The 288,358-nt window shown below is 39.7% G+C and overlaps 7 protein-coding genes, 1 long non-coding RNA gene and 2 pseudogenes across 13 annotated transcripts; 5 read left to right on the forward strand and 5 right to left on the reverse strand.

The window, feature by feature from the left end:
* Positions 1-275: 275 nt before the first annotated feature.
* LOC134209028 (monocarboxylate transporter 9) lies at positions 276-145,364 on the reverse strand. Of its 5 annotated transcripts, none has more exons than XM_062685009.1 (6): positions 145,080-145,364; positions 38,932-42,281; positions 38,739-38,774; positions 3,275-3,384; positions 3,021-3,202; positions 276-2,959 (listed from the first exon to the last, which is right to left on the reverse strand). In XM_062685009.1, exons 2-6 carry the CDS (start codon positions 40,738-40,740, stop codon positions 2,583-2,585), a joined length of 2,514 nt encoding a protein of 837 aa, XP_062540993.1. In that variant the 5' UTR covers positions 40,741-42,281; positions 145,080-145,364; the 3' UTR covers positions 276-2,582. The 5 variants fall into 5 exon arrangements, with proteins under 5 accessions (XP_062540993.1, XP_062540994.1, XP_062540996.1 ...); XM_062685010.1 differs by lacking the exon at positions 145,080-145,364 and adding an exon at positions 55,203-55,568; XM_062685011.1 differs by lacking the exons at positions 276-2,959; positions 3,021-3,202; positions 3,275-3,384 and adding exons at positions 13,983-15,541; positions 16,083-16,264; positions 16,329-16,438 and having other exon boundaries at positions 145,080-145,361.
* Positions 63,571-65,436, forward strand: LOC134214531 (uncharacterized). The gene is made up of 2 exons (XM_062693892.1): positions 63,571-64,668; positions 64,734-65,436. The coding sequence occupies exons 1-2, from the start codon at positions 63,890-63,892 to the stop codon at positions 65,284-65,286; spliced, it is 1,332 nt and encodes a 443-aa protein (XP_062549876.1). The 5' UTR covers positions 63,571-63,889; the 3' UTR covers positions 65,287-65,436.
* A 4,523-nt stretch (positions 145,365-149,887) lies between the features above and the next one.
* LOC134214532 (uncharacterized) lies at positions 149,888-150,902 on the forward strand. The gene is made up of 4 exons (XR_009979819.1): positions 149,888-150,142; positions 150,212-150,364; positions 150,425-150,608; positions 150,666-150,902. It is a non-coding gene; the product is annotated as an uncharacterized LOC134214532 (long non-coding RNA).
* A 5,886-nt stretch (positions 150,903-156,788) lies between these two features.
* LOC134209032 (post-GPI attachment to proteins factor 3) lies at positions 156,789-159,202 on the reverse strand. 2 transcript variants are annotated; one of them, XM_062685015.1, is made up of 5 exons: positions 159,037-159,202; positions 158,675-158,896; positions 157,755-158,327; positions 157,429-157,633; positions 156,789-157,359 (listed from the first exon to the last, which is right to left on the reverse strand). In XM_062685015.1, the coding sequence occupies exons 2-5, from the start codon at positions 158,811-158,813 to the stop codon at positions 157,281-157,283; spliced, it is 996 nt and encodes a 331-aa protein (XP_062540999.1). In that variant the 5' UTR covers positions 158,814-158,896; positions 159,037-159,202; the 3' UTR covers positions 156,789-157,280. The 2 variants fall into 2 exon arrangements, with proteins under 2 accessions (XP_062540999.1, XP_062541000.1); XM_062685016.1 differs by having other exon boundaries at positions 159,105-159,189.
* A 273-nt stretch (positions 159,203-159,475) lies between these two features.
* On the forward strand, positions 159,476-164,397 carry LOC134209026 (RNA-binding protein spenito-like; annotated as a pseudogene).
* Positions 164,398-173,642: 9,245 nt separating this feature from the next.
* Positions 173,643-176,684, reverse strand: LOC134209030 (uncharacterized; annotated as a pseudogene).
* A 1,152-nt stretch (positions 176,685-177,836) lies between these two features.
* On the forward strand, positions 177,837-199,039 carry LOC134209033 (ras-related protein Rab-2). The gene is made up of 4 exons (XM_062685017.1): positions 177,837-178,253; positions 190,857-191,172; positions 191,228-191,408; positions 197,616-199,039. Exons 1-4 carry the CDS (start codon positions 178,208-178,210, stop codon positions 197,712-197,714), a joined length of 642 nt encoding a protein of 213 aa, XP_062541001.1. The 5' UTR covers positions 177,837-178,207; the 3' UTR covers positions 197,715-199,039.
* An 8,484-nt stretch (positions 199,040-207,523) lies between these two features.
* LOC134209039 (probable ATP-dependent RNA helicase ddx20) lies at positions 207,524-229,404 on the reverse strand. The gene is made up of 3 exons (XM_062685023.1): positions 229,272-229,404; positions 210,932-211,233; positions 207,524-210,743 (listed from the first exon to the last, which is right to left on the reverse strand). Exons 2-3 carry the CDS (start codon positions 211,110-211,112, stop codon positions 207,736-207,738), a joined length of 3,189 nt encoding a protein of 1,062 aa, XP_062541007.1. The 5' UTR covers positions 211,113-211,233; positions 229,272-229,404; the 3' UTR covers positions 207,524-207,735.
* Positions 221,003-221,587, reverse strand: LOC134209027 (zinc finger protein 14-like). Its single transcript, XM_062685008.1, has one exon. It carries the CDS (start codon positions 221,585-221,587, stop codon positions 221,003-221,005), a length of 585 nt encoding a protein of 194 aa, XP_062540992.1.
* A 140-nt stretch (positions 229,405-229,544) lies between the features above and the next one.
* On the forward strand, positions 229,545-266,955 carry LOC134209040 (D-glucuronyl C5-epimerase B). Its single transcript, XM_062685024.1, has 4 exons — positions 229,545-230,152; positions 254,591-254,753; positions 254,822-256,240; positions 263,623-266,955. Exons 1-4 carry the CDS (start codon positions 230,099-230,101, stop codon positions 263,772-263,774), a joined length of 1,788 nt encoding a protein of 595 aa, XP_062541008.1. The 5' UTR covers positions 229,545-230,098; the 3' UTR covers positions 263,775-266,955.
* The last annotated feature ends 21,403 nt before the right edge of the window (positions 266,956-288,358 follow it).

Genomic DNA, 288,358 nt, shown 5'->3' on the forward strand with positions numbered 1-288,358 from the left:
TTATGCTATTGCGAAATTCTTAAACACATACGTTTATGAATAATCAATTGACTTCTCATCAAATAGTATGTTAGCAGTCAGCAACATAATTTGCGCATTGTTAAAGTTACTACAGTAAGAGGCAGATTATCGCCTCTATTCTTACTTACGAACGGTAGAAACCGTTGAACGAATCCGATTCATTCGAATCATTTGCCCATTAGATTTTGCTGGTGCAAGCGAATCAAACTTCGAACCTAAACCACGCGCTTTCGAGCGTTAAAACAAGAATATGGGTCTATATTAGACACTACATGCCTTAACTATGTGTCTCTAAATTCAATGATGGGTATTGTGCGAAACAAATTGTGTAACACAAATTTAAGCAAACTAAAGTTGAGTTTGGTTGCGTAAATACACTGGTGTAAATAAGTTTAAGGCAGACTCAATATTTACATTGTCCAATTCTATGAATAGCTGAAAAAATCGAATATTGTTTCTACTTTACTTGATAATAAAACAATTTTATGCAATTGCGACATTTCAAACAATCAGAGTAAAAAACTAACATTTTTCAAAAGTTTTAAAAGATAGAAATTTCTTTTGTTAAATTCTTGACAAATTTTAATAGAATTTTACGATCGTCGATTCAACGAATTCGAATAATATATTTAGAATCAATAGTTTACTGCAAATTAAAAATACGCTACTCACAATGTTCGATGTCAGAATATACAAATTCTGTAGTGTGCAGTATTTTCTATATTTTGCTAATTGATCGTTTATTTGGTAGGCTCAGTATATTTTCTACTTATTTAGTAATATTTTGGTACTTTATTAGGATCTAAGATAATTCCTTGATTACATATTCGCTAAGTACATGATCTACATGGCTACTTTTCTCTTATATAATTGGTGTAGAGTCTAACTTAAATCTAAATTCGTTTATTTCAATTACCGCTGTAGTTTAAGAAATTTTTCAGCAGAAAATTTTGTTAGCAAAGAAAAACTGAGAGATCCGCTTTCCGCTTAAATCTATCGAACAATGAAGTACATTTTCAGAATATAAGTTTCTTAACTAATGTCGAAGTGTGTAAGGCATATATTTTGTTTAAATTCGGTCACTCTAACCGATCAATTTTTAACTTTAATTCACAACTTGTTATTTCTTCTTTTGTTTTGGTAAAAACTCAACTGGTCACATTTCGAGGTAGAACACTGTGAGAAATATGTAAATGAATCGTGTAGCACATGGCACATGGACACTTCAAATTTCGTAGAAACGTCATTATAGTGCTTGGTTGTGATTGTTGTTCCTTGATTACTTTTGAAAAATTCTGTTGGTTGTGGTAGGTATTGTGCACTTGTTATGTAAAATAGCAGACTTTTTATATTTGAATGGTGTTTAGATGTGACTGGTGCTTTTATACAACGCCGAGAAAATGTGGGTAAAAAAATGTAAAAGGTTTGAAACATTTCCAGATTATACAGAAGTACCTACAAAAAAAATCTTCTGATCCATTCCACTCATACACTGCGTATCATTAAACTTAAACATTTCATGATAAATAAAATAAAAATCTTGATTCACGTAAGAAAATCGGTTTAGAAAATGTGTCAGATGCGAAGATGTTTTCTAGTCCCTTACTTCGGCTCTTGATGGCAATTTAACCCATGCTTGAACACATGTCACTGATGTGCTGCAATGATTGTTTATTAAAGTACTCGAGAATTTCCATTATCGTTTTGCAAACGCTATCTGTTGTTACGAAATGTATTTAATATGCTGTTTCAAAGTGTGAAATGAAAGTTTGATTTGAATTCTAGAAATGTAAATTATTGAACTTAAACCTTGCGTAAAACTTAACACCAACCTAAACGTTGGCTGAAACAATTATTTTTTATAAAAAAATAGCTTCATGGTAAGATGTAGTTTGCTATACTTTCGTGAACTTATGTGATAGATTCTTCATTTATTATATTATTTGTATTTATTTCATAAGTACTAACTTTATAAAATATTATTGTCCATTTGAATAATGGAATAAATGAATAAAAAACATCCATGAAAACACCGAAGCATCGGCTAAAAGATAAACATAAATGTTAAGTTCAGACTATGTAACGAATAACGAAACAACGTATTATAAGAATCATCATAATGAATAGTTGTAACATAATAGCACAACCATGTGTTGGCAGAACAGAACTGATAACTGATTTTCACAATCTTACCACATCTTACCCTTCACAAGTTGGTATGCTTTTGAGCTACTTTGAATTGATATTTAACGATAAATTAATTCAAAATAACATTATACTGTGGACAATAATGATAAAATAACGGGATTCAATGATTTCTATAAATTATGATAAACCGTTTTCAGTACTTTAAAATATAAACATATTGGGGGTCGTTCGTCTAGTCGAAATCAGTAATTGTTGAAACCCTTCGATCTGTAGAGTTATTCCAATTGAGATTATATTAAGACGTTCAACGATCCAGAAGTTAGCAATTGCTTGTACATTTGTGATTGTATCTGTTGTGCTACATACAACGAACGTACTCTTCAGAAACTATTTCTCCAACCCAGACACGTGTTCTACTCGGTAATTGTCGAACTGAATTCCTCGCACTCTTTTTCTTCGCTCGCAACCGCTTCAACTGATCCAACGGCCCACGCAAATATGCCGGACAGAAAGATGAAAAATCCGGCAGCGTAAAACGACATGGCCCACTGTTCGGTCATGTCGTAGAGCAGCCCGGCCAGCGGAGGCCCAACCAGACTGCCAATGCCTTGCACCAGCAGACACAACCCGTACGCGACGGTAAAGTCGTCCAGGCTGACCAACCGCACCATGATGAAGGGCGTAAAGGAGAACGTGCTGGCGAAGGTGATCCCGAACGTAACGCACAAAATGACCATGAGCACATAGTTGGATACCACCAGCGGCACCGCGGCGATCGACGCACCACATACTGTCGAAATAAAGACGGATTAAAGATTAACTTATTATCTACGAATTCACAGGATACTCACGAAACAAGCAGAACGCATAAGTTTTAGTCACATCGCACCAAGGTTGATCTCCTACCCAGCCCAGCACGACCATTCCGATTGTATTAGTAATGCCGATGATCGAGATCAGGTTTGCACCATCCTCTTCGGTGAAGTTGTACTCCAGCAAATACTCCGGGATGTAGAAGTACGGAATGATATACCTGTATGCAGGATTGAAGAACCGTTTAATTGTCAAGTAAGCTGATGAGTAAAATCTAGGACAATATTCTTACCAAATGAACAAAAGAAGGGTAGAAATTGACATCATACCGAATTTGTACTCGAAAAACAATGAAAAGTCGAACATAGTTTTCAAGGCGTCGATAAAGCTGTCGTACCATTGCTGCAAGGAAAAAAGTTGCTATTAGAAACATTTCAAAAGAGGTATGGATGAAAAACGAACATAATAATATTTGATTAAATTAGTAACAAAAAAGCGAGTAAATTCTATAAAATAGAAATTTCATGCAATAAAATCCATGTTTTCCTACGTGACACTATGAAAAATAAAGTTATTGGTAATGCTGAAATACATGTTTTATTGGCTTGGCTTAAAAACAACATATTCTTACATGAATGACTTATTGAGGATGGGTACTCAACAAAGTATGCAGAATTTGCCCTCAAATGATAATGATAGACGATAAAAAGATGCATAAATTTTGCACAATTGTTTTGTGAGCTTCTCGGTCAAAACGGTTACCGGTGTTAGTCGTCTATGCGCATTTGCGCGCCGTGTAGTCTGGGTTCGATTCTCGCCTCAGTAAAGGGAAAACTTCTCGTAACGCGGAGAATTCTCTGGGTATTGTGAAAATGACCCCGTCCGTCGTCTAATGCTAGATGTTGAGTGTTCAGACTGTGCGAATTCCCGATAATTCCATGTTTGTTTCTATTTCTGCTTAAACATTTACTTTACATGGCAAGTGTGTGGTCTTCATTGAACTTCAGTTTTGATTCAAAGTTTTTTTTTATTAATTTGTATAAGAATTTCCACCATTATCTGATTTATTATATTTGCATTATCTTTTAATTTGTTAATATGGTAGAATCTTGCTTGCAAAATGACTCTAGTGCACAATGTTATTTTTTGTGACGCAGGCGGTGATTCTGCACGGAGTTACGGCGACATTCCGCGCATGGCTTGCTGCGATCCCTCTTTTGTACAAAACATGGCAAATGGACGAATAACGAGCAAGACAGATTGGAACTTTATTAATGCGCTTGAGGAGAAGCGCGCCCAAGTAACATTTTAAGTTTTATAACGCTCTTGAAGACCATAGTTTACTCTACAAGAGTGTTATAAATCCAGTATGAAACCAAAAAGGTACTGGGGCGGGGTTTAAGGGAGCGATTACGTTTGGCATTCTGAGTTGCACCTTAAACTAAACTAAACGGTAAACTCGTGGAGGACCAACGCGCCCTTGGAGGTTTCTAAAGACGATTGCTGCTTACCGTCTATGGTGGTGTGCAACTGGACAACGGTACATGGAGAAGGCGAATGAACCACGACACGAATTGCATCAGCTGTTGGGAACACCATCCGTGGTTTACACCGCGAAAATCGGACGACTGTGTTGAACCCGGCACGTTGCCAGAATGTTGGAAATTATTTTCGATAGCGATCCGACTGGTGCAAGAAGGCCAGCCTGGCAAATCGATCAGGTGGAAGATGATTTACGGATCCTCTATGGACTAGTTGGTTGGCGATGTGCAGCTCTAAACCGGGGTGAAGCCGACTTTCATGTACTGCAGATCAGATATGCATTCTAAACACGAGAACGCGTGTTCGTATTCAAAACGTTCTGAACACAATACACTGTTCAAGAGCACTGACCTAACATAGCCTAACATAGTTTTAAATATAGGGAACCTTCGTTACCATAATCGTTTTTTCTTGAGTACCAACCCAGTATACACTGAACTGCGTTCAGAGTTCAAAGATAAGAACACAAAGGCACACTCTTGGCTCATGTTCTGTTCAGGATGCCATCTCTGAATAAAAACCCAGATTAATCCACCTACAGTGAGATTTTGACCCTTCCTTAGTTAAAAAGATTTTTTTTCCAGACTAGTATTTAAGACGAGATAAAACTACTCAGCTCCCCACGGCGATTTACCGTGAAAGTGACAAAATAATTGCCTACCCAAAGGCGGTGTCTTGGGTTGAGTGATAACTTAACGAATGATAACGTACTGTACTTCATGCTGCCTATCTATAAGGCGCTCGTCGGATTGAATAACTATTGTGACATGGTTAGCAACTATCGTAACGCTGGTTGCATATATTGTACTCGTAATTTTCAGAGACCTCGATATTAATTAATCCAGTACTAACTTAATCAGTCATTGATCTGAGCGAAACTCAATAGCGTTCAATAATAACATATATTTCACCTTATGGATGCCTAATTTGGTAAAACTAAACTTGTTCAATACCTTAAAAATGAGCGAGATTTTTATGGTAGTAAATTTCAGAATTTGCACACATACGCACACATACATGCATACAAGTGATCTATTAGTGTCTCAAAACATGCTCACATTTGCTATCTAGCTTCTACTGAAGAAATTTTTGAAATCCCTTTCAATTTTACGTTTTTGCTTTTCTGAGAAGATTTTTTGTACATGCTTCTATATGTTCCTCAATAAAAATCATTTGTTTCTTTGAAACAAATCAGAAAAATAGGCATAATTCCATATCATATCATTTGTTATAATTATATTTTCAATGTCAAAGTGAATTTGTTTCAAATACCATACATTTTATTTAATAATTAACGAGATTTATTGATAGATTAATACGTAACACACCTGCGTAACGCATACAAAGTGAAATTATAGACACTTCCGAAGGAAGGGTCAAAAATGTACAGAACTTTGAGAACAATGCACAGTAGAACATGATGCCCCACCATTTATCGCACACAGACAAATCCCATTTTTTGGAACCTTCACTGAGACATCTTGCATTCGGTAGGCCGGAAAATTCGGACGACGCTTTCAAGAAAAAGCGGCAATCTGGGTAAGACTAAGAGAGAAAGCGATTATCCTCAAGGTGAATGGTAAAATTATGTTTACGTTCCAAAGGTCAGGAAATAGGGGAAAGCTCTCTAATCTAGACATAAACTAGATCAGGTAAACTTGAGATGATTATTGTGCTTAAGAAGGATGCATAACAGAATAGCCATGCTTATAAAAAGAAAGAAGAAGTTCTAGGAGAAGGTATATGGTATGAAGGTAGTACGTACCCAAAGCCAACAGGTTATCATCCAGTTCAAAGGAAAGCAGACGATCTGTCCCAAGACCAATGTAATCTACCCAGTCAACATAAGATCGTATATGATATCAAACTTCACCGAAACAGCGATTGGATTGTTTCGGAGGGCCGAAAAACATGCTAATACTGCAAGTTGTTCCACATGTGGGGCAGATCTGACTTAATTGTGTTTGGCATTTCGGAATCTCACCTTTACCCAGAGCTCTAATTAGTCAAAGGGTTTAGCAGAGCCAACAAATTTGTATCCGCTTCTTTCCTAATTGATCAGCGGCTTCGAAACCAGCCTAAGATTGAGTCATGATTTTATGATTTACTCCATTGACTCCATCCAAAAGGTGCAAAAGGTGGGTCATCTAAAAGCAAATTATAGTGGTTCCATTTACTCTTCCGAACATCACTCATAAGTATTAACAGGAATAGTAAGAACTTGAGCGTAGTGTGGTAGATTTGTAAGATCCGTAATGCACCACGAAAAGGTGTCTACCCAGCATTACGGGTCTCTGACATAACACATACTAATGGAAATCATAGTACTGAAAAACTAACGACATTTGTTGTGCCCGTAAAGTGGACCTCCGGAAGTTATGGATCATCCACAATTTTAGCAACTTAATCAACTGGTAAATTGGTTTGTAAAATTGTAATAGGACGATTTTCAAGAACTCGACCACTGCTCGGGATGTTCCTATACTTCCAGATGACTGTTGAACAGCCCATAGTCAATGAGTAATACTTGCAATATATGATGAATTTCATGAATTGACCGCTTCTTCTAACTTATTGTCCTTATAACGACTCTGGTTACTAACTGCAATAAGTGGTTTTAAAAAAAGTCGCAGCGTTCTATGAAGGATTTTGAGAACTACTCGTTTCCTCGTATGTTCCAAAGCTCTCGAATAAGCCAATAAGTGGTTTTTGCGTTTCTTTGTCTTACAATGCTAAAACGGATGTTCCCTTACTACTCGAAGACCATAGGTTGGCTTTCCGGACTCAATGGGTGACCTTTGCATTGACTTCGCTCTAACATTGTTATAACAAACGGTTAAGAGAAACTCGCAGCTTTCTTGGACGAATTACTGAAATCATTTACTTCACTGGATGTGGATTCCTCGGAGGACCGGTAGATGGCCACCAGGGGTCGATGCTTGCGTTAATTTTACTCTACAATTGCTGCAACAAACCGTTATAGAAAAAGTCACAGCTTTCTGGGAAGAAATACTAAAATTGACCAGTTTACCGGATGTTCTGGAGCTCTCGGAGGACTAATAGGTGGCCACCAGTGGTCAATGAGTGATGCTTGCATTGATTTTGATCTGGTAGTGTTACAACAAATGATTTAGAAAAAGTTACAGCTTTCTGGGACGAATGATTGAAATTGACCAATTTACTGCATGGTCCGGAACTCCCGGAACTTCATGGGAGGGGTGGTGTGTTGCAATATTCAAAGTAGGTGTTGCAATACTTATTTTTGCGCTTCCTTTAAAGAGGCTCGGAAGCCTTCTTTCAAGTGGCTCGGAAGCTTCCTTTCAAGAGGCTCGGAAGCCTCCTTTCAAGAGGCTCGGAAGCCTCCTTTCAAGAGGCTCGGAAGCCTCCTTTCAAGAGGCCCGGAAGCCCCCTTTCAAGAGGCGCGGAAGCCTCCCTTCAAGAGGGGCCGCAGCCTCCTTTCAAAAGGCCCGGAAGCCTCCTTTCAAGAGGCCCAGAAGCCTCCTTTCAAAGGCTCGGAATCCTCCTTTCAAGAGGCTCGGAAACCTCCTTTCAAGAGGCTCGGAACCCTCCTTCAAGAGGCCAGGAAGCCTCCTTTCAAGAGGCCAGGAAGCCCCCTTTCCAGAGGCCCGAAGCCTCCTTTCAATAGGCCTCGGCCTCCTTCAAGAGGCCTCAGAAGCCTCCTTTCAAGAGGCTCAGCCTCCTTTCAAGAGGCTCAAGCCTCCTTTCAAGAGGCCTCAGAAGCCTCCTTTCAAGAGGCCTGGAAGCCTCCTTTCAAGAGGCTCAGAAGCCTCCTTTCAAGAGGCCCGCAAGCCTCCTTTCAAGAGGCTCGAAGCCTCCTTTCAAGAGGCTCAGAAGCCTCCTTCAAGAGGCCCGGAAGCCTCCTTTCAAGAGGCTCGGAGGTCTCCTTTAAAGAGGCTCAGGCCTCCTTTCAAGAGGCTCTGAGGCCCCTTTCAAGAGGCCTGGAGGCCTCCTTCAAGAGGCTCAGGCCCTTTCAAGAGGCCTGGAGGCCTCCTTTCAAGAGGCTCTGAGGCCTCCTTTCAAGAGGCCTCAGGCCTCCTTTCAAGAGGCTCAGGCCTCCTTTCAAGAGGCCTCAGGCCTCCTTTCAAGAGGCCTGGAAGCCCCCTTTCAAGAGGCTCGGAAGCCTCCTTTCAAGAGGCCTGGAGGCCTCCTTTCAAGAGGCCTCAGGCCTCCTTTCAAGAGGCCTCAGGCCTCCTTCCAAGAGACTCAGAGGCCTCCCTTTCAAGAGGCCTCAGGAGGCCTCCTTCAAGAGGCTCCGGAAGCTTCCTTTCAAGAGGCCTCAAGCCTCCTTTCAAGAGGCTCGGAAGCCTCCTTTCAAGAGGCCTCAGGCCTCCTTCAAGAGGCCTCAAGCCTCCTTCAAGAGGCCTCAGAAGCCTCCCTTCAAGAGGCTCAGAAGCCTCCTTTCAAGAGGTCTGGAAGCCTCCTTTCAAGAGGCTCAGAAGCCTCCTTTCAAGAGGCTCAGGAAGCCTCCTTCAAGAGGCTCGGAAGCCTTCTTTCAAGAGGCCCGGAAGCCTCCTTTCAAGAGGCTCAAGCCTCCTTTCAAGAGGCCCGGAAGCCTCCTTTCAAGAGGCCTGGAAGCCTCCTTTCAAGAGGCTCAGGAAGCCTCCTTTCAAGAGGCTCAGAAGCCTCCTTTCAAGAGGCTCAAGCCTCCTTTCAAGAGGCCTGGAAGCCTCCTTCAAGAGGTCTGAAGCCTCCTTTCAAGAGGCCTCAAGCCTCCTTTAAGAGGCTCAAGCCTCCTTTCAATAGGCCTCAAGCCTCCTTTCAAGAGGCTCAGAAGCCTCCTTTCAAGAGGCCTCAGAAGCCTCCTTTCAAGAGGCCTGGAAGCCTCCTTCAAGAGGCTCGGAAGCCTCCTTTCAAGAGGCCTCAAGCCTCCTTTCAAGAGGCTCGGAAGCCTCCTTTCAAGAGGCTCAGGCCTCCTTCAAGAGGCTCAGAGCCTCCTTTCAAGAGGCTCGGAAGCCTCCTTCAAGAGGCTCAGAAGCCTCCTTCCAAGAGACTCAGAAGCCTCCTTTCAAGAGGCCTCGGAAGCCTCATTTCAAGAAGTTTAGAAGCCTCCTTTCAAGAGGCCCGGACGCCTACTATCAAGAGGCCTGAAGCTTCCTTCAAGAGGCTCAGAAGCCTCCTTTCAAGTGGCCTGGAAGCCTCCTTTCAAGAGGCTCAGAGCCTCCTTCCAACAGGCTCAGAAGCCTCCTTCCAAGAGGCTCTGGAAGCCTCCTTCCAAGAGACTCAGGCCTCCTTCCAAGAGGCTCAGGCCTCCTCCAAGAGGCTCAGAAGCCTCCTTTCAAGAGGCTCAGAGCCTCCTTCCAACAGGCTCGGAAGCCTCCTTCCAAGAGGCTCAAGCCTCCTTCCAAGAGACCTGGAAGCCTCCTTCCAAGAGGCTCCAGCCTCCTTTCAAGAGGCTCAGGCCTCCTTTCAAGAGGCTCGGAAGCCTCCTTTCAAGAGGCCTCCAAGCCTCCTTCAAGAGGCTCAGCCTCCTTTCAAGAGGCCTCAGGAAGCCTCCTTCAAGAGGCCTCAGGAAGCCTCCTTTCAAGAGGCCTCGAAGCTTCCTTCAAGAGGCTCAAGCCTCCTTTCAAGTGGCCTGAAGCCTCCTTTCAAGAGGCCTCAGGAAGCCTCCTTCCAACAGGCTCAGAAGCCTCCTTCCAAGAGGCCTGGAAGCCTCCTTCCAAGAGACTCCAGCCTCCTTCCAAGAGGCCTGGAAGCCTCCTTCCAAGAGGCCCGGAAGCCTCCTTTCAAGAGGCTCAAGCCTCCTTCAAGAGGCCTCAGGCCTCCTTTCAAGGGGCTCAAGCCTCCTTTCAAGAGGCTCAGAAGCCTCCTTTCAAGAGGCTCAGAAGCCTCCCTTCAAGAGGCCTGGAAGCCTCCTTTCAAGAGGCCTGGAAGCCTCCTTTCAAGAGGCCTGGAAGCCTCCTTTCAAGAGGCCCGGAAGGCTCCGTTCAAGAGGCTCAGGCCTCCTTCAAGAGGCCTCAAGCCTCCTTTCAAGAGGCTCGGAAGCCTCCTTTCAAGAGGCTCGGAAGCCTCCTTCCAAGAGACTCGGAAGCCTCCTTTCAAGAGGCTCGGAAGCCTCCTTTCAAGAAGTTTGGAAGCCTCCTTTCAAGAGGCTCGGAAGCTTCCTTTCAAGAGGCTCGGAAGCCTCCTTTCAAGTGGCTCGGAAGCCTCCTTTCAAGAGGCTCGGAAGCCTCCTTCCAACAGGCTCGGAAGCCTCCTTCCAAGAGGCTCGGAAGCCTCCTTCCAAGAGGCTCGGAAGCCTCCTTCCAAGAGGCTCGGAAGCCTCCTTCCAAGAGGCTTCAAAGCCTCCTTCCAAGAGGCTCAGCCTCCTTCCAAGAGACTCAGGCCTCCTTCCAAGAGACTCCGGAAGCCTCCTTCCAAGAGGCCCGAAGCCTCCTCCAAGAGGCTCAGGAAGCCTCCTTCCAAGAGGCTCGGAAGCCTCCCTTTCAAGATGCTCAGAAGCCTCCCCTTTCAAGAGGCTTGGAAGCCTCCTTTCAAGAGGCCCGGAAGCCTCCTTTCAAGAGGCTCAGAAGCCTCCTTCAAGAGGCTCGGAAGCCTCCTTTCAAGAGGCTCAGAAGCCTCCTTTCAAGAGGCCCGGAAGCCTCCTTTCAAGAGGCCTCAAGCCTCCTTTCAAGAGGCCTGGAAGCCTCCTTTCAAGAGGCTCAGAAGCCTCCTTTCAAGAGGCCTGGAAGCCTCCTTTCAAGAGGCTCGGAAGCCTCCTTCAAGAGGCCTGGAAGCCTCCTTTCAAGAGGCTCAGAAGCCTCCTTTAAAGAGGCTCAGAGCCTCCTTCCAAGAGGCCTGGAAGCCTCCTTCAAGAGGCTTGGAAGCCTCCTTTCAAGAGGCTCAGGCCTCCTTTCAAGAGGTTCGAAGCCTCCTTTCAAGAGGCTCAAGCTTCCTTTCAAGAGGCTCGAAGCCTCCTTCCAAGAGGCCTCAGAAGCCTCCTTCCAACAGGCCTGGAAGCCTCCTTCCAAGAGGCCTCAAGCCTCCTTCCAAGAGACCTGGAAGCCTCCTTCCAAGAGGCTCAGAAGCCTCCTTTCAAGAGGCTCAGAAGCCTCCTTTCAAGAGGCCTCAGAGCCTCCTTTCAAGAGGCTCCTGGAAGCCTCCTTTCAAGAGGCTCAGGCCTCCTTTCAAGAGGCCCGGAAGCCTCCTTTCAAGAGGCTCTCAGGCTTCCTTTCAAGAGGCTCGGAAGCCTCCTTTCAAGTGGCCTGAAGCCTCCTTTCAAGAGGCCTGAAGCCTCCTTCCAACAGGCTCGGAAGCCTCCTTCCAAGAGGCTCTGGAAGCCTCCTTCCAAGAGACTCAGAGCCTCCTTCCAAGAGGCCTCGAAGCCTCCTTCCAGAGGCTCAGGAAGCTCCTCCAAGAGGCTCCCAGCCTCCTTCCAAGAGGCTCGGAAGCCTCCTTCAAGAGGCCTCAGGCCTCCTTTCAAGGGGCCTGGAAGCCTCCTTTCAAGAGGCTCAGAAGCCTCCTTTCAAGAGGCTCAGGCCTCCTTTCAAGAGGCTCAGAGCCTCCTTTCAAGAGGCTCAGAAGCCTCCTTTCAAGAGGCTCAGGAAGCCTCCTTCAAGAGGCCTCCAGCCTCCTTCAAGAGGCTCGGAAGCCTCCTTTCAAGAGGCTCGGAAGCCTCCTTCAAGAGGCTCAGAAGCCTCCTTTCAAGAGGCTCGAAGCCTCCTTCAAGAGGCCTCGAAGCCTCCTTCCAAGAGACTCGGAAGCCTCCTTTCAAGAAGTTTGGAAGCCTCCTTTCAAGAGGCCTGGAAGCTTCCTTCAAGAGGCCTCGGAAGCCTCCTTTCAAGTGGCCTGGAAGCCTCCTTTCAAGAGGCCTCGGAAGCCTCCTTCCAACAGGCTCATAAGCCTCCCTCCAAGAGGCGCGGAAGCCTCCTTCCAAGAGGCTCAAGCCTCCTTCCAAGAGGCCTGGAAGCCTCCTTCCAAGAGGCCTCGGAAGCCTCCTTCCAAGAGGCTCGGAAGCCTCCTTCCAAGAGGCTCGGAAGCCTCCTTCCAAGAGACTCGGAAGCCTCCTTCCAAAAGGCTCGGAAGCCTCCTTCCAAGAGGCTCGGAAGCCTCCTTTCAAGATGCTCGGAAGCCTCCTTTCAAGAGGCTCGGAAGCATCCTTTCAAGAGGCTCGGAAGCCTCCTTTCAAGAGGCTCGGAAGTATCCTTGAAAGAGGCTTGGAAGTCTCCTTTTAAGAGGCTCGGAAGCCTCCATTCGAATGGATCGGGATTCTTTTTTAAAAAGGCTCTGAAGCTTTCCTTCAAGAGGCTCTGAAACTACCCTTCAAGATGCTCGGAAGGCTCCTCCCGAGCAGCATAAGTCAGCCAAACATGGTTCCAGCAACTTGATTGTGACTAAATCTGGTCGCAATTGAGTTGCAGTAACCTATGTGGAACATATGTGCTGCTAGGGCTTTCACAAAGCTCAGAAGCCTCCTTTCAAAAGGCTCGGAAGCCTCCAAAAGTCGTCAAAGTCATACAGCTTGATGTATAAACTTAGTTTGAATTGCAAAGCTTCACAGAATAACGAAGATTTTATTTTACAGAGTCATATATTGCGTTAGCTTTCAGATCCGTTTTCCATGTATCTTATGAATTATGATTATTTTCATTTACAGCGAATAAATAGGGGAATGTGAATCCATGAATATAAAAGTTCGAAGAGGTACCACTCAAGAAAAGGTTGAGAACCGCTGACCTAGTGGTTCCCCGCTCACCGACTGAGTAAAATTGTATTGACGTCTCTTTTATCCTCAATGAAATTTAACTCACTTTTTAAAAAGTGAGACAACAACTAGTTTTGAGTTCTTCCAACAAAAAGTAAGTAAACATTATTTTGAGAAAAAAAAAAACGGTTACACATTTTTACCCAGTCGCTGGATTAGCGTGTTCAGTAGCACATCAGTCCCATGCTTGCTCGTTTTATTTTATTCCTTTACACTGAGTTTAGTTCCCACACTGGATATGCGTTCCACGTAAATCCAAAAATCCGCGTAAAAACGACTCTAATCGAATTCTGGCTTTCGATGGGGATTATTATAATCGTCCCTATTCATTGAGAAAGTGAGCGTTGAAAACATCTGAAAGAAACCCACGTAAAAAACCGCTTTAATTCCTAAATCTGCGTTCAAACAATCTCGTAAAAAAGCCCGTGTTTTTATATGAGAAACCCAGACGCAAATTATTGCCACTAGTTGCCTGAGAAAAGTATGCGATTGGGGACAGTATCATTGCTTAAACCAAGGTATCGGGTTGCAGATTTCGTTTATGCATGCTCAAAAGCGGTATTGATTTTTATTAGTTTGCAAACGTTTTAGATTCTTGCAAAGGTAATCCAAGTGCCACACTTGATTAAATTAAAATTCTGTACATTTAAAAGTTAGTTTAGTCAAATTGATCAAATATTTATAGGGAATTGATAAATGTACGATAGGTGATTCGTGTTGAGATTTCAATAACAATGAAAAAGGGACTATAAAAAGGTTTGTCATCGGTGGATATTGTTTATTAAGAATTCGCCTTAGTTTTTAAATACAATAGTCTAGAGTAAGTACTCGCATGAATAAAATGACAATTAATTGCTCTCCAGCGTGGCTGGTGTGTTATTAAGTAACCCCTATATGCGTTTATAAATTAAAGTAAGTCTATAGTTATGTTTTGACTTTTTTTTGTGATTTTCATAGTTTATTTATTCATCGACCCAAATTTGAACTAGAACACAGTTAAAATTGCAATGAGCGTACAAACTTCTATCACCTGTATTTTTTTTGTCGGTCCTATGAACTAAAGTATACTGATTTGTTCTATCTATTCAGTAACTTTTTGATAGTAATTTAAATTGTACTCAAACCATCTACAATACTCGCTAAATAACAGAGCTAAGTGTTTTTTATTCACCTGTATGATGTCCGGTATAAATTCTACTTTTGATCTAAATTCGGAAATATATCACTGCTATTTGGTGCGAATTAACGAAGAAATTTATCACCAAAAAGTTGATTCAGCAGAGGAAAACTATGAGATCCGCTTTCAACCTAAATATATAGAGTTTAAAGTACTTCTTCAGAATATATGTTTCTCAAATAATGTCGAAAAATGTAAGGCATGGACTTTATTTTACTTCGGTCCTTCGAAACCGATCGACACATTAAATTGTTCGAAAATTGGTTGGATCGTGAAAACACTACTGCTTTTATTTTAAGTAAAATTGAACGAATGGAGTTTGTCGTAGGGCAGCGCAACGTTCTGCCTAAATATCAATGAAACTGGCAACTTCGTCACACCACGCTAAACAAATATTGAATTAACGACAAAACTTCCAAACATGTGAAAGTTTCACGTCATTAGAAGGCGAATCTGAGATACATGTTAGCACTAGGAACAGAAACGTTCTTCATCCAAAGTGTTCGAGCTGACATTTCATAAACTTTTGTTGGTATTGTAGTGCAGGTTTTTTCTTAATTATTTAGATAATACTTTGGATAACATGTCAATCAATAACCCTCTAATTTTAGCTTATTATTTTTCATCAAACTCCAGACAGAGTTGCCAATTATATTGATTCGAATGACTATTCACATATAGCTTAAGAAAATACAGATAAAGTAACTTTAATGTTATTAAGTATTCACCCTATTCAAACAAAACAAAACCCTTTGCTGGCATCAAAGTTTACTCCGTAATGGTGGAACTGAGTTCTTCGTTTTCTTTATCGTCGTAAGCAACGGCGCCTCCGACCACCCAGGCGAACACGCCGGATAGAAAGATGAAAAGTCCGCCAGCGTAGAACGAGATATCCCACTGTTCGGTCATGTCGTACACAAATCCAGCAATCGGAGGTCCGATGAGGCTGCCAATGCCCTGCACCAGCAGACACAATCCGTACGCAACGGTGAAGTCGTCCAGACTGACCAACCGTACCAGGATGATGGGCGTGAAGGAGTACGTACTGGCGAAGGTGAAGCCGAACAGGCCGCTCATGATGGCCATCAGATAGTAGTTGCCTATGATCAGTGGGATCAGAGCGATGGAGCAGCCGCATGCTGTTTGTAGAAATAAGGAAAATAAGTATTAATCAGAGGAAAGGGAATCTGGTAGTAATAAAATCTTGTTGCAATTTCAAGCAATTTCCAAGGAAAATTCCAACTTCTTTTGGAAAGTCTATAAATTTTCTCGTGGAAATTCAATTCAATAAATTTTATCCCATAGAATTTTCAAACCATTACTTGTGGAATTGTTGTAAAAATTCCTGAGGAAAGGCATAGAAAAATCCCGAGGATAACAATTTCCCAGGGAATTAAAAAAAAGTAAATTCTGAAGAATTTCCAATTGAAATTACAAACAATTTTCTGTGAGAATTCTAAAGAATTTCTCATACAAATTCCAATAGATTTCCCGCGGAAATTCCACTGTATTTGATTTGTGTACATTGAAAAATTTACAATAATCCGGTTAGAATGCATCTGACTAATAAAATTTAAATCCGAGAATCTATAGCTGCCCAAATTTAGTTTCTCTTGTTATTGTATTAAATATACTAGTCGTAATTGAACCCATATGGCACTAAGAGAAATTACTACATACCGAACAGACAACCAGCATAGGATTTCGCCACATTGCACCATGGCTGATCGCCAATCCAACCAAGAACAATCATACCAACGGTATTGGTTACACCGACTAGCGATATCACGTTGGCACCTTCCTCTTCCGAGAATCCGTTCATGAGCATAAATTCCGGGATGTAGAAATAGGGTATGATGTACCTGTTGAATGAAACGAATAAATCATCATCATCAAGTGTGTACAATTTATGAATGATAATCTTACCAAGTGAACAGCAGCAGCGTCGAAATGGATATCATGGCGAAGTTGTATTCGAAAAACAGCGAAAAATCGAACATGGTCTTCAAGGCGTCAAGGAAGCTGTCGTACCATTGCTACAAAGTAGAATGAATTAATAAAACTAATCCAGGAAAAAGTACGAATATGAAATTAACATATACTCAGGGACAACAAAGATGGCGAAAAGAAATGAGCTAAACAATTTTGGAACGGAAGAAATGTTATAAAGTTGTTTTTGCGTTTATTGAACGACACTGCTATATGAGACATATAAATGATATAATGAAAAACATATAATAAAAATATATGACGTTTTTGTGCGTGTTGCACTTGAGATTAAAAATACCACCCAATTGCAATTCCTGATCATAGAACCATAGTTTTATAGTTCATGTTTGAGTGATAAAACGGCCTACTTTTCCATACCAACGAAATGGGTACCTTACTGAATATTATGCAACTCAAATGAGTTGCATAATAGTAGTTTGAGCAACAAGTTGCAAAAAGATGAATTTTTCAGCACGAGTTGTACGTGGCTTGCCGAGTCGGATAAATACTACGAGTGCTGAAAAGATCGAGTTTTGCAACTTGTTCTACTACTTTTGGATTTTACAATCCAACGCGTATTTAGTTTTTATCATTGGAACATACTGCCGTTCTACGCATAATTGTCATATGTTACCTTTGATGAAAAGAATCCAAACTCGAGTCAATTTGTCCCACCAATTCAAGAATCGATTCGATCATGAAATTTAACAAATAATTTTGGGATGTGATGAGCGTAGGCAACACTTTTCCAGGACATTAAACGAATCCCTACTTATTTGAACGGTTTTTAGCCTCTATTATCACCAGACAACAACTTCATTTTTTCAGTGGGACGAATTGACTCGAGTTTGAGATTTTTCATCAAGGGTAACATGGGACAATTATGTGTAGAAGGCCAACATAATAAAGAAATACTATGTTGAAACAATCTCACCAAGTTAGTCCATATCCGGAGACCCAAGTGTCGATGCTTAAGCACCCCCGCTTGTAAGGATCTCGTACTGCCCGTCCCCGGATGACTGAAAAGCGGTGCCTGATTGTACTGGTAGGTCCCTCGATTATCGTTGAGATGCGCTCCTTCCGATTTTCCTCGCTTATATTAGGATCCTCTTTGAGATATTCAAGAAGACGGGGTTGCAGCCTGACATACACCACCAGTTTGTAAAACTTTGAATCCTTTAACCTTTTTGACGTAGAATTACGTCTTTCGGTAAGATAGGGGGGTCATTCAAAAGTTTTAGAATTGGAACCGTCACGAAAAGAGGTCAGGAAGTTCGAGTCAATAACTCAGCCGTTTTAAAACGGATTCTGGAGATTTTGGTATGAGTCGATCAGTAAACTCTCCAAGATTCTATACAACTATTGTAAACAATTGATTCAATGCAAGGGGCAACTAACTCTAAACTTTCGACAGTATCCAGAAATACTAACAAACACTAGCGAAAAGCTACGTCGTATCTACGGAAAATTGATCGAAGAGCCCTGGTTGGAAAAGCATGGAACACAACGTCACCCAGTCGACACAGTCCACCCAGTTTTAAGCAACACACTTTTTCAGTTTTTTTTTAAATTGTTAAAAAAATCACTGAACAACTTTTTCTATTACTTTTGAGCAATTTTTAGGGTTCATGTTTTGGTTTGATGGCATTAGAATTATAAAATGCGGTTTGAAAGTTTTCTAAAATTTGTAGAAGGTGAAAATCAGGTGTTTCCAATAGGGGGAACACTGTGTTTCATCAACTAACTGACGAACGCCATAACAACCGAACTAGCAACCGTTTATTTGTTTGACGAAAATCATGGATAGGGTAAGACGGTATAATATGCCCCCCCCCTAAGGCAACTCCTAGATAACTTTTTACTTTTCAACGCTATTTTTGCAAAGTTTGTGTTATTCGGTAGTCCAGGAAGTCGCAAATGCATTGCCCGTGAGGAGTCAAATAAAAATATTACAGAGAACACGTAATAAAGCTTTTTTAAAAAGTCGTGAAAAAATGGATTTCCTGGGCAATACGCCCCACCTTAACCAAATACGTTTCATAGCCCTTTATTAGTATTTTATCAATCCCATAATAAAAATGTTACAAATCCTTATGTGCTTGACATTGAAAAACCAACATAAGTCCATTTAAGCAGGCTTGAATTACATTTCAATAGTTTCCATATAATTTGGAAGTAACTGCCGCAAGCTCGCCGCGCTTGTGTCCAGTTGGTAAGGGCATTGTGTCCAGTTGGTAAGGGACGTTACATTTTTGAAGATGGAAGCAACTTTATATCATATTAACCACTGGGGAAAATTATTTTGTTGCCCAACTGAGTGTTCCAGTGTTAGCGTCGCTCCATAATGTTGAGCAAACAAACATTGAAAGTTACATCAAAACTGTAACTTATTGTATTTCGCTATTATTTTCATTATGTAATACAAAAATACTTCCATATTCACATAGTATGATAGTTTTACAAATATTTATAGGTAGGGTTAAGGCAGGCATTTTCGTCTTATCATCATAGTCTCAAATATCAATCAAGTAGAAGCTTTTTTGCCAAATTCATCCGTACCCAATCGTAAGCTTAGGCGAAACGTTCTGCTATAGTGGAATTCTAGCAAAATGACGTTGCTTTCATTGATTTTAGCCCCTATGACGATGGACGAAAAAACCTGCCATGTCCCTACCAACTGATTTTGGCTCTTAGGTAATTATAGTTTTCTAGAAATCAAAGTGGGGCGTTTTGGCCAGGTGGGGCGCATTATACCGTCTTACCCTACAAGAAATATCACAAAATACTATTGCGAGACAATGAGTAATATTATCGCAAAGTTTAGAGTTACTTGCCCCTTGATTCAATGCATTTAATTATTGAAAAAATTAATTTCGCCAGCCAATGTTGAAATTGCACTTTAACGATAAATTGCCTACATTTCGGCTATTAGCCATCCGACATGAACATGCATAAAATAATGATGATCAAATTTTGCATCCACTATCGCACTATAGGGGAAACTGGACACACATGATCCCCACTTTTTGTTTAGGATATTTCTCGATGTAACATGCACAGATTTGCACGCTTCTTGATGGACTTGATAAAGAATTTAATTAGCTTTTCAAAAACGTCATTGGAAGCAATTATTTGTTCATGAAAGTTACCAAAAAATCGATTTTGCCGAAAGATAGAAAATTTGGCATTTTCAAAACTTGCGGGAGACTTGATCCCCATATAGGGGGAAATTGATCCCTTTATGAGCTGAACATGTTTAGGTTCTTCCAAGTCCAATGAAAGGTTGAATTGGTCTAGCCTCAAATCCTAACACTTCTTCATAGTCTGTTGTAATATCTGTCGTGCGAAAAATAAATACTGTTGGTATTAAGCAAGGCAAGTATTTTGGTTCTCGAATAGAGTAATAGTGACAGATAGAATGTCTGCTATAGCAACAAAATTGGCATGGTGATGATGATTTATCTGCAAACAGTGATGGGAAATGTCAAAAAAATGTCATGGCATTGCAATTACTAATTTTCTAATAACTTTTTTCAAAAGTAATTTACAGTTCGGATTTTTTTATTAACATGTAGTACTTAAAGGGTCCTAAAACTTTGTCAAACTGATCATTGTTCTAAATACAAAGTGTGAGCCATGAGGGCGTGATTAAAAAAATGTCACGGAATGTCATTTGACACTAATTCGGCTCTCACGCCGCCAATATCATATTTAGAGAAATTACCTGTAAGAAAAAGTTTTCGGGTCCTTTGAGGGCTACATGTTTAAAAGAAAAACATAATTGAAAATGACTTGTGAGAATAGTTATTAGCAAGTTAGTCCCATGACATCGATATGACATTTCCCGTCACTGTCTGCAAACCATTCACTCCACTAAAATACAGTGGTCATATCACGACAACCATGATGCTCCTAAGAGGATCTCTCTTTGTGATTGATACAGTTATGATACCAAAAATGATTGATCGATACATAAATATATCTTTGTAATTTTAGAATCTAATTATTCTATTAAATCTCTGAAAATTTGCCACACTGCAAATGCCATGGCCAATGGTAAATCTCCCTGAGTACCTGTTTTGGGACCAATATAAAAAAGACTGTGATACCGCCATCGGGGGTGACAATGGGTAGTAGAGCAAAATCGTTCAAAAGGTCTCTTATATTTTGGTCTTCTTGCCCTCAGATGCATTCTATCTATTCTTCAAGCATTCTAAGTAGCTGAAACAGTGACTCATTCTCACCTCTATTTGACCCATTGTCACCCCGACGACGGTACATCGAGATCGCCAGACTACTAACAATACCACAACCGTGATCATACCAGGATGGTGACTTCATACATCAATATGGTACTGTCACACATCACCATTTTGTAGTGCGTGTTATTATTACACAAATGCGATTTCTTTTAAATTACTGAGCAAAAGTTGTTGAATGAGCCTATTTAAAGCTTAATTTACATTTTTTTTTTATTGAACATAATGTTAAAGTGCATTTAATTAAAATTATCAAAACTAAGTATGTTCAACTACACTTTGTTCTGGTTAATGAAATAAAACTATTGAGAAATTCAAATTGCGCGTGTATCGTCTGATTGACAAAATTAAAGAGAAATTAAATTCATTTATACTTTTTAACTAGAAAAGAATTTTAACAGATCAATTAGTTACATACAATACAATAATATGCGACTGTATACAACAAACGCCTTAATATATGCAATATCGGGATCAAGTGTGTCCAAACTGTGGGGGATCAAGTGTGTCCATGTTGAGTATTTATCTTGTTTTGTTTATTGTCTTCAATGGAAAATAACCATAGTTAATTGAATGAATTTATTCAATTCTATAATAATAAAACTTTGTTCAGTAAAAATTTGGTACGTTTTGGTTGGACATATTCAAAGTTATTAAACTTTTCTCCTTTGAAGAAAAAAAGGATTGAGAATGCTTAAATAATAAAACCTCTCTAAAACCCATATACATAAAGTAACTAATATCAAATGTTACTCAGGTTCAATAATCTATCTAACGGATCCGTTTGCACACATCACTGGTAAAAAAATATGATTTGTTTTCGAGAAAACAGGGGGGGATCATGTGTGCCCGGGGATCATGTGTGTCCAGTTTCCCCTACGTAATTCTATGTTCAATTTGCGGTCGTATCTTCGATACAACCCTCCACTTTTTTATTGCTTTAGATATTGTGGGTTTATAGTGGATTGTCGGATCCAGGGTTTTCTGGAATTGACCTCGGGCTAGGAATCACATTTTATCCGTAAATATAATATGATGATTTCCTTGAAACATCTTGACAGAAAAAAATAAACGCAGCCGTCCAGCAACAATGATTGCTGCGATCTACAAAACGTTTTATAGGTAATCTGCCGTTATACGCATAACTGTCCCATGTATATAAGAAATCCCAGCAAACATGGGACAAATATGCGTATGACGGCAGTATTGCTGTGCTTGAAAATATTACAGTGAAAAATGCTCGGGAGAACGAGCATTTCATTTACTAGTTTTTCCTCCAAATCGCAATTGTTTTCAATAAATTTTGGTTTCGAATTTCGGTAAACAATTTCCATGCCTTTGAAAAACCAGAATATTTCTGGAGTCGGGAGATATTTTTTTCTTTTACTGGAATAATCGCAGGGGCCCTCCTTAGCCGTGCGGTAAGATACGCGGCTACAAAGCAAGACCATGCTGAGGGTGGCTAGGTTCGATTCCCGGTGCCAGTCTAGGCAATTTTCGGATTGGAAATTGTCTCGACTTCCCTGGGCATAAAAGTATCATCGTGTTAGCCTCATGATATACGAATGCAAAAATGGTAACTTGGCTTAGAAACCTCGCAGTTAATAACTGTGGAAGTCCTCAATGAACACTAAGCTGCGAGGCGGCTCTGTCCCAGTGTGGGGATGTAATGCCAATAAGAAGAAGAAGGAATAACCGCGGTACGAAGCAAAACTGTGGAAATCGGTAATTGAGTTGGGATTTAATGACATCTCCAAACATGTTCGACAAGTCTTCCGCCTAGCGTCTAAAGTTTTCAAGATGTAACCAGATATGTAGCCTGTCATAAGACGAGTTTATACAATCCCATTGAATTCCACCACTTAATTGTATCTTGACAGATACGTATTTCGACCTCAAAAGTAAGGCCGTCTTCAGTGTCTCGTACTTGACTCGACTTGGCGAGTGTCTCGTACTTGGCGACGAAGTCGAGTCAAGTATGAGACACTGAAGACGGCCTTACTTTTGAGGTCGAAATACGTATCTGTCAAGATACAATTAAGTGGTGGAATTCAATGGGATTGTATAAACTCGTCTTATGACAGGTGAAAACATTCCACTAAAAAGCTCAAAAATAATTTTCTTATCAGATATGTAGAATAATGCGTGCATTTCTGATCTGTCTAATATATCATTCGATACTTCTTGAAGCATGTCGTAATCAACGTCAATAGTTTCAAAATCCATGACTATATCATTATTATCGTCACAACGGTTTGCATCTTGTATTGATTTTCTTGTTTCTTGTCTTTGACTTATAAAGTCGGCCATTCCTATCAAATGCTCTTGGTCGTCATAATTATATGATGCATTTGGTACAGCGGCCATGTACTGCGATAAAGTAATTATTTTAAGATTTCGCTTGAATTGCAGTGGCGTTGGGCGGCGTTGTCTGGAGCGAATTACCGAAAACAAACTCTCCAAACAATCCTGCACGAACCGCGACGTGTATACTTCTTTGTGTCTTTTTACTAGGCGCAAGACTAGGTGTTGCACATTATTAAACCCGATTGCCACGGTTTCCAACGCCCTTGCTCGCTGACACGTATACTGTTAATAAGCTTTGTGGAATCTTCAAGCTGCTTGAATGCTTCATTCGTCTTCTTAGGTTCGTCATGTTTCAGAACATGGTCCTTATGGCGGTTGTTAATGGTTTCAAACCATGACGCAACCCCGATCAGGAATGCATAACAAAATTATAACTCAATTCTATCAATTGTTGTTATTTAAAACAACGTGTGTTATAATTCGATAATTCGATAAAAATGTGTCTTCGGCCAGTTTTATTTCATATCAAAATTATAACAACATTAGTTATGAATATTTTCTCAAAATAATTACCTACATTTTTTGTGGACATTGGAAAAAAACCCAGATTAATCCAGCTAGCAGTGATGATGCCTTTCTCGTGCATTATAAAATATATTGAAAGAATCACATTAGAAAGGTAAAAAAAGCTCTTTAGGAGAATAGATCACATTTTTTCGATCATTTTGCATGTTTTTGCATTAGTTAAAATGCATCGCCATCATTTAAAAAAAAAATTTTTGGTTTTGAATTTTTTTTCCAAGGGGGGACCCTTGGGAAAAAACAATGATTTTTCAATAATTCCGAAATGCAATGTCCGATCGAGCCAATTTTCAATAGCAAACAATGACACCGCATTCCCCGTCGAATGCAACTTGTTGCAACAAGTAAATCGGATAATGCTAAGTTCCAAAAAATGTGTCTACAAAATTTGTACACATACACACATACACACACACATACATACACACACATACAGACATCACCTCATCTCGTCGAGCTGAGTTGATCGGTATATAACACTATGGGTCTCCAGGCCTTCTACCAAAAGTTCTTTTTTGAAGCAATCATATAGCCTTTCGGTACAACTTTGTTGTACGAGAAAGGCAAAAATCGTAGGTAATCACCTTCAGTATAACTTGAACCCGCTCGATAACAAAGTTAATTGCCTACATTATGGATGGAAATCCGGCTACCATGTACCAGATTTCTATCCGTGATGTAGGCAATTACCTTGAAAATAGATTTTTGTACAGAAAATTATATCAACGTTTGTTATAATGTTGATATGAAGGTATCAACCTCTGTTTTAATTATGTTACGGGTAGAGGTATTTTTGATATATTTTTTGTTATTTTAACAACTAACCAGCAAAATTTATAACACATTTGGTTACAATATTTTTCTGAAATAAATAACTCCCCTTGTTATAATTTTGTTTTGCATTCTTGATCGGGACATCTTCAATGAAACATGCTGTAGCTATCATGTCAGGCTGATTTGTTTCGGCGGCTACAACACGTAAAGCAGCCGCTACTGCATGATTACAATACTTTGTCGCATTTGATACCTTCATTTTATCCACGGAAGGTGAAAAGCAACATAGCGTTCAGTTAGTCCGTGAGCCATGCGTAGTTGATTTCCGCTTTCGTAATGCACAAGAGTAGCCAGATGGTCACGATGCACAACAGCTGAAGAAAGACCCTTTTGTTTAACGTACCCGTCGGGTAACGTTAGAGATCTATTATTAATCCAACCATTCACACAATTTTTGAACACGTGGACGGGATCAGGAATTATTTCAATTTTTCTTGAGCTATCCAGTGGGTGTGATAGTTCCAAATTGCCATTAACTTTGTTATGTCCTGTTCTGTTACCAATCCTAAATCCTTCCACATGCGCTGATTTTCTGAACCAGAATCTGAAGTTATGAAATGAACATGCAGACCCACTTCTTCAGATCGTTCAATTGTCCTAATCACCAAATCCTTGAGATGTGATTGCTGAATCGATGATCCAGTAAACTCAAACGCAACTACTTGTTTCCACCTTTGAGCGACTCCCACCAACATTAGCACCAATCCTTTGGAGGCCAATGTATCTGACACCGGCAGCGTTGTTTTTCCAACGAATTGCTTAGATGTTGTACAAAATTCTTTTAGTTCGTCTAAGCCAGGACTAAGCCACAATCCTTTTCAATCTCAGACATTCCACGAATTTTGTATCTTAAGAGATCGAAAATATCTTCCAGGATCCCAGGACTGAATTCAATATCCAATTTATTCGAGTGTTTATTTTTGTCTTGTCTACAGTTTGTTTTATTTACATTTGTAGCTTCTACTTATTAAGAAGGAAATAAAAATTTGCCTCAAAGATTCCATAGTTGTATTAAGCTTGCTGAAACATAATTGCATTATTGAAATCGTAAGCCATGTTGATCCAATCAGGAGGAATCAGTTTCAAATACGCCAGTACTCAATGGCTAAAATTGTTTATGGTACTTTTATTATGCGATTTAGACTAATGGTGTCTTCTAAACATTTTATTAGTAAGAAGAAGCGCATTAATTCTTCAAATGAGTGTCATCCTAAAAGTGCGATGAAAAAATATTTTTCCTACTTTACATCATACAAAGTTTGTGTTCTCACAAAAGTTGTAGCAAAGCTTCTCCTGAAAAACATTGTCGAAGACGCCAGGTTCGTAATTGCATTACTTTTGGAGATTTACTACTTTTTATGCCAACAAGTTTTAAACATGTTCATCATGTGAGCATACAGGCATATGGAGACGCATGGTGCATTGTTTCATCAACTTGTGACTAAACTTTTTGTGCAAAAATTAAAGGTTTATAATATTCTGCACACCAGTGAGAGCATATTTGTATAAAGTTATGATAAAACATAACCTGGCCTGAGGTTAAGGCCTACTTGAAGTTTCACAGGGGTAATGGCAAAATACGGAAGATTGATTTTTGCTTTGAACAGTACAGTAGGAATGGTTTTTGATTAAACATACCTTACATTCGCCTACAACTCGGAATTAAAATAAAGTCAATTGCTTGTACTTTGCTATGCGCATGAGATTGTCTGCTACAATTTGCCTCTTGTTAAGCTGCAACCACTACTGGCGGCGCCAGATATTGTTATTTGGTGGGGCACCACTTAGCGCAAGAACAATATCTTATGAGAACAATGGTGTGATTGCAGCATATTAAAACTGTAATAACTGTTTTGTTTATCAAGTTTTTAAGTCGCGACAGTCACCAATCGGCGTATTTAATATTATCAATTCCCAATTCCAAAATTTTATCTCAGAGCTTCGCGATTTTTTCGTAATCATTCATTCTAGCAAATTGTCAGTGCAATCTATACTGAAGTCTTCAGTGGCCCCAGGAACGGACGTAGTAGTGACCAATTCCAAAAATTCAAACCAGAGCATACCGGCGAGTTGTATATGTAATAAATAGTGAAAGTGCTCTGAGACCAAATGCTCCCAAAACGGTGCTTCGGAAGATCCGGAACATCCGTAAAAATGGCCAATTCTAAAAGTTCATCCCAAAGATTCGCATTAGATCGTAATCATCCATCCTGACAAATTTTGGATGCAATCAATAGTGAAAGTCTTCCGTGACCCGCAAAAGCTCCCGAAACGGTCCTCCGAAAGATCCGGAGCATACGTAAAAGAGGCCAATTTAAAAAATACATCCCTGACCTTCGCGATTTTTTTCATAACCAATAATACCGGCGAAACGTCTGTGCAATCATAAGTGAAAGTCTTTTGTGACCCGAAATGACCACAATACGGTCCTCAGGAAATCCTAAACATCCGTAAAATAGGTTGATCCTAAAATTTCATCCAAGAGCTACGCATTTTTGTTAGCATTCATAACGGTGAATTATAAGTGGAGTCAATAGTGAAAGTCCTCTGTGACCTACCAAAAGTTTGTCACAATCGATGTTTTAGACAACATTGTAAACGGCATGTTTCGTCTGCAATTGGCAGTTATGGTCCTCTCTCATCGCCAATGATTACAAAACGGTTCTTCGTTAAAATGATTATTTCCAGAAGCTTATCCCAGGGCTCCACATTTTATATTTTGTCATTTATATCATCAAAAACCATTTCCTACTATGCAAAGCAGAAATCAATCACCTGTCACAAGGAGTTGATGAACCAATGCACCAATGCACCATGCGTCTCCATAGGCTTGTATGCTTATACATCGAACATGTTCAATACTTCAATACAAAAGTAATGAAATTACGAATTTGGTGTCTTCGACAAAGTTTTTCAGAAGAACTTTTGCTACAACTCTCGCAAAGACGTATACCTTCCATGTTGTAAATTTTTTCATCTCACTTTAAAGGGGATTGACCATAAGGCTGAATACCTCCTAAAAAGCTAGTCGATTTATTGATAAAATGTCTCGAAGACGTCATTACGCTAAATCACATAATAAAGGTACTATTAAATAAACGCGCTAAAAGTACGATTTTAGCTACTGTGCATTGGCCAGTGCTGTGATATCACGAATTGTAGTGTTCCATAATAATGTATTTACATATAACAGTTTAGATGAAACCTTAGACGTAAAAAGATACAAATAATTACTCACTCAAGACACAATCCCGTGTTGAAACGGGTGTCAGGCCATTAGGCCGAAGGCCGTCAGGCCGAAGGCCATTTGGCCGAAGGTCATTAGGCCGAATGATCATTAGGCCGAACGGTCATTAGGCCGTCAAGCCGAAGGCCATTTGGCCTAAGGTCATTAGGCGGAATGATCATTAGGCCGAACGGTCATTAGGCCGAATGGCCATTAGGCCGAATTAGCAAAAAGAAGAAAAAAGTGAAAAATGAGAAGTTCTTTCTTCACCTTACGCCTCCTTCCTTCTCCCTTCTTGCACCTTCCTTCTTCTATCTGTCTTCTTTATTTTTCCTTCTTTCTTCTTCCCTCTTCCTTCTTCCTTCTTCCTTCTTCCCCTTCCTTCTTCCTTCTTCCTTCTTCCTTCTTCCTTCTTCCTTCTTCCGTCTTTCCCTTTTCCTTTTTCCTTCTTCCTTTTTCCTTCTTCCTTCTTCCTTCTTCCTTTTTCCTTCTTTCTTCTTCCTTCTTTCTTCTTCCTTCTTTCTTCTTCATTCTCCCTTATTCCTCTTTCTTTTTCCTTTTCCCTTCTTCCTTCTTCCCTTTTCCTTCTTCCTTTTTCCTTCCTTCTTGTTTCTCCCTTCTTCCTTCTTCCTTCTTCCTTCTACCTTCTTCCTTCTTCCTTCTTCATTCTTCATTCTTAATTTTTCCTTCTTCCTCCTTCCTTCTTCCTTCTTAATTTTTCCTTCTTCGTTCTTCCTTCTTCCTTCTATCTTCTTCCTACTTCCTTCTTCCCTTTTCTTTCTTCCTTCTTTCTTCTTCCTTCTTCCTTCTTCCTTCTTCCTTATTCCTTCTTTCTTTTTCCTTTTCCCTTCTTCCTTCTTCCTTTTTCCTTCTTCCTTCTTCCTTCTTCCTTCTTCCTTTTTTCTTCTTCGTTTTTCCTTCTTCCTTCTTCCTTTTTTCTTCTTCCTTTTTTCTTCTTCCTTTTTTCTTCTTCCTTCTTTCTTCTTCCTTCTTTCTTCTTCTTTCTTCCTTCTTCCTACTTCCTTTTTCCTTCTTCCTTTCCCTTCTTCCTTCTTTATTCTTCCTTCTTCCTTCTTCCTTCTTCCTTCTTCCTTCTTCCTTCTTCCATCTTCCTTCTTCCTTCTTCCTTCTTCCTTCTCTTCCTTCTTCCTTCTTCCTTCTTCCTTCTTCCTTCTTCCTTCTTCCTTCTTCCTTCTTCCTTCTTCCTTCTTCCTTCTTCCTTCTTCCTTCTTCCTTCTTCCTTCTTTCTTCTTCCTTCTTCCTTCTTCCTTCTTCCTTCTTCCTTCTTCCTTCTTCTTTCTTCCTTTTCCTTCTTCCTTCTTCCTTCTTCCTTCTTCCTTCTTCCTTCTTCCTTCTTCCTTCTTCCTTCTTCCTTCTTCCTTCTTCTTTCTTCCTTCTTCCTTCTTCCTTCTTCCTTCTTTCTTCTTTCTTCTTCCTTCTTCCTTCTTCTTCCTTCCTTCTACCGTTCTACTTCTTCCTCACTTCGCACTACTCACTTGTCACTCCCCAGTTCGCATTCGGCCTAATGGCCATTCGGCCTAATGACCGTTCGGCCTAATGACCATTCGGCCTAATGGCCTTCGGCCTAATGGCCTTCGGCCTATCGGCCTTCGACCTAATGACCCAGCATCGTTGAAACGTTTGGAAACGAATAAACTCGTTTCCATTAGAAAGGACTGCGTAGCCGTAAAGTTGAATATAAAACGCTTGTCATAAGACGAGTTTGTACCTTCCCATTTAATTGCACCACTTGATTGTACCTCGACAGATACGTATTTCAACCTCAACAGTAAGGTCGTCTTCAGTGTCTCGTACTTGACTCGACTAAAAAGCTCAAAATAATTTTCTTAACAAAATGAAAATAAAAGTTACATTCGATCTTGCATCAATAGTTACTGACAGTGATAGTCTTTCGCTGTAAGACCACGGTGAAGCCGGCTAGGTTCAATTCCCGATGTGGGTTAGGAAGTTTTTTTTAACTTTCCTAGGCATAATGTTTCAATTCATCTAGTTAGCCACAAGATATACATATGCATGCAAACATAATAGATTGGCTTCAAAACATCGCAGTTAATAATCATAGAAGTGCCTAAGAAACACTGAGTTGCTATTCGGAAATGCCTTAACGTAAATGTAATGCCATTAAAAATAAAAATAAACGTTCAAAATTCTTGGAAATTTTCGAAATTATGATTTTTATTAGTATCAGACAATATTTTGAGAATATTGGACTTTGAGTGAAACTTTGGAATTCCGTACGAAATTCCAGGAATAAAAAAAGAATATTGGTAGGTGTCCATTTCTTACACATTTTCACATTTTTCTGACAGTTTTTTGTACTCCAAAATATGATAGAAGTGTTGATTTTTTATGGATCTTTTAAAAATTAAGTTACTTGGACTTTTAACTGAGAAACTAAGATTATAATACTGCGTCGTGCATCTTGAACCTTTCATAACTCAGTGGAAATATAAATTGCTACAAAGCAGATCATGCTGAATGTGACTGGATTCTAGAGGAACCCCGGATTGGGCTAGTCATTTTTCATGCCTAGAGAAGTCAAGTATATAGGTATATCGTTTGTTCAAATTATTTTTTTTTTCACAAACCGAGCAGAAATCTGATACTGAAGCTATGAGATAATAGTTTCAAATGCTTTGAAAATGTCTGCGTACTGGTGGTTGAGTGGTAAGTATGCCTACTTCTCATACGAATGTGCTTGAGCTCAATCTCAATCTCCGCTGTTGGTGCGGGACTTCTTTTGACTCCGGTGACTAATTTGGATTCTTGATTTTCGAAAAAAAAATTAACGATAAAAATACCAAATTTGCCATTCAACTATCAACAGCAAATAAAGCCACTAGGGTGGTTCAAAATCGATTTTGCTCCACAACGCTCATTTGATTCTGTATCATGTTCTGAGTGTCCTCCGAAAATTTGAGCTCATTTGGATTAAAACTGATTTAGCACAAGCCATTTCAAGTTTGCATGCAATTAGTATGACGAAATGGCGATTATGGCGCTTCCTCTTAAAGCGCTGATTAAAAGAAAACCTACATAGCTAAAATGAATACTCAAGAGCTTTCACTCAGCGAAAACCGCATCTTGGTTGGTTGCAAATTTTCAATCATGATTTAAACTTCTTTGAGGGCATCACTGAAACGTGCAGTGTAACATAGTTGGCTGAATTTGAGTGTGTTTTCGCGCCTAGTGCCTAACGTCGCGCACCCATAAATATGCTCAACAGAAAGTATTGATGCTTTTATTTTTGGCAGCTTAACGTCAATTTAACGGAATAAGCCAAAAAAATACAGTCGTAATTCGAAAAAAGTTCCTAGTATTAGTATTCTTTGCAATTTTAATGCAACGTCCACCATTACGCATTTTTGTCGCAGGTGCCCCTAGAGACCAGCAAAGGTACCCCCAGGGGTACATGTACGCTAGGTTGAGAACCACAGCTCTAGAAATTCTTCCGCGTATTCATCCGGAAGTTTCTCCGGGAATTCCTCTGGAAGTCTCCGCAAATTCCTCCAGAAGTTCATCAAGTAATTCATCGGTATGTTCTTAAAAGCATTTCTCCGGGTATTTTTCCGGAAGTTGCTCCGGGAGCTCCTCCAAAAATTCTTCCGGAAGTTCCCCCAGGAATTCCTCCAGAAGTTCTAAAGGAAGTTCCTCCGGGAGTTCCTCCAAAAGATCCTCCGAGAATTCCTCCGGAAGTTCTTCCGGAAGTTCGTCTGAAAGTTCCTCCGGAAGTTCCTCCGTGAATTCCTTTTGAAATTGGCCACTTTTATAATTTCAGGTGCCTCAGGGGGTCACTATCACTATTGATTGCATACATAATTCGCCATACTCTGAGAAAAACTTTTGGATTTGGCCACTTTTACGGATGTGCAGGATCTTCCGGAGGATCGTTTCTGGGACATTTGGGGTCACAGAAGACTTTCACTATTGTTTGCACTCACAATTTGCCAGAATGGATGATACGAAAAAATCGCCAAGCTCTGGGAAGCATTTTTGGAATTTGGCCATTTTACGGATGTTCCGGATCTTCCGGAGAACCATTTCTGGGACATTGGGAGTTCGCAGAAGCCAGAATGAATAGTTACGAAAAATAGCGAAGCTCTGGGATGAAGTTTTGGAATTGGCCTCTTTTTTAGATGTTCCGGATCTTCCAGATCTCAAGGATGTTCCGGATCTCAAGGGATGAAATTGCCAAGAAATGGCGTAGGCAAGAAAGCAAATACAGTTGGCATCATCAGAGCACATATTTGCAAGAAGTTTTAAGTTTCATAACGCGAAACTCCAAAATTAGGTGCCAAATTGAGAAGCTCAAACAGTACCTATCTAGTACAGGTTCCCCGGGGACTAGAGAGGTCAATGTAGGTTGATCACACCATGATCTTAATTTAGAAACATACAGCTTTCGTTTGGTGCCTAAAGATCGAAAATCAGTTAAAATTTGAGTTTATGTGATCGTGATTAAATCTTGGGTCCAAATGAAGCCTAATACACAATGTGTCATTTTTTTGTGGCGCCGCTCCTCTCCTAGATGTCGCTGGAAGCTGATTTTCTCAGGGAATCTTAGTTTCCGAAAGTTAGGAAAAGTCAGAATTTTTCAGATTTTTATCTCGTTACGTTACAAAGTTATAGCGTTGTTTTGGGTGTGCTTGGGTCGAAATGAACCCCAATGTATTAGGAAGTTTAAGGGGTTGTCGGCATAATGTGACAAATCTTCAAAAGTAATGAATTTACGTGTCAATTTTTATAGCTGGATCCGATTGTGAATCTTAACAGTTTATGATTTGTTGAAAACATTGAACTGTCTATTTTTTCCAAAATTTATAATAGCATACTCCTGGCACGTGGTTTGAATCTGCTGTTATTTATTATTCCTATTTATACCATCTCAACTATTTTTTTCTTTTTTGATACCAAGACAAACATGGTCAGTGGCGCCGGGAGTGGGTAGGACACGTAGGACATGTCCTACGCACGAATTTCCCTGGGTGGGACAGTCAAAGTATTGTCCTACCCATGATTTTTGGTAGAACATATGAAGTCATTAGCTGGCAAAAATCTGTGTGTTATTAAAAGGTAATTTCAAATTTAATTAGAGTCTTTAGAATAATCACAGAGGTTTCCAAAGGAATAGACTACTGATTGTTCTTTAGGACGTTGAGCACTTTATAAGTGTTCAAGATGTCTAAGGCAAGGATCTTTCCGATCATTTTGTAATTTGGGTTCAATCATTTAGATGTTTTTCAATATTACCTCAATCCAGAAGCTGACTTTCAAAATGTGTAGTATGGTGAACTTTTTATCTGAAGATTTTTCTACAACTCTGCCTAACAAATCGTTGTTTGAATTTTACTAAAAACGGAGGTAATGTGCTAGTTGCAGTAAATTATACTAAATGATAACAGTTACTGCAACTGGCGCTTTATGTACGTTATAAGTGGAATTCAATTAACGAACTATTAGACAGAGTTGAAGAAAAACCTTCGCACTAGAAGTTCACCATACTAAACATTTTGGAATTCAGCATTTGGAATGATTTATTGACAATCAGCTAAATGATCGAACCTAGATTACTAAATGATTAGAAATATCCTTGGTCTAAAAGTTTTCCAGTGGCAAAAAAAGTTGTTGAAATCAACAAATGAGATTAATTAAAAATTTTGAAAGCGTTGATAGATGGAGGGCGTTTAAATGAATTATTGGAAACCCATGGAAAAAGGTTTTCCACAAACCTTAAAAGATTCATTGAAATCTGAGGAACCGCAAACATCACAAAGTCCACTTGAAATCTGGTCCGTAACGAATTCGCTTTGAATCGCTAAATCCATAACCAAGAATAAGCAATAATGCAATAATTGATTGAAACCAGTGAAGATTTATGGATTTAAGTTAGGATAAGATTTAAATTATCTGAGTATTCTGTCCGCAAAGATCTTTTCAAGTCCAGATTATTTCTAGAATCGATTATGTTGCTGCTGCATGCATAACTGTCTTATATTGCTATGGATTTCATTTCAACATGGGACGGTAACATTTACGCTTTTGGCGGCAGTATAGGTAGAATGTGCATCGATTTCGGAAACAAACTTGGTGATCTAGTGGCTACCGCTTCTGCCTATAAGCAGGTAGTTGTGGGTTCGATCGCATGATCGTCCTTTTCCTATGATTTATGCCTTAGTTTTTTCTGTGCTCCACGTTCTACCGAAACTATTCCTTCTGCTACACCTTCCACACTAACAACTCCAAAATCTTCCATAGCACCTATGAGAGGTCGTAAAGTTCTCTGCACCTTTGTAGTAAGAGATGCAGCTCTCGGTAGTCACGGATGGAAGTGATACTACTCTCATGCCATAGTGCTTGTAACACCCGCGAATTTTTGCAAACCGCTAATTTTTTTAATCTTTATTAAGGTGTTTTTTTTTTCAATTTTAAATTAAGTTCAACACCGCGCGAATCGCCTAAAGCCAATGCTAATACCATAACTTTTGCTCAAACTGGCATTTCCTATTTGTCCTACCCACGACTCGCAACGTGGATGCGCCTCTGAACATGGTCATAGGGCGTAGAATTGAATCTATTACCTAAACCCATCTATGACATATTTTCATATCACATTCTGCCACCCAACAGATATATGAATATATGTATTGAAATAATGTGCTAGAACTAGATTTTTTTTTTTTTTGAAAACGGTCAGCGAAGATCCGGGTCTTTTCATTTTTTTCCTTGGTTAGTATAAAATCAATTTCAAGCAAGCTTGGATCGGTTTTGATACAAAATTTAATTTTTATTTGAATTTTTCTATCTGGTTCCGTAAAATCCTAAAAAAAGGAAGCGCATTAATTGAGTATAAATAGATCACATATAATTAAAAACCTGATGAAAAATTTTCATGGCTACTAAGATTTCGTTAAAAAATTTGTACACAGCATATGTCAAATTCGATTCACCCCTTGTTAATTTCTGGCTAGCGTGAAAAGCTAGAATATATTTTGACTACTATAGAATTGGTTTTATTACTGCAGTAGGTAGCAGAAAAACGTTTTTTAACGTGAACTGTGAAATTTAATGGTAGGATATCCTAATTGTTCATGGCATTAACTACATTGCAAAACCGGAAACCATTTTTTACACTTTATTTGTTCACTGCAAGCGCCTGATATATAGGCACCTAACAGCTCGGAATAGAGAAATTGAAATTCTTATACAAATATTCATTTTATATGCCAAAAATGCCAAAAATGAAATTTACTAGAATAGAAAGTAATCTGTATTGAGTTTAAACAGCAATAACAATAGAAATTATGCGCAAACATCGACTTTTCCATTTTTCCCTGTATCTTCTAACTTTCCACAGCTACACACTGGGAAATATACAAAAATGACCTCTCTACTCTATTTTGTAGCTCGGCAAAAAATATTTTTTTCGCACCTTTATAACCTCTGCTATTTAGGGGGAATTATATAAATTATAATCGAAACAACGTTTTTTCGAAATCCCAAAATTTTCATAGAAAAATCCATTTTTTTTTTCAATATCTCAGAAATTAATGAACGAATAAAAAATCTTTCGAACCACGAGTCCTCTTTAGAAGTCCAAAAGTTAGGATTGATAATTGAGGGAGTTAGAAGCCGAGGAGAGTAAATGACAAACTTGAGCTGGTGATAGAAAAAAATGTTTGTTTTGAACTTTGCGGCAATATATTGAAATTGCTTGTACGTTTTTCATAATAAATGTAAAAAATCACACAAAATTAGAACTTTCATGCAACTTGTATGGAACGAAAAAATATTGAAAAACTTGACAGCCTGTTTCCGCAAAACTAAATTTATGTTATTTATATCCCTGTGCGTTTGACCCCCTCAATCGAAAGCCCGAACAAAATCAATTTGAATTGGGAACTTTCTCGGAATAACGAACATTTTTTACAAATTCTGCCAAGCCATGTGAATACTTTTCCCGCATACTTTTAGGTACATTTGTTATGCCTTATTATTATTAGTTATTATTCATGAATTAGTTATTATTCATAAATGAGAAGAGTGTGGTGATAGCACGTGCTATTCGTACAGCCAATAAATTGTACACATCTATGAGAGCCTTGGAAAATGACTACGAAAGTTCTGATTTTGTTGCAAGACACACTACCTGAATTATATAGGCGGGGACATGACTTTTATTTAAATTTATTAATTTGAATTTAAAACATTGATGTCATAGTTTGATATTCGTATGCCGGCCACCCGAGCAAAGCTTGAGAGCAAACCGATAACTTGTTTTGATGTTGTGAAATCGCCGATTATGATGATTACATAATTTGATTTCTTTATGGTCGTTTTAACGGTTAAAATAAGAAAACGTATAGCAGAAAAATCTTACTGTGACATCAAATCGAAAACTATTCCTGCTGTAGATGAGAGCAAATCGAAAACTAATTTTGATATTATTTCCAAAAGCAAAATAAGTACTCAGTTTGATGTCAGATCATACAATTTAGAAATCTACAGCAAAATAAGATCAAAATATGTAATCAATCATGATGATTCATATTTGAAAACAAATAATGATTTCAATTTGAGGTCAAAATCAAAATAAGTTTTCTATATGCTCTCGTTATGTTTTCAGACTTTGCTCGGGTATCCGTCACACAAATTCTTCTTCTTGTCTTCTTGCCTTTTTTGTTGGTTTTCCGTTGGTCAAATCACAATCCTTTTCCCATTTTCGAGTCAGCTGATTGTAATATTATGTGAATTGATTAAAACATGGAAACAGAAAAACAAAAGCTTTCGGCTCCTTAATGCCACAGGACATACCAAATGAACTAAAAACAATGAAAAAATCTGAAACCTAAAATTGTCGACAATACTTGATTCATGTTTGCTTCAGCACCGGTCAACGAAATGTTCGAATAAAATTCCAAATTCCCCAGCGATCACACATGAATAACAAATATTTTCAGTCGCTTTCATTTATTAGATAACAGACCTGCAGAGGTAGTCTACCAGAAACAATTAAAAAAAATGTGGAGATTGAATGATGCTAGAGCAGATTCTGGAAGAAATCCAATCGAATATCATATTCTCTGATAAGTGATAATTGTTAAATATTTTTTCAGCAGATGTCCGAACCATATTGACAACACATAGAATCATGAGAGAAATTTGCTTTAACAATTATAATGAGAATAATAAAACATACTTGGGGAGAATGACCGTAAACCGGTTAATATATGAAACATGTTAGCACTTTCTTGCTTATTGTTATGTTTGTATGTATTTTAGTAAATCGTGATGGTGATTGAGTGGCTAAACAAAGAACAAAAATTATAATTCTAGAAGATTAAATTTGAAGCTGCAAGAGTTTGGAAAAAAGCTTCAAAATCTTATGTTTTAATGAACAAATTGTAGAATGAGTGTCCAAACAAATAGTTGTGACCAATGAGTACAACAAAGTTTTAGATACTTTAGGTGATATAAAAATGTGCCAATCAAATAAAATAAGAAATTATTTTTAATGGTAATAAACCAGTCAATTGACTAGAAATCACCATAGTGATGATTTTAAAAATCAATTTAGTGCAATCTCTATGATGTAAATTATTTCAAAAAATAAAATATACTTTTTTAAATTTTCTAATCATCTACAATGCAAATATGTGGCTGGAACAATGAAAAAATGATAATGTTCAATTTGCCAATTGAGCTCAATCTGCTTTCCGATGCGGCGAGTGAGTATTTAAAAAAGGAAAATCTCTTACCTCCGAAACATTGAACTATCTCACTGGTCCATACGTACTAGCAGCATCATCCGGTACACATTTTCACGTGACAATTGATTGTCCACTTTATTCTGCGGCAGAGCACAGCAGTCACACTTTGAATTAACTACGTTTGCGTATGTAATCATCCCATTTAATTTACCTGGCACATCGGTGGAAAATGGGTGAGCAGTTGTCCAATTTATGGAAGGGAAACTCATAAATGATATATGGGATCGTTTGAATGTAATACAATTTTTAAAATTACCGCTAATAACTAGATTAGTCTTGAATTGTCTGCCATGAAACCCACCCTAGTCGGAAAAGAAAGTACAGAAAAAAAAACCTTTCTTTCGAACATACGACTTTGAAAAAAAAAAATCATATTAAGAACGTTGAAAATTGTTCTTGAAAATGACATGCGTTATAACGCTTGCATAATGTCGGAAGTGAAAAATCAGTTAGGTAATGTTTAGCCAAAGAATCATGACAAAACAAGGAAACCTATGAAAAATAATCCCATTGTTAACAGCGATAGTATGAGCAAAGGCTGAACCAGATTACCCACACTAGTCGACACGTGACTACCACACGAAAATGGCAAAGGACGTATTAGCGATAACAAGTTGCAAAAAGAAGAATAAACGGAAAGATGATATTAAAAAAATCACGGAGAAGCAAACGGATAAATTTTTTTCAAAATTCTAAAAGCAATTTACTCAATTTAAAACGGTTAGCAGTATTAGGTTGAACTTTTCTAATAAATTAATTTTACAAGTTTTAAGAAAAGTTTCAAAAATCTATTCGTATGGTTCTACGTGCATTTTTTTTAAATATCATCTTTTCTGTTTCTTCTTCATGCAACATTAAATTACCAATTGATTATTATTCCCTTACGTATTGATCTCGCGTCGCAGCACAAGGTTTACAGCGCTAGGAAAATTATGTGCTCAATATACAAATTTTATATTTCCTTTGTACCTATACAAACTTATGATCACTTAAAATTCACCACCTAATGGTAGCTAAGTTTGAGAATAGCCAATTATTAACTTGATGGAAAGTAACTCAACGTAAAACGTCATGCAATATGCTACAAGCCATTGCAACAAGTTGCAAAAATGTGATCTTTCCAGTGTGAGTCATTGGATGATTTCTGCTGGGAAATGAGTTTTGCAACTTGTTTTCTATTCGATATTTTGAGGGGGCAAATAAGCTAAAATGACAACGCAGGAAACGAAAATGTAATTCATGTAATGAAATATTCCAGTCAGTGCGTTCTGTGCAACCAATGATGCCATGCAAAACTCGCTTGCGAAAGCATCCATCAAACTACTGACGTCCTATTGTTTTCAACACTTACGCTTAACAGATACATGTGTGAAGGCACAATATAAATCTGTTCGAAAATTATTGTTCATTATTATTGGTCTATTCTCAATTGTAGAAAATGCAACTACCAAAATGATCTTTGAGTTGATATTCATGAAATACTACCGAAGTGCAAGTGTATTGTATTCTATGTTATATTCTACTACGAAGAGCTTGAAACTCACCTCATCCTTCTCCCTCGCAATGGTCGTCATTGAGTTGCGGAAGATGTTCGGACATGATGATGCTTTTAGGCGGTATCGTGCAGTGTTCAACAGAGCACCACGATAGTGGATCGAATTGCGATGCACTCGCATATGCTGCAAGTAGTGGGAATACCGCAAAGGATGTTGGGCTACCTCATTCCGTTTCAGTCCCCCATTCTTGTGTTTGGCACTCAGTCGTTTCTGCTTGGGCACGACGAGGGTGACTGTGGTATCGACGTTGGGGTTAAAGACCTCGTTCTCATAGACTACGTCCAGCGAGGTTCCACGGATAGACCGTTCAACTTCCTCCTCGGTGTTGTTTTTGGCAGCTATAGACGTTTCATCCAAGGACCAGGTGCTGCCTCCCCCCCGAGTTTGCAGCTCTTTCTGTCGTTGACAACTGAGATAGTTCTCGTCAAGGGAGTTGACACTAAGGGTTTGAAGGGAGGCTTTTCGTTCAAGGCTGTTAATATCTCCATTCTTGGACACTTTTTCGACTGAGTTAAGCGATTCGGTGCTAGCAAGTTTTGCCTTCAGAGTTTTCGATTCATCAACGGGGGAGTGTTCTTCTTTTAAGGGCTTGAAGGAATCCTTCGTAAAGAGAGCTTTCAGGGAACGACGGCTGCCACTATGAGCATTCGATTTAGCGTTATCACGACCGTCGTTCATGAACGTGGGCAGTGTTAATTCACTTTGATACTTTTTGGTGATGGCTGGATTATCCGGCGGAATGACTTGATTCGCTTCGGTGTTAACGTTGGTCACCAAGGTATCCAGAACATGTTCTTTAGCAACGCCAGTTTCGAGAAGTTTTTTAATTTCATCCAGACATACGCTGGAGTTGGAGAAGGTTTGAATACTTTGCGATCGTTGCAATTTATTTTCTTTGTTTTCTTCGATCAACCAATCTGGATCACGCATCAGAGCACCCATGGCGACAATGTTGAAAATCGTTCCGGCGAGAATTAGAGTGGTTCCACGCCAACCAAAATTGGCTATGAGATACTGAGTAAAGGGTGCGTAGAGGAAGGTTCCAATGCCTGTACCTGAGGCGCCGATTCCGGTAGCGAATGTTCGCCTTTTGTCAAACCAGAATGCAACAGAAACAACTGCAGTAACGTATCCAACTCCAAGGCCTATTCCAGCTAGGACTCCGAAAGTCAAATATAGCTGTTCGACAGATTGGCAGTATGATGCAAGAACAAAACCGATCGTAGCGACGGTACCGCCAATCATGGTCATTAATCGGCACCCATAGCGATCGACTAGGTTGGACATGACGGGACCACACAGTAGCGGAACGGCGATAAACAGTGAACCAATCCAAGCGGTTTTTGATTTTGACTCACCGAAATAAACGAGCCACTCTGAATAGATCAATCCGAACGAGAACGATACGCCGTCCATGATTAAGGAAATTATTAATGAAGATAATACTACCATCCAGCCCCAACCGCCATCCGGAATTTTTGGCTTCGGCTTCTGGGCGGGTTCGGTGTAAGACGAAAGAATCGAGTCGGCCTCCGATAGTTCTGAGTTGAGCCGTCCCTTACGTCGATTGGGATCAGCGACCGTCAATTGCGACATAGCTCGTTGGCTATCGTCCTTATCGTCATCGGAGAGATTGCAAAACGTGACTTCGTTTGCGTTGAGAAGCGTCGTTTTGATGGCTTCTAGTTCTTCTTTGCCAAAACGGGTGCCATTATTGTTGTTGTGATTGGTGACCGAATTGTTTCGGACCGTATGGCTTTTATTATTGGGATCAGTAATTTGAATTTCGACGACCATTTTGAGGCTCTTTTTGGAGATTTTATAACAAAAACGAGAAAAAAACCAAACAAGTGTTGAACGACGGCAAGCTCGTGAATTACTGATGAATTAAAATCTTGTTATCTGCTGGATGGTATTTATGACCTTCAGGTGCGATTGGCTCACTTTACAAATAATTCAGATCTATTAATATGTTTTGTGCACTAGCTGCTGGAAGGCCATACGCTGTTTATTGGAAGAGTTTCCAAATGTCGATGGCGATTCCACGATGCTGGCAGTTTTCAAAGCACATCAAGGCCTCCGTATATTTGGGATCTCTTTTCGTTCGATATAAAGTTAAGTACTGATATTCGTTTCAGAACTCTAGATGTGCAGACTGTGGACGCACCTGCTTTGTAAAACTGTGCGAAGCGGATATAACGATCCCAACCTCGACCGCGAAAGCAAGACTGCGAAATGTTCTCAACAAGCGCGATCTTCTGCTGCGACTAATGGCCCCAGGAAAACGACGATGTCGGGGACGCTTTTCTGCTTGGTTTATTGCTTTCTTCGGTCGCTAGACAGATATTTACGGTTGTGATTGGGTTTTGTTTCGAACTGCGCAATACACAAAAACAGCTACGCCGGAGACGTCGAGGACCGCTTCTGCTGACGCTGTCCTTGTAGGTCGTGTCACGGACACACGAGAAAACTGCTTCTATCTGTTCTTCACTGAGCTGGCTTCGATGAGGCCACTTAGAGTTCCTTGTAGGATAATGGCACTGTTCACGCGTATTAACGTCGATAACTTACGCTGCCTGGATCTGAGACGTGGGTCCTTCGGGGAGTAACGCTGACAGTGGCTCACTTGATTAGGAAAGTCCTTTTCCCGGATGTAATACATAAGTCTTACGAATGGCTGTGTCAAATCGGTTTGCACTGGTTTTTTTCTCATCAAGCCTGTTACGCGCCGAATTGGCGAACTTCAACAAACAAGCCGTAGTCGTTAGATGTAGCGATCGCGCGTATTTTAGTTAATGGTTCGATGAACCCTAGGTATCGCGAGGATTTGTTAGATCCGTGATTGAACACTTTTTTCGCACTTGTCTTCAACGATTCCACTGTCAGGCTATTTTTCCTGATAAAAATACCCACATTTTTCCGGAATCACAATTTTTCTCGATTTGGATCGCGCACACAACAGAATCACCTTGGCACGAGAATACAGTCCACCGAATTTATTAAACACTTCCCGTACGGTTATCCTCTTCGTGTGACTGCCGTCGAATAACTACACTTCTTCGCTGGGCAACTGGTCTCTGTATCCCGCAAGTATATGCTAGTATCGGCCCGCGCCGCGAATGATTGAGTTTTATTTTAGCGAAATGTGCTGCCGCTGCACTTAGCTTCAACTGCTTCCCGATAGAGCCACCCGGCGTCCACTCTAGCCAAATGCCGCCACACGATTAACTGAGCTTGTGTGCTGGCACGTTGACGTCTTTCGAGGAAATACGAGCGAGTGTTTGGGTTGGTCCGGCTTGTTCAAAATGTTGGGGAGAGTCTTTCTGAAAATAGATTCGCTGAAATGAAAAACATACAAATTAGAGTGATGTAATTGGAGTATACGCGGAGTATGCAAACAGACCAGACACTGGGAGCTTTCCCCCAAACAACTAACGCACGGTGGCTGAAATCGACGCTTTTCCGCGTTTAATTAACAACACTTTATGCTCTTTTGGATAATATCGTATACTAAATTATTTAATCAGTAAAATAAATCAAAATACGCTTTTGAGATATTTGGCAAAACGATTCATTGATGTATAATTTAAATATTAGTACAAAAATTGTGAACCGTATTAACTAATGCCAAATCTTTCGTTAAGGTACTCGGTGTAATCGAATTGATAAGTTAGTTAATAAAATAAGCAAAAATGACGATTTGAGCCACCGTGCAGAGGTGCGAATTTTGGCTTGGCTATACCACAGACAGTGAATCCTTGGCACATTAATTGGCATTAGCCAGGCCAACGGCCATTTCACGGGAAAACAGCTTGAAGGCCAACAATGGCATTATTAATCCCCAAAATGTCATATGCTCCGAGATTATCAAGGTGATTATTATTAATAATCGTAATTATATTTTGGTTAATTTTTATTTAACTAGTAGAGGAACGGTTTGGCACTTTATCCCATGGCTCCTATATTCATCCTATCAAAATAGCAATGAACACGGAATTTGGTTTGTTTCCTATTTTTGTGATTTTGCATGCAGCGAGCACGCATGATAGCAAACAGAAGCGACGAGTTTGGTGCTGTATTTCTTTGTTTTGCGATGAGATGAATATATGTTCAGCGAGATGGAAAACGAAACAGTTCCCCTAGTTTAGCTTGAGCTTTATAATGATCATAATAGTAAAAGAAAATTAGATAGATCTAATGCATGTTTCATTATTACCATTTATTTACATATTTTGTACATTTTTGAAAGTGAAATGCCTTTTAGAAGACAGCTCTTAGGGAACAACGCACCACGCGTCGCCTAATCATCGTTCAGGCGCTGGTATGAACAGTGCGTGGAGACGCATAGTACATCGTAGGTTAGACCCAATATGGCGTTTTCATTCACTCAATTGTGAGTTTTCTACCTCCCTATATCCTACTCCTCTAAGTCACTCCCCCCGCGGGGCAGTTGGTGGGACAGCGCGCCCACCAGTGGTAAATCGAGGTGCAACACCCTTGAATAATCACGGTGAGCACCACTTTCCCCCTCTCCCAACTCGATGCAAAATGCCTTTTAGGCATTCCCTCATATTTACCGTGTTTGAGATGTTCGTAACAAAACTAGACCTAAAATTATGTTAATTTTTCATTTAGCTTTTTTTAATTCTTTATTAAAGAGATTTTCAGCCCGGGGCTGGCTCATCTCTTTTTCATTTAACTTACATCTAAACAGTGTTATGAATCAACAATTTGACGCCACAATAGCATCTCTCCATCCTCGAATGCGCCGCACGCTCGCCAAGTAGAGGTGTGCGCCGGTTCAATATTCGTCGGCGGCGGCGTTTGTCAGAATTTTGGTCGGCGACGGCGGCGTTTTCGGCGTCACGCCGAAAGCCATTTCACCCGGCGGCGGCGGCGGCGTGAATCGGCGTGGCGATTTTTTCATTACGTTTTTCTAAGATTTTTTTTTGCATTTTTTCGTGATATTTTCAAGACATTAAAAGAAGAGTTTTTTGATTTTCGCATGAAAAATCTTATGAACTTCTCCAGAAAAATCGGAAATTACATGAGAAACTTCAGAATTTTGACAAAAAAATGTTCTTAACTTCTACAAGAAAAACTATGAAAAGTTTATGAAAAGTTTATGAAAAATTTATGAAAAGTTCTTCTTGAGCTTCTGTTGAGTATTCTTCCAAATTTGCACAGAACTTTATTGATAATTGTAGTAGAGTGCAGCTGGTTGAATGGGTGTTTTACCGTTGGATCTCGCAGTCTAGAATAATAAAGACGGCTAGTTTGGCATGGCCAACGATAAAACAGTCAATTCTTAAGAATTTCCGCGGGAGACTCTAAGAAGTTTTCGAGAAAAATTCTCTGGAATGTTCAGGAGAAATTCTCCATAAGTTTAACGGAAACTTCTTTAGAAGCGGAGGATTGTTCAAAATGATTCAATGAAAAGTTGTTCGAAATTATTGGAATTCTACTGGAAATTCTTTGTACAGTAGACGTTCGATAGCTGAAAGTCATTTAACTGCAATGCTTTTAACTGCATTTCGAAAGTTACATCAGTTTTGCAGTTACCGAACAGCTGAGCTTCAAAACTATGTCAAAGTCGATGATAGCTGCATAGCGGTGAACAATCAGATGCACTTCTGTTTTGACGACGTCTGACAATTGTTTGACGTCTAGAATGCGTCATGATGCAGTTATCGAACGACTAGTTTATTGTCCGTAAGAAATTCTTGGGAAATTCCATTGGCTGATAGCCGTATGTCCGAACTGGTAATTTGGCCGAAAAAGTCATTTTCCCTAACAGGTCGTTTGGCCGAATAGGTCATTAGCCCAAAAATGCCGTTTGGCCGATATGGTCGTTTGACAGAATGCGTCATTTGTCCGAAAATATCGGTTAGGTCAACAGGTCATACGGCCAAATGTCAATAACAGAATGGGTAATTTAGTCCAAAATATCCATCCGTTTGGCCTAATGACATTTACGTTGAAAAGGCCTATTGTAAAACGACTGTTGAACGAAATTTCGTAACCTCTCTACCTTCAAGTCGATACTGGCATAAGGGCCAAAAGTCATCTAACCAAATCCTATTAAGCCGAATTGAACGTGTATCCGAAACTGTTATCAGGTCAAAAATGGTTTGACTAAAAATGTATTTTTACCGAAAACGACATACAGCCGGAATGGACATTCAGCCAAACTGGTAATTTGGCCGAAAAAAATCGTTTAACCGAATAGATCATTTAACCATTTTACCATTACCATTTTTTAAAATTCCGTTTGGTAGGAATGGTAATTTGGACCCGAAAATGTCCTTCCTGCAAAATAACCCTTCTGACCGAACGGCATTTTCTGCCAAATGACCTATTCGGATAAACGTCTTTTTTGGCAAAATGATCAATTTATCCGAACGACAGTTTTCAAAGAAGGTTGCAGAAAGGACATTTAAGGACCAAATGGCTCTTTCTGCCAAATGCCATTTTTTACCAAACGGCATTTTTGGCCAATTTATGATGATGTATATTCGGTCAAACGACTTTTTCATCCAGAACGGCATTTTCAGCCAAATGACCTGTTAGGGTAAACAACTTTTTACAAGTCCGTCCAAATTTTCCTTTTGGCTGTACATCGTTTTTAGCCAAACTACATTTTCGATCAAACCAGTTTTGATCTGATAACTGTTTCCGTGAATCGTTTTGCTAAATGCCCAAAACCTGGCTAGATGTCTTTTGGCCTGAAGTCCAGTATCAACTTGAAAATAGAGAGGCCACGGAATTTTGTTCAATGGTCATTTGACAAAAAGACCATTTTGCCAAACAAGTGGCCATTTCTGACCATATTACACGACCAAATGACATTTTTGGCCAAATGGCCCATTCTGTCAAAAAACTATTTCTGTCTTGATTAATTTCGATTGGGGAAGCCAACGTTAAAGCATCTCTTTCATTAGTCACAATTTCCTGTGTGAATTTAAAAAAATACTCAACAGAGACTCAATAGGAACTTTCCGTGAATATTCCGAATATTTTCCTGTAGAAATTTGGAACAACTTCCCGTAAAAACTCTAAAGAGATTCTCATGTAAATCCCAAACAATTTTCCTTGGCAATTCCAAAGAGTTCTTGAAACTTGAGAGTATTTCCCGTGGAAAATCTGAAAATAATTTTTAAATTAATATTCTGGAAAAACTTGAAGAATTTCTGGGGAAGTTCATCAATTTTTTGAGGCGAAGTTCAAAAGATTCTCCCGTTATTATCGTGAAAATATCCAAAATGACCAATTCAGCCGAACGACACTTTCGACCGAATGTCCTTTTGATCAAATTACCCTTTCGACCAAACGACTATTCCGGCCGAAGACAAGTTCACGATTTTTTCAGCATGAAAACATAATGAGAGCATATAGAATATTTTGATTTTGACATCAATTTGATTCATAATTTGTTTTCAAATATGTATAAATCATCATGATTGATTATATATTATGATCTCATGTTGCTGTAGATTACTAAATTGAATGATATGACATCAAACTGTGTAAGTGCATCGGAAACCAACATCAAATTTAGTTTTCGATTTGCTCTCATCGACAGCAGAAATAGTTTTTGATTTGATGTCACAGTAAGATAATTCTGCTATACGTTTTGCTATTTTAACCGTTAAAACGACCAAAAAGATATCAAATTAAGTAAACATAATCGATGATTTCACAACATTAAAACAAGTTATAGATTTGCTCCATAGATAGTGGAATATATGGAATATAACAACTTTCAGCCTTGTGACTTTCTGCCGAATAACTCTTTGCTGCTCAAAAATTCAATTTCAAACAGATTTTTTATATTTCAACGGGAACTCCTTCGCAATTTTCACGTTTAGTTTTTACGGAGAGCTCTTCGAAGTTTTAACAAGATATTGCATGGAATTTTTATGAAAATAATTGGTATCTTCACGAAAAATTCTCTGGAGTTTCAACGTAATGTTGTAAAGATTTATCAGGAATGTATACGGAAAATCCAATGAATCTTAGGAGTTTCCACTGAAAATTTGATTCGGCGTGGAAAATTATATATCAGCGGCGTGACAAATTTTAAACGGCGGCGCGCCGATGCAAACATGTCGGCGGCGTGCCAAAAACTGTGGGCGGCGGCGGCGTGGCGCGGCGACGCACACCTTTATCGCCAAGTCGTTCTGTACCTAGTCAGCCCACCTCGCTCGCTGCGCTCCACTCCGTCTCGTACCTGCCGCATCGGAAGCGAGCACCATCTTTGCAGGGTTGCTGTCCGGTATTCTTGCAACAAGCCCTGCCCATCGTACCCTTCCGGCGTTTATGCAGGTTAGGCGAAAAAAGTGTCAAAATAAGAAAAACCGAAATATTACACATGTTGATGGAACATTCAACATTTTGGCGAGGAAATACGCCATAATGGAACTAGCCTACAATGTACTACGCGTCTCCATGCACTTTCCGTATCACAATTCTGATTCGCCGACGCGTGGTGCGTTGTTCCCTAAGAGCTGCCAGCTAAAAGGCGTTTTGCCTCATGAGTTTTCCGGCAACAAAATATCACCACTTTTTGGAATTGTTAATATTATCAATATGATTAAGATTTTCTACAATTTCAAGATGACATCAGCTAGCTTGAGGAGGCAGCAGGGACTATGTCCAAGGACTTGAGGCGACCACTCCCCAGGCCATCTGCGAGTTGTGGTGCCTGCCTAGGATTAGACCTGTGCGCTGATTGAGAATTTACCGGCGGCGGCGTGATAGATCATTTTCAGCCAGCGGCGGCGTCACGCCGTTGATTACATGTCAACAACACAAATATAAGAATTATTATCGGCCATGTTCAATAAAAGTTCATATCTGGCTTTTAGTGTTCTATGCATGTTTGAAGGCATGCCAGGGATTTTCCATGGTGAAACCATGATAAATAATCAGTATTTTAACGATGCGCTTCGTTAATTTGTTATTATTTGGAATTTTTCAAGTTTAATTATACTTTCGGAATAATTTCAATGAATAACCACTTTGTTTGATCAAATAATCGAAACATTACTCTCAAAACTTATTAGGATGACCAATTTCACCGTTCAAAAGGTGAAACATAAATATGCATGCAATTTCGATTATGAAATTCATTATTTTTTTCATATCGGCGGCATTTTTTCGAAAAAAAAACTTTGATTGCATAAAATATGCCTCTATATAACCATTACTCCAGAACTGGCCCTATCTTGCCATTTCAAACAACTAGAGGTTTTATCTTGGCCTTTCTCAAGACCATGTTACGACTAGCAAGTTTTATCTTGGCCAAACTGAAAGCTTGGTAGTTTTATATATAATGACAACATGACAACGTAGACAGATATAAAAAACCCGGATTAATCCACCTAGCGGCGATGATGCCTTTCTCATGCATCATCAAATGTGCTGAAAAAATCACATAAGAAAGGTCAAAAAAGCACTTTAGGGGAATAGATCGAATATTTTCTATCATTTTGCATGTTTTTGCAATAATTACTATGCGTTCCCACCATTCTTTATTTTTTTTTTCGATTTCGAATTTTTTGTTTTTTCAATAATTTCGAAATGCAATGTCCGATCGGGCCAATTTTCAATAGCAAACAATGGGACCGTATTCCCCTTCGAGTAATGCTAAGTTCCAAAAAGTGTGTCTACAAAATTTGTACACATACACACACACATACAGACATCACCTCGATTCGTCGAACTGAGTCGATCGGTATACAACACTATAGGTCTCCGGGCCTTCTATCAAAAGTTGTTTTTTGGAGTAGTCCTATAGCTTTTCGGTACAACTTTGTTGTACGAGAAAGGCAAAAATCATAAACAAATTTTTTCAGCCCTCGGTGTCGCATGCAAGTACTTTTAAAAGTAAGTATTTCAATTGAATAGCATATAGTGACAATTGTTAAATGGTATACCTTGTACCATAAAAGTGTTATACTCGTGTTAAATTGGCAAAGCATTTATGGATTAAATCATTTTTTTCATACCCCTCATTAGCAAATGCTGCTGAATAGTTTTTTCGACGACTTAAATATATAAGAGAATTGCTCCTGGATTTCATCTCATGGCTTCGATGTTCATCCCATTTAAAGCAGAGCAATAGAAAGGTATTTGATTTTGATTTGTGATTTTTTTCAGCAGAAGTACGCATGTTGACAAAAAGAAGCTACGAAATTGGTGCCGCATTTATTTGCTTCCCGATAAGATGAATGTATGTTCAGTGAGAGAGATGGATATCGGAACAATTCCCCTCTACGTAATTCACGACATAAAAAAATGCTAATGTTTTTTTTCATTTTCGACTGAAATCGAAATGAAAAGACTTCCGTGGGTCAAAAAATTTGTACTGTATTTGAAATTTGGTTTCTATCCATATTAGTAGTTTAAAGCTTCGTATTCCTATGCAGGTCTTCTTCAGTATTAAAGGTTATATGTGGGTTTTATACATCAGGAATCTACGAAGCTTGGCAGCTCTTATAAGTCTTGTTCAAAACCAACATATAACTTAACTGCTGGCTTTATGTCCATTTTTTAGTTCTGAGGAGGAACACAGGAGCATTATAGAATCTAAAGAGCTGTGGTTTTATATTGGAATTCAAAACAAAGTTCTCAAGTACTCTTGCGGATCTAATTAAATGACAATTATATAAAACCAAAATAAAACTTTAAGCATTTCTACATGCCGTAATAAAACCTCTATAAAACTAGCATAAATCTTCGAAGCATTGCGATTGTTAATTGGGTTGGGTGTGGGTCGGCGTGAGCTGATTTCAAAAGTCAAAAATTGTACGGAGTTTTTTCGTAAGTTCCTCAATGAGTTCCTTGGGAAGTTCACCAAAAAATCTCCGAAAGCTCCTCCAGGAATTCCTCCGGAAGTTCCTCCAGGAATTCCTCCAGAAGTTCCTCCGGGAATTTCTCTATAAGTTTCTCCACGAATTCCTCTAGAACCCAACAAACATTGGAAGCTGATTGAACACTTATTCAACCAAAAACAATCTTCTTAAGCCAAAAAGTTAACTTATTGATCTAAAATTGTTTGTTGAGAAGTTTCTCCAAGATTTCCTTCGAAATTTTCTCCAAGAATTCCTCCGGAATTTCCTCCAAAAAATCATCCGGAAGCTCCTGCAGGACTTCATCCGGAAATTCCTTCAGGAATTCTCCTGGAAGTCCTCCAGAAATTCATCCTGAAGTTCCTGCAGAAATTCATCCGGAAGTTCCTCTGAAAATTCTTCAGGAGTACCTTAGGGAATTCTTCCAAGAGTTCCTCAAGGAATTCTTTCAAGAGGGAATTTCTCCGCAAGTTTATCCAGGAATTTATTCGCAAGTTCTTCCAGGAGTTTCTCCAGAAGTTCTTCCACGAGTGTCTCCGGAAGTTCCTTTAAGAGTGTCTCTGGAAGTTCTTTCAGGAGTGTCTCCGAAAGCTACTCCGGCAGTGCCTCAAGGAGTTCCTCCGGAAGTTCCTTCAGAAGTTCCTCCGGAAGTGCCTCCAGGAGTTTCTCTCGAAGTTCCATCAGGAATTCCTCCGGAAGTTTCTCCAGGAAGCTCTCCGGAAGTTCTTCCAGGAATTCCTCAGGAAGTTCCTCAAGGTATTCCTCCGGAAGTTCCTCCAGGAACGACTCCAGAAGTTCCTTCAGAATGTTTTTCCGGAAATTTTGAAATTTGTTGGGAAGTTGCTCTAAGAGTTCTTCGCTGAATTCCTACAAAATATCACTCAAAATTCCTCATGAAGTTTCTTCAAGAATTTCTTATGAATTTTTCTTCAGGAATTTCTTCGGAAGCTACTCAGGGAGATCGTTCGGAAGTCTCTCAGTTAGTTCCTTCGGAGATTCCTGCAAACAATTTTCCGGGAGATCCTGGATCCAAATTCCCTTTCAAAATTTCTGTGGAGTCCAGAAACGTCCAGCGTCTCTTGAAGATGGCTGTAGAGATATTCGATCCGCCATTGGAAGCACCGCAACCGCTGCACTAGGCACGGTGCCCCCGGATCAGAGAAACGACTGGTTTGACGGCGAATGTGAGCAGTTAGTTGAGAAGAAGAATGCAGCATGGGCGAGATTGCTGCAACACCGCACGTGGGCGAACGAGGCACGATAAAAACGGGCGCGGAACTGACAAAACTCGATTTTTCGGAGGAAAAAGCGCCAGCAGGAAGATCGTGACCGTGAAGAGACGGAGGAACGGAGGTATTGCAGAAATGCCGCGAATACAACATGCGCACACATCATCTATTCATCGACTTCAAAGCCGCATATGATACAATCGATCGGGACCAGCTATGGCAGCTAATGCACGAAAACGGATTTCCGGATAAACTGATGCGGTTGATCAAGACGACGATGGATCGAGTGATGTGCGTAGTTCGAGTTTCAGGGGCATTCTCGAGTCCCTTCGAAACGCGCAGAGGGTTATGGCAAGGGATGGTCTTTCGTGTCTGCTATTCAACATCGCTTTGGAGGGAGCAATACGAAGGGCAGGGATTGACACGAGTGGTACGATTTTCACAAAGTCCGTCCAGTTATTTGATTTCGCCGACGACATTGATGTTATGGTACGTAACTTTGAGAGGATGGAGGAAGCCTACATCAGACTGAAAAGCGAAGCTAAACAGATTGGACTAGTCATCAACACGTTGAAGACGAAGTACATGATAGGAAGAGGCTCAAGAGAGGACAACGTAAGGTGACGAAATCGAGGTGGTTGAAGAATTCGTGTACTTGGGCTCACTGGTGACCTCCGATAACGATACCAGCAGAGAAATTCGGAGACGCATCATGGCAGGAAATCGTACGTACTTTGGACTCCGCAAAACGCTTCGATCGAATAGAGTTCGCCGCCGTACCAAACTGACTATCTACAAAACGCTTATTAGACCGGTAGTCCTCTACGGACACGGGACCTGGACGATGCTCGTGGAGGACCAACGCGCACTGGGAGTTTTCGAAAGGAAAGTGCTGCGTACCATCTATGGTGGAGTGCAGACGGCGGACGGTACGTGAAGGAGGCGAATGAACCACGAGTTGCATCAGTTGCTAATAAAATAAATTATAAATCAGCTAGCTATATTGTTTAACTGCTGCATGAGGCAATACCTGGCAAACCTACAAAAATCGACACAACTAAGACAATAAAAACAGTCTTCGCTTTGCTAGGGCATATTGCTCCCCTTTGCCCTACTATGCACATCTATTATTCTTCCATTTACCTCCACTAATTAATTTTTATGTATATCAAACAGATACGAATTTCATTTTCTACTTGAAAACTTTTTCAGTGTTTTGGTCGATCGGGACCAAAAAGAAGAAGAACTTCAGAAGAACTTCAGTGTTTTGGTTTTGGTATCGATGAGTCGATGACCTTATAAGCAGGAGGTCGTGGGTTCAATTCCAGACTCGTCCCTTTCCTACTTTGTATTTCTATCTTAGTTCTTTCTGTGCTTTACGTTGTACCAAAACGATCCCACACAATCCCAAAACCTCCCGTGGCACCTATGACTCATAGGCTATGAGAGGTCGTAGAGTTCTCTGCTTCTTTCTTAAGTAGGTGTCAAACTAACCATCCTTCCCCTTCCTCGGCATTCGCAAGGACGTGGCCAGGACAGATCCCGACTATTGGAGAATGCATTACTTCCATCTAAGAGATAGTGATTAGTCCCAAATCAATATCTGTGGTAACGGATGAAAGTGATGCTACTCTCATACAATAGTCTTGGCTTGTATCACCTACGAATTTGTGCGAATTGCTCAATGCTAATGCTAATGTTAAATGGATAACTCATCGAACAAGCTTAACCATTTTGGACTATTCTCTCTAGTTTCTGCAATGAGCAAAGAAAAATTAAACTCGACAAAATTTAGGAAAAATTAAATCTCTCCTAAAGCCAGAATGAAACGTAAACGCCATTGTGACATCAAATATTGACGTTTCGGACGGCTTTTCTTCTTGCAAAACCATCCACAATTTTGGGAATGTATCGGATGTTGAGAACCAACGATTAAGTAAAGAATTATCACTTTTAGGATCATTAAACTGATCCTCAAAATCACAATTATAATGCTTACATGTGCATTTGCTACTCGAGTTCTCGGTAATCGACCAGAATCAGCGAAATTGCACAATGAGTCAACAGAAAACGGCGCACTAGTGTAAATCAATTATTCTAACTGTGCTAGTTTCACTGACTCAATGATTACAAAGATCAATAACGAAATCAGTTATTTAAATAACCTCTGCGTCTCTACAAAGATAACCACAAATAAACAAGTTTCATTGGATAGACATCACTGTTAAATGGGATAGTAATAACTCATTTAATTACAAGTGAAGAAACACCACTGAAAATATCCAAATAATTTTCTAATCATCACAGGAAAGTTGAATTTTTTTATGACCCGGTGGTATCGTAGTTACATAGACATCTTAAATTTCCTTTCTTTTTACTGTATTATTTTATTCCCTAACCTCGACCAAACCGCGAGTGTTTCGGTACCCCAAAACTAACCGTAAGTATAAGAATCATAAACTGAAAAAAATATGATTTTGGCTCCGTAACGCTTCACGGCAAATGCGCCTACCAAATGAACGAAAGATTTAAAAACATCTGTTTTCAGTTCAGTTCTATTAGGGTATCTGTTCCTATATCAATAACAATAAGCCAATGCGCATATGAAATGCATTTATTTCTCACCCAATAATCAAGAAACATGAGAATAATTATGCTCGGCTCACGTCATTTTTAATTGATAACAATTTGGTAATTTCAAAAATGAAATTGTTATCACATTATAGAAGTATTTAGCTAAAAAACATCATCACTGCCATGCACCAATTTCAATAACATTCAAAAAAAAGTTAAACCTATGCCTGTACCTACATCAATAATACTGTTTCCAACATAAAATACGCACACTATTACTTGTGTGTATACGTAACGATATGATTGCAGTGATGCCGAATTCTTCAATGTTTTGTATTTGAGTTGAAATATAATTACAAAATTCCAGTTTTCGTTGTAGTTTTCCAACTTATCAGTCTAACTTTATGTTTGTCATAGCTTATCTCTTCGATATACCTTGTTTTACAAACATAAGAGTTGAATTTCACAGTAAAAGTTCATTCAAGCATTTTTGAAATAAAAATCTAGGTCGGCAACCCTTGCCGATGCTGCAAGCCATGTAAATAGTTTGGAATACGGACAAGAATAATTTAGACGTTGTTCGAAATAAACCTATATCAAACTATAGGAAATCGCGTTAGTTTTTCAAATATGATTATATTTATAGTGAAATTGTGATGTGCTCTATGTGTTGTGAAGTGTATTTTGAAAGGATTCATTCGTTTTAGCTTGAAATTGAGTGGAAAACAACGGCGTGAAATGAGATGAATCTGCCAGTAGCAATCGAGCAGTGCATCAAATCAACAGTTCAGAGGTAGGAAAATGAAAATGAATGTGTTTTATAATTTTGTTTTTAATAATTTGAGTCTTGTGAACTAAAACATTACTCAAACGGAATTTTAAATAATATTCCAAACATTGGAGAAGGTGGTCTATTCATTATTGTGTACATACGATGTGAGAAATTGTAATCAAATTGATTTTTTATTTGGTTTATCGACGGTTGAGATTAATATACGGGCTGTTTTTAATATGGGAACAGATACCCTATATAGATTTGTAAAGTTATTCCACTTAAAAAAAATCACTAACATGCTGTTGGCTTTCAAAATTCCACCCTTTGATCACAGCAGATTCAAATCAATGTCAACCTACCGGCAATTTATAAATTATATTGCAATTGGAAACAAATCTACACTTTTAAAATGTGATTATCATTATACGTATTCACCACCTAATTAATCTTCAATCTGTTGTTGTGGCCATGAGTATGTTGATTATACCGTTATTTACAGTTACATTTACATATTTTAAATGGTACCGATTCGCATATTTTTTATATGTAATGCATGTTTTATGTTTTCGAACGATGAAATCTTTTAATTCATTCCTCTCAAACTAGACAAATTTGCTTTCGATTTGCTAAAAAATCTCATCATTTATGTTCATCTTTCTACAAAATTAAAAGTTATGGAATGCTTTCAACAAAACAAGAACTCATAATGAAAATTTTATTGGTGAGAACATTTGCCTTGGCAACGCGTCGCTTTATCAGCATCATGCAAATAGTACGTTTTTATTATATTTAAGATGTCGGCTGGACGAGGGAGCCATCTGTACCTACCGGACCCACACTCTGGCACAGATACCCATGGTGATTGAGTCTTCATCACCATCGCACCACGAGCAAAAAATCTCCGAATCGAGCACTTATTAGAACAACCCGTGAATATGACAAGGCAAGTCCCGCTCTGCTGCTGGTGGCACATTATTATATCACTTCACGTCACGTCAATATCACAACACATCAATCGCCGTAATTATCCAACTCGGCAAGCCTCGTTGGATAAATGTACGACCCGTTCCGAGAAACTAGCGTTCTGCAACTAATTTCACAATTAACTATACCGATAGTTTGCCGGCAAAGATCAACGAAACACTGTAATTTGTGATCCCTTCACCTGAACTGTCGCACTTCTGAGCAGTCTGGCCGAATGTGCTGAGAGGAGCTCGGATGTGATTACGGTTGAGATGAAATATATAAATTAATGGTATGCAATGTGGGATTTATTTCCATACCGATACGAGATGAAACGAAATACGGAAAATGGAGGCATGGCACTGATGAAACAAAAATAAAATTTAAGGATTTTTCTTTCTGTTACTCAAATATTCATGAGGGGATTTGTTCTGTTTCCTCATGAATTGAAAATGATCTTTTATTTCTATAGTGACAGTGCAAAATAGTGTGATCAGCACACAATTCAAAGTAGGGGACCACTCAGCTGAATAGCAGATAGCAATATTTGCATTACAGAAATTTAAATAGTCGTTATTCCATCAGTAACAAGCTTGCATATGATTAGAAGAAGCAGCACACGGTGATTACCACGAATTCAACAGTTTTCATTTCTAAGCCTGTCTTAACAAATAAATGAGAATCTTCTTCTTCATCTTCTTTTAAATATTTCTATGTCACAATCGGAACAGTTAATTATACAAAACAACGTCAGAAAAAATAATTTCAATATAGGATTCCGCGAAATGTGGTTTCGCAACTTCCGGAAAGAAATCATTTAAAATATCGTACACCTCTAATATTATTATGTATACGAAGAACCATCCGTCGTCGTGATAAGACGACCGTATCTTATGTGAGTTACGTTTCACAAAGTACACTTTCTGTGCCATGAATTGGTCTGCGTTCCTTATTGGGATCAGACACTCTTCGCGCCAAGTTAATTAAATAAAGTTGTGTGAAAAACTGTGGATGTCATTATCAACAGAGTTAATAGTTCATTTCAGCTTCGAGGATGCAAACAGTGAATCAGATGTTTGTTTCCAATTGCATTGAAAGAATACAAATGGAAGATGTGTAATACGTATAATCAAGGCTCGAAACAACGTTATCATCGCAGGATTAATGATTATTTTATCCAAATTGTGAACTGATAAAGCACCATAGTCTAAGCCTAGCTATTCGTTGATATCTCTTTTTATTAAACCTTCAACATTTGTCTTTTATTTTTAAAGGTACCTACTAACTGCTTTTTTATCTTTTAGCAGCTGCAAGAAGATAAAAATGATAAATTATAACAAGGGCCCATGCACATGATGTCATGCTCTGTAAGGTATTTGTGCATGAACCCAAAGGTTGTTTATTTTTTTATACGAAGTGAAGGAAACAGAAATAACTATGTACCTATATGCAAAATGTGAACATGTCTAAGTTCTACATCCTTCAAGCACTTTCACTTTTCAGAAAAGTACTGATACGAGTATTATAGGTAAGAACTATGTGTTGTGCACTTCCAATTAGAAAATTGCCAATAAAGAAATCAGGGCAGAAGCAATAAATAAATATTTAATTTCCAAAAAAAATGCAAAATTTCCATCAATAATTAAAAATTTTGCACAAGACAAAATATATCAACACTTTCAAAAGCTGAAATTGCAAATAAATTGTATAAAATTGTTAAAATTGTATAAAACTTTATTCAATATTAGCAATAATCAATTGAAAAAAATAGATATTGTATATATTAAAAACTTTCACAAAAACCCAACTTAATTCATCGAAAAGTGATACTGCCTTTCTCGCATTTAGCCAACCATTTTCTTAATAATTCGTCGCAAAATTCAGTAGTGATCTACAAGGCCTTGCCACCTTTCGAATGCAACTTGTTGCGAGAAAATCGGTTAAGGATTACTATATGAAAAGTAGTCTAATGTTTTACTTAGCTTTTGTGCACACACATACACACACAGATACACACATACATCGAGCTATCGCTATCGACACCTCGAGGCATGGCAGAGGAGAGTAGAGTGAGCATCCAAGTCAGCCTCACGTGGCATGTTAGAGGTGAGCACCCAAGTCAGACTCACATGGTATGTCAAGAAGTGAGAACCTAAGTAAGTCCCACATGGTATGTCAGCATGTGTCAAGAGGAGTGGCAGGGTGTGCTAGAGTGAGGACCCAAATAAGTCTCAGATTGGTATACTAGAGCGTGAATCAAGTGGTAGGGTGAGCATCCAAGTTAGTCTCACATGGTGCGTAAAGGGTGAGCACCTAAGTTAGACTCACATGGTATGTCAGTGGTGAGTATCCAAGTAAGACTCATATGGTGCGTCGAAAAGAGTGTCAGGATGTGTCAGAGGGTATGTTAGAGAGAGCCAAAGTAAGCCTCGTACAGGATGAGTGCCTGTGTGAGCGTGAATGAGCGAGAACATTAAGTACTGCCTATCTCCCAGAAGACATGAACACTTCCAGCACTGGAAGGCAGTTCCTAGGGGAACCAGGATATTAGTAGAGAGGGTAACTCAAGTAACCTTCCATGCGTTGCTTGGGTGGGTTTAGTGGGTCCGGCGTACCGTCAACCCCACTCTCTGAGCGATAATTTCAAGTGTCTATTTGCAGATTTGCCTTCATCCCTCTATAAAAAAATGAAAAATGAATCAATAAGAAAATTTCCATAAAAGAATATAAAAAAGCAAGCAAGGGTGCTTTTCATGGAAAATGTATTTAATTTTATTGCTTTTTTCTATTTTTTTAATGAGAATTTTATATTTTTTAAAAAATTTTCTTTCTTTTTGATATTTTATGAAAAGTTTTTAATTAAAAACAAAAATATTTTGAAAAAAAAATGCTTTGGAAATTTTGTATTTTTTTTTCTATTTTTTTGATTTCTTTACGGAAAAATCTTCTTCTATAATTGTAATTTTTATTTTTCATAGTGCTAATATATTTTTGTTTTGCGCGATTTTTCGACGTAGAATTACGTCCTTCGGTAAGATAGGGGGGTCATTCCAAAGTTTCAAATTTGGGACCGTCACGAAAAGAGGTCAGAAAGTTATCCGTGTAAAGTAAGCCGTTTTTCAACGGATTCAGAAGATTATGGTATGAGTCGATCAGTAAACACTCTAAGACTCTATAGAACTATTGTAAACAATTGATGCAATGCATTTAACTATTGAACAAATCAATTTCGTTACTCAATGTTGAAATTGCACTTTAACAGTAACAACTTCTTGTGAAAACCATAAATAATAGTTTTCTTTTGAAATATCAGTGGAAATTCCCAAAGATTTCACATTGGAATTTGGCCGAATATGTCATTTGTTGGGCCGAAAACCAATGTCGTTTGGATGAACTGGCCAGATTTCAGAAAAAATGAACATGTTGACATTTTCGGACGTATGATCCTTCAGGTCAAATGCCAATTTTGAAAGAATCCGACGTTTTCGGACAAAACGAGCCAAACGAAATCTTCTGCCAAATGATCTGTTGACCGTATGTCCTTTTTGGCCGTATGTAGGTCGGTTTCAGGGTAATAACATATTCGGTCCAATCATTTTCACATGGGACTCGGCTAAATGACTTTCAGCTCATCGTGATATTCAGCCAAATGGCTCTCGAACAAATGGCTTTCCGCCGAATGACTTTCTGCCAATCGACGATAAGGGCCGTTTTGCCGAAATTCTTTGGATGAAAAACATTCGGCCGAAGGCCACAAGGCCGAAAGTTGTTTTGATGAATATGCCATTAGGCCAAAAGCCATCTGGCCGAATTAGACAACTGTTTTTTGGGCAAAACAGTCGTTTGTCCGATTAGGTCATTTGTCCGAAAATGCAGTTTAGCTGAAAGCGCCATTTGGCCGAAAAATTCGTTTGGTTTTTCCTTCGGCCGAAAAAAATGTTTGGATGAATAGGTCGCTTGGCAGGAAGGGCCATTTAACCGAACGAGCATATTAGTCATCCGACCAAACATTTTCCGCCAAATTGGCCCGGCATTTTCGGCCACATAACCTATTCAGCCAAACGACCTGTTAAGGCAAACGGCTTTTTCGGCCAAATTATCAGTTCGGCCGTATGACGCTCCCGGCCATATGATGCTTTCGGCCTAACCGTTTTCGATCGTATAACCATTTCGGCCAAACGTTCAATTCTGCCAAATGGAATTCGGCTAGATCAGCGGTTCTCAACCTGAAAAGTTTTTAGTAACCTCATATTTTTTTTCTGTAAATCAAAAATCATAAGATAGGGTAAACTGAGGTAAAAAGCACCCTGGGACAAAACAACCTTTTGGTGTTCATGGCGGTGTTTCAGACCTTTTTTTTGAGAATGATTACTGTTGGTTTGGAAGTTCGCGATCCGAACTACATGCTATGTAGTAAAAACTCTAGAAAAACTACCGAAAATATCTTCAAAAATCCCAAAGGGTTTGCCGAGCCTCTTGAAGGGAGTTTTCCAATCCTCTTGGAAGGCGGGATGGAAAGTACGTCTCTGAGCCTCTTGAAAGTAGGCTTCCAAGCCTACGCTATAAGACCTCTGTGCTTCCAAATAGTTTTGGTTTTGGTTTGGTTGTTTCGGAAACATAATTTCCCAACTGTCATTGTTTTCGAAACTCCACTTAAATGACATTGCTTTGAAAGCCAAATTCGATACAAGACAGAGAGCAGTTGGATGCACACTTTTGGAAGCTCGTTGGAAAACTGGCTCCCACTGGATAGAGCATTGGTTCTGAAATTCATCTTGCGAATCGTCAAATTTTGTGCCTCTTGAAAGGAGTTTTCCGAGCATTTTGAAAGGAAAGATTCCAAGCCTCTAGAAAACAAGCTTCCTGGCATCTTGAAGAAGGCTTCCAGCCTCTTAAAGGAGGCTTCCGAACCGCCTTAAAGAAGGCTTTCGAGCCTCTTCAAAATAGACTTCCGAACCTATTAAAAGTAGGCTGACGAGACTCTTGAAAGGAGGCTTCCGGGTCTCTTGAAAGCAGATTTCCGGGTCGCTTGAAAAAAGGCTTCCAGGCCTCTTGAAGGGTTGAATTCAATCTTTTGAAAGGAGGGTTCCAAGCCTCTTCAAAGGAGATTTCCAATCCTCTTGAAAGGAGGCTTCCGAGCCTCTTAAAAGTAAGGAAGTTTCCGGGCTTGAAAGCTTAAAAGGAGTCTTCCGGCCTTCGAACTGCTTGGAAGGCTTCCGAGAGGGGTAGAAGAATGCTTCCGAGCCTCTTAAAAGGAGGCTTCCGAGCCTCTTGAAAGGAGGCCATCGAGCTGCTAGGAAGAAGGCTTCCGAAAAGCATAGCAGGATGCTTCTAATCATCTTGCAACGAAGCAACCGAGATTTTCCGATAAAAAATCCTTAATGCCTCTCAAAGAGACGCTTCCGAACCTTTATATTCTTGATGTTAGTTCAGAAGCATATTTTTAACATTTTGTTTCGAACAGGTAGATTGCATTGATTTCTTTTTTTAAATTTGCTCATTCGACGTTTTGTCCGTTTTATCTTTTGTTCCTACATTGTGCTGGATGTGGAGGGCAGGATTCAATTGACTTTACTCATCGCAATAAATATTATGTACAAGCCAAAGTTTTGAACTAAAAAATACACAATTATCAAAACTTCATCTATAAGTTTTGATTGGAATTGTAATACGTCCGCTTCGTGTACAGCAGTACAACTTCGACTCACACAATCTTTCCGACTCCGGTCAACTTTATGGCGGAAAACGACGCAGATAAACATGGTGCCAATTCCACATACCTCACCTTTGCTATCTATATTACCTTCTATCACTGCTTCTCTAATCTGGTGTATAGTCCAGGTGGCTAGTACGTCAGTTGAATAGTGCTAGGCTTGGTGGAGGTCTTAGGTTCAATTCTCGTATTCGGCCAAATCTTTTTGTAAACCTATAAGGTTGGCGAAGTGTACAAAGAAACGTTCCTCGATGTGAGTTTAAAAATAGATTCTAGACACAAACACATACCTAGTTCTTTTTTCTCGTGACCAGAGACTTAATGCAATGGCTTGCTATATTGACTTATGGTCACTCCTGACAGAATCCATGTTTCAAAGTGCTCACGTTTTCGGGGGCACACCATTCGATACGGAGGAGGCGGACAACTGTCATTTTTGTTGATTCAGCTTTGCTGCGTCGGAGCATGCGTGAAAAAATAAAAATGACAGTTGTGCGTTGCTTCCGTATCGAGTGGTGTGCCCCAAAAACGCGAGCACTTCGAAACTTGGATTCTATCAGGAGTGACCTTAATGCAATCTGTGCATGGAATTCATGAAAGATTGTCATAAAATCATGCATTCTCTGGTTGGTTGCAGGGATACATGTACCCAGGGCCAAAAACCGCTGGGATAGATGACTTTCGGCTGAAATTTAAAAAATGAAGAATTTTAGTGGAAATTTTGGAAAGTTTCCCTGAATAATTTTACATAGAAGTTGAACGAAAATCCGTGCAAGCTCCGTGCAATTTCTCGTGAAAATTTCAGATTTCAGAAGAAAACTCCTCAGAGCTTTCCGCTGGTATTCCAAATGTCGGTTTGAAATTTTGAAGAACCTCTTGAGGTAATTTACGTTTAAGTTTGGAACGATTTTAAAATTTTCCCTGAGCAATTCCAAATATTTTCAATTGGAAATTCCATAGATTTTGACTTAGAAATTCCAAACAATGTTCTTTGGGAATTCGAAATATTGTGTCTGGGAAATCTAAAGAGATTTGCTTGGAAAATTTTAAGGATTGCTAGTGGAACCGTCAATGAATTTACAGTGGAAATACTCCGTGGAAAATCCGGAAAAAAATCGGAATTAATAATTTGAGAAAACTTGTTAAAATTTCATGAGATAGTTCATTCATTTTTTCCAGTGATATTCCAAATATTTTCCCTTTAAGGCATTAGAAAAAATTCGGAAAGAAAAACCCTAAAGAAGCAAAAGCATTAAAAAAAAACCGCTACGTCGATTGTCGCTGCCGGCGACAAAAACTTACAGAAATAACCTATTCTTCTTCTTCGAGCTATTGAATCCAAATGAAGCTTGGCCTGTTTTTTAGCAACTCAATAACAACGCTTTTTAAATTAAATTCCTCTTATTTGTGAATGGAGCGTAACCCTCTCTCCTGAAAAACATGATGTAGGTATATTGAATTCCTAAAGTTTATTTTTAGACTCTCATTGTTACATCAAGCTCATTTTAATTTTCCAAATCTCCAACCAGTCCGTAATGACCCATTTCCGTTTACTCCTGCGGCGTTTCTCTCGCAAGGGGTCAACAATTAGGGCAGAAATGAGACATTGCTTGCCATCGGACTGGCGCCACCAGATCGGTGCCAAATCGGTCACAAGAAACCAGCGCCATTAGCAGACTCCACCCGCCGTGTCTGCTTTAGTTCAATCCTTTATCCAAAGTGGCGTCAGACAGGCGCCAAAAGTCGAACAAAAAGTAGTCGGTGCTGTGTCAAAAGGGACTAACAGCAAAACTATCGAAAAGAAAAAAACAGTAAAACCTTTAAAAGTATTCTTAACTAAGATTCCAAGACAAGCTCGAAACCCAATGATGAGAGTTTTCTTTTGGAAAACTACACTCTAAAGCAGAGATTCTCAATCTGAGGTACATGTACCCCTAGAAGTACCATCGCAGGCCATAGGGACTAACTGAGACAAGTATGACTGATGGTGGATGTTGTGTTATAATTCCGCATCAAATTGACATCTCTAAATTAAAAAAAATAGATCTTAAATGGGTAACATGTGACTTAACTTTGTGAAACGGAAAAAAGTGTTGGAATTATCAAAAAATGCGTATTTTATGTACCATGCGTCTCCATAAACAATAATATCGACATCGAGCGAACAATTAATTAGTTTTAGGTTGTGGAACAACAATTACTCAAATGCATTATGGCTTTAATATTCAAAAAATAGAGATTTTCTCGTGAATATACATTTAAAGCAGAATTTGAAATTCATGAATTTTATAATCTTTACAAATTTCACATATTTAAAAATAATGATTTTTTTTGTAACCGTTTGACATACCACCTATTAAATGTGAACGATAAAAGAAAAATTTCGCATGCACTTCGTACGAAAAGTACCACTCTCGAGTAAGAAAGTACCATTAGTTTGCTTCCCCGCAGCTCAACAATAGTGATTCATGATCTGTTATCCATCCTCTAAACACTCTCCATTTCCACCAGCTGATAGCCCCCCTCCACCGATGGAAAACCCACCCGATCTGCATGACATCATCGCAGTCCGTAAATAGTATTCGTGATCCTTACGATACGGACGGATGCTCCCCAATGTGTACGCTTGCGCCAAAAACTGCCACACGCCGGTCTCGTGTCTACTGGTAGCATAGATCGATACATATGTGGAGTGCATTCGCGAAAACGCATCGTGCCACGAGTTGCAACAACAAGATGCATCCATTCAGAAATGGGAAACCTTGGTGTGCCAGCTGTTGCAGCCATTGCGGAAACGGCAGCGTCCAGTTAGATTTGGGCAGCTTCCCGCTGTAGATAGATGACAATGGAGATTGAAGTGCAAGGTGGTGATATTGAAATGATTCCTACCGATGGCGACAACATTGGCGAAGTGGAAAATATTATAAATACACCAACGTCATCGGCTGTCAACAGAGAGGTTGTTCGGCTATCGATAATGGCGCTGTTTCTGGCTGGCTTCAGGCGTGACCCATACCCGTGGATGGAAAACACGGACCACGCCGAAACTGCGGAAGGTGAAGTTGGCATCGATTTCCATCCGGATTTGTATCTGGCGCAGACAATTGGACCCACGTTAATTGCACTGTTAATTACGTGCAACGTTAGAGTGAGCAATGTAAGAGAGCTGCTTAGCATCGTCCACCCACCGGTTTGCCTTTGGTATGCACTGGGATGCATCATGGGCTACCTTCGAGATGTGTTGCCTGTATGTGGTTTCGCATTGGAATTGCTGCATGATGCTAAGGTGACGCTGTACTATTATCAGATCATGATCTACAGTTCAAGCAGCGACAGAAGCGGTTCAATCGTCTTAGGGGCAATGGCACAATGCCTAGGCAATGCACTAATAGAGTGGATGAATTACGATATGCAACAGGTGTGGACCAATTCCAAATACTTCATGGATTTGATCGTTGCAATGGTGCATTACATCATGTTTTATCCCCGAGAATCTTGGAATAATTCGCTGAAGGATTGTTTTGAAGAAAGCAATCGTTACGCTTTCCGTGAGTTCATAGGAGTAGCAGTTTTTGGAGTTATAATGCTCTCTTCGATCAACAGTGTCTTGTTGCAATGGTGAATTTTCTTGTACCGCTGCGATTTCGTTATTTATATTTCAAAATTATTCTTCCTTGTTTCAGGTTGATAAGCGGCAAAGATGAGCCCCAAAAACCATTCCTGCCCAGGTTGGTCGCCTTCGACAGCAACGATTACGTCTGGTTCACACTAGTCAATGTGGTAATCCCCGTTGGTCTACAAACCATAGTGACGTGGTTCAACCCAGGCAAGCAATGGATTGTCTCGTTTACAGCCAACTTCGCTGCCCTGAGTGTGTGTCTGACCAATACTCACATGAAGTACAGTTTCTACATCATGCTGGCAACAATCACAATGACATCTTTCACATTCGGCAAAGCACTAGCACAGTTGGTGGAAGTATGTCCAAGGAATAAGATTATTCTGCTGCCGGCAGCTGTATTCGTGGGCGCACACATGACGATGTACCTCTTCGGTGCATTACTGAGGATACTCCCGAAGGCCTTGAAGGCGCAAAATATCGTACTGATTGGCGTGTGCGTTGTCAACGGGGTATACGCTGTGGCGTTGGTGGTCGCCAACGAGTTGCTGGTCACCGATTCCTCTAGAATAGGAAGGAGAAGGATCCGGCGCATTATACGGACAATTGATCTGTAGAGCTGTGTTGTTGTTTGGATGTGTGTTAGATAAAAAGAAGCGCGCAAATAGTATGTGTTCATTGTTAATAGCGTTAGCTTTTCCACAATTAATAAGTAGTCAAGTGTAATTGATAAATATATTGAATGTTTCCTATTGCAATAAACAATATTTTACCTAACCCGTAAGTGCGATTATGCAGGGATACTTCCTTTGGTGGGATAGGAGGGTCATTCCAAAGTTTCAAATTAGAGACCTTCAAGAAAAGTGATCAGGAAATACGATCCCGAGTAACATTCGGGTATTATAATAATTTTATATAAGTCTTGTAGAGCAAATAATAATTTCCATGACCCTTATAAAACCGAAAATGTTACTTATTAAGGAAACATTTCCGGGAAATTCTATAGGAAAAGGATAATATTAGCATATGTGGATGATTGATCATCTGTCATGACATAAAGTTACTTAATGAAACAACTACAACCCTGATGCACCTATACGTATTTGTTGGACTTGATATTCATCCATGTAAAACGGAGTTACTGATTAGAAGTTAGAAATCTACGGAATCAGCCGTTGAAGACTTCTTCAACATCGAAAATATAAATATTAAGGTACTCCCATTATCAGATATTTGGCTACCCATTAAACATCAATCCTAAGTCGCCAATGTAAAGAGAAGATTTCTCCAGGGAACAAAAGTCGAAAAAATTGTCCTTTTATGTCTACAAAAGAAAAACAAATCAGCATGATCGATTGCCGGGAAAATTTACGTAAAGTTGTTTTCGGACTTCATGCCACTACTCTCACTACTCGGGATAGGAAAACTCTTCGACATTTCTAACGCAAAATAATTCAAGAATGGTACCTACCTAAGGCGTGCGACGGTACTGAAATCATGTCCTAATGATTTAATATTCCCATATTCCCATGCTTGAAACTTAATATGCACAGAATGCTTAAGATCGTTTTCAAAAAATAGCCCTCTTAGCCCTCTCTATAAAACAAAATAGCCCCTCCTAGGAGAAAGTTAGTTAGCAGTGATATAAATTTTCAACATATAGCATACCGTGGGGCATCGAAATCCGTACACTTAAGCACCTTAGTATATGAAAAAGTCATTAGAAAATAGGAATCGAATGTAAATAAAACGTTTGTCATTGACACAGGAGCATGAAGGCTTCTACTTTTGAAGTGTTTTACATTTACTCATTAAAAACTAAGAAAAACATGATAAAATAATGAATAAAATCAACTACACCTGAATAGCTGTACGGATTTCGAATCAAAGGATCAAAATCCGTACAGCTATTTTCTAGCTAAATATTTAAACTGAAGCAGTTCGATTGACTAAACTACCACTGTAAATAGTTCAAAACGCACCTTGAGAAGCGATCCCTTCGATTTGTATTATTTGTATTGTATGTAATGTTTCGCAATTATCAATTGAAACACAATTACTTTTAGTGCAATTATGCTCTACCCGAAAACTAAATGGCGGCAGAAACTACGCGTTTGGTGGGTGGCGATTTGTTTTTCATTTTTTTTTTGTTTAAATTTCAAAGCCTTCTTTCCATTTTAATGCCCTAAAAGCTTACTGTCAAGTATCTGACTGAACAGGATAGGATAAATTATTCTTAAATTAATTACCTTTAACCCTCCTTAATTTATTGATATCTCATGGAGTGTACGAATTTCGGTGCTGTACGGATTTCGGTCCCCGACGGTAATGAATTACTGAAAAAGCTTGAAAACAAAAGAGTTAACTCCCTTATTTTACCCTATCATAATGAAATGAGTGTAAGACAAATGAGCCATCAGCATCCGAGAAGGATTCTCATCAGAATCTGAGAAGGATTCTAATCAAAATCCGAGAGGAATTCACATCACACGCTTAAAATCAATAACACAGAGATATGTTTGCTTCACACAAAACGGACCTAATGCAGAACATCCCCTAGATAAGCGACAGTTACACAGCCACAAAAGTAGCTCGTGTGGTTTTGTTGAAGCTTTGATTTCAATATTTTCAACAGTATTTGGTTCCTCATGAAACAAGGAATCTGTACAAACGTTTACATGTTGAAAAGGACCGTTATCACGACCGTACGAGGCATTTTTGTGCCTGTGTAACTGTCGCTCATCTAGGGGATGTGCTGCATTAGGTCCGTTTTGTGTGAAGCAAACACATCTCTGTGTTATTGATTTTAAGCGTGCAGAATTCTCCTCTCTTTCAGAGAATTCTCATTGGAATCTTTAAAGAATTCTTTTCAGAATCATCGAAGTATTCCAACCGAAATTCAGAGGTATTCACACTGGATTCTGTTCGGTATCGTTGAGGAATAACCTTGGGAATCTAAAGGGGATACCCTTCATAAACCATGGAGGATTTGCTTCAGAATCTCTCGTTGATTTGCTTCGGAATTCCTCCGGAATCGTTCGGAGATTTGTTTCGGAATCCCTTGACGATGTGTTTCAGAATCCTTCGAGGATTTGCTTCGGAATCCCTTGAAGATTTAATTCGGAGTCTCTAGACGTTTTGCCTCGGAATCCCTCAATGATTTGCTTCAGAATCCCTAGACGAATCGCTTCGGAATCATTCGACGATTCGCTTCGGAATACATCGACGGTTTGCTTCGGAATTCTACAAAGATTTAGTTCGGAGTCCCTCGACGATTCACTTCGGAATCATTTGACGATTTGCTTTGAAATCCTTCAATGATTTGCTTCGGGAATTCCTCATCGATTTGCTTCAATATCCTTGAAGGATTTCCTTCGGAGTTGTTGGAGGATTCTTTTCGAACTCTCTGGAGGATTAAGTCCCTCGACGATTTGCTTCGGGATCCCTCGACAGATAGCTTCGGAATCCTTCGACGATTTGCTTCTACATCCCCGGAACATTGCCAACGAAATCCCTGGTACTTTCACGTTGGAATTCCTGGAGGATTTGTGACGGAATCTCTGAAACATTCCCATCGGAATTCCTGGAATATTATATTCCCATCGGAATTCCTGAAGAATTCAATTCGGAATCTCAAGAAGATTCTCATTGAAATCCCTGAAACATTCTATGGAGCATTCCCGTTTGAATGCCTGGAACATTCCCGTTGTAATCCCTGGAATATTCCCTTTGAATTCCTGAAATATTCCCGTCGGAATCCCTGGAGGATTCCCGTCGACATCCCGGGAGGATTTGAAATCAATGGAACATTCCCTTCGGACTCCCTGGTGGATTGCCTTCACAATAATCCTTGTAGATTCCCGTCGGAATCCCTGGAGCATTGCCGTCGGAATCACTAAAGGATTCTTATCGAAATCCTCGGAGTATTATCATCGAAATCCTTGGGGGATTTCCGTTGGAATCCTTGGAGGAATGTTGCATTATATTTTTTAATCGTTTTGATATATACTCAAAACTCTTTTTACGGCACTTTTTTATACGTCACTTCGTTTTACGGCCCTCTTTTTACGGCCAAGAATTTCAAGCAATATTGTCATCAAAAATAAACCCAGGTCATAGAAGGCCAACCAAACCCAAAGAACTAAGTAGCCGTTTTGCATCTGAAACATTTGCCTTCAACAAGTGTTCCATTCCAGGTCATCCAAAAATTCCCTGGAGTCTACACACGTAACCAACACCTTAAGATCTACACACATAACCAACAAGATGATATCGCTTTTAAAAACTGGTTCATGTCCTATTTTATCCTTAAAACAAAATAGAATGTCTCCAAGAATTTCCTGTTTCAGGTCCTCCATAAATTCCCTGGAGTATAGGCGTTAAAGTTTACACGCGTAACCAAAGGAATGATATCTTTGTTCATATGCAGGAACCAAAATGGATACGCCTTCAATAACCATTTAATGTCATCCAAGAATTCCCTGGAGCATAGGTGTTAAGGTCTACACGCGTAACCAAAGGGCAGTTATCTTTTTTTTAATTGCTCAAATCCTATTCGATCTAGTGAACCAAATTGGATACGCCTTCAATAGCTGTTCCTTTCCAGTTCATTCAAGAGCTCCCTGGAGTTTTTGGACTTTAGGTTTACATGCGCCAACAAAGGGTTAGGGGCAAGCCAGAGTAAACGCGACGAGCGATGCGAAGCGACACACGCAAAAGAATAACAATCATTATCAACAGGCTGTCAAATTGCACTGTCGCGTCGCGTCGTATCGCACGTCGCGTTTACTCTAGCTTACCCCTTATTCTCTCTATTCTTCTATTCATTCTTCCGAATCAAATTTGATATGCCTTTAATAAATGTTTTAGCCCAGGTCATTCAAGAATTTTCTGGAGTATAGGCCTTGAGGTCTACAGGATCTATGTCACCAAATGGGATACGCCGTCAATAACTATTCTGTTTCAGGCCATCCAAGAATTCCTTGGAGTATAAGCACTAAGGTCTACGCGTTTAACCAAAGGACTGTTATCTTTTTTTGAAAATGGTTCATGCCCTATTTTATCTATTTAATCAGATTAGATATGCCTTCAATAGCTGTTCCTTTCCCCAGGTCATCCAAGAATTCCCTGGAGTATAGGCCTACGCGTTACTAGATGGCTTATATAGGGGGAGATCCCCCAATGGCGGACACATAAGCCATTTAACGAAAATCTTACGAACTATACGGATTATGTTAACTGGTATACCATATACACAAAATATGATCATTGATGAATCATACAAACTATACATGAGCATTTGAACACGTTTTGCGACAATGTATTTTAATGATGAATTTTGGTGGAAAATTTCACCTTTCAGAAAAACGTAAGGTACACCGGGGCAAGTTGAAACGGAAGCTGTAATTTAGGTAGGAAATGACCGAAAGCTCTGATAATTTTTTTCAACAAACTACTTCCCTAAACGCACCCTAGTACCGGACACTTTTGCATCATGTTCAAATATAGCGAAGTTGCTATTATATGAGTAGAGACATCATTTAGAATAGCAATATTTTTCACTTGCTTTTAGTTGTGGATATTAAAATGTGTTAATAGAGCTTATTCGACTCTCTACATCCTACATCCTACATCCTACTTCGAATTCTCACCTTTTATCAATGCCATCTTAAAATTTTTGTTCTACTTATTTCTGTGGCTTCCTGATACTTTAGCAAGAAGAAGCAATTAAATTGAAGTAAGTTTAACAAAACAGGTGCAAAAATGACTATTTGCTTACATAAGAATCTCACTGTCCGGACAGCTGGGGGACAGCTGCCGGATAGACGAAATTGATTTTGCACCACAATTACATAACATATCTAACAAATCATGATCGTTATTCAAAATATGGCTGATATTGACCATCTCTACATGATTAGAATGCTTCCGATCGAATTTGATCTTGTTGAATAAAACCTTCTAAAGTAAGGTAAAACAAGAAAATTTTGACCATTTTTTTCAATCCCACATTTTGAACAAAGCCTTCAACCTAAAGATCAATTTTTTCCTACAGGTAAAGGACTTTGAAATAGCTTTCCTTTGCACTACATTAGATGGTGGAAGGACCTCTGCAAATATCGTTTTGAGAAGTGTCCGGTGTTGGGAGGTGTCCGGCGCTGGGGGATCTCCCCCTACTTTTAAATAGCTCCTGCTCTATTTGATCCATGAAATCAAATTGGATACGCCTTCAATAACCTTGCGTTTCAGGCAATCAAACAATTCCCTGGACTGTAGGCCTTGAAAACCACTCACGTAACCAAAAATATGTTATCTCTTTTTGAAAATAGTTCATGCTCTATTGAATCTATTGATCCAAATTAAATATGCCTTTAAAAGCTAATCCCCTCCAGGTGCTCCAAAAATAACTGGAATATAGGCCTCGGATTTATAACGCGTAACTAAAGGACTGTTTTTAATGGTACATGCTCTAATAATCCTCCCGTTCCAGGTCATCCAAGAATTCCCTGAAGTATGGGTTTTAAGGTCTACACGCGTAGCGGGGTTAAGGTCTACACGTATAATTTTTTTTAAATTTTAATCAAAGAGTCATACAAGAATTCCCTGGAGCAAATGACTCAAGTTCAGCACGAAGTCTGTAATAATTTTAAAAAAATGTTTGATACCCTTGTGGTCCATAGGAAAAAAACCCAGATTAATCCACCTAGCAGTGATGGAGCCTTTCTCGTGAGTTATAAAAATAGTATTTTGACCATAACTTTTGAGCACATAGTCCGATATAATATAATAGGAAACAATGGGACAGGATTCCGCGTCGAATGCAACTTGTTGCGAACAAATCGGTTGAGGATAAGTGCCTAAAAAATGAGTGAGAAATTTTCACGCGCTTGTTTTTGATATAAAAAAAAATGTATTTTGGCCATAACTTCTGAGCCCATAGTCCGATCCGGCCAATTTTCAATAGGCAACAATGGGACAGCACTATGCGTCGAATGCAACTTGTTGCGCGAGAGGTAAAGGATAAGTGCCTGAAAAATGAAAAGAAAAATTTTTGCATAGTTTTGCGCACACACACACACACATACATACATACACACATACACACACACACACGCTATGCGCCTCCTCGATGGTCGATCGAGCAGTTCGGTCGAATGCCAGATTGTTTGACGGCTAACTTGATGGGGCGTAGGCCGGTGGTGATAGCGGGGGACTTCAACGCTTGGGCCGTGGAATGGGGAAGCCGATCCACGAATCAACGGGGGCAGATCCTGCTGGAATCACTGGCCATGTTGGATGTGGACTTGGCTAATGTCGGTACCAAAAATACCTACAGCTGGAACGGTGCCGAGTCGATTATCGACGTTACGTTCTGGAGCCCTGGCCAAACGAGTAGTTCGAACTGGAGGGTAGATGATGGCTACACTCACAGCGACCACCTGGCGGTTCGCTACAGTATCGACTATACGACCAGCATTCAGCGGACGGAAGAAGGGGCGAGGCCTAGTCCTCGTATGTGGAAGACATCATACTTCGACGACGAGGTGTTTAAGGAAGCGCTCCGCCGCGAGCACAATACTCTCGGTCTGAGTGGCGAGCAGCTGGTAACAGTACTCTCGCGTGCATGCGATGCCACCATGCCTAGGAAAGTCCACCCTAGGAATGGGAGACCACCGGCTTACTGGTGGACTCAAGCAATTGCGAACCTGCGCCGCGCCTGCCTACGGGCAAGGAGGCGGATGCAGCGAGCACGCACAGAAGAGGAGCGTGTTGAACGACGGGTGGCGTTCGTAGCTGCTAGAGCCGCTCTGAAGACTGAGATTAGATCAAGCAAAAAAGCCTGCTTCGAGGGCCTGTGTCAACGTGCCAACGCGAATCCATGGGGTGACGCCTATAGGGTCGTAATGGCCAAGACACGTGGGGCGATGGCCCCTACAGAGCGGTCTCCAGAGATGCTGGAGAGGATCATCGCGGGGCTCTTCCCACGTCACGACCCAAGCCTCTGGCCTCCCTTTGTGGAGCTGCCAGGAGCCAGGGTGGGAAGAGTAACTGTGGCGGAACTTGCGGGGATTGCACAGTCCCTTAGTGTAGGTAAGGCGCCAGGACCGGATGGTATTCCGAACCTGGCCATTAAAGCGGCCATTGCCGAGGCTCCCGAGATGTTCAGATCTGTCATGCAGAGATGCCTGGACGAGGGAGTCTTCCCTGAAGCATGGAAAAGGCAGAGCTTGGTCCTATTGCCAAAGGCGGGAAAATCACCGGGGGATCCGTCGGCATATAGACCAATATGCCTGCTTGATACGGCGGGGAAGGTGCTCGAGAAGATCATCCTCAACAGGTTGTTGATACGCACGGAGGGTGCGGATGGTCTATCGAGTAACCAGTTTGGCTTCCGAAAGGGTAAGTCGACCGTAGACGCTATCTTGTCGGTTACCAAATCCGCGGAGATAGCTATCCAGCGTAAGAGGAGGGGAGTTCGCTATTGTGCAGTAGTGACTCTCGACGTGAGGAATGCTTTCAATAGTGCCAGTTGGGCAGCTATTGCAAATGCGCTCCTGCGTCTTGGAATTCCCGAGTACCTGTACAAGATTCTCGGAAACTACTTCCAGAATCGAGTACTTGTATACGACACGGAGGCGGGTCGGAAGTGCGTTTACATAACCTCAGGGGTTCCGCAAGGTTCCATACTGGGTCCGGTGTTATGGAACGTCATGTACGACGGTGTCTTGAGGTTGAAGTTCCCGATGGGCGTGGTAATCGTCGGCTTCGCTGACGATATTACGCTGGAGGTCTACGGCGAATCGATCGAAGAGGTGGAGTTGACTGCAGCCCACTCGATCGCAATTGTGGAGGAGTGGATGAGTTCCAGGAAGTTAGAACTGGCTCACCACAAGACTGAGGTGGTTGTTGTTAACAACCGAAAGTCGGAGCAGCAAGCGGTGATAAGGGCAGGCAACTGCACGATCACCTCTGAACGCTCAATCAAACTCTTGGGGTAATAATCGACGATAAGCTCACCTTTGGTAGCCACGTCAATTACGCCTGCAAGCGTGCCTCCACAGCTATAGTGGCATTGTCCCGGATGATGTCCAATAGCTCTGCGGTTTATGCCAGCAAGCGCAAGCTTCTGGCTAGCGTTGCTCTGTCCATACTGAGGTATGGGGGGCCAGCTTGGGGCACGGCCCTGCGTATTAAATGCTACAGAACGAAGTTAGAAAGTACGTATAGGCTCATGTGCCTAAGAGTTGCGAGCGCGTACCGTACCGTGTCGCACGATGCACTCTGCGTCATCACCGGTATGATGCCTATTGACATCGTTATCAGTGAAGACATAGAGTGCTTTGAAATGCGCGGCACGAGAGACATCCGCAGGACTGTCAGGTTGGCCTCAATGGCCAAATGGCAGCGTGCGTGGGACAGTTCCACTAAGGGTAGATGGACACATAGGTTGATACCGGAGATAGGTACGTGGGTCAAGAGGCGCCATGGGGAAATCACTTTCCACCTGACCCAGGTCCTTACAGGCCATGGTTGCTTCAGACAGTACCTACACCGGTTCGGACACTCGGCCTCGCCCGAGTGTCCGGTGTGCGTTGGTTTAGAGGAAACGGCGGAACACGTGTTGTTCGTGTGCCCGCGTTTTCGCACAATGCGTGACCACATGCTTGCCACATGTGGTCTGGCACTACCCCGGACAACCTAGTTCGGAGGATGTGTAAAGATGAAGTTGGCTGGAACGCCGTTTTATCGGTTTTGGTCCAAATCGTCTCGGAGCTACACAGAAGATGGCGCGTGGACTTGAGGGATGGCTAGTTCAGGCGCAAATAAGAGGTGGTCCAAGGGTTCGGAGTCGGCTTCATGGGTCATACCGGTGCCATGTGGTCGAACTCGATCCTTTTATCGAACAAGTGGCCGCGTGAAAAACAACATAGTATCGTCGCTTTCGCGGCGTCGGTCAACCGGGCGGGTTCCGAGCCCGAGGACGGAAAGGGGTCCTCGTCAAGGCTGGGGTAGGCGTAGGCACCGTGTCGGCAAGTCCCTCTGTGTGCTGGCGAATAGGCCCTATCGCAGAAAGGTCAATTTGGGGTGCACGCGGCATCATCATTCTTGATACCAGTCGTGCAGAGGGAAGCAGGCGCGAAGTCGACCCTGCCCACCTTCCGAGGACATAGGGCGTGGTAAGGCCACCTGGAAAGCCGGCAATGCGCTGGCACGATACCATGGTGTTCTTCTAAAAAAGCGAGTCACGATGTTCGATGCTGCAAGGACACGCAGCTAACCTCGAGGGTGCGTTATGCACTGGCCCCCTTTGAAGCATTACTTTCTGGTTGTACCGAAGGGACGATGGGCTTGGCGGCAATGAAAACGATTTAGCTGGTCGGGGATGCAGTCCTGCCTCCCTCATTGGAGGTGGCCCCTAACCCAGCACTTCCTGGTCAACCCAGGATGTCTGTTGAGCAGATTCCCCCTCCATTGTTTAGGAAGAAAAAAAAAAAAAACACGCACACACAGACATCACCTCAATTCGTCGAACTGAGTCGATCGGTATATAACACTATGGGTCTCCGGGCCTCCTATAAAAATTTCGTTTTCGGAGCGAACATATAGCCTTTACGTATACTTTGTATACGAGAAAGGCAAAAATGGATACATCTTTAACCAAATATGGTATATTAACAATATAGTCCACTTTGTGAATCCCAATATATTAGGCAAGAGACAGCACATTCACACCATCTTGCGTCACAAAAGGTAACAAAAGGTAACATGTGACACCGCGGCGCTACTGTGTTGTCTACTCAAATCAGCCAGAGTGAACTATATTGGTAATAGAGTATATTTGCTTTAACTATTGTTGCATCCCAGTTCAACCAAGAATTACCTGAAGTAGAGTAGAGTGGGGCAAGAGTGCGCGTGGGGTAAGAGTACGTTTTCGATTTTTTTAAGTTATAAAAAAAGACAAACTAGCAGCACTGCATCAGTTTGGTAGGTATTCTGACCAACTATTTTCATGTGTAATTGTAAACGATTGGAATAAACAACAAGGGAGATATGAAGATAGTTAATTTTCTGTTCATTTTGCTAAAAATAATTGTATTTTTGCAACTAGTATTCCATTACCATATATTTTATCATTTCGATAACCTATTGTATAGAGTACTTTATGGTGCAGAACATTAATTCGGTTGGTTTTCCAAGAGGTCAAAATCATAAACTGAATAAATTTTGGGGCTGTGGGGTAAAAGTACACAGGAACGGGTGGGGCAAGAGTACGCATGTGAACCTTTAAGTTCTGCTGTCAAACCCGTATCTCCGGCTGAAATAAAACTACTTCCAAAGCGTAAAGATCCACTTCGAACACACTTCGATACTGTGGGCTACAACAGAAAGCACGTGCTTGAGAAAAGAGAATATGGTTGTATGTGATTTATCACAATACCACTAAGATAACTTAATGGAGTGGTAAAATGCTCGATAACATTTGAAAAGAAGCTCACAGAAAAAATAGATGAAGGTGCTGAATATACAATAATATAAAAAAATGAAAAGATTTGCATACACATTTGTATGAGTATAGCAAAAAAAAACCTTTTCGGTCAAAAAAGATTTGCAGTAATTTTTGACTTACGAATTCCTCCTGATTTACCCTTCTGATAGCGACTCAGAATTGTCCAGTTCTTCCTGCTTAATTCCCATTCATATTTTTCAAACATCTTCAACGTCTACATCGGTAACGAAAAAAAATCAGTTATAAAAACACATTGCAGAGCTCGTTGAATGCGGTTCAATCTGGCTATATCTTCTTTGCATTAATTACCGATTAACAGGTTTGAAGTTTGACCAGTAATATTCGATACTTGTTGTTTGCATTGGTTCTCAGGACGTCCTTCAACTTCATTGTGTTCTTACCGCTGCGTAATCAGTCATGCAGCGATGAAAATAGGTTCTATCTCTCACTTCCTCCACAGTGCAAGTAGAGTAATTTCTAAACAAATTCATCGCCGAAGACAACTATGATTACACGGAGTAAGCGTCAAACCATAGTGAAAATAAAATTATTCCCGAAAAAGGTTTTAGGGAAATTCTAAGTGAATTGTCACCCAAATATTAAAAAAAAATAAAGCAGTGTTATAAATCTCATATTTATTCGATAGAATTAACAGATTAACTCGAACAGGCGATTCGCCTCACATAACGACACACTTGAGCAAACATCAAAAATGCCATAATAATCATTTTCAGGCCAAATACTTTCTGGCTGTGCAGCTCCCCCGGAACAATGCGGTTAACAACGAGAGTACCTCATTTATTCAGCAAACCGCCTCTAGCCTGTCCGAAGCCATTGCCACCGGTTCCGGACAATCCTATGTGATAACAACCCCCATCTAAATTGCGCGGTACTGAAGAAAACTGAACTTGAATTACTGGTTTAATTCGTTCCATCCAGTGGCCATGGTACTGAAACTGTAACGCTCAGTCATCACCGTCATCAAAATCGAACCACCGAAGACATTATCAACTAGAACAGATTACCCTTCAATAGTATTCAAATGTTGAGAATTGTTAAATGACCTGCACTCTGATGGATACTGCATTACTGATATGGTTAATTAATTAATTAATAAGCGGGATTACTTAGATGGACGTATTGATGCTTCACCAATACGGTGCTTTTAAAATGTATTTATCGCAATTATTGTCCCAAATGTATAACTAACGCGGCTACAAAGCAAGACCATGCTGAGGGTGGCTGGGTTCGATTCCCGGTGCCGGTCTAGACAATTTTCGGATTGGAAATTGTCTCGACTTCCCTGGGCATAAAAGTATCATCGTGTTAGCCTCATGATATACGAATGCAAAAATGGTACCATGGCTTAGAAACCTCGCAGTTAATAACTGTGGAAGTGCTTAATGAACACTAAGCTGCGAGGCGGCAATGTCCCAGTAGGGGATGTAATGCCAATGAAGAAGAAGAAGTATAACTAACGCACTGCCAGACAAACGGGTACTTGGCACCCTTATCAAGTTGCAAACAAACACGAACGAACAACTCATCTACTAAGTTATTTGGCCTTCCCTATCTACCCTTTTACATTTAACCCTTTGTCTAAAATTGACCTCAGTTTATTGTATTATACGTATTGAGCTCTCTTATCCCTTAGTTGGGATTGGGACAACGACGCTATGCATTTTTACAGTTTCCACCTGCGAGGATTCGAGGCTAAATTAGCATTTACTCATTTGTGTCTTTTGTAACTATAGAAGAAAACTCTCAAATTTCCTAGACCGGACCGTTATTCGTACTGATGCGGTCGAGTCAAGTACGAGACAAAGAAGATGGCCTTTCTGTTGAGGTCGAAATACGTATCTGGAAAATTACAATCAAGTGGCGGAAATAAATGTGATAATACTAACTCGTCTTATGAAGAAAGAGCTAGAAGTAGAAGATGGAAAATTGCAGGTCGTCACTTATGGCGTCCATAACTTACTCTATCTAATTAGATGAAAAAAACCCAGATTAATCCACCTAGCGGTGATGGAGCCTTTTTCGTGTATTATAAAAATAGTATTTTGGCCATAACTTCTGAGCCCATAGTCCGATCTAGCCAATTTACAATAGGAAACAATGGGACAATGGGACAGGATTCTGCGTCGAATGCAACTCTTTGCGAGCAAATCGATTAAGGATAAATGCTTAAAAAATGAGTGAGTTTTTTTGGCGGGTTTTGCGCACACACAGACATCACCTCAATTCGTCGAGCTGAGTCGATCGGTATGTAACACTATGGGTCTCCGGGCCTCCTATAAAAAGTTCGTTTTTGGAGCGAACATATAGCCTTTACTTATACTTTGTATACGCGAAAGGCAAAAATGAAAGAGAAATATTTGTAAACAACTCAATCCTCATGTGTTTGTTCATTTATCTGAAGCTTTATCAACGCCGCCATTAGGCACGGTTCTCTAGCAACAAAAGTGAACTTAAACATCTAGAAATTCTCCACCGTCCACCCATGGGTATCGTTTATATTGAATCGAATGCATTGATTTGCGGTTCGAACTGGATTCAATGTAGACAACGTGTCGTCATAGAAACGGTGTTTATTTATGTAACAAATGTGGTGTGTACCAATCGCGATGGGTCGGTGATAGATAGCTGTTATCAGTAAGATGCCCTTTGTTCGGATTAATTACTCGTAGTACAAAAAAAAAGAACAATTTGTGACGTTAAGGCCGTTGCTCCATATTTTGCTCCGCAAAATATTGAAAACAAAATCGAACTAACGATTGCACGCAGCTTAGGGGGTTGATGCTTTTGGTACGAAACTTGTGATAGATATGATTTTAAACAAAGGCATTGTTATGTATATGCTACTGAAAGGAGTCGAATGAGAATCACATGACGAACAACACAAAGATGTGGGGTCTATGGTTTGACCGTCCAACTACTAATAAATGCACGCTTGATATAATACACCATAGCATTTATTTGTCAGATATGTGTAATCGATCCAACAATTGTGGGTGTTCCTATGAATGTGATACTGTCGACCTCCGATGATTAGACCGTTTTAAATCTAAATCTTTTTAATTTGAATCACACAAGTTTGCACTATATTCAAATTAAAATGGATCAAACGTTGTTTAGCACGTGGTATGGAGAAAAAATGGATCATCGTAGAACAGAACGTAGATGAAAAACCCTGATTAATCCACCTAGCGGTGATGGTGCCTTTCTCGTGCTTTATAAAAATAGTATTTTGGCCATTACTTTTGAACCCATAGTCCGATCTGGCCAATTTTCAATAGGAAACAATGGGAGAGTATTCTGCGTCGAGTGCAACATGTTGCGAGTAAATCGGTTAAGGATAAGTGCCTGAAAAATGAGTGACATTTTTTTTGGGTGGGGTGCGCACAGACACACACACACACACACACACACACACACACACACACACACACACACACACACACACACACACACACACACACACACACACACACACACACACACACACACACACACACACACACACACACACACACACACACACACACACACACACACACACACACACACACACACACACACACACACACACACCGATCATATAGCCTTTACCGTATACTTAGTATACGAGAAAGGCAAAACCAAACAGCATAAAGGACAACCTGTTAGTTTTAATGGAGTCCCGTTCAAATCAACGGGGATCCACGGTATGAGCGTTTTGTTGACTTTCCAGAATAACATCAGTAGAATTGTTGAATTCGAACAGCCTGTTGCTTGGAAAGCATAAAATATGGCTATTAAATCCTATCGATATTGGTCAATCAATGCTGACATTGCATATACAAAGAATGCAATTATTATTTATTCTCTTGTGGTATGGATTGTCGAATGCAAACTTTAACCTTAAGATGGTTATACAACAAAGCCACAAATCGGCCATCTTGGAAACCACGTGCTTTTTCTACTGACTATCGAAGAGCACGAATTGAGAGAACCACAACGTCCATGGGGATGAAACATCCGTAGATCGTTGGCTTACTTATGCTGAACAATCGACTTCAATTTCAGCATTGTACGAACATTTTTACGCTAGATTTGAACTTTTGAGAATAGGAGTAAAAACTGTGTGGTGAATTTGAAATTCAGTACTTTGCTTGATTGTATAATCACCTTAAGCATTTCCTTCTTGGGCATGTTTTGAGTCAAATATTCTGTTTGATATTTTTTATCTACGTAGATAAGAGCAATCGACGCTACATGAGATGAGGTAATCCTGCGTATCAAAGAGAAAGCCATCGTCATGGACTTCAATTTCAAATTTTCCGCTGTCATAATTACCATCATATTACAACAGTCACAATCTGACAGCAATCGCCGGAATAAATGTTATCAAATCGTAATCTACCGGTTAGTACAAGATTAGACCCACCAAAACATGCTTAGTCCTAGCGATGTTATCGCAAGCCGTGCCGCAGTGGATATCGCATTAGGCGCAGATCCATGACCTCCGTCAGTGATTGCATTCAGAAAGAGGCAGCTGTAGCAGGTCTTTCCCGGAAGCATCCGGATGTCGAATGCGACCGATTATCTGAAAAGGAGTGCGTCGTCGCCCAAATAACAATGTTATAAAATCTTGGACAGGAAAACCTCTTTACTTCTTTGCCTCTTTACAGTGATGATAAATATGGAACCAAAGCTGAAATGCCATAAAGTGACTGTAAAATCGGTTCAGAGAACAAACTACGGTCGGTTTTACGCGAATGGATTTTTTTATTTTCTCCATCATCCACAACTGATTCGAGTGGTCCTCGGCTCTCTGGTCCTCCTATCAAAGAGGTATTATTGGCTTACAGTACAGTGCACGAGAAAGGCCAAATGTACTAATTTAGGGCCGATGCCCACGTAGCGTTTTTTCAACGCTGCGTGCAAGTGGCGTTGAAAAAACGCAGGTGTGCATCGGTGTGGCGATGCTGCGTTACCGCTTTTTCCCGATGCACACATGCGTCCTTTTAACGTCGTGTGCACGCAGCGTTGAAAAAACGCTACGTGAGCATCGGGCCTTACAATAATTTGAATTGCTGCAACACCTTATTATGTAGATTAGAACAATTTCATCTTCATTTACATTTTTATGGTGATGTATGGTGTAAAGCATGAGCAATTTAGCACCCCTCAATCAATTGCCACTCGATATAACCACTGTTACTAATTACTATAGGCTACCTAGTAAATAGATGGTCGCGAGTGTTTCCCATTCAACTTCAGAGCTGTAACCTCAGTTGTTGAACACGACATCAATTCCTGCTTTGATTAATTTTTGACTGGATTACTTCGTTTTCCAACAACTGTATTACCTGTTTTGGATTACTTGTTTTAAATATGCTTACAACCGCACACCTGGGGTTTACCTTTTCTGAATCGGTATGGCGAAAAGCAGCTCAAGTGAGTTATTTTGAATGAAAATAAATGGTAGTATTAGTAGCAATATATTTTATGCAAATATTTTATTGCGAAAAGTACGTACTTGTTAGGAAACATATTTACATGCCTTTCCATACAAATTACTGACTCGTTTCTGGTTGCTGTTTTTGTTTGGAGAGAAACCAGCTCCTGTTAGCAAAAAAAAAACTGCTCCCGCTTTTTTAAATAATTTATCATAGTCAGAATGAATGTATTTTGCACATATGAACAATTGTTACACTGGATTCTGTTTTTACACGATTTACATTTTTTCAATTTTGCACTCATCCTAAATGTTCAATGCATATTAATTACCATGTGATTTTTCATTGAATTATTTAGGATTTTTTGAAACATGATGCAAAGACTTTGGTGGCAAATTGAAGTCACACTATCAAAATTACGAGCGAAAAAAATCGTGTAAAAACAGAATCCTGTGTATTTAACATTTTTCTTTTGATCAGATACCTTTTTCTGTGTTTATGTTAAAGATTCGGTTAAAAAGTTGGATCGTGTTAATGTTGAACTTCGACAAAGATCGATACACCTTCCACGGCCACTAAACCCGGAGGATTTTTCAGATTTTGCGAATCGCCTTTGGTATCAATGCTCAATCCCACGCTTGTTATGTTCGCGTCGTCGGGGATGTGTCGTCAAGGTGCTCAAAAATCTATGAATAACCTTGTTACAAACAAAGTTGTAATCTACATTATGCTGCCTACCGCCGGTGCTAACCACCTTAAACCGGCTCATGACACATTTCTCAGTTCATTTCGCACAACTTAGCCTGGTGCGAATTACCATCGAAGAGATTTGATGTATGTGTATTGAAGACGTCATTCCAATTCTCTGGCCATCCCATCAGAATTTTCCCATTCAGCGCCTATGGAGGTCGACAGTTAATGCGGACAGTAAAATAGGCCAGCACCGGCTGCTGTCATGTGGGAAAAACTTCTACCACATGTGCGTAGCATGGAGGTGTGAATAAACAGCTCCATAGAAATTGTTGGGAAAAAGATGCCCCAGAACGTGATGTTGACCATACATTACCGGTCGTAAAATATTATTATTTTCTTTCGTTAAAAACACTTCAAAGTTCCAGTATTTTTATACAACTACGTAATATCTTTTTTAAAAGATTAATTCTGATTTATGCTATGCTGATTTATTTATCCACCATTTGATTAACTTTCAAACTAGTGATTTTTACCACCCACAAGGTTATCGAGTTAAAAAATAAATTTAAATTAAAAGTTTAGAATAAATGTTAATTGATTTGTAGTGTTGAATTAACTTGAATGCAATGATGAATGAAAAGATGAAAAACGGGAAATTGACGTACGTCTCATGGAACAATGTATTACCCTTCCGTGTGTAAACAGTAAATGTATCCCAAATCGATCGAACGCTTTTTGGAACGGAATGATTTTTTGGTAAATTAGTGAAACGACGCGTTTTAGCATGAAAAATTTAGGCGTGATGCACTCCTTCAAATTCGCAAACAAGTTTGCTCGCGCGGGATGGATCGATGAGTAAGATTTGTGAATGATTTTACAATACTGTTGTACACCATACTTAAAAGAACATATAGCTTTTTCGTTACACCTTGCTGTACGAGAAAAGCAAAAAAAACTAGTCTACATTTCACTTATTGTCCCGTGTCGTTAAACGATAAAAAAAATGTGAATAACAACCAACATGTTGATTCAAAACGAAAAAATAATACATCATAAGCTTTCCCGCAGAACTGCTTATGAGCTGGCAATTTTTTCCCAATTGACCTTCCCGCATCCATCAAATATAACGATTGAGTGGTGACTAATTTTTGAGACGATTGAAACCGCTATTTTCATTAATAAAATTTTGTTTGTACGCATGCCACTAACACGTGAATCACGATGGTGAAATTAGTCGTCTTGTGGCATTTGAAAACGTCCACTAATTGGATCCAACTTTTATCAGTACAGAATTGGTACAAAAACTTTTGGTTCAATTATATTATGAGAAGAAAACATGTACACTAGTTCTCAAGAATGTATGAACGTACATTTGTTGAATTCAGGAAACAACTAAATTCAATTTAGCTTTCATAGTATAAAGTATTCAACTTCGTTCATGGGTGGTGTCTTGGTAACTCCTGGCCGATGAGTACCACTGTTCCATAAGTGGTTCAGGCACATAGAGTCATATAATAGTCACCGTATATGTACCAGACAGAAAGATCGGTAACGCGCACTTTTCAGGATCGTTTAATTGCTTAACAGTTCATTATCACTACTTTCCTCTAAAACACCTGCTTAACTTCATTCCTTATCACTACATATTTTCCTAAAAAACCTGCTTAACTTTATTCCTTATCACTACTTTCCTCTAAAATTCCAGAATTTTCCAAAGTGGTGTAATTTATGGTTTTTCATGAATTTTATCGATTCCAACCCTACCATTCTTCCTTGAGCTCATGGGAAAAAAAAATCAAAACTCGCTTAACTTTTCTAAGGGACCTAAGTAACATTTTTTTCATGAATTAATTTAAATACTGAAATCGATAGCATTCATGTTGTTCTATTGATTGCGCTATTCAAATTAAATCATGAAAAAAAAAATGTTACTTAGGTCCTTTTGAAAAGTTAAGCGAGAAAACAAAGTGTATAGCAGGTTTAATACAACAGTTAGAAATGCCGGTATCGCCTTTCAACTATGTGCACCGTGAAATTGCGCTCAGAGGGTTGTTGTCAACATTTTTCGTCGCTGCTGCCCGCAGGAAGTGAATTTAATTGAAACAAACAGAGGGTACCTTATTGAGCTCTCATATGAGGTTGAACGCGGTATAAACTCGAGCACAATATGGCTTTACATAGTTTCCAATCTAGGTTATCAAATTTTAATTGTAAATATTTAGTGTAAATAGTAGTTAGGTTATCAAATTTCTGAAATAATCAATTCCTCCTATAGGTTGAAATGATAAATAAGGCCTAGATAAACTTTTTGAATTTCATTGAAAATAACCTAATGACAGAAACTTAAGTTTAAGGCCCATGGAACAACCATTTGAATTGAACTGTACTATGTACTATGTACCACTTGGAACACTGTACACGCAAAAAAAGCGTTCATGAATTCGTGAACTAGCGAGTTCACGGTGTATTTTTTCGTGAACAACAGTCACGGATTCGGGAATACAATCACGTTTTCTGGAACGTTCTGGAAACCGTGACTGGTGTTCCCGAATCCATGAATTAAATCACGGTGTATTTTTGCTGGTTCACGAATTCGGGAACGCTTTTTTTGCGTGTACTATGCAAAAATTGAAAAATAAACGAGTTTAAGTAAAAAAAAAAGTTGAACTGAGGGCTTGTCTGAGTCCCATACGACGAAGACCCGTCTGGTTCTCTTCCCAACATCTGGTTGAAGTTGATGATCAATTAAAACACCCTAACAAAGTTAAAAAAGAAGTTTTTAAAGAGAGAGATCGACTGGAAGATTTGTTCTGGAATTTTGTGGCTTTCTTAGTCTTATGTGCACAGTAAAATATTCTGAAAATTAGCCACGACGGAAATCCTCACTGAATGTAAAATTTGGTAACAGAATGTGTACTAAATCGTAATTTTCAATTTCTGTGATGTAACCGATAAAATCGTCGATATTTCCATTCAACATGACTTAATTTTACATGCGTCTAACGGAAACCTTGTTGTGCGAGAACGTGGCTGTCAAAACAAATCAAAACAAATTCCATTCCATTTCATGCAAACCGCAGCTGGCGCTTATTTTATTCATATAAGCATCAATCAAATTGAAATATTCGGATGTTTGTACAAAGTGGCCCTCATAACGCAGCATTTCATCGCTGTAACTCAATGATTTTATAACATCCCTTCTAGAAATCTGTGATGTATTCAGTAGACTGAGTCTCAAACATTCGCGTCTCGAAGAAGTTTCCGTGTCATGTAAATTTAAGTTATCGTCCAGTCTGATGAAGAATAATCAAATCGACAGAACGCTTAACTTGATACTCTTTGGTCGGCTCGCTTTCAAGAAGTTGAAATGCTCGAGTGGCTAACGAGGTGGCCCCTCACTCTGTGGATTGAAGTTTGATTCCCATGTTGGTCGCATTTTTTTTATTTTCTTATAAAAATATAAACTCGTAAATTACAGCACGTGTAAATTTAAAATAACCTATAACCTTACGTTGCTTAACACGGAAGTCAATTTGTTACATCTACTTGAACGAAAATTTACAGGTTTCGTTCGAACTGTGTGTTCAAAACGATGAGGTTTGTTTTGACCGACGTATAAAAAGCCGAAACGTCGGGAAAAACAATACTCCTAGTTTTAAATACATAAGACTGAGAAAGCAAAAAAAATCCGGGAAAAAAAGCCCAATACAATTTGACTATAGACAATATGGTTGTTCTGAGGCGTTCATAGAGAAATGAGTGTCCGTCTGATTCCTATGCGAGTGAACGCAATATCAATTTGCAAATTGTTGCTCTGCAAACATTTTCTGCAAAGATTTCTGTCAAAGTGACGTTTGGTTGCTGAAACTCAGCAAATAATTTACTGAAAATCAGCTGAAAGTCGTTATTTTTGCCGGAATCAGTTCTTTTTTATGTTAAATAGACGTCTGTGCAGATTTTGCCGAGCTGCAAAAATAAAAACTGAGTGTTTAGTGATTTGAGCGCTCGACTTTTCTTTACTTCTCATCCCTCTTCTTGAAAATATGATCACGATGCCTACGTCATTAGCACTAAAATGGCAACCAAAGCCATACCCTGTCGTGGTGGTATCACATGTTGATTATTTTTGCTTAATGTCGCGTCACATATAACCTGGCATTGACGCACTGATTGAAAAAAATGGGGCTAGAAAACACACGAAGAAATTTTAAAAACTCTTCTCAAAAATTCTAGAAGCAATTTAGCTAAAACGGTATTAGTACGGGGTCGGACTGTTCTTATATTGTATTCTTCTATTAAAAATTATTCACATGAATGAGTCAGCGGGAAGATACAGGGGTTAGACAAAAATCCGTCAGGTATACACAGAGATATAGTCATTTTCGTGAAAACGGTACAGGATTGGCCATACACCCTGAACAAATGTCACTTTCCCAGAACATCCGGAACCTGTTACAAAATGGCCAGAGAGTCTTACAGCCTCAAAATGTATCTTTTATAAAGATTCTATATTCATCGTCTTGGAAAGACATGAATTTTGACACCCATATATGCATGGTACTCCTCCTGAAAGGCCCTTGGAACCTGCTATAAGGGTGGCAGTGGACACTATCATTCTGGAAATGTTTCTGTTCTCGCAAAGCCATGAAGTAAGATACTCATATTTGCATCATTCCGATCTATTATCATTTCATCATGCTCTCGGGACCGTTTTTACGAAAATAGCCATATCTTTGCATAGTTTTGATGAATTCTCGATCTACAGCCACCATTGGTCGGCATATTAGTTCTAGTTTTTGGACAAAGGATTAAACATGATGAAAGTAAACGTCACATAAAATGACAAGCAGTGGAAAAAATGCATCTTGAAAATACCCTCGTAAAACCCGGAACATCTCCGGTGGCCAAAGACCAGTCTTAGGCTTTGCATGGGGACAGCATACTAGAAAAGTTTCCGCGTCCGATGGACTCAATTTCATCAAAATCGTAGCGTTCTACGCAATGTTATGCTGACTTGAACTTTGACAAAATTTTGCCTATCTCAACCTTTTTGCCTAACCCCTGTATATGTAGTACCAAGATTTTGTCTAAATACTAACATGTAGCAGGAAATTGCTCACCTTCATTGTGTGGGGAACAATTTAATGAAAAATCGGATAGGTTATGTACAAGACACGACCGCACGACGTAAACTATGTAAAACAATTCGATGGATGCAAATTTGACGTACAATCGTACAATCGGTCCACTATCTAAGGTTGACCAGATCATTTTGAGGAAAAAACGGGAGAAACGCATCTGCAAAACGGGACAAGTAAAATTTTGAAAAACTTGAAGGTTTCGTAAAGAGAATTGCAGAAGAGGAAGAGTGTAGAATAGGGTGGTTCAAAAAATCGATTTTGCTCCACAGTGCTTATCTGATTCTTTACCATATTCTGAGTGTCCTCTGAAAATTTGAGCTCATTTGGATTAAAACTGATTTAGCACAAGCCGTTTCAAGTTTGCATGCAAATTAGTATGGGGAAATTTATTTTTTCATTATACTGTTAATGACGCTTCCCCATTAAGCGCAGGTTAAAAGAAAATCTACATAGCTAAAAGGGATACTCAACAGCTTTCACCCAACGAAAACCGTATGTTGATTAATCGCCCCAATAATTAGTAATCGATTTTAAGACATGTTGCGAATCTTTAGTCATGATCGTTAAACTTCTTTGAGAGCATCACTGAAATGTGCAGTGCAACATAGTAGCCTGAATTTGTGTGTGCTATCTTTCGCGCCACGAGCAGCAATGTTGCCTGTTGATGAGATATGAAATTAGCTCCAGGAAACCACGGTATAGATTAAATTCGATTACTAATTATTGGAACGATTAATTGAGATGCGGTTTTCACTGAGTGAAAGCTGTTGAATATAACTTTTAGCTATATAGGTTTTCTTTTAACCTGCGCTTGATGGGGAGGCATCAATAACAGTATAATGAAAAAATAAATTTCCTCATAAAAATTGCATGCAAACTTGAAACGGCTTGTGTTAAATCAGTTTTAATCCAAATGAGCTCAAATTTTCAGAGGACATTCAGAAGGAAGTAAAGAATCAGATGAGCACTGTGGAGCAAAATCGATTTTTTGAACCACCCTAAGTGTAGATAGTCAGATAATCCTAAGTCAATTTCAAATTTTTAAGATTTTTGTTATGCTTGAGAGCCATGCCATTATTATTGATGTTTAACAACAACAAAATCTTTAACTCAATTCAAATCTATTAGAAAATCCCGCAAAAAATTTCAATGTGAACTGTACTCACGTGATAATGTGTTAAATTTAGTTACTTTGAAAGAAAGTTACTTTGAAAAAAAAATCCTCAAATAATAAACGTTAAAAGCGCAATAGGCTGGGATTGATTTCCCGTGCAGATGTCTTGTGAATTTTCCCTATTTGAATATAAATAGTAGCAAATCTATTAATAAGAATAACAAGAAGATCGAAAAGAAAAGGACAACAAAAAAATATTTTTTATTTAAACTATTTGCATGCACATAGTTGGCGCATGAGAATGAAAGTCAAATTCAATCAATTTACAGTTCTATTTTATCGAAATCAATTCAAATGGGACGACCTTATTAAAAGTAGCATCGGGAATTTTTATCTTTAAAAAAATCTAATCAATTTAAATACTGATTCAAGGTTCGGAGACATTTTCCGGCAGATTTTGGTCCAAAACTCCTAATGGGGCCGAGCTTTTTTTCTATGGCGGGGGCACGGGAATGTCGACATATAGTTAGGAGTGAAATCCGCATACAAGATTTCCGAGCTATAAACAAGACTTAAAATAAACGAGATCCAAGATCCGACGTTAAATTTTCCCGAAGTTCGGGATTATCTTGAATTTGCTTTTGTTCAGTTAATTTATCAATTTTTATATTACTTTTGTTTTCATGTCGTTTTTTACAGTGAATACAAAATATATTACAAAATATTGATACTTAATAAAAATGTGCTGAATCTAGAAATTAAAATATCTATCCCTCCACTACATTTTGTTGTTCACATGCCCTGTATAAACGTAGCATAAGGCGTGACATGCTTTGATTTTCTTGAATCGCTTGCCTGTCAAGTTACCGATTCCGTTTAGTCTAATTGAGATGCAACTGTATGAAAAAATCTCCCGGAGTAATTTACAACATTTTGTTGCTATCAACTGTTGAAAAAAAAATGATCAATGGAAATTACATAACAGAATTAATAGGATATTTTAAGTTTTGTTTTCTTCATTTCTATGATTTTTTTATGCTTAGATAAGTTTATTGGTCATTACCTTAATCCTTTATAACAAGTGTACAACAACTCGAACTTTCTTATGGGTTTTGTTTTGTCCACTTGTTTTTTGGTTTCTGCATAAAATGTTTAGTTTGTTTGAATATAAATTTTGAACTATTTGGAAGAATCAATGAAAAACGGGACAAATTGTGGATATCATAGATTACAATGGGACAGGATAATAAGGCCTGAAAAACGGTACTGTCCTGTTAAAAACGGTACCTAACGGTCAGCCTAACTATAGGGCAATTACGGTCAGAATTTTAAATGTTAATATCAACGAATAACGTTGTGTATTTGAATGTTTCAATGTTTCATTGATATGGGCACAAAGGGAGACCCGACGACGAGAAAAAAGCGATATGATGGATGCCCACTGCGGGACGTCAAAATCTTCATCGGCGACATGAACGCTCAGGTAGGAAAGTAGGAAATGTATAGGCCGGTCATCGGACCGGATAGTATGCACACCGTATCAAATGGGCCACTGCGGGACGTCAAAATCTTCATCGGCGACATGAACGCTCAGGTAGGAAAGTAGGAAATGTATAGGCCGGTCATCGGACCGGATAGTATGCACACCGTATCAAATGGGCCAACGATGCATAAACTTCGCAGCCTCCCGCGGAATGGTAGTCCGAAGCATTTTCTTTCCCCGCAAGAATATCCACAAGGCCACATGGAGATCACCTAACCAAGAAACCTAATCGACGGTAAATTCTTCTCCGACACCACGAACGTCCGCACTTATCGCATATTGAATCCGAATAAGGTACACCGGGGCAAGTTGAAATGTGGGGTAAGTTGAAACGAAAGCTGTAATTTAGATAGGAAATGACCGAATGCTCTGTTTCTTTTTTTCATTCAACAAACTACTCCCCTAAATGCACCTTCTGACTGCCATTCCCGGAGATTGCAGCTTTCAAAGCCAATCCGTGCCATTGTATATTTTTTGCCCTTTGCATAATCCAAACCAACTACTTGACGTGCCAATCAAACAGGTCCTCAAAACGATGTTTGGGAGAGTTTTTTCATCAAATTTTCACGGTAGATAATCATTCAATGTCTAATAAGCATAATGATTATGAAAAATCTATGAAAGATTCGTTTTAATTTGTGTATTTTAGTTATATTTATATTCCTCCGCATATTCAACTCATTGGGGCAAATAGAAATGCGTGGTGCGGGGCAAGTTGAAACAACGATTCAAAGCGTCACCCTCGAAATCAAAAGTAATATTTTTTTTTAGAATTGTTCGGAATATGAGTTATGTTCGGGATTTGAGCCAAAACGGTACATTCGGAAAACATAAATTTATAAAATCATGCAAACTTCTGAAAATAAATTTTAAAAAATCCCCCCATTCCGCCATGAATGCAATCCTTTTACAATCTCCACCAGAATGCAAAGGAATTATGTTTAAACTGCAGTTTTGAGATTCTTTATCTACTGAGCACTGACTCTCAGAAAAATAAAACATACAGTATGTAAACATTTCGTTAACTCCACCTTTCACTTCCTTAGCTGCCTATTTCTCCAAACGAAGAGTTTGTGAGAGATATGCTGGCTGGTTAATTAACCTTTTGTCTGTGCTCTTGGGTCGATATGACCCCAGGCCACTTTGAATGGCAGCCATTTTTTTTAGTTTTCAACCGATTCTCCTAATTTTTGGTAGTTTGGTAAAACTCGCCGAGTTCTGTCTCCTAGGTGCAAACGCTTGAAAAATCTTGAAAATATGCGCTACAGTGTACTTTTTTCAAAAAACTTACGTTGTCTGTGCACAATATACAAGTGAACCAAACAATGAACCATCCTGAATAGTAATCCGAGTGGTCACTAGTAGGAGGAAATCAATTTGATCAATTTTCAGCGTAGTGCGTAGAATTTGGTCTCTGAAAATACGCTTGTGACTTTGTTGTACACTGCCCTTATTCGAATAAGAGACCCATGTCAGTTTTCTCCGACTTGAATAATTTGCCGTTAGTTTTTTCTAACTTGTTTTAAATGGAGAAATACAAAAAAAGTCTAATGAATTGAAAAAAATACAATCTTTCCAAAAATTTGACATAATATTATTTATCTGTATATATTGCTGTGGGACAGTTTATTTTTTGTGTAAAAGAGTATCAAAATCTGGAATGAGATTTTTATGCGAGTAAATATCAAGATGAGAGATGAGACAATAAAAGTGGGATTTGTTTTCCAATTTCTAAAACAAAGCCTACTATTTTATCAGTTTTTCTTAAACAGGAGACAATTTTAAGCTAATTTATGAAGGAAAATCAAAATCGTCAAAAACTTACATGGGACTCTTATGTAATTCCTAGCAGTATTATAGTCACCTTTACAACCTCGTGCTTCTTGAGTCTCACTGAGTACATACATTTTGTTATTAATACGGCAAAACCAGCTTATGTCTGTATATAACGCCGTGTTTCGAGTTGCCCCGATATGCGGGGCAAGTTTAAACGATGCATAGAAAATAAATAAATATACAAAATATTTATAAAAAAGTTTTAAAAGATTGCTTATTTTTTATGCATAAACTTTGGCCCCAACTAGCAAACACTGCAAACGGATTCAAAATATATCAAAAGGTGATTTTTTTACAGCACTTAGAATTTCAACTTTGAAAAAACCGTTTCAACTTGCCCCGGTGTACCTTATTGAATCCGACCACTACCTCGTTGCACTATGCCTGCGCTCAAAACTCTCGACGGTGTACAACACGCGTCGAAGTCGTCCGCCGCGGCTTAACATTGGGCGGCTACAAGACGGTAGACTAACCCCAAGGATACGCACAGCAGCTGGAAGTGGCACTCTCAACGGAAGAGCAGCTAGGCGCTGCGTCTCTTGAAGATGGCTGGAGAGATATTCGATCCGCCAATGGTAGCACCGCAATCGCTGCACTTGGCACGGTGCCCCCGGGTCAGAGAAACGACTGGTATGACGGCGAATGTGAGCAGTAAGTGGAAGAGAAGAATGCAGCATGGGCGAGATTGCTGCAACACCGCACGATGGCGAACGAGGCACGATATAAACTGGCGCGGAACACACAAAACTCGATTTTACGGAGGAAAAAGCGCCAGCAGGAAGATCGAGACCGTGAAGATACGGAGCAACTGTACCGCGCTAATAACACACGAAAATTCTACGAGAAGTTGAACCGTTCACGTAAGGGCCACGTACCACAGCCTGGTATGTGTAAGGACATAAACGGGAACCTTCTTTCGAGGTGAGGTGATCCAAAGGTGGCGGCAGCACTACGAAGAGCACCTGAATGGCATTGTGGCAGACGAAGATGACGGTATGGTGATGGACCTGGGAGAACGCGCGCAGGACATAATTTTACCGGCTTCGGATTTCCAGGAAATCCAGGAGGAGATTGGCCGGCTGAAGAACAACAAAGCCCCTGGGGTTGACCAACTACCAGGAGAGCTATTTAAAAACGGTGGTGAGGCACTGGCTAGAGCGCTGCATTGGGTCATTACCAAGGTTTGGGAGGACGGACACGAGACCTGGACGATGCTCGTGGAGGACCAACGCGCACTTGGAGTTTCGGAAGCAAGAATCACAATGATTGTTGGCAACACCAGCGGCATCGTAGATTTGGACATCGAGAACCGACAGTGATGCATAAAGGCAAACTTGTCCAAGAAGCCGATTCCATGAAAGACTGTACGGAAGTCCACGGAGATGCTCGATTTGATGCACATAGATATTTGTGGGATGACGAAGACGTCAACACCGAGTGGTAACAGGTACCTGATGATAGTGGTTGACAACTACAGGTCGAGTATGTCAGATACGTGGATAAATTGTTCAACCGTAAACCCAAATTAGTACACTCAGACAGCGGTGGCAGGTTGTTTAGTGAAAGACTGTAGCATTTCTTCCAAGCGGATGGAATGAAGTATACGGCAGCAGACATATTCCGGAAAAATTGTGTTGCTGAGAGAAAAAATCGTTACCTGCAAGATATGGCAACAGCCATGCTGCTAAATGCGAAGCCTGAAAAAAAATACTGGGGAGAAGCAGTTGTAACGGCCACGTACCTACAGAATCGGTTGCCTACAAAGTCGGTGGAAGTTAGTACTTATGAAAGGTAGTACAATAGGAAGCCACGCTTAGCCCATTTGCGTGTGTTTGGCTGTGATACGTAAGTTAACGTACCTGGGGAGATTTCTGGAACACGGAAGTTGACTTTCGTAGGATATTCGACTCTTGTGTACCGTTTCGTGGATCTGTCTACAAGGAATATAACTGTGGGCAGAGATGCCAAGTTTTTAGAACTGGAGGAGGCCCAACGCCAGGAGGAGGACGCCGAAGAAAGCTTCCGTTGAATGATTCTAACAAAGGCAAACAAAAGTGTATCGAGGAACCAAAGAACGAATCGGAATTGGATGATCCTGTAGACAACGATGGAAACCACAGTGAACACGAACAGTTTTTTTTACCTTAGTTCTCGGGAGACCCGTTGACGGTTCAGAAAGTCGATTGTTATATAACACTATGGGTCTCCGAGCCTTCTATCAAACATTTGGTTTTGGACTGATCGTATAGCCAGAAATGCAAAAAGAAGATGCTGAATCTCTGAGATAAAAATTCAACTTTCATTTCATGAGCAATACTTTACTCGTTCTGATTTCGAATGCCATTTTCCGTTTGTTGCAGTCGAACACAGTTTAGAGTTCTTAACTACAATTAGCAAATGGCGGCTCTATTTCAAATGGTACGACGCCAAGTAGGGGAAAATGCTCCTTATTTTACTATTAGGTACTGCAATCGGTTGTTCATGCTTTCGACGTTGTGGCTTTCGACTTTTCGTTGTGCAATTCAGAACTCTGTTCTACGTTACAGTAGGAAGGAACCGGTCCTATAACTAAGAAAGGTGGCCACATGAACAGCATATTTGCATAAGTAGCCCACAACCATTATGGTTACTTCGACAAGTTCGTGCAACATCCAATGCAACGCAGCGGCCTATATAATGAAATGTAAATAATTAATATCAGATGTGACCTTCGGGTAATCACAACGCCCGCCTGGTGAACAGCCAGATCGATGAACGACCATGAATTTGTGTGGGACACGCGTTAAGAACGGATGGTGAAATGCGACTTTTCCGCGTCAGATTCGCACACATAGCAGGAACCAATATAAAGAAAAGCGGGAATTGTCCGTCGGTTCATAAACACGAACGAACCATGCCAAAAACGTTTGTCCTTTTGAGGCATGAGTCGCTGCTGCTACTGCTGGTGAACGGGCATTTGGCTCGTAAATATATTTTTCTAATTTTGCTTTACGGGCTGTACTGTGATCGATTCACGTTTCAGTAATCGCGACACGAAGGAAAGTTAACCAAAATCAGATTGAGGCGGTTCTTACTGGTGCTGGCCCTCTCCACCGTCATCGTTGTTATGCAACGTTGGCAGTTCAATGAAACTGGACTCGTACCACACTTGAGCGTGATTGAGTAGTTCTGCCGCTTTAGTCAGTTCTTGTTGTTTATTTTGAGGAGTTTATTAAATGACTTACTACAAAAAGTAAACGATTTTGTGCTGCGTCTTTAATGAAGTAAATTCTTGAAAGAACTTGTATATTTATAAACTAGACTAATTGGCAACCAAATTGGACATACTGCTTCATTGAGTCGTTAAAGTTAACAGACATTAGAGTGGCATTTCCCTAAACGTTCTTGCCGCACACAAGGCGAATCACTTCGTGAAACAAAAGAGTTTGTGTATCGATTCGATGGACAACGATGCCGGTCCTATAGCACGATATCGCTGCCTGTAGGGAACAACAATTCAAATGGTGTTTGCTAGAAGGCCTTCGAATATAGATAAGGGAAACACGGGACAAGTGAGAACGAATGGACAACGAACATGTTTCTAAAAAAATAATTTGCCTACACTATAGTTACGACTTCCAATATACAACAAAAAACCACTTGTATCCACTTAACCCCGGCGTACCCTACCTCATAAATAATATAATTCTGTCCGCGACGGACGGTTCTCGCGAAAAAGCATTCATACTATAGATAGACGCTTTAAATTCCATTGACGAGAGTTTTCGTAGTGGTTCTATTTTGAGACACCAGTGCGAAATTGGCGCCTCAGTATCGCCATTAAAATCAATTCCGTCGTCATATTATTGTGTATACATGAGTAGTTTGATTTTCATTTATTTATCAAGTCTACAGTTTTTTTTGTTATTCGTAAACGATTGTTAGTTCTGTGGTCCATGTTACTATATTGCTTATTATTATTTCGATTCTTTCAAATATATTTAAAATAAATTACTGTTCCATAAGTTGAACAAATGAATACTACCACACAAATGAGAAATCATTCCCGTTTGATTTACGCTTCAACGAACTGTTGTGATAATATTCTCAATAGTAACTAATAAGTAAGGATAATGGCTTAAGATTTTATCAGCAATATACTACGGTTTTGCTCAAGAGTTGCATTATTAAACTTTCAAATTATAATGCTTATAAGTTTTTTTTAATAGCCGTATATCGGGCCTATATGGCGGTTTGGCGTATAGTGATAATAATTAAATGAGCTACTACACCCAACCAGCATTTGTTAGATTTTCTTACAATTTTGTATAATGACCAATCAAAATCTGTAAAAGAACTGGGCATATACAAATGTTTTATTGAAAAACATACACCGCTAAATGCTATATAACAAAAATATTAGCAAAAAATACGCAGATTTGTTGAGGTCGTGAAAAAAATACCGTTACCGATGATTTTATTTTTATCTTGATTTTTTCCCATATAACACATATTCAATAAATATAGCTTGCAAAAGCGACGCTCATAGCCAAGAAGACACATATTGGAAAAACCGGTTTATTGCAGTAAGACAACAATATTGAATTTGGCATGGTCCGATTCGGAATGATAAATTCACATAACCATGTGAATCAGCGGAATCAGTGGAAATGTCAGAAAGTGCACTACTAATAGGACCCAAGTGTCAACGTTGCCACTTGGATGTTCTCCAGGACACCGGTTGAAACAAGTTTCTTGGTCTGGCGGGCGATCCGTATTCTTGTGCCGTATCGCAGAGAATGCATTGGCGACACGCGAATAAATTTTCATTTGTGCCGAAATATTATTTTTAGAATTCTGACTGTCTTGGCCATTTTACCCAAATGAGAGTTGAGTGTGAATCAAAGCACCATTATTTGGAATCAGAAATAGGTGTTAAGTAGGTTATTAGCAACCTGCTATGTCTAGTATTTGAAGTGATTTCACCATCCATTGAAATAGTTAGTCCAGAATTTCTTAGTTTTTCGTTTGGTTTTTGAAGAAGCATTTGAATAATATATTTCAAATTGTTGCTATTCAGTATTATTTGAAAGCATAAGAATAACTGAGTTAGTATTAAAATAGACAGCATGGAATTCACTTGTCATAAGACGAGTTTGTACAATCCCATTGAATTCCACCACTTAATTGTATCTTGACAGATACGTATTTCGACCTCAACAAGTCGAGTCAAGTACGAGACACCGAAGACGGCCTTACTGTTGAGGTCGAAATACGTATCTGTCAAGATACAATTAAGTGGTGGAATTCAATGGGATTGTACAAACTCGTCTTATGACAAGTGAAGACATTCCACTAAAAAGCTCAAAATAATTTTCTTAACAGCATGGAATTGCCTACCTGAAAGCGGTATAGTATACCATGGTGAGTATATTATATTTTCTGTTGGATTCACAGTAAAACGTATTAAAAAATGTAACGAAGTATGTATAGCTACTGAAGTCGTTAAAATATTTAATAAAACATAATCTCGTAGAACTTCGCGAGTGGTTATGGTGGATTTGTTAAAGAATGTTGTGTAATTTAAAATTTTTAGTATTGCCCCCTCAAATTTGGTATTTTTGACTAATAAAGATCCAAATCCAAAAGCAGAACAAAGAAAAATATGATTGATTATCGTCTGTTTTAACATTATTTCGAATTTTCCGTTAATCCTATTACTCCAAATATTTGCAAGACAATACATAATTATCATGAGCAAATTAAAGATTCTCGCTGAATTTATTTTGTTGCTTTGTTACGTTGTAAAAATAAACTCACAAATCACAAATATATAAAAGACAATTCAAAGTTCAAACCTCTGCTTAGAACTATCACAATTTTGCATTTATCAGAATTAACACTCGGTCATCTTCAACAACGGTTACGGATGAGCTCAGAAAAAAATGGGTATACCTATGCCCGTTCAGATTATTTCAGTCTGAAGACTGTAATCCACGTGCTGCCAAATAAATGCTGTTTTTTCGTGCTTGAGCTAATTTGATTATTGTTCCCAAATTCAGTGATTGTGGTAAGAGCCAACGTCAAATGGCAGTTAAAAAGCTTCATAACACATTGATAACAGCGTACAGTGGCAATGATGAGTGAGTTTTGAAGGTTTTATCAGCAACATGCAAATGAGAATGGGTCGGCATTATCAAGGTGGCTTTTTTGATTCTCGATTAGGGACAAAACAGGTGATTGCGCTTTGACTCTTCCAAAGATTAGTAAAACCTGACCTGCCCGAAAAATCCTGTAGATTTTCGATCATTCGTCATTAATCACATAAAAGAAAATGCATATGCAGAAAGTATTATCTCTAGATCAATATTTGAAAAGAGCGTAACAGCCAAGATTTATTCTTTTCAGTTATTTGTCTGACGAATTTCGCGCCAACCCTTCTATGGGGCTGGCAGCACCATCTCAGAATCGAATGAAACTTGGTGGGCATAAAGATATGGTATTTCTAAGCCACTCTGCATACTTAGTTTTTCAAAAATTGTCAAGAGTAACATTTGATGAGGGCCTAATTTTTTCATGGATTTTTTATAAATCGATGTAACTCTAAAATGACAACACCTACAAAAAAGTGTTGTATGGCGGACTGTCGTGAAATTCCCAGAAGTTTTTTGGAAAAATATCCAAAAATTAAAATACCGATTTCTACACTGAGAAAAATTAGTTTTAAAAATTAAAATCGATATTACAAAAAAAACCTCATCTCAGAAATCGATGAAATTTTTTCTGCAGATAGGTATTTCAATTATCTAACTTTTCTGGGAATAATGTTCCTGTGACATATTTAAGGAAAAAAAGTTTTTCTAATAAAATCTTTTTTCATGTCCATATTGAGTGAACATTTATCAGCGTGTTTTATGCCTACAGCACCAATTATAGGTTCAGCAGCTTATCATCAACCAACGACACATTTTGAACGTATAAAAATTTGTTTGGGAAGTAATTTAACATAATCTAACATAATTGTGGACCAACATTTGAAAAGGGTTTATGTTTTATTTAACTTTTTGTATCGAAGTAACTTAAAAACAATTACAAAAAAATAATTACTTTGAAAACGGGCAATGTTGCCGAAACGAAACTGAAGTGATATTTAATTGTAATAGTGGAAAAGAAGATGTTATTTTTCAGCAAAGGCTAACCACTGAACGGTGTAATTTAGAAACCGTTATAAAGCCTGTAGATGATTTTGTATCGTATTTTATTGAAAAAATTGATAAACTTATAACTTATGACATTATTTGCAAACAGCAATACACTTGTACTGTTAGATTTCTCTGAAAATTATTCATTTATTATCCAAAATGCTGCTCAAGGTTGGAATAATTCCCAGGCAACAATACCATTCGAAGTTTACTTTAAAAGAAACGGTTAATTAGAAAACGTTGGCTTTATTAATCAGAAGTAATGACCCATGACACAAACGTTGTTCACTTATACATTTCAAAATTAATTGACTTTTTGAAACAGTCGATCGATTTTACAAAAATTACTTTTGTGTCTGGGTGAGCTGCAGCACATTATAAAAATAAAAGGAACTTTGCAAGTCTGTGTAATTTGAATTCAAAACATGGCTTAGAAGCAGAATGGCACTTTTTTTACAACATCGCACGGAAAAGGACCTTGCGAAGCTATTGGTGGCACTCTCATAATAAAATCCTGGCTAAAAATATTCCAACTCAGATGAAGACCCAAAAGTCTTTGAATTGTTCGACTAAGTTTACAAATTAATGAGTATTCAAGTAGAAATAAGAATTAAATGTAGTAACAAATAAAATTGAAGAAAAATGTTTATCTGATTAAAAAAATCGACCTCCAATTTTTTTTTGCTAAACCAATTTTAATCTTTACATTCATTAATTTATTTTCTCGGTGAACGAAACGCTCTTTTATGTTTCAGACTTCATAGTTCAGACAAATTTACAATAGTCCATCAAACATCACAATTTTGTAAATCTGGTCATTTGTGTGTAACATTGATATAAGCAATCTAGGAAAATATACGCCCTTTCCAAATGTTGGTCCACATTAATGTTAGATTATGCTAAATTGCTTCCTAAACAAATTTTTATACGTCCAAAATGTGTCGTTGGTTGATGATAGGCTGCTGAACCTATAATTGGTGCTGTAGGCATCAAACACGCTGATAAATTTTCACTCAAAATGGACATGAAAAAAGTTTTTGTTAGAAAAACTTTTTTTCCTTAAATATGTCACAGGAACATTATTCCCAGAAAAGTTAGATAATTGAAATACCTATCTGCAGAAAAAATTTCATCGATTTCTGAGATGAGGTTTTTTATAATATCGATTTTAATTTTTAAAACTAATTTTTTTCAGTGTAGAAATCGGTATTTTATTTTTTGGATATTTTTCCAAAAAAACTTCTGCGATTTTCACGACAGTCCACCATACAACACTTTTTTGTAGGTCTTGTCATTTTAGAGTTAAATCGATTTATAAAAAATCCATGAAAAAAATTAGGCCCTCATAAAATTTTACTCTTGACAATTTTTGAAAAACTAAGTATGCAGAGTGGCTTAGAAATACCATATCTTTATGCCCACCAAGTTTCATTCGATTCTGAGATGGTGCTGCCAACCGCTGGTCGAGTTGGCGCGAAATTCGTCGTCTATGTATAGAGCTAGGTATATATCACGGAGAAAAGGGAAAAAGCGAGTTAGCCTATTTTTAAATAATTTACAAGATTTTTCAAATTTTAACTCAAACTATCCGAAAAATTTTAAATCAAGCAATGTTTCATGCATTGCGTTTGCTTTCCCAAATTTTATTCCATCAATTTCTTATCCGCCTCCATGAATACTCCTTAGACTTGTTTTTTCGCAAATGGCGAATGGTTATTTCCCGAGAATTATTCTGTTAATGATATTTCAAAACGACAAGGTAAGTGCGGAAAATCATACTGCTGTTCGCCAAAAAAATGACAGAATAAGGTTTTTATCATCCATTGGCAGAAATTCTTGCCTTACCACACCAACTTTCTTGGATATTGTTGATTTGAGGAGACAAAACAAGCTAGAAGCCCCAGATGTGCAAGTCCAAAAAGACTAAAGAAACGACAAAAATATGCCGTGATGTAATCTAAAATTAATACTGAGAAGATTGTGGGTAAATCATCCCAAATTCGAAAACGACGATATTCCTTTACACCCAATATTTTTTTACACGGTTGGTATTCTTGATCTTTCACAGCTTTCTAAATACCTCATGAATTTTCTTTGATTTTTTGTGATTTTTTCCATGGATTAACTCATAGTTTCATTAACACTAAAGGTCTTAATCGACCAAAACCCACCCGTGTAAAAAAGACCTACACAGCGAATAATTTTGAAAATTAAACGACATATAGAATTGCAGCTTACCCCATCAAACGAATTAAGATTCGATATTCAATTAAATTTTATTGAACTTTACAAGCATGCACGGATTAAATTTTTTCGATTTAAAAGAATAGTGAGATCGATTATTTGCATGCTCCAAATATGTGCATGACAATATATTTAAAATCACAACATATTTTTATCTGTGTAGGTTTCCGTCGTACACTACTTGTCACCGATGGATCTCAACCGTTCTATGTCCGTTACGTTTCGCACAATTTCACAATGATGTTTCCAGTTCTTGTTAGATGTATGAAGAATTACTTCAACAAATATATATTTTGAAACATATTGCTGTCTTTTTATTATTTTGATTAAACGTTTTGCCTTTCTCGTATAGAAAGTATACGTAAAGGCTATATGTTCGCTCCAAAAACAAACTTTTTATAGGAGGCTCGGAGACCCATAGTGTTATATACCGATCGACTCAGCTCGACTAATTGGAATGATGTCTGTGTGTGTGTATGTGTGTGTGTGTGTGTGTGTATGTGCGCAAAAAGTCTAGCCCACTTTTCAGGTACTTACCCTGAACCGAACAAGTTGCATTCAACGCAGAATCATGTCCCATTGCTTCCTATTGAAAATTGGCCGGATCGGACTATGGGCTCAGAAGTTATGGTCAAAATACTTTTTTTTAGACAACAAGGAGTGGAAAAGTCTAGCCCATTTTTTAGGCACTTAACCTTAACCGATTTGCTCGCAACAAGTTGCATTCGACGCAGAATCCTGTCCCATTGTTTCCTATTGAAAATTGGCTGGATCGGTCTATGGGCTCAGAAGTTAAGGTGTATTCTCTGTGTCACGCAATAAATAAAATAATTTGGTGAGCATGACATCAAATTCTCCAAAGGCAGGTTTATTTATCGCTTTATGGTCTGTCGAGCACCTAATGTGGTACGATAACATGGAATCTATTTGTTTTCTTCATTTTTTGGCAAGATTGATCATGTGAAGTAAATAAAATTGTACCATTTTGGTACAGATTTATCATACTCGTGCTGAAAAAATCATCTTTTTGCAACTAGTTGCACAAACTATCATTTTCAATACTTTGCAATGAAACTGCCATAGCATCATTCCATGAACGAATATGTACAAGATACAGTGATGACTCGATTTTATATTTGTTCTATTTGACCTCTCTAAAGATTTTTTCTTGACACATTTTATAATGAGCGAGAAAGGCATCATCACCGCTAGGTGGATTAATCTGGGTTCTATTAAAACTATTATAACCATTCACATCGAAGCGAATTATGTGCGAAATCTACAGTCGACATATCACGGGATAGAGCATCTGCAGGGTTTTCCGTGCCGGCAACATGTCTCCACGTTCCGGATCTTGTAAGGTGTTGCATCTCCGATATTTGCCACACCCAGCGCCGTAGCGTGAGGTTGGCCGGGTTGGCCCCCGGCCTACTCAGGGGCTACATCCGTAATCAACCGTTGGAATAATTTCCGGAAGGCCCTTTTCTGTTAATATCTGATACAAGTATCACATCGTCGGCACAGAGTGCATGATCACCTTAATTTGGGAGATTTGTATCATCGCCTTCACTGTCTTATTCATCATTTACCTGATAGAAAAGAAAGTTAAATTGAAAGACAGAAAAGGTCATTGGAAAGATACATGGAATAAGCTTCTGGGGAAGGAGCTCTAGATAAGGACTTCAATACGCTAAAAGAGAAACACAGAGGTGATTGTAAAAAAACGCGTAAATCAAATTCATATGCCTATAAATTTGATCCGTTTTCCAATAAAAGATATACGGAAGTAGTGATAAGGAGTTTGTGTGAATTTTGGATACATTCTCCCATTTGATGCAGACAATTTATTAAGGTTCGAAAACGGACCATTGCGATCGCATTTGATCTAGTGACTTTGACGATTCCATTAGAACAGAAATTTGCATGAGTTCAATGGTAAAAAAACAAACAAAGTCGTTGAATATTCGATGAGCAGTGATTATTTGAATCTGAGTTTTTCTCGTGGGTCCATATAAACTATAGTAAAACTTTAAACAAGGATGAATATTTGAAATGACGGCACACATCTAACGACATGATAAATACGAGGATCGGAATCTAGGAATTTCAGTAATGAAGTTCACTGACCAAATTCAATGCTGAAATTTATTGGTCCAACAAAATCAACCAGGGCCAACAAAACGGATAGACCCATTCCAGAAATCTATATATCTTTATCAGAATAGTCTCAAAGTTGGTTTTTTCTTGATACGATTTTGTTCAATCGCTATTAATACCTTCTACCGATTCACTCCAAAGCTGAATTTTATTGAAAGGTCAGTAGTTTTTTTTCAAACCATCGTCCAAGCCACTGTATAGTTGGAGTTCATCAATAGGTTTAATGGCGATTCCGAAGGTCCTTTAATCCACTCCAAAGTATAGTTCTTTCTGATGCGACTGGGTCCGATAGCGACCCAGCCACCGACCGGCAGTTGGATTTTATTGGCCTAGCTCAGTGATCCCCAAAGTGCGGCCCTCGAAGCCTTTTGCTGCGGCCCGCGAAGGATTTCAGAATATACACTTCATGTGGCCCGTTGATACACATTAGATGTCACCAAATGCTTTTTAACATGCCCAATTGTTTGTGCTTCTCAGGAAATCTGTCAATTTCACGTCATTATGATGTTTAAGAACCATCATGATTTATTTAATTCATCACTTCATATGTTACGTAGGACAACAACAAACAACTGTGATGGTATTGCCCCCGGGCTATGGAAATAATTTTTTTCCACATATTCGAGCGAAATAAATGTTGGACTTGAGGTCAAAATAATGTTGTCATACACTGCTCTGAAATGAGCAATTTTTCAATACAAGTTAGGATTTGGCAAAATTTGAATTGGTTTTTAACTCCAGAAAAAAACTGAATATCAACGTACTTTTGGCTACTTAAATTGTTCAACAAAGTCAAGATTTTGTTCATGCTCCGATTAGTTGATGAAGGTTTTAGTAAATTTCAATTGATCGGAGATCTGGAAACACGGTAATTAGTGCGGAATTCAGATTATTATTCAACTTCTATTCAAAATTGCTGGCAAGTTCACCTGGCTCCGAAACATGTTTGACGTTATTTGACACGACAAGTAACGATCAGTGGAGTCTCTTATCATACTTTTTATCTATTCAATGACACAGAATTGGGAGATTTCAATATTTTGACTACCCAAATTGGACATAAAATTATCAGAGTCAAATCATAGCTAATCAAAATCTCTTTATTCCATAAATTTACGCGCAAAAATTTTGCATATTGAAAGTCCTTGAACCGATAGAATGAGGTTAAGGAATCGTTACTTATATTTATTAAAATAATCAAATTATTAAAATATGTTTGTTTTCCCCTTGAAAAAGAGCTGTAGCCGTTCAATAAATAATATAATTAAAACGTACAGTCGATCCATAATCAGGAATCGTTACTCTTTTGTATTGAACAATAATCCTTCAATAAAAATTCAAAATCTTAGTATCGGGTGACATTATGCGAAAATATGTTTCTCGTGCCAAGTCCGCTACCACAAAAGTATCTGTTAGTATCAACTAAAAGTCAGCTACGGCAATAAAACCCGTAGAATAAAATGTGCTTACTAGTAGGTTATTTGAAGAAGATTCGTCGCAACAAGTTTTATTCAAATGTGAAATAGGTGTATTAAAAATAATTTTGATTAAGCATTAAAATTATACATGAAATGAAAATCAAATGTTGCATATATGTATGTATGTATGTACTGCGGCCCGCTTCAGCAGTTCAAAATTGCTATGTGGCCCTTGATTGTAAGCATCCTGGGGACCACTGGCCTAGCTTGATCCACTGCAAGTGCGTACATTCACGACAAAAAATATAATCGATTTTTATTTTGCCATAGATCCACGCAATAATGGATCTAGTCTTTTTATTAGCGTCGTTGAAATCGTAAAATTCCTAGAAAATAGATACTAAAAACGTTCTGTCCTTTTACTAAACCTTAGTATTGAAATAATGCACTATGCAGATTAAAGAGGCTTAAGGAATTAATGACGTAAAAGTTCATCAAGTCTACATTACAGAAAAAAAATCTTTGTTTTAAACATGCAAGAAAGTAAGGGGCGCCCATCTGGGAATTCTAGTGGACGTCTTTTCGTATAGATGAGCTAGTAGTACGGCTGAAGAGAGCCCCAACCGAGGGATGGTTAGTTTCTCCCTTTTTTTTCCAATTCAGCTTAATACAGGTTAGACGTGATAGTATCGTGCTCCACAGGCTTACGTGGATACATCCCAAAGCCGTGGAGCTCCATTGACAGGTAATACTTTCGGAAGGCGATCTATTTCGGAATCTGCTGATGGTCTAGTACAAGCCTATCCTAAATTCCAACCATTGCACCTGAGCTCAACTTGCAGCGGTTCATCCCATGTCAGCTTCTTTTCCAGAGATTCTGGATGACTATTTTTGCAGAGACGATCACTACTCTAATAAAATACGCAAGTTACAAATCCGCGATGTAATCTAGGCTCCCAGATGAGACCTAGCGTTTTTTTTAGCCCCACTTGAGTTAACGTTAAGTTCCTCCGGGATGTTTTTCAACACAGGCGATCAATTACTGATCCTTTCCGGAGATTGAAACCTCCTCCGTACAGGAGTTGTTGAATACCGATGCATTTCTTTATGTCTTCTTGTACATCGTCAACACAGGATATCATATCATTGACTGCCTCGGGGTAGTTGTTGCCATCGAGTTCTGAAAGTCGATTTAGACACTTGGTTGGCAAATACGGCGCTGAAGCCGTCCTTTACAGATCGAAGTTCAGTTGAAGAACAATACAACCCGCAGTTTAGTGGTCGTGCTATCATGATTGATGACGCAATGGTACGAAATGAAATATTTCGAAAGAGTATCATCGACTTTGTTTCCAACCGTTACCTTCATATGCCCCAGATGGAGGTACTTATTTTGTTACAGCTCTTCCTCGATGAGCCAACCTACGCCGAATAGGGTATCCTTCTCCACTGGACTCGATCCGGAGCCAATCGCTTCCAGTCGCCCTGTAGTTCAGCGCCCTCAATTGCAAAAAGCCATCGGTACCAAACCGGAGAGGTACTGGTGAATAAAACCAGTATACGGCCACTTCAGCTGTGGGACAGCAGATAGCCTACATTCGAAAGACAGAAATCGCTTCATTGCTGTTGCCCTCGAATCTCTTAGTTGCTGGGTGAGGTAATCCTTTCATGGGAATCGTCACGACGAATCTCCAGGATGTATCTCGCACCAAAATTGGGCTAATGTGATGAAAAAACATTGACATCTGACACATAAAGTATCGTCTTGAACCTAACATGTTGATCACAACATCTACTATCAGAGTGAACTCTGCAAATTTTACTCATTTTAGGAAAATAAGTACACCCAAAAAACAAATCTGACAATTATTGTATAAAATCTGGGCATATACAATTCTGTAAGCTTTTTATACAAATATTGTATTAAAATAATACAAATCTGTATTATTTTAATACAATATTTGTATAAAAAGCTTACAGAATTGTATATGCCTAATACAGTTTCTGTAAGGTTTTTATGCAGAACTGTATTAAAATCTGCCATCCCCTGGTTGGGTGTAGAGTCATTGAAATGAGTAAATCCGCTTCTTCTGTTCAATCAAAGTTTATTGAATAATTTCCGGGTATTGATCACCCGGAGTGAAAAATATTACTACAGTCGACTCTCTTCATCTCGATTTCTATATCTCGATATCTCTCCCTATGAAGGGGAAATGACGGCTCTGGCAGGTTTTGTTCCATTATTGTCAGGGGGGTTTTTGTTGACCAAATTTTTTTAAATTCGGCCACAAAATTCTTTGATATGCAAAGAATGTTGAGGCCAAATTTGAGCATAATTGGTTATTGAAAACCCCCCTGACAATAATAGAACAAAACCTGCCAAAGCCGTCATTTCCCCTAGATGATTTTCGCGGTCCCTTCGATCTACACACATTTGGGCTTTCTGCATCTCGATAACCTCTCTATCTCGATGTTCTGGTCATATTTTGTTCAGAATTCATTTTCCATTTGTCAATATATGTATTAAAATTTCTAGGCTACTACCTTGATCATCTTTGAACAATAACAAACACATAAAAAATAAGGGATGACATTTGTTTTGTTGCCGTTTTTCATAGCAACGTTTTTTTTATCTAGTACCCACTTCAATTTTCCTTTCATTCCTCGATCTCTCCTCATCTCGATAGTCCCTTCAATATCGAGATGTGGAGAGGAAACTCGGTTTGTGCATATGGATCCCAGCAAACATGAGCAGTGCTGTAATTTCTCAATTTCAATGAAAGACGTCACGCGATGTTTACATAGGGTAGTGAACTAATTCCCGTCGTAGTAGGTAGTGCTTGGTTTTCAAATCTAATTTATACGCCAGCCTAACTACTTACTCTAACTAAGTTGTATGTAACACATATTTTAGAGTTCCTAGTTTTCATTGTGTACTATTAGCGCATTGAACAAATCATAGTTTATTGAGAATCGGCAATCAAAAATACCCTTCAAATTTTTCAAATTTGTCTTATGAAAATCTGTTTACGTCCATGAGAATTTTCATTCGTCCAGTCTGAAACTCGATGGATTGCTGCCAAATAAATCTGTTGGTATTGGTGTGCGATTTCTACAAGTACACCAAATTAGTTTTTTATGCGGTATCATACCGTGTTAAATAAAAATAACATATATTCAATTAAAATTGGCCTGTTCTGAAAATGATATGTGTACATTGTGAAACATTGAATAGAATATGTGTACGGAGGATGTTCGCGGCTATCCAAGAAATACCTGAAGTGGAGGTCTTCAGATCTACACGCGCAACCAATGATCTACAAGCTTTTTTTTTGTTATTGTAATATACCCATTGTGGTATATATGATAGAATGTGCGTATGGAAGATCTTTACGGTTATCCAAGAAATCCCTGAAGTGAAGGCCTTCAGGTCTACACGCGTAATCAATGATCTACAGGCTTGTTTTGTTAATGTAATGTACCCATTGTAGTACATTTAACCGAATCTGCGTATGGAAGACGTTCGCGGTTATCCAAGAAATACCTGAAGTAGGGGCCTTCAGATCTACACGCGTAACCAATGATCTACAGGCCTGTTTTGTAAATGTAATATATCCATTGTGGTACATATGATAGAATCTGCGTATGGAAGATCTTCACGGTTATCCAAGAAATCCCTGAAGTGAAGGCCTTCAGGTCTACACGCGTAACCAATGATCTACAGGCCTGTTTTGTTAATGTAATGTACCCATTGTAGTACATATAACAGAATCTGCGTATCGAAGACGTTCGCGGATATCCAAGAAATACCTGAAGTGGAGGTCTTCATATCTACGCGCGTAACCAATGATCTACAGGCCTGTTTTGTAAATGTAATATACCCATTGTGGTACATATGATAGAATCTGCGTATGGAAGATCTTCACGGTTATCCAAGAAATCCCTGAAGTGAAAGCCTTAAGGTCTACACGCGTAACCATTGATCTACAGGCCTGTTTTGTTAATGTCATGTACCCATTGTAGTACATATAACAGAATCTGCGTATGGAAGACGTTCGCGGTTATCCAAGAAATACAAGAAGTGGAGGCCTTCAGATCTACACGCGTAACCAATGAACTACAGGCTTTTTTTGTAAATGTAATATACCCATTGTGGTACATATGATAGAATCTGCGTATGGAAGATCTTCACGGTTATCCAAGAAATCCCTGAAGTGAAGGCCTTCAGGTCTACACGCGTAACCAATGATCTACAGGCCTGTTTTGTAAATGTAATATATCCATTGTGGTGCATATGATAGAATCTGCGTATGGAAGATCTTCACGGTTATCCAAGAAATCCCTGAAGTGAAGGCCTCCAGGTCTACACGCGTAACCAATGATCTACAGGCCTGTTTTATTTATGTAATGTACCCATTGTAGTACATATAACAGAATCTGCGTATGGAAGACGTTCGCGGATATCCAAGAAATAGCTGAAGTGGAGGTCTTCAGATCTACGCGCGTAACCAATGATCTACAGGCCTGTTTTGTAAATGTAATATACCCATTGTGGTACATATGAGAGAATCTGCGTATGGAAGATCTTCACGGTTATCCAAGAAATCCCTGAAGTGAAGGCCTTCAGGTCTACACGCGTAACCAATGATCTACAGGCCTGTTTTGTTAATGTAATGTACCCATTGTAGTACATATAACAGAATCTGCGTATCGAAGACGTTCGCGGATATCCAAGAAATACCTGAAGTGGAGGTCTTCATATCTACGCGCGTAACCAATGATCTACAGGCCTGTTTTGTAAATGTAATATACCCATTGTGGTACATATGAGAGAATCTGCGTATGGAAGATCTTCACGGTTATCCAAGAAATCCCTGAAGTGAAAGCCTTAAGGTCTACACGCGTAACCATTGATCTACAGGCCTGTTTTGTTAATGTCATGTACCCATTGTAGTACATATAACATAATCCGCGTATGGAAGACGTTCGCGGTTATCCAAGAAATACCTGAAGTGGAGGCCTTCAGATCTACACGCGTAACCAATGAACTACAGGCTTTTTTTGTAAATGTAATATACCCATTGTGGTACATATGATAGAATCTGCGTATGGAAGATCTTCACGGTTATCCAAGAAATCCCTGAAGTGAAGGCCTTCAGGTCTACACGCGTAACCAATGATCTACAGGCTTGTTTTGTTAATGTAATGTACCCATTGTATTACATTTAACCAAATCTGCGTATGGAAGACGTTCGCGGTTATCCAAGAAATACCTGAAGTGGAGGCCTTCAGATCTACACGCGTAACCAATGATCTACAGGCCTGTTTTGTAAATGTAATATATCCATTGTGGTACATATGATAGAATCTGCGTATGGAAGATCTTCACGGTTATCCAAGAAATCCCTGAAGTGAAAGCTTTCAGGTCTACACGCGTAACTAATGATCTTGTTTTTTACAGGCTTGTTTTTTAAATGTTATGTACCCATTGTAGTACATATAACAGAATCTGCGTATGGAACACGTTCGCGGTTATCCAAGAAATACCTGAAATGGAGGCCTTCAGATCTACACGCATAACCAATGATCTACAAGATGGTTTTGTAAATAAAAGGTCCCTTTAATATCGACTCATGGAGGTTTCACAGTAACAGAATCTGCGTATGAAAGCCGTTCGCGGATATCCAAGAAATACCTGAAGAATACCAAGTTCAACACAAATGTATTCAATATGAAGAAAGCATGAACCATATTTGTAATCGGAACATTGATCTTAAGCTACGCGTGTAGACCAAATTGCCTTACTCCAGGGATTTCTTGAATGACCAAGAACATATGATTTGAGGGCATTCTGTTTTTCGTACTACAGAGAGCATGTACCATATTTGAAACCGGGAAATTGATCATCAGCTACGCGTGTAGATCGAAAGGCCTTACTCCAGGGATTTCTTGGATGACCATGAACATATGCAGTGAACGCATTCTGTTATTTGTACTACAGAGAGCATGTACCATATTTGAAACCGGAAAATTGATCTTCAGTTACGCGTGTAGATCGGAAGGCCTTACTCCAGGGATTTCTTGGATGACCAAGAATATATGCAATGAACGCATTCTGTTCTTTGTACTACAGAGAGCATGTACCATATTTGAAACCGGAAAATTGATCTTCAGTTACGCGTGTAGAACGAAAGGCCTTACTCCAGGGATTTCTTGGATGGCCAAGAACATATGCAGTGAACGCATTCTGTTATTTGTACTACAGAGAGCATGTACCATATTTGAAACCGGAAAATTGATCTTCAGTTACGCGTGTAGATCGAAAGGCCTTACTCCAGGGATTTCTTGGATGACCAAGAACATATGCAATGAACGCATTCTGTTCTTTGTACTACAGAGAGCATATACCATATTTGAAACCGGAAAATTGATCTTCAGTTACGCGTGTAGAACGAAAGGCCTTACTCCAGGGATTTCTTGGATGGCCTAGAACATATGCAGTGAACGCATTCTGTTCTTTGTACTACAGAGAGCATGTACCATATTTGAAACCGGAAAATTGATCTTCAGTTACGCGTGTAGATCGAAAGGCCTTACTCCAGGGATTTCTTGGATGACCAAGAACATATGCAGTGAACGCATTCTGTTCTTTGTACTACAGAGAGCATGTACCATATTTGAAACCGGAAAATTGATCTTCAGTAACGCGTATAGATCGAAAGGCCTTACTCCAGGGATTTCTTGGATGACCAAGAACATATGCTGTGAACGCATTCTGTTCTTTGTACTACAGAGAGCATGTACCATATTTGAAACCGGGAAATTGATCTTCAGTTATGCGTGTAGATCGGAAGGCCTTACTCCAGGGATTTCTTGGATGACCAAGAACATATGCTGTGAACGCATTCTGTTCTTTGTACTACAGAGAGCATGTACCATATTTGAAACCGGAAAATTGATCTTCAGTTATGCGTGTAGATCGGAAGGCCTTACTCCAGGGATTTCTTGGATGACCAAGAACATATGCAGTGAACGCATTCTGTTCTTTGTACTACAGAGAGCATGTACCATATTTGAAACCGGAAAAGTGATGATCAGTTACACGTGTAGATCGAAAGGCCTTACTTCAGGGATTTCTTGGATGACCAAGAACAAATGCAGTGAACGCATTCTGTTCTTTGTACTACAGAGAGCATGTACCATATTTGAAACCGGAAAATTGATTTTCAGTTACACGTGTAGATCGAAAGGCCTTACTCCAGGGATTTCTTGGATGACCAAGAACATATGCAGTGACCGTATTCTGTTCTTTGTACTACAGAGAGCATGTACCATATTTGAAACCGGAAAATTGATCTTCAGTTACGCGTGTAGATCGAAAGGCCTTACTTCAGGGATTTCTTGGATGACCAAGAACATATGCAGTGAACGCATTCTGTTCTTTGTACTACAGAGAGCATGTACCATATTTGAAACCGGAAAATTGATCTTCAGTTACGCGTGTAGATCGGAAGGCCTCACTCCAGGGATTTCTTGGATGACCAAGAACATATGCAATGAACGCATTCTGTTCTTTGTACTACAGAGAGCATGTACCATATTTGAAACCGGAAAATTGATCTTCAGTTACGCGTGTAGAACGAAAGGCCTTACTCCAGGGATTTCTTGGATGGCCAAGAACATATGCAGTGAACGCATTCTGTTCTTTGTACTACAGAGAGCATATACCATATTTGAAACCGGAAAATTGATCTTCAGTTACGCGTGTAGATCGGAAGGCCTCACTCCAGGGATTTCTTGGATGACCAAGAACATATGCAATGAACGCATTCTGTTCTTTGTACTACAGAGAGCATGTACCATATTTGAAACCGGAAAATTGATCTTCAGTTACGCGTGTAGAACGAAAGGCCTTACTCCAGGGATTTCTTGGATGGCCAAGAACATATGCAGTGAACGCATTCTGTTCTTTGTACTACAGAGAGCATGTACCATATTTGAAACCGGAAAATTGATCTTCAGTTACGCGTGTAGATCGAAAGGCCTTACTCCAGGGATTTCTTGGATGACCAAGAACATATGCAATGAACGCATTCTGTTCTTTGTACTACAGAGAGCATGTACCATATTTGAAACCGGAAAATTGATCTTCAGTTACGCGTGTAGATCGGAAGGCCTTACTCCAGGGATTTTTTGGATGGCCAAGAACATATGCAGTGAACGCATTCTATTCTTTGTACTACAGAGAGCATGCACAATATTTGAAACCGGAAAATTGATCATCTACGTTTTCTTTCTCTGTACCACGAGAAGCATGTACCAGTACCATACTTAAAACAGGTCTGCAAATCTTTGTTCCTGAGCTCAAGCCATTTCTTGGATTACTGGACGACTTATCTGTGACTTTTTGCAGAATAACTATCATTTCGATCAATTTTGAAAGTCAATCTTAAAAGTTTATTTTCGGTTCCAGTTAACAAAAATTTCCTATTGCAATCCCATTTCGACCGCATAAAAATGGTTTCGATTGTGCTGCCATTCAGTTAAATGCCTCAGTCTGTCAAACAACTAACACACATGCTTAACATGTACGTGGGTAGTGCTGCCAACAGATTTCTGTTATGAAATTATTTCTCCTGTTTCAAACTTTTGGAATAGTGGAAAATTTTAGTGTGAATGACGAGTGTGTATGAAAAATATTTATTTGGAAGACTTTTCTTTTATTACACTACGGAAAATAATTGAAAAACCCACTTTTATTGACTGCATGATGTATTGTCAGATGTGTAACATAAGATTATTTCAGTTCAAACCGCCAGTTTGGCAACGCGTTTTTCGACTATAAACAAGGCGACGAAGAAAATAAATTTCAAACGCTTTGAAGTTTGGAAAAACAGATCATTTGAACGCCTTCCGGAAGTTATTTTGCAATTATTATTCACTTGAGCAATAAACATTGCTTTTATTTAGTGCGCAGTGAGAAATTTATGTGGAAAAGTGCGGTGAAAATCAGTGAATTACGTTGATTTTGGTGACGGTGTTGCGCGTCTTCTACAGCAGTGAACGAACTGGATTTTCCTTCGTCGCACCGATAACGTAGGAAATTTTGCAAAAGTCACAGCCGCAAAGTTAAATTTAACTGTATTTCAAGTAAGTAACACCAGAATGTAATTTAAATGAATGCAGATCGTAGTGTACACTTTTTTCTATCTCGCCAGATGATTAGTTCATTATTTTAGTTTACAATTCGCGAGTATTTAGTGATTTAGAATTTGATATGACGAATGCTAGCGCCATGGACGAATTAGCGCATAACCCTATCTGCCCCTCTCATTCTCTATAGAAATGATAGAAATGCGAAGGATGAAAGGCATGCTACGCATGCTACTTATTTCTTACCAATTTTATGCAGTGACAGGACATGAAAGTGCGCAATATCTGCATTATTATTGTGTTTATTACCACTTTCAACTTGGTGGCTTAAAAGAATATTGTTGTCATTATTGTATACATCTATTAAAATAATTTTGAAATTTTAATTTCAAAACAAAGTACAACATCCGTTCGTGCGTTTTTTCTCTCTTTATTTAGATGTTTTTTGAAAATTTTAATATTAAGTTCAATACCAACCTTTTATGAGTGCTTTTTATGCGAAATTGATCAAAGAGCCCGCGACACTTTCATGGTCGCCTGAGATAGAAAAAGGCGCTTCGCTCTCTGTCTTATGATGATCACGACCAGGATGCATTTATTGGGGGGTGCTCTGACTTGTCAATATCCCCAACTCAGCCATCTTTGATTTTTGTATGGAATTTATGCTCGTTTGTTTACGAGGGGCAGCAGGGACTATGTCCAAGGGCCTGACGACCCCTCCCAATGGCGAGTTAGGGGGCCTGCCTAGGATGTGGTGAGGTTTGACAGTGGGCTCTGTTGAACCTCTGCAAAAAGCTGCATGTGTCTATAGGCAGGCCCTATCAAACCTAGTCAACACATGAAAGTATATGGCGTCGTGTAGGCTGTTAAAGTGGAGGCGATATAGGTGCTTCTCCATACAACATGTATGTATATCGTGTATCTATATCGTCTCCAATTTAGCATCTTGTATTGCACTATGTACGACTTTATATTGACTGAAAAGCGATCGTGTGCCGCTCAAAGCGCACAAGCCCAACACGAGTGCCAACCGGCACATCAGGATTAATACCAGTCAGATCCTGATTACGGTATACTGGTCACGACGAGCGACAAACACACGCGCGAAAGTAATGCAAAATAAACGACATGTAAAATGAACGTAAATTAATAAAATATGTCTAACTGAATATTCTATATAAATTATTTAACGTTAAATAGAGATAACATAATTAGCTTTCCGATTACTATCAATTTGGTGGAACAGCCGTGATTATTACTTTATTTTCAATTTAAATTCCGTTTTATTTTTACTTTCCTTGCGTAGAAGAAATGAAGCCGCGGGCGCCTCATCCGAAATTCAAATGAACAATCGCTCATTTTGAGCGATTGATTGTTTATTCTCGCGAAGGATAAACAATTGAACAAATAAAGGAAATGCTAATACTGTAGTACAGAAGTTGCATAGTCACATCACTGTCCACGGTGAATCCCGATCTATGTTACTGATTACCCCACCCAACTAACACAACTTCCTTCCCGTGGTAATTGTGGAGATGCAGAGGTATTCTCGGTCTCTAGTAGCAACAATGACCACACACTAACATTCCCTACCTTCCCCAACTGACTGTAAGGACTTGGTCGGCGCCGTTATTGATCAACATTTGAGAGCTGCTGAAACGTGCACTTCGAGAATAGATGGTAAACCCCAACCATTATTCACTTGAGTCATAGTGCAATTTGCACCAGTTCTGATCAATCACGGAGTAGCAACCATTGATATGTACAGTCAGTCTAAGCTAAAGCTAAAGGAATTTATGCTCGTTTGTTTACGTTTTGCACTACGTATACCCACAGACGGCAGTAAACATAAACCTTTTCAATAAATCCGAATCTTCCGTTAAAAAGCAGAACTTCGCCATCGCCATAAACGACTCGTAATGGAATGTTGCATCAAATTTGTGACTACACACTACATCCGATTGCAATTGTTTTGAATGGGAAAGATTAGAGCTAACTTTCGATCCCTTTACAGAAACCCAGTAAAACCGTCACAAAACGTGGAGCATGTCACAAAGGTTTCATTTACTAAAGCTATTATGTTCTTTGGAAATGCTAGTACGATAGTGGGCTAATGACGTATATAACATTACAGCAATGATCGAGGTTAAATAGTCACACACTGGCAGCAAATTTCTGAAAGATAAAGTACTGTTAATTCTACGGGTATATGACGTTGACATAAATCAAGTATTTTCTGAGACTACAGGCAACAACAGGTTTGCCGTTGCCGAAGTTAAAGACTTGGAAAACTCGCTGCACTATTTGCCGCCATCCTTCGAGTCAATGATGGACGTTTAGGAGCTAGTGGATCTGGATTCATAATTCATTCAACCGTCTAAGACGAATTAAGTACTCTCCATTTAATTCCACCAGTTAATTTTCGATATCTTTGCAGATACGTATTTCGACCACAACTGTGTGGTCGTCTTCAGTGTCTCGTATTTGACTCGACTTCCTCGACTTAAGCTTTATATATTTTTCCCCATAATTTATTGCCAAACACAAAGTAAGGGGGTTTGAGGGAAGTTGGATTTTTCTCACAATCTGCAAGCTAAACCTTACTTCGGAAGTAGTGTGGAAGTGGTAATTTATGAATCATGTATCTTATCCTGATCTTATACTTGACAGTAAGCTTTCTGGCCAATGAAAAGGAAAGTAGGCTTTGAAATTAAAATAACATAATTTAAAAACAAATCGTCACCCGGCAAACGCGAAGTTTCAGGTGCCATTTTGTTCGCGTGTTGGACGTAACTGTATCGAAAGTAGGGTAACGATGGTATTTTGGACATTTGAATATATGTTGGACTTTTGGCTGTATTTTGTTTATTTTGTTACATAAATATGGTTCGAAATGTGACAAAACAGACACATGATTCCTATTCATTTAACAAACGCTAAGTATAAAAACACGCCAAATATAGCTAAAAGTCCAAAATATATTCAAATGTCCAAAAAACATCATTTACCCTAACTGTGTTTAAATGGCAAATCGTAATTAATAGAGTATGATCAGCAGCATACATAACAAAGGGGTCGCTTCTCAAGGTGCGTATTGCGCTATTTACAGTGGTGTAGTCTGATAATAAAATATTCTGTTAAAAATAGCTGTACGGATTATGATGCTGATTCGAAATCCGTCCACGGTGGATGAATTTCGATTCAGGAGATGTTGATTTTGTTCGTAATTGTATCATATTTTTCATTACTTTCAATGCCATACAATGGAACACACAAATAACAGAGGCCCTTGTGCAGATAGATCAATGACATACGTTCTATTTGATTTTTCATATACGGATTTCGATGCACCACGGAACTTTAAATATGAGACATACAGCAACGTACTTTACTGTAGAGCAAACATAGAAGTTCACCCCACAACACATTTCGGAATTTAACCACTGGATTAAGTTATTGACTAAATACTAAATGATAATGCAATGATGAGTTCAAGCTCTGATTATAGGTAACAATCCATTGAACCCGATTATATCGCTTTCTTTTATAGACATGTACAATGATCGAGATGGTGCAAATACCACACATGAGTTGTTAATTTACTTACAATAAGTGTCTCTTCACTCTTCAGCATATACGGTGTTGTCTACGCATCAGCGGTGTATGGCCTTCTGTACCTTATTACACTTCACGAGGGGAAATTAACACCAACTGCATGGTACGGACGATACCATCCCGGTTCAAAAACTAATAACTGTGAAAGTATTCATAAGACAACCTTAAAGCTGATAACCTGCCAAGCTCCACGACGCGGAAGCGAAGCAGAAAAAAAACGAGGAGGGAATGCAATTAGTCACCTTCAACCGATTTCATTTACATTGCTTCCATGTGGTGTTAACTACATTAATGAAATTAAGTCAATGACATCGTTGTCGTAGGAACGGTTCCCGAGTTTGTTCCTTGGTATCGATTTGCTGGGAAAAAAACTTACCCGAGATATTGCCTGTTACATAAGTAAAACTGGTAAAAAGCGGTATCAATACACGAAGTATAATGAAGACAGCTCTTCCAGGCTTTCAACAGAAGGTGAATTCCCTCAAGTCCCAACGTGGCACTAACGTGACACAACTTAATGCCGCGGCGGAATTGATTGTTACGCCACCCGCGTACAATCGTTCTGATGAAAGGCAATAATTTACTTGGGAAACATATTTACTGCCGACCGGCAACTTCGACTACTGCCCAGACTACCGTAGAGTGAACTCTCGATATCAGTAGCTAGAGCGATTCGCATTCAATTATTGCCTCAATGTAATTCTAGTTTTGCTGATGTGGCGTTTTCATTGGGGAGATTTTTCCATGCTTTATTAACGATAATGTTGATGCTTAGAACATTTCTCATTTATTGGAAAGATGTCATCAGAACGGTAGTCGAGACTATCATATCTTAACACTACTTCTGAGTTATCTGATTACAAAGACTTGAAACACTGCAACAAACAAGTGGTGCTTCTGTCACTAAGAGTCACCAGTAGCCTTGCGAGCAAAGGCGTAGGATTGCAAATCCGAAGATGGCGAGTTCGATTTTCAGTCCGGTCTAGGATGTTTTCCGGTTGGAAACTACATATATCGGCACCCTGGGCATAGTGTATCAATCGTACTTGCCACACAAGAAACATACTGATGCAATGGCGGGTATAGAAAAACTTCCAAATAATAAAAAGGAAATGCAAATAGAATAAGTTGAAAAACAGACAAGTTTCAGTTGGAATGTAGAGCCATTGAAGAAGCATAAGAAGAAGACTGTCACCAAGGGTGCATTAAACAGCATTGTTTCCCAGTATGGTACGCTTTGCTTATCCATTTTTAACGAAGTCAAAGGAAGTGAACGTGCGAGGTAGTCTTAATATACAAGTTAATGGATAAAAGATAATATAAACCCAGTGAGTCATTTGTCATCAGATGATTTTTAGCAAATTGTTTTTGATAAAAATGACTTATGAAATTAACAACAGTGAACATTGATTCAATTTCAAAATGTAATTCTTAACATTCAAACTTAAAAAAAAATCCTACAAAGAAAGGTTGTGCACTATTTTTTTTTCTGCTAAGATTTCGATTGGAATTTACATCGAAATTATGCTCAGAACTCTGCTCAGGATTCCGTCAAACTTATGGTGAGGTATCTGTTACAATTCAATACAGTTTTTGATCAGAATCCTGCTCAAAACTAAGTCAGAATCACTTTCTAATACAGTGTCGAACCGATTTTGTCTACCCCCGATTTTATCACGTTATATCGACCCGATTTAATCACGTTTTCGACCCAACTTCTTCACCCAAAACAAATTTTAAAATTTTAGTCGTTCTTTTTATTTTCGTAAGTAATACCGCAAACAACAATGATTATCATGAAATAACTTTTACCGCCTGTGATTTATTATGAATGATTTCTGAGGACTTGTGAAGGGTTCTGTACATCCACGTTCGAAGGGTTCTGTTGGCACGTTCATGCACGGCCCCCACAAAACCTTGTGTACCAAAATCAACCAGTTTTACCCGTTGCGCACATATTTGGGAACATCTGGGTCCCCCCGAAAATTGTTGGCCCGGACCCCATAAGGCTCTGGCTAAAGATTAGTTATAATTTGCTTAGGATTTTTATTCACAAGTTCATCAAAATACTGATCATCAGAAATTCATTAAACTTCTGCTCAGTTTCCGGCTTAGGATTTCATCAAAATCGTGTTCAAAAGTAGGATTTTATCAGAATCCTTCTCAAGATTCCATTAGAATACTGTTCCATCAGACTACAGATCAGACTTTTGACAGTAACGGGTGGCCACTAAAAACGGGAATGACTACTACTTTTCTATCTGAACAATAATGCTTTCACAGAAATATTACTTTATGTGAATAAATCCTTAGAATTTATCCTTAGAATTGTCGCGCACACACTTTCACTCGACTGCGGCGCAAATTGTACATTTTTCAAGCGAACAAAGATCCTGGGCAAACTACACGGTGGACCATTTAAGGCGCGAAAATCTTTCGAAAACTGTCAAATGATTTTCCGGTTTACTGAGCTCCATTGTTTACAAATGTGATTATAAGGCCAAAGACACGAAGCAACTCATAAGAAGGAGCAGAAGCTGCATCTGGAAAATCGATGTGGCAGAGCCGTCCAGCGATCATGTCATACCACCAAGACTAAACTACGCCGCACGGCAAATTACGGACCATATGCTAATATTCATTAGTCTAATTATGAAGACTAAGGACAATTGAAATCCATTGTGTGCTTTGTGGTCATACAGTTAACGGCGTCAGTCGTGTATCCATATTTGCATGCTGTAGAGTGTCTGTTCGTTACTCGCCCTAGTTAATCATTACTACAACAGAAAATGCTTCACTGGTCTACTGGGTGTGATGTAAATTTTCTGTCTGTTGTCTAATGCTAGGTGTAAAGTATTCAGTCGGTGCTACCTCTGATCGAAGACGATGATCCAGTCTTTAGTAATCCTGCTCAGAACTCCGATTAACTTCTGCTCAGGATTCAATTAAAATTCTGGTCAGGAATCATTCAAAATCTTGCTCAGAGTTTCATCCAAACCCTGCTCAAAACTGTGTCAGAATTCCACTTGCTACGGATTTCATTAGAATCCTACTTAAGATTCCAATACAGCTCTCTTTTGAATTTCACAAAAATCGTGCTCATGATTCCGTCAGAATCCGAATCTGGATTCTTTCAAAATATGGCTGGGATCCTTCACAAACGTGTTTCAGAATCCTTCACAAATATGTTTCAGAATCCTTAAAAATGTGTTTCCCAGTCCTGCTTGCTTAAGGTTGTAACAGTTTTGTTTCAAGAAATTTCAATTTTAAGCCACAGTGCAATTTTGCCCATCCTCATTCAAGTAAATAAAAAATACATTCGATTCAAACGTTGCCACCGAGCAATGTAGAGCGCATTTTCTCTACCTACACGGAGAACCTCGTAAACTCATTAAAGGGTAAATTTTCACTCATTTTGAAGTATAAGTGGATCTACTCATTTAATGAGTAAATCACGTTTTACTCATAAATGAGTAAACGCAATATATGTCAAAAAATGTGTCATTTTTACCCATTTAGAGAAAATGAAATTTTGTCGAAAATGGGTAAAAAACTCTCATTTTTGAGAATGGAGATAGAATGGAAAATATAAAAATGGGATTTATTCCAGATTCAAGGAAAAGTACAACAAATAAAATGCTCACGTGTATTTGTTTATTTGATATATTAATGAATTTTACATTCTATTGAAGTTATAGCTGATATTACATTGATATTTTTTTCTTTAATCTAGGCAGCCCTCATCTTGGTTTTGTCCATCGGTTCCGATCCTGATAATTCAAAAAACTAACTGTTAGGTTATTTACATTCCGTTTAATATATTTTCAATTACTTACGTTCAAGTTGCTCCATGGCTCACGCGTAGAATCAGGTCACAATAATCCTTGTAATTTCCGCAACGCCGTAATACGCAACTGGCAGCTTCATCTTAAATTAAAACTTCCAAAGACTTTTTTCACCCATTTATGGGTTTGAAAATAAACGTTTTTGAAGTTGGTCAACATTCTCAAAATGAGTGTTTTTTCACCCATTTCAAGTTGTCAAATTTTCCACATTTTCTGACAGCTTAATATGAGATCAAAAAATGGTTATTTTTTACTCATTAATGAGTTTACGAAGCTACCCTGTATGCACTATAAAAGAGCCGCCGTTCGTCACATCGAGGTCAGAAAGTTCCCGTCGATCGGCAAACATCGACTAGCAGCAGTAGCAGCAGCAGAAGCCCAAGATGGGTTTGGATCGCTGGTCATCATCGCTTGCTGCTTGCCGTCGGGACGATCGACCATGGGAGGCTGATTTGCAGTCGCAGCTGGCTGTGCTGTAGCCGTCGTGCGGTGTACCACCACCAACGATCAACATGAGTCGGGACTTGTAGTTGTCACTACGCCCAAAATTCTAAGAGTAATTAAATAATTTTTCAACATGTGGTGTGGCTGAGAGGGGCGAATGGTATCATACGTACAACTGGAACCGACGTAAGTTAAAGTGAAATTGTGTAAATGCGATCGGAAAATTAGTGTTTGTTATTGATTCGCAGCGCAATGCGGTCGGTTCTTTGGAGTTGCTGAGTCAACTCAATTTTGTGTATAAATGTGGTGAGATAGTTTGAATCGGAATAGTTTTGAGGAATTAATAAAATGATTGTGGCTCGATTGTTAAATTGAAAGTGTAGAGAACAGATTCCGCAATAACGGTTTTCGGACCACGACGTGGCCGACTAGCAAGCTGGGCAAATTAAAATTAATCTTGGCAATTCCTTTCGAGGAATTGGCGCAAAAGCCAAGTTTTTAAGCGGAATTTGTTCGTCTTCACTATTTTGATAATTTTATGATGACTCCACCGGAATAAACCGTTACAAGGTTGTGTCAGAATCCCACTCAGGATTTCATTCCACCAGAATTGTCCTGTTCGTGATCACGTCAGAATCCCGTTCTGAGTTCTGTCAGAATCCAGAACGTGCTTAATATGGCCCAGGATTTCTTCAGTATATGTCTCCCCGGGCAGAAGCTTAAGATATGCTATGGATAAGAACAAACTAATGGCACTTGATATCGATCACTTATCACAAATAACATATCTTGATATCCTCATGATATTTTAGTGGAAAATATTGATATTGTCGCCTGATCTTTTATCTCTTATATCAATCATGTCCATATCTCATTTTGCTATCTTATCAATATTTGATATTATTGAGCTATTTTCCTCTACTCGGGTCAGGTTCCATCAGAATCCTAATCAGGATCTAATCAGAAACATCCGCTTGAATGCTTACGAATCTGTTCAAGATTCTATCAGAATTTTATTTATAATTCCATCGAAATACTGCTCAGAATTATGTCATAATCTGTTCTTCACATCACTTCGTCAATAAACTGCTCTGGCATCTTAGAATCCTATTCAGAATTATGTCGGAATTACCCTTGAGATTGTTGTTCGAACTCTGTCAGAAATCAGCGCAGGATTTCGCCAGTTTCCTGCTATAATTCTGTCCACGATTTCGTTAGAACATTACTCAGGATTCCATTAGAAGTTTTAGGATTAATTTACAATCTTGTTCAGGGTTCCGACAGTATCATGTTTGGAATACCGTCGGGATCTAACGTAGGATTCCGTCATATAATGTCATCAGAATCCGGTTCAGGATACCGCCATTTTTTTCTGAGGATTTCTCGCTTAACTTTTCAAAAGGTCCTAAGTAACATTTTTTTCATGAATTAATTTGAATAGCGCAATCAACAGACCAATATGAAAGCTTTTGATTGCAGTACTCAAATTAATTCATGAAAAAAATGTTACTTAGGATCTTTTGAAAAGTTAAGCGAGATTTAATCAGAACCCTACACATGATTTTGTTTGTATACTGCTTATTATTTTGTCGGAATCCCACTCAGGTTTTAGTAAAAATTCTGATCAGGATTTTTTCATAACATCTACTCAGTACTCCGTTGGAATTCTGCCCAGGATTTCATTAAAATCATGCTCAGGATCTAGTTCAAAAATTTGTCAGAAATGGGCTCAGGATTCCTTTTGAATCCAGATCAGGATTCTGTCAAAATCCAGATCAGGATTCTGTCAAAATCCAGATCAGGATTCTGTCAAAATCCAGATCAGGATTCTGTCAAAATCCTGCTCAAAATATTTTGCCAGTATTTTGCTCGGAATTCCGTTAGAACCGTATTGGGGATAAGAATCATGCTGAAAGCTCCGCCAAATTCTGACAAAATCCGGCCCAGGCTTTTTTTTCTGAATCTCAGGTTTTCTTCAAAATTCTTGTTAGGATTCCGTCAGAATTAAGCTCGGAATTCCGTAAGAAGTCTGTTCAGGCTTTTATCAGAATATGACTAGAAGTTCAAGGCAGACTACGGTGGGCTGGACACGTTTTCCGTATGCTGGAAGTTTATCAAGCGAATATAATATTTAGTAGAGAACCCGGAAGGCCTTGTACACTATGGCTTTTTGTAGTTAAAGAGGGCCTGAGGGCGCTCAACATTCATGGCGACTGGAAGCGATAGAACCCAGGATCGAGCCCAGTGGAGAAGGATGCTCCATTCGGCGTAGGTTCATCGAAGAACTATAGCCCATCAAGTAAGAGATGGAGATGGGAACTGCTCATGATACGGTCAGAATCATGTTCCTGAATCCTTCAGAATCTGCTCAGGATTCCATAAGAATCTTATTCACAATTCCGTTAAAATACTGCTTAGGCCTTTTTCAGAATCCTGTATAGATTTCCGTTAAACTATTAATCAGGGCTTCGTCCCAACATTCCGTCAAGACTCCTTTAGAATCTCGCACAGAGTTTTGTTAGAATTTTGTTCAGGATTTTATTTGAACTCTGTTCAGAATTGCGTCAGAAATTTGCTCAAGATTCTGTCAGAAAACTGTTCAGGATTTCGCCATATCTTACTCGAAATACCGTTGGAATCCTACAAACGATAAGATTCCTGCTGAGATTCCTAATTATGCTTGGATTTACACCAGAACCATTCTAAGGATTCCGCCAGAATTTTGCTCTGGATTCAGTCAGCATCATGTTTAGGATTCCATAAGAATCCTGCTAAGGGTTCCGTCTGCTCAGATTTCATTGAAATTTAAAAAAATAATAATTACAAGCTTGTTCTGTCAGAATCCCTTCAAGTATTTCGGTTAAGGATCCGGCCATACATATTTCGTCAGAACCCAACTTTTTCTGAAAATTTTATCGGAACCCTACTCATGATTATGCCTGAATTTGTCAGAATCCTACTCAGGTTCCGACAAAATTCTGATAAGGATTTCGTCACATTGGATTCTACTCAGAATTTCATTAAAATCCTGCTCAGGATTTCGTTTATATCTTTTTCATGATTTCGTCAGGAGTAGTCCGGTTGAATCCAGCTCAGGTCTCTGTCAGAATCCTGCTCAGAGTTTCACCAGTCTCCTGCTTGGAATATGTACCGTCAGATTCCTTCAAAATCCTGCTCATAATTTTGTCTACATCTTGATCCGGATTTTGATAAAAATTCCATTAGGAAGAGGTTCGAGAATGCGTTAGAATCATGACCAGGATTCCGTCCAAATCCTTCTCGAAAACCGTCAAAACTCTTTCATAATTATGTAAAAATCCTGCTAATAACTCGATTTTAAACCTGTTGTAAGGAATTGTGAATGATTTCAATTGGAGACCGGCCTCTAGTCTTGAATATTAAAAAAAACTGTAAAATTGATATGGACCAACCAATCGAAAGCAGCACTGCAGAGCAGATTCTTCCAGATAGATTCCATCAAAAATAAAGCTGCACAAAGATTTGTAAATTGGATGGCAATTAGCAAATCTTTGAGCTAACCACGCAGGTTTCCGCTTTTGATATCGAACGACTCGTCTGGAATTTTTACTGAAAAGTGTGAATTTTAGTCATAATGTGACAGATTGTATTTTTGGAGTTTTTGGCCCACTTGACCGATAAACAACATAAGGCGATTCCCATCCCAACACGGGTTTCATTTATTCACTCTAACTATGGAATTTTACTGAGTGCATAAAATAAAATACTTTCTAATAGTGATTTACAGCACAATGGTCCTCCACCTAGTTCATTTGATAAAATCTTGAATAGTTGATGAAATTTTTTAATCCTTTCTTCGTTATTATCACATGACCTTGGTCTGCCTTCTAATCTAATGATCTCAAAATAATTTCAAAAAACTTAAATTGAATGACGCCCGCCATTTCATGAATTATTATCACATTTGTTGTTATTATTTGTTATTTGTTATAGATGTTAGCAATAGACGACATCTGAGTAAATCTTCCATATTAAATAATACATATGAACTTGATGCTGGGTACTGTTGATGTCAACCTGTTCATATATAGAAGCTACGTAGTCAGAAGTCAGGGCAAGTTACGAAACATTTCGCATTGGTGATTTTTATATCAACTATAAATATCAGTTCCAATTAATGCTGAATAATGCTGATAGATGTTCTCACTTGAGTGTTACTCAGTGGCTGACGGTACGTCTGCCACTTCACCTACCCTAGAACAGTCAACAACGATATGAAATTAGTTGCATTTCATGCAACGATGGGAAAGATAATGCAGATAGGGTAACAGCAACAATTTGAGACATGTTTCTACTCATATATAGAGAAATGACTTTTTGGCAAAATTAGGGCATCTTTAGTAATATTAAAGTTCTTGTTGTATTTCTTTCCCGAGTTACACATTCTAAAAGTCGAAAGATATAAAACAGAAAATACATTTTTAACAACAGTTAAACAGTTAAACTGCTATGGTGTCGATGAAACAGTATTTTTTAAAGCTGATGATGTGATCAACTATTGTTTTAAACAAAATAAAACTCAAGAAAAATTTGTTTCAAATTTGTGTAGAAATACAACTAAGTAGCATTGTAGCTATGAACTTTCTAACGAAACTGTTCGAATTTTTTAAACTACAACGTTTGGTGAAGATGCCATTTTTACAGTTTCAGTTTCTTTTTCTAACTCCCTTACAATTTATAATTCTACTAAAGATGCTAAAATCATTATACAGTTCTAAACTAGCGAATATAATTTTATAAAAATAAATATTGAATGATATCATTATAAAATAAACCTTGAATTCGATATTAAGCAAAAAAGTGAGAATAATGCCACTAGTACCCTACACGTCTGCTCTGAGCCTTGGCAGTTTTCATTATTAATTACTGCTCGTACAGCCAAACGTGATGATAAACGAACGATAAACCACACTCTTTGTTTTCCCTTTAGATGCACTCCCAGCATTCCAGTTTAGCAGTCAATCAGCTTAATAAATGCTTCTGGAACCGGTTCCACTTATTCAGTTCTGCATCTCTTTCGGTCACATGAGAGGCACTGAATTGTTTATTTTTATGCACCGCATAATTTCATTTTCGATCGGCCAATAATCGTTGTAGGAAAGATGGAAATATGTTCTAAGCACGTGCTGTATGACTGAGTCAGCCATTGAAATATTTATTAAACCGTTACAAAAGCCTAATCGATCATAATTAGAAACCGACGGTTGATATGTAAATTGAAAATTAGGAGCAACTAGCAGTTTAAACTTATTGGAAGTGGCATTCAGAATTGAGAATGCCGAATGGCGACAAACGATAAAAAAAATATAAAGTAAATTTGTTCAACGAGTAGGTATGATGTTTAGAATGTGGCTTGTGCAATAACTGGCATCTAAAATCAGAAGTAGATTTAAAATAGCAACAATAGGTCAGCAATTGGTCATGAGGTAAACCTGATAATACCAGTTCAATCTGGGTATAATTTATTCATGAGGGAAGTCAATATTATCCGACAGGTGCTTAGACTTCTCATAAATTGTGTTGGAACATTTTGGCACACTTACTCATCCGAGCGTTATTCCTCGCGTTTGTTGATCGTATTTGGAGCAGTTGGTATTTGCAAATTAGTTTGCCAGTTGCCCACACGATCAGAGATACCTACTTGTAATGGTGCGTCAACCGGGGCGACGATGGTGCCAAGTCTTTGCCAGACATAGTTGAGCGTATGCAAATACCCTAGCATTAGGCACCGCATGTAGAAAAGAGGTAGTTCTTACAGCCATAACCCCATGGAGCTTACAACGATTAACTTGACCAGATTTTACCAGTAAGTGTCTTGTTAAAATCCGGTTTGGTTCCTTATCGTGTACGCGATTCTGTTGCTGTAACTAAACTCTCGATTATAACTTATCCAAACATACGCTCCATGGAATGGCTTGAACGCAATATTTTTCTTTTTTTGCACACGGGTTGACGATAGGTGCTGTCCGTTGTATCGACGGCTGGTGTAGGGGTTATTGGGGCAATATGGGCCACCTAAGGAAATCGTTCCGAAAAGCGCTGAAAAGCTCAAAAAAGCATCGTTCAAATGTAGTTGACTGATACTAGAGAATGTTACCTTTCATATTTCGTCGATGAATGACGAAAAATGCGTTTGGAAATTGTTGGAATGCACTTTTGAAATTGTATTGATTTCAATGTGTGTTCCCGACTATACGGGGCAATATGAGCCACCATTTGGGGCAGTACGGGCCACCCTTCCAAAACCTTTATTTAGGCGAAAAAGTATCGTAATATAGAAGAATATGATATTCCTACAACAGTTGTGAGTATTCCATACCAAATAAAATGAAAAAACTGCACAATAGCGGACTGAACTGATTTGCCACTCTTCACCGTTTGAACAGCCACATTTCAATTGGTCAATGGTCATTTTTTCTGTTTCTATCGCAGTAATGCGCTGTTGTGATTTTTCCATAATGAATCTTACATATATGATAATATTCTTGTATTTGAATACTGAAATTTGAACTTATTCGCATTTTAAGGCCAGATATCTTGTTCTATGCAGGTATGCCCATATTGCCCCATAGAGACTGGTTTTGGGAAAAAAAAAGTTTTATGATAAATTCAGATTTGTATCAATATAAACATGTGTGCACAATATTCAATTTTAATAAATCTTTTGATTGTTGTGTATTTTTGACCTGTATTTTAATCAGTTTTGTGTCAAAACCTTATTTATAAACTTGAAATCTTATAATAATTTTGCCTATGTAGTGAAAATTTACATTTTCAAGTATATTTTCATGTTTGAATTGAATTTTAATGCGGTTTTCACGTTGATGCATATGTGGAGCATCCTCTTAAAGATCATATAACTTTTACATGATAAAACTTGTGAATAAACTCAAAATGAGGGTGGCTCATATTGCCCCGTATGTTTATATTGCCCCTACTGCCCCTAAATATAACAATCTGCTGCAAGTCTCCTTTGCTTGATGATGAAATCCGCTGAAGCTTGTTGAGTGGAATGTCTTCACAAGTGCAAAAGACTATTTCAATTGTTTGCTATCTTGTAGCCCTAAACTGATTCACATCAGCAGTATTCCATTTAATGCAATCGCTTGAATACATTATTTACAGTGAAAAGTGAAAGTGTGAAATGTAACTGTAGATATCACATTGATTCAGCTCGAAGTCTGAATAAGCTATAAAATGGACAAATAGCGTCAATTCAACAATATCAAATCCACTCTCTACAATGCAATATCTAAATCATCAACAAATTGCCTAAAATGTTGGCACTTCTTCCACAATTATCGAAACAACATTAACATAGAATCAAAAATTGAAATACTCTAACCGCTTTTCAAGTCACTTGAATCGAAAGAAAGTTGAACAACACTTGAACCTCAATTGAATCCTAATTCGCAATCTGAACATTAACATTGCGTCCGATGGATTAGCGTCATTTTACCGGATGCCGTTTGGCCGAACACCATTCGCTTGAAAGTAGGGTGACCATATGAAACTTTTCCAAGGGAGGGCGTTCATCCACATCGTAGCACAAAGGGAGGGCATTTGGTTGAAAAAGGAGGACATGGAAACAAAATACTGAATAATAATTTTCTGTGTTTGACTTTATTACATTTTTGCAGACTATGTTTGATTTTTTCTAAAGCAAATCAAATGCGACATACAAGGTCATTCAAATAAAAAAAAGAAACAAACGAACTCACCATATTTATAGTGAGATTCTTTTGAACAAACTTCAAGTGAACGAGTATTGGTTATCAACAAGCCAATGAGCAACATCCCACCAAATTTGAACAAGAAAATTTAGAATGTTAGAAAAGACTGAATCATCGCATACAATTCTTAACATTTAGAAACAAATATTGTCAGCTTTTCTGGATATGATACACTGTGCGGCTTTTGTAATGTTCCCAAATGGGTAACTCACTGTCGAAAGGTACGGCCGCGAAAAACGATTCACCGCAATGCTATTCTCCCATGGTCCCTAAAACACATTTCGAGTCGACTCGAGTCGAGTCAAGTACGAGACACTGAAGACGGCCTTACTGTTGAGGTCGAAATACGTATCTGTCAAGATACAATTAAGTGGTGGAATTCAATGGGATTGTATTAACTCGTCTTATGACAAGTGAAGACATTCCACTAAAAAGCTCAAAATAATTTTCTTAACATTTCTCAAACAAATCTTCCACAAGCTGTAAATATGCACAATGAGTTTCCAAATATAGTCCACGTTGGATGGAGGATAGCTGTTAAAGTAAGCATTTAATTTTGATTTAATTTTCCATTCTGGTACATTTTTCAGATTTTTCTGAAGCATTTTGGAACACACGTGATAACATCACAAAGTTGTAAAAGTATCAAAATTGGCATCCATGTCGGTCGGTTGTTCTAACAATTCCGAGAAAATATCAAACGATTGTTTCCAATCGACTTGCTTTTGATTCCTTCTAATTAACTTATTGAATGTTCGTTATGTACATTGACTTCATTAGAAAACTTAATGGAAATGTTTCAGATTAGAAAGCAAGTAAACGCAAATGAATAAGAAACAAAGACGAAGATAAAGGGAAGAAAAAAGAAAAAAGAGAATTGAATAAGACACGAAGAATGAAGAAAGGAAGAAAGACGAAAAGAGAAGGGGAAGGGGAAAGCATTAAGAAATAAAAAAGGAAGGGAGAGGGAGAAAGAGAGAAAAAAGTATTAAAAACTAAAGAAGATAAACGATATACAAAAAAAATTGAATAAAGAAAAACAAAGAAAAAATGATAACCAAAAAAAATAACACCTAATAAGCAATAAAAATAATAAAGAAAGAGAAAGAAAATGCAAAAAATAAACTAGAAAGAAGACAAAAAATTGAGGGAAAAAGTGAATTTATTTTCATAATAATTTTTATATCAATAATAAACCACATATTCATAGCTTTTTAACCTTTCCGTCCCCAACGTCTGTTTTTAAGGGCTTTCAAAAATCTAAACTGCTGTAAAAATCGCATTTTTTGACCGATTCTTTCGCAACAAGTTGCATTCCATCCGGATGGATCCCAATTTTTGATTTATACTTGTTTCGAGGCTATCCATAGCACGGTTCCAGAATTATTCCAGATTCCGTTGGGGTCAGTTGCCCCCGGAATAAGTGGCCATTTTCAATTTTAAGTCAAAACAGGTCGTGCGACACCTCAAACTTCATGATTTCACAAAGCAATGATGCAAATGATATTTTTGGGGTTCCTGGCCCACTCGGACTCAATCTGGCCACATCGGACACAGTCCGGGGACCAACGGAATGGCCATATTCTAAATTGATTCAAAATAGGTCGTGCGACACCTCAAACTTCATGATTTTTCAAAGCAATGAAGCTAATGATATTTTTAGGGTTCCTGGCCCACTCGGATTCAATTCGGCCACATCGGTCATAATCCAGGGACCCAGGAATTCCACCGAAAATTTATACAGAAATTATACCGTAAATGAAATCAACAATGGAATTTTCGGAGGAATTCCTAGATTAATTCCCGAAGAAATCCTGAAAGAATTCCGGTGGAAACTTCAAGATTTCTACTTGGACATCCTTCAGGAGTTTTTCTGAAAATTCCTCCTGGAGTTCCTCCGGGAATTCCACCGGCAGTTCCTCAAAGAGTTCCTGCAAGATTTTCTCCGAGAATTATTCCGGTAGTTCTATCGGCAGATCCTACGGGGGTTCTTCTTCCTGGAATTTCTCCAGACTTTCCCCCGGGAAATAATTCAAGCTTTATTTCTGGAATTCATTTAGGGTTCTCCAGGAATTTATATAGAAAATCCTCCAGAAGCTCCACCGAGAATTTCTCTGGGAGCTCCTGAAGGTAATCTCCGGGAGGTCCTCCGATGATGATGATGATCCAGCTCAGCTACATACCCCTAGAAAGGTTTTAGCTAGACGAGATTTGTGTATAAGATGAATTATCCAAGATTTTTTTCGATTCTTCTGGTAGTTTCACTGGAAGTTCCTCCGGGGGTTCATTTGAAAATTCTCCCGAGAATTTTTTTCAGAAATTCCTCCGGAAGTTATTTCAAGAATTCCTCCGGGAGTTCCACCAGTAGCTCTTCCAGGAAATCATGCAGGCTTTTTTCAGGAAATCATTTAGTCCTTCTTCAGAAATTTAGCTGGAAATTCCTCCCAAAGTTTTTCCAATAGTTTCTCTGGTAGTCCCTCTAGGAATTCTGCTAGGAGTTCCTCCTGAACTTCCTCCGGGAGCTCTTACGGGAGCTCTTTCGGCAGTTACTACGAGAATTCCTCCGGGAGATCCACCGGCAGTTTCTATGAGCATTCCTCCGGAAGTTTCTACGGAACTTCTGGAGGAATTTCCTAAAGAACTACAGGAAGAATTTCTAGAGTAACTCTCGTAAAAACTCTTGGATGAACTCCCAAATGAACTTCTGTAAGAAATTCTCCGAGGAACTTCTGGAGGATTTTGTAGATAAATTCTAAAAAAAGCCTGAATGAATTCCCGGAGGAGCTACTGCAGGAACTCCCTGGTAAATTTTCAGAGGAACAGTCGTTGGAATACCCGGAGTTGAATTTCTAGAGGAACTTCCGAATCCCATTTCCCGTGAAATTCCTGCCATATATCCTCCAGGATTTCCCTGTGAAGTTCTTGGAGGGATTTCCGGAGGAACTCTTGGAAAAACTCCTGGAGGAGGTCCCACAAACACTTCCGGAAGAATTCTCACAAGGAAATCCTGAACTAATTCTTGGAGAAGTTCATGAAGGAATTTGTGGATAAATATCTGAAGGAATTCCCGGAAAAATACCAGGAGGAATTATTGCAGAACTTCCCAGATGAAATGCTGAAGAAATTACCGGATGAATTCCCGGAGATCGTTCTGAAGAAATTCTTGGAAGAACTCTTGAAAGATATCTTGGAGGAACTCTCAAATTAATATCCGATTCTGGAGTGAATTTCTAGTGAACTCCGGAAAGCATTCCAGGAAAATTTCGGGAGAAATTCCTGAAGGAATTCCTGGAGAAGTACCTGAAGCAATTCCCGGGAAAATACCTGGAAGAATTTCCGAGGAAATATATGGACGAATTCCTGGATAAGTTTCTAAAAAAATTTTAGATGAATTCTTGAAGGATATTCTGAAGTAATAGCGGAAAGAATTCCAGAATGAAATCCTAGAGGATTTCACTATTAAATCTATGGAGGTATTACCGGAAAAACTCCTGAAAGTTAACTTGGAGGAATTAAAGGAAGAGTTCCTGGAGGAGTGGTACAATTTTCAATAAGTCCGTCCAGCTATTTGGCTTCGCCGACGACATAGATATTATGGCACGTAACTTTGAGAAGATGGAGGAAGCCTACATCAGACTGAAGAGGGAAGCCAAGCGGATCGGACTAGTCATCAACACGTCGAAGACGAAGTACATGATAGGAAGAGGTTCAAGAGAAGACAATGTGAGCCACCCACCGCGAGTTGGCATCGGTGGTGTCGAAATCGAGGTGGTAGAAGAACTTGTGTACTTGGGCTCACTGGTGATTGCCGAAAATGATACCAGCAGAGAAATTCGGAGACGCATAGTGGCTGGAAATCGTACATACTTTGGACTCCGCAAGATGCTCCGATCGAATAGAGTTCGCCGCCGAACCAAACTGACAATCTACGAAACGCTCATTAGACCGGTAGTCCTCTACGGACACGAGACCTGGACGATGCTTGTGGAGTTTCAACGCGCACTCGGATTTTTCGAAAGGAAAGTGCTGCGTACCATCTATGGTGGGTTGCAGATGGCGGACGGTACGTGGAGGAGGCGAATGAACCACGAGTTGCATCAGCTGTTGGGAGAACCATCCATCGTTCACACCGCGAAAATCGGACGACTGCGGTGGGCCGGGCACGTAGCCAGAATGTCGAACAATAATCCGGTGAAAATGGTTCTCGACAACGACCCGACGGGCACAAGAAAGCGAGGTGCGCAGCGGGCAAGGTGGATCGATCAGGTGGAAGATGACTTGCGGACCCTCCGTAGACTGCGTGGTTGGCGACGTGTAGCCATGGATCGAGCCGAATGGAGAAGATTCTTATATACCGCACAGGCCACTTCGGCCTTAGTCTGAATAAATAATAAAAATCCTGTAGGAATGCCCGAAGAAGTTCCTAGAAGAATTTCCGAAGGAATTTCTTATAGATTTACAAGTGAAATTGTGCAGCGAAATCAGAGGATTTCCGTCATAAATTTCTGAAGAAACTTCTAGCGGAATTTTGAAAGGAAATTCCGTTTGTATTCTTGAAGGAACTCCCGAATGTATATAAATGCAGGAGATTTTTTTGGAAGAATAGCCAAAGAAATGTCTAGAAGGAAAAATTGGAGAAGAAAATAAATCTTCAAGGAATTTCGCACGACCTATTTTGAATCAATTTTGAATATGGCCTTTCCGTTGGTTTCCGGATTGTGACCGATGTGGCCGGATTGAATCCGAGTGGGCCAGGAACCCCAAAAACATCATTCCCACCATTGCTTTGTAAAATCATGAAGTTTGAGGTGTCACACGACCTATTTTGAATCAATTCATAAAATGGTCATTCCGTTGGTCCCCGGATTGTGACCGATGTGGCCGGATTGTATCCGAGTGGGTCAAGAACCCTAAAAATATCATTCCCATCATTGCTTTGTAAAATCATGAAGTTTGAGGTGTCGCACGACCTATTTTGAATCGATTTAGAAAATGGCCATTCCGTAGGTCACCGGATTGTGACCGATGTGGCCAGATTGAGTCCGAGTGGGCCAGGAACCCCAAAAACATCATTCCCATCATTGCTTTGTAAAATCATGAAGTTTGAGGTGTCGCACGACCTATTTTGAATCAATTTAGAAAATTGGCCATTCTGTAGGTCCTCCGGGTTGTGGCCGGAATGGATCCGAGTGGGCCAAGAACCCTAAAAATATCATTCTCATCATTGCTTTGTAAAATCAAGAAGTTTGAGGTGTCGCACGACTTATTTTGAATCAATTTAGAAAATGGCCATTCCGTTGGTCCCCGGATTGTGACCGATGTGGCCGGATTGAATCCAAGTGGGCCAGGAACCCTAAAAATATAATTCCCATCATTTCTTTGTAAAATCATGAAGTTTGAGGTGTCACACGACCTATTTTGAATCAATTCAGAAAATGGTCATTCCGTTGGTCCCCGGATTGTGACCGATGTGGCCGGATTGAATCCGAGTGGGTCAAGAACCCTAAAAATATCATTCCCATCAATGCTTTGTAAAATCATGAAGTTTGAGGTGTCGCACGACCTATTTTGAATCAATTTAGAAAATGGCCATTCCGTAGGTCCCCGGATTGTGACCGATGTGGCCAGATTGAGTCCGAGTTGGCCAGGAACCCCAAAAATATCATTCGCATCATTGCTTTGTGAAATCATGAAGTTTGAGGTGTCGCACGACCTGTTTTGACTTAAAATTGTAAATGTCCACTTATTCCCGGGGCAACTGACCCCAAAGGAATCTGGAATAATTCTAGAACCGTACTGTGGATAACCTCGAAACTAGTTTCAATCAAAAATTGGGATCCATCCGGATGGAATGCAACTTGTTGCGAATGAATCGGTCAAGAAATGCGATTTTTACAGCAGTTTAGATTTTTGAAAGCCCTTAAAAACAGACGTTGGGGACGGAAAGGTTAATATTAAGCTGTTTTTTATGACTATCAGTTTGTAAAATATCATTAAATGTGAGACCTGAAATACTGTTCTTCAACATTCCTATTCGCTTTGGCAACAATAAATTTAAAGTTCTTGTAGGTCAAAGATAAACGACAATTGATTTAAATTGTTGAACTTCTATAAAAAGCTGTTTGTATCCGCATTCCGCAAGCCCTACCATGTACTACTTACTAGCTCACTAGCCCGGTCCTGGAGTAGAAGGACTTTAAACAAACCTGCATGAGCGAAAGCAAGGAACAGGAGAACGGGAATCACGCGCAGTGGACCCAATTGCGGGTACCCCATTCAAGTATCAAATCTACTGCAGTGGTGAAGGGAAATCGAAGCACGGAGTTGGCTTCGTAGTGCTTGATATGCAGCAGCGTCGAATTATTAGATGGAGGCCGGTGAGTGATCGCATCTGCTTGATGAGAATTAAGGACAAGTTCATCAACTACTGCTTGATCAATGCATACGCACCAACCAACGACGTACCCTATGATGTGAGCGACGGATTCTTTGAGCGCGTCTAGACAAAACCTACGGAGAATGTCCAAAACACGACGTGAAATTCATCATTGGTGACGTAAATGCACAGGTCGGAAGGAAAGAGTTCTTTCGCCCAGTCATTGGAAAGGAGAGCCTCCACGCAACTACCAATGACAACGACCTGAGGCTAGACAATTTTACCGCAGCCAGAGGAATGGCTTTCTGTAGCACCTATTTTGCACGCAAAAATATTCGAAAGCATTTCACGAAATACTTAGAAAATTGATTCAAGTAGTTCCAGACGGGCAGCTACTTTGGTTTGATCATGTTTGACCACTTCCAGAAACGATATTTTGTCTTACTATTCAGATCAATGTCACCCTTGCCCAAATAGTTTGCCACTAACGGAATAAGATTTGACCGTGTTCTGTAAATGGCATGTGTTCGTGGGAAGTCCTGGACATAATCCGCAGGCTGAACATGAATCTTAAACGACAGTGATGCATTTTGCTCGGTGCGTCCTTGTTATATCGCGGGACCGACTCCTCGTCCTCGAAGGACCATTCATGTTCGTAATAATTAAAAATCAACACTTGGTGTAGCCAGGTGGCATTCTAAATGGACCATGAGCTATTCAAATTGTTTATCGTGCTATCGGAGTTCCGCAAGACCCCCATAAAGATGGCATTGCTCTAAAAAAAACCCCACGTGTACAACACTCCCCGTCTCAATCCAGATAGAATCAATGATGCCACGTCGGTCTGTTCCCTTTGGTTCATTGACCAACGCGAGATTTGCTGTGCCTAGAAACCGATCGTAGTCGATATTGAAAATGCATTGGATCCATTACACAGCTAGGCGTCTGCTCTCCGTTATATTTTCGTTCATCTATCTCAGGGCTGCCCAACGTACGGCCCGCGGGCCGGATGCGGTCCTCGGCTCCATTTTTTGTGGTCCGTGGCGTGTTAGAAAGATAAACTCAGATTCGGCCCGCTAGCTTTTCTAGCTGTCTCGGGAAGATATTTTTTATTATTCATTATCAAATACGTAAGTTTTAAATCAAAGCTCGAAACGAAAAATTATATTTAACATAATTTGAAATGATTGCGGAACATTGCGTTTTGAATGAAGATTGACACGAGTAGTTTTTGAATCCATCCAATTTGAATCCAAGCATTCTATGAAATATGATTTTTGAAAAGGCTCAGATAGGAAACAAAAGTTGGAGAGCTGATTCAAGTTAATGATACAATGGATTATAGAAACAACAAACTCTCTTCACTCGAGCAAATACGAAGTCAAAAAATGCAGTACAAGCCAATTGAGCGATTCCAAGCAACAGCATCAAAATTTAAGAAAATTTTTAATTCATGATTTTCTATTGAGTTGAAACTTTGCACAGTTTTTCAATTTCATCTAAATCGTCATTTTTCGATATCAAATCTTCATATTGAGTCACGACTAACTTTTCAAAAGGGTGTATGTGAAAATGGTTCAAAATATTTAAAAAGCTGCACAGCAAAAACGGAATGTTCGATTGTTATGATTTTTTCAGCAAAGTTAGACAACTAAATGGTGATTCTTAAGAAAATGTGCACAGTAAAAAAAAATTTTTTGCCTTTAAAAATATCATTTTTGTCACAAAACTCAAATATCTCAAAACCCTATCTTTTTTCGAACGTAATTTTTTAGGGAAAACGGTCCATTATATTAGCTATCTACCATAAAAATTTGGTGATGGTAAACTAATAAACAAAAAGTTATGACATTTCAAACATTTCACAATTTTCACAAATAGTAAACAAAAAAATTTCCGTGTATTTTTTTCAAGAATCGCAGTTTGATGCTGATTTTATTGTTAAGGGCCTTGCGTGAGTTAAACAAGTTGTTTGTATGATATTCCATATTTATGTATTCATCGATATTATGTATATTATATGTATAAATATTATATGTATAAATAAATAAAAATGAATTAATATTATCCTAAGTATTAAATTAAATGTGGCAGTTACACAATGTTGTTATAGAAACTCTAAGAGTTTTGGGTTTGAATTTTGGTATGGGTTATGATATCATGAAAACAGTTTATTAATACTTATTTTTTATTTTTTTTTTATTCAAATTTTTTAAAATATCGAACACTTTTGAATTATTATCAGCACAGTTTGAGTATAGTTTTGCTTTAATTTTATTTTCCGACAATGGAATGAAACAGTGAAATTTTTGGGTTCCTTGGATCGTTTTCGCGTTATTAAATTGCTCGCTGAGCTCTGAAGCCTTTATTTCGTACTCTTCAGTAGTAGTAAAACAAAATGATAATTTGGTTAAATCTTTTTCTTTTCTACGATTTGCCCAATCAAAAAGTTCTTTCGCAGTTTTAATTGGATGCTCACGTTCTTTGGCTAAACTTGCTCTTGTGGCCATGCGCTTTATTGTTCCTCCAATAGCATCACAAGGACCTTTGCCATGTGATGTAGCAAAAAATGCCATTCTGCATCAATTCCGTACATTGATTTAAATTGACATAGGCTCGAAAAATTCTTACGATTTTTGTACTGCGACGCTGCTCCATCAGACATGAAATATATCTTTTGACTTCTTTATGCTTATCAACGCGTAAAAAGTTAATCATTTTTTCAATGAACAAGTTTACGGATACTGAATCGTGTCTTAAATCTTCGGAAATTATAATAAAACTTAAGTGTTCAATTTGCGTACTTCCATTAAAATAAATAACGAATGGATGAATTGTAGCTTGTTGTACGTTCCAGTGATGGGACTGCACTTCATCTTGCAATACAAAGCTGTAATTTTCAGAAAAATCACAAATGACTAAAAATTCACCATTTTGTAAAGTATTTTTCGTATTGTTTAAAAAGCTGGATTGTTCTGTTTTAATGAAATCGTGAGGGATTAAACTTTCTAATTTCAAGCAAAAATATGACACAAACTCATCTACAGGTTTTACAATAGTTTCAATGTCACACCTATCCGTGGTCACCCATTGCTCAAATGATAACTGATCAATATATTTTTCTTCAAACTCAGCGAATAAAGTATTTTCCAATGATGAAGAATCTGGACAATCCGAACAAGATCGTAGATAGCAATTTGATGTTGTATTTTCACACAAAAGACTACCAGTTAACATTTTAATATCCTTTGTTAAATTGATTCTTTTCAAACTATGTAAAATAAGATTAATATTCTCATGGGTTGTGCACACACACACATTATGTGTTCCTGAATTGGAAAGAAGCTTAAATTGCCTTGGCCGAAGGCTTGCAAATGAGGAAAAACCTATTTTAATATTATCGTGAATTTCCTTGAAGCGTGTGTACGCTTCTTTCAAAGTCGTCATCATTAATCGTTTTTGGATTGCTTGACGCTTTCCATCTTTTTTTACTGATACATAATCTTTTTGACCAGGCATAGCTCGATTTACTTCATCATCTTCAAAATATTGAACTACTTTTTCTTTTGTCTCATCTGTTAATGCAGTACTAGACCTAGTATTTTTGGTTGAAAGACAGTTATTCTTCAATTGTTTTGCCTCTTTTACTGTATTTCTATTAATTTTGAACTCATCAATGGCATCCTGAATAGACCACGAACTTGGCAGCATCGACAAAATCAATAATTTTTCTTTCCTTGTCGTGGCTGCATTCGAGAACCTTTCCTTCATATTTATAATTACCTCATCGTAGTCTGTATTTTCCACATCATCAGGTCCTAATTTGAAGAGGGGTTTCTCCGGGTAATAAACGTAGTCCATCTTACTCCATTTAATCGGAGTCACTTTTATCCCAGCTATGCCCTCGTTAAAGCGTTCGATGTTGACCTTTTGGATACACTCATCTTCCGATTGATTTGTTGAAACAGATTTCGCTGATGGTACGGTGGCAAGGCTCTCAGCACTTAATACTTCTGGTAATTCCTCAGTTGTTGTCGATACATCTGGCAATTCCTCAGTTGCTGTCGTTTTCGAACTTCCTGCGCTCTGCTCAACCGATGATATACAGATTGCTCTTTTGTCAACGTTTAGACGGCAGGACGTGCAAATGCGTAAATTTGTATTCAATGTGGACATTGGAGCATAACCAGTCGCTTTCAGTTTATCTATGGTGCTTTCGGTGAGATTTCGTAACTCTTTTGAACACTTTTTTCCATCAAACGGCCTACAACAGTTGAGAAAGCGGCTACTCATGTTGTTCGTAATATTTCAATAAACAAAATCACTTTTAAGTTTTTACTGACTAGTTTGGTGTCATTTGCTTGACTGAAGAAAACAATTACTATAAGATCTTTAACAACCTTAGTAGTAGTAATTTTTTTTTGCTTTTTCGTGAGCATTGTCATGGTATGTACCTATCATGCATTTGTTGTTGTTGAAGATACCCGTTTCCTCCCGATCATAAAGTCTATTCTCTAAGAGGTATATTTTTTGCAGGTAAACTATAGACGTACACGTGTATATAAATCTTTGATTTTGCAGCTTTTGTCTTAAAAAATAACATTTCTGATATGTTTCTATCAACGTTATTATCAACAGGTTTCAACACTATTAAAAGAATTTTCGCCAGTCACGTGCAATGAAAATTATGACACTATCAATACTTTTGATCACAACACTGGATCGTGTCTAAGTTTCTTATAGATGCTATGAATAATTAAATCAAAATATCATGAAAACAACTTGTTTAAATCACGTCCCTTAACAATAAAATCTGCATCAAACTGCAATTCTCGAAATAACTTACACAGAAAAACCTTTTTTACTAAATGTGAAAATTGTGAAATGTTTGAAATGTCATAACTTTTTTGTTTATTAGTTTACTATCACCAAATTTTTATGGTAGATAGCTAATATAATGGACCGTTTTCCCTAAAAAATTACGTTCGAAAAAGATAGGGTTTTAAGGTATTTGAGTTTTTGTGACAAAAATCATATTTTTTAATCGCAAAACAAATGTTTAACGGTGTACATTTTCTTAAAAATCACCTTTTAGTTGTCTAACTTTGCTGAAAAAATCATAACAATCGAACATTCCGTTTTTGCTGTGCAGCTTTTTAAATATTTTTGAACCATTTTCACATACACCCTTTTGAAAAGTTAGTCGTGACTCAATATGAAGATTTGATATCGAAAAATGACGATTTAGATGAAATTTAAAAACTGTGCAGAGTTTCAAATATTTTCGAAATGGTCGCTCAGGATCGACTGACATGCCCCCGTGGAATGCCTCAATTTTGCTGTTAGTAAGATTTCGGCAAAACAAAACACGTTGAAGAGTACAAGTTCTCGCAGAAGATTTGAAAGCTACGTTACGTGAAAAGCCGTCTGCTTAATGTTCTACTCTCTCGCAAACGATCAAAATACTGACGTGAAATACGTGGCAAAGGTGGCTGTCTTCATAAGAGGAATTGATGGTCATCTTCGAATGACAGAGAAATTGGCAACTTTGATCCCTACAGGGAGGTATGAAGGAATTTGTTTCTCCTTCGAAAACTTAAGTGACCTTACACCTGGAAAGGGATTGAACTCATCATTTCATTATCATTTAGTATTCAGCCAATAACTCACTCCAGAGGCGGAATTCCGAAAAGTGTTGTATGGCGAACTTCTAGCGCTGATTCCCCTCTATAACTTTGTCTAAGGATAATTTGCTCTATGTCTAATATTTACCGCGGGAAACGCTAGTATCTTTTAATATACTAAATGATAATAACACTTATTATCATTTAGTATATTTAGTGATAATAGCGTTTCATTCTGTAAATATTAGACATAGAGCAATGTACCCTTAGACAAAGTTGTAGAGGGGAATTAGCGCTAGAAGTTCGTCATACAACACTTTTCGGAATTCCGTCTGTGGAATGAGTTATTGGCTGAATACTAAATGATAATGAGATGATAAGTTCAATCCCTGCACCTGGAGCACCTGCAATCAATGATAGGAAATAACAATGGCGTTGTGACAATTCTAAGCATGGAAAATCAATCACAAAGGTATGGCCATATTTCCCTGCCATATTACATATTTACCAAAAGAATCGATATGCGAAAATAATCAATATTCCTCAAGTATTGACATTAGGGAACTCAACCACCGCCAATTATAAATGATGTTGACGGAAATGACGAATACGGAGACTTGCTGTTTTATTGCGAAGTTCATTGGTACCATGCTTGAGAGATTTTTTTTTTTTTCGAAAGGAAATGGCACTATTTTTACAAGACAAAGGAAAACCACTGCTCGAGGCGAATGATCATGAATAGGTAAGTGGCTTGGCTTTTCTAGCAGATATCGCCAAACATCTCAATGACTTGAACATAAAGCAGTTTGGCACAGTGGGTTGCTGATATATGTCTCTCATCCTGTTTAAAACATTTCATGCAAATCTGTTCAATATGCTGGTAAAGTAACAAAATTTCCATTTTCAACACTGTTTACCAATGTAAATAATTTACCTGAATTGTTTCAAATGGATCCCTAATGCAACGACGAAAACAAAATAAACAAAAAAAAGTTATTTGAAAGCATTAAAATCGTGTTATAAAAAATAAAAAACTGATAATTTTGAAAATATTCGAAAAGTTATTTACCGAATATTTTCTGGCCCGCCAGCAAGTGTGAATTCTAAAAATTGGCCCTTGGCATGAAAAGGTTGGGTAGGCCTGATCTAGCTGTAGAAAATAATTTTGTTGTTTTATATGATTTTAAATAATGAAATAAATTCAATTCGTTTGAATATTTTACTTAGCCATCGAACATCGTTCTTTTAGAAAACAAGCGATAACGACGACACCCCTGGGTACCGAAACCGAAGGTCGTTCATAGCATGCGCAACTGGGACCATACACAATCGTCAGTTTCTACCCGTGATATAATACTCATCAATACCGACTACAAGATATTCGAATTCTCTTAAGCAAACTGCACCCGTTTACGGAGACCTCTATCGGTGATTACCATAGCGGTTTACAAGAAGTATGATCATAATTGGACCAGATGAAAATCCTTGATAAATTACTTAAATACAACTTGCGAACTCATTATCTGTGTGTGGACTATAAGACACCATACGACTCAGTGAAGCGGAAAGATCTGTGGAATATAATGCTAGAACATGGCTTTCCGGCAAAGCTTATTAGGTTGATTCATGCGACGCTGGATGGGTCCGAATCAAGCGTCAGTATATTTGGTGAAATATCCGTGGTTTAGTTTTTTATTCGCTCAATCGATTCTTTTTGTAGGGTCAACTTTTCCAAAGAACCAATATTTTTTGACGCCTCTAAGTATTTTTAAAATTATCAACATAAAATCGAAAAAGTGCTGAAAAAGTGCAAAGATTGGCCTAACATTTGCCCACATTGTTTCATACGTGCAGAACTTTTTCGGGTTTTGTTTTTGATTTTTACATTAGTTAGAGGCTTAAAAAACATGGGTTCTTCGAAAAAGTTGACCTTAAAAAAGTCAAAGAATCGACTGAGACAATAAAACGAGATACAATGTTCGACGGGAAAGGTCAATTGACATTTTTTTTTCTTAAATTACAATTCTTTTACCAGTTCTTCCACAATCAAGATAAATGTATCAGCAGATACGTATTTACATTTCTACTTGAATACTTCTTCAGTGTGTTCTTATCGATAACCAGCCAATAAACGAGATTTCAAGTAGATGATGACATACGCATTGTATATACAAATTCCCATTGTGAAAGTCACAGTAAGTTGTATAAACATGATTCCACTGAAAAAGCTATAAAATTTGTTTTCAAAACTAACTAAAAATTAATAAATTAAAAACTATCATGCCATGCAATTGCTGGAATGAGAACGTGAGTTACACAAGAGAGTTCCCGAAGCCGATTCCTCTCTTTTGAATAAATAACAAGTTAAATTCACTGGATGGCGCTTTATTATCTTATAAAGCGATTGATAACATTAAACACTGAATCTCCAAGTCTCCGCAAGTCAGTTAGTACAATACAGGTAATGTAATTAGCACATGAAATAAGAAACAACATTAATTTGTTTAGTTTTACTCGAATATCTACATTTTGGTGAAATTGCACATGTTAAAAGCAAATAAATAAATAAATGTGGCATTGAGCAACGTTTTCAAGCTGAAAATATATGAGATTATATCCCCAGAGTTATGTGATGTTACGAGCTGTTATAAACAACACTAAAGAATATTTCTCTGTCCGAAAACTTGAGCAACAAACTTTTTGTCTCGTGTCGGGCAATTACACGCCTTTGCAAACTTATTCCGTATTCTATTACCCTCTATTTACATTTACATATGCAAAAATAAATTTCCAACTATGGCCCATAGTGCCCATATTGGAATGGTCAGGTTCATTCGCACTTTCACGACGGCGGGTGTTTAGAAAAAAAAGCAATTTATGTGAGAAAAATTGCTAAGCACGTGCTACTTTCATAAACAACACGGGCTCGTCGTTGATAAGATGAGCGTCGTCGCCGCATCTACATACACATTTTCCCAGCCTGGCAGTTTGCCATATTTCGATCTTCCCTGCTTCGCAATGAAATAGTTTTGTTTTGCTTCACGTTATGACGATACCAAGTGACGAATAGCGTTACAAAATTAGATAGGTCGATGGGCTTTTCACCTTCCTTCGGTACTTCCCGATCCACAGAAAATTCACTCTCACTGACTTGGAAACGGGAGAAAATCGATTTTCTTTACTCATCGTTCGCGATATAGCATTTTAACATTGATTTATTCGCTGGGGAGAACATCACCGAACGTATTCATATTACTTATCGAACGCCCACACATACGCATTAGAATCAATTTTTAAATACCTTCAAAGCAGCGAATAGAACAGCTGTACGCCTTATCGAATTCACAATACACAAACTTCTCACGTTTGCGGGACGATTTGTTGGTTTACAGACCAATCAAAGCACCTCTCCGTATGATGACAAAGAGAATCAAGAAATCGCTTCAACACTTTAGCACACGGACTCGGACTGGGGGGTGATGACATCAGCGGCGACCAAGTCGGCGACGACGCGTACGCTACAAACTAGCACCGTGTAGTAGCACCTTCACCGGCGATCTGCACGAGACTGACTGAGCCAAGACACACCACCGACCAACCGACCGAGTTATGGCCCCAGCTGACTTTCGAGCTTGAAACGAGTCCGCGAGTTCGATTCGCGGTTCCCACGGGGCTGCTGGACGCTGCTGTTGGTGCCGCGCTCGCTGTATAGCTTTTCGATGCCGATAACGAGGCGAGAGAGTATAATGTTGCCGGTGCGCATACGCGTGGAGCATTCGCTGTTTGCGAATCAGTAGGCCGGCGGTTGTATGGCGGCGCTTACGCGAGTTGTGCAGATGTTGCGCGACATTGCTCAACCAAAACATGACGCAGATTGTAATGTGATTGGTCCGATGAAATGTGACTTGCGATATGTTGGGAAATGTGATGCAATGATTGTCGACAACAATCTGAAATTTAGTATTTTTAATGTAGAGCAATTTCAGCTTTTTAGCTTTTGAGTCTCATTTTTTGTTGATTTCAGTTGAATGGCGCTTTTTACCCCGCAATGGAAAAACAGTAGAAGAATAAGACTAGAACACTAGTGACGCTGTAGTCACATAAATTATTGTTGCCAAATTATGCTTCAACAAGCTTCAGTTGGCCATAAAGTATGCATCATGTTGTAGTGCATGTTTAGTTTCATCATCAACATCGGTTTGACACTTGTAGTACCGGTATTTTGGCTGCCAGGCCGAAGTAACTTAGATGTTAGTCACGCGAACAGGAACAACATTACAAACTTATACTTTTGCATCAACTGGAAAATCGAACATTTGCTCACGCCTAAGAATAACTATATATAGTATATGCGATTATTTTTTTTTGCAATAGCACCATCCTAATATAATCCGTTCCATATCGACACAAATCAAATTATTGCTTATTCGTGACCACACATAAAGTTTATTTCTATATGTTTTTTTATTAGTGGTTTGCGTGAAGAATGGTGTTGTGTGCGCTTATATACATCGTAACTTAAATCTATGGGTTTTTGCCAATAAAAATGTGTGGATTTTTGGTAGTGCTCTCCTATGGAGTTTTTTGTTTTATTTTTGCCTTTGTGATAGAAGGTCCGGAGACCCATAGTGTTATATACCCGAGCAAAGCTTGAGAGCAAATCGATAACTAATTTTGTTGTAGTGAAATCGCCTAATTTTGATAACTCAGGTTGATATCCTTTTGGTCGTTTTAACGGTTAAAAGATCAAAATCTACAGCAGGAAAATCTTACTGTGACATCAAATCGAAAACTATTCCTGCTATCGATGAAAGCAAATCGAAAACTAATTTTGATATTGGTTGCGATAACAAAATAAGTACACAGTTTGATGTCAGATCATACAATTTAGAAATCAACAGCAAAATGAGATCAAAATATGTAATCAGTCATGGTGATTCATATTTGAAAACAAATTATGATTTCATTTTGATATCAATATCAAAATATGTTTTCTATATGCTCTCATTATGTTTTCGGACTTTGCTCGGGTACCAATCGACTCAGCTCGACGAATTGAGATGATGTCTGTCTGTGTGAATATGTGTGCGCGTGTGCATGTATGTCCGCAAAAAAAACTCACTCATCTTTTAGGTACTTATTTGTTTGCCTGAATCCTGTCCCATTGTTTCCTTTTGATATTGGTCAGATCGGTTATGGCCAGTTATGGCCAAAATACGATTTATATACAAAAACACGCTAAGAAATTCTCACTCATTTTTTAGTATATATATTTTTTTTAGTATATTTTTTATGTACGAGAAAGCCACAAACACCGCTAGGCGGATCAATCAGGGATTTTTTTTACGAAATAACTCGCTGATTTATTTGAGCTATTTTTCGAGTGTTAGCCGTCCGACATGGTAATTAATTCAGAATGTGCTAGAAAACTTGTTGTAAATATACATAACGTGGAAGAATTTGATTTGAAAAATGTATTGGAGATTACCACTTTCCTTCGATGTACGATTTATTTATTTATTTATTATCAGACTAATGCCGGAGTGGCCTGTGCAGTGCAAAGAAGTCTTCTCCATTCAGTTCGGTCTATATGGCTGCACGTCGTAAACCACGCAGTCTGTGGAAGGCACGCAAATCGTCCTACACCTGATCGAACCACCTTGCTCGCACCTCGCCTTCTTGTTCCCGTCGGATCGTTATCGAAAACCATTTTCACCGGATTACTGGCCGACATTCTGGCTACGTGCCCAGCCCACCGCAGTTTATCGATTTTCGCGGTGTGAACGATGGATGGTCCTCCCAACAGCTGATGCAATTCGTGGTTCATTCGCCTCCTCCACGTACCGTCCGCCATATGCACCCCATCATGGATGGTACGCAGCACTTTCCTTTCGAAAACTCCCAGTGCGCGTTGATCCTCCTCGAGCATCGTCCAGGTCTCGTTTCCGTAGAGAACTACCGGTCTAATAAGCGTTTTGTAGATTGTCAGCTTGGTACGGCGGCGAACTCTATTCGATCGGAGCGTCTTGCGGAGTCCAAAGTACGTACGATTTCCAGCCACTATGCGCCTCCGAATTTCTCTGCTGGTATCGTTATCGGCGGTCACCAGTGAGCCCAAGTACACGAATTCTTCAACCACCTCGATTTCGTCACCACCGATCGAAACTCGTGGTGGGTGGCTTACATTGACCTCTCTTGAGCCTCTTCCTATCATGTACTTCGTCTTCGACGTGTTGATGACTAGTCCAATCCGTTTAGCTTCGCTTTTCAGTCTGATGTAGGCTTCCTCCATCCTCTTGAAGTTACGTGCCATGATATCAATGTCGTCGGCGAAACCAAATAACTGTACGGACTTCGTAAAAATCGTACCACTCGTGTCAATCCCTGCCCTTCGAATTACTCCCTACAAAACGATGTTGAATAGCAGACACGAAAATGTCCCTGAAACTCCAACTACGCACATCACCCGATCCATCGTGTCGCCTTGATCAACCGTATCAGTTTATCCGGAGATCCGTTCCCGTGCATTAGCTGCCATAGCTGGTCCCGATCGATTGTATCATATGCGGCTTTGGAGTCGATAAATAATGTGTGGGCACATTGTATTCGCGGCATTTCTGCAGTACGACGAACACCTGGTCTGTGGTAGAGCTTTCACCCATATATCCCGCCTGGTACTGCCCCACGAACTCTCTTGCGATTGCTGTTAGTCGTTGGCATAAAATTTGTGAGAGTACCTTGTAGGCGGTGTTCATCAATGTGATTGCGCAGTAGTTGCTACAATCCAGCTTATCACCCTTTTTGTAGATGTGACACACGACACCTTCCATCCAATCCTGCGGCAGAACCTCATCCTTCCAAACCTTGTTAATTACCCAGCGCAATACTCTAGCCAGTGCCTCACCACCTGGTAGTTGGTCAACTCTTTGTTGTTTTCCACCCGGTCGCTATCCTAGATTTCCTGGATATTCGGAAGTCGTATGTCCTGTGCGCGTGATGTACGATGCACGATGTCATTCAGTAGCCGCTAAGTTGCGAAGGCCGACGGAGGTCCTTCGTTGCATAGTTGGTTAAATGCACCAGTCTAACGTACTGAGGGTCATGGGTTCGAGTCCCAACGAAGGAAAGTGGTTACCTACCTCCAATACATTATTCAAATCAACATGTCACATCGGAGTTTTTCAGAACATTGTAAAGATTATGAATGTCAATAATGGAATGACTCCAGTGTGTCATCTATAGCACAATTCGATGCTTCTTTCCTTCAGCCTGATGGGGAATACTTTTAGCCTAAATTTGGTTTAGGAGTCACCACGTGTTTTTTTTTGGCATTTAAATTTTTATAGCGGAAAAAAGAAACAGCACGTAATCCGTGTAATTAAATATTAAGCACATACGTTTACGCTTGTGAACGTTTCGACCAAGGTTTTGACAGTTTTTCCACAGACATAACACATGGAACATTTCCCGATAAAATGTATCGTCGCACAAACAAAAACGATATCTGTTTTTCTCACTCTTTTCTCTTTTCTCACTCTCACGGAACCGAATGGCGGTAGTGACCAAACGTTAAACTCGAACAAAACTAGTTGGCTTTGCAATGACCAGTATATCAGCGAACGATGAAATAATCTCGAGCATTTTGTCTGTGATTTGTCCATAGAAAAACTTTTAAAACGTACGCAATCGTATCCATTGTGCAGGGTCCTTCGCTCACTCATGAGTCCAGACTCCTGAGAACTCCTAGGAGTAAAGACGGCCAACTTTAAATATGTTCACCCTTGGCGGCTGTTCACTTTAGCCTTGACCTGCGCCTTGGTTAGAACTTTATCCACTTTGCCATTCTCGTATACTAAGCCTGTATTCGTTTCAAAAATCAAACCTTTTTATAGAAAATTTACCGAATCGGATCGGAATATGAGCTTAAAGAGCTGAGCAGAATGGATACGTTTGCGTGCGTTTTGACAGTTTCGCCATGGGAAAACTGTCAAAACGCACGCAAACGTATCCATTCTGCTCCGCTCTTAATAGTCCCGCACATAGGATACATTGGCGTTGCGTTTGACACATATTATACACGCTTAGTTCAGTTCACCTATTTATGGGTACTTGATTCACCCATATTTGAGTACATCATAATTTATCTATATTATTGGTAAACTATACCGAAAAAATTAGTGAAGTTCACCCATAATGTCAGTAATGAGACTTTACTAATATATGGGTAAATTAATTCACCCATATTTGGTTGAAAAAACAGTCATTTCTAGTTCAGTTGTTTTCGTTGCGGTAAACAAACAACTTTGCCATGCAGTTAATTTTGAAGTCAGAACCTCTAAATTAGTGTACAAATAATGGTATATGGTAAGTATTTACATTCTCATAAACCGTCCATCATTATTGATTATTACTTCTGTATGCTTTCATCGATAGGTACTGAAAATACCCTCGGCAAATTGGTGCATTAACTTACAGAACGGCAGCAGCGAAGAATATGGCCCATTCTCTCCAGAGCTTCTGCTCTACAGAAATAGCGGCAAGCGAAATCCCACCAGTCCCAGCTCCTTTCGTTTCGGCCACGTACAGGTAAGTTCTGTGATCCATATTTCTGTCCTTCCAATAACATATATTTATCATCTGTTACAGAGCTCATAGTCATGGAAACAAATGAAATTCTAATTTCGCTACAAGCTCCAGAAGGTGAAGCAGGAAAACCATTCGGAACAACTTCTGCAGAACGCTACTACATCTTTCGGAAACGAAGTCACAGCAGAGGACCCTGCGAATTATCTACTAGAGACTACTGAAGCAATGTTCCGGCCCCGTTCAGGTTAGTATTCATATTGTTATCTAATTCATCCCTCTCAATGAAACATTATTATTCCAGTTAACTGAACTTATAATCGATTGGCCACTGCAAGCTCGGATCATGGCTGGTACAAAGGGAGGCTCGCAGACGGTGGTATTTCCACGGTGCTTGCTGTTAGTAAACCAGTTGCGGTTGGTACTATTATGTTCGTGGGTTTGCTCGTCAATCTTTCCCGAATGATGTCAATATGTTATCCATGTTAATTAGACAGAATTAAGCCAAGAATTATTATATTGAATAAATTAAATTGGTCATTTGTTTAGAACTTTGTATTACTTCTTTTTTTTTCCATTAGATCGTATTTAAAATGTTTCACACCTATAGAAAGATACAAAAAAATCACCCAAATGTGGGTGAAATATACCTATAAATTCCTCTTACTAATTTCACCCATATATGGGTAAAGGACACTTCACCCAAATCTAGGTATGTGCACTTTTTGACGATTTTAGGTACTGTTCACCCATATTTGGGTGAACTGAACTAAGCGTGTATAGGGCACTGAACGGAAACATCTCCTTCTCTTTCGTTCCTTATAAAGTTTGACGTTTACTGGCCTTGTTGTTTTCTAATTTATTTGCAGTGAGAAAGAGACAAAGCAGTCCGTGCAGTGACCTATGCAGCAACATGACAACTTTCGTGATCATTTTCCAAGGCTCTCATAGATATGAAAAATTTATTCGCAGTACAAATAGCACGTGATATCAAAGCATTCATCGCCACTATATCCACCACGTGTCGGCCGAATTTTCAAAAATATCAAAGTAGCTTTTTTCCGGCGGTATGTTTTTGTTAGGCGACTAGGGACACGGCAGGTATTTTCGTCTTTTTGTCATATTCTCGAAAATCAATAAAAAATCACCTCCATGAAACGGCTGTCATCCACGAACAACTCGCCTGAAGCCGAAAACATGGTGCTGCAACATGGTGCTGGATGTAAACATTGCCGGTTAAGCAATAAACACACGAAGTCAGTATGTCGAAATCGGATGCGTAAGCGGCATGTGTTGTATTGTTATATTATATTCAACGAGATGTATTGCATTGTTGCGTGATTAATTGGCGCTTTGATGTTGCATGAAGAAGAAGATGCAGAAAGATGATATTTAAAAAATTTCGCACAGGAAAACATACAAAGATATCTCTAAAAAGAAATTCTAAAGGTAATCAAATTAAAAACGGTAAACAGTACGGGGTTGGACTTTTCTTATACTGTGTATTAAGTATGATATCACAGAGTAAACATTTAAATTGAAATATTGTGTTTATTGTGCAGTAGAAAACAAGTCTAACCCCGTACTGCTTACCGTTTTTAATTTAATTGCTTCTTGAATTTAAAGAAGAAGTTCAAAAATTTCTTCGTATGTTTTCCCGTGCGAATATTTTTGATTATTGCTTTTTGCATTGAAACTTTTCGTTTCGTCACTGAAATCATTGACACTTGTCTTCAGCGACTGCTTCCACGATAGAGCATTTACACACTTTATTCACTCAAACATCTATATTAGTGTCAAAATGTGCATTTGACAATTAAATTTTCAGCTAAAAGCTCTATTTTTGACACCGGAGTGCACTCACACAACCAATCGACATCAGTTGTCAAAAAATCACTATCTCCTTGTCGCCGAGTCTGGCGCTGAGTGCTCGGCGCGGAAACCCAGGTGGTGGGAAGGTGGGAATAAAATTTTGGGGCTTATGCGCAATATCATCTTTCTGCTTCTTCTTCTTCATGCAACATCAAAGCGCCAATCGCAAATTCTCTCGCGGCAGTATGAACGGAGCTTAAAATAGGAAAGGCAACACTAGCGCCACCCAATCGGTAGACGGCTTCTAGAACTACATCTCATTTCAGGGGGGTGTAAAAAATACGCTTTTTTGTAAAACTCATACGTACCAAATCGTAAGCTCAGGAGAAACGTTCTACTATAGTGGAATTCTAGCAAATGTACGTTGCTTTCGTTGGTTTTAGCCCCTACGACGAAGGACGGAAATATCTGGCGATTAAAAATAAGCGGAGTAGATTTTTTTATGAGCGGTACAGTATATGGGAAAACTGTTAAACGCAACGCAAATGTGTGCGATGTGCGGGGCTCTTTAGAAGTTGAGTCTCGCCCATTTTAGGCACTTTCCCTGAATATGTTTGCTTGCAAGTTGAATTCGGTGGGGTATCCTGTACCATTGTCTCCTATTTAAATCGGGTCAGATCATTTAGTATAAGTATAAGATACTTCAACTAGTGCTTTAACTCCATTATTAGTAGAAATCCAACAATAAAATGTTAAACAGAGTAATACAAAAACATTCGCACATGAAGTCAACCATACAACACATTTTAAAATTTAGCCTCTGTATGAGTTACTGACAAACTGCTAAATGATCGAATCCAGATTACTAAATGATCGAAAAAATCCTTGTGTGCAACCATTGAGTGTTTTCCCCTGATACACACTATGTTTCAGTAACATATAGCAAAAGAGATTTTACGTTATGTTGAATATTCGAAATTTGGTGTGTTGACTAGTGTGACTAGCAAACCGCAAAACCAGACCTGGTCTTAAGTTATGAACTTTTATGTTATTGAAAATTTTTATAATAAAGTAGTCAAATAACTCCGGCCCTCTTGATACGCGCTCATATGTACATTTCGACCTTTTTCCGGGTACCACAAAAAAAAAGTTTGCTCTTTTTGACATTCAACGATTTTGTCTTGATGGCGAGACTCGCCGTAAATGAGCGTTTGGTCAGGTCATTCAGCTCACTCTGCAGTCTGCATAACAGAGCTCCGTTGCAGGGCAACTCATGCTTTGGTACACGGTCAATCGCACCCACCGATAACGACGAAGAACAGTAATGTAGATAGAATACATCCTTGCCTCAAAGGGATTTCCCAGATGGGGTCAAACAAAACTCTGTTATACAGGTCTCATGGTGCGGACGATCAAAAGCTTTTTCGTAATCAATGAATACCTAATAGACCAAACAGCAAGGTCTCCGCAATCTTCCGCCAGGTAGATTCACTAAGCCACTCTTTCATAAAGTGCGCAGCTCACCTAGGTTGTTCTCGTTAGCTCCGACCACGTTAGCTCCGCTACCACTTTCAGGAACATTCTTCAACGAACGATATTTTCACAGCTGGATCTTTCAGTCGGCGTGTGGTATATCGCCGTCCGAGTCTCTCCACCCGCCACTGAATCAGAGTTGTGCGTAATCACCAGGCCTGCGTTTATTCCGGACATTCACGATGAATCCGTCTCTATTTTCGATTGATTCAGATGTGGTTGATTTGATTTCAATTTTATCCATCACGAGACCGATGGTCGATGGAGGAAGAGTGATTCTCCAATCACCACGTCGTTTTTGCCACATTTCATCAATTTCTCCAAGATCATGACGTTTCATAGTCTGTGTTGTTGGAGCTGGTCTTCATATTGAAGTCGCCCATGTAGATCCTGAATCGAAACTTCATTCACGACGGCATCCATTTTACTGTAAAAATTCTGTTTGTGCTGTAACTCGACAGCATTGGTCGGCACACCCACCTGTACAGCAGGTTGGCTACAGCGTCGATACACCTTTGCCGTATTGTAGAGCTCCATTATCGTCGGTCCTGGTGATGTTCCTCCAGTTTCTCCTAACGTTTAGGTTCCCCAGATCCGATTCCACCGCGTGTAGCCAACGTTTTCTTGGCCTTCCTCGAAGTCATCGGCCTCTATCCGGTTCTCTGTTGAATATTGTTTTCGCTATTCTTTCTTCTGACATTCGCACTAAGTGCCCAGCCCACTGAAGTCTGCCGTATTTTCAACGAATCACAATATTTTCTTCTTTGTATATGTATTTGATACAGCACCATACACCATTTTCCCCTCCGAGTATTGTACGCAGCACTTTTCGCACGAAAACCCGTAGAAGGCCCTATTCGCAGCAGCAATACGTCTTTTCACTTCATGGGAAACGTCATTGTCACATGTCAGAGTTCCAAGGTAAACAACCCAACAAACAACGACAAGCTACAAATAAGCATCTAGCACCATCTAGGTTGAATTATTGTTTATTTGTAATCTTTGTAGCTGAATAAAATGGATGCTAAATAATTTGCTAGACAGATTTCATTTCAGCATGTAATCTAACTAATATTCGACATGGCCTATTTATTTGTTTACTACCTTTATTTGAAGTCGAACTTACGTTTTCGTTTTATCACATTTCAGCACATTGGGGAAGTTTAACAATGTACTGAACTAATGATTTTTAAAGTTCTCTGTTCGACTATGATGTGATGCGCTGAAAGGGTGGTCGAATTGAGTTTGAATAGTAAGTTAATAAGCAGGCATTAGACATCCTTCTTAACCTTTGTCCTTCTTAACCATTGGATTTCAAATTTATCTGATCTATCGCACAGTGGGAAAAACATGCTTTTTCAGTTTGAGAGAAAATCTGGGTTCTAGATCTGGGAAATTTGATTTATAGAAAAATAATGATTTATTTTCAAGACATGCTTTTTATTTTCGTGATTTATTAAACTGTCGGAGATAATAACGAACAAAACTGCTGGATCAATAAAAAAATCATGCATTCATGCGGAACTAAATTTACTAAAAGCCGGACATAACGCCGTTGAATAACATCGGAAAATTATTGAATCCTTTATGTGTGGAATCCCAATATTATCGCATGGATGTTGATCTTTATTGCGGCGAAATAATTGAAATTATCTTATCTTATCTGATTGGCAAATTCATATCGCAACCGATTATCAAGAGATTCTGACGAAGGCCGAATATACATTGATTTTATTTTCATAAATTCATAAATAGCATTGGGGACGGATTTTATTTTATCGTTTATCGACATTATTTTTACGTATTTTTCCTAGTGTGCGATGGTTATGACTGGTTGAACAATGGTTGAAATAAAAAAATGTACAGTTATTAACAAACTGTAGTTTGACAGATCGACTTATTGAATAAGAGTCCAATTATGATTCATATTCAGCAATAAGATTATTTATGTTATGCATTGAGTGAGCCATATCTAACAAATCAAGGATGGCGCGGATGACAACGTTACCGGCGGATGATCAAATGACAGCAGTTCGAGACCCGATTTAGGAAAATTTTAAAATGATTATATGAAAATAGCAATTGCTTCAAAATACGTTCATTGAAGATCTTACTTACTGATGTTACCCTCAATGCGTTATTATTTTCGAAGTATTTACATGTAGCTGAGTTAAGGCTTAGATACATGCCTATTAAAGGTTGACCGAATTAGATAATAAAGTTGTTTTTCAAAATGAGATGTTTGAGCTGTGTAACTTCGCCATAATTGTGTGAATAAAGATTGAACAGAAATTGCGATAAGAAATAGTACAGACATAATTCAACACAGCTCTGAATTAATTCATCACACCGATGTTAGTTAAACTAGTGAATGTCTGTTGGGAAATTCTTCAACAACTTCGTGCACATCCCCGTCAAGTACTACCTCAGCACCAACACCACCAGGTCTTCAGCTATCTCTACCTGCCACCATGTACTATGTTTTGGTAGAGTTAGTGGTTAAGCCTATCCTCGCCATCTCCCTCTTCAGTGGAACAAAAGCCTCCACTACTGCTCTGCGATTGATTCCAATGAGGTCGATGTCCGTGTTCAGTATCTAGCAATGATTATTCTCACATTAATTGGGTCGCACTTGACGAGCGCCGCCTGTACAATGCTGATAAGTAAGAAACCAGCCAGGGATCGTTGTGGCCTCGAATACTGGAATACAATACATACCCGTCTCGACGGTACTTTGTGTTCTTCAAAGCTGGGCTAACGGTTTCTTGAGTTTCGGAACACTTTAAACACTCTTAAAATTCCCTCGTTATCAACTGCCTCGAACAATTGTAACATTATAGCCGTTTTTCAACAAAGGGCTGTTCTAAGTTTATTCAAATCGCCAGTAGTTGGTTAAGCGCAAAATAACGTAACCGATTATTACTTTTAAGAGGGAACGTCCTGCATAGCTCTTTCGGTCATCGATGAGCTGCTGTTGGAGTCCTTTAGGACTTTTAACATCAGACGCTTTGTCTGTCATCGCAATTGCAAAAATAAAAGTTCAAAATGTTTTCTTCCGTTATGCAAATTGGAAAGACATCAATTCAGTATTATCAGTTTATTTTCCAAGTGGAATGGTAAAACCTAGTCGCAAATTTATATATCTACTCTACATTGTACAACATTGAAAGTTACTACCTATTCTACGTTCTGTATGACTCAAGCCTATCTATTTGTTCAACATCAATAATGGCTTTAAATATTTATATATAATTGTTTAATTGATATATGTAACCTATTCCCCTTTCCGAAATACGGCGGAAAGGATTGACCAGAATGTATTGGCTTTTGAATAGCAGAGGTTTGTTCTACCAAATATCTACATAACATTGTCAGACGTTTTTTTTTTCATTTCGGCATTTTCCCCGTCCTACGTCACCGCGGACAGAGGTTCTCTCAATTATTGTCCTGTTCTCAATCGAATCTCGATCGTTCGGTGGCAGACGTGAGTGATTCCAAAATATACTACATGTCAAGTCTTACAAATCACGAAACTCTTACTACTACACGCTTATCTTCTAGAGTAATATACAATTTACAGCAATTTCCGCGTGTCATCATCTCCACTGCCGTACAGCTCTTGGCGCAGGGTTCTGCAGTCATCGATGATGAAGCTGAAAGTGAAGATAGGAACGATGTTATCGCAATCGGAAATTAACAAAATCTAATTTAGGTCAATGTACCTGTAGAACAGTACTGTGAGCGGTACCGTGACTAGATGCCAGATGGAGTGGGCATCAAATGTCCAGAATATCGGTGGGAAATCGTTAACCTCGAGCAGTAGCGACGATGTGGCTAACACGATGAAGAGGAAGCACTTCCAGACGTAGCGGCGTTTTCGACGCTGCAGAAGGCACCAGAAAATCCATCCAACAGCTCCTGCCATTCCTGATGTAAATTAGTTAAATGTCATATATTATAATATAGAATGTTTATGCATCCGCCCGCTGACGATAAAAAATTACCGAAGCTACTCACTTTGTCAGTGCCATTGTGCTTGAAAACTTACCAGTTACAATGTTTGCCTTCATATTATACCCATAGTCGAACCGTCCAACGCTCAAATAGGAGAAATGGTTAATGAAGAACACGATGCATAATAAGCTGAACACTGCCTTCAAGTATCCAGATCTGCGATGAATCATTCGCATAACCATACAGTAGAAGGACGCCAGCACCATCGAATACGCGAAAGCGTAATCAAATAACTCAGTTATGGGAAAATCCCGCGAATGGAACACCGTTGACCATATCCACGCGTTCAGGCAAATATACGAAAACACGTGCCACAGCGTGTACATCGGGCTATCGGGTCGAACCTCTCTGCGGAATTTCTTCAACATAGAGTAATGCGTACCAAAGTTGGTCATAGAAAAGAACACCGACGCCGGTTCCTGCAAGCCGAGAAAACGCACAAAAGGCCATTTTCCATAGAACTGCGGCGTAGTCCAGTTTCGGTTCAGAAATGCACTCGTCGTTCGCCACATGCAATCGTAACCACACTCGTCATAGCAGGTCCACAGTAGAAGTTTATTGATTGGATTTTGGCTGCCTTGCAGATTCCGTTTAAAAGCCAATCCAGCTGTAAAAGGATTAAAAGAGAAAATGAAAGATGCCATTCATTTAGATTTTCTGTCCTTGTAAGGAATAGTTTTCAACAGAATGTGCCAACATAATATCTTACAGTCGATTTAGTTAAATCTTTAAGGGGACGCAAAACGCAACACTAGATTAAAGCAGAGTGAAGGAAAAATCGTTGTGCGCATCGTTATAATGGAGCAGTTAATTGCGTGAATGATGCGATGATGCGAATGCATGCTACAATAAACATTAACAATACTGCCTAATTTACTACTATGCATCCATAATATCTAACTAAACTAAAAACAGTCTTGGTAATTCTTGTGAAGTAATTCGAATCATACTTACACTTGGTACAATTTTCCAGCACACAATTCCTCAAGCAATTTTGGAAGAACTGACTCTGATCCCCGGTGGAAGCGGCAATTTGCCTTATGAGAAACGCCAGCAAAACAGCTACAATGACTATAGACTGTACACTTATCATGATGCCTGACTGGTTATATCCTTGCCGTTGCCTAAATTGCTCAATAAATATTCATAAACCTCGGAAGGATGCCAATACACCGCCTGAAAAGTAAAATCAATATCTTTCGATGCTTTAAATCACTTCCTGTTGTGGAATTTGGGGCTGCTTGTAGGGCCACTGTCCTGGTCACTTCCGGACAATTGGATATTGTTTCATGATTTCTAGGAAAGGTCGAACACACCACCGGCACCAACAAATCAACGCACAACCGGATCAGCTTTTTGTGATCCCGCTCAGCAACCCACTCGCCCCTAGCAAAATGATCGGAAGCGCAAACCAACGAGTGACGATGCCCGACTTTGCTTTACGACTGCCAAGCTTTGCGATTGGTCAATTTGCTTTCCTGTCCAGATGAATGAAATTGAGAAGAGGGAAACAAAACAAACTTGCGTATAAAAAATCTTGTTAGAATCGATGTTTCTTTGGCGATGTAACCGGGGCATTAGGGTGAAGCCAGCACATTTAAAAAAAAGGGAAAATTTTCCGCCGGATTTTGGGCCCGGTGTGATGATATGTCTCCGAGACTCCTACAAAAAGTTCGTTTTCGAAGTGAAACGATAGCCTTTCGGTATAAGAAAGGCAAAAGTAAACATTGCCCTCATATGGTGTCAAATGACGCCATGATCGAGATCATGATGCAATCGATAATAGAGATGGTCACGGCATATACCGTGAGTGATGGTGATTTTGGCCTTGGAGAACTCAATAGGGAAGTATCATTAATTAAGTAACGTAAACATTTGGCATGTTTAACGCCCCTCTCCCTATGTCACACTTTTTGTACGAAACATTAAAAATGGGTATGGATCATCACCCTCTGCTCAATTTCCTCCTCCGTCTCTAAGCATTACATAATTTGAGGACGCTGTATTCGACGACTTCTCTTCTGAATAAAATTTAAAAACAGAGTATTTCATCGCGATATATTTCCACAAAATGCAAATTATTTTTGTTTGCTTTCGTTCTATCTTTCGTGGCGAATTGCAAACAAATCCTCTGCAGCATGCTTATCACTTTTTTTCAAAGACCTATAATTTTAACGCATTTTTCCAAGAGTACACGCGGCGCTCCCCAAAGGAAACGACGCACCGCGTTTTTTGCTGCCCGTAAACTCGATTCTTATGGGGAGATAACATTGCGGCGTTTCCTACGGTGCGGTTGTTCCTTTCGAATGTGGAACGCCGCGTGGAATCTTGTGCAACTGCGCTTTAGGAAACATTACAACAACCACGCGGTGTATCGTATAAGGGGCAAGCCAGAGTAAACGCGACGTGCGATGCGACGCGACGCGACAGTGCAATTTGACAGCCTGTTGATAATGATTGTTATTCTTTTACGTGAGTCGCGTCGCGTCGCATCGCTCGTCGCGTTTACTCTGGCGGGCACCTAAGGGTTGCTGACGTTTAATCATCTTTCTCTTTCAAGCGCATTGGAAAGATAAGTTTTGTTTTCATCGGGAAACGTTTCCCGATGAAAACAAATCCTATCCTTCCTATAAAAACTAATCCTATAAAAACGTCAGCAAGCTCTATTGACAGCACCCTACACTATACATAAGCAGGAGGGTGAAACGCCTGTCATCCGTGGTACGATGGCACTCTACCCAACATTTTTTTGCCTTTCTCGTACAACAAAGTTGTACCGAAAGGCTATCATTTCACTACGAAAACGAACTTTTTATAGAAGCCTCGGAGACCCATAGTGTTATATACCAATCGACTCAGCTCGACGAGCTGAACAAATGTCTGTCTGTCCGTGTGTATGTGTGTGTGTATGTGTGTGCACGCGAAACATGCAAAAACATTAGCCAATTTTTCTCATAGTTAGACTTAACGGATTTACCTGCAATAAATTCTATTCGACGCAGAATGTTTTCTTGTTGATCACTATTAATTTTTGTTGCAATCGCGTTAGTAAATCATCCAATATTCTTAAAACATTTTCATAAAAGTTCGTAGTTTGTAGTATTCTATAGGTTTTGCATCAAAATAATTGTTGTCTCAGCTACATAAGTTACCATAATATGACATACAGATAGCGCCACATTTCAATTTGGCTTAAGGCTGCCTCACACCTCGGGAAAATTTTCCAGCGGATTTTGAGCCCCGTGTATTTTAAATGGGGCCGGGATTTTGATTTTCCGTGTCCAAATTCCGAAAACATCGCATATGCAAAAATGCATGGGGAAAAAATCCGCGAACCAAATTCCCGAGGTGTGAGGCTACCTTTATGCTGACAAAAACACCAACAGGTGCCACTAGAAATATTTGCTTTATTGGCTGCGACCTTTAATTTCTGTTTTCTTTTACACTATTTCGTTCCACCCGTCAAAATAGTTTAGGCAACAACACAACAAAAACAAGGATAGATATTTCAAGAATACCTTAGTTTTAAGAACTAATTCATGCATTCTACAGGTTTTGTTGGAAGATCTGAAAATACTTTCAGGAATTCCCAAACCTTTTCAACATTACTGAGATCTCCGTTTCAAGAGTTCAATCTAGAAGTCCGGAATTAATATCAAGGATTCTGTTATCTGCTTTCATTATTGTGGTATTTGTTGCAAATCAATTTTCTAGATTTGCCAAAATATGCCAACAATTCAGTGACGAAACAAAATATTCCAACAATTAGGGATTCTGTAAATTGCTTCAAAGTTATAAGAATTAATCAAATAGTTACGATTAATGCCCTAAAAATTTTGAGAATACCGAGAATTTTGTTGAAAAATCCATGATCCACGAAGAACACTTGAGTCGGTTTTTACGCGGGGATACAATGTGCGCATGAACGCCGCAAACCGCGTACAAATTATTTCTTCGAAAATGGAATTTTGCGATTTTTTCGTGCTCAACCTTTTCAAAAGCTTTTAGAATAATCCGCATAGAAAACGTAAATCTCAAAAATCGCGTAAAAAAGAAAGAAAATTCCCCTAAACTTTAAGAAAAATATTACTGAAATTCTGATTTCTTCTCAAATTCTGAATTTTGATTCTAGAATTCGGAGAGTTCCTTTTGGTATGACGAGAATTTTTTTTTGAAAATTGCGATATATTCCTTACAGCTCAAATAATAAAAAGTATAATTTACATCACCCAAGTATCGAGAGTACCTAAATTTACCAAACCTAGCCTCTCCTTGGTAAAAGAGGCTTATTCAAGGAACAACAGTAGAATACGATATTTACTTTTACCACTCGAAGTTTTACCACTTAATTTTAGTTTTTCACGATTTACTCATGAGGATATATCATATAAACCCGTCGGAAACGACACCGAACATATCTGCCGAAGGAATGAAGAAAATCCATCCAGTCGTTTTCGAGTTATGCGGAAACGAATACAGACCATTTCATTTTTATATATACAGAAGATAGAAGATATATACTACCATTGACGAATACATAGACCTAAATGTCCGGTACAAAGCCATCAGAAAATCGGGCACCATGTCTTCTTCTTCATTTTGAAGAAAATACCCCTCGTGGGTGACGAATTACATAAATATTTTACGAGCGCTGACTTACCCCTCTTGACGTTTTGACAGTTTGTTTGTTTTTCTTCCTCACCTTGTGACGTCGTTTCGGTTCGTTTGTTGTTTGTTCGTTTCGTTACTCAGTTGAAGCGTGAGTTCGACCGTTTTGGTGCCATCAAAAAGATCGAATATAACAAAGGGGACACCCAGGCCTACATTCTGTACGATTCTATTGATGCTGCTACGGCTGCTGTGAAGGAAATGCGTGGATTCCCGTTAGGGCAACGGATCGTCGTATTCGTATCGATTTTGCTGACAACGGAACAACACCATCGTTCTCAAAGCGCAGTGGATGTTTTGAGGAAGGCGGTGAGTATCGTCGCGCCCCCGACTACGAATATCCGGAAGGTGGTGCATCATACGAGGAAAATTCATTGTACGGCTATGGTGGAAGACCGTTCCGCGGCAGAGGAGGATTCCGCGGGCGTGGTGGTTTCCGTGGCAGTTTTCATAGTGATGGCCCACCGCACCACGGGGACAATGATGAATGGCGTCGATCAGGAGCCGATGGCGAATATGATTCACGCCGTCGTTCTGGATCACGTGAACCAGGAATCGATAGATCTCGCTCCCGTTCACCGAGGCAACGCAGTCCGGCTGATTCGTCTTCTCATAGGAATGGCATGTTATCGAATGCAAGAACGTTACCAGAAGTCGCACGGAAATCTACCACATTCTGGCAAGGGGCGCTGATTTTGAAGAGTTCACTATTCCCCACCAAGTTGCACCTAACGGACGGAAACAACAAAATAGTGGACAGCCTGATGAAGGACGAGGAAGGTAAACACCACCTTCGTATTACTCAGCGACTACGCCTCGATCAACCCAAGTTGGAAGATGTGCAGTAGCGCATATCGACGTCATCGTCGCACGCAATCTTCCTCGGCCTGCCGGGATCGACGTCATCGGTAGCATCGTCGGATGATGCCAGCGTTCAGACGCGTCCACTGCGTAATCTCGTGTCCTACTTGAAGCAGAAAGAAGCGGCCGGCGTTATTTCCTTACTCAATAAGGAAACGGAAGCAACCGGTGTGCTCTACTCATTCCCGCCAAGCGATTTTTCGACAGAATTGTTGAAACGACCATGTCAAAACCTCACCGAGGAGGGACTGAAGGAAGACCATCTGATAATCGTGGTGGTCCGAGGAGGAATCGCCTGAGTTGCGGATGAGGGCGCAGATAACACATAAGGTAAGATGATGATTAACGAACTGTAGAATAATTAGAAAATAGCAAGCATAATTTTTCATAACGACGTATGTAACAATTATGAGGATTCGAGAATTCCTTTGCAGAAAGTTGGCAAAACTTTTTCTAAAACTGTTTTAAAACTAAATCTTTTTCAATCCTTTTTCCGCTGGCATGCATCATTACATGACACGTAATAAGCGTGCTTCACAGCAAAGCTCAGTTCATTCAAATTCACTGTGAAAACGATAAAATTATTCATACACCGGTATGCTACACGTACGTCGATGTACATTGGTCGGTTTTCCATAGTTGCACGATTGACGCAACTGCAGTTTTGTTTTGTTTTGCTTTTTGTTACATAGGTCGCTCTCAGTTCCCATATGTTAAAGCGACGTATGTAACAGTGAGACTTCAAAATAGAAATTTTTACATACGTCGATTCGCAAAAAGATCGAATTAAAGAATTTTAAGATCTGAAATCAGTAAAATCGATGCGTATTATATAAAGCCGCGTGTGATTGTCACGTTGTATTAAAAACCTCGTTTTGTTTACTTTTGTTACATACGTCGTTATGAAAAATTTTGCTTGAAAGGTTTAATTTTAATTTTTGTTATCAAAGACTTTTTCGTTGCTGCAGCGTCTATCTACGGTAGTTTATTGTTTTTGCCATTTGATATAGGAGTGATCGGGGCAATATGGGCCACCTAAGGAAATCGTTCCGAAAAGCGCTGAAAAGCTCAACAAATCATCATCAGTTGGAAGATGTGCAGAAGCGCATATCGACGTCATCGTCGCACGCAATCTTCCTCGGCCTGCCGGGATCGACGTCATCGGTAGCATCGTCGGATGATGCCAGCGCTCAGACGCGTCCACTGCGTAATCTCGTGTCCTACCTGAAGCAGAAAGAAGCGGCCGGCGTTATATCCTTACTCAATAAGGAAACGGAAGCAACCGGTGTGCTCTACTCATTCCCGCCATGCGATCTTTCGACAGAATTGTTGAAACGAACGTGTCACAGCGTCGCCGAGGAGGGACTGAAGCAAGACCATCTGGTAATCGTGGTGGTCCGAGGAGGAACCGCCTGAGTTGCGGATGAGGGCGCAGATAACACATCAGGTAAGATGGTGAATAACGAACTGTAGAATAATTAGAAAAAAGGTTTAATTTTAATTTTGTTATCAAATACTTTTTCGTTGCTGCAGCGTTTATCTACGGCAGTTTATTGTTTTTGTCATTTGATATAAGATGCTTTTATTTACAACGAATAGGCATATCGGGGCCCTCCTTAGCCGTGCGCGCGGTAAGACGCGCGGCTACAAAGCAAGACCATGCTGAGGGTGGCTGGGTTCGATTCCCGGTGCCGGTCTAGACAATTTTCGGATTGGAAATTGCCTCGACTTCCCTGGGCATAAAAGTATCATCGTTTAGCCTCATGATAATCGTCAGAAGAAAGTTGTCCTCCAAGATCATAGGCATCGGAAAAAGTAAATACATATTTTTGTATAAACAGCAAAAAAAAGAAAATAAGGTTTCTTTGGCAGCTGCAAATTAGTTTTTTACTAATTTTATTTGCTAATTATCTAATACATGCATTTATCTCTTGGACTAGGTGTTCCGTGTTTTCTTAACACTATCATCCTTATTTGCTATGTTACGCTTTTAGTTATTATTAATACATTTCAATTGCCTCTGGCAGTTAGGATATTTCCTCTGGTTGAATTAAACCATGTAGGAATTACAAAGTTTTCTACTTAAACTAAACTTAACCTAATTTTTACTAAGGGTACAAGGAGCTAATCGTTGCAATAGAAGATTGCAGAAGTTCTAAATATTTAGCTTCGCTAGACCAATTAATTTTAACCCCATTCATAGTGACAATATGTCTGCTAGAAGGTTTCAAATAAGAAACTCTCGGCTTATGTGGGAAAATTATAAACTGAGTTTTTGAAGCATTCGGGAAAATTTTCCATTTTTGCAAGTAAGTGGAGAAAATATCCAAACTTTTTTTCAATCTACAGTATACCCCCGCTGATCCGACAAATGTATGGCCGGACTATCGGGGTTTCTCTCGTTAATCCGACTGTCAAATCCATACAAATGAACCGAAACTAAAGCACAGCACAAATTTGGAAACTGACAGCATAATGTGTTTAAATGGGTGTTGATACTTTTTAATCCGGAAAATTCCGAATTGGCGAGATCCGGACTAACGAGTCGTCGGACTAGCGAGGTCCGGATAAGCGGGGGGATACTGTACTACAAATGACACGAAGGCTTCGCCCTGTGGCTGAGAGACCTGTGTCATCTGCAAACAAAGATTTTTGACACCCTGGTGGTAAATCAGGTTAGTCAGAAGTAAAAATGTTATACAGTATCCCCCCGCTTATCCGGACCTCGCTAGTCCGACGACTCGTTAGTCCGGATCTCGCCAATTCGGAATTTTCCGGAATAAAAAGTATCAACACCCATTTAAACACATTATGCTGTCAGTTTCCAAATTTGTGCTGTGCTTTAGTTTCGGTTCATTTGTATGGATTTGACAGTCGGATTAACGAGAGAAACCCCGATAGTCCGGCCATACATTTGTCGGATCAGCGGGGGTATACTGTACAATATGGGCCCCAGTATGCTACCTTGGGGAACACCAGCTCTAACAGGTAATCTATCAGATTTAGAATTCTGATAGTTTACCTGCAGTGAGCGATCTGATAAATAATTTTGGATCAGTTTAATAGTTGGTTGGTTGTTTAATTGGTTGGTTGTTTGCTCATTGTTTGTTGGCTGTTTAATTGTTTGTTGGTTGATTGATTGGTTAATAAGTTGATTGGTAGCTTGCTTGAATGGTTGGTTGTTTGATTAGTTAGTTGATTGATTCGTTGGTTATTTGTTTAGTTGGTTGCTGCTTGATTTGTTAGTTGGAATAATGGTTGATTGGTTGGTTTCTTTTTTGTTTATTGATTACTTGATTGGTTGGTAATTTGGTTGATTGGTTGTTTGACTGGTTGATTGATTGGTTGGTCGGCTGGTTAGTTGATTAGTTGTTTTGTTGGTTGCTTGAATGGCTGATTGTTTGGTTGCTTGATTGGTTGCTGGAATGGTTGATTAGTTAATTATTCAGTTGATTGATTGCTTGATTGGTTGGTTGATTGCTTGATTAGTTGGTTGGTTGATTGTTGGTCGGTTGCTTGATGGGTTGATTAGTTGATTTGTTGATTGCTTGATTTGTTAGTTGGTAGAATGATTGATTGATTGGTTGGTTGCTGCTTGATTTGTTAGTTGGTAGAACTGTTGAATGGTTAATAGTTGATTGGTTGCTTGTCGGCTGGTTAGTTGATTAGTTGTTTTGTTATTTGGTTGATTGGTTGGTTATTTGATTGATAGGTTGCTTGACTGGTTGGTTAATTGGTTACTTGATTAGTTGGTCGGCTGGTTAGTTGATTAGTTGTTTTGTTGGTTGCTTGGATGGCTAATTGGTTGGTTGCTTGATTGATCGATTAGTTGGTAGGTTGGTTGATTGGTAGCATGCTTGAATGGATAGTCGTTTGATTGATTAGTAATTTGGTTTATGGGTTGCTGCTTGATTTGTTAGTTTGTAGAATGGTAATTGTTGGTTGGTTGCTTAACTGGTTGATTGGTTGGTTGCTTGATTGTTTAGTCAGCTGGTTAGTTGATTAATTGTTTTGTTGGTTGCTTGGCTGATTGGTTAATAAGTTGATTGGTAGCTTGCTTGAATGGTTGGTTGTTTGATTAGTTAGTTGATTGATTCGTTGGTTATTTGTTTAGTTGGTTGTTGCTTGATTTGTTAGTTGGAATAATGGTTGATTGGTTGGTTTCTTTTTTGTTTATTGATTACTTGATTGGTTGGTAATTTGGTTGATTGGTTGCTTGAATGGTTGATTAGTTGGTTGGTTGAATGATTGCTTGGTTGATTGGTAGCTTGCTTGAATGGTGGGTTGCTTGATTGCTTGGTTGATTGGTAGTTTGCTTGAATGGTTGGTTATTTGATTGATTGCTGCTTGATTTGTTAGATGATAGAATAATTGATTGGTTGGTTGATTGCTTGCTTGATTGGTTGGTCGGCTGGTTAGTTGACATGTTGTTTTGTTGGTTGCTTGGTTGGTTGATTAGTTGATTCGTTGCTTGATTGATTGGTAGCTTACTTAAACGGCTGATTGCTGGATTAGTTGGTTGGTTATTTGCTTGATGGGTTGCTTTACCGTTTGATTGAATGATTGGTCGGCTGGTTGGTTGATTAGTTGTTTTGTTGGTTTCTTGATTGGTTGATTAGTTGATTGATTGATTGATTAGTTAATTGGTTGGTTGTTGCTTGATTTGTTAGTAGGTAGAATTGTTGATTAGTTAGTTCCTTGATAGTTGGTTGGTTGCTTCATTGTTTGTTGGTTGATTGATTGGTTATTTAGTTCATTGGTTGCATGATTGGTTGGTTGATTGATTGTTGGTTGGTAGAATGATTAATTGGTTGGTTGCTGCTTGGTTTGTTAGTTGGTAGAACTGTTGAATGGTTGGTTGCTTCATAGTTGGTTGGTTGCTTGATTGGTTGGTTATTTGGTTGATTGGTTGTTTGACTGGTTGATTGGTTGGTTGGTCGGCTGGTTAGTTGATTAGTTGTTTTGTTGGTTGCTTGAATGGCTGATTAGTTGATTGCTTGATTGGTTGGTTGCTGGAATCGTTGACTAGTTAATTATTCAGTTGATTGGTTGCCTGATTGGTTGATTGATTAGTTGATTGGTTGATTAGTTGGTTGGTTGATTGTTGGTCGGTTGCTTGATGGGTTGATTAGTTGTTTTGTTGATTACTTGATTGGTAGATTAGTTGGTTGGTTGCCTGATTATTGGTTGGTTGCTTGATTTGTTAGTTGGTAGAATGATTGATTGGTTGGTTGCTGCTTGATTTGTTAGTTGGTAGAACTGTTGAATGGTTTATAGTTGGTTGGTTGCTTAATTGGTTGCTTCATTGTTGGTTGGTTGCTTAACTGGTTGTTTGATTGTTGGTCGGCTGGTTAGTTGATTAGTTGTTTTGTTGGTTTCTTGGTTGATTGGTTAATATGTTGATTGCTAGGTTTCTTGATTGGTTAGTTGTTTGGTTGATGGGTTGGTTGATTGCTGCTTGATTTGTTAGTTGGTAGAATGGTTGATTGGATGGTTGCTTCATTGTTCGTTGATTGATTTATTGGTTGGTAATTTGGTTGATTGGTTGTTTGACTGGTTGATTGTTTGGTTGCTTGATTGGCTGGTCGGCTGGTTAGTTGATTAGTTGATTTGTTCGTTGCTTCAATGGTTGCTTGGTTGGTTGATTAGTTGATTCGATGCTTGATTGATTGGTAGCTTGCTTGAATGGCTGATTGCTGGATTAGCCAATCAAGCAACCAATCAATTAAATAACCAACCAAGCAAACCAATAAACAATGAAGCAAACCAACCAACCAATTAAGCAACCAGCCAACTATCAAGGAATCAACTAATCAACAGTTCTACCAACTAACTAATCAAGCATAACAAACCAATCAATCGACTAATCAACCAATCAAGAAACCAACAAAACAACTAATCAACCAACCAGCCGACCAACCATTCAATCAAACGGTAAAGCAAACCCATCAACCAAATAACCAACCAACTAATCCAGCAATCAGCCATTCAAGTAAGCCACCAATCAATCAAGCAACGAATCAACTAATCAACCAACCAAGCAACCAACAAAACAACATGTCAACTAACCAGCCGACCAACCAATCAAGCAAGCAATCAACCAACCAATCAATTATTCTACTATCTAACAAATCAAGCGGCAATCAATCAAATAACCAACCATTCAAGCAAACTACCAATCAATCAAGCAACCCACCATTCAAGCAAGCTACCAATCAACCAAGCAATCATTCAACCAACCAACTAATCAACCATTCAAGCAACCAATCAACCAAATTATGAACCAATCAAGTAATCAATAAACAAAAAAGAAACCAATCAATCAACCATTATTCCAACTAACAAATCAAGCAGCAACCAACCAATCAATCAATCAATCAACTAATCAACCAATCAAGAAACCAAAAAAACCAACTAATCAACCAATCAGCCGACCAACAATTCAATCAAACGGTAAAGCAACCAGAGCTGTAAATATTCGATTATTTTTTATGAAGCCCATCGGCCTTCTTTGTCACTTCACTTCTAAACATATTCATATTCGGCTCTGCACCGTCAATTTTCATGATGAATATGGGTCAGTGAGTATTTATTTGAATATCACAAATTATTAAATAATCGTAAAACTGAACACATTTTGATGATTTAAATATTTAACTACACGCATAGATCTAATCCCGACGTTCAATTGAGGGGCATTTTAGCGTCAAATGTCAATATAATCAAGGCTAATTATGTTTTTTCGCGCGCAGTTACCATACTCAGTGGTAATCAATTGAATGAATTTATGAAGAAGTAAACTGAGTAAGTCATTCTATGTTTTGAATAATAAAACACGAATGTCAAAAGTCGGAGTGAATGTGCTTCATGAAAGTGAATATTTTATGCTCTGAAAGCAACCCATCAACCAAATAACCAACCAATTAAGCTACCAACCAACTAATCCAGCTATCAGCCATTCAAGCAAGCTACCAATCAATCAGGCAACAAATCAACTAATTAACCAACCAAGCAACCATTGAAGCAACCAACAAAACAACATATCAACTAACCAGCCGACCAGCCAATCAACCAGTAAAGCAATCAATCAACCAAATTACCAACCAATCAAGCAATCAACCAACCAATCAACCATTCTACCAACTAACAAATCAAGCATCAATCAATCAAATAACCAACATTTAAAGCAAGCTACCAATCAACCAAGCAATCATTCAACCAACCAACTAATCAACCAGTCAAGCAACCAACAAAACAACATATGAACTAACGAGCCGACCAACCAATCAATCAACCAGTCAAGCAACCAATCAAACAAATTACCAACCAATCAAGGAATCAATAAAAAAGCAACCAACCAATCAACCATTCTTCCAACTAACAAATCATGCAGCAACCAACTAACCAAATAACCAACGAATCAATCAACTAACCAATCAAACAACCAACCATTCAAGCAAGCTACCAATCAACTTATTAACCAATTAACCAAGCAACCAACAAAACAACTAAACAACTAACTAGCCGACTAACCAATCAAGCAACCAATCAATTAACCAGTCAAGCAACCAACCAACATTCAAGCAATCAACAATTCAAGCAAGCTACCAATCAACCAAGCAATCAAACAACCAACCAGCTAATCATCCAATCAAGCAACCAACCAATAACCAATCAAACAACCAATCAACTAAATAACCAACCAATCCAGCAATCAACTTATTAACCAATCAACCAAGCAGCCAACAAAACAACTAATCAACTAACCAGCCTACTAACTAATCAATCAACCTGTCAAGCAACCAACCAATCAACCATACTACCAACTAACAAATCAAGCAGCAATCAACCAAATAATCAACCAAGCAATCAAGCAACCAACCAACTAATCAAGCAACCAACCAACCAATCAAGCAACCAATCAACTAATCAACTTGTCAATTAACGAGACGACCAACCAATCAAGCAACCAATCAACTAAATAACCACAACCAAGCAATCAAGTAAAGCAACCAATCAACCAAATAAGTAACCAACCATCAATCAATCAACTAATCCAGCAACCAACCAATCAAGCAAGCTACCAATCAAACAACTAACTAATCAACCAATCAACCAACAAGATAATCAACCAAATAAGCAACCAACCAATCAACCATTCAAGCAACCAACAAAACAACTACTCAACTAGCCAGCCGACCAACCATTCAATCAACCAGTAAAGCAAACAATCAACTAATCCAGCAATCAGCCATTCAGGCAAGCTACCAAACAACCAAACAATCAAGCAACCAACCAACTAATAATCAACCAAGCAACCAACAAAACAACATATGAACTAACCAGCCGACCAACCAATCAAGCAACTAATCAATCAACCAGTCAAGTAACCAATCAACCAAATAACCTTATTAGTTGGTATGATTGAGAACCAATCAACAATCAAGCAACCAACCAACCAACCATTCTACCACCTAACAAATCAAGCAGCAACCAATCAACCGATCAACCAAACAACCAACTAATCAATCAACCATCCAATCAAGCAATCTACCAATCAACCAATCAATTATTCAACCAACGAACTAATTAAGCAAGCAACAAAACAGTCGAGTGCGAGACACTGAATACGACCACACAGTTGTGGTCGAAATACGTATCTGAAAAGATATCAAAATAATTGGTGGAATTAAATGGAGAGTCCTAAACTCGTCTTAGACGGTTGAACAAAACAGTATCAACTAACCAGCCGACCAACCAATCAATCAACCAGTCAAGCAACCAATCAATCATATAACCTGATTGGTTTGTTGGATTGGCAACCAACCAACAATTAAGCAACCAACCAATCAACCATTCTTCCAACTAACAAATCAAGCTGCAACCAACCAACCAAATAACCAACGAATCAAGCAACCAACCATTCAAGCAAGCTACCAATCAACTTATTAACTAATCAACCAAGCAACCAACAAAACAAATAATCAACTAACCAGCCGACTAACCAATCAATTAACCTGTCAAGCAGCCAACCAATCAATCATACCATACTACCAACTAACAAATCAAGCAGCAGCCAGCCAACCAAATAATCAACCAACCAATCAAGTAACCAACCAGTCAAACAAGCTACCAATCTACCAAGCAATCAAGCAACCAACCAACTAATCAACCAATCAAGCAACCAACCAACTAATTAACCAAGCAATCAGCAAAACAACTTATCAACTACCTAACCAGCCGACCAACTAATCAACCAATCAACTAAATAACCACAACCAATCAATCAACCAGTAAACCAACCAGTCAACCACTCAAGCAACCAACCATTCAACCATTAATTTGTTTGTTTTTGATGAGATGAACATCGGAGCCATGAGTTAAATCCAGGTGCAGTTCCCTATTTATTACATCATATCAGTCAGTATCGCATTTATCTTTATATCTATCTTGCAGACTAGTGAACAACTATAACGATTTATTATATATTTAGACGGAATTAACTGGTCATTAATTTTATATTCATCCCTAAATCCGCACCGCTGTAACCCTATAAAATATATTTTTCATTGTGCAAGCCGGTGTTGGAGATGGTCACACTTTCAATACAATTTTGTCTCGTTTTTAACTTTTTCCAACTGTGTGTGAATGTTCTCTATCCGCTCATCCATCGGCTTGTCCGACAGGATTTCATTCAACACTGAGAGTAGCTTTACAGTTAAAATTACTATATTGTAGGGTTAAATTGAAAACACGCCACTAAATTTGTGCAGACTACAAACCGTGTTTATAACGAACACAAAATGCGTTAATTTTACTATGGCTTCAAAGACAAACTTGGCAGTAAAAATTACTATGCTTTCTAGTTATCTGAATAACAATTCAGTATTTAGTTGTACAATTCGACGCATTTAAAATAAAAATGAGGTTTTTGTTATTTTAATTCATTTGGGATAATATCAAAGTCAAATGAAAATTACTTTAACTTCACACAAATAAAAATCGTTGGTGAAATTGAAAGAAACGTTGGTAAAATTAAGAAAATCAGTTAGTGATTTTCAGTAGAAAGTATAAGATTGTTGAATTTACAATTCTAAATATGTCACTTCAAAATGAACTTTGACAAGAGCCGACTTTTCAAAATAACGATTTCCTCTAAAAACTAAATGTGTATTTACCCTTTCAAAATAACATTTTACTCTCAGAACTAAATGTGTACTGAATTTCTCAAAATGATGGTTTTCTTTCATATTTAAATGTGTGTTAAATGCATTACATATTCGAACCAAGTGAAGTACGCTATACTAAACTGTCATGTTTATTATTAATTAAATCAAGAATTAAATATTATTCTGGGTAATAATCTTCTACTGACGATATCCTATATTCCAGGTCAATAATTGCTGGTGATGACGAGGCTTCAACGCTGGCGTTTGCCCTAAAGACAGCATTGCCAGCGGACGTTAATGTAGCTGCTCCATAGCATTAATCGCATCTCTTAATCTCCAACCGGGTTCTCGAGTGCTGCGATTCCTGATTGGGCTTGAATTACGGTGATAGTCGTCCTTGTTGGTAGTATCTTGGATCGGACCCGATGATCTTGAGAAGCTTGACCAGATCACGCAGCAGATTTCGGATTCGATTCGTGGTTACTCAACTGGGATTACTGATCCACATCTACGTCAACTAGCTGGATTGGCAGGTTATGAGTGAGTGCAACATCCTGAGTGCAACAACTTTTCGGTAGTGACTTTGGTTTTGGTTCCGTGTTGAGGCACAAGAAAGTTCAAGTTCCGGAGAAAATGGGCCACGCGCAACTCATGTGGATAAGGAACGTGCGCGCCTGGAGACCGCCTGTCCAGCTGTTTTCACGTACGGCCACAATTCCTTCCTTGACCTGAAAACAGTTTTTATTAATAATAAACCAATAAATCATTAATTTCAAATTATTTACCATTTTCTTATTTTCTGAGTTAATGGCGTTTTGATTCCCTCTGGCTTTAATTGTAAATCATCCTTCTGTTTAATTGGCAAAGGAAGTGCTCATATTGTTATCGGTTTTGTTCACCAGAACGTATCGCTTGTTTTTCTTTTATTTTTCAGGACGCGGTTGTTTGCTTGCTTCTCGAATGGGGTCTTCCGTTTCCACTGTGACCATACCGATCAAATGCTTCCAAACTCCACCTTTATTAATAACAATTGTGCTCTGACTGCTGAGGGTACTTGTGCAAACCCAATTCATCCGCCTCCGTAATCAACATGCAAGTCGGCAGGCACCGGATGTTTATTGTGCAAATTTTGCTTTAACTCGTGATTCATAGTCTCTTCGTCACCGTCGTCCACGTTGAACATCATCAGATGTCCGTCGTCCAATCCACCCGCCAGCTCAGTGTCATAGATCCAGCATAAACAAATCAGCTTGCTTAGGCATTTGACTGTCCGAGATGAATAAGTTTTTTCCAAGGAAATTACATCAACTATGCGATCGTCCATCAAGACGAAGCTGTTGACCTGTTGACCTGGAAAATAGTTTTCATTAATAATGAATAAATAATTAATTAAATTCAAATTCAAGCATAATTTTTCATAAGGACGTATGTAATAAAAGTAAACAAAACGAGGTTTTTAATACAACATGATATTCACATGGTCGCTCTTAGTTCCCATATGTTAAAGCGACGTATGTAACAGTGAGACTTCAAAATAGAAAATTCTACATACGTCGATTCGTAAAAAGATTGTATTAAAAATTTTAAGATCTAAAATCAGTAAAATCGATGAGTATTATATAAAGTCGCGTGTGATTGTCATGTTGTATTCAAAATCTCGTTTTGTTTACTTTTTGTTACATACGTCCTTATGAAAAATTATGCCTGATATGTTTAAAACATTACATTCATATTGAATACATAAATTACTATGGCCTGCCCTCTAAATAACGAACCAAATCCCATTTTTGAAATAGGAATTACCGAAATATAATTCTCATTTTATATAAATTTCTTTCAAGAGGACTTTTTTCGTACTTTGTATTGTTTTTTAAGGCTTTGGTCCGATTCGCGAATTAAAATCAAATTAAACTTAAAAGTGACAATTCGAAATTATGAAATCCCCCGCTCATAAGAATGGCTGGTGCTACCCGGCAAGACCGACAAAACATCTATCAAAAACGATTCAACATCAGTCAAAAGCAATCTTGCTCTGCGAGTAGGGTTATTTGAAACTAATTGAACTGTCATTTTTATGTTTAATTTGATTTTAATTCGCGAATCGGACCAAAGCCTATGTGTTCAAAAGTAAAATCAATATGACATGATCAATCGAAACAACATTCACTTGTTTCTGGAGCTTTGAAAAAACTATACATAATTGTAAAAGAAATGTCAATGGCTTACCGTAAATTAATATTAAAATTTCTTCCTGTTTCGTGGTACAGACGAAAGCGACTGATCCACGTTTCGGTTTTGGAGAAGCTTTCAAAAACATTGAGAAATTTGTTTCGTTCAAAAAATAAGATGTCTTACCGGCGTTGACGGAATTTCTTCTTCCGCTGTGTCCCATTATTAGATCTAGCTGGTGCTGGTGCTGTTGCTGCTACTGGTGCAGTACTCGGCTGTGCCGGTACTTGTGCCGCTCGACAGCCCAGGGCACACGTATACGCCGTTCAACTTCACATGGTCGAAGATTTTGTGCACCAGACATCCCATCCGGAAGGCATACGCTGATCTTTGCATTCACCGCATTGGTAAACACGATCCCCAGTGTGTCCATTGAGGTGATCCTGTGAAGTGTATTTTACCGATGTGTCGGTCCAGGCCCAGGGTCTTAATATCCGAAAATATTCTGTTACAATATTCACATGCCATATCTTTGATCTGCTCTTCAATCCGTCGTGCGTCATCAATGTGGTCCTTGAGGTCCGACAACTCAAGCAGATTAAACAAACATCTGACTCCAGCGGTTCAACATTATAGTACTCTTGCTCATCCTTCAGCAGCTGCTCTTACCCCTCCGGCGCGTCGTCCGTGTAGGTCCCATCAAAGTCTAACGACACAATCGCAGGCATCCTCCTCCTCCTCCGTTAATCCAATTGCTTCCGAACTATCGTCGCCTACTTTTTGAGTATGTATAGTAAACATCCTGACCATCCACAATTACCGACGAAATGTATTGAACCGGCGGATCCGGGTCGGGAATCGCTCGAGGATGAATTTTCTTGGTGGGTATTTACCACTTTAGCGCCATTGCTGGTACGTTTCACTCCCCGACCTCGAGTGTACCGCTGTTGTGTTTCTTGTTTTGGCTTCAGAACATTGGTTTCCACCGTGATTAAACAAACTCGTCTCGATTCATTGATTTTTGAATCAGAAACAGGAGGTAAACAAAAATGGAAATGACAACTGTTGTCAAACTGACGTGATTTGGATTGAGGGGCTTCTCAATGGTCGAGTGATTGTAATAATTGTAATCCGTCACTCCCCAGGGGTATATAGTGGTGCCCGAAAAAATGGCCACCACTCCGTCTATGTATTCGTCAATGATACTACCGTAATCTGAAAAAGTGACGTAAATTACAACATACATGTTTTCCATTTTTCTGATAAAGAGCTCGATGAGTATTACTCGTTAACACCATTTTTGCCTTTCTCGTACAACAAAGTTGTACCGAAAGGCTATCATTTCACTCCGAAAACGAACTTTTTATAGAAGCCACGGAGACCCATAGTGTTATATACCAATAGACTCAGCTCGACGAACTGAGCACATGTCTGTCTGTCCGTATGTATGTATGTGTATATGTGTGTGTATGTGTGTGCACAAAAGCTATAAAAAACATTAGACAACTTTTCGTATAGTAATCCTTAACCGATTTTCTCGCAACAAGTTTTATTCGACAGGGGACAAAGCCTTGTTGATCACTATTGAATTTTAAAACGATCGGTCATTGCGTTTAAAAGTTATGAAGAAAATGGTACATCGGACCATAGAAACAAATATAAGGTTGGTGTCTTAACTAAATGCGAGAAAGGCACCACCAACGCTAGGTGGATTAATCTGTTTTTTTTTTGTGTCTTTATTAAGAAGACTTTTAGACCTATAGGCTAGCTCGTCTCCGCTACCCAACCTCGTTTTTGGTACTTCTGTTTTTGAAACCCAGTTTCTGGGTAGTATTTCGGGTATATTTCACTTAGCGCTCATTTTGGGTCAGTGATTCTTACGCAGTTAGTGCTAATGGCGAAAACTGGCAATTAGTTGAGGTACTTTTGTGTTTGTATAGCTTCTTTATGTCTAAAAATAGTTCGTCGATACTTCTGAAGTTTGGTTATCATGAATTAAACGAAGTTAAAATAAAAACATTGTACGCCATATTGAATGAATGGTGGGTAGGCGTATTAACCTTCTCTTCAGTCCTCTGAATACAAGTGAAGAGCACACTCTTTTGTAACATTCGCCCTTTTTCAGAAAGAGCTTGCGTTTGTCACTGTGCGATGTTTTGTTACCTTCAGAAACTTTGTCTGTCAAAGTTGACAATCATCAAAAAAAAAATTCAACCATCAGACTGTCATCCCCCTTGATTCGATTCTGGCTAACGCATCACTTTTTCTCGACGTCTGGACGAAAAAGAACTGCTGTTGGTTTCGCAAAACTTGACCAGCATTCTGTATACTGTAATATTTTTTCGTTCGTCACTCGGTCTCGCGTGAAACAAAGAGAAATACATACGGTGGCAAGGATTTTCCCTTGGATAGTGCTAATAGCTTCGAATCTGTAGCTTCCGACTAACTAGTGCAATTTACAAATAAGTGGCGCATTCCTAAGGGTGAGATAAGGAAGTCCAAAGTAGTGAGTCCCGTGTCTGTGTATATTCCGTGGGTGGAAGAAAAACCCGAGCTTATTGTGCAACGTAATTAGAAACGGAGGCTTCTGGCAGGTGATTCCAGCAGGTTGGCAGCGAAAATGTCCTACGCATACCTTTTCAAATACATCATCATAGGCGACACTGGTAGGTACCGTCCGGAAGTGGCTGGGATGAGGAATCAACCGAGTTCAATATTGTTCGATGCATGGAGGGTGGAAATTTGTATTCACAATTTGGCCGAGGGGAAGGTGGAATGGTAGGGGAGAGTCATGGCGTGAGGAAACAAAAATAATCGATAATCTTCCGTCATCGTTGACTTTCCTGCGTTTCATACTGGTTTCTGGGGAGGGTGTTTTGTGACGATAGAGAAAAAGAAAAATACAAGTAGGTTTTGGATGCTGATGTTGAACAGAAGGGACAAGAAAAACATTAGGTACCTGCTCCCATTCGTTAATGCGACAGGATAATAATACGTAGGCTTAGGTTGAGTCGGTTAGACCAATACAGTCATGAATGAATCATACGGCTTTGTTTTCATCGTTTTCATTGACACAGTTCCTGTTACCAGCGATGCGCAAATGGAATCGCAATCGGTTGAAACGGAGTAGGCAACTCCAACAACAACTATTGTTGTTAGCACATCAGCTTAGTTAGAGGATTGTGGAGCAAGATGGCCTTGTGCATATTTTAGACCGTCGTTGTCATAAATCTTTAAAGATATTTAAGTTCCATTCCGTTTGAAAGTTTTAGTAAATCGTTTGAATCAATTTACATTCTGCCTGAGAGAAAATTTTCAGAGCATGCCAATAATTGATTGGTTCTAAAATGTAAGGAAGTATGCCAATATTGTAATATTCAAGTAGACGAAGGATACACGAATTGACTTTACTAATTTCTCTATTTTGTACCACCACATCCTTCTCAATCTTTCATTAATATCAAAGATAAAATAAATGCGTAAATACCTTAGTCTAATGGAGTCTAATGTAAAGTGCAACTAAACCTTTGCGATTTATCAAGTATGCAAGAACAAACATCTAAAAACGGTATTTTATGTTTCCCAAGCTATGGAAAAAATACTATTATGTGCTACAGTTGGAAAAAGGCCAGTATCTAACAGGTGTTTATTATCTATCTTATCTGTTGACAAGCGACGTGTGTATAAAATATTAACGATGTATTTTCCCCTTTGCCGAATTTTCCTTTTTTTTGCTGATACAGTAAGTAAACTATACAATTTTCTCACTGCAGTAATCATTGTCAAAAACATAAATGTTAATTAGGTCGTAATTTCAAACTAATTTCTTCGATTTCGCCCGATAGATTCATAATACATGAATCCTGAAATATCCGATAAGGATAAGTTTGCAACTCTCACTTTCGTTGCTCATTTATTTAATAATGAAGCCATATTGCATATGGGTATCATGCACATGTACACGAGTATTTCCTTGCTAATAGTGATCATTAGGCTAAAACTACATTCGTCGGACTTTCATAATAATGAACCACAATGAGCATGCCTACACGCAGGACGTTAGGGGAAGGAGGTTCGCGAGTTATTTATGCTACGATGACTCATGTTCCTGAAACACGAGACAACGGCAGTAAGCGTTGCGTCTGGGTCATTGTTGACGAATTGAAACAGAGGAAAGTGATAAGCAAGTTGATTGCTTGTAATTTGTTCATAATCATATAATTTGTGTAATTGCTTGTTAGATGCTGCAACAATTGAATGGCTGCGGAAACGTTGAACCTTAAATTAAAGGCGTTTGAGTTTCAAAAGATGATGTCGAAGTACCTACTATAAGATTGGTAATGTCGTTCATATTCGCGTGACCAACATCTAGTTTATTTCGACCTAGAAGCCAAAGCACCAGTTGTACAAGTATCGAACCGATCTTGGTGATGGAACCAAGCATGTACTTCTAGACTGGCCCAGGTTGTTGTCGAATTCCACAGGGCATTGGTCTGGGGTGGTTTTCTGAACTTTTTTTTTCGAAAAAAAAATTCACTTGCGATTCACGGCAGAATGTGTGTTTCAAATGGTACGTAATTGTGTACGTTTGAAGAATGAGTTATTTAATATTTTGTTACAATAGAAAGAAAGAATCATAATATGCTATAATATATTATATGCTTCGATTTGTTCCAAGCAAATGCATAATTTTAAAGAAGGGGTCATTTACTCACTTGTATTCCGGCCAATGTGTACTTTTAACCCTTTCAGGATGACTTTTTTTTACATTGATTTACGGTACAGATTTGGGTGATTGTCCAGTACAGTCATACCTCGATATAACGTAACTGAATTTTTATTTTCGTTACGTTATATCGAGGTTACGTTATATCGAAGCAAATTTTTTTCCCAAATTTTTTTTTAAATTTTTTTTTTATAAAAGAATTTTAACTTGAAACCAATGTTATTCATCCAGCAGGGTGTTTCAACCTTTCTTACTTTACTTTTTTTTTTCAAATAAAAAAAAAATTCTGTTTTTTCTTAGATAGGCAATCTATTTTTTTTTTTCATTTTTCATAACCATTTTTTTCATTTCTGTTTTACTTTTTACATATTTACTTTTTATCTTAGAATATAGCTTTAATCAGAATTCGTTTAATGATTTATAAATAAAAATAAACCTAAATTTAATATAATTCTAGATTACCATTCTTTATTCATGAAAGTAGAACTCAAGTTCATAACAATTCACAAACCAGATCGCAAAACAACATTTCTGCACTGAAGTCTTTTTAGTGCTGTTTTTTTTAATTACGATGTCCATGATAACTCGTTTACATATTCGTTATCATTTCCAAAACTCGCAGATTGTGATCCCAGTGAACACAAAATCGTATATGCTGCATTATACAATGCTCAAGTGGAGGCGATATACGTATATATTGTATGGGGATGTACCGATGTGGCCTCTACTTTAGCATCTTATGTGACATCATATACGATCTTGTGTTGACTGGGATGCTTCTTCCTGCGTTGACATTGACTGCCTTGTGTTGTCACCGGCATAGTGTCGGTATGCTATCTTCTCATCAATGCTTCGCAGTGTGCTTCTTAAGACTGTCAGTGGCACATCATCCTTATTCTCGACTTCATGGAGCATTGTAAATAATATTGTAAGATTTATGAATCGAGTCAGCTGGAACCTCTCACGCTTTGGCGACCAAAAGATTTTCTATGATGATCTTCTCTACAACCACAGTAAGATGTCCCTTACATAAGATGGGCTATGGTATGTTGGTCAGAGGAGGTGCCCGCGAACTCGAAAATATACGAAGCCACTCTGATTAATCTCTAAAAACGTGTTGACCAACCATGTAGAGAGGGGGAACACCCAAATGGGAGGCTTTATGGGAGGCCTCCAGACCTCTCAAACTCGTGGTGCGACTCTTAAAGTGAGTAAAGTCATGCATAATGCCACCCCAAAACGTTAAGTGCAGTAGACCCACCGACTTAATTTCATCGGTAGGACAACCGTCCCTGTTAGGAAATGGCCCTAAAAAGCCGAAAATGAAAATGAAGTATGCCGTAAAACAGGCGCCAGAGGAGGTAGCTGCGGCAAAGAAAGAGGTGCTTGTAGAAGTAGGCTATTATGATGGATCTACGTGGATGTCCCAAAGGTCATGAGAGGAGAGCAAATACTCTCTGGTCAAGTAGAAGATGGCAACTGCATCCATAGGGCAGAAGAGCGAGTTGATTTTCGGGATCCTGCTCAGAAGAGCTCGGCGTGCAAAAGACGGTAGAGGGGCTGGCTGATAGGATTCATGTCGGAGCCCTATGCCCAGTTGAAGTCATCCAACGTAAGAGTTTGGATTAAATGACTAAAGCCGGTGGGCTGGTCGATACATTGAAAGATCAGTGGAGAGTTGATATCCAGACCATAGCTATTAGCTATTAGCTATTAGGGGCCCTCCTTGGCCGTGCGGTAAGACGCGCGGCTACAAAGCAAGACCATGTTGAGGGTGGCTGGGTTCGATTCCCGGTGCCGGTCTAGGCAATTTTCAGATTGGAAATTGTCTCGACTTCCCTGGGCAAAAAAGTATCATCGTGCTAGCCTCATGATATACGAATGCATAAATGGTAACCTGGCAGTTAATAACTGTGGAAGTGCTTAATGAACACTAAGCTGCGAGGCGGCTCTGTCCCAGTGTGGGGATGAAATGCCAATAAGAAGAAGAAGAAGAACAAGCTATTCGTTTACGAAAGAGCTATGCGGGCACGCAGGTGATGAGCCTATATGTGTACTCGCCAGGTACGTCTGGAGAAGTTGCTCGATAAGACCAAGTTGAAGGTAGGATTGATGGTATGTTACGTGATCATACACCAACCACTTGTGGTCTGCTACAAGTGCTTCGGCTACGCTTATAAGTCATTTTATAACTGAACTTCGACATGTAACGTCGTTTAGTACTGATTCTCAGCCAAATATTTAATGTATCTCAGCAACCGAAACGTCACTTTTACCGAGATCTCGGCAAAAATCATGTTTATTGAAACTCGGTGGTACCCACCTAGAGAAAATTCGTAGAGCTGAAAATTTCTCACTTCATCGAAAGCATACGCATACTCGGCGATGTGCTCAAGGACCGTGGCTTCGTATCCATAGCCCATACTCCGGAAGCACTGATGATGATAAGGATCCATTCTACACCAGCTGGAACGTGAGTACGACATCTGCCCAAGTCACGACTTCAAAATCATTATAGGAGTTTTGAACGCTTAAATTGACCAAGGGAATAACTTTAAACTGACTTTTGGAAAGTTCAGTGCCCACCGGCTGACGAACGAAAACGGCCAACACAGCCTTCCGTACTGGTACACCTGGAAATCACAGGAATACAGTTAAAGTTACATAGGAATATTACAGTGTTATGAATGTAAGGAATACATACAGTTAAAGCAGCCATTAACGACGCAGCGGAGAACAACGTCGGATATGTGATACAAAGTTGCCGGAACGATTGATTCGACGAAGAGTGCAGACAGATTCTGGAGGACAAGGACGCAGCGCAGGCGTTCGCGTGGGACGCTATAGACGGAAGCGGAGACAGCAGACCCGCCTTTTTCAGGAGAACCCGAGTAGAGGAAAATAGCTCAATAATATCAAATGTTGATAAGATAGCAAAATGAGATATGGACATGATTGATATAAGAGATAAAAGATCAGGCGACAATATCAATATTTTGCACTAAAATATCATGAGGATATCAAGATATGTTATTTGTAATAAGTGATCGATATCAAGTGCCATTAGTTTGTTCTTATCCATAGCATATCGTGATATTTAAATGATATTTCGGTGCAAAATTTTGATATTGTGGCCTGTTCTCTTATAGCCACGGTGTCTCTATGGGGAAATGTTATTTTTCAAAAATCAGTATCTCTGCAACACCCACCACGCGAAAGTATATGATCTCCTCTTTCATACAGTGGGTAAATTAAAATGTTCTATCGGGGGATCTAGAGCAATTTTTATTTTATTCACTATTTTTGATGCAAATTCCATAGAAATCTCAAATGATAGCCGATCAAACACCCCCAAAAATGTATGGAAAAATGACCCTCGATAGAACATTTTAAAAATGCACCTACGTGAAGGAGAAAAACCTATACTTTCGTGTAGTGGGTGTTTTAGAGATACTGATTTTTTGAAAATAAGCCTCTTTGGACAAAGACACCGTGATAGCAATCAAGTCCATATCATGTTTTGTTATTCTGTTTACGCGTTATACGTTATACGTTATTTACGTTATACGCCGAGATGAAACATGTGTGCCGTTCTCAATATTCACGCAACTTCTGTCACAAACTCAACGCATCCCGCAATGGTTTCGTGCCGCGAGCTTAGATGTGCAGGGATAAGGATGGGAGCATCTTGACGGACGAACGTGTGGTGATCAAAAAATGGAAGCAGCACTGCGAGGAACACTTGAATGGTAAGCAGCTGGTACGGATGGTATCGGAGCTGAGCTCATTAAGATGGGCCCGGATGGGAGGAAAGTTATCAAACCGGCTTCGTTGACGGCCTAACGACAACGGATCAGATCTTCACTGTTCGTGAATACCAGGTCCCAACGCACCGTCTGTTTATCGATTTCAAGGTGGCATACGACAGTATAGCCCGCGTAGAGCTATGGAGTGTTATGGATAAAAACAGCTTCCCTGGGAAGCTTATCAAACTAATCAAAACAATGGTGGACTGTGTGCAAAACTGTGAGAAGATTTCGGAGAAGATTTTTGTAACAGCTGGGGTACGATTTTCAACAGATGCAGTCAAAAAGAAAAATTGCAAAGGTGGCAGAACTGTACACCCGCCTAAAACGTGAAGTAACAAAAGTTGGTCTGGTGGAGAATGCATCGAAGATAAACTACATGCTAGGTGGCGAAACAATGTTACGATAGCCGTGGATACCTTCGAGGTGGTCGATGAATTCGCCTATCGTGGATCCTTGCTAACGACTGAAAATAATGTTGGTCGTGAAATACAAAGACGCATAATCTGTGGAACTCCAAAAGAAACTGCGGTCAAAAAAGATTCACACCGCACCAAATGTATCATGTAGAAAACGCTCATAAGACCGGTAGTCCTCTACGGGCATGAAACTTGGACCATGCTCGAGGAGGACTTGGCAAGCACTCGGAGTATTCAAGAGACGGCTGCTTACGACCATCTTTGGCGGTATGCAAGGAGACGGTGTGAGGCGGCGAAGGATGAACCACGAGTATGCTTAGCTCTACGACGAGCCCAGTATCCAGAAGGTAGCTAAAGCCGGAAGGGTACGATGGGCAGGACATGTTGCAAGAATGCGGGATAGCAACCACGCAAAGATAGTGTTACCCTAGATACAAGAAGGCGTGGAGCGCAGTAAGCTAGGTAGGCTGACCATGTACAGAACGACTTGGCGAGCGTGGGATTCTTCTTTCCACCCTATGTCTGTTGAGGATGGTCGGTCATATAATGGCCTAGAATTGAAAAAAAATATTTTTATACTCAATGAATCACGTTTATAATGAAAACTGTTAAAAACGGGAGCGAAAAAAAAGTTACGTTATATCGAGGTAAACATTACGTTATATCGAGTTACGTTATATCGAGGTTACGTTATATCGAGGTATTACTGTAAACAGAGCGATCGGCCGGTCGTCAAAATTTAGTTTTGCTTTGTGCGAAAAGCAAATCGATCGGCTGTTCACCGAAATTTTGTTTTCCATTGCGCGGGTGAGTAAATTAATCAGAGGGTCAAATTTGTTTCTTATCCAGTCGTGATTCTCCTTTCGACCCGGAAGTGTCCGTGGTTTAATGCAGTCACCAGCAGTAGTCGTCTTCCTAGGTCTATCGGCTTCATCACAGGCCTTGAGCACTTCATAACGGTTGTTGGGTAGAGCTTTGATAATTTCATACGGTCCACAGAATTTCAGTTTAACTTTCTTTTCTTAACTGGGTCTTCGGTATCACCACCTCCACCTCGCCATCTCCAACTTTGTATTTCACCGTTGGCTTCCGGCGAAGATTATAATACTTTTGGTTCTCCTCTTGTGTCTTCTGGATGTTCTTCTGCGCCATATTTTGTAACTCGCTCCATTCTTCTTCAAAGCACTCTTGAATCTCTTTCCGCAGTACTTCGTGAAGGATGAGGTCTTCTTTCGTTCGCATCTTCACGCCAGTCAGTAGTTCGTCATGTTAGTCGCTCTTTGCCAACTGTTGTTTAAGTACTTCTGAACGTCACCATTCTTCCGGTTTGTCGACGGACATCTTGGTGATCATCGGAATAATGATTCGATGGACACGTTCCACTTGTCCATTGCCACGAGGCACTCCAGTAACGATCTTATGTAACTCAACGTTTTCATCTTCGCAGAACTTAGTGAACAAGCCCGACGTAAACGCGACCCTTCGATCAAAAACGATTCTTCTTGGATTACCGAAGGTATCGGTGATAACTTATTTATCATTTCTTCTGCGGTTGTTGACTTCGGAACAACCGTACGAACTTTGTAAAGGCGTCAATAACGGTTAAGATATAGTTGTGGGACTTCCTAGTAGATGGCATGGGTCCTAGGTGGTCTCCACGGCGATCTTGCAATACGTGGGTTAAGCTTTTTCTTGGACATCGAATCTTTGAAGGCCATACGGTCCGTAATGATTTTGAATTTGCGTCCAAGTAAGTAACAACGGAACTTTCTAACGGATTCGACAGCAGCCAACGTTTCCAACTCGCAGGAAAGATAATTTCCCATCGATCGTCCTTTGCTTTTTGCATTAGAAAATGATCTTCTACGTCGCCATCAGGGTTAAAAATACGCAATACTGGGAAGCTAGCCGAAATTTCCTTTACGTGGTTGAAGGAATACACTGCACCGTCGTCGAACTGAAATAAACTTCCCTTCTTCAACATACATACCTGAAAGCGGACGCGTTATAAATAATTGCGAACGCCGTGACGAACTTCCTGAAGTAGCTGGCTAGTCCATAAAACCGCTGCAGTTGCTTCCTTGTTGTCGGCTGCGGGAAACGCAATAATTTCTCGCCCTTCGCTGGGACCGGTTTCACACGACCATCGTAATTTGTGTAACCGAGATTTTCCACTCGACGTTGCGGAAACCAGCGGCTCATGGCGGCGAAGCCTCAATAAAGAAATAAAAGAAGTCGACCGAAATCTAACCTGGCAACAGGTTAAAGCGATAGCCGGGCAACGCTCAGGATGGAGATCTTTCAAGTCGGCCCTTTGCACCACCGGAGGTGTACAGGATCCGTAAGTAAGTAAGTAAGTTGCGGAAACCACACTTCTTCCAATTAAACTGCAATCCACGCAATGCACGCTTCAACACTTCTAATCCTTGTTTTTCATCGCCTAACGAAATGATGATGGTCATCGATAATCGACCCGTCATTGGTCAAATTTTTGAACACCGTGGTGATGAATCGATTGAAAGCGTTACGACTGGTGCACAATCCAAACGGTGCTCGAAGGAATTCATATTGTCCGTCACGTCACTCGCCACGAACGCTGTGTACTTGCGACTATTTTCATCCACCGGTATATGAAAGTACGAATTCTTCAGATCGAGCGTCGTGTACACGCGAGCTCCCGTTGGGCATCGGAAACTTGTCGCGTACCCCTTTTTATTCAGTTCGCGGTAATCGATGCAAACACGGTGTGATATGTCCTTCTTCGGAACAAAAACAACCGGACTTGCATATTCGTTTTCGGATGGCCACTATCCATCCATTCACTGATTTGTCTCTTCACCTCTTCTTTTTTCAATTGCGCCAAGCGACGTGGATTTTCGCACACGACGATGTTATCCTTAAGTTTAATCAATAATTCATTGGCTGTAACCGCTGACTCACTCGACTTGTAGTCTAATTGCAAAACTTCTTCTAATTCCAAAACTTCTTCGCGGTATACTCACATATGCTAGATTCATCTAAATCCATCGCGAGGACAATTCGTTGCATTTCGTACACATAGTCTCGCGTCGATTCCGTCAATTTCTTCTTACGTCCTGCCAACACACGTTGGACACCGCTTGCCCGTACGAAAGAGAAAAATTTACGAACAAGGGCAGTCTTTAGCCTCGAGAATGTTGTCAAGTGTTGCTGGGAAAATAGGAATCTCCGTGCCGTTCCGACCAACTTTTTCCTGCACATAAACATCTTCTGTTCGTCATTCCAGAATGCTATTTTCGACATAGCTTCAAACTGGTTCATCCAAATGTTCACATCCTGTCCGTCGTCTGCACCAAAGGCTTCGATACTGTCCTCGACATCACGGAATTAGTATGGTCGCTGCTCCTGTAGTGCGAGTGGAATTCTCCTCGATGTAGATGTTTCTCTCTTTCTAGTCGCCGCTGGTGTGAAAAATTCGCCGTCGTTTTCAGCCATCGTCTTGTCGTGAGTGATGTTCCGATTCGTCATGGTCGTTTTATTTCCCGTCATCGACAATCCTCGTTTTTCGCACTCTCGTTGTATGCGATGCTTGGTAAACGTGTCGCACAAAATTGCAACGTTGCCCTCCATCTTGAATCCACCGATTCTCCTCGTTTCACTTGTGATTCGCGACTTCGTATTCGCGAATTATTTTAATCACTCTTCAATTATAGCGCGTGCACTGTCTCAACAACTCTCCAATCCCGGATGAGCCCCCATGTAAAATGGAGCGGTTTAGAGTTGAGAAGAATAACAGAATTATATCTTTACTTAAAGGAATTGAATAATAACACACACATACGTGGTCACCAGTGTGGTGGATTGATCAGAACTGTCTTTTTCGAACATTTTTCACGATTCTCCCACATATATGCTTATTGAACCGGATTGGGTGTATACCAACGATGAGAACATTGGCCAAAGCCTTGATTCATCTGGTAGATACCGTGGGCTGAACTTCAGAACGTTTTAAGTATCTTGAGCATCTCGTATATATCTATTGAACCGGATTGGGTGTATACCGATGATGAGCACATTGCAAAAACCTTGGTTGGTTCGGTAGATACTGTGGGCTGAACTCGAGAACGTTTTGGAGTACCTGGTGGTGACCTATCTCTCTTCTGTGACTTTACACAGCCGATCTAAGACGTTGGGCATATATGATTCATCCGTCCTGAAAGAGTTAAATAAGGAATTATACACTTTAACTTTTGGTGTCTCTGCAGTTAGCCTTGCGAACAAAGGCGTAGGATTGCCAATCCGGAGATGGTTAGTTCGATTCTCGGTCCGGAATATGATGTTTCCGGGTGGGAAATATTCTCGGCTCCCTGGACATAGTGCATCCATTGTACTTGCCACACAAGATGCATGCTTATGCATTGCTAGGCATATAGACGCTTTCAATTAATAACTCTGAAAATGCTAATAGAACGAGAATAAGTGGAAAGACCTTTTTTTTTGTTAAATATCTTGGCTGTGCATATGCACAGCATATGTTTCGAAATGGACAAATTGATATGAAATTTGCGAAAAAGAATCCACGTGTCTTGGAGGGACTCGAACCCTCAACCTCCTACTCTCTAGATAAGCGTGATAGCCCCTACACAACAAGACCACTTAAAGGTCACGTTTGCGGAAAAGCCATCAGAATCCGAGTACCAACCTCCACCGCGATTAGCTCTCTTTTTTGCAAATTGAATATCTTTCGGATGTTTGATTTGCCCAATCTCGTGACCTTTAAGTGGTCTTGTTGTGTAGGGGTTATCACGCCTATCTAGAGAGTAGGAGGTTGAGGGTTCGAGTCCCTCCAAGACACGTGGATTCTTTATCGCAAATTTCATATCAATTTGTCCATTTCGAAACATATGCTGTGCATATGCACAGCCAAGATATTTAACAAAAAAATGGTTTTCGTACGGCCGAGTTGCCGACTAATATGCAATTAATTGTTGAAAGACCTGCTTTTGAAGAAGAAGAAGAAGAGGTGTACTATCGAAGAAAGAATCATACACTCTTCGTCTTATTCCGGGCGTCATCTACTCTTTTGTCTTATTCCGGGCGAATGTATACTTTTAAAGAAGGTCGATGCCAAAGCTCCAGATTGGTGGCTGGACGTCCAGTTGGTGGCTGGTTCAGTTGGTGGAAACCATCCTTCCACATCCCATAGCGATAATTTCTCCCGTAGACTCGTCGTTGACCTCGCACGCATCTGCGATTAAATTGATGCGATAGCCTATCTAGAAGCTAACATTCGTAGAGAGAAGGTTCTATGTGGGGTCTGGAACACATGAAACGTAAGTGATATCTAGGCTACAGAACTCACCACCTACTTCAGCATTTGGCTCGACGTTGCCTAGGGTAGGGCCACAACCGCTATCTTGGATGCGTCTGCTACGTAGATAGACTACGATACAACTATCTGCTACGTAGATAGACTACAAAGGCAACCTCTTCCCTTACACGCCAGAAGTGTCCTCTTCTACACATTTTGAAAATCTATATTATATTATATTTGTTTTTTAACTCGGTTTCTGTGAGCATTCCGACGCGTAGTGCTCAAGCTTCTTGCATTTGATACACTTCATGTTCGATTTGTCCTTATCTTTGATGGCTTGCTTCGCACAAGTTGCCAGCACTGATCAGCCAGCCCTGGAATTGATACCAGGCTCGATCGTGATGTCCTGTAGAATTTTCAATTTGATCGAATGAATATGCCATCCATTTGACTCCTGATGCGTCTATTTCTATGACCATTGACTCGTAGTCGAGCGGAGAACCAATCTCCTGTAGCTTCTGGCTCGTCGTCAGAATTTCGTCCACGGTGGACGCGTTCTTGTTTTCTCTCGCTTTCATTAAACACAATTCGTAACCATTAAACCATCGACTTGCGGTTAGCGGCAGTAAACACAATGGGAAGTGCGCGGGAAACTATACACTTGTGGTCGATTTCAGTATGCTTCCAATTCGTCCTGACGTTGGGAAAGTCAAGCATTTCTTGGAGGATCAAAAAGATCAATTATGCGGATGTTGAAAGCATTCAATTGCATAACCCCCGCAATTGTGTTCTGATAAACAATCGAAAATACGCCGCCGGTGCAATCAGGCAGCGCATCCTAATAAAACGTGTGCAGAAGCGAATGGCAAAATTCTTCCCCCCTCACGACTTATTGGAATTCCTATGAACTTTGCTAAAGTACTAACGGACTTCTTGGCATTATTCTAGATTTGTAGAAATGTTTACAACCTTAAATCAGCAATTACGTGACTAATAAATGGCTTCTTTCTAACCCATTGTCGCAGGTGTTGGCAAATCATGCCTGTTGCTCCAGTTCACGGACAAACGGTTCCAGCCGGTTCATGATCTCACGATCGGCGTAGAATTCGGTGCCCGCATGATCACAATCGATGGCAAGCAGATCAAGCTGCAAATCTGGGACACTGCCGGGCAGGAAGCGTTCCGCTCAATTACCCGCTCGTATTACCGCGGTGCCGCCGGTGCCCTGCTGGTGTACGACATTACCCGAAGGGAAACGTTTAATCATCTGACCACCTGGCTGGAGGATGCCCGGCAGCACTCCAATTCGAACATGGTGATCATGCTGATCGGAAATAAAAGGTAAGAATGAGCTTATTGTTGCATGACGTGGTAAGCATCTGAATAATTTTTACAGTGATTTGGATTCTCGTCGCGAGGTGAAGAAGGAAGAGGGCGAAGCCTTCGCAAGAGAGCACGGTCTAGTCTTCATGGAAACTTCCGCACGTACGGCGGCGAACGTGGAGGAAGCATTCATCAACACCGCGAAGGAGATCTACGAGAAGATTCAGGAGGGTGTGTTCGACATCAACAATGAGGTAAGTCGGAAGGGGAAGCCAACTGGAAAGTAATTTTTACGAGTTTTTCTCACGCGTGTTTTTACACGGGGATGATGATTTTTGCGTTTTCTTACGCGCATTTTCCCCAGGGCTTTTAAACGAATTTTTTTAAGAAAGGACGGGGAATGCGTAAAAACCGCGTAAAAACGATTTTCCGTCAGGGTCGTTAGTAAATGATGAATGATTATCTTCCGGGAAGAAAGGGGGAAGGGCAGTTTAACACTGGTCTTCACAAGTTCCTATCTCATGCTATCATGGATCTGCTAATCATAATTGACTACCACTTAAAGGTTGCGTACTTAGCTGATATTGTAGCCAGCACACTGTTGTCCTTCCCATGTCAGCTAAAGTGAGGGGTACGAACTGTGAGGCCTGCCTGTGATGTGGTGTTTTTTAAAGGCTCTATTAAGTTTCTACAAAAACTGCATAAATTTGCAAACAGGCCTTAACAAAGTGGCCGGGTGCCACTCAAAGCATGCTTGCCTCCGACTAATTTAACGTTACTACCAAAAATCTGTACTGGTATAGCAGCCCAATAAAAATGATCATCCCCTGAAGCTGCTGTTCCCAAAACCCAACAAACCGAACCAACAGAGAACTAACAGAACCGATTTAAGTGGGCAAACACGATCATGGAGGCATTTTGCCAAAATCATGTTTCTTTCTTCGTTTTTTGACCCTATGCCGGGAATACCCCTAAATAGGATTTTTCTAAGAGTAAAGGTCTATGAGATGAATTGACTTCGTCTATCTTTACTAGATTCGATTATTGGACCAATTCTACCAGTAGAATAACATCACGTTAGTCGAATGAAGTGCTACATGAGTTTACCCTATGGGTAGTGCAGGGATTGAATTCAAAAGAGACTGCAAAATATCTCACTTATCATCTCTGTATACATATGGGGGAGGACGGGGCAAGATCGCCACCCAGGGAAAGATGAGCACCACTTAATTTTACCGCTATTTTGCCCTTTTCTCTCTCAATAACCCTGCACACTGTTAGGGTCTGTTCAAATATTACGTAACGCAATATTACGTAACGCAATTAATTGCATAGAGAAAAAAAATCAAAATGTTAAAAAATGTCTATGTTCTTTAAAGACGGATAAAATATACAATGCATATAATAATTTATTGTAACGTGTTTTAAATCGTACCAAAACAACACATTTCAAAAATCTATTTGTTACGCGTTGCCCATAGGGGTGGGGGTAGTTCTGAAAATTGTTACAGATTATTACGAGGGGGTGGGGGATTCTCAAAAACGACGTTTTTCGCGTTACGTAATATTTTAACAGACCCTTAAACTATAGTCCAACAAAAGACACAAAGTACACAAAGTATTAATACTCTTGTGCACAATCTACATTTATGATTTACCATGTGCTGAATCTGTTCAATAACTTACATTACAAATCTACTGAAATTTTAAACTGACTTCTGTTTTTCAATGTGATTTTTATGTGATTAATGAAACATAATAATTTATCAATTCGTTCAATTTGTTCTACACAGCTGTGCGGTCTCCAACACAAAATGAGCGAGAACAAAGAGAGAATAATCACTTCTTTGGATTCTGTTTTTTTCGCACTCGTATAACACAAGTTTGAGGAGTCTTACGTCGGCGAATAAAAGGCAAGTTTTCGTGGGGGACGATCAACAACGGGTCAGATGTTTAGCCTGCGGATGATTCTTGATAAATTCTGAAAGTACAACTTGCAGACTCACCATCTGTTCATTGATTTCAAAGCAGCGTACGATTCAGTGAAACGAAATGAATTATGTCAAATTATGCTTGAACATGGTTTTCCGGCGAAACTGATACGGCTAATTCGTGTAACGTTGGGCGATCTGAAATCCAGTGGTTTGCAGATGAATTATCGACAGCATTTGTTACCTTAGATGGGTTGGTGCAAGGTACTGCACTTTCGAATCTACTGTTCAATATAGCTCTCGAGGGAGCAATTAGAAGAGCTGGTATGCAAAGAAGCGGTAACATCACAAGGTCAATGTCAAGGTAATCACAAGGTCGCATATGCTCCTGGGCTTTGCGGACAATATCGATTCATTTATGTCATTTATTTAGTTTACATCGAAACAGATAACACTGAATCAACAATTTGACGCCACAATACAAGATTCGAGGCCGCATCTCTCCATCCTTGAATGCGCCACGCCGTCTCGTACCTGCCGGATCGGAAGCGAACGCCATCTTTGCAGGGTTGCTGTTCGGCATTCTTGCAACATGCCCTGCCCATCATACCCTTCCGGCTTTAGCTACCTTCTGGATACTGGGTTCGCCGTAGAGCTGGGCGAGCTCGTGGTTCATTCTTCGCCGCCAAACACCGTCTTCTTACACACCGCCAAAGATGGTTCTAAGCACCCGTGTCTCTCGAATACTCTGAGTACTTGCAAGTCCTCCTCGAGCATTGCCCATGTTTCATGCCCGTAGAGGACTACCGGTCTAACCAGCGTCTTGTACATGATACATTTGGTGCGGTGGTAAATCTTTTTTGACTGCAGTTTCTTCTGCAGCCCGTAGTAGGCACGACTTCCACAGATGATGCGCCTTCGTATTTCACGACTAACATTGTTTTCAGCCATTAGCAAGGATCCAAGGTAGACGAATTCTTCAACCACCTTGAAGGTATCCCCGTCTATCGTAACACTGTTTGTAACACTTTCTAGACAAGCCCTGTCGCGCTCGATTCCGCCCACTAGCATAGTTTGTCTTCGACGAATTCACCATCAGTTCAACTTTTTTTACCTCACGTTTCAGGCGGGTGTACAGTTCTGCCGCTTTCAAATGTTCGGCCGACAATGTCCATGTCATCCGCGAAACAAATAAATTGACTGAATCTGCTGAATCGTACCCCGGCTGTTACACCCGGCTCTCCGCATGCTGCAAGCGCAATGTTGAACAACAGGCACGAAAGTCCATCACCTTGTCTCAGTCCACGGCGCGATTCGAACAAACTGGAGTGTTCGCCTGAAATCACACAGTTTTGCACACCATTCACCGTTGCTTTGATCAGTCTGGTTAGCTTGCCAGGAAAGCTATTCTCATCCATAATTTTCCATAGCTCTACGTGGTCTATACTGTCGTATGCCGCCTTGAAATCAATGAACACATGGTTTGTTGGGACCTGGTATTCACGGCTTTTTTGAAAGATTTGCCTTACAGTAAAGATATGGTCCGTTGTCGAGCGGCCGTCAACGAAGCCGGCTTGATAACTTCCCACGAACTCATTTACCAATGGTGACAGACGACAGAACGACAGACTGGGATATCACCTTGTAAGCGGCATTAAAGATAGCAATCGCTCAAAAGTTCACACACGCCTGCTTGTCACCTTTCTTGTAGATGGGGCATATAACCCCTTCCTTCCACTCCTCCGGTAGCTGTTCAGTTTCCCAGATTGTGACTATCAGTTTATGCAGGCAAGTGGCCAGCTTTTCCGGGCTCATCTTGATCGAGCTCCGATACTATTCTTACCAGCTGCTTTATTGGTCTTTAGCTGTTGGATTGCATCCTTAACTTCCATCAAGGTGGGGGCTGGTTAGCTTCCATCGTCCGCTGAACTGACGTAGTCATCTCCTGCGCTGCCTAGACTTTCACTGCCTGTACTCTCAGCGCCATTTAAATGTTCCTCATAGTGCTGCTGTCACCTTTCGATCACCACACGTTCGTCCGTCAAGATGCTCCCATTCTTATCCCTGCACATTTCGGCTCGCAGCACGAAGCCTTTGCTGGATGCGTTGAGCTTCTGATAGAACTCACGTGTTTCTTGAGAACGGCACAGCTGTTCCATCTTCTCGCACTCCGCTTCTTCCAGGTGGCGTTTCTTCTCCTGAAAAAAAATGTCTGCTGTCTCCGCTTCCATCTATAATGTTCCACGTTCTGCCGGGTTCCGTCGACTTCCCACATACCCGATGTTGTACTTCGCTGTCGTTAATGGCTGCTTTGACTGTATTCCAACACTCATCAAGAGGGGCCTCATCGAGTTCACCCTCTTCCGGCAACGCTGCCTCGAGATGCTACACGTATGCAGAGGCCACATCAGGTTGCTTCAGTCGCTCTAGGTCATATCGCTGCGGGCGTCGGTACCGAAAATTGTTCATGACGGATAGTTTTGGGCGCAGTTACACCATCGCCAGATAGTGGTCAGAATCGATGTTAGCGCCACGATATGTCCTGACGTCGGTAATGTCGGAGAAGTACCGTATATCAATCAGAACGTGGCCGATTTGTGATTCTGTCTGCAGTGGTGATCTCCAGGTGTACCGATACGGAAGGCTGTGTTGGAAGTAGGTGCTGCGAATAGCCATATTCTTGGAGGCGGCAAAATCAATTAGTCGTAGGCCGTTTTCGTTCGTCAGCCGGTGAGCGCTGAGCATCCCAACAGTCGGTCTAAGCTCCTCCTCTTGGCCAACCTGAGCGTTCAAATCTCCTATGATGATTTTGACGTCGTGGCTTGGGCAGCTGTCGTACTCACTTTCCAGCTGCACGTATAATGCGTCCTTATCGTCATCAGTGCTTCCGAACGTTGATTATGCTGAAGTTGAAGAACCGACCTTTGATCCTCAACGTTCACATTCTCTCATTGATCGGCCACCACCCGATCACGCGCCTTTGCATATCGCCCATCACTATGAAAGCTGTTCCGAGCTACTGTGTGCTGCCGCAGATGGTAGACTGTATGATTATCTCTAAACGTTCGCACCATTGATCCCTTCCAACAAACCTCATGCAGCGCCGATTCCACAATCCTTGAGCACATCGGCGAGTATGCGTGTGCTCCCGATGAAGTCTATTTATTTATTTAAGGCCTACATCAACAGACTACTTATGTCCTAATGCTGGTAATAAAAAAAAGATATAAAGCCTGTCCACGTTAAATTTCGGACACTGAGACAATGTCCCATTGATTTTTGGCCATTTTATCTCTTTCGACAAGAATGAAAACCCACTGAAAGAATAACATAAAGCGGAGAGATTCAACTGTCATGTAAATTGATCTCCTCAGTGGTTTGTAAAAATTAAAAAAAATCGCAATGGATGATGGGTGTCCGAAATTTAACGTGGACAGGCTTTAAGTATACATATCGTCAAAAACTTAAAAAAATGGACATGGAAGTTGAGAGATTTGCAGTTCCACGAACCGAGTTTCCAATCGCTAGTCTCTTTTCGTCGCAGTTGTCTTCGCCGATGGTTCCGGTCCGAACTCTCTTGTTGGTTATTCGTTGCGAAAGTTTTTTTTAAGGCTGGCTTGCAGGGCCTGACACCAAACCCGCTAAATTTCCGAAGGACCATTCCTCCCGTTTCCACCGGGGTTGGTTACCCGATCTTCCCTTAGGTTGCTCGTGTCCAGGCCAGCACCACGAGGTCTATTTTATTCTTTCAAGTACGCGAGGATTGCACTTATGATCAATACCAGCAAAACAAAGTACATGGTCGCTGGCAATCAACGTGGGTTCATTACAGGTGGTGGTAGTGAGATGGTGCTGGATGGTGAAAACTTTGAAGTGGTAAAAGAATTTGTGTATCTTGGAACATTAGTGTCGTGCGATAATGATGTTACCCGCGAGATGAAAATGCGTATTGCAGCTGCAAATAGGGCTTATTACGGACTTCGTAACCAGCTTAGCTCCTTTAATCTGCAAACGAAGACAACTCTGATTCCTCCGGTGGCCTCAAACGGCCATGAAAGATGGACGTTTAAGGAGGTTGATCGGAGAGCTTTCGGAGGAGTATAAAGGGCTGAATATTGTTAAGCTTATACTACACGGCATACTACAGTGAGCGGGACACGTTGTGCGAATGCCGGAAGAGCGTCAAGCAAAGATAATATTCAGTAAAGAACTAGGAACCACGATGGCTTTTTGCAGTTGAAGAGGACCTGAGGGCGCTCAACGTTCAGGCCGACTGGAAGCGAATGGACCAGGATCGAGTCCAGTGGAGAAGGATACTCCAAGCGGCATAGGTTCATCGAGAAAGAGCTGTAGCCTATCAAGTATCAAAAGTGCTTAGAGTTTACCAAGCAGCTAGTTGTTATTGAACTTAAAGATGCAATTGTGTCTTTAGAGACTTTTGTTTAGGACAATCGAGCAAAATTAGTTGTAGTTGTAACATAGCATTTCCGTACCTACAATATTTAACATTTCGTTTCCTAAAACTTGCAGGCAAACGGCATCAAGATTGGGCAGCAGCACTCACCAACCAACCCATCCCTAGGTAGTGGAAACAATCCCGGCGGACAGTCCAGCAGTGGTTGCTGTTAAACCGTGTTACCAAACCCTACAACCCAGTATCATCCACTTTTCTGTGTACGTTGATCAAACGATTCCTCTAGGAGTTGTACCTAGCGATTAGCAAGCATTTGCTACACCGGTGACTGGATGGGATCGGAAAAAAAATGTGAAGAAAACTGATAAGAGCAGAAAAAGCCACACGCAAGAACCGAAGGGATAACACACGAGAGCGAAGGACTTTGTATAGGGAAAACGAAAAAACTAATCCAAAAAGTAACGAAACCGTGTGCTCCTAGCTATACAAATAAAATCTAATAAATAATAAAAATAATTCTGATACTGATGCAATTTTGTAAAATCAAAGTTGCATTCGGAGCATGCAAAGCGGGGCATGATTTTCGAATGTTGTAAAAATATAAAAATGATTGTTTTATTTTAAACTTCAGCCAGCATTAGTTTGAAAGTAGCTATTATGAAAAGACCAGGAGCAGTGTGAGACCAGCTAGAGTTTTTGTTGAATTATATTTTTGTTTCATTTATTTTAAGAAGATAATTAAAGACAAGCGGATATGGCTATTTTTAGACACATAAATAGCATGAAAGAAACTAAAAAAACTTTTAAAATGCATAATTTACATTATCTCTACAAAAACATCAACTACTAAATTCTATAGATTTAGCTAAAAATACAGATCTTTGAAAACTTACTGGGTCCCTTTATTAGATTGGAGCTTTTTACCAAATAGTCTTCGTTGGTTTTTAAATCCATATGAAATAAACATTTAAAAAAATCGTAATTTAGCGACATAGAATACATATTGCTTGATTTCACGAGCACTCTATCATCATTATTCGCATCACACTTCACACCAGCAACAATCTCGTGAAACACCAGAATTGTAAGGTTCGTCTCAAACATTCATCGGGCATGTAATTCCATACACCAGCATGGAATATTTTTTATCTTCCTATTCGTTCTATCTAGGTACGAACGTAACCAACCTGTATCGATGTGATGTCTATTTGTTTTTCGTTGTGAAGCCGAAAAAAAGATAATTCTTGGGATTTGCTGCTTATGGTTACTGAGAAATAAATGGCCCTTTCTTTTTCAAAATATACATTGTACCGGACCTTAACCTTTGAAACGCGAGAGAAATAAATCGAGGCGATGATGGTGGCTTATCTAGCGGGAATAGTGTGGTTGTTGATCGGATTCGCACTCCGGAATCAGTTGCAATTTAATAAAGCATAACAAATCCATAAAAATCTATGACGATTTATGTTTCAGTTTGTGATCAATTTGAGGTAAAATTAAATATAAACTATGAAATTAATAACAATTAATAGTAAATGGAGTTAGCTTTAATGAAATTTGTTAAGTAGTGATAATTCACCATCCATTTTATAGACCTTTGTTACCCTCGGAATAATGAGCGTAGTAAGCTGTTCAAGGTAAAGTTGCTAAGCAGATATTTTGTTTGAGTTTGAGCAGGCATTGGACGATTATTTAGTATAGGGTATAACGGGGCAAGATGAGCACCCTAAGAATGATACTTGATACCTCCTAAGCAAGCATTTAATTTTAGTTTACATCTAAACAGATAACACTGAATCAACAATATACGATTCGAGGCCGTATCTCTCCATGCTCGAATGCGCCCCACGCTCGCCAAGTCGTTTTGTACCTGGTCTGCCCACCTCGCTCGCTGCGCTCCACGCCGCCTCATACCTGCCGGATCAGAAGCGACCATCATCTTTGCAGGGTTGCTGTTCGGTGTTCTTGCAACATCCCCTGCCCATCGTACCATTCCGGCTTTAGCTACCTTCTGAATACCGTCAAACGGGGTGACTTGCAACAGCGGGGTGACTTGCAACACTTGGGTTTTCCACAAGTTTTTGTTTTTTTACAATAAAAATATACCCAAACATCGACCTATGTCATCACGCATCCCTAGTTTACATTGTATTTGTTGTGCCTAGTTGGTATTTAGGTGAAAATATAACTCACTGTTGTTTTTTTGTATTATTTTGTGAAACTGTTTCGTTAATTGAAAGTCGAACGTCGTAAATCGTAAGTTCGTGTAGCAAATTGAAAATAATTTCACCAAAATCGATCCCCTCTCCAGTTACAGTACCTAATTAGGTATGTGATTCCGCAAAAACTATAAATTAATAAAATTGTTTGTTTTTAAAATATCAACTTTTTTTGAAATTTGTCCCCCTTGCAACAGCTGATACACGATTTTTTTTTTTTTCAAAAACTGCTGATTCAGTTTTTAAACCATTTTTTTTTCAAACTGGCATTGATTTTATGTTACATAATTCCTTTATCATGCCGCGAAACTACAAGAAACCTGCAAGAAGTTGGATGTATGCTAATTTGTCAAAGAAAACTTTGATGAAGGTAGCGGTAGAAGTTAAAAAACAAATTGTTTATCCGGGAAGCCGCTTGGCGGTACGATTTGTCCCTAACAACAATTTTACATTATCCTAATACAGAAAACAGTAAAACTAAGACTTGACGTGGTCAAACAGTGTTGAATCCCCAAGACGATCCAACAATTGTGGACGTTCTACTGCTTGCTGCGGAAATACCCTTCAAAATAATGATCTTAACATAATCGTGGTAATTTGGATGGCGGGGAAAGAAAGGAAACCCGTTTTAAAAACAACTTTCCAGGGAATGGTGATGGTGCATGCACACCATTCATAAACCGACATAAAGCACTTTCAAACCGATGACTTAAAAATATCAATCGATCCCCCAAGTAAGGCCCCTGCATTGACAGTAGTGAAGAATGACCCAGGATGAAAAATTACTAAGATTAAATTGTTCTAAAACTTGTTGTGATTGAATTCGATGAAGTGTTGCAAGTCACCCCGCAGTACGGGTGGCTTGCAAAACCCATAATTTTGATATTATTTTTATATTTTTATTATTGTTAAATGTCTGATTATATGTCTAATCACTAATATTAGGACACATTCAAAGTTTCATATACTAGTAGAATGAATAAATCCTTTTAATTCAGAATTATTGAGAGCGAAGTGTTGCAAGTCACCCCGTTTGACGGTACTGAGTTCGCCGTAGAGCTGGGCGAGCTTGTGGTTCATTTTGTGGTCTTCCTGCACACCGCCAAAGATGGTCCTAAGCACCCGTCTCTCGAATACTCCGAGTGCTTGCAAGTCCTCCTCGAGCATTGTCCATGTTTCATGTCCGTAAAGGACTACCGGTCTTATCAGCGTCTTGTACATGACACATTTGGTGCGGTGGATGATGCGCCGTCGTATTTCACGACTAACATTGTTATCAGCCGTTAGCAAGGATCCAAGGTAGACGAATTCCTTGATCACCTCGAAGATATCCCCGTCTATCGTAACACTTGGGCTTATTCTACGAGTCGAGTGACGTGAGGAGAGTCGATTTTAGCAATTCTCATGTGAGGTGACCATGTTATTGAAATGGGGCTATACGACTCTTCTCACGTCATTCGAGCTATCTCACGTCACTCCGCTCTGTCACGCTCGGTTCCGCCCACAAACATGTAAATAGGTACTTTGACTTTGACGCAGTCACCACCAGTCCAACTTTTGATGCTTCACGTTTCAGGCGGGTGTACAGTTCTGCCACCTTTGCAAATGTTCAGCTGACAATGTCCATGTCATGCTCGAAACAAATAAATTGACTGGATCTGTTGAAAATCGTACCCCGGCTGGTACACCCGGCTCTTCGCATGACACCTTCTAGTGCAGCGGTTCTCAACCTTTTTCTTGAGAGGTACCCCTTCGAACTTTTGCATGATTTGAGGTACCCCCTCTTGACAACATAATTCCGATCCCTTTGAAGGGAAGCTCCTTTAAGCTTTTGAGTCCCTTTAGAGTAGGCTTCCGCGCCTCTTTATTAGAGGCTTATGAGCCTCTTGTAGAGAGGCTTCCAAACATCTTGAAAGCGGTTTTCGAGCCACTTAAAAGGAAGCTTCCGTTGCATCTTGAAAGAACGCTTCTGAGCCTCTTAATAGTATGCTTCCAAGCCTATTGAAAGAAGAATTCTGAGCTTCTTGAAGCGAGGCTTCCGAGCCTCTTGAAATGAAGCTGCCGAGCCTCTTGAAAGAAGGCTTCCGAACCACTTGAAAGTAGACTTCCGAGCCTTTTGAAAGCAGGCTTACGAGCCTCTCGAAAGAAGGCAACCTAACCACTTGAAAGGAGGCTTCCGAGCCTCTCGAAAGGAGCCTTCCGATCCTCTTGGAAAAAGGCTTCAGAGCCTCTTGAAAGAAGGCTTCCGAGCATCTTGAAAGGAGGTTTTTGAGTCTCTAGAAAAGGAGGCTTTTGAGCCTCTAGAAAAGAAGGCTTTTGAGCTTCTTGAAAGTGTGGTGTATACCACCCCTAAAATATGCTACTATTGTAGCGCTCCGAAGTATTAACGTGTGTTTGATTGTTAACTAGTATATAAGTGCTTTTGTGTTCCTTTCTACAAATACAGCAATCGAGATGTAGCTCGATCTCTTATCACCTTGATATCAAAGCAGTCAACATCTATCTCTCAACCCCAAAGGCCCAATCCTGACCGTATTGTGTAGATCAGAATATAAAAGAAAGGATGCATCCGAGCCTCTTGGAAGGAGGCTTCCGAGTCTCTTGAAAGGATCCTTCCAAGCCTCTTGGAAAGAGGCTTCGGGGCCTCTTGAAAAGAGGCTTTTGTGCCTCTTGAAAAGAAGCTTTCGAGCCTCTAGAAAGGCTCTTGAGAGGAGGCTTCCGAGCCGCTTGAGAGGAGGCTTCCGAGCCGCTTGAGAGGAGGCTTCCGAGTCGCTTGAGAGGAGGCTTCCGAGCCGCTTGAGAGGAGACTTCCGAGCCACTTGAGAGGAGGCTTCCGAGCCGCTTGAGAGGAGGCTTCCGAGCCGCTTGAGAGGAGGCTTCCGAGCCTCTTGAGAGGAGGCTTCCGAGCCTCTTGAGAGGAGGCTTGCGAGCCTCTTGGAAGGAGGCTTTCGAGCCTCTTGAGAGGAGGCTTCCGAGCCTCTTGAGAGGAGGCTTCCAGGCCTCTTGAGAGGAGGCTTCCAGGCCTCTTGAGAGGAGGCTTCCAGGCCTCTTGAGGAGGAGGCTTCCAGGCCTCTTGAGAGGAGGCTTCCGAGGCCTCTTGAGGAGGAGGCTTCCGAGCCTCTTGAGAGGAGGCTTCCAGGCCTCTTGAGAGGATGCTTCCGAGCCTCTTGATAGGTGGCTTCCAAACCTCTTGAAAGGAGGCTTCCGAACCTCTTGAAAGGAGGCGTCTTGAGAGGAGGCTTTCGAGCCGCTTGAGAAGAGGCTTCCGAGCCGCTTGAGAGGAGGCTTCCGAGCCTCTTGAGAGGAGGCTTCCGAGCCTCTTGAGAGGAGGCTTCCGAGCCTCTTGAGAGGAGGCTTCCGAGCCTCTTGAGAGGAGGCTTCCGAGCCTCTTGAGAGGAGGCTTCCAAACCTCTTGAGAGGAGGCTTCCGAGCCTCTTGAGAGGAGGCTTCCGAGCCTCTTGAGAGGAGGCTTCCGAGCCTCTTGATAGGAGGCTTCCGATCCTCTTGAAAGGAGGCTTCCAAACCTCTTGAAAGGAGGCTTCCGAACCTCTTGAAAGGAGGCTTCCGAACCTCTTGAAAGGAGGCTTCCGAACTTCTTGAAAGGAGGCTTCCGAACCTCTTGAGAGGAGGCTTCCGAGCCGCTTGAGAGGAGGCTTCCGAGCCGCTTGAGAGGAGGCTTTCGAGTCGCTTGAGAGGAGGCTTCCGAGCCTCTTGAGAAGAGGCTTCCGAGCCTCTTGAGAAGAGGCTTCCGAGCCTCTTGAAAGGAGGCTTCCTACACACTCAGTTTTTATTTCTGCAGCTCGGCAAAAATCCGCACAGCCGTGCGCCAGCAAAATAAATAACTGATATTCCGGCAAAAATAGCGTTTGTTAGCTGATTTTCGGCAAATTATTTGCTGATTATCAGCAATTTTGACAGAAATCTCGCCAAGAAACATGTTTGCTGGGGCACGGCTGTGCGATTCTCGGTAAAAGTTCAACATTTTGCTGAGATCCCGGTAAAAAAATTTAAGTGTGTAGTCTCTTGAGAGGAGGCTTCCGAGCCTCTTGAGAGGATGCTTCCAAACCTCTTGAGAGGAGGCTTCCAAACCTCTAGAGAGGAGGCTTCCGAGCCTCTTGAGAGGAGGCTTCCGAGCCTCTTGAGAGGAGGCTTCCGAGCCTCTTGAGAGGAGGCTTCTAAGCCTCTTGAGAGGAGGCTTCCGACCCTCTTGAGAGGACGCTTTCGAGCCTCTTGATAGGAGGCTTCCGAACCTCTTGAAAGGAGGCTTCCGAGCCTCTTGAAAGAAGGCAGCCTAACCACTTGAAAGTAGGCTTCCGAGTCTCTTGAAAGGAAGCCTTCGAGCTGCTTGGAAGAAGGCTTCCGAGAGGCGTAAAAGGATGCTTCTAACAGGCATTGCAACTTATCCCATCATTCGATCTTCTGAGCAAATATACTGATGATATGCTGGGATATCGATCTTAGTTATCTATCTGCTCAGTAAACAAAGTGCAACGTTCGCCATGGAGAAACATTTTTTCACTTCTTTTGTTGTAGCAACGCCCTAGTAACGTGAACAAATCCCGAACCGCGCTGGCTATCAGGATCATCAACAAATGCTCAAATGATATCTTTCCAGAGTGCTCTTTGATTGGGGATAATAGGCAAAGGCAAAGATAATATCCTGTGCTCAGATGATATTGCAATGCCTGGCTTCTAATCCTCTTGCAACGAAGCAACCGAGTTTTGGTGAAAAAAAAAATCATTTTGTTCATTCGACGTTTTGTTGGTTTGAACTTTTGTTCCGCAGCCCTTCATACATTGTGTTGGTTGTGGAAGGCAGGATTCAATTGGGATTTAATGATCGCATATAAATATAATATACAATATAAATTTTTGAAAACTTTATCAATGAATTTTGATTGGAATTGTAATATGTCCGCCATTACGCATTTTTGTCCGAGGTACCCCCTTCTTCTTCTTCTTATTGGCATTACATTCCCACACTGGAACAGAGCCGCCTCGCAGCTTAGTGTTCATTAAGCACTTCCACAGTTATTAACTGCGAGGTTTCTAAGCCAAGTTACCATTTTTGCATTTGTATATCATGAGGCTAACACGATGATACTTTTATGCCCAGGGAAGTCGAAACAATTTCCAATCCGAAAATTGCCTAGACCGGCATCGGGAATCGAACCCAGCCACCCTCAGCATGGTCTTGCTTTGTAGCCGCCCGAAATCTTCACACAGCTTTGCACACCATCCACCGTTGCTTTGATCAGTCTGGTAAGCTTCCCAGGGAAGCTGTTTTTGTTTTTTTTAATCTTTCGTTTATTTTCGAGGCTCAATTCAGGGAAGCTGTTCTCGTCCATCTCCATGTGGCCTTGTGGATATTTTTGCGGGGAAAGAAGGTGCTTCGGACTACCATTCCGCGGGAGGCTGCGAAGTTTATGCATCGTTGGCCGTTGCCGTTCGATACGGTGTGCAGACTATCCGGTCCGATGACCGGTCTATACATTTTCTCCCTTCCTACCTGTGCATTCATGTCGCCGATGACGAATTTGACGTCCCGCATTGAGCATCCATCGTATCTCTGCTCCAGCTGTGCGTAGAACGCTTCTTTCTCGTCGTCAGGTCTCCCTTCGTGTGGGCAGTGCACGTTGATGATGCTATAGTTGAAGAAACGGCCTTTAATCCTCAGTTTGCACATCCTTGCGTTGATTGGCTGCCACCCAATCACGCGTTGGCGCATTTTACCCAGCACTGTGAAGCCGGTTCCCAGCTCGTTGGTGGTGCCATAGCTTTGGTAGAAGGTAGCCGCTCGATGCCCGCTTTTCCACACTTTCTGTCATGTCCAGCAAATCTCCTCCTTGGTTTTACAGGCAGCTTATTGGGCCTGCGCAAACCTCCTGTCTCGTCGGAGGGCCGTCGTGTCAGCTCCGATACCATCGTTACCAGCTGCTATATTGGTCTTGAGCTGTTGGATGGCATCCGTAACTTCCATCAAGGTGGGGGCTGGTTGGCTTCCATTGTCCGCTGAACTGACGTACGTAGTCATCTCCTCCGCTGCCTTGACTTTCACTGCCTGTACTCTCAGCGCCATTTAAATGTTCCTCGTAGTGCTGCTTCCACTTTTCGATCACCACACGTTCGTCCGTCAAGATGCTCCCATCCTTATCCCTTATACATTTCGGCTCGCGGCACGAAGCCTTTAGGGGATGTGTTGAGCTTCTGATAAAACTTGTGCGTTTCTTGAGAACGGCACAGCTGTTCGATCTCCTCGCACTCCGCTTCCTTCAGGAGGCGTTTCTTCGCCTGAAAAAGGCGAGTCTGTTGTCTCCGTTTCCGTCTATTTATTACGTTCCACGTTCTGCCGGGTACCTTGCGGCAGCGCGATCGCCCGCGCTGCATCCTTCTCCTCCAGAATCTGTCTGCACTCTTCGTCGAACCAATCGTTCCGTCGACTTCGTCCCACATACCCGACGTTGTTCTCCGCTGCGTCGTTAATGGCTGCTTTGACTGTATGACGGATGACGGATAGTTTTGGGCGCAGTTTAACCATCACCAGATAGTGGTCAGAGTCGATGTTAGCGCTACGATATGTCCTGACGTCGCTAATGTCGGAGAAGTGCCGTCCATCAATCAGAACGTGGCCGATTTGTGATTCTGTTTGCAATGGTGATCTCCAGGTGTACCGATACGGGAGGGTGTGTTGGAAGTAGTTGCTGCGAATGGCCATATTCTTGGAGGCGGCGAAATTAATTAGTCGTAGGCCGTTTTCGTTCGTCAGCCGATGAGCGCTGAACTTGGCCAACCTGAGCGTTCAAATTCCTATGATGATTTTGACGTCGTGGATTGGGCAGCTGTCGTACTCACGATCCAGCTGCGCGTAGAATGCGTCCTCATCATCATGAGTGCTTCCGGAGTGTGGGCTATGAATGTTGAATATGCTGAAGTTAAAGAACCGCCCTTTGATCCTCAACGTGCACATTCTCTCATTGATCGGCCACCACCCGATGATGCGCCTTTGCATATCACCCATCACTATGAAAGCTGTTCCCAGCTCGCGATCCCTGCCAACAAACCTCCTGCAGCGCTACGATGCCAAATCCACGGTCCTTGTGCACACATCGGCGAATATCCCGATGAAGTTGAGAGATTTGCAGTTCCACGAACCGAGTTTCCAGTCGCTAGTCCCTTTTCGTCGCAGTGGTCTTCGCCGATGGTTTCGGTCCGTACTCTCTTGTTATTCGTTGGGCTTTTTTTTAAGGCTGGCTTGCAGGGCATGACACCAAACACCCTAAATTTCCGGAGAACCATTCCTCCTCATTCCCGGTGGACCATGGTGCACAGTTTCACTTAGAGTCCCTCGCTGGCACTCGGACGATGATCAGCTGTCCCTAACATGGAGAACAGACGCTGTTGTGAGCCGATCCTGACATGGAGAACAGATGCTCAGTAAGATTTGCACCTCCGGAGAGGAACAAACCCTCCCCCTTCCCTGTCAGCATACGACCATAGTTCCCACCGGGGTTGGTTACCCGATCTTCCCTACGGTTGCTGGGTAAGAGGCTAAGGACCGCGAGATGGGGTCTATTTTATTCCTTCAGGTACGCGAAGTACTTTGTTCATATTTAGTATAAAAAAAACTTTTTTTTTGTGAACTTTAGTCTAATCTAGGGAATGGTGCATTCTGGGGATTAGGACATTCTGCGAAATGTCTTTCGGGGGTATGACATACAATCACGATTTCCTTCACCCACTTGCTCCACTGTACCTTAGCAAAACCTTTCCAAGGATGTTCTTTCCGGTTTTCAAAAAATGGGTGGTATGTTTCAATATTAACTTGTATTTAAATGTACCTGTCTCTGTTCTCTCTAATTCACAAAAGCCATTCTGGCCAACAAAAAAAAATCGATAAGCAACTCAAAAGTAAATAGATGATAAGAAGTAAGTAATAACATCACATTTCAAAGATTTCAAAACTACTCAGCTACGTGTTCCTGTTCGTAAAATAGTAGTCAACGCAATTGCGAAAAGTTCAATTACCGAAAGCGTTGTGTCGGGCATAGGCCGCAAACCGCACATAATCCCGAATCATGGTCATCTGGTTCCAGTACTGCGTGGTCCAGTTGGCATGCGATCGATGGTACCGATTAGTGGCATTCTTCGATCGTTTGGAAACTCTTCGTTTCTTAGTTGCTTCTCCGCTTTGTTGTTGCTCTTGTTGCTGCTGCTCTTCCTGTTGTACCTCGCCGGGAACATTTTGCGTCTCCGATTCCCAGACCCGCTGGTCGAAGAAGGACGAGTTCGATGATTCACTGTCGTACTGGGAAGAATAGGAGCTAGCATCGTCTGCCTCCTCCGTGGCAGATACTGTGTCCGGAATTTGGGGTAGCGCCCGGTGATCGACTTCCGCTTGGTCACCCTGCTGACTTGCTCCGCCCGGAATCACTCCCACGGAATTTGAGTGAAGTTCTAGAGAGTTGTCGTCCGGCTGCTGGAACCGAATTCGTTTCGGGCGGTTGTCCTGCGGAATGACAGCTTCTTCCGGTTCGAACACGGAACCGTGATTGGAACCACATGTGTTGGAATTAAGATCGAATGTGGCCGCCTCCTCTTCTTCCTCTTCGACGGAGGGTTGATGCTGAAGTCGCGATGGATCCAATGTGATTCCGCTGGGCACCACATCTGGAACGGATCCTTTGCGGGAGTTAATGTCCCGATCGCTGACTGGGTCATCATGTACCTCCAAGCTGCAACCATCGATGGAAAATTGGAACGGCCGCTGCTGTTGGCCGGCTTCCAGTTCTTTCTGTTCCATTATTTTGGCAAATAGGGCATCGTTGTTCACCTCCAAATGGAGGCAATTCTGTTGCGTTGGGATTCCGGGGTCAGAATTATGATCGATCTCCGAAGAATTGTTGGAGCTCGATGAGCTGACTTGGTGATCCGGTAGGGCACCTCGAATTTCCTGCACCCGGGAGTTTGGAGTCGTGAAGTTGGAACCGACTTCCACCTTTTTGGTTGCGTTGGAGCTGAAGGAACTATCGCTGGTGTAGCAAGATTCCGGGGTGGAACAACTGAGTTCCGAAGTTTCAGAAGACGAATGTTTATCAGATGTTTCAGAGGATTGTGGCTCGCGATCGACTTTCTCCATGGCAGCGAGAAAGAGTTCGTCGACATTCTCTCCGTTGGACAGGGGCTGATTATCCGTTGAGTCATCAACGTCTAATTTTTGCATAGCCTCCAAGAACATTGCATCAATAGAATTTTTTCCGTTAGTATTGTGAGATTCTGTGGTATCTGGCTCAGGTTCAGGTACGTTGCCATTTTCAGCATCCTTGTCGAGTTCCACTTGCTTCATAGCGGCAAGGAACTTTTGATCTACTTCTGATTGAATACTCTGTTCTGAAATTTGCGAATCATTGGACAGGGTAAGTGAATCTTCCAGTTCTAATTTCCTCATAGCGGCTAAAATCATATCATCTGCATTCGAAGTGGATCCACCATTTTCTGCTGCATCGAAAACTTTATATATTTCATCATCGCCGAATTGAAGTTTATTTTGAGAAGCCTGGTCAATTTGATTGCAGTTCGGTTCTTCATCAGCATCTATCTTATCAATTGCAGCAAGGAACAAATCTTCAACGTTTTTTTCGCTCACAGTCGGATGTGTCGCCTTCTCCTTGTCGTTTTCTGCGCTGCACAAAGGAATAACCCTTTCCACTATTTCATCTTGTTCATCATCGGTAATCACCGCTTTTTCGTGATTTTTGGACAACTCTTCGATTGAATCGACCTCTATAGCGGAGCTAGATTTTGGAATTTGCTCTTCCAAGCTATCGTTCAGAATGGTTTCATTAGATTTGGAATTCAGCTCCGTTTTGGAATCAACTTCTTCAATAGTTTCCAGAAAAGCTCGTTCCGCACCCTGATCGCGAATTTCCTGCTCTAACTTTGAAGCGTAAAGTTTTGGATATTTTTCGCCATAGTCATCGAAGTTCCAGATTTCTTCCAACCGTTCAGAGGGGAGCCGGTAGACAAACATTTCATTCCCTCCAATATCTTGGAGTATTTTCCGAAAACGATCCATTTCTTTGCTGGACGACACAAGAGTGATCGCGATTGCTTGAGTGCCGAATCGCCCTGCCCTACCAATTCGATGCAGATAGATCGAATTATCCTTTGGCACATCTACGTTGATCACCAGGTTCACATTCTCAGCGTCGATTCCGCGTGAAATGACGTCTGTTGCTGTCAGCACTCGGCAACGAAATTCCTTCAAATTTTCAACGGTCTTCAGGCGAACACGCTGCTCTTGCCCACCCCTAATGACCTCAGCAGGCCATCCGGCACGACCCAAGTAGCTGCAGTAAGTCTCTGCTTTGGTTTGGGTGTTGGCAAACACCAAACACTGGCCATAGGGAATTTTCTTCAATATTCGGTTCAGCTCAGCAATCTTCTCCATCATCTCTTTAATGTTGTCCTTTCTCTCCGGCAACTCCTGAACGAACTGACGTATTCCGTGCAGCACTGGAACTTCCTTCTTCGGAGTAACGCCAATGAACTTGTCGTTCAAATATTTCAACAATTCGCGGTCTCTATTGTTGTAGTAAGTGGCGCTACATACCACGGTTTGCCTCTTGGTTGGCAGCATTTTGATAATCTGATCAACGTCCGCTTTAAGCGTTCCCGTGATCAAGGAATCGGCTTCATCCAACACCAGCACTTTGATCTGACTCGTATTCAGCACATTGCTCTTGATCAAATGGTTGATCCTTCCGGGAGTACCTACAATGGCTGAACAATTCTGCAAATTCTTTCGATCCTGACTGATTTCCAATCCGCCGATGAAACTCTTCGCTCTGAAATTCGGAACTGAATACCCAATCCGGTTCAGCACATCTTCGATCTGCACCGCTATCTCCCGCGTTGGTACAACCGTGAGCGACTGTGGAAACATCACATCGGGATTGTGGCTCTCTGCTATCAACACGGTAAACACCAGCGTCTTACCGGTTCCGGATTTTGCTTGCACCAGTAGATCTGAAAAATTAGAATCCAGTGTAGGCCATCTTCTAAGGTAAACTCGGTATGAAGCAAAATTTTCCATCTGAGAGCGATCAATACCAAAAATAGTAATTTGTGATAACTCCAATAAAAATTGCTTTATACCGAAAAAAAAAGATACATTTCCATTGGAATAAACGATTTAAAAACAATCAATTCCATACCTAGTCCGAGCTTCGCGAGGGGAATCGCACGTGCCTGGATGGGAGAAGGGTGGGTGAAGTTGTTTCGCGTCAACCCTCGCAGCACCGGTTCCGAGAGGAACATCTTCGAAAACTGCAGCGACAGATCGAACTCGACGTCGGCCGTGCGGAGCCGCTCATCGGTCATTTTATGGCCAGCCATTCTGGAAAAGCGTCCACGAATTTTCACTTTTCTCCAACTTTGTTGCACTTTTTCTCTTCCTGGCAGCGTCAAAGTCGATGAATCCGAACGAGTTTGCGTCTATTTTCTCACACTTCAATCACTGGAATGAGTTGAAAAAAGAAAAGGTGCGTGGTGCGTTTCATTCGGAGTGGTGATAATTTTCGGACAGGTGAAAGGAAATATCGATTGTTTTCGTAGGGATAGGAATGCGGCAACGTATTTTATTTTTTGTGGCAGGAGTGCCAAAATCTTGGCCAAAATATTATATTCGCACAAAGGCCCTTGTATTTAACATGTTATTTGGCTATCTTGATGAGCTTTCTTTTGTCGGTATTTTGAAAAACATGTTATTATAACATGCGAACATGATATAATATTCCGATTCTTTTCTAAAGATACGCGCCGGGTCCCACGCGCCGAGCTTTGTGCAATGCAAAAAGTAAATAAACCAATGTCAAACAGATGTGAGCTTTGTGAACTTTTCCACATTCGGTTCTAAGGTATATGCCTCGGTATTGTGCTTCCAGTTGAAAACCGAAGTGAGCTCTCGTGACGATTGAGTTTTTCCTTATTTCCTGATGTCGCAACTGCATCGCGACTAGTGCGCATCTATGCCACCGCCGTGCGCCATGATGCGCACTAGTCGCGACGTAGTTGCGACAAAAGGAAACGGGAGAAAACTCGATTGTCGCGAGAGCTCACTTCGGTTTTCAACTGGAACCACAATATATGCAGCATTTTGTCGTCCTTGTTTCTGCAAAAGATATTCTTTGGTGGAATTATTTGAGTTTTTGACATTCATTATTTCGTTGGGTTTTGTATATTTTTATGGTGGAGCTTGGTAGTATATAGACGAATCCAAGTAAAAATAAGAAGAAGACACATGACGGTGTTAACTTTGACAGATCCTACAGCACAGCATAGGAAGATCATTTTAAAATGCTTATAATAAATTCTAGACAAATTGTAATTAAAATCTGATTGATGTACGATACGGAAAAAGTTCTGAATTACATATTCGGAAGCTTACTTCAATTTTTTGAATATTTTCCAAAAATGTATCTATCATACAGTTCGGAACTTTTTCCGTATCATACTTCAATCAGATTTTAATTACATTTTGTCTACAATTTATTATAAGCATTTTAAAATGATCTTCCTATGCTGTGCTGGGATCTGTCAAAGTTACACCGTCGTGTCTTCTTCTTATTTTACTTGGATTCGTCTATAAAATGTAGTACTGTATACAATTTTTATCAATTTTTAATGTAAAATATTACATAGCCTATGTAATATTTTACATTAAAAATTGATAAAAATTGTAAGTACCGCAATAGAATGAAACACCTTAGCGGTGCACAACTAAGCGAGGTAGAGGCAACAATCAATATATGAATGAATATTGCTTTTTGCATTGAAACTTTTCGTTTTGGCACTGAAACCATTGACACTTGTCTTCAGCGACTGCTTCCGCGATAGTGCATTTGCACATTTCATTCACTCATACATCTATATTGCTGTCAAAATGTGCATTTGACAACTAAATTTTCAGCTAAAAGGTCTATTTTTTGACACCGATGCACTCACACAACCAATCGACATCAGGTGTCAAAAAATCAGGAGTACCAACTTGACCACTATCTCCTTGTCGCCGAGTCTGGCGCTGAGTGCTCGGCGCGGAAAACCAAAGGTGGGAATAAATTTTTGGGGCTTTTGCGCAATATTTTTAAAGGTTCCAGATTCATAGGCTATATGAAGGACCCTCGGTACCCAGTAATGTCATTTGTAAATCAAGTACGTTATCTATGAACGACCAATTAGTTCAATATTTAGCACGGCTGTCATAGTAACTTTTTTTCTCCACCCAACAAAAACAATATCCAGCTGAAAGGTGGTAATGGAAGCAGAGAAAATATGAGATAATCCGATATGATTTATTTGTCATTGAAATAGAATAATAATTAAATATTTTCTAATTTCTTATAGCAATTTATTAAAAGCGTGAATCTGTTCCTGAGAAATATTTCAACCCTTAAATGCGCAATGTTGTTTTAAAACAACAAACCGAAAATACGTTTAATGTTAATAATTTTAATGGTTATTTACGTTAAAAATATTTCCGACGATTTCTAAAAAAATCGCCTTGCGCCTTTAAGGGTTAAAAGTGAACACGAAATTTGCATATCTGGCTTGAAGCTGCTGTTATGTGACACTGTAATTTACGGAATTTACGGATAGGCGCCTAATACCTATTTTTACGCCTGATGACCCAGCATATTAAGTCGTGATGGACATGTGATTTATCTGCTGTTTTTTTTAAAATAAAATCAAAAGTGACCCATGATAAGAATTCAGGTACACGACAGCGAAAAATACAACTTCCAACTCTGCATGTACATCATCCGTTGAACTTCACAGTTATTTTAAGAAACGATTATAAGGCTTCAGTATTAACACGATCGGAAATCAGCCGCTCTATTATTGTACGTATCCTTTCGATAGACATTTTGACTTTAAAGCATTTAGACATAATTTCTGGGGCAATTAGGAATCAATTCTTTTCTACTATGATCGAGCCACGTAATCGCTGACAGAGTCCGACATGATTTATAGAAAATTTAATGCAGGACATTTATTCATATTCTCTACCCTTATGACCAGGAATCCGTACTCGTTATATTTCGCTATTTTTGCCTTTCTCGTACAACAAAGTTGTACCGAAAGGCTATCATTTCACTCTGAAAACGAACTTTTTACAGGAACATCTGATAGTAAAGTTTCTTATACCATTCGACTCAGTTTGATGAATCGAGGTGATGTCTGTGTGTGTATGTATGTGTGTGTGTATGTTTGTGTGTCTGTATGGTCACTTTTTCAACCTCAAAAACTCACACGATTTTCATGTACTTAGACTTAACTGATTTTATCGCAACACGTTGCATTCCGCAGAGCAACTCTTCTAATTTCATGCTATTTAATTTCATCAAGATTGATTAATGCGTTCGCAGCTGACAAGGAAAATGGTTTAAGCAGTTTTCCATTTTTTCCCATATAATCGGGACTACGAGCATTGAGCAGCTACCGTCCTATAATATAAATTACGTTTGTTCGATGGGTTAGAAACCTCGCTACGGCAATATCGAAAACGCTAACGCAACGAGCAAAGCTTTTCAAAACTTGCAATGTGGAACGTGTTGAACACGAAAACTAATCGACGAACAACGTACGCGCTTTTAAGTTTAGAGCCGACTCGATGATGTTTATTGCCATTATACTTTATCGGAGCATTCGCACCAACACAGTTGTAAGTTTCATCGTTGTCAACAGAAATTGCGTGCACTCGATAAAGACACGATTAACTGCTGGGTCGTACGCTCGTGGTCATGGTGGTGTTTGCGTTTGTTTTGTGTCATACATTGAATGGGGAAAAAGAGGGGTTTCATTGATGCTTCAACATGCTGTTTGGTTTGGGTGGTGTGTGGTATGATGGGTGGTGTGGAGTTATGGTGAAATTTGGGTGATTTCAAGGGCAAATTTGAATATAGCTTTCGTTTTTATTTCCATATTATATTATGTATGCGGTTTTGTTAGTCTTTTATTTATATTTAGGAATCGTTCAAAAATGGCATCGGGCCTTGGCGAAGGGGGGTGGGGGTGTCGTTGGTTGAATAATCTTAAATGTATTTGACGTCATATTCTAGTCGGCCTTGAGAGTTATTGGCCTTATTTTCAAAATGTTCGTGTACATTTCACTCCGAAATCGAACCTTTTATAGAAGTCTTGGAGACCCATGATGTTATATACCAACCCGACCAGTTAGTCATAACAATTATATCAATATATGTTACAAATAACAATACTTGAAATAATTTCTCTGTCAAAAATAAATGAAAGAAAATTTCACGATCGTCTAACTTGATTATAACATAATGTATTATGCTTATTTTACAGAAAAACATAATTGACAACATTTTTGGTAGATAGGAATTGGAAAAAAGACGAAGTTACCACCTTCAATATATCTTGTTTTAATCGAGAAAGGCATCGTCACCGCTAGGTGGATTAATTTGGGTTTTTTTTTTTAAACTTTTGCATTGACTGACTTTGAATCCACAATAAAAGTTGAATTTAAATTTTCGAAAAAAAATATGATTATTATTATAATTATGCATTATGATTTAACTGCCACCGTAAACATAACTTTCCCATATTGATGTGGATTTCGTATTAATATAAGAAGACATAAAAATAGCATATAAACTTCATATCTAGCTTCAGCCTTATATGGTTACTCGAGCGTAGTGCTAAGGAGACATCCATTTTATTTACTGGAAAGTTTTGCCCTTTTCAAATCGGAAGATAGGATCCGTTTGATCTACGAGTAGAACTTCTACCTGGGTACAATACGTAGCAGCTTTCAACATAAAATTCGGAAAAACTATCCTTTGGTTCATGTAAAACAATATAATCTGTACAATGTCCTATTTGACACGCCCGTAGCATATTGAGATATAGGCTGTTGAAGTTGTTTATAAAATAATGTAGTAAAATTCGAACACAAGACGTTCAAACAATGACCTTTCATTTTTTTATATCTATGCTACCCACCATCGACGCACGTTGTACCAGCGAACGATCTGAGAAAATTTTCAATCAACGTTCATCATCAACCAGGTCCAATCGAAATCTCATGCATAGTCACTTCGGAGGTGCTCCAGAACGATCCTGTGCCAAAAAAACATGTCGGCTAAGAGTTGCCTCATTCGGCCGTATTTCAATCGAAATGGGTTCTTCCGATAGTCGTTGATGATGAACTTACTTCTAGCACGAGAGTTTTTTAAGCATGTTGATGTCCCTTTGCAGTATACCGTGATAGAAGCTTTTAATTATCGTTCAATTTTGAACAGCTCGGGAAACATTCATGAGAAAACGAACATTATGACATTTCAGCAGTGTTTTGATTATTTTAGTAGCGCCGATGAATCAAGGGGGCCTTGGATAGGAAAAAAAGTCTTGTTTACATACAGGGGGTAAGTCGATTTTACAATTCTTTTGGGTACCGTTTTTGTAGGACATTGGAACCATAAATTGTGTACTAATTTGTTCTGAACCCAACATCTTGATTATTATATCTATGGTAGAGGTGACTCCTTAGCCGTGCGGTAAGATGCGCGGCTACAAAGCAAGACCATGCTGAGGGTGGCTGGGTTCGATTCCCGGTGCCGGTCTAAGCAATTTTCGGATTGGAAATTGTCTCGACTTCCCTGGGCATAAAAGTATCATCGTGTTAGCCTCATGATATACGAATGCAAAAATGGTAACTTGGCTTAGAAACCTCGCAGTTAATAACTGTGGAAGTGCTTAATGAACACTAAGCTGCGAGGCGGCTCTGTCCCAGTGTGGGGATGTAATGCCAATAAGAAGAAGAAGAAGGTGACTAAGCAAAACTCTAAAAAATCTTGAAAACCACAAAAGCACAGACTAATAGCCTATTCAGATTACGCCATTAATGACATAATAATTGGCGTTTCAGGGTAAATACGCTTTATGATGTCATTATTTTTTACGTAATATTCCATACATTTTGCGCTGTCAAAAGATACCCGCTAAAAAGAGTCATAAAGAATTATTACGAACAATTATTACGAGAGAGCTTTCGTTCTAACTGGGATGCAGGGAGAAATTCAACAAAACAAAACTGACAAGCGTCACGCTCTCTTTGCCAGAGAGAAAATTCTCTATGTTTTCATTTCGTTTCGTAGTTGACAGTCATGCTCTTTCTGTCGCAGCAGGGTCGAATGCATGTTAGATGGAAATCTTCTGAGCGCTGAAAAATAACTCGGATTGTGATGCTTTTGTGGAAAGCATTTTATATGATGAAAAATAATGATGATAATTATTTATTCTCCACTTATTCAACATGAATTGTTTAAAAAACAGATGCTCTCTAGAATTAAGGTGATTATAGAATGAAGCCCGTGATGAATTTTAAATTCACCACACGTTTATCTACATACATTTCCTAAAGCCCAAATCTGGCGAAATAGTTTTCGTACAGTGCCGAAACTCAAATTATTATTGTTCAGCATAACTAAGCAAACGATCTACCATTATTTCAGCCTCACACGCGTTATGGATTTTTCATCTCGTACTCTTAGAAAAAATATTGGAAAAGCACGTGGTTTTCAAAATGGCTGATTTCTGGCATTATTGTATAATCACCTTAACATGAAGTATTTAACTTAAACCTAGATTTAATAGAACAAATCGAATAAATTTTCAATGTTCAAGGGCCAATGCGGAAGACAATTTAAAACGTAGGAATGGTTGTAAAACGAATATATTTGATGAAAAACATAATTTCATAAATTGTTTCAATTCTGCTCCTTGAATGGCTTAATATACTTTGGATTTCAACATTTTTCACGTGGGACAACTGTACGATTTGAATGGGATGTATATATAAAGTAGAATAACCTTAAATAAAACATGGATTGGTAATGCATTAATTCATCCAAAGTCCAGTTTAAATTATATCACATTCACACGATTCGACTTTGTTAGAAGCTGTATCATTGATTGTCGAGTAGAACGCAATGGTTCAGTTTCCATTTTTGAAAAAAAAAAATTTAGTTGCTGAGATGCCCTTCATGGAGATACTGGTGGAAATACATTTTAGTTCGATAATATTTCTTGAAAATTGGTCCAATCGTCCTTTTTTATTTATTTGTGAGAATTCCCAAAAGTATCTAAATTTTTCTATCAAATCTCCGTTCGATCATAGTACAGAATCAAAATACTTTTTAAACTTAAAAATAAATTGAGGAATAGTCTGATTCCCCGAAGAACGGTGCACCCAACTAATGAATGTAGCTTCGCTCATTATCCTTAATGAGAGCTGCAAATATTCTTCGAAAATCCCTTTTCATATTTTTTTTCGTAGAAACTTTGTTCAGAAAAAAATGTTCGATTGTCGCAACACAAATGCCTGATTTCGCAAATTAAATTTTAAAACTCTCCTTGAATTCAACCCTGTATTAGCGTGCAAATGAGGAAACATGGAAACGTCAAGATATATTATCTTGCTGCAGTCTGAACACCTCGTAATAATTGGATATCCTCTCACTTAACCAAGTCATAAATAGCCCAACCTGAATAGGCTATAATAGCTTATGCACATTACGCCATTTATGATAGTAAAATCCACGATAACTGGATGCCACCACGATAACTGGATGCCAATCCCCATACATTCGATTTTGTATCTCAACTTTAACATGATATTTAATGATAAATGACGTAATCTTTATTGTTTGATTCATCAACAGACAACTTAGGTCCTAATGATGCTTATCCTAATTAATACTAATAAAAGTAATTATAATAAAATCATCGTTAATTATGAAACATGGCAGAATAAGCCCTTGTAAAATTACGACGAATCGTCTGTCTGGATAGATTAAAATCAAAACATGTGGCAACCTCGTTGAATGCCCGCTGTAGACCCACCATCGCTCCACGTTGTCCGTAATTCGTTCTTCGAAAAGGTATCCTCAGCATTCCGTTATTTCGCAGTGCCCTAGGTCGAACGTTCAAGTTTACTGATTCCAGAATTTCAGGGCAGTCGATTCTGCCTTGGAGCGTATCAGCAACGACTATGGCCCGTGCAATGTGCCTCCGCAATTGTAGGCTTTCAAGATTAATCAATTGACAACGGCTGCTATAACTTGGTAACCGGAATGGGTTTCGCCATGGAAGCAACCGAAGAGCAAAACGAATGAAGCGGCGTTGAACAGATTCAATTCTTACTGATCCGTTCTGGTAATTAGGATGCCATACAGCGGAACAATATTCCAGCGTAGATCGAACCAGCGAACAGTACAGTGATTTCAAGCAATAAACATCGGTGAAACCCTTGGCGACGCGAAAGATGAATCCTAATGTTCTAGAAGCCTTCTCGATCACGTAAGAGACATGATGCTTGAATGTTAGCTGCGTATCTAGAATAACACCAAGATCCTTTATACAGTTCACACGTTGCATCACGATTCCATTGAGCTCATAGTTGTAAATTATTGGCTGATGTACACGAGTGAAAGAGATCACGGAACATTTGCTAGGATTGACAACCATCCGGTTCAATGTGCACCAAGCCGCAAATGAATTAATATCTTGTTGTAGGTCCATTGCGTCAGAGATAGACCGAATTAGTGCATATAGCTTCATATCATCCGCATACGACAGTAGCGGTCCTCGAAGCACATTGTTTACATCGTTGAAATACAAGAGGAATATCAAAGGGCCAAGATGGCTTCCCTGAGGAATGCCTGAGGTTGCCAAAAATTCAGTGGACTGAGAATTGCCTACCGTAACAGACAGTCTCCGTCCGGTGAGATATGAATGGAACCAGCGCAAAAGATAACCAACAATGCCACAAATTTCCAATTTCGCAACCGTAATATCGTGGTTAATTTTATCGAAAGCTGCATATAGGTCCGTATATACAACATCCGTTTGTGATTTCTGCACAAAGCTGTCGGAAATGCTAGAAGTTAGGCACAAAGATTAGTGGTCGTAGATCTGCCTGAGATGAACCCATGTTGATCGGCACTCAGATGTTGCTTACAGTGAGATATGAGTGGTTCTGTTATAACTAGCTCGAATAATTTGGATGCAGCGCACAAGGATGAGATGCCGCGATAATTGTTGACATCTTTTCGATCACCCTTCTTGTACACGGGAAACATTGTAGCGGTTTTCCACACGGACGGAAAAAGTCCACTGGATAGCGATTTGTTGAAAATCAATTGAAAGGGAGCGAGCAGAAGTTCGATGTGCCTTTTCAAGAACGCAGACGGAATGCCATCCGGACCTGGACTCATGGATGATTTTAACTGCGAGTTAGCTCTACGGATCATTTCTACATCTACGAAAAACGTGGCCCAAGTGATCCCGACTGCAGGAACGTTGTTAGCAGCCTCAGCGATTGTGACATCAGAGATGACTTCGTTACAATAGGTGCTCACAAACTTGTCGGCAAATAGCTGACAGATGGATTGGGGTGTAGAGGCCACTTCCTCGTCCAGAGTCATTGTTGTAGGAGCCCAGCTTGTTTCCTTTGTTCATTTATGTACTTCCAGAACGTTTTAGGCCTGGTCCTCAAGTTTTGCTGTATATTTTGCTGATATTGAGAAAAACAGAGTCGGCTAACAATCTTGTACGCAGAGTTTAATTTTTTGTAGTGCTCACGCAACGATAAGGAACCGTGTTTGGAATAGCGCTTGAGAGCAGCTCTTTTAGCAGTTTTCATTCTACGAAGCTGACGGGTCTGCCAAGGACAACTATAAGGAGCGACGATTTTCTTAGGAACATGTCTTTCAATCACGTGTCCAATAATATGCGATAAAGTCAATGCCGCATTCTCTGCATCACAACCGCCAAGAATGTCAACCCAGTCCAATGTAGCAAAGAATTCAGCAATGCTATGATGATCTGAATAGGCTATAAAACCACATAAAACGGACGAGCCGGTGACAAGCGCGGTGTCATCATCATCAATAGTCATAGCCCGCTGTCATTACTGAAACGCAGTGTAAAAAAAATTTAGCCCAGGACATTCTGGCTACGATCTGGCGATGGGCTATAGTATAAGTAATGTTCAAAAAATGAATCCGATTCTGAAATTCCTTGAGTAGTCCGAAACTAGTAGAAACTTGCCAATGAAAAGTATGATGCTCGAGGACTGGAGGTTCTAAGGAAAATTCGGTAAGTTATTTAAGATAAAAGTACTGATATATTGATACATAATACAATTCTGTTTATTTACTTAAATGAATATGCCCATAATACGTAAAGATGAAATTATTCGTTTATTGAATAACAGTTGGACCTATTTCGATTAAATCATGCTCTTCTTTGATATCTATTGGCACAGTAGTCTCCAATGAATCCTCATTGAGAATTGAATCAGACTCATTGGACATACCTTCACTTACAATTACTTCATTCTGTGGTTGCGCACATCTAGTTTTAACTATTGAGGAATCTTTTCTGGGTCGTCCTCTTTTCCTCAACAGTTTAAGCAAACTATCTTTCACAAGGCTAGATGGTTCCCCACTTTCTGATTTTCTTTCTTTCTTATTTTTGGGCGCACTAGAAGAAGCTTTGCCGTCGTCAGGATCATTTGACTTTTCATCCGCCTTCCGTTTGCGTTTCTGTGGTTTGATAAATTCTTTCAAATGACGATCCGGGTTCCGATGACACTTGCTATGGTTGGCTAGACTTTGCAGATGAGAAAATGCCTTTTCACAGAATGCACATTTGAAAGGCAGTTCGTTCACATGAGCGGTTTCTCGATGAACGCGTAACTCATCTGGTAACTCGAATGTTAGAGAACAATGCAAACAGTAGTACCGATTATCGCGCATGTGCATTATCTCAATGTGTCGTTTCATGTTTGAGTCCTGGGAAAAAGATTTGAAGCAAATGTTACATCTGAAAGAGAAATGATAATTATTCAATGAAAAACGAGTCACACAGCTAAAGAATCACCTGGAGTGTTCGTCTACTCGATGAGCTCGTAGGTGTTTACGTAGACGTGGAATCGTGTGAAATTTTTTTGGGCAATGAGGACACTGGAAGTTGCGCTCTCCATGCGTTAAGCAGTGATTGGAATATTTTGTTTTAGAATTGAACACAGAATTACAAAGCAAGCATGTATATGATTTTTCAACAGGCTCCTGAGGATGCGCAGCTTTCATATGAGCTCGTTTTTCCTCTATTTGCGCAAACTCTTCCTTGCATATTGGACAGCAGAATCGTTTCATGGTGTGGACTAGCATGTGCCCTACAAGTACAAGTAACTGGATGATTATTCAAAATTCAAAAATTGGATTACGATTTACTACCTTGTAAATCCTTTTTCTGGGGATAACTTTTATCACATACTTCACATTTGAATGGACGATCCTTTGAATGAACTTGCTTTTTGTGCTTTGATAAATTCCCGCTCTCAGAAAATGATTTATCTGGAAAATCAGTATTTGAAGCATTGGTTTTTTTATTCTTAATATTTTGTACCTACCGCATGTATCACATTTGAATTTCTTTTCATCCGAATGTGTGCGCATATGACGTAATAGTCTCCAATGTTCAATGAACGTTTTGCTACAGATTTTGCATTTCGGCATTGTTGAATCGCTGTGTTTTTCCATTTGATGTTTTGTTAGATCCCACGGCTAAACAAAGTTTTAGTTAGTTGAAATTGCCATATAAAATCATCGACGTTTACCAACCTTGTAAAACCGTTCGGAACACTCGTTGCAATCTATTGGATTACAATGTGTCGTTTGGTGCTGGAATAAATCCGCAGTTTTTCGGAAACGTTTTTTACATATTTTACACTCATGGTGGAGTTCCTTCTTAATCGAATCCAGCGTTACAATTGGATTTTTTCTTCCGCGAGGTGCAGTTACACTTAAAGGATCCGGAACGTTACGTAACGAGTCCAAAAGGGTTGTGCTGATAAATTCATCGTCGTTGGAAGTTGAAGCAGCTGATGGGAGTTCAGCTTCAGGTTCTTGTTTTACAGTGTTATTACACGGGATTGATTCACTATGGTTTGATTCCATCTTAGCTGCACGCGAGTGTCACCAAGATGTGATAGAATAGAACATACAAGATTAGAGTCAGCATGTATGTAATCAGGATCAGCATAATTTTAATAGCAAATAATCTGACAGAATTTTTCGTTAAATAAAAGATAAGAAACACAGAATTGAGTTTTGGACTCATTGTGTGTTCCAGGTATCAACAATCGACGAACCGGAGGATCCGTATTTCTAAGCGAAAGAAAACGACATAAAATCATGCGTTGCTGCTGTTATATGCAAGCTTGCTTTCCACCACTAGATTAGTTAGTTTTTCAAAATCCCCCTGTAATACTTTCCGCCTAAATATCACATTCAATTTCAAAATACTTATCACCAATGTTGGTAAAAACTCAAAATCTCAAAACTCATGGATGAATCAAATCAAGCGTGAGTTGAAATGCACCAAACTCAGCACCTAAAAACTCATGGTTGAGTTGAATCATCCATTTGAATCATCGTAGGTTTTCTTTTGTTCTCCTTTGTTAAAAACAGTAAATTGACGTTTGTCGCATAAAATATTTGACACTCTTTTATGTATATGCAATAAATTGCCCCCAAATAGATTTCAAATGCGTTTTTAAACCAAAATGATTTTTTGGCAAATGAGTGAAATGATGCGTTTCTGCATGAAAAATTCAAGCGTGATGCATTCCTTTAAAATCGCATACGATTTCGTTCGCACGGGAGCGCTCGTTGATTGAGATTTATGAGTGATTTTACCAACACTGTATCACTAAAACAACCAAAATGAGCCAAATGATCCTCAATCATACAAGCCACAATTGCTGTGAAAAGCAAGGTGGAAAGTACGCACAATATTGAAAGATGGTTTTTATTCATATCAGGCAAAAATAAACAAAAATGACGGAAGCAAAAACGAATCGAAAGAACACTTTACTAAAATCAAATAGCAAGCAAAACAATTATGTTGCTTTGCTGCTAAGAAATGCGCTGAAAATTTAAAGTGGATTCCAGAGATGTCCTACACAGTTGGCAAAAAATCTGCACGCCGGAGCCACGCAGGCGCGCGCTCAGCAAATATACCGGCGTGTAACAACTTTCCCGAAGAACCAATATTTTTTGAAGCCCCCCTTTTAAAAATCGAAAACATAAACCGAAAAAGTGCTGCACGTGTAAGCCGGCCTGAAAAATCGGGCCAATCTTGAAAACAGCACTTTATTGATTTTGTGTTTTAATTTTTTTAATATTTAAAGGCATAAAAAATATGGGGTCTTTGGGAAAATTGACCTTAAATAAAATAATAATCTAGCGAATCTTTTTGTCGGGAAAGGGCACCCGAAGTAGAATAACAATTCAATTTATTGTAACACTACTATTAATAACATTAAATTGGCAATAGATTATATTGTAAATGAAACCATAGAAATACATTAAAATGCATTGTTATGAACCATTTACTCAAATGTAAATGAAGTTTTCGCAATAGAATGTACGGGTTGTTAAGTATCGTAACAATACAAAATCTAAGATTTTTCCATACATTTTTTTCGTCACACAATAGAGTGTATGGTTAATATATTGTTGAAATATCCGAACAAAACTGTTCAAAATACAATGGATTGTATTGTATTTGTATAGTAAAACAATACGATTTTTGATTTCTCAATTGTGATAGCTTTACTATTTAATAATAGTGCTGTCCAATGAGCAGCTCGAAGTTATTCCCGTCCTGCTCGTTCTTTTTTGTCAACAAATGGGCATGAGCGGGACAGGGAGAAACTTCGAGCTACTTCAAGCTCTCATTGGACAGCACTAATGCAATTTAAAGGGAAAAACCCGACTTAATCCACCTACAGTGAATGGAACCCTTCTTACACTTTTGAAAGGTTATGGGTGCACTGCATATTACAATTTTTATGCATAAACATGAACTTCAATTGGATAACAAATAAATGAAGTTTTTATGCTCGAAAAAAAGTTCGAATCTACAGTTGGTATTTTTTTTTCGGATTTCAGATATATCAGCAGGATCCAACATCCGATTGAAAAAAAATGCATTTCATGGCAATATTTTAGCTTCCGCTTATAGTTAAGAGAGCTCAATCAGATAGCAAACTATTGAGATCTTGAAGTGGCACTATCTTGTAACATACACATTTTATATCTAGTTCTTTGATCTGAGTTGAAAGGTATGCGATTATGGTAATAGTAAAAGGAAAAAATCTAGTTTTATAAAATATTATTAAATATTTTTACAAATTAAATAATTCAAGCAGCATCAAGACACAAGTGTGAAAGTCGTATATTAATAGAAAGCGAAATAAACATAAAGCAATTGGTCGCTAAGGAAACGCTTGTGATAATTTTTATCGTCTTCAATATAAAAAAGGGATATTTATGGATTTTTTAAATTTTCAATAAAAATGCACAAATGCTGCAGATTTGCTTTGCAACCAAGCCCGATGATTTGCAAACCGTTGAAGCCCGAAAGAGTTCAAATCGAACCATAGATGGCTGAGATATTGATATGGCAATTTTTATTAGTTTTCTAAAAATATGCCTCATGTGCGTACTTCACAGATATCTCGGAAGCTAAATGTCCGATTACAAAAACATTTTAAAGCGTTCAATGGCAAAGACATAGCTTTCGTTTTAAGTTAAAATCATGCAAATCGGTTCACAGACAGCTGAGATCTTGATGTGACATTATTTTGCCAATGATGTGAACAAAATACGTCTAATGCTTTATGTTCGTATTTCACAGATATCTCTGGAACCCAATATCTGACTGGAAAAAAAAATTGATGGGTGCTATCGCGAAGCCATAGCTTTCGTACAAAAATGAAAGCGTGCAAATCGGATCACAGACGGTTGCGATCATTATGTGGCATTATTTTGTTAGTTTTCTGAAAATGCACTTAAGATTCGTATTTCACGAATATTTCTGAAATTAAATGTCCGATTGCAAAAAAATTTCAATGCGTTCAATGGCAAAGACATAGCTTTCGTTTAAAGATAAAATCATGCAAATCGGTTCACAGACGCCTGAGATCTTGATGTGACATTATTTTGCACTTAATGTTCGTATTTCTCGAATATCTCGGAAACTAAATGTCCGATTGCAAAAAAATTCAATGCGTTCAAAGGCATAGCTTTCGTTTAAAGATAAAATCATGCAAATCGGTTCACAGGCGGCTGAGATCTAGATGTGACATTTTTTGTAACACACACACACACACACACACACACACACACACACACACACACACACACACACACACACACACACACACACACACACACACACACACACACACACACACACACACACACACACACACACACACACACACACACACACACACACACACACACACACACACACACACACACACACACACACGAGAACATCGTGCAAGAAATGTGCAAAAATGAGAATACGTGGAACGAAATAGGAAGAGTGGTAACGCAGATCATGAAATCGCTGCAGCGAAAATGGCGTGAAGACCAGAGGGTGTCTGGAAGCGATCATAATCGGTCGGTCGGTCACGGGGAAGCTTCCGTCGTCGGGGAACTTCCTGTCGGTGTAGGATAGATCCGCCGCCGGGGACTATCTGAGTAAATCGCGATCCAGTTGGGAGCTTAATGGCTCAAGAATACAGAAGATTAATATCGAAGAGTTTCCGCCGCCGGGGAGCCTCTAGTCGGAGTAGGCTAGATCCATCGTCGGGGACTAGGCCGAGTAGAACGTGACGCGTTGGTAGAACTGGTTTCGGGTCGTCGGAGCACCATTGAACCGGACGCTATGCTCCACCCGGAATCTCTGGATCGACTTCGGCACTCGGACCGGTCACTCGCTGAAGTAAGAAAGGCCTCCCGTCCTGCGCTGATCTGGAAAACACCAGAAATGTTAAAAGTGGTAAAAACAAGTCTTACACAGAAGCGAGTCGTCGGTTCCGAGGAAATTCAACGTCGGGGAACTCCCTGTCGGAGTAGGATAGATCTGCCGCCGGGGATCATCCGAGTAGCCCGCGATTTAGCTGGGAGCTAAATGGCTCAACGAAAAAGTGCAGCAAAAGTCAAGGAAACTATGCTGGGAGCCGAACGGCTCAATGTTAACAAAAGTTCCGTTCGGGAGAGTTTCCGCTACCGGGAAGCTTCTAGTCGGAGTAGGCTAGATCCACCGCCGGGGACTATGCTGAGTAGTTCGTGACGCGTCGAATAATCGGTTTTGGGTAGTCGAAGCGCCAGTGAACCGGACGTTATGCTCCACCCGGAATCTCTGGACCGACTTTGGCACCCAACCGGTTTCCCGTTGAAGTGAGAAAGTGCCTCGGACTATCTAGGTGAGACATTAGTGTTGGACAAGCAATAAACTTCCACGGGTCGTCGGTTTTCGGGGAAGCTCTCGCCGCCGGGGGACTTCCCGTCGGAGTAGGATAGATTCGCCGCCGGGGACTATCTGAGTAGACTGCGAACACGTCGAGAGCTAAATGGCTCAAAGATACAGTGGTGCTGAATGGCATGAGGAAGAGAGACAGTGAGCGTCAAAGATTAAGAGACGCGCAAACCGAATAAAAAATGCTTCGATGAGAAAATGTAGCGAACTAGCTGTGCTAGCTAGAGGCTGAACACGTGAAGTGCATGAGCACAGCCCCCCTCCGAAGTATTGACATCCAGTAAGTCCCGGGGGGAACAGGGCATGTGAAGAGAGGGTAACTCAAGTAACCTTCTGTTACTTGGGTGGGTTTAGTGGGTTCAGTGGGCCTTCTGCCGACCGCGCCAACCCCACTCCCTGAGTGATAATTTCAGGTGTCTGTAAGCAGATTTGCCTTCATCCCTCTATAAAAAAAAAAAAAAACACACACACACACACACACACACACACACACACACACACACACACACACACACACACACACACACACACACACACACACACACACACACACACACACACACACACACACACACACACACACACACACACACACACACACACACACACACACACACACACACACACACACACACACACACATACATACATTAGGGTGGCTCAAATTAGTATGGAAAAAAACTTCTTCTAATTTTTTTGATGGGTCGCCCTCTCTATTTGATGCCCTGATGCTCTGGACAAAATTTCAGCCAAATCGGTCAACGTTTGGGCAGTGCTAAACTCGTTGGAAGTTTATATGGAAAAATGTATGCAGAAACATCCCAAAACAGTGAATTGCAGTTGGGCGGCACAACTTACGATGAAGAACTATGATACTCACTCAGATCTTGAAGAATTTAATACAGAATGCTATGCAGAAAACCGCGAGAAGATTAGAGTTTGCCCAGCTAAGTTATTAGCATTTCTCTGAAGTGGGGTTTGAGCAAATTTCGTTTCTTTTACCTTTGAAAAGAAATAAATTCACCCCTACAACACTCCAGTAAAATGCTAATATCTTTGCCTAAAAAACTCTAATCTTCTCGCGGTTTTCAGCATAACATTCTGTATTTAATTCTACAAGATCTGAATGAGTATCATGGTTCTTGATCGTAAATTGTACCTGTCTAACTGCAAATCACTGTTTTTGGATATTTCTGCATACATTTTTCCATATAAACTTCCAACGAGTTTAGCACTGCCCAAACGTTGACCGATTTGGCTGAAATTTTGTCCAGAGCATCAGGGCATCAAATAGAACCGAATAAGAGGGTGGCCTATCAAAAAATTTGAAAAAGTGTTTTTTGAGCCACCCTAATACACATGCTCAGTTCGTCGAGCTGAGTTTATTGGTATTGTCGGCGTAGCACCAAGTTAGAATTCGGAAGTCGGGACTTCCGAACCGAACTTTCTTCCGAAGTTTTATTTGTCAAACTAATTGATGCGTTGTTTAGCGCATCATAGGCGAATCCAGCGCACTACTTCCGAAGTTGGGAAAGTTGCCTGTATCTGGAGAAAAATCCAACTTCGGTATAAAAAGCGGTATAAATTTATTCCGGATAGACAATATATATGACTTGGGTCTCCGAGTCTCGGATAAAAAGTCGATTTTTCAAGTGATCTTAATACCCTTCTTAGGGTGTAAGAAGGGTAAAAATGCATATTTGGCGCTATGAGGCCAATATTGTTATATAGTTTATATGCAATGTAAAGAAACGTTTCAAAAGTTATCAATGTATGAATCTTATGTACGAAAAGGTTTCAAAAACAATTGCAAGTATTGTTACATTAGAGAAATATGTTGATGTATTGTATCCTCAGTGTTGATACAATCTGTGCAACCATCAAGAAACAATGTATCCTATTGTATACCGTACATTGTATGGTAATTCAATTGTTTACACTATTGAACCAATAGTACATTTTTATCCGGGTAATTACCTTAAACGAACGGAACTGAATCGAAGAGCCCCTTGGTTCCATACAGTCCTACCCCCTGCACAAGTTTTTCAACGTTTTGTTTTTGGCTTTTGCTTTTTTCATTCAATGCAAGTTTTAACATAATGCTTTCACTACTCGTGTGTTACTTACCGTTACTGAGCCTTGAATATCAATAACTAATTGCAATTTTCAGTCTTTTAACCTTTCGATTTCCTTTCAGTAAAATTTTGTTTTTACCCCTGAAGAAAACACCGAACTTTTACGAAACGTCAACAACGCGGATGACAGATCCGTGTGATCGATATTTTTCTCGATATTAATATTCGTTTCATTTGTACGAGTCCCTTGTTTTGGTCGCGGTCGGTGCCATCTGCATCTCTGTTGCTCCCGTGGAGTTAGAGCGAGTGGAAATGAGCTGAAAAATCGATCGCCATCATCGCAACAGCAGCAGCGAAAAAAACAAAACAAACGTCACAAGGAAGTTACTGCAGAAAGTGTTCCGATCTGCAATAGCGAAGGAACGTTCGTGCCAGGTTTCCGGAAGTGGGTGGAAAAGTCCAAGTTTATCCGGCTGGTGCAGTAACCGGGTGTATGATAAGTGCTGGTGTGAGGGTGGTTCCCGGATTGCTGGGTGAGATTGTCGATGGCCATAAAAGTGATTAGCTTGATGTGACCGGAGGGTGAAAGCCGAGCAGCTGCAGGGCAAGGACGAATTTTGTTTACAAGATTTTGAACCGCACCTTTTGGCACCTATTGGCGATGAAAACTGACGGACAAGTTGTGTCGTTTTGCTGAGGCTAATCGCAAAGGAAAAGCTGCCGCAATCGATTGGTGTGTCGAGAGCCGGAGAACATTGTTTTCGAGTGAAAATGGATTCTGCTGCTGCTGCTGCAGAGAAATGCCATCGCCGGATCGGAATTTGCTAGAAGTGATTTTTGATAACGGAAGTGGGTTGGGCTAGAAGTTTTCGATTCTCGATGACAACCAACACGCTGAGGAACGGTTTTAGCGCTCCAGCTCATCATCACAAAGTAAGTAATGGTTTTTCTTCCGGTCTTGGGAATGCTAATGCTTCGTTTATATTGCCCCCATAAAAACGTGCCGTGCATATCAATTAAAAGAAAATGTGTGCGGAAGAATGATACAATCAATATTTAATGCTCTTCGTATGAACTCTCTATTAATAGAGTAACTAAACTTAGGACGTGACTCGATATTTGACTTTCGTTGATGAAAAGTTTTACGGTCGTAATCCAAGAATAACCGCATTTTGCGAAAAATTTGATCCCCGTTCCCCTTCAAGACAATTTACTGTGGTGTTGCCTGTGATGTTCGTTCCATCGTTTCATTGATTTATTCATGTTCGTTTCCTTTCGTCTGCCTCCCAGAATCTGAAACTTCTTAGCTGCCTTACCTTGCTAGATTTAAGAATAAGGGTACGTAATGTGGGTTTTTGAATTATCGAAATGATACGTCCTTACCATAAAAATAGGTTCAAAGTGAATTTATTCTATTTTTTGTTATTTGTATTATTTGTTTGATTTTTAAATATTTGAATATCCTTTCAGATGCATAATTAAAATTTTTGTACTCGTGATTTGTGGATTTGCAAAGTACTAGCTTAACAAAAAACTTAGAAGGAGTACAAAACAACCCTAGCACTAATCGTCTTCTTCTTCTGGGACATTGTAGCCTTGCAGTTTGTTGTTTATTAAGCACTTCCACAGCTATTAACAGATAGGCTTCACAGCCAAGCCTCCATTTTTATATTTGTGTATCCATGAGGTTAGCCCTGATAGTCTTAAAGCTTATATCGTCGATCTGGATAGAGAAGGGTTTCGATGAATGTATGACAGCTCATAAGTCCTGAATGATGAAAAAGTTCCTTGGATGATGATTCATGGAAAAATGAGAAATAATGCGATGAGAGATAAGTTTTCTTTGAAAACCGAACCCAAATCGTCTAGGAGGGTCACCGTGTACGTAAAACAATCCCCATTCGGCAACCACATCATCCCCAGTATTGACTCCATATTTTCACCTCTATCTAAAGTCAATTCCTTTGTGTTGTCTTTCGATGTGACACCAAACACTTGCAAGTTGGAACACTTGAACAGAGTTGGAGAGAAAGTTTCGTATGTCGAACCTACCTCTAGAATCAATGAATCTGACTTGTTGGCTTGTTTACCGACATCGATCGCTTCGATCGTCATCCAGACGGTCCCGCCACAGGAAATAATGAGAAAAACGATCCTGTTCCCTGATACCTGGTGGAGTGGAACATCTCTTTTATGTCGCCACACACGGCCACTGGAAATTGACGGAATGAACGGAGGACTGTTGGCAAAGGAACTAGCAGATCGGGTCCTTTTAGCAATCTGGAGCTAAACGACACCCCTTCGAGGGTAGACTTGGCGTCCCAGATAAGACGAACTTTCTGCTTCCTCGGGTGTTGAACCACCCCTAAGGGCAAGAACTACATTCGACTACGGTCAAATTAGTCTAACTCATTTGCAAACTTGCGCTCCAGGTTTACAAAACGTCGCACGGACATCCGATAACTATCTGGAAACTCGGGGTCATCCTTGCGCCCCAGAAGTCCTGTTTCGAACCTATCATCTATTCGTAGCGTCGTACTTTCAAGAATAGTTCTTGCTCTCTTATTTTCTTCGGATATTCTCCATAGTGCAGAAATCACGCAATTGTTCGTTCATTTCACGGTCCGGGTCTGAAGAAGCTGCAGCATGGAAGTGTACAACCGACTTGCAGTAGCTATCGCTGATTCTTCTTCTTCTTCATTGGCATTACATCCCCCACTGGGACATTGCCGCCTCGCAGCTTAGTGTTCATTAAGCACTTCCACAGTTATTAACTGCAAGGTTTCTAAGCCAAGTTACCATTTCTGCATTTGTATATCATGAGGCTAACACGATGATACTTTTATGCCCAGGGAAGTCGAGATAATTTCCAATCCGAAAATTGTATAGACCGGCATCGGGAATCGAACCCAGCCACCCTCAGCATGGCCTTGCTTTGTAGCCGCGCGTCTTACCGCACGGCCAAGAAGGGCCCAAAGAGCTATCGCTGATACCGCTACCATATACCACTCTAGACGGCATTTAACTGCTATGGGGTCGTCCTGATTTTCTTCGCTAAGTTTCAGCGGCACACCGAGCCGAAGGTTATCCAAATCTGTCAGGGATTGCAGAAATCGCTCTCAATAGATAACGAACAACTATAAAAGAGAGGCAAAAACCGCTTCAGATCATAACAAGCCATGAAAACAAAACTATCGCACTTGACAAGTTGAAAAAAAAAAACTGATTCGGATAGGCGGCCCCCACCGAGCTTTGTTCTTGCTCATTTCATGTTGGGGACCATTTTTTTGTACAGCTGTGTAAAACAAGTCGAATTGCATCATCAGAACCGGTGCCCCCCGCAATTGGGGCTTATTAAAAGAAATTTATCATGGGTTGTAGCCTCCGAATTAGTTCATTATCGTAACAGCTACCGAAAAACGTCTCTCACGTCTTTCTCTACCTATCGCGAGTGTATACGGACATGACGAGTGAGAGATTTTCTCATTCTCCTTTGGATTCAAACCCTGCTTCAGCGTGTGTTAATAGATTCACACATCAGCGTGTCAATCGGCGAGTAGCAAGCCATGACTTGGCCTATTCTAGTGCACACGCATCCACGGAGAGTCGCGTCATAACTTCGTTCCGGTCATTTAGGGCCACACGGAAAATGGTTTATGATCAAGAAAATTTCAAAGTCCTGTGAGCATTTATTTTTGACTAGCAGACCCGACGAACTTCGTTTCGCCTAAAATTGATTTATTTTCTGATTAGATCGCGAGTTATGAAGAAATTGGTGTTTCATTTGTATGGGAGCCCCCCTTTCCAAAGCGGGGAGGGGTCTCGAACCATCTTAAGAACCTTCCCCGGCCCCAAAAACCTCTACATACAAATTTTCACGTCGATCGGTTCAGTAGTTTCCGAGTCTATAAGGCACAGACAGACAGAAATTCATTTTTATGTATATAGAAGAAGATAGATTAATTAATATATAGATTAATAGCCCATGAGAAAAACAAGCATTTCATATGCTAGAAGATTTTTTTTTGCGTTTCTAATGAGAGAAGAAGGGAAATGTGGGGTTTGGGTAAAATGCCTTCAGCGTGTCAATCGGCGAGCAGCAAGCCATGACTTTTGGCCTCTTCTAGTCAGACCTCCGCGGCGTGCACACGCATCCACGGAGAGTCGTTGTCATAACTTCGTTCCGGCCATTTAGGGCACCACAAAATCTATTAGGAGCTTGGGCTGAATAGTATCGTTGCTCTTTATCGTTATAATTCAGTTATTGACTAGGTAGACCCAAACTGCACACTGCCCTTGCATTACGGATATTGTATCGCGGTAAGTTGTTTTTCCCTGATCTTCTTCTTCTTATTGGTATTACATTCCCACACTGGGACAGAGCCGCATCGTAGCTTAGTGTCTCATGATATACGAATGCAAAAATGGTAACCTGACTTAGAAGCCTCGCAGTTAATAACTGTGGAAGTGCATGAACACTAAGCTGCGAGGCGGCTCTGTTCCAGTGTGGGGATGTAATGCCAATAAGAAGAAGAAAAAGAAGATCATGAGGCTAACACGATGATACTTTTATGCCCAGGGAAGTCGAGACAATTTCCAATCCGAAAACTGTCTAGACCGGCATCGGGAATCAAACCCAGCCACCCTCAGCATAGTGTTGCTTTGTAGGGCGGAGGGCGCTGTTTTTCCCTGATAGGGGAAATGACGGCTTTGGCAGGTTTTTTTTTTCTATTATTGTCAGGGTTTTTTTTATGACTGATTATGCTCAAATTTGGCCTAAACATTCTTGTGGCCATATTTAATTAAAATTTGGTCGACAAAAACCCCCCTGACAATAATAGAACAAAACCTGCCAAAGCCGTCTTTCCCCCTATTTCCTTGGACTTGGATTCATTCCGTTTGACATTGCCTGTCCACTGTAGGGTTAACGGTTTGACGGGGCCTTCAACTCCAAGTTGTTTTGCCACATTATCTTCAAGTAAAGTGATCTCACAACCTTCGTCGATAAAGACGAAAATGGAGACGCTACTGCTCCGCAATAGTGATGTAGTGCTTTATTAGTAGCTCTTGAAGAGTTGTTTACGGAATGGGACACTGTAGTGGAAAGGCGGAGGGTGTTGTGTTTTTGACGACAACCATCCACTCCACAGCTTGCCACACAGGGGCACTTTCCATGGCAGTTCAGACATGTCCTGCAAAGACCTTTCTTCTGGGCAATATTTCACCGTTCATCTCTGTTCAACCCCTTGAATTGAGAGTAATCTATAACTCCATGTCCCTCGCGTGAACAAATACTACAGGATTTTAGCTGTTTTTTGAGCTTTGGTTGATAGAATAGGTAGTTTGCTGCCTGAACTTTCAAGTGAGCGGAAATGTTGGCGTAACGTCTGATACTGGCTCTGCATGGAAGATAGTGGAGGCGGTTGTGGAGGGGCTATGGATTGACACCGCTCTCGAGGAGAAAAGGATTGGCTCAGGTTCTGTTGCTGCATACGATTTACTGAGATATTAATACCACAGGATGTATGGTATTAAATCTTGAAAAAAAAAAAAAGAACTGACGTTCCATAAGACGAATTCAATAACAGACTGGACACTTGATGTATCTGCGATGGGTCCTGGGGAACCATGTGTTGAAAGCCGGCGCCTGTTAGTAGTTCCTTCTTTGTTATGCCAGCGGATCTTCCATCTACATCCTGTTTCTCTAACCAAATCTCCACCTTCTCTTTCGAATCGATAATTTCTCTTCAAATCAGCTACTGTTTCGCAAGCAACGTACGTTGTTCCTCCAGCTTTCGTTGACGGAGCTGTATTTCTTCTTTATCAGCTTTTCTTTTTGGCTTACTCGCAGTCGATTTTGCGACACAATCCTTTACGTACTTACGATCTTTAATCGAATCGTCTCCGCCGACGCAAGAAATATGCTCCGCCAGATCATACTGGTCACAGTCCATCGAAAGAATCTGATCGGTTACAAACCTTGGTTTTTGACCCGGACGTATCGATTTCGTCTTCATTGTGATATTCACACAACATCTTATAGATTTTTCTGTGGATAGCGAGGAAATTTCCAAATCTCTATAGCAAACCACGAATTTCGTGATGGTAAGCTTTATGCAAAAATAAAAGTTTATTTAGCCATTCTCATCGGCAGTTTTCTTAAGAATATTTACATTTTCTGTTGAGCCCTCGAGTAACAAATTGTGGCAATATTAGTAAAATGTCATAATTAAGTGTTAAGTGTTAAGTGTTTTAAGATCTATATCAGGCCTGTCCAACCTTTTCTAGCCACGGGCCAATTTTCAGATTGACCACTTGTCACTTATTAATGAAATAACAGTTACGATCCCCTCTGGTCTCGTTATATAGCTAAGTAGTAGCCCTAAAGTAAAGCATAATTCAGATGAAAGACTTCAAATATGGTTTTAAGAATATCACCCTTTTCCCTAACTATGTTTGGAATCCTGAACTAATTTCATATAATTTTTGTTAATAGTGATACTAAGAGGCCTCAATCACTTCAAACTCACTCACTCATGTATCCAACGTGAACAATCTTCATCCTGGGTCCCAGATCAGATTCTGCTTGTAGATTTCGTCCCCATTATTTCGTAATGTGTGGCCAACGCACCTCCATTTACGCTCTCTCGAATTTCTTTTGATATCATTTTTGTTGGCATCGTCGAAAGAGCTCAGCATTCCAGATTCAGTTCTGATGTCACCGATCAGCACCAATGAATCACCTGCTTTGAGTGTGCTTACAGCGGCACACTAGGAGTTAACTTTTGAAAATCAGTATGGTGAAAGGCATCTAATGTTTAATATATCGAAAATAAGCACCTTAATCGAAAAAATATTTGATAGGCGTAGTAGCCAACACCTTCCTACATAACTGGTACCAAATAGTTTTTCGTAAAAAGTTCCTACTGTTGAGAAAACCCGCGTTAGATGTCTTTCGCCATACAAACTTCAGGTGGTTAACTCTTGCCGGCTATTTTTACATATACGTTAGCGCCTGGGTACGGCAGCGGCGAGTAGGAAACCAACCATTGTATCTGATTCATTTTAAAGAGCGTAGACATTGGTTGATGAATACTTGTGCATGGCTTCTGCGTGACCTAACAAAATAAAAGAGAGGCAAAACCTATCATAACAAGCCATGAAAACAAGTTTATCAAAATTGTATAGGTGAAGTGCAAAAAAAAACAGAATCGGATAGACAGCTTTTATCGAAAGGTCATGATAAAACACTTCGTTCTCGCTCATTTTGCGTTGGGGACCATTTTAAGGCTCCCTCAGACCAAGCGATTTCATCGCCGTGACGGCGACAACAGTTACTAGTCGCCGCGATTCTATCGTTGGGTCGCTGCAGGCAATGTTTGATTTACGCTTCCATACCAACGGCGACAGAATCGCTGTCTCTAAGCGATAGAATCGCGTCGCGTGTGTTTGGGGGAACCTTTATTTTGTACAGATGCTGTGCCGGTATCAAGGACGGAAATCTTCGTTTTACTATCACTTGCATCTACACTCGGTAGGCAGCTTCGTCACTGACTCGTGTTTGTTTTGATCACACATTCGCCATTGCATGCACGAATATCTCACAGCATGCTGTCAAACTTTCATACCAAATTTGTGACACCGCACATAATGCAACGTACACACCAGTCAAGCAGTTTGACGAACATTGACTCCGCCCCCAAGAAAACACTTCGGTTGCTGCTTTGTTTGAACGTGTATGAAGTTGTTCGAACAACCATTTGACAGTTGGCGGCTTGGTTGGAAAAAATAAAACGGTTTGATTTTGGTTTGAGTTGTCGGGGGTGTAGTCAAGGTTCGCCGAACATGTTTGAGCATTTGTAGTGAAGTTGCACAAACCCCCACGCCCCACCATCCCTCATAACCGGTACCAAATAGTTTTTCATGAAAAGTTCCCAATTTTAAGAAAACCAGCGTTAGATGTCTTTCGCCATACAAATTTCTGGCGGTTAACTCTTGCTGGCTATTTTGTGCATATACTATAGCGCCTGGATGTGGCTGCGGCGAGTAGAAAATCAGCTACTGCCAATAATTCATTCTTCGTGTAGGTATTTTAGCAGAAATATGCAAGTTCTTGCAAATATTCCGCAGGACGATTATTTTTGGGGTAATTTCAGTGCAAACGGCACTGATCGTTAATTTAATTTGGACATTTTGAAGGCTAAAGCCAGCGCCGTCCAATTGGGTCCTAGATACAATGAATCGCCTGCTTTGAGCGTGCTTACAGCGGCACACTTGGAGTTAACTTTCTGAAATCAGTATGGCGAAAGGCATCTAATGTTCGATTTCTCAAAATTAAGCAGTTTCATCAAAAAAATATTTGGTAGGCATGGTAGCGGACACCTTCCAACATAATCGGTACCAAATAGTTTTTCATGAAAAGTTTATTTTTTTTAGAAAACCCTCTTGCTGGCTGTTTTGCGCCAAGTTTTGCGCATATACTATAGCGCCTGGATGTGACAGTGGCGAGTAGAAAATCAGCCACTGCCAATAATTCATTTTGAATTTGTTAAAAACAACGGTACAAAACATTCTTCCCATCTAAAAAAGTAGCTAATGGCAAATTAAAGATCTCGCATCCTTTCCAATCCCTAGACCTCATTCCAATTAAAACCCATGGAATCCTTGCACAAAATGTTTGAAATCACACGATACAGAACTCAAACCATTGAATATCATGCAAAAGTAGATCTTCTCGGAAACAACCCTAGAACTGGCAAAATCAATAGGAAGACATCTTCAGAGCGTAATTGTAGCAAATAATGGGCTTACGAATATTTATTTTGCCAATGTTGTGAAAAATATCATCCGGAATTTTCAAACAACAAATTATGTTTTGTTTCGTACAATACAACGGTCGAAGAGCAGGGTACGGAAATTATTGTGCTATCGTGATTTTGGGTGACAGACATATGATTTTATGCTTTAGGATCGCAGCAAGCCATGCGTACGGACGGTTGCTTTTAAATTTGCGGTCACGGTTTTTGTTCGCTTCCGCAAGAAATAGATTCGGCTGATGTGTATTTTTTGCATATGAACTAGAAGAAAAAAGTTTAAGTTATCTGAAGTTTGAGATTTACGAGTTTGGTGACTTTTTCTCTAGTGTATTCTTATTTGAGTGCGCGAAATCGTTTGTGTAGTTTGAATTTGTGAAAATACCAAGAAAATATGGATCAATAAAGAATTGCTCGGAATAGCGCTGGAAGAGTAGTGGTTTGTTCGTGGACACTAGTTGTAATCTGCTCTTCCTCAGTTCATTTATACGGAATTGGATCAATTTGGTGAGATTGTTTCAATATGTTTTAATATGATTCAAAAACTAAATACGCGCTGGATTTAAAAATCCGGAAGTTTGTTTATGGATCCATTATCCAATTAATAATGGTAGCATAAACAGGCGGGGCTTATTGCAAGTGAAAGTGAAAGTCTGAAATGGGTCACTGGAGCTGCAGTAGAGCTAACACCTTCTAACTCCCGGGCTAAAACTGACTTTATTAAAGACAGCTTTCTTCCATAATACCACTGCCGGACAGTGCACAGTGGTTCGCTCCAGAACAAAGGTTGGCCAAAACCTCAAAATGTCCCTAAAAATATCCCTTATGTTTGTATTATGATATTTTGATGGTTTTTGTCACATACAGACTTGAACGTGAGTGTTGGAAGTACTACTTTGGCAATATACAGTCGTTTTAGGCTTCTCTGTGAATAGTCAATACTTTCATTTTACTGCTAAATTCGGATTTTGAAAACATTTTGTTTCGCAACAAAGACGGTCTCACATGCCATAAAACTAGAGCGCTATTTCATTTAATTCCACCATTTGATTGTTATTTGACGTATTTCGACTTCAACAGTCTTCAGTGTTTCGCCGCCTTCAGTGTTTAAGACAAGACAAGGCCAAAGACGATTTAGTTGCTTGCTAAATTTCTTTTGTTAACAACGTAATAATATATTAAAAAAGGTCAGTGGACAGTGCTGCGAAACGCTGTTTCTTGACTAAACTTAGTGTTGTCGTAGTAAATTCCATACAAACTTCAAACGGCTTGTGCTCTGATCAATTACAATAAAATTAGCTTAGTGTGTGATTTGATTTATGGAACCTCGGTAGTTTTTTCATCTGTTATGCTTGTTCAAATAGTTGTTTTGGTTCTGCTTTTCAGTTCAAATATCAGTACCAATATTGTCTATTGCTGGCACGAATAATGTGTTACAGTTTAACTCGAGCTCAAACATTCAAACTTGAAACTCTTTATAGGTAAAATCATTTTGATTGCAAAGTGATGAACCATGCTAATATCCAATACTGAGAGTTTTCATATGCTCTAGAAAAGTTTTCAGCATGATTACGTATTTCGGATTAATAGACATAAACAAAATCCCAACAATAAAATTCACGTGAAAAAACTAAAATTGACATATTCTCGGATGCCAGGAGAAGATTTTGGAAGTAAGACACTTCAATCTAATAATTAGAAAAAGGCATTTTTATAGTTTTGTGAACAAAAAATACGCATTTGTAAGGCTTCAGTTAGAAACAGACCAAAAAATACTATGCACATTTCAAACTAAAACGTTAAAAAACAGATTATCACAATTCGCAAAACAAAATAGTGAATAATAGAAAGCTATTGCTTTTAGCTTTGTAATGAGCATAGAATCATTGCGGGCACTCATCGGCGCCTATACTTTTGAAGCCCTCCAATCAAAAAAAAATTGAGTATTTTAATTAAATTTGTATATAAAGTTAACTTAAGTTGAGTTCTGTCACCTATATTTGACATAGGCATACTATTTAAGACCCTGATAATGCAGTCTTGAAATAATATTGGAGATAGCGATGTAATTGAAGCCATATGATGCTGATCTAAACGCTTTGACAACCAGCGTTTTTAATTGGAAATCAACAATTATGGTCAATTAAAAATGATGTAACAAAGTCAAAACTCAACAGAACTTCTTCAAATTTTGAATTTGAATCACATAAGTATTCTATAAAATGAGAAAAATATAATTCTGACCGAAATACGAGTTTCGATTTTTGAGGTTTTGGCTGCCCTCGAACCATTGTGCAGTGGGGGTTAGATTGAAGATGCACACACACAGACATATGATTTTATGCTGTACAGTGATATTGGTATCATATATGTGTCACAAGTACTATTCATTCGCACATTTAAATTTGTAAAGGACTGGCGATTTGATTGTGTGTTGGGCGTCAGCTGTTTGAGTGTAGTTGAAGTGACTTTTTCTGTCCCTGGCCGGTATCATTTAATAATGCACCCCAGGTACGCAATTTTGTCCAAGTTCGGTTTAGAGTGGAACCATACTTCTGCTGGAGAAGCACCACCATGCAAGGCTGACGTAGAACTAATGTCGCTTCTTACCAGATGTGTTTTGGTATCCTGGAATCGATAAGTATGGCGTGTAGGCTACCATCCCGGACAGAAACCATGAACAGAAAAACAGGAACAAATGGCACATGATATTGATCACTTCTTCAGCATAACTTGATCTCATGATATTTTAGTGCAAAATATTGATTTGTCGTCTGATCCTTTATTTCGTATATCAACCATGTCTATATTTCATTTTGCTATCTAATTAACATTTGATATTATTGAGCTATTTTCGTCTACTCGGGATAGGTTCTGCTTTGAAGTAATTTTTCAGATTTGACAAATATTATTCCGGTCATTAATACCCTATAGCTAAGCAAAGACTGGTTCAAAGCTATAGCATTAACAATTTTTATGGGTATTTTACGTCATGCAACAGTTAAACAATATAGCTAGCCAATGCCATCTTAAAATAGTAGAAAATCGCAACCATATTAATAATATTCACATTTCAAAAAATGGTAATATTTCGTTGCCGGAAAACTCATGTGGCAAAACGCCATTTAGTTGGCAGCTCAACAACGCAACAACGCATACCACGCGTCGGTGAATCAGCATTTTGGTATGGACAGTGCGTGGAGACGATGTTTTCGCCCATATAAACAAAAATACCCAACATTTTCAACGTATAGGTGCAAAATTTACAAACCCAGCTACATTTCACAATGATCCCCTATTCAAAACAATAAAGTTTTCATGACTTTCTAACGCATTTCAAAAATGTTTTAAAAATAGGCCTGGGGCAAAACGCCCGAATGGTGGTCTAAAATGACTCAATTGCATATAAAATGATGGTGAACGCATGGTTGTTTGTTTTTTCTTAATGGATTAAACCACAATCTTATGGAAGTGGTTTAAGAATAGCAAATCGTTAAATTTGAGTGAATATTTGAATATTTTTTGAGTAATTTTCCGATGGAGCTCAATGATGGACAACTAATTATGAATTGTAATGGTAATATTCGTTCATAATTGTACTACAACAGATTATATGAGTGAGGCCATTTTGCCCCAGGGGTGCATTTTGGACCGTTCTCTCCTATTATTTTTTTTGGTATTCATCTAAAACGTGCATTAATCTCTTATACTAGGTAACGTACAACGTATCATTATTATTTTTTTAATTTTTTTATTTATTTTTATTTATTTGGTTTTTATTATGCAATTTCTATTTTTATTGAGAATTGAAGTTACCAAATTATTTTCAATTAAAAATTATGTGAGCCGGGCATAATTATTCTCATGTTTCTTGATTATTGGGTGAGAAATCAATGCATGTCATATGCGCATTGCCTTATTGTTATTGATGTAGGAACAGATACCCTAGGTGTTTTTCGTATCGAAAATCAACTCTATTCAAGATGACGCATTCCCTTATCAGATGCTAAGAAAATCCGATACCACCATCATTCAGTGATGGAAAACTGATGGTGGAAAATTACGCCGGTGGTGTGTGCGCGGAGGGGCGATGATGGAAGAGACAAATGAAAAACGTTGTTTTGATATATGGGCTCTGCGCGCTGTTGGTTGGTTGTTGATGGTGATTTATGAGCCGGTTTTGCGGGACGATTTTATGATCGGGTCGGTGAAGCCGGTTCGAGTTTATTACATAAATTATGAATGAAATTGTTCTGATTCGTGTCAACTTTGAACCTGCTTGGCCGAATTAGTTATATATTTTTGATTAATTCGCACCGCAAAGAATTAGACGGCATCACGGATGATTGCCTTTGTTCGGATGTTCTTCGCTGTGCTGGGATTAAATGCTTCTCCTCTTAATCTCTCTTTTAACGGTAAAACTGTATGATAACCTACCCTAAGGAAACAATCCAGTGAAACCGAATTCATCTGTGCTAAGAAGCATTTTTGGATGATTAATGAGCCCATCATTCAGGCAATTTGCTGCCATATATTCACGACACGTTATGATAACGTAGTGCTTAATATCGAATGAATCAAGCGAGTTGTGAAATGTGGGCTTTTTGCGTTAGGTTTTGAGAAGCTTTTAAGACTATGTAGCTGTGTTTATGGATGTTATTAATGTCAGAAAAAGATCGTGAATAACATAGGAGAAGACGCGTCCCCCCAGTCATTTACAGTCATTACCTAATAAACATGTAATTTAATGTTCTTTTAAGGCAAGGCTTAAAACAATAATAATCCATTACATCGAATAATCGGAATCCTCGGAATACTGCTCTCCCCTCGGACATGTGATCTTGCCGCGATGGGTGGGCTTACGCCATTAGCACTGATATGGCAACCAAAGACATATCCTGTCGTGGTGGCATCACATGTTGACTATTTTTGTACGGTAGCGCGTCACATATCTGACATTGGCGCTATTATTACTATTTAACGCATATGCATGTGATCCAACGGACATCGTGTCTTGGAGCCTTGAATGGTAGTGAAGTCAGGCAGATGTCTTTTTCATCAGTTATAATGATGTGAGTTCTCTTCTTTTCGGCAATACTTTTCTGGTGCGTTCCCTGTGACGCTGAGTCGTAGCCACGCTTATATTTAGCTAGCTAGGCATTTATTGAAAAACAAAGTATTTCAGACATTCGTAGGGAATCGACTGCTGGATTCACTGAGTAGAAGTTTTTTCAAAACTAGGAACGTGGTTTTATTTTGTAATGCCTCATTTCGAAAAGCATTAATAAAAAATACCACACATTATAATGATGGTATATGAACAATCTTATAACGACTTCATTTTCGATATTTTTTACAAATAGATAGACAATAGGCGTGATGAAGCTTTAGTTTCCCACCGAAAAGTAAATCCTATAGCTGACCTTGATTAGAACTTAATAGATAATCACCGTAATTCATCAACGATAAAGCTACTTGTTTGAACAGTTTAAAGTGATAGGCAACCTTGACAAAAAAATATAATAGAGCAAACTAAATTCTTTAACAGTTTCCACTTTTACATGATATATTGAGTTTGTAGTGTCGACACGGCTTAAGAACATTGACGAAACAATCACTTAGGTAAACAAAGTGATTTGACGGACGCATACCCTACACCCAGAACAATTATTATTTATTTAATCAGACTAAGGCCGAAGTGGCCTGTGCGGTATATAAGAGTCTTCTCCATTCGGCTCGGTCCATGGCTACACGTCGCCAACCACGCAGTCTACGGAGGGTCCGCAAGTCATCTTCCACCTGATCGATCCACCTTGCCCGCTGCGCACCTCGCCTTCTTGTGCCCGTCGGATCGTTGTCGAGAACCATTTTCACCGGGTTACTGTCCGACATTCTGGCTACGTGCCCGGCCCATCGCAGTCGTCCGATTTTCGCGGTGTGAACGATGGATGGTTCTCCCAACAGCTGATGCAATTCGTGGTTCATTCGCCTCCTCCACGTACCGTCCGCCATCTGCACCCCACCATAGATGGTACGCAGCACTTTCCTTTCGAAAACTCCAAGTGCGCGTTGGTCCTCCACGAGCATCGTCCAGGTCTCGTGTCCGTAGAGGACTACCGGTCTAATTAGCGTTTTGTAGATTGTCAGTTTGGTACGGCGGCGAACTCTATTCGATCGGAGCGTCTTGCGGAGTCCAAAGTACGTACGATTTCCAGCCACTATGCGTCTCCGAATTTCTCTGCTGGTGTCATTTTCGGCAGTCACCAGTGAGCCCAAGTACACAAATTCTTCTACCACCTCGATTTCGTCACCACCGATGCTAACTCGCGGTGGGTGGCTCACATTGTCTTCTCTTGAACCTCTTCCTATCATGTACTTCGTCTTCGACGTGTTGATGACTAGTCCGATCCGCTTAGCTTCCCTCTTCAGTCTGATGTAGGCTTCCTCCATCTTCTCAAAGTTACGTGCCATAATATCTATGTCGTCGGCGAAACCAAATAGCTGGACGGACTTGTTGAAAATTGTACCACTCGTGTTAATCCCTGCTCTTCGTATTACCCCTTCCAAAGCGATGTTGAATAGCAAACACGAAAGACCATCACCTTGCCGTAACCCTCTGCGGGTTTCGAAGGGACTCGAGAATGCCCCTGAAACTCGAACTACGCACATCACCCGATCCATCGTCGCTTTGATCAACCGTGTCAGTTTATCCGGAAAACCGTGTTCGTGCATTAGCTGCCATAGCTGGTCCCGATCGATTGTATCATATGCGGCTTTGAAGTCGATGAATAGATGATGTGTGGGCACGTTGTATTCGCGGCATTTCTGCAGTACTTGGCGAATGGCGAACACCTGGTCCGTGGTGGAGCGTTCGCCCATAAAACCCGCCTGGTACTGCCCCACGAACTCCCTTGCAGTTGGTGCTAGTCGACGGCATAAAATTTGGGAGAGTACCTTGTAGGCGGCGTTCAGCAATGTGATTGCGCGGTAGTTGCTACAATGTAGATGGGACACACGACACCTTCCATCCACTCCTGCGGCAGAACTTCCTCCTCCCAAATCTTGGTAATGACCCAGTGCAGCGCTCTAGCCAGTGCCTCACCACCGTGTTTAAAAAGCTCTCCTGGTAGTTGGTCAACCCCAGGGGCTTTGTTGTTCTTCAGCCGGCCAATCTCCTCCTGGATTTCCTGGAGATCCGGAGCCGGTAGAATTATGTCCTGCGCGCGTTCTCCCAGGTCCATCACCATACCGCCATCTTCGTCTGCCACATCGCCATTCAGGTGTTCTTCGTAGTGCTTCCGCCACCTTTGGATCACCTCACGCTCGTTCGTAAGAAGGTTCCCGTTTATGTCCTTACACATATCAGGCTGTGGCACGTGGCCCTTACGTGAACGGTTTAACTTCTCATAGAACTTTCGTGTGTTATTAGCGCGGTACAGTTGCTCCGTTTCTTCACGGTCTCGATCTTCCTGCTGGCGCTTTTTCCTCCGGAAAATCGAGTTTTGTCCGTTCCGCGCCTGTTTATATCGTGCCTCGTTCGCCCTCGTGCGGTGTTGCAGCAATCTCGCCCATGCTGCATTCTTCTCTTCCACTAACTGCTCACATTCGCCGTCATACCAGTCGTTTCTCTGATCCGGGGGCACCGTGCCAAGTGCAGCGGTTGCGGTGCTACCAATGGCGGATCGAATATCTCTCCAGCCATCTTCAAGAGACGCTGCGCCTAGCTGCTCTTCCGTTGGAAGTGCCAGTTCCAGCTGCTGCGCGTATTCTTGGGCTAGTCTACCATCTTGTAGCCGCCCAATGTTAAGCCGCGGCGTCCGACTTCGACGCGTGTTGTACACCGTCGAGAGTTTTGAGCGCAGGCATACTGCAACGAGGTAGTGGTCGGATTCAATATTCGCACTGCGGTAAGTGCGGACGTTCGTGATGTCGGAGAAGAATTTACCGTCGATTAGAACGTGGTCGATTTGGTTTTCCGTTTCTTGGTTAGGTGATCTCCATGTGGCCTTGTGGATATTTTTGCGGGGAAAGAAGGTGCTTCGGACTACCATTCCGCGGGAGGCTGCGAAGTTTATGCATCGTTGGCCGTTGTCATTCGATACGGTGTGCAGACTATCCGGTCCGATGACCGGTCTATACATTTCCTCCTTCCTACCTGTGCGTTCATGTCACCGATGACGATTGTAACGTCCCGCAGTGGGCATCCATCGTATGTCTGCTCCAGCTGTGCGTAGAACGCTTCTTTCTCGTCGTCAGGTCTCCCTTCGTGTGGGCAGTGCACGTTGATGATGCTATAGTTGAAGAAACGGCCTTTAATCCTCAGCTTGCACATCCTTGCGTTGATTGGCTGCCACCCAATCACGCGTTGGCGCATCTTACCCAGCACTATGAAGCCGGTTCCCAGCTCGTTGGTGGTGCCACAGCTTTGGTAGAAGGTAGCCGCTCGATGCCCGCTTTTCCACACTTTCTGTCCTGTCCAGCAAATCTCCTGCAGCGCCACGACGTCGAAGTTGCGGGGATGTAATTCATCGTAGATCATCCTGTCGCAACCTGCGAAACCTAGCGACTTGCAATTCCATGTTCCAAGCTTCCAATCGTGATCCTGTATTCGTCGCCTAGGTCTTTGCCGATTATATCGAGTCGCATTATCTCTTATATTGTTCGTAATGATTGGTTTTCTAGGCGGCTTATTGGGCCAGCGCAAACCTCCTGTCTCGTCGGAGGGCCGTCGTGTCAGGGCTGTTTAGCGTCCCACCTAACACCAGGACTTGGGCTTGTGCGCTTTGAGCGGCACACGGTCGCTTTGGTGGGGCCTACTTGCGGATACATGCAGCTTTTTATAGAGGTTTAGCAGGGCCCACTGTCAAACCCCACCACATCCTAGGCAAGCCCCACAACTCGCAGATGGCCTGGGGAGGGATCGTCAAGCCCTTGGACATAGTCCCTGCTGCCCTGGACCCTACCCAGAACAAACAAAGTTAATTAATTTTCATTTTGCATAAATAAAAGTTATAAAATAGAACACTAATACGCAATATTTTTTTATATTTTCCATGTGGTCACTTAAAGTTAACAAATAAATAACTTATAATTGGATTATATGACTAAGTGACCTTCCAAACCCCATCAGCTGCTTCCAAAGCAAAAGAAGAAGACATTGCATTTTAAACATTGCTTTTAAAAATTAGAAAAAAGTTGTACTAGAATTTTTAAAATTAACATTTTAGCCTTTGATCATTGACTAGTTTGCATTCAATTACATTTTGCATTAGTGTCGAGTCGATTCCAAATCCGAACCTCACTCTACCCCATCTTTATCCTACCCCATGGCGTTCAAGTGGTCTGCAAGGACTCTTCTGTCATTACCCTCTCTATTATCCGCCTTGTATTGACTGAAATATAATAAAAATGAATAAAAATGTAATGAAAACATGAAATAAATAATAATAATCCACGGAATACTGTCCTATATGTGTCAAATAATCGAAAACGAGTTGAACGTATCAAGAAATTGAGAAAATCCTGCTGATAGCCAATGGAAATAGATGTAAATATACAAAGAAAACGGGAGGTGTTATAAAAATATTACAAATTAAATGTAGTAGGTCTTTATCTAAAATTAGTTTTAAAGATGGGTTATAACTTCAGAAGTCTCGTACACAATGATGATGTTCAATCCAATCACTCGCAGACATTTTCTAATTGTCCAAGTAGATATAAAGTATCAAGCCATTCAATCGCGTGGAACATAACTAACTCATATTGCTTTAAAGTTATCTGAAAAATCGAAGTTTTAGATAATTCTAAAATGTTGCGTGTCATGGAAACATTTGGAGTGATAAAGCGTTGGAAAGCTGCAAAAATGGCTCCGGTCCTGTAAACCGACTTGATGATCCGAGTCTCGCCAGCATATCGGCTTTTTCGTTACCATCTATTCCACAGTGAGAACCTGGAACCCAATATAGATTTACTTGGTTGTGACAAGACAATTTTTGGAGGGATTGAATGCATTCCCGACGACAGAGATAATTATAACGTAACTTTGAGAAGATGGAAGAAGCCTACATCAGACTGAAGAGGGAAGCCAAGCGGATCGGACTAGTCATCAACACGTCGAAGACGAGGAACATGATAGGAAGAGGTTCAAGAGAAGAAAATGTGAGCCACCCACCGCGAGTTTGCATCGGTGGTGACAAAATCGAGGTGGTAGAAGAATTTGTGTACTTGGGCTCACTGGTGACTGCCGAAAATGATACCAGCAGAGAAATTCGGAGACGCATAGTGGCTGGAAATCGTACATACTTTGGACTCCGCAAGACGCTCTGATCGAGAAGAGTTCGCCGCCGTACCAAACTGACAATCTACAAAACACTCATTAGACCGGTAGTCCTCTACGGACACGAGACCTGGACGATGCTCGTGGAGGACCAACGCGCACTTGGAGTTTTCGAAAGGAAAGTGCTGCGTACCATCTATGGTGGGGTGCAGATGGCGGACGGTACGTGGAGGAGGAGAATGAACCACGAGTTGCATCAGCTGTTGGAAGAACCATCCATCGTTCACACCGCGAAAATCGGACGACTGCGGTGGGCCGGGCACGTAGCCAGAATGTCGGACAGTAACCCGGTGAAAATGGTTCTCGACAACGATCCGACGGGCACAAGAATGCGATGTGCGCACTGGGCAAGGTGGATCGATCAGGTGGAAGATGACTTGCGGACCCTCCGTAGACTGCGTGGTTGGCGACGTGTAGCCATGGACCAAGCCGAATGGAGAAGACTCTTATATACCGCACAGGCCACTTCGGCCTTAGTCTGAATAAATGAAATGAATGAATGCATTCCCAAACTTGTTTTGAAGTGCATGTTGCCGACTTTAGAGCATTCAAAGCTGCTTGGCTGTCGGATATTATGCATATATTTGAGTGTCTATAGTTTCTACGCAAACATATTACAGAACACTCTAGAATTGCGTGAACTTCCGCTTGGAATACGTATACCGTCGTCGGAGGTGACAATGGGTCAAATGGGGGTGAGAATGGGTCACTGTTTCAAGTACTTAGAATGCTTGTAGGAAAGATTGAATGTATCTGAGGGCAAGAAGTCTAAAATATAAGAGACCTTTTTGAATGATTTTTGTATACGACCTCCACGCTGCCGGTGAGAGCGATGACCCATTCTCACCCCCAGACCCATTGTCCCCCCGATAGCAGTACTACTTTTTTTTGTAAATTTTTATAATAGATCCATATTCCTCCTAAAGGTATAACATATAGTTTATGCTTATTTTGAACTCATTTCATAATGTCACTAAATATTTATGAGTTTTCTGAGGTGATATTCGTCCATTAAAAACTATTTTTGATAAAATTCTACTAGGTTCATTTTATTCATATCATGCTGTCTTCTTGTTTTTCGAAAATTAAAAAAAATGCGTCGTCCGAAAAGCAACGCCGCGAGTTGATTTTGCGCCAGCACTTGGACAATCCTCAACTCTCCATTTGGGACATCGGAAAACAACTCGGCATCGCATCGCACAGTCAACGGCGAGTCGTGTGATAAAACGCTACTACGAAACTCCGAGCATCGTACGGAAGGAGAAATACAGTCTGAGTGTTCTACCAGCTACCAGGCGTGTCGTGATAGCGTTTGAGCGAAACACCAATGCTTCGGTCAGGGATGTGGCCAAAAACTGAACCTGTCCAAGTCTTCCGTTTAGATAGCCAAGGACTGAGAGGGACTGCATACGTTAAAAGTACAGAAGGCACCAAACCGTGACGAGTAGCAGATTACGGTGGGAAAGTCACGGACCCGGAAACTGGACAGTACACCCAAATGCTAACGAAGCCTCATTGTCTCATCATGGATCGTTCGTGACTACCATGATTGTAAAAGGGGAGATCTACCTCAAGAAGTGTTTACAGAAGCGCCTGCTTCCTTTGTTGAAGCAACACGAGGACCCTATGATCTTCTGACCGGATCTAGCTTCGTGCCACTATACATTATTATTATTTCAAAAAATCGAAGCATGTCACATCCCCAGTCAGCAATATTGTTGACAAATCAAAATGCCAACAAAACAAGGCCAACTTCTACGATCCGCTTTATGGGGTCAACACCATCGACGATGACCAGTCTTCGGTCCAAACATCGGCCACGCCGAAAAACAAAATCCCCCCAGCCAAGGCTGACGCGAAAGTGAACAACATCAGCGGCGATGGTCACCCAGAAAATTCGCTTCCAACGAAAGTGAAGCTTCCGCCCCTGGTGGTTAAATCGCGTCGGAGAAGGACTTCAACAAGGTGAGGGCGTACCTAACCAAGGCAGGAACCGGAATTGAAGTGGATGAAAGACAGAATCACCGTCTTCGACCAGAGGTCGCACAGACTGAACACTTAACATCTAGCATGAGACAACGGACAGGACATTCACACAACACCCAGTGAACCAGTGGAGAGCTTTTCGCTTCACGAAAAGTTTTTTCCTTACCGGGGCGGGAATCGAACCCACACTCCACAGCACATGCGTCTAGACGATTGACGTCGCTAACCGCACGGCCACGAAGCCCATGACATCGTAAACGAACTGCGAGACGACTACAAACTGAAAGCGCTGGCGGCTTTCCTCATCAGTAGACGAAATCAAACGACACGTTTGACTGTTTGTATCTGGTCCATTTTGCCAAGGGCAGTGTCACTCTCGGCGCCCTAAAAGCTGTCCGCTCGATCGACCAAGTCATGTGGTGCCTCAACTGCGGACACGGTACCCGCAACTGCAACATGAAACCAAAGTGCAACTGGTGCTCCGAGGGGCACGGGACAGAAAACTGCCCAATCGAAGGAGCCTATGAGTTGAGGTGTGCAAATGAATCGTCTGCTTTGAGCGTAATTACAGCGGCACACTAGTAGTTAACTTTCTGAAATCAGTATGGCGAAAGGCATCTAAGGTTCGATTTCTCAAAATTAAGCACCTTCATCGGAAAAATATTTGGTAGGCGTAGCAGCGGACACCTTCCTACATAATCGGTACCAAATAGTTTTTCATGAAAAGTTCCTAATTTTGAGAAAACCCGCGTTAGATGTCTTTCGCCATACAAATTTCTGGCGGTTAACTCGTGCTGGCTATTTGCGCATATACGATAGCGCCTGGGTGTGGAAGCGGCGAGTAGAAAATCAGCCACTGCCAATAATTCATTGCGCTGGCAAACATATGTCGACGGACATGGTATGCCCCAAGTGTGAGGAGTACCGAAAAATCCGGATGCAAGAAGGAACAACTCTTGATCTCGATCGATTTCCAAACCTGCCTCTCCCTGAGTGGCAGCAGCGTCCAGCCCGCGAGCCGAACCGGCAACGTGATCGCTCGCATCCAACAGCCGCCCCTGGTGGAGTTCCTCCGGGCTTTAGCTGGCATCAGAACAGATTGCGTCACTTGCATACAGCATCAAACTCTAATGGCTCACAGCCAAACCCGGAAGTCGTTCCGGCCTCCATATCCAGCACAATTGCTCACCTCGCTGCGCTCGTTGCCGAGATGCAGAAGATGAGGATGCAAATGATGATTGTTTGACAAAATTAGACAAATCAAGCATCCGAAAGATATTCAATTTGCAAAAAAACTAAGCGCGATGGAGGTTAGTGCTCTGTTGGCTTTTCCGCAAACGTGACCTTCAAGTGGTCTTGTTGTGTAGGGGTATCACGCCTATCTAGAGCATAGGAGGTTGAGGGTTCGAGTCCCTCCAAAACACGTGGATTCTTTTTCGCAAATCTCATATCACTTTGTCCATTTTGAAACATGTGCTGTGCAGCCAAGATATTTAACAAAAAAATATTTTCGTACGGCCGAGTTGCCGAATAATAACCAATTAATTGATGCAAATGTTCATGAGCACCAACATTCACCGCTAAAATCCTTAATTGGAATGCCCGCTCTCTGGCGGCCAAAAAGCTGGAAACCCTCGAATTTCTACAAATCAACCATATCGACATCGCAATCTTCACGGAAACTCGCCTGAAACCTAAACTTCGTAAACTTCCCTCTACCGACACAATTCAAAATAGAATAGACAATTTGGCAATATGACACAGAGAAAGAGCAATGGTTTCCAAATGGCAAACCATCAGAAACTTTTACCAATGATTTGTAATCATTTTCCCCTGTAGGTACATAGTCTAAATAGTTAGATTTAATTTTGAGTAGTTAGTTATATTATAATTATAAATATGAACAAAAGTTCAAAACGATCTCCTTATCGTAAGATAAAAAATTAAACATGTTAGAAATACCTAACAAAAACTGCAGAACTAAAGTATGAATAGCAGAAATGCGGTATCACTTATAATGGACTTAGCCTAGCGGTAAGACGCGCGGAAGACCATGCTGAGGGTGGCTAGGTTCGATTCCCGGTGCCGGTCTAGGCATTTTTCGGATTGATTGGAAATTGTCTCGATTTACCTGGGCATAAAAGTATCATCCTGTTAGCCTCATGGTATACGAATGTAAAAATGGTAACTCGGCTTAGAAACCTCGCGCTTAATAACTGTGGAAGTGCTAAAATGAACACTAAGCTGCGAGGCTGAAATGTCCCAGTGGGGGATGTAATGCCAATAGGAAGAGGAAGACCGGTCCTGTTTCGGCGTTCCTTCAGCTGAAGGTTGAGGCCAATACCCGGAATCTTCCCGGAACGATTTGCTACCCAACTCAATCTATGCTCAAACAGTACGGGTAGGGCATGATGCAAGAAACCTTGCAAAGACGGTGTTCGCTTCCGATTTGGCATGTAGGAGACGGCGTGTAGCGCAGTGAGCGAGGGGGGCTGAACAGGTGCAGAATAACCTGGCGAGCGTTGGAGGCATTTAAGGATGGAGAGACGAGACCTCGAACTGTGGATTGTGGCGTCAACTTGTTGATTGATTCTGTTTAAAAGTAAGCTAAATAAATGAATGTCATGCGACAGCTCATTCTTCATGATGTCTCACAAATAACTTCCAGAACCTCAACTGATCGTGACATGATTGTACACTCTGAAAAATCTTCACGTCACATTTACCTGGAAACAAATGTGGTTCTCATCCACCATACCCCTCACGTAAGAGTGACCTGAATGGCATGTAACCTGAACAAAATTTAGATTTGTTGAGTTACGTGATTTATCTGGTGAATCTGACCGGATTTTCCAGTGAATGACGTGAAGTTTGAAAGTAGTTACGTGTTTGATCAGGTGAACCTGACGTGATTTCTACGTACTGGTTACGTGAACTTTTAGTGAAAGCTACGTGGCATCAGGTAACCACTGCATGGTTTGAAACATATTGCAAAATTGTTTTTTCCCTTATGAATGCAAAATAAGTTAGTCCGTAAATAGGAGACCTCTGCGCGTTGTTGCTGCGCTTGATGCGTTTAAATGCATTTGATGCAGAATGATGTTTTATCATAAACATTCGGCCCTTGCGCTTCGGAGACATCACAAAAACACTGTTGGAGAACAATTCAAAGCTACTGACGTCGAATGAAATTTATCAGATTATTATCTAGTTTGTTGTTGCCATTTCCGCTGTTAAATCAATCTCTCAATCAATCTCAAATCAAATCAATCAATCAATCAAAAAGCTGTCCACCCTTGGAAGTTGAAATCTGGAATAGATATTTTATACTAACGGTACCGAAAAATGCAGTTCTAGGGTTCATGTAGCTTCATCTTCTTCCATATCACTTTTCTACGAATCTTATCAATTTCATCCGGCTTTCGTTATTTTTCCGAGGAGGAAACTGCAGGCTTGGAAAATCTACGCCTAGTTGCACCTGAAATATCACTTATAAGATAAAGGTATACCTCTGCGAAGCTCAATTATGTTTAGGTTATGTGTCATTCATTCTTACGTGAGTTTCAAGTCACTCTCACGTGAAAAGTATGGTGGATGAGAACCACACCCGTTTTCAGGTAAACCCGACGTGAAGATTGTTTACGATGCTGGTTTTCCGCAAATGCCGAAGCTGCGATCACACTAACACAATCTCACTTGAATTTTTTACGAGTACATACAAACATATTCACCAAGATTTTTGGTAAAAGTTACGTGAATTTCAGATGAACATTACTAACGTCACGTAACAGTCGTCGTTTGTTCAAGATAGATCAGTTACGTGAATTTTCACGTGAATATGACGTGATGATTATTTAGAGTGTATAGGGGTCTACAAGGCACAAGCTCTACAAGAGGAGTGAGAACTGGGAAGTCTGCATGGGAGTTTTTAAGATTAGGCTCTGAAGTACGCTATAAAACTCAGATACAACCTCCGTTGTTACTTCAGCTGTCATACAATAATGAATTATCTTAAATTATCTATTTTATATGAGTACATATTGAATGATCTGAAATGGATACCTGAAAAAAATTAAACATAGAAACCAACCAGTTTTACCAATCAATTTTAAAACTCATTTTTTTTTCAAAGGTTGAAAAAATACCCAATAAAAAGTATTTATTACTACAGCCTATGTAAAATTGTACACGTAACATGTTGTTATAATATATTTTTTCGTTCCACTTCCATTTCAGACAAGATTCTTTCTTGTAATGATGCGCCTCAACCTGAAGTTTTTGCTAATATGTCTATGCTTCGCCGTATTCCTGATCACGTTCACACTGTGGACCAACTGCGGAAGCGATCTACCATTTGCCCGCGGTCTCGTCCCCAAATGGAACCACCGATACGATAGTGGTATGTAGCACATCATTGCACGATTAATTTCAGGTATTACAACTGATTCACCTCTGATGCACTTACAGTAGACAATCAACTGGAGATGACGGAGGAAATCGATTGTGTCATCAATCAGGAGTACACAATCGGATGTCGACGCGAAGGAGAGGAGATCTATCTGCCGTTTTCATTTTTGAGCAAGTATTTTGAGGTGTACGGTTCGCTCAATACGGTGGATGGCGCCAAGCGGTTCGACTGGTCGCACAGCTATGGCAAAGTAAACAATCCGAAAGGCGTATACGATCCCAAGGGGATTTTTATGTATTTCGAGAATTACAACGTGGAAATGCGGGATCGGGTGAAGTGTATCAGTGCGATCGAGGGGGTTCCGATTTCGACACAGTGGGAGAGCCAAGGCTATTATTATGCCACACAGATCGCGCAGTTCGGGCTGTCGCATTACAGTAAGAATTTGACTGAACCGGAACCAAGGCGGAAGGTGGTGGAAGACGGCGAAAAGGAGATGGCCGACTGGAGGGTTCCAAAGAATAGTTCTCTTAGTCGGTCTTACGTAAAGGATAAGGACACGACGGTGGTGCATTTTTCCACAGGAAAGCACTTTGATAGTGCGATAGCGTTGCCGATGGATCACGTGTTAGATTTGGTGTTGAGTATCGAGCTGATGCTGAGGCCGAATTCGAGCTTTATGGTGACGCTCCAGAATAGGGAGACCCAAAAGTTGTACAACGTGATTTACATACTGGCGGATTTGATGATGAGCGTGCAGGACGATAACATCTATTACGGGCTTGGGCAGAATAGTACTTCAACTTGGAAAAGACTGACGCGGGACTTGTTTGTGGATTTGCAGAAGGGTCTCCCGCAGTATATAAATACGGAGAAACGGAGGAAGATGCGTCGGACCGAGCTGAAAGTGGTGGAGATTTCATTTCTAGGAAATGGTAGTTTCGACAATCTGACGTTGTCGACTAGTGAACATATCAGTCATTTTTACGATGCAGCGGAGTGGATGATACGTCACCAGGATCAGAGTACGGGAGGTTGGCCAATCCCGGTGCGGCGAAAGTTAGGGGTGGGTTTTGGGGAACTATCTAGAGGATGGTACTCAGCGATGTCCCAGGGACACGCAATATCGTTACTGGCTAGGGCCTATCACCATTCCAAGGGTGATAAGCGATATCTAAAGGCTGCGCTGGATGGGTTGAAACTTTTTAGGATACCATCCTACCAGGGTGGGGTGTTGGCCACCTTTCTGGGAAAGTACGCTTGGTATGAGGAATATCCAACGACACCACCGTCTTTTGTGTTGAACGGGTTCATTTACTCGCTGTTGGGTTTGTACGATCTGAACTCGACGGCACCAGCCAACCATTCCAACGAGGCAGCGTCGCTGTTCGAGCAGGGTATGCTTTCGCTGAAGAAAATGTTGCTGCTCTTCGATACCGGATCTGGCACCAGTTACGACTTGCGTCATTTTACGTTAGGTGAGTATGCTGACAAATGAAACCAGAAAATTGTTGATAATAGGCACCTCACCAAATCTCACCTCTTTTTACGACATGCATATTAAGATTGACAAATAATTCATACAAGAAAATAAATGTTTGATTGCTTCCATTCTCTAATTCCATTTTATAAAGGCTTGCATGAAGATTTATGAATAATTTATTCGTATTTTATCATAACGATTTACATGGCTGCCAATAGAGGTTATCTGTTAGTATATTTACGCTGACAATGATTAAAAAATAATACCCACGCCGCATGTAAGCATATTCGGAATCAAGTTCCTCAAAGCCTGCAAAATTTAACTCAGTTTCAAGACTTTACATATATAGTCTTGAATGTGCTTTGTTAAAATGCAAGCACTGTTTTACTACAAGCTACCTATATCCAACCCGAGCTCTCAGTTCCATGCAGTTGGATTGGTTTCCGTTTCCAAATCCTGGTAATGACCGCTGGCTTGCCTGCGCGTTAGCCTTTGATTTGAGGTTTCTGGAGGTCAAATGCACCCACCGTTCCGAGAATGTTGATCAATGTAGATATAAGAAGACTTGAATTCACTTCAACAGCACCTTCTTATATGTCACATTAGTCAGAATGCTCGGAACGGTGGGTGCAGTTCACTTCCACAAACGTCAAAACAGAGACTAACCCGCAGGAGCTGGCGGCCATTACCGCTCGCGGAAAACAGGATACCCTTGGTAACGAGTTAATCAATAGAAAAGGAGTTGCCTCTTTCAACGTTCAGGCAACGTGTAGTGGCCAAGAAATATTCACTTTCATTGACTGTTCTTCGCCCGGCTCCGTGCATGATTCGAGAATTTGGAGGAATTTGGCTATTTATATCATATACGAAAACTCTTGTGGAGTACTTCTGTTGGGGGACGAAGGATGGAATAGCTCCCTGGATGGTGAGTTGAATTACAACAAGATTCATATCATATCATTCATTCTTTGTAGCTAAACACTTGAAGAAACAGGAATTCGAGGACGATTTTTCGGACCCAATTCGGGACCGCTTTGCGATTTGGGCGTAACTTATTTTGTAAACAAAAATTTGAATGACGAATTCCTACTCCAGGAGACATTTCCCGAGAAAGCCATGGTATGTATTCGACAGAGTAGGCTTTCCTCTATCAGATAGGGGAACTAGTTTTAGAGAAAATCGCTTGCATTCTACGGAATCCATGAAACAATGTTTGTTTACAAAATAAGTTACGCCCAAATCGCAAACATAAAAGAAACAAAAAAGTTGTGTTTACTCTGGTGTGTGTGTGTGTGTGCAGATTTATAGACCTTCTGTGCAAATCACTCTGTTCTTCAAAGATATCCATCTGGTTAATGAGCACGAGCCTTTGAAGATCAGATGTTGTCAGCTTTGATGTTTCCGGAGTTTCAAAGGGTTGTATACTATTTAGCCGAAAACCATTTCGCGGAATTTTTTTCGCGGTACGACATTTCGCGGAATGTATCAACTCACCGAAACACATTTCGCGGAATGCACCTTTTTTCCGAAAGTCATTTCGCGGAATGTACCTTTTCACCGAAAGTCATTCCGCGGAATGCCATTTGGCGGAATTCAGTTAGAATAAATATCATTCAAATAATTACCGATTTCTGCTTAATTACATGAAATCCGGGCAATTTTTTTGGATTTAATGCAAATCCGAACCCGATCCGTTTCCGATAATTTTTGCATTCGTAAACCCGTACTCGATTCGAACTCGACATAATTTAATTATTTTAGCCCGCACACAATTTTTCCCCGAAAAATTCAAACTAGATATTTTCTGGTTCTCTTAAAATTGAAAAAAAATGTAAGCCCAAACAACAAACTAGCCTCACAATTAACAAAACTGAATAACATAATTTGCAGTATTTTATTTCTCAAACCCGTACCCGACATTGTACTAATGTTTCAAACCCGAACCCATTGGGTACGGGTTCGACTCGACCGTATCTACAGCTCCGTTATAAGGCGAAAGGAATTGCTAATGTTTTCTTTCAAAGAACACGTCTTCCCGGTATAAGGCGAAGGGAAGGGTAACGCCTTCTTTAAATGGATGCATCTGCCCGGTATAAGGCGAAAGGAGTTGATAATGCCTTTTTTAAAACGAGTATATAGGTATAAGGCGAAGGGAGGGGTAACGCCTTCTTTAAATAGATGCATCTGCGAAAGGAGTTGGTAATGCCTTTTTTAATAGAATGCGTCTGCCCGGTATAAGACGAAAGGAGTTGATAATGCCTTCTTTAAATTGATGCATCTGCCCAGTATAAGGCGAAAGAAGTTGGTAATGCTTTCTTTAAATGAACGAGTCTGCCCGGTATAAGGCGAAAGGACTTGATAATGCCTTTTTTAAAAGAATGCATCTGCCCGGTATAAGGCGAAGACAGGGGTAACGCCTTCTTTAAATGGATACATCTGCTCGGTATAAGGCAAAAGGAGTTGATAAGACCTTCTCTAAAAGTATACGTCTGTCCGGTATAAGGCGAAGGGATGGGTAACGTCTTCTTTAAATGGATGCATCTGCCCGATATAAGGCGAAAGGAGTTGATAATGCCTTCTTCAAAGGAACGCGTCTGTCCGGTATAAGGCGAAGGGAGGTGTAACGCCATCCTTAAATGAATGCATCTGCTCGGTATAAGGCGAAAGGAGTTGATAATGCCTTCTTTAGATGAACGCGTCTGCCCGGTATAAGGCGAAAGGGGGGGTAACGTCTTCTTTAAATGGATGTATCTGCCCGGTATAAGAGGCAATTGAAAATTTGAAAACTACCTCTAAATATTCTAGGAGGCGCTCCTTAGCCGTGCGGGAAGATGCATGACTGCAAAGTGGGCCTATGCTAAAAGATAGTCTCGTTAATCTCGTGTTAAGGCCCAAATTACCGTCATCCAGTCATTGATAAGAAAACCAGCCACGTGCTTGTACCACCCCCAGGAAAAAAAACCGCCCACCGAGGAGAAAATGCATTCCCCAGCTGGATCAGGGAAGCGTTCTAGTGTTAAAACTACATCAACATATAGTGGTGACTTCAATACATTCGTGGGATGCTTCATTTGAATGAATTTCGTAATATTATTTGAAAAAACTGCATTTTGCAGAAAATATTGAAAAGTTGAAAAAATATTTTTCCAGGAGGGGAAACCGTCGATTTACTCTCACGCTCTCTTATACTTTGCAGATACTCGAAAATCATCGTTCAGTGTTGCGTGTTGATTTGTTCTATAAGTTATGCTTGTTTTCTCGAATATGTACGTAAACATCAAGCAATAATCTATGAAAATTTTGCTTTTCATGCTATCTATTGACACTAAATATTGGATGTTAGCTAGAACTGCGAAAACGCAAGCATTCATAAGCAACGCAGGTTATTTATTATTCCATAATTCAAATGTTGATAATGTTGTGCTGCTAAACCGGCATCACTTTTCATGTACACAGAGAGAAGACCGATTATATGGTCATGTAAACAATCCATTGAATCTTGACCAGGGACAGAAAAAGTCATTTCAACTACATCCAAACAGCTGACATCCAACACACAATCAAGTTGCTAGTCCTTCCCGAATTTGAATATGCGAATGAATAGGACGGCATGTGCACGAACAGCAGCAAGCGACGACTCTCGGTGTCAGCGCTGTTTTGAGCGGTGTCAAAATGAATCTTCAGCTTGGCACATTGATATTCAATTTGAAATCTCAAAATATGAATATCATTTCATACTGCGGTGCATGGATTCAACGTGATTCAACATTTTGAATTCAGATTCCTAAAATATATGCTTCTGTTTAATATATATAGAAAAATAATCATCATTTATCGATGCAAATCAACCGCAATTCAAAATATTCATTTCAGCCCCGGTAGATATTCATTTTTTACGCTCGATTATCAATCGGCTATTGAGGATCGGGCGGTAAATTTGGTATGGAAGTTTGACAGCATGCTGCGAGATGTTCGTGCCTGCATTGCCGAGCGTCTGATCAAAACAAACACGAATCAATGACGAAGCTGCCTACTGAGCATCGATGCAACTGATAGTAAAACGAAGATTTCCGTCCTTGATCTTGACGAACTTTTGAGAAGGTAGTCAACTGCATCATAATTTTACATTCATGTAAAATGCATGTAGAAAATTGTGTAATTAGGAGAAGGATGCACATTAGAGTGATTCAAATTTTGACTTTTTTGCACCCCGATAAACGATTGCATTTGCCATTTAAATAAACCTCCTAAATGTTTAGCTAATTTGGATGTAATTTGATTGTGCACACGTCATTTGAAGTTTGTGTGAAAATTACTATGGAAATCGCCATTGATGTAAAAGATCTTTCCGTGAGGTGGCCCATGAACTATTTGATTATAATTAACGCGTCGACTTCATAGAACGCTTGCTAAGCTGAAAGACAGTTGTTGTTGCGAAGCCATTTGACTTTTGTAAGCAAAGTTATATAGAAAACAAAAATGCTCATTAAATTGAATTTACCACGATTCAGTATTTCCTTAATAACTTTTCTCGTAAGCATCAAATCGTTTCGCAACAAAGATGAGCTGCTTCCTTACTAAATTTAATTTGTAGCCAATGCATTCATACGTTGCTGAAGCTTAATGGGAAGCGTTGTGGAACGGTTTGCCCCAAAGTTACTGTTTTCATATCGATTTTCATACAAACTTCATATTGCGCGTGCTCACTCAAATTACAACCAAATTAGCTAAAAATTTAGGATAATTGTTAAAATAGCAAATGTAATCGTTTAAGCACAGGGGAGCGAAAAAGCCAAAAAAATTAAATCAGTCTAATGCACATCAAATCAATCTCAGATGCATTTTTGAGGTTGTTTATGCATATCGCCATAATCTATGCGCTGTACAGGTATTGAAAAGGACGTTAATATTTTGTGGAAATATATAGAGTTTGATACCTTATGAAATGTTTGTGTACTTTGTTCAAAATCGGATCTGAGCGAATGGGTAGGCTCTCCGCAAAAAAAGAAGCGAACAGCAAGAAAAAGAAGTCGATTTGGTGTACGACATGACGACATTTGAACCTTAAACGAATGCAAAAAAAATGGTAACTTGGCTTAGAGACCTCGCAGGTAATAATGTCGGAATGCTGAATGAACAAAGGCTATTATTATTAATATTCCGCGAAATGGTGCATTCCGTGAAATGGTACATTCCGTCAAAAGTCATTCGGCGAAAAGGTACAATCCGCTAAATGTCGTACCGCGAAAAGTTACAAACCGCCAAATGTTATTCCGCGAAATCTTCAACCGCGAAAATGAATTCCGCGAAATAGTTTTTGGTGAAATGTTATACAATCGTTTCAAAGTCATACTGCAATTTTTCAAAAAGAAGATAATATTATATTTACTCATGTATTTAGATAAAACAGTAGGTACCTGTTTTTGAGATCGTCTTTGAGTTGTTGGAATCCGTGTCGTTTTTTGACCCGAAATGATTATTTGGAAAATGAATGAAATGATGCGAATTAGTATAAAAATTTAAATTTGATGCATTCTTTGAAAAATCGCAATCAAGTTTGCTCACGCGGGAGGGCTCGATGATTGAGATTTATGAGCCATTTTACCATCACTGCTAGTAGCAGCAGAGAAAATTGATGATATCGAACCAATCCATCAAAATGTGAAGAAAGAATTTGAAATCGCTGAGCTGGGAGATCCTTGGAACTTCTTGAGTATGAACATCGAGAGGGACCGCAATATCTATTCCATCCACATGAGAGGATATATCGGGACCGATCTGCGATTTGGGCGTAGCTTATTTTATAAACAAACATTGTTTTATGGATTCCATTGAAAACAAGCATTTCCATCCAAAACTAATTCCAAAACTAAATAAAGAAAGTATATTCTGTCGGACACATACCGTGTATTAATCAGGATATGCTTGCTCAAGCAGGAATTCGCCTTATATATGAGTGGGGTTCTCAGAGCGAAAAGTATGCTTATTAACAACGCTAATGAAACATTTTGCAGAAGCATTATGAGAACGATTTGCAAAAAATATGTTTGAGTGTGAATTAGTTTTCTACTCCTTTTTTTTCTACTCCTCATCCGCTTCTAGTGGACGGGATATCAACTACAAGGATACTATAGAAAAAAAATTATCGAAGTTTCACTTGAAATTTAAGTACATGGCCAAACGAAAATTCACTTAAATTTTATTTTATTTTCTAGTGAATTAGAAATAATGAGTACCATCACTAATGAATCATTTAACTTTTACATCTGAAACTACATGGAAAATATCTGCATATGTTTTCAAGTAGCTTCTAAGTGAACATTATTTTGAGTGAACATCTGTCGAAGTGTAGTGGGAGCTGTGGTATACATGAGCATTACGGCAAAACGAGACACAGCTGTCAGTGCATCGATTTTAGGACGCCGAGTTAATGAACCTTTTGCTTAAAAAGCGCAAACAGACCGTGCACAAATAATGGAATTCCAGAGGACCAGTTCTACACGATCTGTGCTGGTAAAGTATTGCCAATGCTGATTAGTTAGTTAACTTAGAAAAAACTGTAAAAAAGCAAGCATCTTGTGAGTGTGGAGTGTTCCCAAATCCATTTACAACAATCGATACAATAACAGTAGTAAAACATAGTAAAAGACATAAAAGCGAAACAATAATACATTTTTTCTCAAAAACCAAAGTTGTAATGCTATTTTTAGACCGTGCTTATACTTACATATAAAAGCTTCCAGCACAGATCGCAGATCCAAGAAATTTATCCAAATCTTTAATGGTTACTATTAATTATTCAGATATGTTTATGGAACGTAGCGATTCGTAGCAACTGCCACAAATCATAAGGTCATCAAATAATCGCTTTGAGAGTTCAGACCCCTTCTAATTAGAAAGAACCAGAATCCAGCAAATCAAGCATCCAAAAGATATTCAGTTTGCAAAAAAGTGCTAACCGCGGTGGTGGTTGGTACTCGTATACTGATGCCTCTTTTTTTTTTTTGCAAACGTGACTTTTATTAAGTGGTCTCTCTATCTAGAGAGTAGGAGGTTGAGCGTTCAATTCCTTTCAAGACACGTAGATTCCTTTTCGCGAAACATGTGCTAGGCACAGTGGCGTAGCCACAGGGGTGTTTTTGGACATAGCCAAGCTCTTTAGGATTTTATCAATTTATTAGAATTTTCTGTATTTCTCCATGTAAAACGTGTTCGTTAAATTCAACGACGAATGACGCTAGTTGGAGAAAAATAACATAGGATAGAACACAAAATGCATAACTATTATCTATAGTTTTTACGGTTAATATGGTCCATAATAGTAAGTCGTAAAACAAAGTTCTAATTAGGAACCCATAATCCATTTTCTACCCGTAGGAATCGCACCGAACCTAGCCCGATGGGACTACCATGCAACGCACGTCAATCAGCTACTATTACTGGCGACGATCGACTCTGATCCGATCATCTCACAAACTGCCGAACGGTGGAAACATTACATGCTCGGCAAGCGAGCGCAGCACAATTAATGTTTACAATACCGCGTAAGAATGTAAGCAACAATAAGAAACAATGGCTCTTCCTCTTCCTCCTAATGCCTTACATGAAATGAAGAATTGTACTCTTTGATAAAAAAAATACATGAATCACATACACACTCACAGACAAACGAGAGACAACTTATTCGTAAAAAAAAGCTACTTCTTCATTGTTGTGTCCCTATTTAGAGAGTATGATCAAACTGTTATGGAGTAGTGACTGTCGAATTTCACCCCGGAAAAAGGACCACGGCTACGATTACGAAGAAGTTGGAAAATAAATTCGAACATTTGGTATATGCAAATCACACAAACAAACACGCGTCTATTATATTGATACTGGAACAAGACTTAAATTTTAGAGGAAAAGTATGAGAATAGCTCAGCGATGGTGCACAGGAAAACACATAAAACACGATTTTCTAGGGCATGTTACTAGAATAAAAATACACTGAAAATGATAGTGATTGTGATCGTTGAATTAGAAGCAAGCAGCAGCTGCGCGAATTAAGAAAAAAATGGCACATTAATGGCACCCTATTTCAAATAATATGAAAATAAAGAGAGACATGTACTGTAAATATCGTAGAGGATTATGTTTGGAACGTTGTGTAGCGTATTAGTGAATGGTGACTTAGAAAGGAATGGTTGTTCAAGAGAAGCTGTGTAAAAATTGTGTTAGCGATGATAGATGAAAAGCTTAGCGTGTAATAATTTATAGAAACTAACTTTCTTGCCTTCTTTTGTTAATACATTTTGTGTTCCGTTATCTGTTACGAATGAGTAGACAATTAAATCAAATAGGCTACCACTTGTAAAATATTATAGGCTTCTTACAGTCAGTCCAAGTATCATTCAAGACTTATGTAGAAAATGTGTATTGTAATAAAAGTATTGTTTCTAATCACAGATTTTGCCTAAGGTTTAAATTGATCATCATTTGCCTAAGGCTAAATCACTGAATCATATGATTATAACTATCTTTCCGTATTCTGTTAAAAATATTTTTTTATTAATGTACGATGTGCGATACCAACATGATCATGCATCAAGTTGAAACTAATCATCAAATAATACAGAATTGATAATAATTACCATTTTAAATTGTTAACTGTTGACAAAATATTCTAAGCTTTGAATAAAATACTGGAGTTTTGTTTGAAAACTGCAAAGACACTACTGGAAAAAAAGTGAGACACACAAAATTGATTGTCAAAAGTTTATTTTAGGTCCAATTTTTTTAAATTACCTATCGTAAAAAAGCATTGTTTTATTGTGCATGCAAAATTTTTAGAACGCACGTGTGCAAAAGAGTTCACGTAAATTCAAAATAATTTCTTATAGAAATTTACAAGAAATCATCGTGGAAACTCGTTTCCTGTGAAGAAGAATTTGCCGTGAATTGTCCGTAAAAAAACGGAAAAAAAATCAGAAGGATTCGGCCGTACTTGAACTTAATGTGTGTCCTTCTTCTGAGAACAGTCTGAAGTAAAATGATACCCGGGTAGACGATAATAGCTCATTCAGAGTAAAACGTGATATTGATAACAAAACATGATATGAACTTGTTCGAAATAAGAGCAAAAATAACAAGCTAAAATAACAAAACATTTCACCGATATGGCATACAAATATCAGGTTTTGCCATTAATAAGAACATATTAATATCTTGAGCTATTAGTTTGTTCTTGTTAATAGCAAAACCTGATATTTTTATGATATTTCGGTGTAATTTTTTGTTACTTTTGTTTGATTTTTTACTTTTATTTCAAACAAGTTCATAACATGTTTTGTTATCAATATCACGGCTTCTACCCGGGTTAAAAAAGGTTTTTTTTTTGGCAATTGACCCAAATAGAAATATTACTGGTCTGCCTCTGATTTCATTGTTTACATAACAACTTTTGCACTTTCGCATGTACTTGAAGTGATTTGGGGAGAAACATCACAAATTTAAAGTAGGGGAACTACTCCTGGAATTCATCTCATGGCTCTGATGGCTTATTCTACGATAGGAGTGACGTGAGATTGCCCAAATGACGTGAGAAGAGTCGTATAGCCCCATTTAAATAACATGGTCACCTCACGTGAGAATTTCTAAAATCGACTCACATCACGTCACTCGACTCGTAGAATAAGCCCATTTCATCCCATCAAAAACAAATCAAAGCAATTTGTTTCTTATTTTTGGGGTTTTTTCAGCAGTGAGCACGCATGTTGAAAGAAAGAAACGACGAAATTGGTGCTGTATTTCTTTGTTTAACGATGAGATGAATATATCTCGCTTAACTTTTCAAAAGGACCTAAGTAGCATTTTTTCATGAATTTGAATACTGCAATGAATAGCTTTTATGTTGTTCTGTTGATTGCGCTATTCATATTAATTTATGAAAAAATGTTACTTGGGTCCTTTTGAAAACTTAAGCGAGATATGCTCAGTAAGATGAAGATCGGAACAGTTCTCGCGCTTAGTTTCATAGGGTTGTATAGATCGATTTTTCTTCGTTGATGTTTTCTTTTTATTATTGTACCGAATTGCGCTAGTTTGTCGATGATTCAATGGTTTGGTATGATAAAGGATGATTGCATCTTGCACCAGAATCAATAATCACGGTTGTAGCATTTGAGACAATTGTGTTATTAACAAAATATAAAATCGATTAAGAGAAATCGATCAATACAGTTATGCACCTATGAAGCTTAGCGCGATAGTTTGATTCATGCAACGTATCGATGTTACATAGGATACGTTATTTCATTAAACGAGTAGTCTCATACTTTTGAATCAACTGTGATTACCTCCAATGTTTTTTTTTCGAAAATCTTCAAACATTGCTATTGAATATAAAAAGAAGTATAGAATAAGAATAATGAAATGAGTCGCGGTTCTAATATTTTGTATTATAATGATATATATTTTTTTATTAAAATCAAAGGAGCCCATGTTATTTAATTTTAAAATTTAACAAACTGACTGTAGAAAGCGCCTTATGAATTAAATAAAAACAAAATAAAATTTAACAAAACAATACAGTTTATAGCTTCATTTCTACTGAATGATGATGAGATCGAATTAGTAAATCGCCGCATATCGTCATTATATCTCAATATATCGGGACACTGATTTTTCAAAGAAACATGTTGTAAAAATAAAAGACTGTTGATTACTACATATGTATAGTTTTCTTTTTTTCAAATAAGGTTGAGTAATAATTCTAATGAAACAGTAGGATTTTTTTCAATTAAACTGAACTAAGAGCTGAACGCAGATATGCGTACTTAATCTTGGAAGGCTAGATAGAAGACTTTTGGTTTGCACTTTGTAAAAAGACAATAATCCTCCTCCCTATTTGAAATAACAGAAGTCGACCGCTGTTGATGTCAAATATCTCACTCATACCATGTAGTGGATACAAAAATGACAGATTCACCAAATTACCAATGTAAAGATTCAATAGCTACCTTTCCTATTATATGATGAACCGGTTGAAACAACCCCCCCCCCCCCACTTACTGCTGGTAAAAAAAAAATCAACTTTAAATTGAAGCAAGACACGAAAGCGAGGGAACATGAATATCCTTTGAATGAATAAGGGCGTGAGCTTCTAGAAAGCCTTCCCTCAATCGAATTTCCATTCTTAAGAATGAACGTGACAAGCAGCGAATATATTTGTACGTAACCACCATAGAATATTTCCTAGAATTCATTCAAACTTTGAGCTATTCGTTTTTATCTATCAATAAATAAAATTGCTGCTTGTCACTTTATTCAAAAAAGGGGAATAATCCAAACTTCTGATACTTAAGCCCTTATACCGGCAGAGGTGTCAAACAATAAATAACACGATTATGATGGAAATTTCGCCATGATGAAAGCATTATGTAATCGAAACCAGCACTCAGAAAAGTTGAAAAGGGACACATACTATTTAATCAATGACTGTACAAATATCAATAACTGACGAAAAATATCACGGAATCGCGATTCAATAAGTAGATAAATGTAAATCAAGTAAAAGTTTTAACACAATTTTGAACCCAAAAACCGCTCTCAATTCGAAAGCTAGTAACTGCGAACAGCACCGAATAGAATGATGTTTTACCATGTAGAACAGATTATGACAGTTCCTTCTATCTAAAACCAATTTATAGACATTTATTTTCTAAATACTACTCTCATCTTTTATTGAAAAGCAATTTCCTGACTGCAATTAAATAGTATACCGTTCTCCGAAAGACTACCTATGTACTAGTAGAATATTACACCTTTAACAACAGTTACGTGAAATAGAACCACCTCAAACTAGAACTTGAATCTATAACATCCTTTTAGCTAATAATTTTGCCAGCATTTTCCTACACAGAGAGAGTTGAGTTAGCTCTGAACCATTGGTATTATCTGGACGGTTAGAAAATCGGTAGGGCAGCGGTGTAGAGCGTCGGATTTCTGTTTTTCTTCGAGTGGGTCAACGAAAATTATCGTAATTAGCCAACTACAACACACCATTACCACAACACAGTGGACCTGAATGTTCAAACTCACTACCAAAAATTAACCACAAAAATGAACACAAGTCAATACAACCAAGTGAAATAAAGCCCGAAACAAGTGAACTACTATTACTAAAGTTTGGATGCTTTTCTGTGTCGTGTGTTTGATAATCCGAAACATGTTCCTTGCCAAAAGTTTCGTGCTTGAATCGTTATTATGTCTTTATCATAAAGATGTTCAGCAGGAAGGTTCAATTTAGTTGTATGATGTTCAGCGCTGGGTACTTTGTCTACACTTCACCACCAGTGTGTGCAGATCTGCCGCTTTTTCAAATAATCGATCAGCATTGTCCGTAAATATCCACAAAGCAAACGAATTGGCTGAATCTGTTGACAATCGTACCTTGGCTGGTACATCCGGGATCACTGTATGTAATATCCGGCGAGATTTGAATGGACTGGAGTATTTGCTCGAGGTTTTTACATAATTTTGCAGACCATCCATCGTTGCCTTTAAGAGTTTTGAAAAGGAAAGTAGTTCTCGTTTATGATTTTTCACGGCTTGATAACTTTCAATATTAGTTACAGACGATTGAAGATGATGTACTACTCCCGTAGCATAGTTGGCTATACACGTTTGCCTTCCAGCCCCTCCACCAAATCCTCGTCAGTCGCCGGAAGCGCACTCCGTATGGTGGCCTTTTGGGGAACGCGCCTCATCGATACGGCTGTCTGATGACACAGCAGTCATTTTTCTCTATTATAGAACAGCACATAATGAGGGAGATTTTATTTTGTGTTTTGCCTGAAGATTTCTTAATTGCTACTCCGGATTGGCCACAACTATCATAATTTAAAATACCAAACATTGACAAGCATTTTCGGACTCGTAGTGCCCATTGGCTAATATTCATGAGTTTTTATCGTAGATTCAGAATATGAAATAATTTTAATAGGTACCTACTACGACAATTTTGTTTAGTTTGCTGGACACTATGGTTCAGCGATTGATGAAATAGATCGTCACCGGGTCGGTTGGTTTGACTTACCAGCAAGTGACTTGAATGGGAGGAAAGCGCCGAACCCTTATTAGAATAAAACACACAAACCTCGACATCACTAACACATCGGAAATTAAACTTTTACAAGGTTTCGCAAATACGGTGACAAAAAACATTTTTTTTGCTTAGTTTTTGTTTCTCTGAAGAGCAAAGAAAGAACTCATTAGTCCGTTTATTATTTTAATATTTTACTGTTGCACAATATTGCAATGCGCAATATTTAGATCATACATCCAACCAGCGTTTGTCAGATTTTCTTACGTTTTTGCATAGAATAGTGGTATGTCTAGCCTAGTCTAGTTTACACATGATCGGGGTTTTGCTAAATCGCACCAAGCGCCAATAAAAAAATTCCAATATTTTTGCCAAAGTTATCGTGTTGCAGATTCAATTGATCATTGGACTTTGCTCAATTCCATAGTTGAGCATATCCTACAAAAAATGTACGCATCAATTGACATAAAATAGGGTATCTGTTCTATTATTAATAACATGCTCCTACCGTGATGTGCCCTAAATACGCGCGCGCCCTAACTTCGCGCATTAAAAAATCATTTTTTTTTTCAATTTTTAGGTACCAGTCAAAATTGAAAAATCTGGAGGATTACAAAATATCATTGTTGTTAAATGTTTTTCACGAAAGAATTTGAAAAACAAACTTGGTTTAGTACACCAAATAAAATTATTTCAATTTGGTCCTCTTATCGACCGCCATATTTGCTTGTGCTTAGCACAGAGACGAAGAACATGACCCAAGTAAACAAATGATTTTACTGTACAAAAGTGGCTACTTTTTGGAAATATTTGTATCCATTATCCTCTGTTGTATATGTTTATTCGTCATTACTATTGAAAAGTGTGAAATTTTATGTATTTTGTGTTTATTTATACTTTTGCTTTGTGCGCGAAATTAGGCATATGAGAGTAATTAGGGTGCCTAATTTCGTTTATTGTTGTTACGTAGTTTCATTTCCAACATTCTTATGAAACAAAATCAATATAATGCACAGGACAGTATTACACTGAATAGAACCCGAAGAGTCCATTCCCATACGCTTTTTATCTAATTTTCAGGCGGATAACCACCGACATCGACTAATGTTGACTTGAAAAATCTTATAGATTGCCTGCAATAGCTATCGAATCCGATGTGTAAAATGATGCTAAACTTTAGTCGGGGATAAAACTTCAGCAGCTTTTTCGATAATGTATATAATATTGAAGATGTCTTATATGAAACACATATTTGAAGATGTCCTATGTAAGAGATAGCGGAATTTAAGACTTTCATACATGATGTCTCTAAAATTAAAACTTTGTTTAATACACCAGCTAAACATTGCTCATACAATGCCTTTTTTTCCTAAAATACGGTTTATATTTCGGAAGAAAACGATGTATTAGGAATTATGACTTGTGTCAACTAAAATTCATGAAGTAAAATCTAAGCAAAGCTCCAGAGGGTCGAAATATAGGGGCATACCATTTCGACTAAGGAATGGGTCACTGACGGTTGTCTTATACCTTATCTGCATAGTTTGTACAATGGATGCATGCTTCTATTGGTCAACTGATTATATTTCATCAAACCAATAACGATATTCAATTCCAAACATGAGCGAAGTTAGGAACATTTTTGCGTGAAATTAGGAACTATCCTATTTTTATGCGCGAAATAAGGAGCATACAACGGTTTCAGATTCATACCGCCATTTTCTTTTAAATAGCTGCAAAGTTTGCAAGTAACATTTTTTTGAGAACCTAGAATCCTTCGACTACGTGATGCAGTAGCAAATGTTCCCAAATGGCCACTACATGTTTTTCAATGAACGTTTTAACTTTGTCAGATCTTAAGTGCGCGAAATTAGGGTACTTCACGGTATATAAATAACATTTGAAAAACAGGCAAGGTGTCGTGTTTTGTTGTGATCTGCTGAAAAAAATCACAAAAATGAGGAATAAAACAAAGCATCATCAGTTTTCGAATGGCATTGATTTGGGTACATGGTATGATTCCAAGGAGTAGTTTCCCTAATTTACGTTTTCCATTTGCGAACAAAATATCACAAGTCGGTCCAAAAGCCGCTTGGTGCGGTCTAACAGAACCCCGACCACATATAAAATCATCACTTGAAAGAGTCTTGCAAAGCAATAGAATAGACTAAGTACCTATGTATATAATTTTTCTTCTTATTACATTCATGATTGATGCACACCATGCACACCACAGATGTTGTTCACACATAAAAGGGGCCAGGCCTACTGTGAAGCGTTGTCGAATATTTCTGTGAATATCTACTTGTGGCCATCGGTCTGAGGGAGGGAAGGGGTTCCAAGCAACGTGACGATTTATATAAAAATTCTAGCTAGAGGTTACATACAAAAAGTGTGACGAAGGGGGATGGGGGTTGAAAATCGTTAATTTTTGCGTGACGTACTTTGTGGAGATTATCGGTTTCCAAAGCTAAAAATTTGTTGTTTTTAAGTGCCAAACTGTAGTGGATGTAATACTGCTAGAAAATAAAAACAACTAAAAGTGTTAGCTTTATTTTCCATCGTCCCACAAATGGATGCTCAACAATCTACATTAGGTTACTTAAACCGGTGCTGTTAAAAAGGCAAAACATATCAACATCTGGATCGAGGTACTCCATTTGCGACTATTAACAATGATTACACTGCACAACACTGGATTGCGCTTCAAGATAAAACCAAAAATTAACTGAGGTTTGGGGTCTCTAGTGACCTCTGGTGAAAGAATTTTTGAAAAAAATATGATCAAGGATGTTAACGATCATTCAGTAATTTGCGTTCGATCATTTAGTAGTTTGTCAATAACACATTCCAGAAGCTGAATTTCAAGTCATGTTGTATGGTGGACTTCTAGTGCGAAGGTTTTTCTACAACTTTGCCTAATGGTTCGTTATTAGAATTTAACTAATAACGGAGTTAGAGCGCTAGTTGCAGTAACTTGAACTAAATTAATGGAATTTTCTTATCATTTAGTCTAAGTTACTGAAACTTTAGCTATAACTCCGTTACTAGTGGAATTCAAACAACAAACCATTGGACAGAGTTGTAGAAAAACCTTCGCACTAGAAGTCCACCATACAACATGACTTGAAATTCAGCTTCTGGAATGTGTTATAGACAAACTACTAAATGATCGAACGCAAATTACTGAATGATTGTTAACATCCTTGAAAAGGATCGCGACTTCAAAATCCAAGACACAAGTTTGTATGGAAAATTAGGGATGTTCAAGTCAAGGGAAATATGTATTAACGTTGCTGGTTGACCAATAATTGTCTAACTTACGGGTATTATTAACCCGGCACTGCATTCATGTTTCTTCAGTATTTTCGTCGTTTTTCAATCGATTCTGATTTTGTTTTTTTCTTAGAATTAAGCTCAGAAATGTGAACAGGCATGCTACAGTAAGTATTATGGTAAGACGGTGAAATATGCCCCCCTAAGGCAGATCCTTGATAACTTTTTACTTTTCAACGCAATTTACGCAAACTTTGTGTTATTTGGTAGTCCAGGAAGTCGCGAATGCATTGCCCGTGAGTAGTAATATAAAAATATTACAGATAATAGGTAATAAAGCTTTTTTGAAAAGTCGTGTAAAAATGGATTTAAAAAGTGCCTGGACAATACGCCCCACCTTAACCAAAGACGTTTCATAGCCTTTCTTTAGCATTTTATCAATCACATAATAAAAAGGTTACAAATTCTTATGTGTTTGACAGTAAAAAACCAACATAAGTCCATTTAAGCAGGTTGGAATTACATTTCAATATTGTCCATACAATTTGGAAGCAACTGATGCAAGCTCGCCGCGCTTGTGTCCAATTGGTAAGGGCATATTGTCCTGCCTACTCTGGGGCGTTTTGACCAGTGAAACATGTTTTTGGAAAACGTTACATTTTTGAAGATGGAAGCAATTTTATATTATATTAACCACTGAGAAAAGTTATTGTGTTGCCCAACTAAGTGTTCCAGTGCAAGTTTTGCGAACAGTATGCTAGCGTCGCTCCAGAATGTTGAGCAAACAAACATTAAAAGTTACATCAAAACTGTGACTTTTTGTATTTTTCAAATATTTTCATTATGTAATACAAAAATACTCCCATATTCACATAGGATGATGGATTTACAAATATTTATAGGTACCAACTGAATTTGACCCTTAGTTAGTTATAGTTTTCTAGAAATCACGCCCCCCGTTTTGGCCAGGTGGGGCGCATTATACCGTCTTACCCTACTGCAAAGGCCAAACCAAGTCTAAGTAAATAAAAAAAATCGATTTTGAAGGTGTACTCATTGGATTTAACTACCTACTTGAATTCGATACTTACTTGATATCGGATACCAAAATATCGATATCAAAAGTACTTGGTATAGAATCAAAAGTATCGAGTATTTACTCGTATTTACTTGTATCGATTCATCCCTACGTGAAACTAATTAAGCGGCTTACTAAATTCATTCAACTTGATATTGTTGAGCGCCACTTAAGGTTGATCTAGGAATGCAGATGAAACCTACGATAAAACAGATAAATGCTCTCCTTAGTGTCATGCATAAGGAGGTTGCGGAACGACTCAATCAATAGTTGATATTTTTGTAGTGGCCAACCGGCAACTTCAATAGCAAAGATAGCCTCGAAAGCACTTGGCGCACACTTTATCAGCAGAATTGTCTCATGCAAATGCGCATGGCATGACACGACTTAACACATGGCAATAGAGAATAGCTGCAATAATTTTATCACTTCAAGTCGCGGATCGCAGCCCCGGCTGCGACCGGTCGATGATGCAAATAGTTGATAACGGTGCTTTTTATTTAGTTCTGTATCTCTCGCCAACCAATTGGCACTTTTGGTTTGGCGCAATGGAGGCCGAAAGTGCAAGCGTGCTTCGCTGACAAGGAGCACTGTTGATGGTGGATCGCAGGTACATATATCGGGGCACGTGCATACATAAAAATCGATAATTTATGAGACACGCGTTCAGCCATCATCAGCAATGGCGAGGAATTTTAACTCGCGCGGGAATAAGTGCCATTAGAGGCGTTGCAATCAGAGGGTATCTGATTGGAGAAGAGTAGTACGACCTTGATTATATCCAACGTAAGTGATGATGATTGGGATCTACAAGGCGGATTTGATGCGGCGGTAGTGCGTAAGAGGAACGTTCCAGGGTTCGTTTTATTCGCTCGTTATCCACTGAATTCTAGAGGATACCAGATGCCAGATAATTTCACGTTTGCCAGGTATTTTTACGACTTGACGCATTACGTCCATCCGAGACTGAGCATGCGTGAAGAAGCGGTATATTTAAACTATAAAAATCAGCCCCTAATGCCGAATCGTTGTTGATGGTCCCGGGTACCGTTCGACCGCAAGAAATGACATAAAATTGACGCTTTTAGCAACCAGGTGCGATGGCTCATTAAATTAGAACGGGGCTCTAATGCGAATGGGGAACAGACGCGATGCTGATGACTGTTCAAATTCTGCTGACCTACAGTCAATAGGAATTTAATTAGCGACCACGAATCACACCTTCCTCGGGTATTTTGTTTTTCTTTTCGAAACCGTAGAATGTGGCCTTCAAAGTGGCGAAAAAGTTCTGTTGGGAAAAAAATCTTGGAAGAGGAACTGCTAGGAATTTTAGATAATGGCTGATACAAAGTCGTTGTTTATACCAATGACGATTGGTACTTTTAATATGTGACAAAAACCACAACAATATGCCATTTTTTGCATGCACAGGGTCATAGTTATCGATTTCTGTATATTAAAATTTAAAAGACATTCGACCAAAACCTAAAACAATTTCAATTTTGTAACCCAAATGGCGAGTTGCGTATAGCGTGATTTGATTCGTCGTATCTTTTTAATACGTTTATTAGGATTCCAGATGTAATGGTAAGAAATCAGTTCCTCCTTTGGGATGAAAATTTTAGGTTTACAAAAAGTAGTGTTTACTATGTTGAAGTTCATAATGTCCAATATAGTCTAGTGATAGGTTTAGCACCATCAGGGACGGTATGGAATGTTTAGATAAGCCGAATGTTATTGACAGATGCAAACTTCAATAACTCTATTTATAGATACCATAAAGAAAACTTTCAACAGTAATTTAACAAACATATGTATGTTTGTTTCTACTGACGAACGCTGTTCAGCCACTGTTTGCACAAAAAAATTGATGAACTTTCATTGCAAGCCACTCACTGATTTTCCCTTGCACGATTCCAGGTCGTAATATTCAGTTTTATTGATATTTAAAATTACATTTAGCTTCAACAATTTACCGTGAAGAAAGAAAAGTCGTAAAAATCCCTTTCGCCTACACTATTGAGCGCTTCGGCGACCGAGGAAGGCAACGAACGAGAGGACCGTAATGGTCGGTAATGATAGCTCAAGCTGTATTACAGAAGCTTCCAATATGTAGGTGGGTATAGCAACAAACTGCAGCAGCAGCAGTAGCTGCAGACGCGAGAACAACAGCATCCTAAGAGGCGTTCGGCGTTGATGACCGGACCGGGGAGCGCCACACTGACTGCTGCGCGCGCGGTCAACTAAAGAATGGTCCATTAAAATCCGCAGCAATGCGCGTGCCTCCGAGTGAGCATTTCCGTTTAGGGGTATACGATAGGTCGACTTATTTTGTTTATAATGGAATGGGACTAAATTTCGCGGAGTTCAACTACTTCTATAGTCTTCTGTTCTGACCACTGTCACTGAAAAAAACACACCATGTAACGGTGTCTACCCAGCATTAGATCTGTGCGCTGATTGAAAAACTGTCGGCGTCAGCGTGATAGATTATTTCATTCAGCGGCGGTGGCGTGTACTGGCGTGAACTGATTTTATCCATAAAATAAATCTCAATGTACTGATCTTTAAGAAGCAGCTTAACATTTTGGTATTCATGTGTAGGGCAATTTCATAGTAATATCTCCCCACATTTCTTTAGGATATTCTGTGCGGAGTCCTCCGTATGTTCTTTTGGGATTTTTTCTTCAATCTCCATCAAAAATTGCTTCGTAGAATCCCCAGAAATTCTTTTAAAAACTTCTATAGGCACATACATAAGTCTCTGAAAATTTTACATGAATTTTTCAGGAAGTTTACTAAAAAAATTTCCTGGAAATTTTCTGGAAGTCATTTTGGAGAGTTATCCTGGAATTTTTGCAGAAGTTTACCCAAAAATTCATCAGGAAGTTTTCCCAGGAGTTTCGCTGGAGCTTCCCCTAGGGTCTCCCTAGGAATTCTTTTGAATATTACTTCGGAGGTTCATCTTGAGATATCCCAGGCTTTTATCCGCATGTTTTCCAGGAGTTCCCCTAGAAATTTGCTTGCCAATTCCTCCGAAGATCCCCCCAGAAAATCCTCTCAAACATCCCTCAGGAATTCCTCCAAGAACTCATCTAAATTTTTTTGGGGTTCCTCCGAAAATTCCCTCTGGCATTATGTTGGAAAGAAAAAACAAATAAAAAGATTTTTTCTGGACAGTTGATTGTTTCGAAGACTTTTGATCATCACTGTGTACACTACCCAGTCACCAGTGTTCATTCCATCGTCAGTTTGCGCACCATCATTAGTTCGCGCTCAACCGTCTCGGCTCAGATTCGTCAAATCGACGTTTGAATCTTAATTTACAAAAGCAGATAAGTTGTTTGGAAGGGGGAATACCGTTCGGTCGAATACCATTTGGTCGAAAGCAACTAGGCCGAAAGTTGTTTAGCCGAATATCACTTGGCCGAACAGATGATTAGGTCGAAAGTACTTTGGCCGAAGGGGTCATTTGGTCGAATAGGTCATTTGGCCGAGTAGGACATTCAGCCGAATAGATTATTTGGTCGAACAGATTATTTGGCTGAATAGATCATTTGACCGAAAAGTCATTTGGCCGAGCAGGACATTTGGCCGAAAAGGTCATTTGAGCAATTCTCTGTGAAATCATGTTTTTTTTATCGAGATTTCAATTTTGTATTTTTTTATTTCTCTAAAATTTTGCCTATACATTCTTTGTGATAAAAAAACATAATTTGCATCATTGGTTTGCCATTTTGACTCTAGCCTAACTTTTGAAAAGGGCCTAAGCAAAACCACCACCTCCACCACTTTAAAAAAAAATTAAATTGGAAACAGCTTGTCCGATCGTTTTGATGTCTTCGGCAAAGTTTTAGGGAATCAATGAAGCTATGTGAATAAAATATACACTGCAAAAAAATAGTTCAAATATTGAAAATAAAACTTAAAAATCGATTTTCTCAAAAACGAATTTTTCAATATTTTTAATTTTTAGCAGATAATATAAGGTTTCTTACCCCACTCCCGGCCTAACATGCATACGACTGCATTATGTATTTGATATTCATGACAGGAAGCAACTTTTCCTAAATTTCGTGTGCCGTGCAATACTGCAATGGGGTTCCCTTCTGCTTAAAAATAGCTTTTCTTGGTAAACATTGTTTGAAAAGGCTTTTATTTGATTTAAATTAACGAGGTCCAGCACTAATTTCAGTCATAGCGATTTCATTTCCGGCCCACTTCAAAACCGGTTCCCGGCCTAAGGAACATTTCGCTCAATCTCTCAACATCTTACTCTCATTCTCTCTCGGGAGGGAAGAAAATGCGACGTAAACAAAAATATGCACGTTCAACGCCGACATGATGCCAGATGGTATTATTTATTATATTTTTTATTTGGTTGAAAAGATATATTCACTCATCCAAATTACTTCCAAACAAACTATATTTTTTTCACTTTTTGAAATCGAGAGAATTATAAATAACATGATAGCGTCAACGTATTAGATAGTTTTCCTATGAACGATGAAGGATTTTTTCATACTAAAAACCAGATTAATCCACCTAGCGTTGGTGGTGCCTTTCTCGAATTTAGTTAAGACACCAACCTTATATGGGGTTTATATGGTCCAATGTACCATTTTCTTCATAACTTTTAAACGCAATGACCGATCGTTATAAAATTCAATAGTGATCAACAAGGCTTTGTCCCCTGTCGAATGAAACTTGTTGCGAGAAAATCGGTTAAGGATTACTATACGAAAAGTTGTCTAATGTTTTTATAGCTTTTGTGCACACACATACACACACATACACACATACATACACACGGACAGACAGACATGTGCTCAGCTTGTCGAGCTGAGTCGATTGGTATATAATACTATGGGTCTCAGAGGCTTCTATAAAAAGTTCGTTTTCGGAGTGAAATGATAGCCTTTCGGTACAACTTAGTTGTACGAGAAAGGCAAAAAGACTCCTGGCCTTTTGGCAGCACGGTGCGGCTAGAAGTTCTTATGCCAAGGTGAATTTTTGTTACATTTTTAAATGTATTCTAATATGTTTAAATAAGTTCTAGTGAAACGAAAAATTAGGAAAAATTGAAGCGCGTGTGTTTAGAATTATGGTGTGGTGATTTACAGCTTCAAGCAATGGTTGTATCGAGCACTGTGATGATTTTCAGGTAGGTGTTTATTCGATGATGCCGTTTTGTAGAGGTGGAAAGAATCACTCCGGCTCAGTGGTGTGGCATCGGAGAGCGAATTACAATTGGATCAATTAGGAGTAAAACAAGTGGTTGAAAAATATTGAGTAATGTGAAAAATAAATGGGAGACTTTTTAAAAATTATCAATCATGAACCTACGGCTTCCAAACAGTATAAATCATTAGTTTTCTGTTCAGTGAGCCGGGAACCGGCTCAAGTAGTGATTTATCCTATGTATTTTTTTTGCACTATGAGTCATAATGGAGAAATGATGGACAAAAAAGTTATAAGTTTTTTAAATTTGGTTTTTCAAAAATGGTGGAAATATTTTTCTTACGTTTTATCGACCCGATTTTATGACAGTACGTTAAATTTCCAATGGAAAAGGAACACAGTATTTTTCTTTTGAGTGCTACCGTTTCTGAGATACAGCAGTAATAAAATAAAATATACCGATTTTTTAAATTTTCAATCGTTTTCGAATGTTTATCGATTCTATTCAACCTAGAATCAAATTTTACGGAATCATTGATATTTATTAACTAATGATAGTGTTGGCTTTACATGTAAAGCCAATATAAGAAGAAGAAGAATGATAGTGTTGGAGCAGTGGTTGGTTATTTTCATGGTATGAGGTTGTGGAAAAAATACCTTACGTAGAAAAAAAACAAATAATTTGTTTTTCGTAATTCAACCTTTAAGTGAACCATCTTGGGAAAGAATCTTTCAACTACACTAATTTTTGATATATGTTATAGCAAAAAACTGTTGCACAGTAGGTCAAGGTGGGCAAAAATTGAAAGTAAAAAAAAATATACAAAAAGACGGGTTATCACCGAAACGTTTATATATCATATAATGATAGATGATATTTCAATCAAACGCTCTCCTGATATAGTTGGCAAGTATAACAGAAGTAGCATTATATTCATTGTGACAACGACAAACAGATAACAAGCTTAAGATAGTTCAGAAGGTAACAATGCATTTCAAGATGGACACCTGTTGCAAAGATTACTAGACGTGCTTGAAATTCTTCGTTTTGGAATTCTTTCTGATTGTCAAATTAGTTGCTGTAGATTTGGAATTGGCCAGACAAACTATCCAATCTAGTGGTAATGATTTATTGTGTAATGGAGAGGAAAATATTCGAATCATTGATCCTAATTAATAATTATTTTCGAGCGTCTTAGGGGAAAATGTTACACGGTTTAAAAAAATATCTTCCTTTTACTTCGTGTTGAGCATGAGCATGACCATGAGCATGATGACCGTGCATTTCGTAGTTGCTACTCCGTGATCGACCAGAACAATCGCAATTGCACAGAGAACCAAAGGATGGAAGCATGGGATTTGCACTCCAACCTCAAATGTGCACAGTCCGAGAGCTCTAGTATTTTGGAAGGTCGATAACGGCGCTGGCCACGTCCTCACGGTATTGATGATGCAGTCACTCGTCCACTGCAAGCCGAGAACACCTCTGCACTCGCCACGAGTTGCTGCGGAATTTTATTGGAATTTGGGGGTTAGGTTTTTATGGCAGAGGTTCGTCTTGGTTAACGGGTTGCCAATGTGACAGTAATGAAGGGGTGGGTGTAGTATTCTATCTAGTTGGATGTCGAAACGAACTTTTTCGCTCATTTCAAATTCTAACAGTTACCTGCTAGAACTAATCAAGTTGTAGTTATAGGAATAGAAGATAGAAACAGTATGAAAGTCCATTTCCAGTTCTAGCGATTGCTAGAACATGAGTAATATATGAAAAGATACAAAGTAGGAGAATGGAACGGGCCTGGGATTGAACCCACGACCTTCTGCGTATGAGGCAGAAGCGGTAGCCATATGACCACCAAGCCCGTTCCTTTTACTTCGTGTTGTCGATAAACAACACACTGAAGATGTCCACAAGTAGTGGACGAAATACGTATTTGTGGAGACACGAAAAAAACAAACTAATGGAAGAAGAAGGACGATAATTTTTTTTTTAACCATTGATCTTAGTTCAATAAAGTTTTCAAGAAAATTCTCTGTTAGGACTCTACAATTTCAACTTTTGGCTATATTTCTTAATTCATGCAAGGCCAAAACAATTTGAATACTAATTAATATACTGCAACGAATGCCAGTGTGTTAAAACATGCACACAGCGTTTCCTCTACTATTGGTCTAGGCCGCCTTTTCATCGTAATTTTGTAATTTTCAAATTTATTTCTTATATTTGCCTATCACTTGTTCATCCTGATTATTCAATATTGAATAGAAGCTTTTGGTTAAATGATATACCAAGCATTTGAAAGTTTGAAAGATTCGGATTTGATTTTTTCTAAGTAAAGAATTTTTTCTCCACCATCTCATACCATGAAAATGGTCAACCACTACTCCATTACTAGCATTTGTCAATATACATCAACGGTTCAGTAAAATTTGATTCTAGGTTGAATAGAATAAAAAAAAGGTGTTTTTACTTAGGCCCTTGTCAAAATGGCAAACCAATGATGCAAATCATGTTTTTTGATCACAAAGAAAGTATATGCAAAATTTCAGAGAAATAAAAAAATACAAAAATAAATCGATCTTCGATTCCACAGAGAATTGCTCATTTGATACGTGAGAAATTAGGTATGAAAAGTGAGACGTCTCACTTCTCACTTCTTATTTCCCACTTCTCACTGTGAAAAGTGAGTAGCGCGAAGCGAGAAGTTGGACGTCTCACTACTCACTTCTATGCAAAATGTGAGAAGCGCGAAGTAAGTAGTGAGCCATCTCACTGCTCACTTCGCGCTTCTCACTTTTTACAGTGAGAGATGAGAAATGAGATTTAGAAGTGAGACGGCTCACTATTCACTGATATCCCATATCTCACTTTTCAAATTACATGTTCGGTTAAATGTCCTATTCGGCCAGATGTCATATTCGACCGGATGACCCGTTTTTGCCGAATGACTTTCGGCCAGGGTTTGCAGAAATCGTTCTCAATAGATAACGAACGACGATAAAAGAGAGGCAAAAACTGTTCCGAATCGTAACAAGCCATGATAACAAATTTATCAAACTTGTATACAAGTGCAAAAAAACAGAATCGGATAGGCAGCCCCCACAGAAAAATTGTGATTCTTGCTTTGTTTTCGCTCATTTCGTGTTAGTTACTGCACAGCTGTGTAGAACAAGTTAAAATGCATCATCAGAGCCAGTGCTCCCCGCTTTCTAAAAGATGTTTTATTATGGGGTATAGCCTTCCGAATCAGTTCTTTATCATGACAGTTTGCGAAAAAAGTTCTTCGCGGTATGCTACATATCGTATATCCGTATATGTATACAGAGATGATAAGTGAGAGACTTGTTCATTCTCATTAGGATTCAATCCCTGCTTTCGGCCAAACTATCCTTCCCCTTTTAAAAGTTTGGTATTGACTTGATATGTCTGTCGATGATTATCAAGTTGCGTGGAATCTGTTGAAATATCGTTACGAGAATTCAAATATACTCATTAAGTAGCTCTACTGGCGATCAATCCGTTGAAGAAGGAGTTCGATTTGGGACTGTCGATAGTTTCGATCGTCATCGTTTAGTTACTCAACTAACTCGAGACAGCTAAAGGATATTGGAACTCGTTTCTCGTCGATCGTTTGATCTGTTGGTTAGATCCTGATACACTGTCAGAGCGAAAAACTCTGTGGATGCTGGCAAGCGACCCATTTACAAAGAGCTTCTTGAATTTATTCACAGAGGATCACGAATTATAAAATCACTTATGCTCTCTAATCTAACCAATATCCACTGTTAACCCAAATCGTCGAAGTCTCGCTTTACAGTAAATATTGCGGAAGATAACACCAAAAGCCTCTAATTTCTGTAAAAGCGCTTAAGTGAGTAGCCATTCGCTTCAGAACAAATTTCGTATGACCGAAACAGATAAAACATTCGATTAATTGTCTTAATGTAGGCAATTAAAATGAATTTCAAAATGAATATGATCAGCACATGCGCATTTTAACCCATCCACTGGCGCATCTCACCCCGCATGGTTTAAAAATCATTTTTTTGTGGGTGCTTTTTAAAAATCAACTTTTTGTACAACAAAATGCTAAATAAGATAACTGTCATCGGTAGTCAGTAGCAAATTAGCGGTTCTTCAGATTGCATTGGTGAAAACAGGCTGAACTGGTGGTTTTATAACTTTTATAATTGATAAAAACGGCATTTTCCTTAACGTGGGCGTCATACCCCCGGTTCCCCTACCAAAATTTTGGATGGCCTTCAGCATTGTTTTGCACCGGTTGGAATCCCAGTCGAATGTATGGAATGATTTTACGAGGACAAGTCACATCTCGAAGGACGATTCGTGGTAGCATGGACCAAGTTTCTACATTTCGAATTTTACGCGTTGTTTATTTTTTTTTCGTGCGGAGCCCGACCCCCGACATTCATCCGAATCGTCTGTCTCGTCAACAGAAGATGGAAAAATCAGTCCAAGACCTCTGGTGTTGCTGGCAACTGGACTGGAGTCATCTTCAGCAGCCAACCAAGTAGAAACAGCCACAGTTTGATGTCCATACTGGTCAGTCAGTGGTCAGCTAGTGCTTGTCAAGCACTAGGTACCCCCGCTTCACTGGCCATTGGGGCGGATTGTCGATACCGTAGCAGGGAAAGATGAAAGAGTTCGGGTAGTCGTTATCAGGACTGCCTGCAGATAACACAACGGCGGCCAGAATGTTTAGAATACTTCTGAACTGAATTGAGGGGGTTAGGAGCAAAGGGGTTTAAGTAACACAGTCCGGATTATCGACGATAGGAGACATTGTAGCCGAAGAAGTTCGATGGAACCGGTCTTGTGGCAATGATGATGAAGAGGACGTTGAATCAGACAGAAGTCCGGCAGCGCAAGCAACTGCAGAGAATCACAATTTCTTTAAAGATTATTTCAGAGAAGCCCTAGAAGTCCTTTGGGGATTTTAACAGAAATTGTCTTATGAATAACCAAATATTTTCTCAGGATTTTCCCTAAGAATATGTCTCCGGAAGTTTGCGCAAAAAAATATCTGGTGATTCCCCCAGGAATTTCTCAGAGATTTATACAGAAATCTCTTTGATACTTCACTAAACATATCTCTGGAAACTTGTTCAGGAATTCCTCCTAAAATTTCCACCGAAATTCAACCAGAAACTCACCCAAGAATGCCACAAAGGATTTCACAGGTATTCTTGCCAAGAATACTCCAAAGATTTCTCTGGAAATCCTCCTCAAAATTCCTCCGGAGAATCTCCCGGGTATTCTTCATGAGATTCCTTCGGAATCCTTCTGGAAATCCCCGCCCAAATTCTTCCGGAGATTTCTCCGTTTCTTCGGGGTTTTCCCCAGTAGTTCCTACAGACAATCGACCAAGATTTCCTCTGAACATTTTCTCAGGAGTTGCTCCAGAGATTTCGCCGGAAGCCTGTCCAAGAGTTCCGCAAAAGTTCCACTAGGATTAGTCCGGAAATTCCCCAGGAGCTCCTCTGGTAATTCCGCCAGAATTTCCTCCAGTGATATCTCCAGCTATCGGCTTAGTAAAACAATATTCGGCATGGCGGACAACTTGCATTCGGCGGCGCACCGATTCATTTTGGCCAGCGGCGGCGTAGCGCAGCGCTGCATAGGTCTACCCCGCATTACATGCTACTTCTCATACTCTTTAAGAATAAAAAAGTTGGCACTTATGTTGTTATTTCATTAGTTCTAAAATAGGGTAATAAACAATTTAATTGCAATTGCTGAGAAAAATCGATTTCTAACGAAGCGAGCCGAAATCAGCTCCTATGTGTTACATAAATATCGCCTTCACTAAACGGTTTCAAATATCCATAATTTTATCTATAGTAAAATCCCGGGTATCACATATTCTTATTTCCCTCGATCCAACGACGACGACGGGAGCTGGCTGCAAATCGAATTCATAATTGCCAACGGTATATCCGTCCGTTCGTGGGTCGGTCAAGCTACATGCGCAACACACTATGCATAGTGGGTATTTTTTTTATTAAGCTATAAATCATGGAATAAGTGGCTTCTATAAAGTGTAGATTATATTGATACACCTCCAATGGTCAGGTGGTTGATGTTGGTCTGTGATAAGAGGTTGGCGGTTGGCGGCGAAAAATGCCAATATTTGGGTTTGATTTTCATAATATATTCCTGCGTTGAATATGTATTTTCCATTCTAAATGATCTATGTATTAATCCATAGCTATCAGCTATATTTTCAGAAGCTTTGACAACCACTTAAAAATTATCGTATTGCCTTATCAGAGTTACCGCCAACATAACAGTGTGTGGGAGTTGCTCGATTACAGTTGGTTACTAATTTTCACTGGATTCCATCGTCTGGAACCTAATCGTTTCCACATTCACTCTAATTATTATTTATCTGCAATATTTTCTCCAGAATTGCTTTTATTACCATAGCAAGGCAATTATCGCTACAACCAGTTTCAATATCCTATTACTGATAACCAATCCGCGCGGGCCCGGAGTTTTTCACTCCAAATCATAGAAGCTCTCGACTCCTAGGTACAGTTCAGCAACGATACGGGTTTGCCGGTTATACCGGTGAGTGAGGTGGCGCAAGCAAGAACAATCAAGATTGCCGAGATTGGCGTCCTGCTGGGTCAATTTTTAGCATTTCATCGAAACTATTTTATGTCGCCTCTGCGCGCGGTCTCCAGCATAGAGGCGCAAGATGCGAGACCTCATGTAGCCCGGGCATGTCTGGCCTGGTTGGTCAGGTCTGGGCTAGCGGCGCGGCGCGGCGGTCGATTGGCGAATGTACTGCGCAGGAAGGCATTATCGTTAGCCCGCAGACAGCGGGGAGCAATTTAGCACTGCTTATAAATGGATTGTATATTTAGTGTTCTGTGGCCATATGCATTATGAATCACCCAAAATGGCCTGAACTAGTCCAAACAAATATACAACAAAATCATAATAATAAACTCATTATGTTGCCATGTTTATTATTCTGCATGCATACATTTAATTAAGCCCCTTGTTTTTGATGGTTGGCAGTAGCTCTTTACGTGTAGTACCGTAAATTGGAGGTAACTTTATTATTTTCAAAATAAAGTTTACATCGTAGTAAAATTGATGGTAGGCCAAGATTTAGCATTTCACTTAACATAATAGAAAAAACACCATCAATAGAACACAGAATCGGCTGGGTGGCGTGGCCCGATTCACCATCCGCCGAATCTTGCAACATGTCAAAAACAAAACAAACCGAGGCGCAAACAAAATTACGTGCGTTCATAGTCATGGCACACTCGGATCTCTCCTGAGAGTCAATATTAAAAAAAAAAAAAAAATCTGACGATTGAGAATAATGAACTGTTGTCTGTTAGCAACGATTTTCTCAATAGTCTAATAATTCGTATCATACACAATAAAGCGCTGGAAATCATCGCAACAACCTCTAAACGGAAGCTTTTGGTGTGCTCTGCAAGCCTTGTGGATATTGCGATCCATGCCGTTCACGTTTTGATCATGTTAAAGTGATTTTCAAGCTTTTAAGTGCATAAAAACTCTGTTTTCCCTTAAAGTCGTTGTTCTACACAATTCTAGAATTTATTACAAATCTTCGCTGATTTATTATATTATTATTCCTCTTTTTCCCTGAACATTTGAGTAATATAATTGGCAATATGCGACTTATTGTTAAATTCTTAAAAATCAGAAGTTGAACCTTTGTCATAAATTTGCACGTTAGGATTTCTTCAAACACTTTTCAGATTCAGAAAGTCTTCTTCGAGATAGTTCTTGTGAACATTTCAGCAGAAATCCTGTGAGGGTAGCTTCCATGGGCGTAGCCAGGATTTCGAGAAGGGGGGGCCAACTTTTTTGGTCTTCTAACTCGTAGTTTTATAGTAGTTTTATAAAAACACATGAATATTAACACATGGAACCAAATCCAAACCAAATCGAAACAATAATGATTAAAACAATAATGAATTTAAAAATGCGTGATTTATTGCTCATCAGATATTTTTAAATAAAGTGAGAAAAATATTAACGAACTTAGTATTCAGAAAGAATATAAAATCGACTATAACAATTATTATAAAAATACTGCATTCTCCATAAGTTTAAGAAAACTAGAACCATACATCTGAATTTCTAAACAAATCCTCTCTGAAATAATATTTATTATAAAATAGGCAGAAAAATCAATATGCAAGCTTTCTCCAGGAATTCATTCGACAATTGCTCCTGGCATTCTATCCGAAATTCTATCAGGGATTCTTTAGGAATGCCTCCAGCAACTTCTTCGGCAGTGTCTTCAGTAATTCCATCCTAAATTTTGCCGGGAATTGATCCGAAAATTTCACCATTATTTACTCCAAGAAAATCTTCACGAACTTCTTTATAAGTTCTGCAGAATTCCCTGCAATAAGTCAAATAATTTCGTGCTGTTTCCCATATTTTTTAAGAATAAGAATATTCCATGGAAATTCTACAGAATTGCCAGTAAACATTCCTGAGAATTTCACGAAAAATCTTCGAATTTCTTATGTAAATTCCGTAAAATTTTCCGTGAATTGTTTCGAATAATTTCTTGTGAAAATTTCAAAGAATTTCTCCAGGAATTCCACCGGAAATTTATACAGAAATTATACCAAAAATGAAATCAACAATGGAATTTTCGGAGGAATATCTAGATTAATTCGCAATGAAATTCTGGAAGAATTCCGGTGGAAACTTCAAGATTTCCACTGGGAGATCCTCCAGGAGTTTCTCTGAAATTTCCTCCTGGAATTCTTCCAGGAGTTCCACCGGAATTTCCAATTTCTCTAGGATTTCCTTCGAAAATTATTCCGGTAGTTCTATCGGCAGTTCCTCTGAAAATTCTTCCGGGAATTTCGGCAGAATTGGAATTTATTTAGGCTTCTTCAGGAATTTATATAGATTTTCCACCAGAAGCCGAGAATTTCTCTGCGAGCTCCTCAGGAAATTCTCCGGGAGGTCCTCTGATGATGATGATGGTCCAGCTACAAACCCCAACAAAGGTTTCAGCTAGACGAGATTTGTCTATAAGAAGAATTCTCTTGTTTCCGAGAATGCTTCTGGTAGTTTCCCCGGGGTTCCTTTGAAAATTCTCCCGGGAGTTTCTTCAGAAATTCTTCCAGAAAATTCCTTCGAGAGTTCCTCCGGGAATTCCACCAGCAATTCATCCGGTAGTTTCGTCGGAAATTCCTCCGGGAGTTCCACCAGAAGCTATTCCAGGAAATTATTCAGGCTTTTTTCAGGAAATCTTTTAGGCTTTCTTCAGAAATTAAGCTGGAAATTCCTCCCGAAGTTCTTCCGATAGTTTTATGGGAGCTCATCCGGGAGGTCCTCTAGGAATTCTTCTAGGGGTTCCTCCTGAAATTCCTCCGGGAGTTCTTACGGGAGCTCCTCCGGCAGTTCCTTCGGGAATTCCTCCGGGAGATCCACCAGCTGTTTCTACGAGAATCCCTCC

This window comes from Armigeres subalbatus, chromosome 2 (genome assembly GCF_024139115.2).
Source record: "Armigeres subalbatus isolate Guangzhou_Male chromosome 2, GZ_Asu_2, whole genome shotgun sequence".
Lineage (NCBI taxonomy): Eukaryota > Metazoa > Arthropoda > Insecta > Diptera > Culicidae > Armigeres > Armigeres subalbatus.

Bases quoted from the DNA above. Each gene is read 5' to 3' on its own strand.
- LOC134209039 (XM_062685023.1), bottom strand. From the start codon at position 211,112: ATGGCTGGCCATAAAATGACCGATGAGCGGCTCCGCACGGCCGACGTC. The intron at 210,744-210,931 runs GTATGGAATTGA...CTAATTTTTCAG, and splicing joins CCTCGCGAAGCTCGGACTAG to ATCTACTGGTGCAAGCAAAA.
- LOC134209040 (XM_062685024.1), top strand. From the start codon at position 230,099: ATGACAACCAACACGCTGAGGAACGGTTTTAGCGCTCCAGCTCATCAT. The intron at 230,153-254,590 runs GTAAGTAATGGT...CTTCCATTTCAG, and splicing joins CTCCAGCTCATCATCACAAA to ACAAGATTCTTTCTTGTAAT. The intron at 254,754-254,821 runs GTATGTAGCACA...ATGCACTTACAG, and splicing joins GAACCACCGATACGATAGTG to TAGACAATCAACTGGAGATG.
- LOC134209033 (XM_062685017.1), top strand. From the start codon at position 178,208: ATGTCCTACGCATACCTTTTCAAATACATCATCATAGGCGACACTG. The intron at 178,254-190,856 runs GTAGGTACCGTC...CCATTGTCGCAG, and splicing joins CATCATCATAGGCGACACTG to GTGTTGGCAAATCATGCCTG. The intron at 191,409-197,615 runs GTAAGTCGGAAG...TAAAACTTGCAG, and splicing joins TGTTCGACATCAACAATGAG to GCAAACGGCATCAAGATTGG.
- LOC134209027 (XM_062685008.1), bottom strand. From the start codon at position 221,587: ATGAAACGACACATTGAGATAATGCACATGCGCGATAATCGGTACTAC.
- LOC134209028 (XM_062685009.1), bottom strand. From the start codon at position 40,740: ATGGTCGTCGAAATTCAAATTACTGATCCCAATAATAAAAGCCATACG. The intron at 3,203-3,274 runs GTAAGAATATTG...TCCTGCATACAG, and splicing joins ACCCTTCTTTTGTTCATTTG to GTATATCATTCCGTACTTCT. The intron at 2,960-3,020 runs GTGAGTATCCTG...TTATTTCGACAG, and splicing joins TTATGCGTTCTGCTTGTTTC to TATGTGGTGCGTCGATCGCC.
- LOC134209032 (XM_062685015.1), bottom strand. From the start codon at position 158,813: ATGATAAGTGTACAGTCTATAGTCATTGTAGCTGTTTTGCTGGCGTTT. The intron at 158,328-158,674 runs GTAAGTATGATT...ATCCTTTTACAG, and splicing joins GCTGGAAAATTGTACCAAGT to CTGGATTGGCTTTTAAACGG. The intron at 157,360-157,428 runs GTACATTGACCT...CTTCACTTTCAG, and splicing joins CTCACAGTACTGTTCTACAG to CTTCATCATCGATGACTGCA.
- LOC134214531 (XM_062693892.1), top strand. From the start codon at position 63,890: ATGACAATGGAGATTGAAGTGCAAGGTGGTGATATTGAAATGATTCCT. The intron at 64,669-64,733 runs GTGAATTTTCTT...TCCTTGTTTCAG, and splicing joins AACAGTGTCTTGTTGCAATG to GTTGATAAGCGGCAAAGATG.